This window comes from Bufo gargarizans, chromosome 1, assembly GCF_014858855.1.
Source record: "Bufo gargarizans isolate SCDJY-AF-19 chromosome 1, ASM1485885v1, whole genome shotgun sequence".
NCBI lineage: Eukaryota > Metazoa > Chordata > Amphibia > Anura > Bufonidae > Bufo > Bufo gargarizans.
In genome coordinates, this window is record NC_058080.1 from 542,281,315 (window position 1) to 542,569,672 (window position 288,358).

The following is a 288,358-nucleotide window of genomic DNA, read 5'->3' on the forward strand; positions in this document are numbered from 1 at the left end:
ACTTAAAATGATAAAACTGATAAAATAAGCATACAACTGTCCACTGTTATAGCTGATAAAAAATCCAAGTATCCAATCCAGTGTTAATAGGTCCAGTCTGACATTAGCAGATGTAACACAGTACTTTTGTCTTCTATTATCTACAACAGTGGTTTACAGCAAATATATCTCCAGAAAAAGGATAAATAAATAAATAAATCAGTGAGTGAATAAATAAATAGATAGTAAGTGCACAGTGACTAATGGTGACCAATGGGTAAAATGCAGCATAAAATGTTACATAAAATCCACTGGATCAACAATATATAGTAGAAAAACAATTAGTGAGATATTGTGTATGAATAAATAAGTATATTTCTGAAGAGTCAATAAAGTGGCTGTATACCACTGATGCCGCAATGTTTCTTTAGTGGTAGAACATGTGGCCTAAAATCCTGGTTTGGTCCGTACAATTGTCCACAAATATATTCAATTTAAGCAGATATCTGCCTGAATAGGCTGTATATTTGAACAACCGCAATATATGCGGCAAGGTACTTGAGCAATGGTATAGATATGTCCAGCAATATTACGCAATATTCAAACAGCAGATCAAAATGTTTGGGCAGCAATATACATATATCCAGCAGTATTATGAAGCTGAATGGCTCTTACTCACATATCGTCCTATTCCCACCGTGGCGTCCCACGTGGTGTAGATGCAAACAGGACTTGCCTTTGGATAACACAGCTGAATTAGCTGCTAACGATGCTGTATCCACCCGGCTGTGAGCAGAAGTGCTGGCTGTGTCACGCTGCAGATCCACGTCCAATGTCTTTGCTTGAGGTAGATAGATATTCTGCCTCTTTGGATCGATGATAATAGTCCTTTTAGAAAGCGCTTTCAATCCAATACCGTACAAAGTTGTTGCCGGTGTATTGTCAGATCCAATTGCTCCTTGCCAGACGCGTTTCAAAGGCTTCCTGCCTTCTTCCTCAGTGGCTAGTTTGGGTCTGACTAACTTGCCGGCTTTTTATCCTCCCAAGAGCTCTTTAATAAACCTGAAATGGACCCAAAGGATCTGGATCTAATTTCCTTATATTGCGATAATCCTGCGAAAATTCGCGGTATTTTTGCGCACATGCGATTTTTTATGTGCGATAATCCTGCGATAAATCTGCGGTTTTTATGCGCACATGCGTTTTTCTATTTTGTGTATTCCTAAACCAACCAGACTCATTATACATATCAAATTTTGCATAACAAATTGTACAATAGCTAGTTACAATTGGGACCGATGTAGATAATAACATTCCATATCAAACATTCTTCTAAAATAGAATAAATATACAACTTATAAATCTTTAATGATCTTATATTAAAAATGTATTAAATAGTAGGGAATTTCTGTATAGGGTCTAAAATATAAAAATATAAAAAATTTATTTATAAAAGATTATCAGGTATTATATTCTATAGGGAACTCATATATATTTTCTTGTTAAATATAATTCAATAAACAATATTCCATGGGGCTCATTACCTGAAATGGTTCGGGCGGAGTACATGGGGTGATGGTATATGTGGAGTGGGGTCGGGGATCTCGAGCACAGGGGGGGTCATAGTGCTGCTAAACAGCCCGACTAGTACTCCCCATGGGCCAAAGACACCCGACCCATCACAAAAACCCGAAAATTTCAAATTCGGCATTTAGTCCTACTGGGGCCAAACTGCCAAATTCGAAAATCTTCCTGGACTCGGCCCTAGACATCCGGGCAATATGATTCCCTCCCCTCCAATGGCGTTCTATTTGTTCAAAAGCTGCAAAGGTTAAAGACTTGGGATCTTGGTTGTGCATCAACATTTTAAATTGATGCACAACCAAGATCCCAAGAATATAATACCTGATAATCTTTTATAAATAAATTTTTTATATTTTTATATTTTAGACCCTATACAGAAATTCCCTACTATTTAATACATTTTTAATATAAGATCATTAAAGATTTATAAGTTGTATATTTATTCTCTTTTAGAAGAATGTTTGATATGGAATGTTATTATCTACATCGGTCCCAATTGTAACTAGCTATTGTACAATTTGTGATGCAAAATTTGATATGTATAATGAGTCTGGTTGGTTTAGGAATACACAAAATAGAAAAACGCATGTGCGCATAAAAACCGCAGATTTATCGCAGGATTATCGCACATAAAAAATCGCATGTGCGCAAAAATACTGCGAATTTTCGCAGGATTATCGCAATATAAGGAAATTGGATCCAGATCCTTTGGGTCCATTTCAGGTTTATTAAAGAGCTCTTGGGAGGATAAAAAGCCGGCAAGTTAGTCAGACCCAAACTAGCCACTGAGGAAGAAGGCAGGTAGCCTTTGAAACGCGTCTGGCAAGGAGCAATTGGATCTGACAATACACCGGCAACAACTTTGTACGGTATTGGATTGAAAGCGCTTTCTAAAAGGACTATTATCATCGATCCAAAGAGGCAGAATATCTATCTACCTCAAGCAAAGACATTGGACGTGGATCTGCAGCGTGACACAGCCAGCACTTCTGCTCACAGCCGGGTGGATACAGCATCGTTAGCAGCTAATTCAGCTGTGTTATCCAAAGGCAAGTCCTGTTTGCATCTACACCACGTGGGACGCCACGGTGGGAATAGGACGATATGTGAGTAAGAGCCATTCAGCTCCATAATACTGCTGGATATATGTATATTGCTGCCCAAACATTTTGATCTGCTGTTTGAATATTGCGTAATATTGCTGGACATATCTATACCATTGCTCAAGTACCTTGCCGCATATATTGCGGTTGTTCAAATATACAGCCTATTCAGGCAGATATCTGCTTAAATTGAATATATTTGTGGACAATTGTACGGACCAAACCAGGATTTTAGGCCACATGTTCTACCACTAAAGAAACATTGCGGCATCAGTGGTATACAGCCACTTTATTGACTCTTCAGAAATATACTTATTTATTCATACACAATATCTCACTAATTGTTTTTCTACTATATATTGTTGATCCAGTGGATTTTATGTAACATTTTATGCTGCATTTTACCCATTGGTCACCATTAGTCACTGTGCACTTACTATTTATTTATTTATTCACTCACTGATTTATTTATTTATTTATCCTTTTTCTGGAGATATATTTGCTGTAAACCACTGTTGTAGATAATAGAAGACAAAAGTACTGTGTTACATCTGCTAATGTCAGACTGGACCTATTAACACTGGATTGGATACTTGGATTTTTTATCAGCTATAACAGTGGACAGTTGTATGCTTATTTTATCAGTTTTATCATTTTAAGTTGTTTTCGGGAAATTAGTTCTATTTAGGGTACATTATTATTGTGTATTGCTCATATAAATTTGTTCAACTTATCGCTATTAATAAATTAATATATTATTTGAGTCGCTTTGCCTACCTTGTGATCTAGATATATGAGTGCCCATTTTACTTCTTTTTAATAGTATTGTTCTTGGTGATTGGGTACAACATCTGTTTTGGTGCACCTTGCCATTCCCAAACCAGAGGTGAGCCGTCCTTTATCCCTTTTATCACTTATACCGATAATAACCTGATGTCTCACTTAAACACTGCACCTCTGTGAGCCTTGGAGAAAAGATGGGCTTCTAGGTGTCACAAACCAATGGGTGTAGACCCACTGTGGCATGTGACCAACTTCCTCTAAGGGCATTGTCTAAGTGAGCCCCTTGTTCTTCACAGTACCTTTGATGGTAGTGAGAGACTTTCCCAAGGAGAACACCAGATCGATACCTCTTGAGGTAGGTTGACACACGAAGCAGCTGGCCCAGGTGGATCAGAGTTTATCAGTGCAAGGTACCAGAGATATGGACATAGTCTACAGGCTGAGTTGTAACAAGGAACAACAGTGCAGGACCAAAGGATAAGGCAGAGGCGAAGTTGTACAAGCAATGGGTCAGGGTAGGCGTCAAAGGTACAGGTCAAGCAATCCGTGTCAGTAACAGGAGAGTAGAGATGGAGCAGGCAAGGTGTAGCAGAATCCAGAAGACAAGCACAGGTAAGAAGTTCAGGAACACAAGCACGTACGAAAGCAACCTTAGCAGGACACAAGGACCTTTGACGCTCAGGCACCTCGGAAGAGGGCTGGACCACATATATAGGTGCAGGAAGGCTGGGAATGGTCAGAAGGACAGCACAGGTCAAAGGAAGTGAAGCATGCCAGCCCTTAAACAGGGAACAGTGCTACAGGGAACAGACTGTAAGGCAAGCTGTGCCCGGGGCTGGAAGGAAACCATGGTGGTGGCGTTCAGGGAGGATGGCACCTGCCAGGACAGAGCTCAGGACTGCGGTGGTGAATAGAGAGCCCCACAATGCCCCACAGCCCCACAATGCGGCTGGACACAGACAATGATGGAGGTGACCAGGGAGGACAGTGCTCACCCAAACATAGAGCCCGGGACCATGTAAGTGAATAAAAGAACATGAGCAGTCAGCAACCACTGTTACACTAGGCTTGCAAACTTAAATTTGTCCAGCACATACTGGGCAGGCAAGACTAATGACAACGCTAAAGCCTTGTTCAAGTTACCTGCTCAAAAAGAATTAGTTTATGCAGAGGAACAGTGGGAAGCTGTAGAGCCGCCTGTATTCTACTCCTAGTTTGCTCAGCATGGCAACCAGCACCACAGACCTAAGACCTCTGGAGCCGTGAGCTCTCTGCAACCTTACACCACCAATACAGAAGGGTCTATGGCTCAGCTATCAAAAGAAAGTATAATCAGGAAGCTGCTTGACTACTTTTCCAGCGGACAACCACCTGAGAGGATCCAGAAGAGGAGGGATGACCCAAAATTGTTTTTGGGCGAGAGGGGAAACAACATTTTCTGAAAAAAGGTCTACTTCTCTGGAGGACACTTAACCCTGTCATCTATGAGCGCCATCAGATAGCAGTGCCCCATAGAGAAGACAAAATGGTGATGGACATGTATCATAACAGGTCAGGGCATTTTGGAACGCAAATGACTGGAGACACCATTAGGCAGCGCTTCTATTAGATTTGCATGAGGCTGACAGGGAAACCCGGTGCCATGAGTGCCCGACCTGTGCTGTGGCTAGAAGGGAGAAACATAACCAGCGAGCCTCTCTACACTCAATAGTGAGTTAAAGCCCTGTAGGGAATAATGCAAGTCCCCAGTACATACTAAATCAGGGGTCAGCAACTTTCGGCACTCCAGCTGTTGTGAAACTACAATTCCCAGCATGCTCCATCCATTACTATAGGAATTCTAAGAACAGCAGAGCAAGTATGCATGCTGGAAGTTGTAGTTTCACAACAGCTGGAGTGCCGGAGGTTGCCGACCCCTGTACTAAATGGTAAAACACTGGGTAACACTGACATGGAAAAGGACCTAGGAATTTTAGTAAACAGCAAACTAAGTTGTAGAAACCAGTGTCAGGCAGCTGCTGCCAAGGCCAATAAGATAATGGGTTGCATCAAAAGGGGCATAGATGCCCGTGATGAGAACATAGTCCTGCCACTTTACAAATCACTAGTCAGACCACACATGGAGTACTGTGTACAGTTATGGGCTCCTGTGTACAAGGCATACATAGCAGAGCTGGAGAAGGTTCAGAGGAGGGCAACTAAAGTAATAGCTGGAATGGGTGGACTACAGTACCCTGAAAGATTATCAAAATGTCTGCGAAACGAACAAGAATAAGACATGATCTATAATTTTTGTGGGGCCACGGAACGGAGCAATGGATGCGGACAGCACGCAGAGAAAATTGGCTTCTACCCGACAGTTTTTTTTTTTGCCTTCATCTGGATTAACTTGCAGGATAACAGGCTGAACTGGATGGACAAATGTGAGCCTTGCAAACTATGTTACTATGTTAGTATGTTAGAAATCATGGCCATCGACCACATGAAACGCAACACTGAAGGTATACATACACCATGACTATCATAGGTCATTACCAAGTTTGTAGTTTCTGACCTGACTGCTAAAACTACGGCCGCTGAATTTTGGAAGATCTTCTTATTGCCATATGGGTGTCATGATCAGCATTCAAGTCCCAGTTATTCTTTGAACTTTTTGCTCTATACGACAGCAAAAACCTGAGCACTACACCTTACCACCCTCAAGGAATGGGTTGTGAAAAAAATGAATCAGGCACTCATTAACATGCTCAAGGCAGTTCTTCTTCACAAAAGGGCTGACTGGCCACTGCTTCTCCCTGAACTTGTGTACCTATACAATAATACAACTCATTGATTTCCTGTGTGCACGCCCTATTAACTCATGTTTGGATCACATGGCCACCTGCCTGTGGACAGTGCCCTTGATATCTCTGTGCCAGACTTCGAGCAACCTCTTCCCGTAACCGAATGGGTTAAGGAGCATCATCAGCACCTAGAGGTTGCCAAAAAAATGAGTAGACTCCACAATAGAGAATGTCCAGCAAACGCAAAAACAAGACTTTGATCTCAATGCCCATGCCAGACCCTTACAGCCTGGAGATCAGGTCTGCCTCAGAAATAATCACTTAGGCCTCATGCACACGACCGTATTTTTTTACGTCCCGCAAAACATGGTTCCGTTGTACTGTGATCCGTGCCCGTTTTTTCTTCCGTGGGTCTGCCGTGATTTTTGGAGGATCCACGGACATGAAAAATGAAATAAAATTCTAAGTCAAGTTTGCCATTGAAATGATAGGAAAAAACGGACACGGATCACGGACACGGATCACGGACACGGATGACAATCTTGGGTGCATCCGTGATTTTCACGGACCCATTGACTTGAATGGGCCCGTGAACCGTTGGCCGTGAAAAAAATAGGACAGGTCATATTTTTTTCACGGCCTAGAAACACGGGTCACGGGCGCGGTGTAAAAACGGTGCACAAGCCGAGTTTTCAACGGCCCCATTGAAAGTCAATGGAGCCGCAGAAAAAAACGGAAAACGGCACAACGGCCACGGGTGCACACAACGGTCGTGTGCATGAGGCCTAAGTTATAGGACAGTAACTGGGAGTATGAGCCATATACAGTGGTAGCCATACCTTCAACTAAGGTCTATGAGATCCATCAGGAGAATAGTGGCAATCAACTGGGCACTGCAACCGGCGCAAGAAATGTCTGCAGGAACCTGCTCATGAGTAGCAAGGGGGAGTCACCCCAGCTGCCATTGTCTCCAGTAAACAAGACCTCAACAGAGTTATCTTCCATGCTTAATCCACTCCAGTGGTTCCTCCAGCCACAAATCTGATGAAACCACTGCTTCTACTGAGCCAGAACATAAACCTGAACCACACTTAGGAGCCAAAGACTTTACCTCCATCTCTCAAGACCCTGAGTTGTCATTGTGGAGGTCCCAGCAGTCCAACAAGTGCACCTGCCCGTTAACGTGTAGTAGATCTGCAACATGCCAGACCTGCAGGGTATAGCGAAGTGAGGTCACGGTTATGGGCAATCGAGGGTTACTCACTGTATTGAAGAACCCTGGGCAGGCATGTGGCAGTGAAGGAGAGGTAGACACGGTTCCTCTGGGGCACACTCTGTACGTAGGGACCAGACCTGATGGTGGATGAGGTGCCCTGGATGTTACGGGTATTTTGAGTGCCTGGGGCAAGGTCCCTTTAAGGTTCGTGACGCCAGTGCCTTTGACGGTGGCACACCGGTTGATAGTTGGAATAATTGAGGTACACAGGTAGTATAGTGAACCAAACGTTGCTTTACTAAACAGTCCAACTTTGTACATGCAGGTGGTACACAGTCTCTTAGTTCACAGCGTCACAAGTAGGCTTTCTCCACAAAATGGCAGGTATTAATTATGCAAGATACGCAGAGGGTAAATTCACAATGCACTCAGAAACAGGTTGTACCTTTCCTCAGAAATAGCGTACTCTGTTCTTTCTAGAACTCCTGTCTGGCTTTCTATCCCAAGGCCCGGATGCCTAAATGGTGGCTTAAATCCTTGGTAATTATATCTTCCTCTGGTATTAATTAAATCCTTGCTTTACTTTCTACTGCATCTGCCCATCAGGGTTACTTATCTTTCCCTGGGATTTCCTTACTTGTCCGGTGAATGACTGTGGGTTTCTCCCAGGAGGTTCTGTCCTGCTACTGGGGTGTCTTCAGAGCTAACTAAGGCTCTCTTGGCTTCAGGCAGGCTGGATCTCCTCACAAGCCTCCTGTTCATAGCTAGCAGCCAGGGCTATCAAGCTGCATGTCAGGAGAAGGCTTTCTAACCTCTGTCTTCTCAGACTCCTGACTCTGCACACCCTCTCCCTGTCTGGGCCTGGACATTTATACTAGGGGCTCCCTATCTCCCTCTAGTGTCTGGGATGTCTAACTACACCCAACTAGGCCTGCTATTGCAGTGCTTCCCAACCAGTGTGCCTCCAGCTGTTACAAAACTACAACTCCCAGCATGCCCGCACAGCCAAATGCTGTCCGGGCATGCTGGAAGTTGTAGTTTTGCAACAGCTGGAGGCACACTGGTTGGGAAACACTGTGCTATTGCATCATACAGGGGTGCATTGCATATAAAAACACATTGGAAAATACATTAAATGCACAATTAAATATAACATTTCTGTTCCTTGTGAGTAGGAGTAACGCGCACACCAATTGACCCTTGTGTAGTGCCCACCCCTACCTAGTGGGACACTACAGATCTACACACCCAAGAAGCTTGCCCCACTGTGGATTCCGAGGACTCTGATGCATAAGAGCCCCACATTGTTTCATTAGTCTAGGATAGATAGCACCCCTCCATGGACTGCTCCTTGCGACTCTAGCCTGTTATTTCCCTCTGGTAGGTGGTGTGGATGTCAGGTGTAGGGCCAGCATCAATCTGATATTGATGACCTGCCCTGAGGATTTTTCTTCAATATCTGGAATCCAGAAATCCTTATTAAATGAATTATGAATTCCATTCTGAGAGTCAGAAGATGGAGTGTATTAAAGGGAGTCAGTCACATCATTTTCACCAATGTAAGGCCTCATGCACACGACCGTATTTTGTTTCCATGTCCAATCCTTTTTTTTGGCGGATAGGATGCAGACCCATTCATTTCAATGGGTCCTCACAAAACACGGACAGCACACCGTTTGCGGACAAGGATAGGCATTATTACAATGGATCCGCAAAAAAAAACAGATGTCATACGGAACATCATCCATTTTTTTTGCGGATCCATTTTTTTGGCGGATCCATTGTAATAATGCCTATCCTTGTCCGCAAACTAGAAAAAAATAGGACATGCAATATTTTTTTTGCGGAGCAACGGAACGGACATACTGATGCGGACAGCACACGGTGTGCTGTCTGCGTTTTCTGCAGACCCATTGAAATGAATAGGTCCGCATCCTATCCGCAAAAAAACGGATCGGACACGGAAACAAAATACGGTCGTGTGCATGAGGCCTTAGGCCTCATGCACACGACCGTTGTTGTGGTCTGCATTGCTGTCTGTGCCGTTCCGCAATTTTCGGAATGCACGCGGATGCCATCCATGTTTTGCAGATCTGCAATTTGCGCAATGGTGTCCGTGTGCGTTACAAAAATTGTGGAACGGCACAGACAGCCATTGATATAACTGCCTATTTTTGTCCGCAAAACGGACAAAAATAGGACAGGTTATATTTTTTTTGCGGACCACGGAACGGAGCAACGTATGTGGACAGCACATGGAGTGCTGTCCACATCTTTTGTGGCCCCATTGAAGTGAATCGGTCCGCATCCAAGCTGCAAAAACTGTGGCTCAGATGCGGACCAAAACAACGGTCGTGGGCATGAGGCCTAACTAACAGCATTGCCCCACTGAAGATTTAAAATGTATTTCAAGCATAACTCTGCATTACATGTATCAATCATGCAGGCGATTGTCGAGAGCTAAACGTTCCTTCCTGGCAATTGCCTGCTTGTTAGTGGAGGGGACTGCTGCTATTACATATGGAGCAAAAATGGGCAGGGCGAGAGGCGCTCATGGGGTGATAAGCAGGTTAAAAGGAGGGTCGTTTAGGATGATTAAGCTCACCTTATATGGTTGTGCAAACGTAGGCACAACCCTAGTGTACACAGGTGATAGTCGGAGGTCGGTGCTGCCAGTGTCGTCTAATCCTTGCTTGGATGGGTTGCCAGCCCCTAAGAGGTGAAGGTTAGTATTGGAAAGGGTGGGGCCTGTGTGGAGATCCACACCCTCAGTGAAGACACTAAATGTATGTATGCATTTCAAAGGAAGAGGACAAAAGTGCATGCACACGGCACTAAGGATACTTTCTCTGACCGCGAACTGCCGTACTGCGCCGCCCCCCATCTCCATTATAGTCAATGGGTACGGAGCGGCAGTCCGGCAATACGGCGAAACAGCAGAAGGATGGATCCGACAAGGAGACCAGCCTGCTGGATCCGTCCTGCCGCAAGTGTGAAAGTAGCCTAATAAAAATTAACGAATGTATCTAGAGAAATTCCTCATCATGAAACTAACAGTAGCTAAATAATAAACTAAATAAAATAGATATAATAATAAAATACAAAAAAAAATATGTAATTAAAACAATGAATTATAATTTATATAAATTACTACATTGAAAAGACATTAATAAATTTATATATATATATATATATATATATATATATATAGAAACCAAAAAAGAATCACAGCAGCACAAGACCAGAGATACAGGTGCAAATCCTCTCAGCCGCAGGCTCAGACGGCTATAGGTAAGTATAGTATCCAAAGGATGAGGCAGCACTCCAAATAAAGTGAAAAAGTGGTGGATCTTTTATTCCCCTCTGCAACGTTTCACCCGTCTCAATGCGGGAGAAAGACAGCATTAAGGCGGTTGAAACGTTGCAGAGGGGAATAAAAGATCCACCACTTTTTCACTTTATTTGGAGTGCTGCCTCATCCTTTGGATACTATATATATATATATATATATATATATATGTATATTGTAGGAAGGCGCAAAGGTCCATCATTGACGGAAGGTATGTGTCACCGAGATTCCTGGCCTTGGTGAGGTAAGAGCCGGTAATTTTAAATGTCAGCGGCAGTTAGTGCTGACAGACACTATTTGTTATTTAGTATGGCTGTAGAGCCCATCTGGGCCGGCTCTTACTGGGAGCAGCCAAAGTGCAGGGTGAGTGGCTGCTCCCCACGTTCCAGGCCGGGTTTTGGTTTGGGATATAAAAACCCAGCCAGCAGTCTCAGCTGTGTGGATTATCCTCCACTTCACAGTGAAGCTGTGGAGACGCTGTGGTTTTGGGATCTGCATGAGGTGTGCAGTGCTAAAGAGCTGACAGCCGCATTGCTGGAAAACAGGCCCCCTAAAGTCTGCAGTGGATGGCTGATGAAAAACTGCTAGCCAGGTGAACGTTTGTGTTCTGTGGACTTTCCATGGTGTGAACATACACCAATACTGCGAACTGTTATTTTGTTTTGCCTTTTCTGTGAATAAATACTGAACTATTTAAGTTAAAGACTTTGTGATTGACTCTATACTGCGTCCGCTAAGCTGCCTACCAGAGCAAATCCCCACATTAGGTGTCGGATGCTGGCAAACGCAGTGAGGCTGGCCTGAAGGCCGAATAGTTTTAGCTTTTTCTGTATGTCTTTTATCAAGCCAGCAAGGTTACGACCTGTATCCCTTGACAAAATGGAGGTGGTCGTGAAACCCCTTATGGAGGCTAAAACTTGCAGCAGGAAACCAACCAGCTGCTATTACAGCATGTGATGGCATTACAAGCGGCAGGAGCGTCCCAGAGCGTCCACGATGCCTGGAAAGCTGTTTGTGCGGCGATCCCTAAGATGACCCAATCGGACGATGTCGAGACGTATCTAGTGGTGTTCGAAAAGGTGGCCGTGCGGGAGAAGTTACCCCGAGACCAATGGGCTGAAGTCATCGCTCCGTTCCTGGTGTCTGGACCCCAGCAGGTGTTTTTCGACCTACCAGCTGACCAAGCGGCCAACTACCTTACCGTAAAAGGTGAGATTCTGGCAAGACTGGGGGTGAATGTATTGGTCCGGGCCCAGCAAGTGCGTCAGTGGGAATTTAACCCAGCGAACCCACCAGACCACAGTATTATGATCTTCTACATCGGTTGCAAAAATGGCTGCAGCCTGACATACTGAGTCCCACTGCTATGCTGGACCGCCTGTTGGTGGATGTGTTCTGGAGGGCTTTGTCATACCCTCTCCAGCACTGGATCGGCCAGGTGTCTCCTGGTAATGCCCTAGAGATGGTCGACCTGGTATAGCGCTACGAGGCCACCAGAAATCTGCAGAGGGCTTCTTTTGGGAGGGGGCCAGTCAAACCCCGGAAATATCCACCCCAGGCCCGGCGGCTGGTGCCAGCCAAACCCACCTGGGACGTACCCCCTGCAGACCCAGCCCCGGTGGTCTGCTGGCGGTGTCACGAGCCTGGACACATAAGGGCCGACTGTCCCCATTGGGGTGAACCCATGGACACTAACTTTGGCTACCGCCCCTCAATGTATGCCAGGAGGCTGTGTGCATCCGGTAACCCCGAGACAATAGACAATAGTCACCTGTGCCAGGTGCAAGTGGGAGATACCCTGGCAGTGGCACTGCTGGATTCAGGGAGCCTGGTGTCCCTAGTAAGAGCTTCCCTGGTGCGGCCTGCCGAGTATACTGGCCAAAATGTAGGCTTAGTGGAGTACTTGCTGCCGGGTTTGGAGTTGGCAGACCTCAACATCTCAGGAGATAACTTTGGTACAGCACAGCACCAGGACCCGACTCTATTTCGAGCCTGGGAAAATGTGGTATTAGTTGAGGGTGAGCTACAACAACTGGGGGCCGAGTCTATGTTCCCCCGTTTTGTGGTTCAACAGGAGATGCTGTACTGAGTAAATCAACTTTGGGGTGAGCATATTGAACAGCTGGTGGTGCCCAAGGTGTATCGCAAGCTTGTGTTGGAGTTAGCCCACCAACATGTTCTTGGGGGACACCTGGGCCAGCAGAAAACGCAGGACCGGATTCTACAGCGGTTCTACTGGCCCAGTATGTTCAGAGAGGTGGAAGAGTATTGCAAGTCTTGCCCAACTTGTCAGATAACCAGCCCCCAGCCACATTTCCATAGTTCCCGGGTCCCTCTCCCGATTATTGAGGTTCCATTCGAGCGGATCGCTATGGATCTCATAGACCCAGTACCGAAGTCCGCCAGAGGGCACCAACACATCTTAGTCGTCCTCGACTATGCCACTCGGTACACGGAGGCCATGCTGCTGCGTCATAGATCAGTCAAACTCATAGATAAGGAGTTAATGGAGATGTTTTCTTGAGTGGGTCTGCCTAAGGAGGTTCTAACTGATGAGGGAACTCTGTAAGTTGCTCCACATAAAACAGCTACGGACTTCCGTGTATCATCTGCAAACGGATGGCCTGGTAGAGAGGTTTAAACAAACACTAAAAAATATGTTAAATAGAGTGGTGTCACGCTATAAAATAAAAAAAGAGTGGTGTCTAAGGATGGGAGGGACTGGGACCTTCTTCCTCCCTATCTCATGTACGCAGTGTGAGAAGTGCCCGAGGCCTCTACTGGGTTCTCACCCTTCGAACTGCTATACGGCAGACACCCTCGTAGTCTGTTGGACGTCGCCAAAGAGGCGTGGGAACAACAGCCAACACTGCACAAAAGTGTTGTTGAGTAAGTCACCCAGATACAGGGACGGATGGAAACAGTGTTGCCTCTGGTTAGGGAGCATATGGAGGCAGCACAGCGAGCCCAGAGTAGGGTCTATAATAGGCAGGCTCGGTTCTGGAACTTTAACCCAGGTGATCGGTTGTTGGTTCTGGTACCGACCGTAGACAGTAAGTTTCTAGCTAGGTGGCAGGGGCCGAAATTGGAAGATGAAGATGCAGCACACTTGCTTGATTGGATGCAAAATCAGACTAGCATGAACCGGCACCACGGTCCCATTCAATAAGACGAAAGAAGCCAGCAGCACACCATTAAGATCAAAGAAACACGCGCGGTTTTATTCACCCAGTGTCATGTAGCAGCGACGTTTAAACTGCATGTTGCAGTCTTTCTCGTGTTAATGGTGTGCTGATGACTTCTTTCGTCTTAGGTGGCAGGGGCCCTACGAGGTACTTGAAAAAATTGGAGAGTTAGATTACAAGGTACACCAGCCAGGAAGGCGGAAGCCGGAGCAGATGTACTATGTGAATCTGCTCAAACCCTGGAAAGATAGGGAAACCTGTACGGATGACAGCCCATGACCAGGGTTCCTAGGGGAAGCGGTTTCGGACCCTCTGTCTGAAGCAAGGGAAGCGGCTGCCACAGTGAAAATTGCTGACAGCCTCTACTCTAAACAAGCTCAGGAAGCCAGGGAGTTCATCAGTCGGAACATGGATGTGTTCTTGGACCTCCCTGTACGCACGTCCATAATCCGTCATTACATTGTCACTGAGCCTCAGGCAAAAGTCTGGTTAAAACCATACCGGGTACCCAAGGCTCGGCGTCAAGCCACCGCAGAGGAAGTGCAGCTAATGCTCCAGCTAGGTGTCATCAAGGAATCAAAAAGTGAATGGGCCAGTCAGATAGTCTTAATACTCAAGCCGGGCGGGACATTGCGGTTCTGTAACAATTTCCGCAAACTGAATGAGGTGTCCAAGTTTGACGAGTATCGCATGCCCCGAGTAGATGAACTTATTAAGAAGTTAGGCCAAGCCAGGTATTTTTCTGTGTTGGACCTCACCAAAGGGTACTGGCAGGTACCCTTGACGGAGGCTGCCAAGGAAAAAACATCTTTCATCATGCCAGAGGGGCTGTATCAGTACAAGGTATTACCCTTTGGTCTACAAGGCTAATAGACATTGTACTCCGTCCACATCGTCGGTACGCTTCAGCGTACCTGGACGATATCATTGTCCATAGCACCGACTGGGAAAGTCACCTACCTAAAGTACAGGCTGTAGTAGACTCCTGTTACGCTGAGCGCTCCGGGTCCCCTGCTGGCCTCGGAGCGCTCACAGCGTATGCCCCCAGGCAGCACTCCAGTGTCTCGGCGTGTGCGTCCTCGCTCTCTAGGGCGCGCGTGCGCCGGGACTCTTAGATTCAAAGGGCCAGTGCACCAGTGATTGGTGCCTGGTCCAAAAGGGTTATTAAGGGTTAAGGTTTGTGAGAGGCAGTGCTGACTTAATTAGGCTGCACCTGTGCACTGCCCATTTATACCTTCTCCTCCCACAGCTTCCTGCCGGATCTTTGTGCCTTGTGCCTCAGAGAAAGCGTTCCACTGTGTTTGTTTGCCTTGCCTGTTGCCGAACCCGTTGCTACCGTCTACTCGCCTTTGAACCTTTGCCGCCTGCCCTGACCTCTGCTACGTCCGACTACGCTCTTGCCTTCTCCCTGTGTACCACGCCTTATCAGCTGCCAGAGAGGTCAAGTTGCTACTAGGGGACACGACCTGGTAGTTACCGCCGCAGAAAATCCATCCCGCCTTGCGGCGGGCTCTGGTGAAGACCAGTAACTGCTTAGAACCGGTCCTTTAGTACAACCCGCGCCATCGCCTCTCTGGTCCAGAGGATCCACTACCTGTCCTGCCGGTACGTGACAACTCCCTTAGGAAGGCTGGCTTAACCGCTAACCCAAAAAAGTGTGCGATAGGGTTAGAAGAGACCAAGTACCTGGGGTATGTAATTGGGCACGGAATAATCAAACCTCAGGTGAGCAAAATTGAGGCAATTAGGAATTGGCCCCGACCTGTCACTACTCGGCAAGTAAAGTCGTTCCTGGGTATGGTGGGACACTATATGAGTTTTGTCCCCAATTTTGCTACAGTCGCCGCACCATTGACAGGCCTTTTGAAGGGACGCAAGTCAGTGACAGTCCAGTGGAATGAGCAGGCGGAAAAGGCTTTCTCCACTTTGAAGTCGGCCCTGTGTGGGTCCCCGGTATTGGTGAGGCCCGACTTCAAGAGGGAGTTTGTGGTACAGACCGTTGCCTCTGAAGTAGGCCTCAGAGCTTTACTATCTCAGCACATCAATGGGGAGGAACATCCCGTTGTTTTCCTGAGCCAAAAGCTTACCCCAGCCAAGACTAAGTACAGTATAGTAGAGAGAGAGTGCCTGGCCATCAAATGGGCACTCAAGTCTTTCCGCTATTATCTGTTGGGGAGAAAGTTCCATCTGGTGACCGACTACTCCCCTCTCAAGTGGATGAGCCAAGCTCTATAGGTGTTATGATGAACTGAGTGGGATCTTTGTTATGATATTGTATTGTCTGGAGACTCCATGCTTCATGTAGCCATTTGTGATGTTCCAGCATTTTTTATTGGTCCTTTCTCTCAAACACAGGGTGGTGTGGCCTATAATTGGAGTCCGCAGGTACACTCTAAAAGATAGATGTCATATGAGGAGGAACAGTTTAGGAAGGTCTTGATGTCAAAACGTTCACGGGTAACACTGCTACTGAAGTGTAGCTTCCGTGATGATATGTTACGGCAGCATTTGCATAATCGGTGGCCACATTTGTAGCTACCACAGAGATTTGGAAAGAGCATTGTAGTTGGAGTGGTTTTCTTTTTCTTACGCAGTTTGCTGGGGGCTAAGAGATTCTAAGTGTTTTGGCCCTTCTAAACGTCAGTTGTGGCTTGGGTTTTATATGAACCTTCAGAAACTGATCTGCCAATGCTTGGTAAGGACATCCCGTAGGGCTTTTTGGTTAATGTTGTAAGTAGTGATGAATGTAGAATTAATGCTTTCTGCTCTTTGAGGGGCCCCTTATTCCTTTCATTTTGGTGCTAAGCACTCCTGTTGGGTATATTTTTGCTCTGTCGAACGCTGCTGTGATAATGTTGTTGGGGTAACCTTTGTTATGGAACCGGCGAGTGAGGATACAGCTCTGGGTTATAAAGTCCTCATCATTGGTGCAGTTTCTTTGGATGTGTTTGAATTGGCTAAACAGAATATTATTTCTCCACTTTTTGTGATGTGAATTCTTGTAGTCTAGATAACTGTTTCCATTAACTTTCTTGAAAAAAGTTTTCATTTCGATGGAATCCTCTTTGGAGGAGAGTACGAGGTCTAGGAATTCAATATAAGTACTGGAGTAGTTTGCTGTGAAGGAAAGGCTGAAGGTATTATTGATGAGATGTCTGGTGAAATTAGCTGCTACATTGACGTTCCCGTTCCATATAATTAACAGGTTGTCTATATACCACCTGTAGAAGACGATGTTTGCCGACCAGGGGTGTTTGCCATAGATATATTGTTCCTCAAACTGCCCATATACAAGTTAGCGAAACACATGCCCATTGCGGTGCCTTTTGCCTGTTGGTAGATTTTATTCTCGAAGGTGAAAATATTATGGTTCAGTATAAAGTTTATTGCTTCTATTACAATTGCACTTTGTGTAGTAGGCATGGTGTTGTCAGTTGAAAGATAAAAACGTATTGCTTATATTCCAGCATCGTGTGGAATATTGGAGTAGAGCGCTGAAACGTCTAAGGTAACCCAACTGCATATGAATCTTGCCATTTGACTTCTTTCAGTAAGGAGATGAGTCTTTCAAATATGATGGCAATTTGATGATGCATTTTTGTAGCAGGATATCCACATAGTGAGACAAGTTACATGTGAGTGACGAGATCCCAGAGATAATCAGTCTACCCGGAGGGTTGTGAAGGGCTTTATGTATTTTGGGCAAGTGACAAAATAGTGCCAGATTAGGAAGGTCCACTATAATGTAATCTTTCTCTTTCTTTGTTAGGACGCATTTCTTCACAGCATCCTTCAGTAGGGTTAGTAATTCCTTCGAATAGTCCTTCAATGGGTTTTCTGTTAGGATTTGGTAGTATTCTTCGACCGTTAGAATTCTGTAGGCTTCTGAGAGGTATTCCATTTTATTTTGAATGAAGATACCTCCGCCTTTATCGCCATTTCTGATTACTAAAGATTCGTCCAGCAATAAATCCTTTAGGGCATCTTTTTCAGGTATACTGAAGTTATTTGGAATCCTAAAATCTTTATTTATGTTTTCCAAGTCTTTAGCATCTAGAGAAAATAATGTTTCTACATGGTTGCCTCTATGGTGAGTTGGGTTAAATGTAGACTTTGGTTTCAGACCTGTATTGATTGCTTCTGGAGCACGGGCAGGTTCAGTAAGTGTATCGGCTGGTTCAATTGGGAAGCTTCGATTCCAGTTGTGGAAGCTTCAGTTTTGGTTTCTGTTCTCAACGCCATGATCTCAAAGTGTCTATGGAATGGAATTGTCACGACCCTTGGTCATGGTCGTGACTCCTTGGGAGCCGCATGCAGTTGCCCGCGGTTTGTGTCAACCGCAGCTGGGGGCACTTAGTTGTTTGCCTCAAGTGCGGTTGCCGTGGACAACAGGTATGCGTGCGGTTGCCCTTGGCAACGTGTGTTTGTGTGCACTTCCCTTGTCTGGTGTGCACGGGGGTTATTGTGTGCACTTCCCCTTTAAGTTGATGTTTTCCCTTTCCTGGTGTTGGAAGGGTTAACTTCCTTCCTAGTGTGTGTGTGCACTGGGTATGTCTGACTGTTGGGTGTGGCTTCTTGGCCCTATAAAGCCTCAGTGGAAGGCAGTAGTCAGAGAGGGTGCTTCAGCCATGCTTGCTGGAGACATCCTTTTGGTTATTTACCAACTGCCAGTGGGGGCCACCCTTCTGGTCATAAAATTGTTACCTTGTCTGATGTGATGTTTATGTGTATGCGGTTGCTTGTTTATTGCACCTTATGGTTTTCCTGGTTTCCCGTGTGATGTATGGTGTGTGCTGTTGTCATTTGTGTTGGTTGTGGATAGCATCACTTGCACATGGGTTCCAGGCTGTGTGTCTGTGGCAGGTAGGTGAGGTTGTAGTTTCCACGTACTTGCCACTGCCATAAGTTGTATTGGTTTCCCCTTATTTACAGCTTGGCCATTCTAGGCTCCTGTTCCTCTATGTCCAGGAGGAACAGGTAGTCTACCCAGCTCCTAGCTTAGGGACCTGCGGAGGGTTAGTAGGGACCCGAGGTTCCAGAGTATGAGTCCTCCTACCTTTAAGGTCGGCTCATGCCGCTAGGAGTTAGGGTCAGATTAGGGAGGCTTTAGGAGGTGACCTGCTCCCTGATCCTGTGGTCCTGGCCAAGCAGCAACCAAACATCTACGGGTACCGTACGGCTGAGGGTATTCCCCAGCCATGACAGTATGACCAGAAAGGCTCCTCACCTGGTTTCCCTCGAAAGAGGGTGAAGCATGCATCGCCATAGGCTGATGGGGTGCATGCGCGTTCTCCGGAGGGAGAGCGTTATGGGGTTCACCGTTAACGGCGCGGTTGGTGGCTTTTCCCCGCCACCTTGCTAACCGTGTCCGTGTTAGTGACCCCTCGTCCCTCCCAGGGTTCCTATCTCTGGCCGTCTGCTGGCAGCATTCCTTTGGTGTTCCGGTGGTGTGCTGGTTGGGGAGTGGCTGCTGGCAGCGACCTGGAGTAGGAGCGTTTACTGAGTCGGACACGGTGTCCAGTGTCCCTCCTCCAGACTGCTTTGGTGGCTGGCTGCCTGGGACCGAGGTGTCGGTCCAGGTATGTTGGTGGCAGTTCTGGAGAAGAATACGGGTACCTGTCTGGCAGTGCCTCCAGTTGTTCTTTCCTTCAGTCTGCTTTGGTGGCTGACGACCTGGGACCGTTGTGTCGGTCCAGGTTTGTGGGCGGCAGTTCTGGAGGGAGACACTGGTGGTTATCAGGCATTGCCCCTCCCCCCCTCCCTGTTGTGTGGTCCGACCAGCTTCCCTTTTCGGTTGGGGGGGGGCTTTGAGGGGTGGGAGTGTCCCGACCCTTGGTCATGGTCGTGACTCCTTGGGAGCCGCATGCAGTTGCCCGCGGTTTGGTGTTGTGTCAACCGCAGCTGGGGGCACTTAGTTGTTTGCCTCAAGTGCGGTTGCCGCAGACAACAGGTATGCGTGCGGTTGCCCTTGGCAACGTGTGTTTGTGTGCACTTCCCTTGTCTGGTGTGCACGGGGGTTATTGTGTGCACTTCCCCTTTAAGTTGATGTTTTCCCTTCCCTGGTGTTGGAAGGGTTAACTTCCTTCCTAGTGTGTGTGTGCACTGGGTGTGTCTGACTGTTGGGTGTGGCTTCTTGGCCCTATAAAGCCTCAGTGGAAGGCAGTAGTCGCTTGCTGGAGACATCTTCCTGGTTATTTACCAACTGCCAGTGGGGGCCACCCTTCTGGTCATATAATTGTTACCTTGTCTGATGTGATGTTTATGTGTATGCGGTTGCTTGTTTATTGCACCTTATGGTTTCCTGGTTTCCCGTGTGATGTATGGTGTGTGCTGTTGTCATTTGTGTTGGTTGTGGATAGCAGCACTTGCACATGGGTTCCAGGCTGTGTGTCTGTGGCAGGTAGGTGAGGTTGTAGTTTCCACATACCTGCCACTGCCATAAGTTGTATTGGTTTCCCCTTATTTACAGCTTGGCCATTCTAGGCTCCTGTTCCTCTATGTCCAGGAGGAACAGGTAGTCTACCTGCGGAGGGTTAGTAGGGACCCAAGGTTCCAGAGCATGAGTCCTCCTACCTTTAAGGTCGGCTCATGCCGCTAGGAGTTAGGTTCAGATTAGGGAGGCTTTAGGAGGTGACCTGCTCCCTGATCCTGTGGTCCTGGCCAAGCAGCAACCAAACATCTACGGGTACCGAACGGCTGAGGGTTTCCCCCATCCCCAGCCGTGACAGGAATGGAATTTTGTGGATGAAATTATTGAGATCAACAAATAATTCAAATTCATTGAATTTGCCTGTAGGACAGAACGAGAGGCCTTTTTGTAGGAGGCTGGTTTCCGCCTTGTTAAGTGTGTGCGTGGAGAGGTTAAAAATTCTAACTAGCGAGCTGTCTTGTTCCTTTTTGGACTCAACAGGTTGGTATCTGTTTTCTCACTTGGTTTCATTCCCTTGGGGTTTCCAATTCTTTTGTTTTCTGCCTCGTCTTCCTCTACGGGATTTGTTATTCGCTTGAGGCCCCTTGATGGTACCATTCTGAAATAGTCTGAGATGTATTTCTGGAGCGTAATAATATTACAGGCTATAGCTACTAGAGAGAGATCGTTGATCCAGGGATTTATTCTGATTGCCTGATTGGAGTCGGGAAGGAATTTTTATTCCCCTAAAGTGAGGAAAATTGGCTTCTACCTCACAGGTTTCTTTTTGCCTTCCTCTGGATCAACTTGCAGGATGACAGGCCGAACTGGATGGACAAATGTCTTTTTTTGGCCTTATGTACTATGTTATTACTACTATGTTACTATCATTGTGGTCCCTGATGAGTGCCTGAGGGCATACGTTGCTTCCGGCATCAGGGCCCCGGGAAGGGGTAAAAAAAGACACGGATTCAGCGATGTTTGTATCCGGATTATCACAAATGATGGTGTTGTGGGTAGTGATGAGAGAATCATGCGATAGAGGGGAGTAAACAATACTTGGTTTCTGAACTGTAGGTGTAAAGATAGGTGGGGAACGGTTGCACATTTGCTCTATAGTTACAGAGCCAAAAGTTGTAGGTGGGAAATCGATGGAATCCTTTTGGGGGATTTCAGTGTCAGATGTTGTGGGAGGTTCAGTGTGAGTAATCTTGAGAGGCGATTGGGTTGGGGGTGTGACCCAAACGGCGGACTGAGAAACCCCACAGGTTTTGGGGATACCCTGCATGTCTGGATTATTTATGTAGAGAGAAGGGATTGGAGTACTTGGAGACTGGATATTAAATGGTGGCGGATGCAATCTACCTTTTAAGCTATTGTCTGTTGCTATTTATTAAACATTTCTCTGAAAATGGTGGTTCCTAGTCTGGACTTTGTGGCTAGATCTTTGTGGTGGGTGATGCATTCTGGTAGTATGTATTGGGGGATCCACAGCACTTGCTTGATGATTGTTGGAACGTTGACGAGTGGGATGAGAATGGGCTGTGCTTGGTATGGGTTGACTTTCAGATTTTTTGAGCCAATATTTGATGTTGTCAGTGCGGAAATCAGACCTGTCTTGATTTAATAAGGGGGGCAATGTTGTGATTTGGCTGGTGCAGCTGTATGAAAAGGAGGCTTTTCGTCAATTAGGAGATAAGTCTTGCTATCGTAAATTGGATCATATTTCCAATAGCACAATATACGCTAGAATTGGATGGGATACTTAAGAGAGCACATGAAATTGATATCATCAGTGCCAAAATGTGGGAGGTCCTGGATTTCCTGGTCCTTCCCACTTTTTATTTACTTCCTAAAGTGCATAAAGACCCTGGGTCACCACCGGGAAGTCCTATAGTAACCGGGGGTTTGTGTGAGACAGTCGCTTTGTTGATTTTTATCTACAGAGATGTGTAGAAACTTTACCTTCCTTTGTTCGTGACACTACAGATGTCCTTAGAAGACTTAATGAGGTACACTTGGATATTGATATGATCCTCGTCACGTGCAACGTCGAGTCCCTGTACGCGTCCATCTATCATGGCCACGGGCTACGAGCGTCGAGATTCTTCCTGGAAATGACTAGTCTTGATAGGGATCTTATTGATCTGATCATGACGTTTTTAGAGTTTGCATTGACACAATGCATTTACATTCAGGTAAGAAACAGTAGTGGTGGTGGCTCACTGCTATATAACCTATGGTATGGTGCCACCAACCCAAGGGAGAGGACATCCTACTCTCAAGAGTGAAATGGAAAAAAACGTGTAATTCTACCGGTGTGGTCTACCTGATCAAGTGTCCATGCAATAGACAGTACATTGGCAGGACCAAGCGATTATTAAAGACGAGACTGGCTGAACACATAGCTAACATCAAGAAAGGTTATGAAAAACCTTCCTTGTCTAACCACTACAAAGAGGTCCATAATAGTGACCCAACCAGTCTCGTCTTTACGGCACTGGAAAAGGTAGACCAACACTGGAGAGGAGGAAGTTTTATTAAGCAGATGTCCAGGAAGGAATCCCGGCGAATGTATGAGTTTGGGAGCCTATTACCATCAGGGCTAAATTCGGAACTGGAACTCTTTGGCTTCTTATAGGGGGTGTCCCCGGTTCAATGGGGGTCACAAGTCTGGCTGTGTATCGGCACTGTGACGCTCCCTTGATCTGGGGCCCCCGCCAGTTTTACCATAGTTTTTTACCACTGAGCCTTCTCCATCCTCCGAAAATCAAATATGTGAAAATTAAATACGTGAAAACTGAATATGTGGAATATATGTAATTATGTACTAACATTATCCCACGCTGATACTATGAGAAACAATCCACATTTTTAACATTTAGTATATATTCTCAATATATATTTTAAATAAAGTTTTAAATTGTGTAAATTATGCTGAAAAAATGATGTGCCTACAGATGAAATACTCGATGAATGTATTCTCCCTCTTTAATATCCCATTACCCAAGAGCTTGTGAGAAAATTATAACAAAGGAAATATTATATGTCTAGAAAGAATCGAAAGCCTCCCTTTTTTTAAAAAAAGTCGGAAGCTTGAAAAAAAATCGGATGTCCTCGAAAAATCGGATGTCCTCGAAAAATCGGATGTCCTCAAAAAATATGTTAAAAAAATCGGAAATTCTAAAAATCGGAAACATCGAATTTTATAAAAAAAATCGGAAGTACCGAATTTTACAGTCTGGACTTAAGATCCGGTGTCCAGGTTTTGACGACAGCTCTGTGGAGTATATAAGGTGGATACAGACAGGTGTAGCGTAACCACTGAGGAAGGGATAGTCACATTTCCCGAAACGCGTCTGGTAAACACCATATACATGTCGAAATTCTTCTAGTCGCATGGCCATGCAGACATTATTATAATACTTGGAAGATCGAACTTCGAATCTTTGAATCGACATAGCAGATACGTCATCACCGGACGAAACAGGAAGTCACGTAAGTGTGATCGCGCGAGAATTGGCAAGTGCGGCTACTGAGGAGAGCGACGTGAGACGCCATAGTCTCCCGCATTACCCGCTCTCCGACAAACACCGCGGACACACGTGGACTACCCCTGGAAGGAGGAGGTAAGCGGCTGAATATCGTTATTCTTTCTCACCCTGACTAAAAACCTTGGGACTGAATTTGGACGTTATACAAATAACATTTCCTTACAAGTTGACTGAGAGTGTCATTTGTGAACTACAGATTAACTTCTCCAGCGCCATACAGGCACTTACAACAACAATTGTGGCTTTTAGTGGACCTCTGTGGAAAAACTAAGGACACACCAGAAGGCCCTATAAGGAACCCTAAGTGCCGCAAGTGCTAGAGGGCAGAATAGCCCTTTATGGACAGTACGAATGTCACTTAAATATATAACAGCCCTATTGTGGTTATTCATTGACGCATTTTTATCTATTGTATTTATGTGTTTTTTAATCTTGTTTTATATTATATTTTATCTTGATTAAATGTGTGCTTTATGTTAGAGTGCTCGCCCAATCTACTTTCTTTTTTTCCATTTACATTCAAGGACTGTTTCTTCCTATAGCTCCGGGGGACGGCTATGGGGGCGACTTGTGCACCCTCATATGCCAATCTTTTCCTGGGGCTGTGGGAGAGAGAGATAGTCATTAACTCAGGGGGTCACGATGCCGCGCTCTCGTGGTCGAGATATATCGATGACGTATTGTTCATCTGGCAGGGCTCGACGTCGTACTTGGAGGGGTTTTTACATGGTCTGAAGAATAATAATTATAACATCAAGCTTACTTGGAATTATAATGTGGACCATGTGGAGTTTTTAGATCTTGCGATCGTAGTTGAGGCTGGAGGTTTCCTGGGCTTTGACATGCACAGAAAGCCTACCGCCACCAACTTCCTGCTGCATTCCTCCTCCTCTCACCACCTACAGGTTTCTCGGGCGATACCCGTCGATCAGTTCTGTAGAGCTAGGAGGATCTGCTCCATTGAGGTCAAGTTTGAGCGACAGGCAGCGGACCTATCACAAAGGTTTCAAGAGAGCGGTTACAGTAAAAAAAATGATCAATAAGGGCTATGTTAAGGCCAAAAACCTCTCTAGGGAAAATCTGTTGGTTCATGTTAAACAAAAAAAAAAGGAGGAGATTATGGTTTCCCTAAATTCATAACCAACTTTAATGCTCAATGGAGACAATTGCAGGCTATCCTCCAGAAACATTGGTAAGTCCTTTGTATGGACAATGATTTGAGGAGAGTGATCTCGGAGAGGCCACTTGTCACTTGGAAGAGGGAAAAGAATTTAAGAGACATGGTTAACAAGAGCCACTATGTGGCCCCGAGGAGAAGTGGCCTTTTTGGCAACAAGGTCCCACAATGGGGATTTTTTCCCATGTGGTAGCTGCACTGCATGTCGCTATATGGTTAAGATAGATAAGTTTGCCAATTCTGGTAGGGATAGAGAATATAAAATTGTACATCATATCTCCTGCAAAACAGAGGCGGTCATCTACTATGCGGCATGCCCTTGTGGCTTGATCTACATAGGGATGACTACGAGGGCGTTCAAAATTACATTACTAGAACATATCCGAGACATCAGGGCAGCAGGTGAGATTACTGAACAAGAAAAACTTAAGAAGTTGAAACCGGTGGTGAAACATGTCAGGGAGGCCCACAATTGTAATCCCAGAGGAATCTCAAGGGATTGATCGCGTAAGATTGGGAATTAGGGGAGGAGACATAAAACGCTGTCTCCTCCAGAAAGAGACAAAATGGATGGTTCAGCTCAATACTGTGACTCCTCATGGATCGAATGAGGCTTTGAGTTTCAAATCTTTTCTTTAGGTATTTTTTAAATAGATTTTAAGTGATTCTAATTTTTTTTATATATTTTTTTTAGCCGTATGGCCTTATGATTATCTGAACCACTATCTTTGTGATGTTACGAGAAAGATGGGCTACATGAAATGGATGAAGATAGATCAATGCTGCAATACTATAATGGGACATTTTTATAGTTTTGTCAGTTTTTTTTTTTTGTTTTTTTTTTTAGATTATTGCACTTTGTCATTGGATACTGGTGCCATTGATATGATCACTAGAACTTGGTTGTTGTTGCACAATGTCACTTTAATTATTATGGTGCCAGCATTTTTTACACCATTATTAAGAGTTGTCATCTGTATATGTGTCATTTATTATAACACTGTTTATATTTTTGCTTTATTTATTTTTCACTTTATACATGAATTAGTATTCTTACTATTAATTATGTATGATTTATTGTAGGATATGACACTATGTTATGCATTGTGGTCTAATCATGTAATTTATGCAATTTTGATATCTGGTTTTCGTATCCAATGATGTGTCCCATGCTGTGTTGAGACCGCCTGGTAATATCTAGGTGGATGTCATTACTTCTCTTTTTATATGTTGGATTTCATATTTTATGGTATGTGTGCCGGGTGTATTATTATTTATTTTAGTATCCTAGTTACCTGATCAGCTGCTGCAGCGCTCTGCCATGCTGCATTGTGCGACGGGTCACGTGGGGACGCAGCTACGTGTCCTTGGGAGGCGGGCTGGAACGCATGGCTTGCGTTCCACCCTTCCTCCTGATGAATGTGGCGTCACCATTGCTGGCTCGGCGTCCATCACCAGGTAAGTGCTCGATATCAGGCAGCAGATGTTTTTGATTTATACCAATATTATATGCACCTAGAATTTATGAGAGATATAAATAAGGGCTTATGGCTACACGTTATTACCTCCCGACGAAGCTGAGACAAAACGCGCTTCGAGGTTCCTATCCTGACCTGCGCTGCTTTTCTCACGCCCCATCATGTCCTGCGGTATACATTGATTCTATTACTGTCATCTTCTTGGCTCATTTCACCCTCTTACTAGACGTTTTTTCACTTTCATTCTTTCAGGGGATTTACTTTTTCTCCTGCTCTTATATTTAGCCTTTGCTGTATCTCTGCTTTTGGCTATTGGTTCTATTGAGTGATAGGTTTCACTTTAGAATTTTGTTCTCTTTAGGGACCTGTACACATTTAGAGTGATATCATTATATGCTATATCTTTAGCTTTCATTCATTACTTTTTTTGATTTGACTATGTATACATCCATAATTTAGCTGGGTTTGACATGTTTAACAACTGTTGGTGGGTGATAGCAGCATAGGCCAGTGGATTCTAGCACTGCCTTTCTACTGGTGTTCCCCGCTATTTTTTATTTTGTACATTATGATATGTCATGAATTTTTTGTAATAAAATGAATAATATTTAAGAGTATTTTGGGCATTTTGTCGTTGTTTGTTTGTAAACAACATTGTAGGTATATGTTGGTCTTTAAACCTTTGCCCAGGCTTACTGTTTCATACATTGAGTCTTGTTTTGGTTTTGATTTAATTTGCTATTTTTTTTCCCACTATTTCCCTTTCAAATTGGAGTATTCTGCCCGTGATGAGTCGATCGTATTTGGTGAAATCACCATGTGTTACAAATTAAATTCTGACAGAGCAAGAAGCTGTTCTTCAATTTGGGTTTTAAGCATGTCGCACAGGGCTTTGTGCTTATTGCACAATCATTCCAGCATGCCCTTAGCTCATATTAGCATGTAATCGTCCCATTCTTTAGAGAAGATGATGTCATTTTTTAAGGCACTTTCAAACCTTAGTCACAGAACTCAAGGTATCAGAGACTCGTTCAGATAGACGTCAAGTTAAAGCCAGTCTAAATGAAGTACAGGCCGGAATTAGGGCTGCAGGCCTGGATGGAGGCCTGACATGACAGGGGCTTGGAGGGAGTGGAGTCCAGCTCCCTTCTCAGATGCAGTCGGCAGGGAATCTGGACCGGGATCGGTGGGGGGGATCAGGCCGTGGTCTCCCTGCCCAGCGAGGGACAGAAGCACGGGCCGCAGCGGCAGTATGGCGGGGTCAAGAAGGTGGCCCTGAGCTTAGTCACTTACCCAGGGAGCATGGTGCTGGCTCTGTGTCGGCACAAGTTGGAAGACCGGCAACATCTGGTGGCGAGGCTGCGGAACTTCAGGCCTTGGTATCTTCAATCAGGACAAGGGTGACCTCTGGTGGCGAGGCTGCTGAATTGCAGGCCTTAGTGTCTCCAATCGGGACCAGGGCGACATCTGGTGGTATGGCTGCAGAAGTGCAGGGTTTGGGGTCGGCAGAAGAGAGACAGGGCTCCAGAGGTACTGAAGATCACGGGATGGCCGGAATGGATTTAGTCGCCAGTCAAGTCCATAATCCTCACGTTCCACCTGGTGGAATCACAGCATCCACGCAGCCAGGTGAGATATGCGGGGTCCCTTATTAGCGGTTGCTTGTAGTGAGGGGGCTCCCGGGGTTGGGGGGGCTCAGGGGTGCCGAGGGTTCTGGACAATCAGAGCACTCGGCAGCCTCGCTTAAAGGGTTATATTTCCTGTTCAACGAGGGAGGTTGCAAGTATGGGGACAAGTGCAAATTTAAGCACGAGTGTTCCTCATGCAGTGGGAATCACGGAGCACAGAGGTGATTCAGAGGGCGAAGAGGAAAAAGTTGGGGCGATGCGGTGGGAAAAGGGGCGGACGCCAATACGGGTAACCGAGATGAAGCAGTTTCTACTGCGGAAGCGCCAAAATTCCTGTTAACAGGTTTTAAGGAAGGTTTTCGTATACCGTTTGCGGAGGGGTTTGTGGCAAAAGGGGGGAAGAATTTGCGGTCAGCGACTGAGCATCCTGGAGTGGTGACGGAGAAGTTGCAGAAGGAGGTGAGGTTCGGTCACATGGCAGGGCCCTTTAGGGAATTGCCGATGCAGGATTTGCGGGTTTCACCATTGGGGGTGGTGCCGAAAAAGAAGCCAAATAAATTTAACCTTATACACCATCTCTCGTTCCCAAAAGGGGGCTCGGTTAATGACAGGATTGCGCCGGAATTGTGTTGAGTCGTGTATACGTCGTTCGATGAGACGGTCTGGTGGGTACGGTTTTATGGGCAGGGATCTTTGTTGGCCAAGGTAGATATTGAGGTGGCGTTTCGGCTTTTGCCGGTGTATCCGGAGTGTCAGCATTTGTTGGGGTGTTTTTGGGACGTTTTTTTTTCGTGGATCAGTGTTTGCCCATGGGTTGTTCGGTTTCGTGCGCCTATTTTGAGCAGTTCAGCTCTTTCTTGGAGTGGGTAGTACGAGAGTGGTCAGGTTGGGGTTCCATCATCCATTACCTGGATGATTTTTTGTTCTTAGGGCAGCCAAGTTCAAATGGCTGTTCCGTAATGTTACATTAGTTTGAAGCCATGACTCGCCTTTTCGGGGTTCCTTTGGCGTCTGAGAAGACAGAGGGCCCTACGACACAGTTGAGTTTTTTGGGAATAGTCATTGATATTGTGGCTATGGAGTGCTGATTGCCAGAGGATGAAGTCATGGATCTATGGCGGGGCGGTGTCGGAGGCGTGCGGTCGGCAAAAAATGCGGCTTCGCGAGTTACAGTCCTTATTGGGGAAACCTAATTTTGCTTGCCGTATAATGTCCATGGGCGGATTTTTGGTAGGAAGTTGGCACAGGCGACGGCGGGGGTACAGGCCCCCCATCATTTTGTTCGGATTAGCAGGGAGTTGCAGGATGACTTTAGGGTGTGGGCATCCTTTTTGGAGAAGTACAACGGGCGGTCTTTGTGGATAGCGGATGGGGTGGAGGCAGCTGATTTGGATTTGTTTACGGATGCAGCGGGGGGGGCCTAGGTTTGGGGCTTATTTGGGGGGGGTCGGTGCATGGATGAGTGGCCAGAGGAATGGAAGGAGGAGGGTTTGGTGCAGAACTTGGTGTTGCTAGAGCTTTTTTCCATTGTGGTGGCGGTTTCCATTTGGGGTAAATTTTTTCGCAACCGGAAGGTGTGTTTTCATTGCGACAACATGGCGGTGGTTGAGGCCATTAATCATAATTCAGATTCATCGCCGCCGGTCGTGCGTTTGCTTCGGCATTTGGTTTGGGGTTGCCTATCCTTGAACGCATGGGTAGTAGCATCTCATGTCCCTGGGGTTAGTAACTCAATTGCAGATGCTTTGTCTCGTTTCCAGTGGGAGCGTTTTCGGGCATTGGCACTGAAGGCGGAGTCGCAAGGAACGAGCTTTCCCCAGGAGCTTTGGAATCTGCCGTTTGGTCGGTTGAAGATCTGGTGAGGGCATGGGGCTTTGATGTTGCTTTGGGTGGGGCACTGTAGGGAAGAGGGTTGGTCGTTTTCCAGATTGAGCGCAAGTTTATGGCATGGGTAGCTTTTGACTGTAGGTGCCGGGGGGCAGTGGATGTGACAAAATCGTTTTGGGTTACGCAGCCCTTAAGGGTTGGAGGAAACATTCAGTGGGGGTGGATCAACGTTGAACGGTTTTGTTCGCTTTGTTGGTAGATATGATGGAACAGTTAGAGCGGGTTTGTTTGTCAGTGGGAGAGGTCGGGCTGTTTTAGCTGGCTTTTTCGCTCGCCTTTTTTGGGGCGTTGAGCATTGGGGAGTTTGTTAGTCCGAGCAAGAGTCGGGCAGGGGGCCTGTTCAGTAGGGATGTGGAGTTATTTGATGATAGGTTGGAGTTTTGCATCAGGAGGTCAAAAATGGACCAATTGGGGCGGGGTCATCGGGTAATGTTGTATCGGGTGGCAGGGTCAGATACGTGCCCATTCCTCTGCCTTCAGGTTTTTTGGGGAGGAAGAGAGTTTGGGGGGTTGGACCGTTGTTAGTTCATGGGGATGGGTCGCTTCTTTCTCGGTTTTAGTTTATAGCTGTTATGAGAGCCTGCTTAAAGAGGCTGGGGAGGGACCCATCGTTATATATGGAGTTCATTCTTTTAGGATAGGCGTGGCCACGGAAGCGGCTAGGAGGGGTTGGGGGATAAAGTGATTTGGCGCATTGGCCATTGGGAGTCTATTCAGTTTTTGTCATATGTTAGACCCGCCTGGGTCTAATGGGGGGGAGTTTTTGTTTGAGCGGGAGGTGGATCTTAGAGGTGGTCATTGTTTGATGTGTGTTATTTTAGTAATCATTCATCAATAATCCTTTATTGAATCCCAAAATTATACTGAAATTTCCATCTAATTAATTATTATTTTGTGTGTGTATATATATATATATATATATATATATATATATAGCATGTCCTGTCTAGGTGAATAAAGATTTTTCAATTTTTTATTTCATGGAGTGTGTATATATGTATATAAGGAAACGGACAGCACTTCCAAATAGAAAACCGTAATGTATTCAGCCACAGTGGCACAGTTACGGTTTTCTATTTGGAAGTGCTGTCCCTTTCCTTCTACATTTTTGGGTAAGAAGTTACACCCTGGGACATAGCACCCGTGACTAATATCGTGAAGTGGTGCTTCTATTCATTGTTTTCATTCCATTTTTTTTTTTTTTCTCATTATATCTATTTGATTTTATTATTTAGATACTATTAGTTTTATGATGAGAAATTCCTCTAGATACATTCGTAAATTTTTTATTAGTGCCGTATACATGCACTTTTGTCCTCTTCCTTTGAAATGCGTACATACACACATATCTATCTATATATATATATATATGTATATGTATATATATATGTTTTTTTAGATTAGAAAAAGGAGCTTTATATGCTCTGAAACGCGTTGTCATCCTGGTCGTTCAGTTGCGCCGATTTAGTGTCTTCACTGATGGTGTGGATCTCTAGGCGGGCCCCACCCTTTCCAATATTACATATGGAGAGGAGTGATCGGTAATGCCATTGCTCGTCCCCATACTGACTAGTTGTTTGCCGACAGCTGATGGTGATTAGATAGCATGATCTGCCACCGGCAAATTATTATTATTTTTTTTAACCAGTTGAAAAATTCTAATTGTCCGATGAACAAGCTTTTCCTCGTTCATCAGGTAATCACTAGCGAAGATCTGGCAGACAATCTGCTAGTCTAATACACACTATACCTGTGTGCACTTTGTGTCTTTTTTTCTTATGCAGGAAAAGTGCTTTCATTCTGCTTAAAAATGGCTTCCAAGTGCCCAGCCGGGTGGGCTTTGCCTTGCTCTGGGCATTTGGAACAGCAAAGCCCACCCAGCTCGGGACTTGGACGCTGTTTTTCAGCAGAAAAAAAAGAGCGCTTTTTCATGACATGGAATAAAGACACAAAATACACACAAGTATGTATAAAATGAGTGCGCAATCTTCTGTGGGACAGTGTTGTTACTTATATTGGTGACAATGACAGATTCTCTTTAAGCTTTAAGACCTGTACATTATAAAAGGGGAGTTCTACCTGGTCACAGTATGCAGCCTCCTATCAGATGTCATCACATTTACATACATATACTATATAATAGAGCAGTAGAGCCATACACAGCAGAGATCTCAGGCTGACTTCACAAGCAACATGTCCTGGGCGGCCTTATTCATCACTATTGTCTATATTAGCACATGTAAGATGGGATCTGATGGGAAAAGGACTTTTCATTTATGGCTGAATCTCACTTTATTCTGTGTTTTGTGACATTTCTTCTTGTATTTCAGATTGTGCTGCACAGATCACATTGACACAGTCACCTTCTGAATCCGTGTCTCCTGGGAGTACCGTGAAAATTCCCTGTACGGCTAGTGGAGTCACCATAAGTGGCAAAAATGTTTACTGGTATCAGCAGAAGGAAGGGAATAGTCCTCGATATCTTCTGCGGTATTATAGTGACAGCGACAAACACCAAGGAACAGGAGTCCCTGATCGGTTTTCTGGGTCTAAAGACAACTCAAAAAATGCTGGCTATTTAACCATCAGAGGGGTACTGACAGAGGATGAGGCAGATTACTACTGTGCTGTGTGGGGCTCATCAAACCAGCACAGTGATACCTGTCTATAGAGAAGTGAAACAATAATATTATCAATGTGTCATTTGTTAAGGGAACAATGTTCCTCCAGGGAAACAATAAAAACAGCTCAGACTTATAATTTATCAAATGCAAAAAGAGAAAATAATTAGTTATAAGGAATCCCTCATACAAAGAAGGATAGCGACCAGCAGAATGGTGGTAGAAAAAAAAAACTAAAAAGATGCAGACTTGGAGAAAATACTAAGCAAATGGGGAATAGCAGATAGAAGTGCTAATTTATATATCACAATTTATTCAGAGTGAAGTTTATAGGTCTGTGAAAAACCACTGACTGTTTTAACGTGCATTTGATGATTTGAGAATATGCTTACACAGTCTAAGTGAATAAATAAATTTAATAAGTGTGGTTAAATATAAAGGTAATACAGACAAATTACACACAGAATAAATAATAACCACATGGCCTGCCCGATACAATATGGAGGGGACTCCATGTCCGCCATGTCACAGCACATGGCGGACGTGCCATGGTCATACAAGAGATAGAAATAGAATTTCCTACTTGAATGCTTGAATGCTTTCTTCAATGGAGTGCCAATTACATATCTGTGTGCAGCCAAGTTTATACCCTTTCAGCCCCTCCTCCCAAAGATGTCCAGTGTGCAGCAGTTATGCCAAGGTAACCACTGAGGAATGTGAGGGGTTGTGTATGTACCTACTTCACTATGTTACAAGGAATGTCATTATACAGAATATTAACCCTTTCAGGACCCTGACTTTTGACCTTAAGGACCAGGCCATTTTTTGCAAAATCTGGGATGTGTCACTTTATGTGGTGATAACTTTGAAACGCTTTTACTTATCCATTCTGAGACAGTTTTCTCGTCAAATATTGTACTTCATGACAGTGGTAAATTTGAGTAAAAATATTTCATTTTTATTTAGAAAATACCAAATTTACCATGTTTGGATCATTTCATAAATAATCAAGTGAGATTCGCTCACCTTCGCCTTCTCAGGGTAGGTGCTCTAATCCAAGTTTGATACACCCCTCAAATGCTTGGTCTGATTTAAATTAAATTATAGGATTGGCACTGATATATGGAAAAAACTATGTTTATTATTGGATCAGCTATTGGGTGATCCAAAATATAACTTCTTTCAAGAAAGTAAAATGCAAAGTGTGAAAAGAAAATAGGTACAATGGATAGTGACCACTGATAAAATACAGTATGGATTAAATACACATGAACACTAAAAATGTGTCAAAACACAATACACAAATTATCACTATTAAAAATGTTAAATGAATGGATATTAAAAAGAAATAAGCAGGGACTGGTAGTACTGGATCGTCTCTCCTGCGTCTCCTAATATGGATCAATAATAATCCTGGGTAATGGGTGTAGACTGGCGTATTGGAGAAACAATGGTGTAGTTTATCTCTGCTTCCTTGGGAGGTATTCCTCCTAATGATTTGAGTTGTATAAAACGTTCATTAGAATGTTTCAATATATGTTTCCAGAATCACACCAGTTGAATCAATGTCACGGCTGAGGATGAGGAAAACCCTCAGCCGTGCGATGCCGGAAGATGTTAGCCACCACTTGGCCAGGAGCACAGGATCAGGGAGCAGGTCACCTCCTATAACGTCCCTAATCTGACCCTGACTCCTAGCTATATGAGCCGACCCTGATCGTGGGAGGGCTCATACTCCGGAACCTTTAAGTCCCTACTAGCTCTCAGGGTGGCCCTTACTAGGAGCAGGGTAAGATGACCTGTTCCTCCTAGATACAGAGGAACAGGAGTCTCACTGGCCAAGCTGCAAGGAAGGGGAGACATATACAGACATATAGATATGGCAGGTGAACAACACTGGTTCCAAACTAACCTGCCACAGCCTTGCTGACTGGAACCCATGCACCAGGTATTACTGTCCACACAAACACTAAGGAGACAGAACACACAAAACACACAGGAAACCAGGACATCTATAGCTGTAATAAACATGAAAAGGAAGACAAAATCAACTTAACATCACATATAACATTTATGACCACAAGGGTGGCCCTCACTGGCAGATGGTATAAGGGACCAGGAGGGTGCCTACAGCTTACAAAACAATTAACCTACAAAAGGCCACCTGTCAACTAGACAGCTACAATTACCACTCGTAAAACATCCAAGGTAAACCAAAACGAACAAGTGGAGATGATGTATAAAAATACAAGTTTATTATAAAGTATAAAGGATGGAGAAACTACAGGATGACATGCAAAGATACGGAGAAGCGCAGGGTCACTGACGCCAAAAAACACCAATATGTCTGTGAGATATAACACACAGAAAGGTACAATCCATGAGAATAATAATAGTGAAAGCTCAGGGATAACCAGGATGGCCAAGCAGCAAGGTCACCGCAGTAAAACTATGCACGGATTGTGCAAGTGACCATACCCGGTGAACCATGAGCTTTCTCACACGTGACAGTGTATAAATATCTAAACTGACCGTAGTGATAACAGGTACTCGATGTAAGAGTCAGTATCTCAGTCAGGAAGAAGATGGTAACAGTATGCACAACGGATATATAAGGGACTCACTATGGATATAAGCGGAAATCCCAATAGGCAGTGTGAAGCAATGCTAATGCCAGAGCGTACCTGAAGACATGGTGGTAGATGGACTGTCGGACCCTGAGCGCGTAACCGAGGTTTATTTGCGATATAGATGCGTTTTTTTTGGGTATGAGTGCGTTATTTGCCCCATATCCGCATCATTACATTTGTGAGGTAGTTCATAAAGGATTTTTATGGAGGATCTTCTTCATCTTATAGATCTTAGTTAGAGTATATTTAATAAATATATATTTATTTATAAAAATAATTCTCTAGCCTTCTTAGCAACAAACTTCCGGTCTGGGAATCTTGGTTATATCGGATATGTACTCCAGATTCTAATGATGAGTGTCTTTTTGCTTTATTACAACTTGTTTGCGGTTTAAATGTGTTTTTTGTACTGTATTTACAACTTTATGTATACGCCATATTTTCTCATTTTCTCAACTTATCACAGTACATAGACACATTATTTCAACCACAGGTAAGAAAAATAAGATCATATATACGTGATACCACAGAGATTGTTGGCATATTGGAGGGCCTGGACGTCCATGACCATTGGATGTCCAGTCCCTCTACACCATTATCGACCATGACCAGGGCATTGCAGCCCTTAGGGAAGAAATGTCCGGAAATGAGACCTGGAACACTGACCAAATTAATTATGTGTTGGAAGGAGTTAAACACATTCAGCACCACAATAATTTTTATTTTTATGATCAATTTTATTTACAGAGGAGAGGAACCGCCATGGGTACCAGGTTTGCCCCCAGTTATGCCAATTTATTTTTGGCACAATGGGAGTGCAACACCATCGACCCAGAACTGGGGGCGAACCTGGTCCTATGGCGGCGATATATAGATGACATCATTTTCATTTGGAGTGGAACACAAGAAGATGTTAATAAATTTGTCATCAAAATTAATGATAATCTAAACAAACTGACGTTCATCTCCAATATTGGAAGTGAAACAGTCGAATTTCTAGACATACAAATCACACAGAAAAATAATAGGTACACATGCAATACATTCCAAAAACCAATGGCAAAAAATGGTTATATTCCTTTTTCAAGTTGCCACCTGCCAAGGTGGCTAACCAATATTCCCTTTGGACAGTTTCGCCGACTCAAGCGAAACTGTACCAAAGATGTTAAATTTGAGGAAGAGGCTGATACAATGAGCAATCAATTTAAAGAAAAAAACTATCCTGAACCGATTATTAATGAAGCCCTAACCAGAGTAAGGAACCTGGACAGAAAAACTTTCTTTGAACCAACACAGAAATCCAAACAAGGAGATAACTTGGACTTCAGAATCATTCTCCCCTTTAATACCCAGGCAAGACAGGTAGAATCTATCATAAAATCCCATTGGAATCACCTACATAATGATAAAACAATTGGGATGATTCTGCCTTTAATTCCAAAAATCACTTACTCCAGGGCCCCAAATTTAGGAATTCAAATAGCCCCCTCAGTAAAAGAGAAACACAAAAAAGGCCCTACATCAAACTGGCTCCAACCAAAAGGCTTTTTCAGATGTGGGAAAGGTATAGAATGTAGAAAAACAACATTTCCTAGAAAAACAACAACGGTTACTTCCACACAAAATTCCCACTCTATGACTATCAAGCATTTCCTCACGTGCAATTCCACTAATGTTATCTACCTAATCCAGTGCCCATGCTCGAGGCAATATATAGGGAGAACCAAACGAACATTCAAAGTCAGAATAGCAGAACATCTAAATAACATCATTAAAGGCTACGACAAACACTCCCTATCCAAACATTTTAAGGAATACACAAACAAGACCCTATGGGTCTCTCATTCATGGCAATGGAGAGAGTGGAGAAACATTGGCGGGGAGGAAATCAAATTGAAAGATTATCAAGAGCTGAATCTAGAAAAATATACAAAATCGGCAGCCTCCTACCGAAGGGCCTAAATGCTGAACTGGAAATTTTTGGCTTCTTATAATAACCTGGGCGGTCCATTTGGGTGTTGATGCAGAGTTGCAAGTCAGGCTGTTTTTCCAGTACTGCAACTCTCCCTCTACCCCACACGAGCCCCCCCCCCCCCCCCCTCCCATCTCTCCAGACCCGAGATCTGTTCCCAAGAAGTTTAGAGAAATATAGATATGTATACTATGAAATATATTCTAACATATCAAGGTCCATAATATGAGAAAAATGAGAAAATATGCCGTATACATAAAGTTGTAAATACTGTACAAAAAACGCATTTAAACCGCAAACAAGTTGTACTAAAACAAAAAAAGACACTCATCATTAGAATCTGGAGTAGATATCCGATATAACCAAGATTCCCAGACCGGAAGTTTGTTGCTAAGAAGGCTAGAGAATTATAGATATACTGTATATATTAATAAATATACTCTAACTAAGATCTATAAGATGAAGAAAAAAAGGTCCTCCATAAAAATTCTTCATGAACTACCTCACAAATGTAATGACGCAGATATGGGGCAAATAACGCACTCATACAAAAAAAAAAAACGCATCTATATCGCAAATAAACCGCAAGTATGTTTTTAATTAGAAATAGAACCCCAAGAAACCCTCTTTATTGGGAAATAGATTCCCTCTATAAAGAACCTTCAGTAATGGGCACGAAAAGTTATATCAAGGCCCATATTCGTATTTATGTTATTTCTTATGTCTTATCATTTTTTAGATTCCATATGCTTTTCATATTTTAAATATATGAGACCACACAGTATAACTATGAATTGTACCTTTTTACAAAGCAGAATTTAATAATGAAAGGCCGAACATGAAAAATTCCTAATGGATTATATTATATACATAAAGTTGCAAGTGTATCACAAAAAAAAGCACCTTCATAAAGGAAAACGCACCTAAACCGCAAACAAGTCGCAACAAAACAAAAAGACATCCACTATCAGGATCCGGACCAGACTTTCGACATAACCAAGATCCAGACCGTTTTTTAAAAAAAAACACCAACGTCAACCATAAAAGACTTCAACCGACAGAATTGGGGTAATGCCGCTGAGGAAGGGGAAAGGGTCTCCCCGAAACGCGTCTGGCGTGAATCCTGGACAGATACCCCGAATCTAACATGGAACAATAGTGCACTATAACAAAGACAAGTATCCTTCTATTCCTTAACGAAAGACCTCAATGCGTCACCCTGCCAGCACCTGGAAGTGAAATATCCGTGATCCCTACACAGAAACATCATGTGACGAGATAGCCGGCATACAAGCGGAGGAAAGATCAGCCACAAGTCCTAACAAACAGCAGTGCAGACTGAGGTAAGCCCACACTTGTGGGTAAAATATTATGGCTTAAAACATCACGGTGTAAATAACCATGTATGATGAGGCAAAGTGAATGAAAGAAAATAACACCATTCATTCACTAAACAATTTTGCTTTTGCCGGCAATTGAACTATGACCTTGGAAACCACGTACAGCCATTACAGCAATAGCAACTATTTCTTATAAAGAATACCAAATCTGTGGTGTGCTACAATACCAACATTCGCAGACCAAGATACCTGTCATTTGAGATACTAACCAAATTGTACTTATCCCGGGACATAATCCCGCTGACATTGAATAATTCCTGTCATTTGAGACATCAATGAAATCACATCCATCGCTAATATCAATACACAGCGATCAATTGATACAACTGGTGTGATTCTGGAAACATATATTGAAACATTCTAATGAACGTTTTATACAACTCAAATCATTAGGAGGAATACCTCCCAAGGAAGCGGAGATAAACTACACCATTGTTTCTCCAATGCACCAGTCTACACCCATTACCCAGGATTAGGAGACGCAGGAGAGACGATCCAGTACTACCAGTCCCTGCTTATTTCTTTTTAATATCTATTCATTTTACATTTTTAATAGTGATAGTTTGTGTATTGTGTTTTGACACATTTTTAGTGTTCATGTGTATTTAATCCATACTGTATTTTATCAGTGGTCACTATCCATTGTACCTATTTTCTTTTCACACTTTGTATTTTACTTTCTTGAAAGAAGTTATATTTTGGATCACCCAATAGCTGATCCAATAATAAACAGTGTTTTTTCCATATATGAGTGCCAATCCTATAATTTAATTTCATAAATAATATTTTCTTTTTTTGGGACGTTAGAAGGCTTAGAAGTTTAGAAGCAAATCTTTAAAGTTTAAGAAAATTTCCAAATCCCAATTTTTAAGGATCAGTTCAGGTCTAAAGTCACTTTGTAGGGCTTACATAAGAGAAACCACCAATAAATGGCCCCATTTTAGAAACTACACCCCTCAAGGTATTCAAAACTGATTTTACAAACTTTGTTAACCCTTTAAGTGGTACCTTGGAACCGAACCATAGTTTGGGAAATGTTTTTTACAGTAGAAATTGAAGTTATTATGCAAAGTCTCACAAGACTTCACAATGTAATATCTTCGGCTCATCGGAGCCAATACATTCTAATACTGTACGGAGCTCCTTCTCTGCACAGTATTAGAACAAAGTTTTATACAAATCGACTTCGGATGTTTCATCCGAAGTCAATTCGCTGATCCCTAAATACAACCTGTATTTTAATGCATTGGCTGTCAGCTTTTATGCTGACAGCCTGCCAGTGAGACCCAGCCTAAGGGCAGGATCACACAGGCTTCCGTAGAAGGCAAGCTCCGATGCCTATGGAAGGCATTGGGTTTGCCTTCTCTGCCATCGGGTCCCCGCCACTGCAGCGCGGGGACCCGATGGGGAAGCGGAGGGCACCCGTACCCTCTACAAACCCTCTGCATGCCATGATCAGCTTTGACCGTGGCATACAAGGGGTTATCAGTGTTTTCACCGATGCCGGCATATGCAGCAGGGGCCCGACTGAGTGACTGCCGGGTCCATGCCGCTAATCGGTACATGTACATGTAGGGCGCTGGTCCTTAAAGGGTCTCTGTCATGAGAAATAACGTTATGTATCTTGCTGACATTAGCGATGTGCACATAACAGTATGCTTTATAACTCCCTGCCTGCCGCCGTTCCCTCAAAATAAAGACTTTTATAATATGCTAATGAGCCCCTAGGTGCTATTAGGGCGTTGCTTCAGCACCTATAGGCTCAGTCTACGCACCCTTTGGCACGCCCAGGTCCAGTTGTTTGACTTTCGAGTTCTCCTCATCATCGCGTAAATCCCGCACCTGCGCCGTCCCGTTTAGTATTTATGAAAGAAAGCCGGCAGCAGGAGTGCGTCCTTCACTCACTGCGCCTGCGCCGAATAGTAAACGGGACGGCGCAGGTGCGGGATTTACGGGACACTGAGGAGAACTCGAAAGTCAATCAACTGGACCTGGGCGTGCCAAAGGGTGCGTAGACCGAGCCTCTAGGTGCTGAAGCAACATCCTAATAGCACCTAGAGGCTCATTAGCATATTTTAAAAGTCTTTATTTTAAGAGAACGGCTGCAGGGACAAATGTTATAAAGCATACTGTTATGTACTGCTGACATTAGCACATCACTAATGTCAGTCAGCTACATAACGTTATTTCTCATGACAGAAACCCTTTAAGTCACGTCCACCAGCACCGTACATGTACTGTGCGAGTTCTTAAGGTGATAAAGGGGACAGAACCAATCAGTACTTAAAGAGGACCTTTCACCGATTTGTACACTGTGAACTAACTATACAGAGCATATAGAGCAGCGCCCGGGGATCTCACTGCACTTACTATTATCCCCGGGCGCCGCTCCGTTCTCCCGCTATGCCCTCCGGTATCTCCGGCCACTAAGTTATAGTAGGCGGAAATTTCAGTCACTAAGTTAAAGTAGGCGGAGTCTGCCCTTGTTCTGCTCTAGCTCTGGCCAATCGCAGCGCAGAGCTCACAGCCTGGGAGGTTATTTTCTCCCAGGCTGTGAGCTCTGCAATGCGATTGGCCAGCGGTACAGAAGAACAAGGACAGACTCCGCCTACCATAACTTTGTGACCGGAGATACCGGAGGGCATAGCCGGAGAACGGAGCGGCGCCCGGGCATAATAGTAAGTGCAGTGAGATCCCCGGGCGCCGCTCTCCATGTCTGTATACTTAGTTCACAGTGTAATAATTGGTGAAAGGTCCTCTTTAAAAATACTCTAACAACACATTCTAACCCTGGTTCTTCCACTTTAATCAATGTTCATGTATCCCAAAATATAGTAACCAATATCATTGTTGGAAAAGCAGGATTAGATATGATGGCCCGCCATGTTGTCTAAGGCTACTTTCACACTGCAAGCAGCGTTTTGGTGTCCACCTCCAGAGCGGAATGGAGACGGAACGGAGCCAAACTGTTGCATTCTGAGTGGATCCTTATCCATTCAGAATGCATTTGGGTGAACTGATCCGTTTTGGGGAGCTTGTAAGAGCCCTGAACGGATCTCACAAGCGGACCCAGAAACGCCAGTGTGAAAGTAGGCTTAGTCAGACATCTATTTTTATCTTAAAGCTTAGCTAAAGAGTTAACTTGAATACTGATATACTCTTGCTAAGAAAATATAGGTCCTTAGGTGAACAATTAAAGCATATGTTTTCTGTTTAGGACTAGCGAGTAATGAGATCATTAAGTCTTAGTGACATATTTATGTCCTCCATAGCTTCTTTTAGATACTTGGTTAGTGGACACTTGTCAGCTTCTTTAGTTTATGGCAAACAAACATTTTCAAGGATAATGGAATCACAGGATGATGGCTCAAAGGTTAAAAATGCATTAGATATTCATTCTCATACGTGTTAGAAATTTTTCAGCCAATTAACTATCATGAAGTATAAAGAAGCATAACTCTTCCTTGTGCATACTGATGTTGGAGGTGCAACATGTATGTCAATAGTAAAGCATTTGCGAGGTCACATGTTATGTATGATAATGATGTACTGATGTAGTTTAGGTGTGTCACCATTCACTCCTATGGACTGCGATACAGTGCGTCAAACCTGAACTATAATACTAAATATTCCTTTGTTTTCTGGGGTATAAAAAAAAGCGTATTTGTGGACATAAACACACACAGCACTTTTCTACTGCTGCTTCACACTTCCATCTACCTCATGTCATATTCTGCCTGACTTTTATATATATTTCAATGCTGTCTTGCTGCTCTTGTCTCGGAATAAACGAAAGAATCTTCTCAAGAAGAAGTCGTCTCAAGATGTTATGTGTTGCTGCGGCCAATTTCCAACAATCATGACCTTTTTTCTGTAATATAATATAAACCTTAGACAGAAAACCACTTTGGAGCCATTGGATTTAAAAAAATAAAATCATAAAAACTGTGTTGGACAAAAATGTCTTTCACAGAGTCTGAAGTGTACTCTGCTCAGCACTCGCAGGATAAGCATAAAATGCCTTTTTTTTTCATCTCGGGACATAAACAAGTTAAAAACATTGTGCCAACCGATTTTGGGCAGAGGAACCCTTAGTCATGGCATAATAGATAAAACATAAAATGGGTTTAAATTCAGAAAAACAAGTCATGCATAGCGAACAACATTTTGGAAAATCTGGCATAGAACAGTGGACTGTGCCTATAAAGAATATGCAAGAAAGCATAGAAATACATGAAAAACGCAAATGGTTTTAAGTAACATAAAGTAACCAGACACCAATAAGAAATAATCATGGAGAATAATGACATAATTAATAAAAATAAGCAAATCCTTTTTGAGGTTTAAGCCATTTGGATAATGGCTGCCCATAGTCAGCATTCAAAAGGCTTCATGTCTGAGGAGAACCCTCCTCCAATCCCTTCCTCGTTTGGATATTGCATATTGCATATTCCGGCCGGAGTTTCGATGGGGCCACTAATTTGTTGATTCTCAGGGTGCCGAAAAATGCTAAACAAAAACTAGCCCGAAATAACGCTGCTTCCAAAGAGGTAGGGCAAATTGTGTCAGTCGTTCCGAGTAGGTGCACAGTAACGAGTAGGACATACTCCTTACGCCAGCCTTGTAAGACCTACCAGACTAGAAAATGCCTGGTGACACCTGTCCAGCCATTAAGACGGAAATTAAGGCTGACGCCAGCCATGCAGCGCTGGGCCACCACTGCAGAAACCCTGTGGTCACGTAGCCAAAGTAGATAAGCTAGCATTACAGATAAGGACTCCTCAGTATAAACCAGCACCTGTTTATCAACAACTAATGACCACCATTCTGCCCACACCTTACCATGACCTAGCCAGGTGGCTGGTGCAACCAAAGCCTGGACCAAAGATATCAACTGCTGGTCACCAGATCCCACAGGTGGGGCGGGCATGGGCAGCCCTCCATCTCCGCGTCCGGCAACAGTTCTCAAAACTTCTGCACAGGCTCAGACTGGCCCACAGGAGTACAGGGGAATCCCCCGGTGGTACCCTGACCAAGGTGGGCCCCTAGTCTCCCACCCCCTGCACAAGTGGCACATAACACATTAGATTTACTGTACTACATACATATATTCAATGTACAGCACCTCAACCAGCCTATGTTCATATAAAAAACTAATTATTTATTATATTCGACTGTACTGTACGGTGGGCCCCCAAAATAAATTTTACTGGTGGGCCCTAGGTACCCCAGTCCAACACTGCTTCTGCAACTGGAAACAAGAGAGAGCATCAGCAATGTGAACCAGGGACATGACGAGCCCAAAACCAGATGTTAACTTTCAGGCGAACGGCGTGAAACCAGCGGCAAGGGGGCGTTCGCTGGCGCATGTGCAGTCGTTAAAGCGATGCTGTTCCCACAATGGGCATCGCAGTGCGCATGCCCCGGCCCGGCGAGGCAGTGCGCAGGTGCGGGATCTCAGCCAGACCGAAGGATGACGAAATGGAATAGAAGGGCGGGCATAGGCAGAGGCTGGGGCAGGGAAACAAAGGCAGAGCAGCCTGGGCAACAACACAGTGAACGACGCCCATGGGCACTTGCGAGTGCTAATTTGCATATGAATTAGGCCCCATGCACACGGCCGTATTACTGTACTGTGCCAGCAGCAGGGAGCGCACGGCGTCATAGCAACCAGTGACGCCGTGCGCTCCTGCTCTCAGGAGGGATCCAGGCCGCGGTTCCACGGCCCGCACACGGCCATGAAACACGGCCATGTGCATGGGGCCTTAAACTTAGTTTTTTCCAGCTTCTGCAAGTGTAAAGAAAAAGACAAAGGTACCATAACATTCATGTATAGGTGTGCTATAAGACAATGTAAGCACTGTATATGGCCATATGGAGGTGACAGACTCCCTTTAAGCGCCACAGGGGGCACCTGTGAGAATGGTGCTCCCCCGCAGCAGGTGCCTGAGCAGGACTAGGAGATACAAGGGGCACGGAGGGAGCCTGCAGCCCATCCAATAGGCAGGACAGAAAGCCTTCACCCTCAGCCTGCACCCGGGAAAGGAGGACAGCCACCAACTTCTTCTCAGCCATACCTGCAGGATAAAGCAGCCGTCCCCCAGATTTGCTCCTCTTTTAACACTTCACAGGGAAGCGGCTGAGGGGAGAAACCATTCCTGCCTTATCTTGAAGGAGGGGGAAAGGAGGGACCACACCACTTGCAGCTACAGGACACTGTACACTCCGTCCACCAACGCCTCCTCATCTGATGGCTACATCCAGGGGCGGACTGACCGGTCGGGCACTTCGGACATGGTCCGAGGGCCCGGCCGGGATGGGGGCCCGCCCCAGAATAACATAACACCGGGCCCCGCTCACTGTAATAGTAATATTCCTATGTGAACAACTTGAAATCCCCTGCGATCCTCTCCCTCTCTGTACTCACAAACTAGCATAGAGGCAGCAGCAGGCAGTGTAATAGGAGCCGGTGTTCCGGAATTTACTGCTACCCGGAAAATTTTGCTACCCACGTCACTTCCGGTAGTGACGTGGAAGGTGTGTCACCTACCTCGGCTCCTCATTGGCTCTGCCGGGGGTTGGTGGCGCAGGCGCAGAGGATTCCCAAGTAGCGTGAACGCGCCGAAGGTAGCAGAAAATTCCGGGCCACTGCGCATGCGCGAAAAAGACGGCCGAACGTAGCAGAAAATTCCGGCTTCGCGCGTGCGCAGTGGGCCGGAATTTTCTGCTACCTTCGGCTCCTACTGCGCCTGCGCCGAGCCGTCTTGTTTAGCAAGCAGAAGGTAGCAGAAGATTCCGGTCTACTGCGCATGCACGAAGCCGGAATTTTCAGCTACCTTCGACACCTACTGCGCCTGCGCCCAGGACCAATAACATTTGAACTACTTTAGGCGTGCATGCGCCGTGGCCTGTCATTTTAACCTCAGTACAGAAAGCGAGCCTGTTATACTCGCGCTTGCGCATGGACATGTACAAATTTGCAAACCATTTAATTGACTCGGCGCTACTGCGCCTGCGCCAAGTCGTCTTTTTGGCGCAGGCGCAGTAGCGCCGAGTCAGTTAAATGGTTTGCAAATTTGTACATGTCCATGCGCAAGCGCGAGTATAACAGGCTCGCTTTCTGTACTGAGGTTAAAATGACAGGCCACGGCGCATGCACGCCTAAAGTAGCTCAAATCTTATTGGTCCTGGGCGCAGGCGCAGTAGGGGCCGAAGGTAGCAGAAAATTCCGGCTTCGTGCATGCGCAGTAGACCGGAATCTTCTGCTACCTTCCGCTTGCTAAACAAGATAGTTCGGCGCAGGCGCAGTAGGAGCCGAAGGTAGCAGAAAATTCCGGCCCACTGCGCATGCGCGAAGCCGAAATTTTCTGCTACCTTCGGCGCGTTCACGCTACTTGGGAATCCTCTGCGCCTGCGCCACCAACCCCCGGCAGAGCCAATGAGGAGCCGAGGTAGGTGACACACCTTCCACGTCACTACCGGAAGTGACGTGGGTAGCAAAATTTTCCGGGTAGCAGAAAATTCCGGAACACCGGCAGTGGAAGCTAGCCCCGCCCCTCCCCGCCCTCCAACCAATCAGAGGCAGCCAGCAGTCCAGCACTGACTCATGCAGGGACTCAGAGAATCGTCTGAGTTTATTAGTTAAAAGAATCGAATGAGTCAGAGACGTGTCACCGAGTCCCTGCCAGGCTTCCTGCTCTGCGGCTCCCTGTCTCCTGACAAGTCCGTCCGGGGGGTGGTATAGTATTGCATGTAGCAGAGCTGTGTGTGTGTACAGGGTGCTTGCAGCAATGTAGCAGAGCTGTGTGTGTACAGGGTGATTGCAGCAATGTAGCAGAGCTGTGTGTGTGTACAGGGTGCTTACAGCAATGTAGCAGAGCTGTGTGTGTACAGGGTGCTTGCAGCAATGTAGCAGAGCTGTGTGTGTACAGGGTGCTTGCAGCAATGTAGCAGAGCTGTGTGTGTGTGTGTGTACAGGGTGCTTGCAGCAATGTAGCAGAGCCGTGTGTGTACAGGGTGCTTGCAGCAATGTAGCAGAGCTGTGTGTGTACAGGGTGCTTGCAGCAATGTAGCAGAGCAGGAAGCCTGGCAGGGACTCGGTGACAGGATTATTTTAACTCAAAGAATCAAATGAGTCTCTGACTCATTTGATTCTTTTAACTAATAAACTCTTTTTATCTAAATCCCTGCAATAACTATACAGTGTAATTACATCAGTCTGCTTCAATGTAGCAGAGCTGTGTTTGCCAGGAGCGAGTCCCTCCAGACCTTCGGTTCACTTGAGAGCCGACTCAGCAAGTGAACCGAAGATTCGATGAGCTGAGCATGCGCATTGATCTTCAGTTCACTTGCTTCTGCCGGCTCAGGAAGTGAACCGAAGATTCGATGAGCTGAGCATGCGCATTGATCTTCAGTTCACTTGCTTCTGCCGGCTCAGGAAGTGAACCGAAGATCCGATTCATGAAAAAGATCCGAACTTCCCATCTCTAAAACTCAGTAGCAGGCCGGGCGGCAGTGCAACTCACTGACGTCACGCGCCTGCTCCTCCTACTTCATTCATAAAGTGGGAGGAGCAGGCGCGTGACGTCAGTGAGTTGCACTGCCGTCCGGCCTGCTACTGAGTTTGTGAGTACAGAGAGGGAGAGGATCGCAGAGGATTTCAAGTTGTTCACATATGAATATTAGTATTACAGTGAGCGGGGCCCGGTGTAATAGAATACAGTGACTGCACCGGGCCCCGCTGCCATTACAGAACCAGATGCCGGTGTTCCGTTTACTTGACAGTATTATGTCTATATCGTGGGAGATAGTTTTACATTACGTCTAGCTTGAAGTGCTGACTAATATAAAATTTTAAATCTTTATTTCATTTCCTTAAAACTATTTTTCACGATATAGACATAATACTGTCAATTAAACGTAACTGTGCTGAAGAGGTTTGTTAACCTTTATTTTTGTTTGCATTTTGTTAACCTCTACTGCGCCAAGTCGTCTTTTTCGCGCATGCGCAGTGTATTGGGGATCATTCACTCACAGGGACACTGTTATGGGGGGGATCTGTGGATGACACATATATAGCATAAGGTGCTATATATGTGTCACCCACAGATCCCCCCCCCACAACAGTGCCATCCACAGAGCCCCCATAACAGTGTGTCATCCACGGAGCCCCCATAACAGTGTGTCATCCACGGAGCCCCCATAACAGTGTGTCATCCACGGAGCCCCCATAACAGTGTGTCATCCACAGAGCCCCCATAACAGTGTGTCATCCACAGAGCCCCAATAACAGTGTGTCATCCACAGAGCCCCAATAACAGTGCCATCCACAGATCCCCCCATAACAGTGCCATCCACAGATCCCCCCATAACAGTGCCATCCACAGATCCCCCCATAACAGTGCCATCCACAGATCCCCCATAACAGTGTCATCCACAGATCCCCACAACAGTGCCATCCACAGATCCCCACAACAGTGCCATCCACAGATCCCCCCATAACAGTGCCATCCACAGATCCCCCATAACAGTGCCATCCACAGATCCCCCATAACAGTGCCATCCACAGAGCCCCCATAACACCTTTTGGTTCAAAATATTTTTTTATTTGGCTATTCCCCACCCCTCTTGTAATTGTTCCGCTACTTGTGGGCGCGCAGGAATGAGTTGAGTCACTTCGGTGGGCAATCCCGTCCTGCAGCGCGTGATCCCGCAAGACCTGCCGCTGTAGGTCACGGGTCTCGCGGGATCACGCGCCACAGGATGGGATTGCGCACCGAAGTGACTGAACTCATGCTCATGTATCCCGCAAGTAGCGGATCAGTGGAACAAGTACAAGGTGGGTGGGGGGATGATCTGTAGGGTTGCCCAGACGGCTAGGCCATTCACAGTAATTAACCCCTTTCAGCAGTCCCCCATTCACTGAAGGGGAGACTGCTGAAAGGGATTAATAACTACTGTGAAGGGCCCCCCCCCCCCCCTTTCACAGTAGTTATGCCCAGATATGTGCCCCCTTCACAGTAGTTATGCCCAGATATGTGCCCCCTTCACAGTAGTTATGCCCATATATGTGCCCCCCTTCACAGTAGTTATGCCCACACTGCTTCTAACAGAGGCTCACTAATGGACGCTGAGATTAGATCACCCCATACAAAAGCATTGAATCAATGCTTTCCTATGGGGAAAAATTTGACCCTGGAGGTCATCATGCAGGGTGTGAGGACGTCCAGCGTCAGATACCAGACCAAAGGTCTGTTTGAATCCAGGAAGCCCTCAGGTGGCTGCCGACCACTAGAGGCTGACTTATTGCTGGAACGTAAACAATGCAGTTTCTCTAGAACATTGCAGCTCGATTTGCAAAAGGGACACTGTACCCAGACCACGTCAATGAGCTGAAGTGGTCTGGGTGCCTTTTGTGTCACTTTAACTTTGAAATCTTATTAAAGATTGTGTAGGGTGTGGCTGGAGGTGGGGCATGGAGGCGGGACAGGGGTGGGGCTTGCAGCAGAACATGGGTGGTGCCTGTAATGGGGCCCTTGATTTATTTTGCCCTGGGGCCCTGAGGGTTCTCAGTCCGCCCCTGGCTACATCTGCTCCAGCAGGCTGGCTGCTCTATTAATCCTTTCCACACTCAAACTTAGGAAGTCTCTGCAGTCAAAGTCCTCCTCCTTTTGCAGTCCGGTGTCTATCAAAAAAAAAAAAATCTATGGCTCCTGAAAAGCAGGGAGTAAAAAAAAAACTGAAAATGGCTGCATTAGGAAAGTGGGCAGGGTTTTCCACTTGAATGGGAGGTAAGCTGTAGTAACCTAGCATGGCAGTACACAGAGAAGGGAGCTGTGCTTCTGGCTGTATTATGTGTGTTAGTCCTGGGGACAGCACTTGCTGAAAACTGATGATTGGGGGTGTCAGGCGTCGGACCCCCATCATTCTGATACTGATGACCTGCCCTGAGAATAGGTTATTAATATCTAGAAAACCTCTGTAAATGCTGTATAAATTGCATTCTGAGTGTCAGAAGACGGCATGTATACAGCTTTATGTCCTGTACACTATAGAGGGGGAGTTCTACCCGGTCACAGTATGCAGCCTCCTATCAGATGGCATCACATTTACATACATATACTATATAATAGAGCAGTAGAGCCATACACAGCAGAGATCTCAGGCTGACTTCACAAGCAACATGTCCTGGGCAGCCTTATTCATCACTATTGTCTATATTAGCACATGTAAGATGGGATCTGATGGGAAAAGGACTTTTCATTTATGACTGAATCTCACTTTATTCTGTGTTTTGTGACATTTCTTCTTGTATTTCAGATTGTGCTGCACAGATCACATTGACACAGTCACCTTCTGAATCCGTGTCTCCTGGGAGTACAGTGAAAATCTCCTGTACGGCTAGTGGAATCACCATAAGTGGCTACCGGGTTTACTGGTATCAGCAGAAGGAAGGGAATAGTCCTCGATATCTTCTGAACTATTATACTGACAGCGACAAACACCAAGGAACAGGAGTCCCTGATCGGTTTTCTGGGTCTAAAGACAACTCAAAAAACGCTGGCTATTTAACCATTAATGGGGTACTGACGGAGGATGAGGCAGATTACTACTGTGCTGTGTGGGACTCTAACGCACACAGTGATACCTGTCTATAGAGAAGTGAAGAAATGTCATTAACATCTTCAAAACAGAGGTTGCTTTGTCCCGATATATGCAAAAAATGTTACCTATGGTCAATACTGCATTATAGAGATGCTTTGTTGTTGTTTTTTTAGTCTACCCAGAAATGTTCTGTATTTTTTATATTATTTATATCTTATTTTGATGACCCAGCTTTGCATGGGTATGTTTTGACAATTTCATTTAATGTTTGTATGTGAGCTTAAAATATATCCACAGTGTTCCCCATAACATTGATCACTACAGCACACCTCCCCCTTAATAGTGACCTCCACAGCAGCCCACCCCTTTAACAGTAACCTCCATAGTGCCCCACCCCACTAACTGTGACCTTCACAGCCCCCACCCCCATAACAGTGTTCTCCACAGCAGCCCATCTCCTTAACAGTGACCCTCCACAGCACCCTGCCCCTTAACATTGACCTCCACAGCAGCCCACACCATTAACTTTGACCTTCACAGTAGCCCGTTCCCTTCACAGTGACCTCCACAGAGGCCGCCCCTGAACAATGACATTTATAGCACTTTGCCCTTTAAAGGGATTCTGTCATGACATTTTAGGCCTATAACCTAAACATATGGCCAGGTCTGTACTAATAACCTGAATCCGAAACTGTCCTTATTAAATTTGCCTCTGGCTCTATTAGCACATAAAACAGGTTTTTATAACCTGTCGTTCACCTACCTAAGGTGCCCAAGGGGGCGTCGCTTCATACAGTGTGCCCGGCTGCACCCATCTCCATCTGGTGCCCAGCGCCGCCTTCCCAGTTGAAATGGCCGCCCTCCCTGTCTAGTGCCACCTTCCTCACCTCAGCGCCGCCTCCGCAATCGTCCGGTCCCTCTGCCAGATCCCGCGTGTGCGCACTAGGCATAACCTGAGGGACCGTACGATTGATGAGGCGGCGCTGAGGTGAGGAAGGCGGCACTATAGACAGGGAGGGCGGCGATTTCAACTGGGAAGGCAGCGCTGGGCACCAGACAGAGATAAGTGCAGCCGGGCACACTGTATGAAGCGACGTCCCCTTGGGCACCTTAGGTAGATGAATGACAGGTTATAAAAGCCTGTTTTATGTGCTAATAGAGCCACAGGCAGATTTAATAAGGACAGTTTCGGATTCAGGTTATTAGTATGGACCTGGCCATATGTTTTGGTTATAGGCCTAAAATGTCATGACAGAATCCCTTTAACAGTGACCTCCAAAGCACACCGTCCCCTTAACAGTGAACCCCACACACAGTTGCCTGCCCCTTTAACAGTGAGCTCCACAGCATTCCTCGCCCTTAACAGTCACCTCCACAGTCACCTGCCACCTTAACAGTGACCTCCCACAGTGGCCACCCCCCTAACATTGATGTGAACAGAAAATACAAGCAGTCTCCCTTTGTGGTTACTTATCGGCGCTGCAGATCCACCAAGCGACGTGGGTAAAGTTCGCTTCACAGTCAAAGTTCCAATAAATGTTGATCACGCTGCTTTATGAGTGTAGAGTTCCAATCCCAGATCCTTATTCCAAATGTGCAGTTGTTTCACCTTATAGCCAAACAATCGGTTTCCAGAGGCTGGTGCACTCACGTACATCTGCACCCTAGAGGGAAGTTATAACACAAATAGTAAAGTTCCACCAGGTAGTTACGCAATTCGCAGGTTTTATTCTACTTACAAAAGGAAATAAAATTTCAGCCTAAACTTCACTATTTGTGTTATAACGTCCCTCTAGGGTGCAGGTGTACGTGAGTGCACCAGCCTCTGGAAACCGATTGTTTGGCTATAAGGTGAAACAACTGCACATTTGGAATAAGGATCTGGGATTGCAACTCTACACTCATAAGGCAGCGCGAACAACATTTATTGGAACATTGATGTAAACAGGGCCCCTCCCCTTTAACAGTGACCCCCCCCCCCCCCGCGCTGCACCACGTCTCCTTAATATAAGACTTTCGCAGCACCTTTCCACCTTAAAATGTGGCATCCAGGGCACCTCACCCCTTAACAGTAACCTCCATAGCCCCACACCCCCTTAATTAAAATGGGCGAGTTGTTTTGGAAAACTGGTGCAACAGTGTATGTCAAGACTGAAGGACCTGCAAGTTTCAATTTGATAATAAAGGTCATGTGACTTTGTGAATGGCAAGTAGAATGTGAGTGAAACTGCAAGCTCCTATTGGCTAATGCATTTTTGCATCTGTCTCAAGAACGGTACGTCCTAGAGAGCTGAGATCTTCCCGGACACCTGATGTATCTATGTGCCAAACAGACAGACAGAAAATCATTTCATATATATATATATATATATATATATATATACATACACACACACACAGTACAGACCAAAAGTTTGGACCTTCTCATTCAAAGAGTTTTCTTTATTTTCATGACTATGAAAATTGTAGATTCACACTGAAGGCATCAAAACTATGAATTAACACATGTGGATTTATATACATAACAAAAAAGTGTGAAACAACTGAAAATATGTCATATTCTAGGTTCTTCAAAGTAGCCACCTTTTGCTTTGATTACTGCTTTGCACACTCTTGGCATTCTCTTGATGAGCTTCAAGAGGTAGTCACCTGAAATGGTCTTCCAACAGTCTTGAAGGAGTTCCCAGAGATGCTTAGCACTTGTTGGCCCTTTAGCCTTCACTCTGCGGTCCAGCTCACCCCAAACCATCTCGATTGGGTTCAGGTCCAGTGACTGTGGAGGCCAGGTCATCTGGCGCAGCACCCCATCACTCTCCTTCATGGTCAAATAGCCCTTACACAGCCTGGAGGTGTGTTTGGGGTCATTGTCCTGTTGAAAAAAAAATGATGGTCCAACTAAATGCAAACCGGATGGAATAGCATGACGCTGCAAGATGCTGTGGTAGCCATGCTGGTTCAGTATGCCTTCAATGTTGAATAAGGGTCCATTCACACGTCCTGTTTTTTTTCATCCTGAAAAACGGTCCGTTTTTTGCGGATCCGTTGTTCCTGAAAATGTTTCCGTATGTCATCCGTATGTCATCCGTTTTTTGCGGATCCGCAAAAAACGGGAGCATGTATACATTTCAATAATCAAATAAAGTTGTTTGGATTTCTTTGAAAAAAAATTGAAAAAAATAAAAAAAATTTGTTATGTGTTTCCAGGAACGGAATCCGCAAAAAACGGATGGCATACGGAATGACATCCGAATGTCATCCGTTTTTTGCGGATCCATTGACTTTGTATTGTACCAGGATCCGATTTTTCAGGACAAGAATAGGACATGTTTTATATTTAAACGGACATGCGGAACGGAACAACGGAAACGGACAGCACACATTGTGCTGTCCGATTTTTTCCAGGACCCATTGAAAATGAATGGGTCCAGATCTGGTCCTGATCTGTTCCTGAAAAAACGGAACAGATCAGGAAAGAAAAAACGGACGTGTGAATGGACCCTAAATTCCCAACAGTGTCACCAGCAAAGCACCCCCACACCATCACACCTCCTCCTCCATGCTTCACGGTGGGAACCAGGCATGTAGAGTCCATCCATTCACCTTTTCTGCGTCGCACAAAGACACGGTGGTTGAAACCAAAGATCTCAAATTTGGACTCATCAGACCAAAGCACAGATTTCCACTGGTCTAATGTCTATTCCTTGTGTTCTTTAGCCCAAACAAGTCTCTTCTGCTTGTTGCCTGTCCTTAGCGGTGGTTTCCTAGCAGATATTCTACCAAGAAGGCCTGATTCACACAGTCTCCTCTTAACAGTTGTTCTAGAGATGTGTCTGCTGCACGAACTCTGTGTGGCATTGACCTGGTCTCTAATCTGAGCTGCTGTTAACCTGCGATTTCTGAGGCTGGTGACTCGGATGAACTTATCCTCCACAGCAGAGGTGACTCTTGGTCTTCCTTTCCTGGGGCGGTCCGCATGTGAGCCAGTTTCTTTGTAGCGCTTGATGGTTTTTGTGACTGCACTTGGGGACACTTTCAAAGTTTTCCCAATTTTTTGGGACTGACTGACCTTCATTTCTTAAAGTAATGATGGCCACTCGTTTTTCTTTACTTAGCTGCTTTTTTCTTGCCATAATACAAATTCTAATAGTCTATTCAGTAGGACTATCAGCTGTGTATCCACCTGACTTCTCCACAACCCAATTGATGGTCCCAACCCCATTTATATGGCAAGACAACCCACTTATTAAACCTGACAGGGCACACCTGTGAAGTGAAAACCATTTCAGGTGACTACCTCTTGAAGCTCATCAAGAGAATGCCAAGAGTGTGCAAAGCAGTAATCAAAGCAAAAGGTGGCTATTTTGAAGAACCTAGAATATGACATATTTTCAGTTGTTTCACACATTTTTGTTATGTATATAATTCCACATGTGTTAATTCATAGTTTTGATGCCTTCAGTGTGAATCTACAATTTTCATAGTCATGAAAATAAAGAAAACTCTTTGAATGAGAAGGTGTGTCCAAACTTTTGGTCTGTACTGTATATCTACTAGAGATGAGCGAATCGAATCCAACAAAGTGGAATTCATTCTGAATTTCAGGATAAATTTGATTCTCCACAAAGCTGAATTTCCTCGTGCTTCATGGTAGCGAATCTATTTAACCTGAAATAGTGTAAAAAAATAAATAAATCATACTTACCTCCTGTGGACCCACTGTGCCATGTGTCCTACCTCCTCTAAGGGCATTGTCTAAATGAACTTCTCGATCTTCACAGTACCCCTGATGTAGGGGATAGACTTTCCCGAGGGGAACACCAGGTTGCTACCTCTTGAGGAGGATTGGTATACAAGACAGCTAGTCCAGGCGCACCAGGAGGTACCTGAGCAAGGTACCAGAGGTACAGGCATTGTCAGCAGGCTGAGTCGTAACCAGGAGCAACAGTGCAGGACCGAAGGATGAGGCAGAGGCGAAGTCAATCAGGCAATCGGTCAGGGTAGATTTATTGAGAGCAAAGGAGAATCATAAATTACTGCTTAAACTGCTAAAAGTTGCAGGCAGAGTGGTACAGGAGAACTGCAGTATAAAGGAAGGCAATACCCTTAGAAGAGTAGTCATGAAATACAATCATCAATAATGTGCAAAACCAAAAAACTGTCATGTTAGCATTTAATAACTAACTAAAACCCAATCACAGCAGGTCTAAACTAGCACATGCAAGCAAATGTATAAAAAACAAGTAACATATAAAACCAGATTCAAAGCATAGATGGCAAGGCGGATTACTGTATACGGTACATAAAATGTATGGAGGTTACACCATGCCGGACAATATAACCTCTGTGCCATGCTGTACAATAAACAGTATAACCCCTACACAGTGTAGAGGTATACTGTACATTGTGTGGCACAGTGTAGAGGTATACTGTATATTGTGTGGCACAGTGTAGAGGTATACTGTACATTGTGTGGCACAGTGTAGGCTATATGTGTATAACAAACATACTCCACATTTTAAACTTACAATTACATGTCTTGGCCCTTGGGGATCTTGGACACCACTTCAACACTTTGGCTGGGGGGCTCAGCGGAGCTGATGTTGTGTTTTATTCTAATGAGAGAGATTTATTAATAAGGATTTGGAGAAAGGGCAGAGGGATAGCAGAGCAGGGAGAGGCTGGTGCTACTACTAGGAGGTCATACTATGGGGGGAGTAATAAAGCCCACCATAATGCCCCCCCCCCCCCAGTAGAAATAATTCTCCTTATAATGTGCAAAACATACCCCTTTGTAATGCCCCCAGTTGAGCTAATGTTCCTATAATGTGCCAATATAAAATACCCCTTCTCAGTGCACCCGTAGATGACCCCATAGTGCTCCTCTCCCCCTTCCCCATAATACCCACCATAATGTGTCCCAGTATAAAATTCCCCTATACAGAGCCCCCCATATAAAATACCCCTTCTTTTTAGCCTCAGAAGATGCCCCTATAGTGCCACCCAATAATGTTCCAGTAATAAGTGCCCCAATAGATGCCCCCAATCATGTGCCAGTAAGATGTGCCCCCATAGATGCCCCCAATCATGTGCCAGTAATAAGAGCCCCCATAGATGCCCTACAATCATGTGACAGTAATAAGAGCCCCCCCACCATCATGTGCTAGTAGCCAGAGTGACTTCTTCTATCATGTGCCAGTAGCCCCCTTATGTGCCAGTGGCCCCCCCTATCATGTGCCAGTAGCCCCCCTATCAAGTGCCAGTAGCCCCCCTATCAAGTGCCAGTAGCCTCCTATCATGTGCCCGTAGCCCCCCTCATGAGCCAGTTGCCCCCTTTATGTGCCAGTAGCCCCCATCATTTGCCAGTAGCCTCCCATCATGTGCCAGTAGCCCCCTTCATGAGCCAGTAGCCCCCTTCATGAGCCAGTAGCCCCCTTCATGAGCCAGTAGCCCCCCTTATGTCTGTGCCAGTAGCCCCCCTTATGTGCCAGTATTGTAATTTGTACATATATATAATAATAAAAAACTTATACTTACCTCCTCCAGCGATGCGATGCAGGCCTCTTCCGGCCTGTGTCCCTCGCTGGCTCAGGCGGCGCGATGACGTCATTGCGCTGCCTGCATCGGCCTCTGATAGGCTGCCGGCCTAGTGCTGGCAGCCTATCACAAGAACAGGGAGAGGACACACCTCTCCCTCCCCTGCCCCAGCACAGACATTTGTATCGCCGTCCTGAGGACGGCGATACAGATGACTATGGAGATGAGTGAGCGCTTCCACAATGGAAGCGCAGCGCTCATCTCCTGCTGTGCCCTGCCGGCGCCCCCCTTCTGACAGCGCCCCGGGCGGCCACCCGGTCCAAGAAACGGCCCTGGTGTGGGGGAAAAACTCCACACTAAACACAGGAGGGAAGAGGAATAGTAACTGGGCCTGGAAACTAGGGAAGGAACAGGTCACCTCCTAAACAACCCTAATCCGGGCCCTAACTACCTATAAATATGAATAGACCTTGAAGGTAGGAATATTCATATGCTGTATACCTAGGCCCTTATATCACGTTTCGAATCTATGCAGGAGCCTTCCTCAAGCAGTGTGTATAGACAAAATACTGAGTTTATATAGCATTATACTGAGTCATATCAATTTACAAAACAAGTGTGATCAATTCATAACAATTAAAAATCTATTTGATAAAAAATTACAATACATGTACACAAAAATAAAGTGTAGCACAGACAATCACTAATTCATAATCATATAATAAATATCCAAATGACAAAAGTGTATTCATGATTCTACAGTGTATAAAAACTCTTACACAAATTCATAATTATTAATCATAACATTAACAGTGCCAGCTGTGATCAGTGGCGTAGCTACAGGGGTCGCAGCGGTCGCAATTGCGACCGGGCCCCTGAGCCAGGGGGGCCCACGGCCCCCCCACCGCCTCCCATTCAAAATCCAGGCCAGGGCCCACCCCGGGGGCAGTGCGCACGACGCAGCGCAGGCTGTTGGCGGTTCATTTGTCTGTCATGCCAGAGGGGGCGGCCGCAACATTGAGTGAGGTCTGACTGGGTGAGGAGGAGCCGGAGGCGTGGTTTCCGCGCATCTCCGGCTCCCAGTCAGATCAGACACTCAGATCGCAGGCGGCAGTGAGGACGCTGGCGGCGAGGTGCGTTTGAGACTGTCTAACTGGTGTCAGTTGGAGGCCCCTGTTTTCCAGGACGCTGCAAACTTTATACTCATCAGACCTGACTGAAATGGCATCAACATTATTAGCTAAGTACATGCACGTCTAGCTTGCAAACAGGCATCTTTGCCTTTGTCATACAGCTTTACTTATATTGATTTCCTCCGAATCCACTGTCCAAATAATAGCAGCTGAAAGTTCATGCATATGATATGACCTTCCATTACCACCCCAAACATATGTGTTTCCTGCAGGTATTGATTTACTGAGGATGTTCTGGAAATAAATCACTTACGGTATGTGCACCATTGAAGGCTACATGAGCGGCCATGATAAAGTCTAAGTAGAACCTTCTGTTGGTTTTCAAAACCAGTTGCTCTATTAAAATAATGGCAACATTATTTATGCCGTATACATGGTACAGGGCAAAATGGATAGCATAAAAATTAAGGGTACTTTCACACTTTTCGCGTTTTTCTTTTCCGGCATAGAGTTCCGTCACAGCAGCTCTATACCGGAAAAGAACTGATCAGGTATATCCCCATGCATTCTGAGTGGAGAGTAATCCGTTCAGTTTGCATCAGGATGTCTTCAGTTCAGTCGTTTTGACTGATCAGGCAAAAGAGAAAACCGCAGCATGCTACGGTTTTCTCTCTGGCGAAAAAAACTGAAGACTTGCCTGAACGCCGAATCCGGCATTTTTTCCCAAAGAAATGTATTAGCGCCGGATCTGGCATTCAGAATACGCATGTGCAGATCGGTAAAAATGAGAAAAAATTTACAAGACGGATCCGTCGGTCCGCATGACAAGCGGAGAGACGGATCCGTCCTTGCAATGCATTTGTGAGACTGATCCGCATCCGGATCCGTCTCACAAATGCTTTCAGTCAGCGGCAGATTGGCGGATCCGGCGGCCAGTTCCAACGACAGAACTGCCCGCCGGATCACACTGCCGCAAGTGTGAAAGTAGCCTTAGCCTGCTCAATTCCTGATGAAAGTGAGACCCAAGTCAGGCTTATCCATCACGGTTCACCATTCCATTTTAGAAACAGGGGCACCATAGGAATCACGAAGGTAGGGTGAGCGCCAACAGCCAAAGCTAAAGGCAGAGGTGTAGCTATAGGAGGTGCAGAGGTAGCAGTCGCTCTGGGCCCAGGAGCCTGAGGGGGCCCAAAGACCCTGATGCCATATAAGAAGAGACCAGTATTATAGAAAGTGTGTGCTGGTTGTTACACCTCTTTCTGAAGGGAAGGGGTTAGGTGGAAAATTTGGCATGGGGGGTGCTGCTTCTACTTTTGCCTCAGGCAGCATAAAGGCTATGTGCTTCTCTGCCCCTGGCCACACAGCGCTGAGGGAAGGGGGGGGGGGGGGGCCCAAGCTGGACTCTTGCACCAGGGCCCATGAGCCTTTAGCTACGCCCCTGGCTGTGATCAATAATAAAGTGCTGAGTGCTTACTAAATGGTATTGCAGACGGAGGGTGAAGGAGGAGATGGTGCATGAATGGCTGCCATAACTCGTGCGATCCGGCGTGCCTAAAGCGCAACTGCGCATGTCTGAATGACGCGTACTTCATACTTCCGGGTTTCGATGTAATCACAATGTCGCGGCTGCATACTGCAACCCTGATGTCCAATCTGCCATTCCTGATATGGGAATAGTGCCTTTACTACCAAGCGCATTAGTAGCAAAGTCCGGTGCGCACAGGATCAAGGTGGAAATTGCACATATTCGTGCCATAAAACTGTATGAGTGGCTAAGTGGGGTCGGATGAGGGCTACCACAACCAGAGAAGTGGAGCCTCCATCCGGGACCTCAGACCAGTTGCGCATCTGCACGTTAGTACAGAGTCACACTGCGTCCGTGATCAAAACCCACCTGTCACCACCTATTTGAGAGGGTTCTCCTCATAAGCACCTGCCATGTGAATAACGGACTATAACTGTAAAATCCCAAATATGGACAAAAATATAAATCAATCATCCTCTGCACATTGCAACAGCACGCCATTCACAAACGTTGTATGTCCTATTTGGGTAAATAAAGTAATTTTTTGCATTTTTACTTTCTGGAGTGCTGCCCTTTTTTACATATATAGTGCATTTAGTGGTGTGCTGCTACTTTATTTGTTTGAGAATATATATATATATATATATATATATATATTGAAAAAAAGGGGAGCACAGCCTCAAAATGGCAATGGGTGCACGGCCCACTGGGAAAAGTCAATCCCACAACAATAGGTAGGAAAAAGACAGCACTCCAAAAAAATAAAAATGAAAAAACTCTTTATTCACCTAAGTGGCAATTGCCACTGATATAGAGCCAAAACATTGCCATTGCCACGGAGGTGAATAAAGAGTTTTTTTCTTTTATTTTTTTGGAGTGCTGCCTTTTTCCTACCTCTATATACATATATATATATATATATATATATTGTGGGGATTTGCTCTGGTAGACAGGCTTGCGGACGCAGTACAGAGGCAATGACAACGTCTTTAACTTAAATAGTGCACTGTTTTATTGACACAGACGTAAAGTGACAAAATAACAATTTCAAGAAAAAACTGTCACCTTGAGTCTGGTGTTAGTTCACACCAGACTGCAGCACATAAGTCCTTGAAGGAAGCAGTAGTCCATGTGCTTCTGTCCACAAACAATGTAGCAGGCTTCGTCAAGGCCCAAACCCTCAAGCTCCAACACCCAGACTGCCAGCACTCCACTAGCAGATGGAGGATAATCCACCCCACCTGAACATGCTGGCTGGGTTTTTATATTCCAGCCAGGGGCGTAGCTATAGGGGGTGCAGAGGTAGCAGTCGCTACCGGGCCCAGGAGCCTGAGGGGCCCAAAGACCCTTGTGCCGCATAAGACACTGGCATTATAGAAAGTGCATGCTGCTCAATTTACACCTCTGGCTGGAGGGAAGGGGTTAGGTCAAGAATTTGCCTCAGGCAGCAGGAAGGCTACGTGCTCCCCTGTCCCTTTCCAACAAGCACTGAGGGAAGGGGGGGCCCAAGCTGAACTCTTGCACTAGGGCCCATGAGCTTTTAGCTACGCCCCTGATTCCAGCCAAACCCGGCCTGGAACCGTGGGGAACAGCCACCCATCCTGCTCTTTGGCTGCTCCCAATAAGAACCGGCCCGGATTGGCTTTACAGCCATTCTGACAGCTGAAGTGTCAGACTGCACTACAGAACTGACACTTCAGGAAAAAAATCTGGTTCTTACCTCACCGAGGCCAGGAACCTCGGTGACACGTATCTTCCGTCAATGACGGCTCCTTGTTCCTTCTTACATACCCCCCCCTTTGTTCAACCCTGAGGGGGTGAACACTTGCCAGACAGTGTACGCGAGACAGGGCATCCGCGTTTCCTTGTAACCTGCCTGCCCTGTGTTCCACGGAAAACTTAAAATTTTGCAAAGATAAGAACCACCTGGTGACCCGAGCATTCCTCTCTTTGGCCTGGCTCATCCATTTCAGGGGGGAGTGGTCGGTCACCAGACGGAACCTTCACCCCAAAAGGTAGTAGCGGAGAGACTTGAGTGGCCACTTGATGGCCAGGCACTCTCTCCCCACTATACTGTACCTAGTCTCAGCTGGGGTGAGCTTCCGGCTGAGGAAGACAACGGGATGCTGCCCCCCGTCAATATCTTGAGATAGTACAGCACCGAGACCTACCTCGAAGGCATCGGTCTGCACTATAAACTCCCTTTTGAAGTCGGGTGTCACCAAAACCAGGGACCCACACAGGGCCGACTTCAAAGCGGAGAAAGCCTTTTCCGCCTGCTCATTCCAGCGGAACGTCACTGACTTGCGTCCCTTCAAAAGGCCTGTCAATGGTGCAGCGACTGCAGCAAAATTGGAGACAAACCTCATATAGTACCCCACCATACCCAGGAACGACTTTACTTGCCGAGTAGTGACAGGTCGGGGCCAATTCCTAATTGCCTAAATTTTGTTCACCTGAGGTTTGATCATTCTGCGCCCAATGACATACCCCAGGTACTTGGTCTCTTCTAACCCTATTGAGCACTTTTTCGGGTTAGCGGTTAAGCCAGCCTTCCTTAGGGAGTCCACTACAGCCTGTACTTTAGGTAAGTGACTTTCCCAGTCGGTGCTATGGACAACGATATCGTCCACGTACGCCGAAGCGTACCGACGATGTGGACGGAGTACAATGTCCATTAACCTTTGAAACGTGGCGGGAGCACCATGTAGACCAAAGGGTAATACCTTGTACTGATACAGCCCCTCTGGCGTGACGACAGCCCTTTTTTCTTTGGCAGCCTCCGTCAAGGGTACCTGCCAGTACCCTTTGGTGAGGTCCAACACAGAAAAATACCGGGCTTGGCCCAACTTTTCAATAAGCTCATCCACTCGGGGCATGGGATACGCATCAAACTTGGACACCTCATTAAGTTTGCAGAAGTCATTACAGGACCGCAATGTCCCGTCTGGCTTGGGTATTAATACTATCGGACTGGCCCACTCACTTTTTGACTCCTCGATGACACCCAGCTGGAGCATTAGCTGCACTTCCTCCGTGATGGCTTGTCGCCGAGCCTCGGGTACCCGATACAGTTTTAACCGGACTTTCGCCTGAGGCTCAGTGACAATGTCATGCTGGATTACGGATGTGCGTCCAGGGAGGTCTGAGAACACATCCGTATTCCGACTAATGAACTCCCTGGCTTCCTGAGCCTGTTTAGAGGAGAGACTGTCAGCAATTTTCACTGTGACAGCCGCTTCCCCTGCTTCAGACTGAGGGGCCGAAACCACTTCCCCTAGGAACCCTGGTCGTGGGCTGTCTTCCGTACAGGTTTCCCTTTCCTTCCACGGCTTGAGCAGATTCACATGGTACACCTGCTGCGGCTTTCGCCTCCCTGGCTGGTGTACTTTGTAATCTACTGGTCCAATTTTTTCTAGTACCTCGTAGGGCCCCTGCCACCTAGCTAGAAACTTACTATCTACAGTCGGTACCAGAACCAACACCCGATCACCCGCGTTAAAGTTTCGGACCCGAGCCTGCCGATTATAGACCCTACTCTGGGCTCACTGCGCTGCCTCCATATGCTCCCTAACCAGAGGTAACACTGTTTCCATCCGTCCCTGCATCTGGGTGACATACTCAACTACACTTTTGTGCGGTGTGGTTTGTTGTTCCCACGCCTCTTTGGCGACATCCGATAAACCACGAGGGTGTCTGCCGAATAGCAGTTCGAAGGGTGAGAACCCGGTAGAGGCCTGGGGCACTTCTCACACTGCGAACATGAGATAGGGCAGAAGAAGGTCCCAGTCCTTCCCATCCTTAGACACCGCTCTTTTCAACATTTTTTTGTGTCTGGTTAAATCTCTCTACCAGGCCATCCGTTTGCGGATGATACACGGATGTCCGTAACTGTTTTATTTGGAGCAACTTACAGAGTTCCCTCATGACCTTGGACATAAATGGGGTGCCTTGGTCAGTTAGAACCTCCTTAGGCAGACCCACTCTAGAAAACATTTCCATTAACTCCTTAGCTATGAGTTTGGCTGACGTATGACGCAGTGGCACCGCCTCCGGGTACCGCGTGGCGTAGTCGAGGATGACCAGGATGTGCTGGTGCCCTCTAGCTGACTTCGGCACTGGGCCTATGAGATCCATAGCGATCCGCTCAAAGGGAACCTCAATAATCGGGAGAGGGACCAGAGGACTGCGGAAATGTGGCTGGGGGCTGGTTATCTGGCAGGTTGGGCAAGACTTGCAAAACTCTTCTACCTTGCTGAACACACTGGGCCAGTAAAACCGCTGTAAAATCCGGTCCTGCGTTTTCTGCTGGCCCAGGTGTCCCCCAAGAACATGTTGGTGGGCTAATTCCAACACGAGCTTGCCATATGCCTGGGGTACCACCAGCTGTTCAATATGTTCACCCCGTAGTTTATTTACCCGGTACAGCATCTCCTGTTGAACCACAAAACAGGGGAACATAGATTCGGCCCCCAGTTGTTGCGGCTCACCCTCAACTACTACCACATTTTCCCAGGCTCGAGATAGAGTCGGATCCTGGTGTTGTGCTGTACCGAAATTATCCCCAGAGACATTGAGGTCTGCCAGCTCAGGACCCGGCAGCAAATCCTCTACGTCTCCCACCATCACACTTAATGGGGTTGTCTCCCCCTCTTCCACCGAAGTGGCGGTCATCCCTACTGCTGGTCCTTCTGACTCAGGTTCCCAAGGTTCTGACCTCCCCCCTGAGTCAGGCCACTCTGCTAGGAGTACATCTGTCTCCCGGGTAACTTTCGTATCCGGCCAGAGTGCCGGGAACCCGGGGAAGTCTCTCCCAATTATCAATTCATATGGTAGCTTTGTGGCGACGGCCACCTCATGCATCCACCTGCCGGCCACCATTGACAGAGAGACCAGGGCGGTGGGATACTCCTTTAAGTCCACATGTATGCAGACAACGCCGACTCTTCGGCCAGTATACTCAGCCGGCCGCACCAGGGCAGCTCTTACCAGGGACACCAGGCTCCCTGAATCCAGCAGAGCCACCGCCAGAGTGCCCCCACTTCCACCTGGCACAGGTGGCTATTGTCCATAGTCTCTGAAGTTCCTGTGGCACACAACATTCTGGCATATAATGAGTGGCGGAAGCCATAGTTGGTGTCCATGGGTTCCCCCCGATGGGGACAGTCGGCCCTTATGTGTCCAGGCTCGGGACAACACCAGCAGACCACCGAGTTTAGGTCGGCAGGGGGTACATCCCGGGCAGGTCTAGCTGGCACCGGCCGCCGGGTCTGGGGTGGAGTTTTCCGGGGTTTGACTGGCCCCCTCCCAAAAGAACCCCCCTGTAGATTTATGGTGGCCTCATAGCGCTCCACCAGGTCGACCATCTCCAGGGCATTATTTGGAGACACCTGGCCGATCCAGTGCTGGAGAGGGTACGGCAAAGCCCTCCAAAACACATCCGCCAACAGCCGATCCAACATAGCAGTGGGAGTCAACATGCCAGGCTGCAGCCATTTTTGCAAACGGTGCAGCAGATCATAATATTGTGGTCTGGCGGGTTCAGCCGGGTTAAATTCCCACTGATGCACCCTCTGGGCCCGGTACCAACACATTCACCCCGAGTCTCGCCAGGATGTCACCTTTTACTGTCGGGTAGTCGGCCGCCTGATCATCGGGGAGATCAAACAATACTTGCTGGGGACCGGACGCCAGGAACGGAGCAACGACCTCAGCCCACTGGTCTCGGGGTAACTTTTCCCTCACGGACACTTTTTCGAAGACCGCCAGATAGGTGTCGACGTCATCCGAGGGGGTCATCTTCGTAATCGCCGCGCGGACAGCTTTCTGGGCATCGTGGACATTCTGGGACGCTCCTGACGCCTGCAACGTCATCACATGTTGCAATAGCAGCTGGTTTGTTTCTTGTTGCTGCTTGTTAGCCTCCCGCTGCTGCACGTTAGCCTCCACGAGGGCACTCCATTTTGTCAGGGGATACGGGTCGTAACCTTGCCGGCTTAATGTAGGACATGCACTTGTGCCCGGATAAAACAACATTTTTTCGGCCCAAATGTCTCATTTTGTCTCACCAAATGTGGGGATTTGCTCTGGTAGACAGGCTTGCGGACGCAGTACAGAGGCAATGACAACGTCTTTGACTTAAATAGTGCACTGTTTTATTCACACAGACGTAAAGTGACAAAATAACAATTTCAAGAAAAAACAGTCACCTTGAGTCTGGTGTTAGTTCACACCAGACTGCAGCACATAAGTCTTGAAGGAAGCAGTAGTCCATGTGCTTCTGTCCACAAACAATGTAGCAGGCTTAGTCAAGGCCCAAACCCTTAAGCTCCAACACCCAGACTGCCAGCACTCCACTAGCAGATGGAGGATAATCTACCCCACCTGAACATGCTGGCTGGGTTTTTATATTCCAGCCAAAACCCGGCCTGGAACCGTGGGGAACAGCCACCCACCCTGCTCTTTGGCTGCTCCCAAAAAGAACGAGCCCGGATTGGCTTTACAGCCATTCTGACAGCTGAAGTGTCAGACTGCACTACAGAACTGACACTTCAGGAAAAAAATCCGGTTCTTACCTCACTGAGGCCAGGAACCTCGGTGACACGTATCTTCCATCAATGGCGGCTCCTTGTTCCTTCTTACAATATATATATATAATATTTTTTTATTATTTCTTTTTTTTTTTTTGGAGAAAAGAGAAGGCAGCACTCCAAAAATTCATGAAAAAAGTGGGTGATTTATTAACCACCAAAAATTCATGAAAAAGGCCTTGTATGGGTTAATAAATCACCCACTTTTTTCATGAATTTTTGGAGTGCTGCCTTCTCTTTTCTCAAGATAATTTATGTTGTTATGTGCTGCTCTTTACTATATATATATATATATATATATATATATATATGTACACATTTTTGTTGTCTTTTCTTTAGTCAAACAGGTGCTTCCGAGGGTTTGACCAGGTTTTCAGCTCTCTAAGACTTACCGTACAATTTGTGCGATGTTCAAAAAAATAAATAAAATATAATACAGAGTACAAAAGCAAATATGGCACCATCACATGATCACTGTATTAGCCAATTGAAGCTCACAGGCCCTTCATTCTTAGCCTTACTGACATGCACACAATTTTACACCAGGTTTCTATAACAACCCACCCATTTTTGTTTTACACTGGATTTCCATAACAACCCAGCCATTTTTCTTCACAGTTAAGGGGGCACTGTGGGAGTCAGTGCTTTGAGGCACTTTGAAATTCAATGTTTGGGGCCACTGTGGAGGTCACTATTATGGCATACCTACCAACAGTTTGGACAGTCAAAGAGGTACACTTATGGTTCATTGTGTGAAAAATCTATGCATATTTATACACTTCAATAGTTTTCTCTTACAAAATAGTGCAAAAATTAAATATAGAAATTTCTAAAATTCAGATTGCATCAAATAATGAAATAATATACAAGGTGAACTCTAATATATAGAATGGAACCAGGGAAACACTTTTGGATCAATATTGTAAATGCAATAAAGAAAATCTATACCGCAGATCAAAAAGAGGGACATATATGGAGCAAAGAGGGACTTGGGTCAAAAAGAGGGACTGCCCCTCCAAAAGAGAGACACTTGGGAGGTCTGTTATGGATGTTTTGGCCCACATTGCAATTTGGACCTTAAAATATCTATGCCTATAATCAGATGATTTATAAGCTATTGAAGGGGCTACACATGCTATAAATAATAAAAGAATTTATAATCACCTCACCATTCCCCAATCACTAGCTGCAGCAGGGACCTCAGTCAGTGATTGGATCTTTCACTAAATGAGCTGCAAGTGTTCCTCTTTAACCATCCAAAAATGTAGATGGTATGAATGTCAATGTTATGTGGCCATTGTGGATGTCAATGATATGTGTATGAATGTCACTGTTAAGGGAGCACTGGGGAGGTCACTGTTCTGGGGGCAATGTGGATGTCACTGTTATGGGACAATGTGGATGTCATTGTTATGGGGACACCATGGATGTCACTGTTATGGGAACACTGTGAATGTCACTGTTATGGGGTAATGTGAATGTCACTGTTATGGGGGTAATGTGAATATCACTGTTATGGGGGTAATGTGGATGTCGCTGTTATGGGGACACTGTGGATGTCACTGTTATGAGGACACTGTGGATGTCACTGTTTTGGGAACACTGTGAATGTCACTGTTATGGGAGCACTGTGAATACCACTGTTATGGGGCACTGTAGATATCACTGTTATTGGAGCACTGCGGATGTGACTGTTATGGGGACACTGTGGATGTGACTGTTATGAGTGCACTGTGGATGTTACTGTTAAGGGAGCACTGTGAATGTCACTGTTATGGGGACAATTTGGGTTTCACTGTTATGGGACCATCACATGACCTGTATTAGCCAATGAAAGCTTGCAAGTCCCTCATTCTTAACCTTACAGCCATGCAAATAGTCAGATGACCGCCATTGGCTAATATAAGCTCACAGGTCCTTCATTCTTACCTTCACTAACATACACACAGTTTTACACCAACTTTCCATAACAACCCAGCCATTTTTGTTTTACACCATCCACCTATATTAATTGTGTATTTTTACTGTTATGGGGCATTGTGTATGTTACTGTTATGCTGACAGTGTGGATGTCACTGTTATGGCAGCACGGTGGATGTCACTGTTATGGCAGCACTGTGCATGTTAATTACAATAGTGTTGTCCCCTTAGTGAAGTATACTGTAGTAAATTTTTTTTTAAAAAAAGTGGTACTAACCAGGCCTGGTTCCTCCAACATTGTATTCAACTGTATTGGCATGGGACATGCTGCGGTCCTCCTGGGACTTTGGGACAGTGGTCAAAAACTGGGACCGTCCCACTGGATCTAGGATGTTGAGAGGCATGGTTTCACATGTCCATAAAGGCCCGTACAATAAAGCTAATATGTTATTGAACCTGCTGGTGAACCCAGTATACATAGCTAAAACATAGTGTCAAAATGTCTTTTTTTTGTTTATCTCGTCTCTTTAAAAACAGAATTCAAAGTACTGTATGTACTGTACTCCAAAATAATGCCAAAAGAAACTACAGGTTGTTCCTCAAAAAAAAAAAAGAATCCCTCACACCATCAATTAAAATATATAGTTATGGTTCTCACTATATGGTGTTTTTAGTTTGCAAATATAATTTTATTTCATTTCAATTATATAATTTTGGTATTGTTAAAATCTTATTGACCCACATGTTAGTTTCATCGTCTGGTGAACACCAAAGCAAAAAATAAAAATTTTCTGCTCATCCCTTCTCCCAAATAAAAACTGAATAAAAACAGATTAAAAAAAAGTCACATGAAAACAATAGTACAATGGTACTAATGAAAACAACAAATTGTGCTGCAAAAAATAAGCCTTCACACCACTATTTTTGTGCAAAAGTGGTAAGACTAAGGGCTTATGCACATGAATTTTTTTTCCCATGTCTGTTCCATATTTTTTGCGGCCAATATGAACCATTCACTTCATTGGGGCAGCAAAAAAATTTGAAATGACTCAATTAGAGATGTCACAAGAAGGGGGTGGGGAAGGTGCAAACTGACTCCACCCACACCTCTGTCCCTGCCTACTTGCACTTACCCGTCCTAGGCAACGGAGCGCAACTGGGCGTCGATCCCTAACCTGAGTAAGTGCGGGAGAGACAAACAAAACAGACAAACACAGAGATGTCAAACTAGCAAGGTCAAAACCAGGAGGTCAAGGCGGTACCAGGGAACAAGCAGAAGCAGCGTCAATGTACAAACCGGGAGAAAATACCAGGAGATGCAAGTAAGACACAGAGAGCAGGCGAGGACAAGTCAAAGTCAAGTCGAAGTCAAATACCAGGAGAAGCGACTGTACAAAAGGAGCAAGCAAGGGACGAAGTCAAAAAACGAGCTGAAATACAAATACCAAGTAGCAATGTCAAGGGAATACACACAAGGTATAAGACCTTAATCACAGGCAACCTGTTCTTTGTAGTCTAGCTTGTTTATTGGTAAAACAGGATTGTTTGATTGGTAAAACTACAAGAATACAAATAGCATGTATAAACACTAAACACTTCAGACATCCTGACCCTGGCAGAATGAAATTTTTTTCTAATCCTGCTGGTGTATAACAGTATAGATAATGATTACAGACCACCTGAGTCAAACCGAAATTTAAGGTAAGTGATCAGTTATTAAAACGTAACTTAAATGGATGAATGGATAACAATAAATGGATAACAATAAAGAAAATACAAAAAAGGAGACAATGCGGAGAGTCACCACACAGGTGATAATGGTACTCAATAACCAGAACACTTTAGAGAACAAGAGGTGCTCGGCGGCACCAAAAAAGGTAACCAGGTGGTCTTACCACTCTGATGAGATGCTCCTTGATACAACGGATGCCTCGCCGGTGTTGAAGGATGTGCATACACCGTCGCTGAAGGCAGTTGTAAAGCACAGGGTTAGGGATGCTAGGCTAGCTGGGCCTAGTAATGCCCTAGGGACCTACAATGGCCTAAGTGACCTAATCACGGATCCCCGTGACCAGTCACAATCAGGAACCTAACCCTGGAATTAGTGCACCCTAGGAAGCCCTCTCCTGCCTAATCCCTACACGCATGTTTCGCTGAAAGGATGAGTGTAAAGCTCACCAGGGGAAATAAGGGAGCTTGGGCTAATAAGCTGTACAGGGTACACTGACAAAGATATCAGAAGTGTCCCCTGCACAGTGGCAGAGTATGTTCACGATCCAGATATGGATGCAAGTGGACAGACTCAGGGGCGTAACTAGAAGTGACTGGGCCCCACAGCAAATTTTTGTATGGGGCCCCCTCCCCCCAAGAAAACTACTGATCGTTACACAAAAACAAGCCCTCACATAGACCGAAATATAGAAAAGTAATTTTTTAAAAGTAATTAAACCAAATAAAAACTATACAAGTTTTGTATCGTATTGAGCCGCAGAATAAAGACGTCATTTTTAGTGAACGCCGTGATGTCAAAACCTCAAAAACCTTGGCGGAATTGTGTGTTTTTTGTTTTTTTTTTAGCCCACAAAGAATTTATTTTTTCCCTGCTTTCTGATACAAGACATTTAAAAAATGCATCTTGTCCCACACAAAAAGCCCTCATTTGACTATGTGAATGGAAAAATAAAAAGGTTATGGCTAATGTAAAAATGAAAATGGGCCCGGTCTTTAAGGCTACTTTCACACTAGCGCTTGATCGGATCCGATCATATTAATGCAGACGGATGCTCCGTTCAGTACGGATCCGTCTGCATTAATAACTTAGAAAAATTTCTAAGTGCGCAAGATGCCTGAGCGGATCCGTCCAGACTTTCAATGTAAAGTCAATGGGGGACGGATCCGCTTGAAGATTGAGCCATATTGTGGCATCTTCAAACGGATCCGTCCCCATTGACTTACATTGCAAGCAGCGTTCAGCTGTCCGCCTGTCCGTGCGGAGGCGAGCGGAGCGGAGGCTGAACGCCGCCAGACTGATGCAGTCTGAGCGGATCCGCTCCATTCAGACTGCATCAGGGCTGGACGGAGGCGTTCGGGTCCGCTCGTGAGCTCCTTCAAACGGAGCTCACGAGCGGACCGACGAACGCTAGTGTGAAAGTAGCCTAAGGGGTAAAAGGTATCAAACTACAATGTTTTATATTGCTTGCTCTTTTTGAGAGCATCAGGGTTTTTGCACATTTTACATACACAACTCTGCTACATGCGTGCACACACACACACACAGCTTTGGGTGGCACATTACATATCACTGTGTTGCACATTTTACATACACAGCTGTGCACATTATACATTCCTGTCGCATACAGCTCTGCTACATACACCACACACACTTCTATGCTAGATTCACACTATACACCTATCTTTGCTGCATTATACACATGAAGCAACCTCAGCACTGCTGCATGCACCCCACACACAGCTGCTCTGGGTAGGCAGACACACACAGCTATGCTATACGCTGTACATCTTGTTTGTGAATGAGGCCATACAGTCCTTACAGGCATTAACCTCTAAGTACCCGGAATTCTAAGTCCTGGGGTGCTAACCTCATATGTTCAAGCCAAAGTCAGGAGCGGATGAGGATCATAAAGGCACTATCAGCCCACAGCCTGGCTCCTCCCACCCACATGACTGGTCACATGGTCATGACATCATCAAAGGTCCTGTAGCTTAGAAGGATCTAGCTCTAGCATCTACACGGAGCGGCAGGGCATGGCCACGTTGCCCCTATCCCTAGTCCCTCCACTCTCCACAACAGGTACCCCCTCCTCCGGCCCGGCCCCGCCCCCTCCACCGCCTGAGTCTGCCTCCTGAGTCCTCCCTCTAGTTACTAGGACTCTAGGAGGCGGAGCCGGAGGAAAAATAAAATAAATAAATAATTATGCGGTCCGGACGGGCCCCCAGTGGCGTAGGGCCCCATAGCCACTGCTATGGTTGCTATGGCGATCCCTACGCCACTGGACAGACTGACAGTAGGATGGTAGGGGTCACAGTCCTGGGGATAAATAGATGATGGGATAGATCTCTGTACTGACCCCTGATATAGTTATACATATTAATTAGATCTCCCCTCAGTCCTCTTTTTTCCTAATTTTGATCATCTTTCAGGGTTCTGTAGTTGCCCCATTCCAGTTATTACTTTAGTTGCCCTCCTCTGGACCCTCTCCAGCTCTGCTATGTCTGCCTTGTTCACTGGAGCCCAGAACTGTACACAGTACTCCATGTGTGGTCTGACTAGCGATTTTTAAAGTGGTAGGACTATGTTCTTATCACGGGCATCTATGCCCCTTCTGATGCAACCCATTATCTTATTGGCCTTGGCAGCCGCTGCCTGACACTGTTTTTTGCAGCTTAGTTTAGAAGATTTCCTTCTACGTGCTGCCAGCGTCTGTGAATCCGGTGATCCTCGGTCTTCCGTGGCTGGGTCAGCACTCCCCAGTTCTGGACTGGAACTCCGGTCACATTCTTCGTTGCGGATCATCCTGTCATTCCACCTGTTTAGCGGAGATCCGACCAGCTTCCTGGCCTCCTGTATCAGTAGATCTGCCTGGACTCCCACAGCAGTACGCTAGTTTTCCAGATGTTTTCAGCAAGAAGGAGGCAGAGACCCTGCCTCCTCATTATCCGTATGACTGCCCGATTGATCTTCTGCCTGGTGCCAATCCTCCTCGTGGTCGAGTTTACCCCCTCTCACTTCCCAAGACCCAAGCAAGGTCTGAGTACATTAAGGAAAATCTTGAGAGGGGGGTTTATTCCGAAATCTCCTTCGTCTGCCGGTGCAGGGTTTTTCTTTGTGCGAAAAAAAAAACATAGTGTAAAATTCAGGGGTCACCAGGACCAAAGTGTGGCTTAGTACACCTCCCTGACTGTCTTTTTATTTTTATTTTATAAAACATTTACTTTTATTTATTTCACTGGGACTCTAACTCAAAAGGATTACAATTCCCCAGAATTAGAGAGGTGGGACTGAATGTTTTTGCGTCCTGTGTATCACTTCATCAAATACACTTTGAATTCTACGGGGTCCCTGATAATATCTCAGGTCAAACCCCCTTTCCTATTATCAACTGTTCAATATCTAAACACAAGCTGTATATCTAGCTGTGTATGGTTTCCCACTGTGGGGGCCCTACCTCTCTAAGTCTGAACTAAAAACTATGCCTGCATCCCTACATGTTTCGCCGTGCTGCTGGCGTCTTCAGGGGATAGCGTGCAGGTTGTGGCGTGAGGGGGCGGTCCCTAGATTATAAACCTTCGGTTCCCGTGGGCGGGCTTCTCCCATCCAATCATCAAAAGGATCTATATGTGTGACAGTTCTTTAAACCAATCTCCGTTCAGTTCCGGCGTTCACTATTCGCGTCACTTGTCCATTACTGATGACGTTTCGTCAATCTCCCATGATGCCTCATTCTTCCCTGTCAGGCGCCCTATGATTACGTCAGACTCTTGTTAATGCCATCATCACACCTTTCTTCCACGCCTACGTCGGGACTTAGACATTTTTTTCATATTCAGTCCGGCATTCTAGATCGTTGCGCCTTTATATTGCGCCTGCGCCAGGACTTGAAAGGATTTCTAGGATCTATCTGGTGTTATGTCTCTGCTAGTGAGTACTTTTCTGTGGAGGACAAGTAAGGGGGCATGGTGCTATGTGAGAAACCCATGAATGTGCACTAAAATCTATAAATAAATCTTTAAAGAACTCCCAATATCTCCCGATCTCTCATGTGCACTACCTATATATTACCATATTCCTGTGAACACTGCCTATGTACAGTGTACTGGAGGTACACCATACTGTGTGCACAGGGCCGCCATCAGGGGGGTACAGCCGATACCCCAGTAAGGGGCCCAGAGCCTGGGGGGGCCCGGCCAGTTCCAATGTAAAAAAAAAAAAAAAATTTATATATTTTTTTTTTTTTATAACCCCCTCTCATTTGTCAGTGACTTGAGTTGAACTTTATTGCATCGCTAGAGGGGGGCAATTGATCATTCCTTGCTAGTGATGTCCAGTTCATGAACGAATCATTCATTTGAATCGATTCAGTTCACTGAACCGGAGGAGTCGATTCCTCTGACTGAGCCGATCCGTATGAAGCCGCTCAGTCTGAGTCAGTGGGTCACACAGCACACAATAGCAGAGCCGCTGGCAGCAGGGAGGGGAGGGGCTCGGGAGGAGTGTAATCTGATCCTAGAGTGGAAGCTGCTTCTGCCAGCCCCTCCCCTCCTCGCCCACCAATCAGAGCTGAGTCAGTGAGTCCCAGCACACAATAGCAGAGCCGCTGGCAGCAGGGAGGGGAGGGACTCGGGAGGAGTGTAATCTGATCCTAGAGTGGAAGCTGCTTCTGCCAGCCCCTCCCCTCCTCGCCCACCAACCAATCAGAGCTGAGGCAAGGCAAGCACTAGCAGCTCTGAGTCTGAGTCACTGACACAAGTACAGGGAGTCTAAGAAAGAATCGAATGAGTCTCAGGTTAAAAGAATCTAAAGATCCGACTTAGTTGTTGTTCACCCTGTCAGGCTGTTCACCCTGTCAGATCAGTCCTGCCGTTATTTCGCCGGACCACCGCTCCGTCCCACCACTCCGTCCCCATTGACTATAATGGGGACGGGGGTGGAGCTCCGGCCCAGCACGGCAGTGCATGGCGAAAGGCCGCCGGACTAAAAGTACTGCATGTCCAACTTGTTGTGTGGTCTTTGCTCAGGGGTAAAATGCAAAGCTGTTTTCTGGATTATCCTACAGGGCCATGATCCTCCATCATTGTTATTAACCCCTCCCTTGCCAGCCCACCCAGCCCTATTTAGCTTTGAAAAAAATGTTTAGGCCATGAAGGGGTTAATTAAGTGTTGGAGGGGGTGGGGGGTGTTATTGTGCATATTGTGTTTGAGATCCATTTAACAAGTTTGACCAGTTGGGTTTGAGAGTGGTTGAGTGTCATCCACAGATCCCTCATAACAGTGCGTCATCCAGAGATTCCTCATAACAGTGTGTCATACACAGATTCCCCCATAACAGTGTGTCATCCACAGATTCCCCCATAACAGTGTGTCATCCACAGATTCCCCCATAACAGTGTGTCATCCACAGATCCCCCATAACAATGTCATCCACAGATCCCCCATAACAGTGTGTCATCCACAGATTCCCCCATAACAGTGTGTCATCCACAGATCCCCCATAACAGTGTCATCCACAGATCCCCCATAACAGTGTCATCCACAGATCCCCCATAACAGTGTGTCATACACAGATCCCCCATAACAGTGTCATCCACAGATCCCCCATAACAGTGTCATCCACAGATCCCCCATAACAGTGTGTCATCCACAGATCCCCCCATAACAGTGTCTCATCCACAGAACCCCCATAACAGTATGTCATCCACAGATCCCCCATAACAGTGTGTCATCCACAGATTCCCCCATAACAGTGTGTCATCCACAGATTCCCCCATAACAGTGTGTCATCCACAGATTCCCCCATAACAGTGTGTCATCCACAGATTCCCCCATAACAGTGTGTCATCCACAGATCCCCTATAACAGTGTCATCCACAGATCCCCCATAACAGTGTGTCATCCACAGATTCCCCCATAACAGTGTGTCATCCACAGATTCCCCCATAACAGTGTGTCATCCACAGATTCCCCCATAACAGTGTCATCCACAGATTCCCCCATAACAGTGTCATCCACATATTCCCCCCATAACAGTACGTCATCCACAGATCCCCCCATAACACTGTAACAGTAAACCTTGTGCTTTTTTTTTTTTTTAAATGTGCCAGGGGAAGATTGCTAGGGCAGATTAGAACAGATAGTGTATTTAGTGTTAGTGGAGGGTCCTGCTTAAAGAGTCTACCTAGTCGTGGTAGCGGCTTCATATTATTTGGTCAAAAATGAATTCCTTACTGAAATCACTGATTATCACTTTTTACTGTCTTTGTAGTTGTAAAAAAATTATGAAATTGGGGGTAGGTCCTTGGGGGTGGAGGGGAGGTGGAGTCAGGACGGATTCTAAATGGGCGGGGTAGGAGGGGGGGCCCAGGCCTTGAGCTGTGTAAGGGGCCCCAAAATTTCTGATGGCAGCCCTGTGTGTGCAAATACCCACTAAACAGGCACTGGACTTTTCTCCTTTTTTGTACCCCTAAGGCTACTTTCACACTTGCGCTTGATCGGATCCGTTCTGAACGGATCCGATCATATTAATGCAGACGGAGGCTCCGTTCAGTTCGGATCCGTCTGCATTAATAACTTTAAAAAAATTCGCAAGTGCGCAAGTAGCCTGCGCGGATCCGTTCAGACTTTCAATGTAAAGTCAATGGGGGACGGATCCGCTTGAAGATTGAGCCATATGGTGACATCTTCAAGCGGATCCGTTCCCATTGACTTACATTGTAAGTCTAAACGGATCCGCACGCCTCCGCACGGCCAGGCGGACACCCGAACGCTGCAAGCAGCGTTCAGCTGTCCGCCTGTCCGTGCGGAAGCGAGCGGAGCGGAGGCTGAACGCCGCCAGACTGATGCAGTCTGAGCGGATCCGCATCCATTCAGACTGCATCAGGGCTGGACGGAGGCGTTCGGGTCCGCTCGTGAGCTCCTTCAAACGGAGCTCACGAGCGGACCGACGAACGCTAGTGTGAAAGTAGCCTTATTCATCATAAACGTGATTTACTTATACTTAAAAAAAAATGTTACTGTTTTTTGTGTATATTTTTATTTTAATATTATTATTTGTTTTCAGTTTTTATTTGCTATTTTTAATATTTTTAAATTGTTATTATTCATTGTTTTATTTTTTATTTTATTTTTATTGTAATTATTCTTTATTTATTATTTATTCCTATTAAAGTTAACCTCCTTACCTTCCACTATTACAGAGATGCCTTCTCACTATATGCATGTCACTATACTTCTAGATGTCAATATTTCTTCTTTTTGATCTTTATTTAATTTTATTACTAGCCCATCTCAGTTCCTATACACTCTTCTCACTGTTACTTTTTTGTTGTTTTTTTATTTTTCTTAATGACTGAATGGTTACTTTCTTTTCTCTTTCAGAGACTCCTCCCTGTACTTAAATATTTTTTATTTTATTGTGACTAGATCCATTTAATTTTCTTTTATCTAATTTATTGTATTATTCTTCCTTTCCAGGTGGATTCTCTTCCAATCCATTTTGTCATTGATGCCCACACTTATTGGTAAGTCTTTTTATTATTTTAAGGGGTTCCCTCCTAAAATCACTCTTAGAGTACAATTTATTTATTTCTATTTCATGTTCCTATTTTGTATTTCAACTTTATAATTGCCGTTACTCTCCAGGTTATAAAAAAAGGAGCAAATGTGAATCCCTCATTTAGACAGTTAGGTGCTAAAGAGCTGAGACGGTATATCCACCTCGTCTCCTCTTGCTGCAATTTTTTATCTATACTTCTTTGTCTAGGGCTTCCTTTTAATTTCTGTATCCCCTAGATTTTGAGGCCCGTCATTTGGCCCCTGTGGAATCTCTGCAGATGTCTGGATAGGGGTGTATCCTCATCCGTATTCAAAGCGCTGAAGTGCTTGGAAATCCTCCTTCTGAGTTCCTGGATCGTTTTACCAATGAATAGCATGTTGCATTCGCATTGTATTCCATATATCAGACCCATGCTTCTGCAGTTCATATATTCTCTGATTTTATATATTTTACCATCCACTGGGTTAACAAACTCTCTTTTGGGGATCATATATTTGCAGAAAATGCATGCTCCGCATGGATACGAGCCTTTGGTTTTTAACCATGTTTATTTTTACCTGGTGTTTCTTTGGAAATGGCTCCTTACCATCATCTCCTTCAGATTTGTTCCACGCCTATATGTTATACTGGGATTTCTTGGAAGTATTTGTCTCAGGTCCCTATCTGCATTCAAAACATGCCAATGTTTCTTCAAGATGTTGTATACTTGTTTATTTTGAACATCAAACGTTCCTATACACCTGATCTCCTTCTCATCATCTCTTCGTTTTTCAATAAGGAGGCCCTCTCTGTCTGTATTCTTTGCCCTGTTGTAAGCCTGCAACACTTTTTTAGGGTATCCTCTCATCCAGAATCTAAAGTATAAAGTTTGACATTCTCTGTTGAAGGCTTCCATGTCAGTGCAATTGCGTCTTGCCCTTAAATATTGTCCTATGGGGATTCCCTTCTTTAATGGCTGGGGATGATAACTTTGCCAATGTAAAGTTAGAGATTGAGACCATCCTGAAAAGGGCAAAAGAGGAGAACTTGATCACTAAAGAAGAATATAAGATTTTACACAACCCCTATCCCACAATAGCAACCTTTTATGCCTTGCATAAGGTACATAAGAAGAGAGACCCCTTACCTGGTAGACCGATAGTCTCTGGGAATGAGAATCTATGTGAGGGCATCAGTACCTATGTGGATGTAGTGATCAGGCCCTTTGTTGCCAGTCTCCAGTCCTACATAAAAGACACATTAGACATGGTGAGGAAACTTAAGGATGACAAAGTAGGCCCAAACACCCTCTTAGCGAGCCATGATGTTGAGGCTTTATACACTAGCATAGATCACGAATTAGGTATAGAAGCAGTCAAAAAATATCTATACACAAAGGGAATACAATTTCACCAACACAATGAGTTCGTAATAAAATTATTACGATTTCTTCTCACACACAATTATTTTACTTTTGATGGCAATTTTTATTTACAGACACACGGGACAGCAATGGGCACGGATTGTGCACCGAGTTTTGCAAATTTGTTTTTAGGGTGGTGGGAAGACCAGCACGTTTTTGTTGAGGGCAACACACGGTACACAGATTTAATATTATTTTGGGGAAGGTTTATAGACGACATCCTTATTTTTTGGGACGGGACGAGAACAGAGTTCAACCATTTCACTGAGAGACTAAATAACAACAGTTTGGGTCTGAAATTCACTACAGAAATTCAAGAACAGAGCATTGCCTTCTTAGATTTAAAAATCATTATGGATGGTAGTGGTAGGGTTCAAAAAGAGATATATAGAAAACCTACGTCCAGTAACAGTTTTTTACATTGGCAAAGTTATCATCCCCAGCCATTAAAGAAGGGAATCCCCATAGGACAGTATTTAAGGGCAAGACGCAATTGCACTGACATGGAAGCCTTTAACAGAGAATGTCAAACTTTATACTCTAGATTCCGGATGAGGGGATACCCTACAAAAGTGTTGCATCAGGCTTACAACAGGGCAAAGAATACAGACAGAGAGGGCCTCCTTATTGAAAAACGAAGAGATGATGAGAAGGAGATCAGGTGTATAGAAACGTTTGATGTTCAAAATAAACAAGTATACAACATCTTGAAGAAACATTGGCATGTTTTGAAAGCAGATAGGGACCTGGGACAAATACTCCCAAGAGATCCCAGTATAACATATAGGCGTGGAACAAATCTGAAGGAGATGATGATAAGGAGCCATTTCCAAAGAAACACCAGGAAAAAAGAAACATGGTTAAAAACCAAAGGCTCGTATCCATGTGGAGCATGCACGTTCTGCAAATATATGATCCCCAAAAAAGAGTTTGTTAACCCAGTGGATGGTAAAATATATAAAATCAGAGAATATATGAACTGCAGAAGCATGGGTCTGATATATGGAATACAATGCGAATGCAACAAGCTATACATTGGTAAAACGATCCAGGAACTCAGAAGGAGGATTTCCAAGCACTTCAGCGCTTTGAATACAGATGAGGATACACCCCTATCCAGACATCTGCAGAGATTCCACAGGGGCCAAAGGACAGGCCTCAAAATCTGGGGGATACAGAAATTAAAAGGAAGCCCTAGACAAAGAAGTATAGATAAATAATTACAGCAAGAGGAGACGAGGTGGATATACCGTCTCAGCTCTTTAGCACCTAATGGTCTAAATGAGGGATTCACGTTTGCTCCTTTTTTATAACCTGGAGAGTAACGGCAATTATAAAGTTGAAATACAAAATAGGAACATGAAATAGAAAGAAATAAATGGTACTCTAAGAGTGATTTTAGGAGGGAACCCCTTAAAATAATAAAAAGACTTACCAATAAGTGTGGGCATCAATGACAAAATGGATTGGAAGAGAATCCACCTAGAAAGGAAGAATAATACAATAAATTAGATAAAAGAAAATTAAATGGATCTAGTCACAATAAAATAAAAAATATTCAAGTACAGGGAGGAGTCTCTGAAAGATAAAAGAAAGTAACCATTCAATCATCAAGAAAAAAAAAAGTGGCAACAAAAAAGTAACAGTGAGAAGAGTGTATAGGAACTGAGATGGGCTAGTAATAAAATTAAATAAAGATCAAAAAGAAGAAATAGTGACATCTAGAAGCATAGTGACATGCATATAGAGAGAAGGCATCTCTGTAATAGTGGAAGGTAAGGAGGTTAACTTTAATAGGAATAAATAATAAATAAAGAATAATTACAATAAAAATAAAATACAAAATAAATAAAACAATGAACAATAACAATTTAAAAATATAAAAAATAACAAATAAAAACTGAAAACAAATAATAATAATAATAAAATAAAAAAATATACACAAAAAACAGTAAATTTTTTTATTTAAGTATAAGTAAATCACGTTTATGATGAATAAGGGGTACAAAAAAGGAGAAAAGTCCAAAGCCTGTTTAGTGGGTATTTGCACACAGTATGGTGTACCTCCAGTACACTGTACATAGGCAGTGTTCACAGGAATATGGTAATATATAGGTAGTGCACATGAGAGATCGGGAGATATTGGGAGTTCTTTATAGATTTCTTTATAGATTTTAGTGCACATTCATGGGTTTCTCACATAGCACCATGCCCCCTTACTTGTCCCCCACAGAAAAGTACTCACTAGCAGAGACATAACACCAGATAGATCCTAGAAATCCTTTCAAGTCCTGGCGCAGGCGCAATATAAAGGCGCAACGATCTAGAAGGCCGGACTGAATATGAAAAAAAATTCTAAGTCCCGACGCAGGAGTGGAAGAAAGGTGTGATGACGGCATTAACAAGAGTCTGACGTCATCATAGGGCGCCTGACAGGGAAGAATGAGGCATCATGGGAGATTGACGAAACGTCATCAGTAATGGACAAGTGACGCGAATAGTGAACGCCGGAACTGAACGGAGATTGGTTTAAAGAACTGTCACACATATAGATCCTTTTGATGATTGGATGGGAGAAGCCCGCCCACGGGAACCGAAGGTTTATAATCTAGGGACCGCCCCCTCACGCCACAACCTGCACGCTATCCCCTGAAGACGCCAGCAGCACAGCGAAACATGTAGGGATGCAGGCATAGTTTTTAGTTCGGACTTAGAGAGGTAGGGCCCCCACAGTGGTAAACCATACACAGCTAAATATACAGCTTGTGTTTAGATATTGAACAGTTGATAATAGGAAAGGGGGTTTGTGTCATGGTCTTACCTTCCACTGTTCTCCTTCGTTTGACATGTGCTGGCGGCCATCTTGGTTTCTGGGTTTTTTGTAGCCTCCCACCCTGCGGCTTCTCCTTCCCACTGGGAGGAGCTGGATGCCCAGCTCATATATATAGGAGGTCTGTGGCTTCAGTTCCTTGCTTGGTCCTCCTGTGTTCACATGCTTCTAAGACTGCTGCTGCTTCTGGTTCCTGATCCTGGCCTCGTCTGACTACCCCGTTGGTTCCTGATCCTGGCTTCGTCTGACTACCCTGCTGGTTCCTGATCCAGGCTTCGTCTGACCACCCCCCTGGTTCCTGACCTCTGTCTACGCAAGACCCTGCTTCGGTTTAGCTTTCCGTTTGGACTTTTGCTTACAGCTTGATTTTCAATAAAGCCTTCTTACTTCCATTTATCTCTTGTTGTACGTCTGGTTCATGGTTCCTTGACAGTTTGACCTGAGATATTATCAGGGACCCCGTAGAATTCAAAGTGTATTTGATGAAGTGATACACAGGACGCAAAAACATTTAGTCCCACCTCTCTTATTCTGAGGAATTTTAATCCTTTTGAGTTAGAGTCCCAGCGATTTTTAAGTGAAATAAATAAAAGTAAATGTTTTATAAAATAAAAATAAAAAGACAGTCAGGGAGGTGTACTAAGCCACGCTTTGGTCCTGGTGACCCCTGAATTTCACATAATTAATATAAATAGCGTGGCCACCTAATGTAGGACCTACAAGTTTGAAAGGAAAAAAAACATAGATCCTTACCGCCCTGTATCGACTATCGTAGGCTGAATAAGGTCACAGTAAAGAACCGATACCCTCTACCGCTGATTTCAGAGTTCTTCGACAGGATCTGAGGAGCTAAGGTCTTCACTAAATTTGACCTGCGCAGCGCATATAATCTTATCCGCATTTGTAAGGGCGATGAGTGGAAGACTGCTTTTAACACTCGTGACGGACAATACGAGTATCTCGTCATGCCCTTCGGTCTGTGCAATGCTCCCGCAGTATTCCAGGAGTTGGTTAACGACATCTTCCGGGATCTGCTTTATGTCTGCGTGATAGTGTATCTGGACGATATCTAGATTTTTTACCCGGATTTTTTTTTTTTTTTTGAACAATAGATTTTTATTGGATTTTTGTAAATGTAAAAATTACAATACAATATAGTACATACAACTTTAGATTGCTTGTATGACACATCAGATTTGGTATACAAAAAGGTAAATATAAAAATTAATCGAATCAGTTATTGAATGAGTCAAGTACTAATATTCAAGATTGAAGGTATATTACATCTGGAGTCTTTAAGCCATATTTCCCATTTAGAATGAAAGGAAGCTTTGTTGTTTCTGGAAGATGCCCAAAGATCTTCAAATAAACAGTTAGTATCAAGGTCTCTGAGAATACTCCTAATGCTTGGGACATTATTGGATTTCCAAAATGAAGCAATTTTGGACCGCATGACTATAATGACATGCATAATAATAGATTTAAGAGTGGTTGGGAAGTCGTTAATTCCAATAGATAAAAGAGCCAGTTTGGGAGAAAGAGCTATGGGGATGGAGCATAAGCCAGAGATGATATCAAATGTTTTTTCCCACAGACTGAAGATAGGGGGACAGTCCCACCACATGTGCATGAAAGTGCCAGATGCGTGACCACACCTCCAGCAACTTGAAGAATGTTCAGGAAATATCTTGCTGAGACTATAAGGTGTTAAGTACCATCTATATAAAAATTTTCTAGCACCTTCCAGATGGCCAGCGCATTTTGATAATTTAGAGATTGCGGTGTAAGCTTCCTTCCATTCCGCATCAGCAACAGTAGTCCCCAAGTCCTCGTTCCATTGTTTGCTAATGTAAAATAGGGGGTCAATGGGAGATTCCTTAAGTAGTTGGTAACCTTTTGTTATGCCTTTATTTGAACCCTTAGTGGAGTTAAGCCAATCATCTAGGTTATCTGGGGAATGCTCCATGTAATTGGGGGAATGCAACAAATGACGAATCTGGAGGAATTTATAAAACTCCCTATTTGAGATACCGTATGTTTTGTGAATGTAAGAAAAGTCGACTAATCTCCCCTCTATCCGCAATTGTGAGATTTTTTCCAAGCCAGATTCAGACCAATTTTTGATATTAAGATTGGGAATAGCTACCTCGCATAACTGTATTGGGGCATTAGAGATGCTGGAGGGAAGTCTCTTTTCAATTCTAGTCAAGGAATACCAAGCTTTAAAGATAGCTTGCAGCGTGACATAAGGTAGAGAAGGCTTAGTTCCGAACGTTCCTAATTGCTTGAAGAAAGGTACGGATATTTGCAGTACCTAGGATGTAATTTTCTAGTAGAGTCCATTTCTTGGAAGAATCAACAGACATTAAGTATCTAAGCTGATCAAGAATTGAAGCTAAATAATAGTGTTTCACCGAGGGGACATTAAGACCACCCGCAGCTAAGGGTTTATATAGAATGGTTGCTTTAACTCTGTTTTTTTTTTCCCCCCATATGTACTTATTTATTAGTGATTGAACCTTTTGTAAAAAGAAAGAAGGGACATCAATAGGAACATTTCGGAAAATGTACAATATTTTCGGTAGGACGACCATCTTTATTGCCTGCAATTTTACCTAACCAGGATAATGAGTCTAACCGTAAATTGTGTAAGGAGTTTTTCACTTTATCTAGAAGGGGCCAGTAATTAGCTTGAAAAAGTTTGGAAGAAGGGTATGTTAATTGGACTCCTAGATAAGTAAGGGAGCCAAGGGACCATGAGAACTGGAAGTTTTTCGTGATATGCTGTTTGTCTCTAGGGGGGAGACCTAAATCTAACATCTGGGATTTACTGATATTAATTTTGTAGTAAGAAGCTTTGACGAAATTGGAAATTATCTCATTTATAGAAGGGAGGGAGGTAATTGGATTGGAAGTGATGAGTAGGACATCATCAGCAAATAGTCCTATGCGGTGATCTTGGGAGCCAATTTTTAAACCTCTTATATGTGGGGACGATCTAATATGTTCTGCAAATGGCTCCATTGCAAGGGCAAAGATCAGAGGGGACATGGGGCAACCTTGTCTGGTTCCGTTATTAATATTGAATGGTTTAGATATCAAGCTAGAGGAATATACTGAAGCACTTGGGTTCGAATATAAGGCCATTATCGCTGAGAGATAGAAATCTCCAAACCCGAATTTCTGAAAGGGTCATGTGAATATATTTTCAATGAATCCTGTCGAACGCCTTCTCCGAATCCAGGGAGAGGAGCAGAGAAGGCGTCCGGGATGCATACGTTGCGTCTATGAGGTCAATAAATCTCCTTGTTCCGTCTGAGGATTGTCTATTTGGGACAAATCCAATCTGATCATTTGAGATAAGACTAGGAAGAATGTTGACCAATCTCCCGGCTAAAATCTTGGCATAAATTTTAATGTCAGAGTTGAGTAAGGAGATTGGTCTAAAGTTAGCTGGCGAGTCAGCGGGTTTACCTGGTTTTGGTAAAGTAACAATGAGAGCGGATAACATATCTTTAGGCATTGAACCTTGAGTGGCCAAAAAGTTAAAGGTTCTAGTTAAGTAAGGAGTCAAGATCGATGAGAAAGATTTGTAGTATTCATTTGTAAGGCCATCCGGGCCAGGGGATTTATTTGGTTTGAGTGATTTGATAGCTTCTAAAACTTCAGATGAAGAAATCTGAGTGTTAAGGGCCTGACGTTGAGTAGTAGATAAGGTAGGAAGAGAAATCTCCTTTAAAAATCCTTCAATAGTTTCCGTAGATGGTTGAAAAGTGTCTGAAGATTTCTCTAAGTTGTATAAGCTGGAGTAATAGTGTGCGAACTCTTCAGTTATATCTTTAGGGTTGAGAATCTTTTGTCCCTGTTTATTGAAGATAAAGGGGATCCTGGACCTAATCTCTTTTTTTTTAATCCTATTAGCTAATAGTTTGGAAGCTTTATTACCGTACCAATAGTGATTTGCCCTATTCTTACGAAGATGGAATTCGTATTTGTCATGGAGATGAAGGTATAGGAGATGTCTGGCTTTTTTCAGTTTATTCCCGGTTATGGGGTCTAGAGATGTTTTGTATGAATTTTCTAGATTTTGTATATCAGTTAGTAATGTATCTAGGACTTTTGTTTTAGATCTTTTTTGAATAGCTGCATGTTTTAAAAAGATACCTCTAATGCAAGCCTTGTGTGCGCTCCATAGTGTGGATTCACTTACTGAAGAGTTATCGTTGAATTCAAAGTATTCTTTTAAGGATTTTTCAACAGCCAGATATATTGGGGAGTTTTGCAACAGAGAGTTATTTAATCTCCAAGGCGAGGTTATATTATTACTATGGATGTCATTTATGGTTAGGGAAATGAAGGCGTGATCAGACCAAGTTATGTTGTTTATAGAGACATTTATAATTTTTTGTAGAAGCCATTTATCCGTTACAAAGAGATCTATCCGTGAAAAGGAGTTGTGAATGTGTGAAAAAAAAGTGAAATCTTTTTCATTCTCATGAAATATACGCCAAGCATCGTATAGACCTTCCTGAAAGAGATAGTCCTGAAGAGCTGAATTTTTTATGGATTGAGGTTGTGAGGGTTGCTTATCAATAGAAGAGTTTGGGCATAAGTTAAAGTCTCTGCATATTAAAAGGGCACCTTGTTTGATTTCTTGTGCTGATTTTATTATTCGTTTAATAAATCTAAGTTGATTGCTATTGGGGGCATATAAATTCACCAAGGTGTATCTTAAGTTATTAATATCACATATAATAATGATATATCTACCATGTTCGTCAATTACTGTGTCTATACAGCGGAATGCTAAGGAATTTTTAAAGCCAATAATAACCCCACCCTTCTTCTTCTCAGCTGGAGAAAAGAAGATATGCGGAAAGGAGGGATGATGGAATCTATATGTGTCTACTGCGTTTAAATGGGATTCTTGTATGCATATAATGTCAAATTTTTGTTTTCTGGATTCTGACCAAAAAGTGGAACGCTTAAAAGGACTATTAAGTCCTCTGACATTGGCAGACAGGATTTTTACTCCCATAGTGACCATGACTGAATCAGCTCATAGATAATTCTTATACCCCATGTACTCTGAATGAAAAACAAGCAAGCTATATACGTATATTTACCAAAACTGCTATAGTACTTGAAACAAAGCATAAAAGTAAACCTGTCTGTGTGAAGGTCGAGACTACTTGAGATTTGAATGATGGAACCTCGAGAGTAGCCTAGAAAAACAAAAAATAGCAGAAAATACATTATGAAGCATTCACAGCCCCGGCTGGGCTGAGTTTAAGAAAAATCAAGCAATATATGTGAAGAGGCGGGAGAAGGAAAAAAAACAAAAAAACTGTGTGGATCAGGGATTGAGAACAGAAGTAAAGTTAATCCAACTCGTATGTAGAGTATGGAACCCCTTAATTATAAAAGAGGTGTATTGATAGGTATATTGATATCTGAAACAGTCATCGAACTTTGAACCACTCCTGGGTCAATGATGATTGCTTCTTCCTCGGAGTCGAAATGCTTGGAGAAAACGCTTTAGGAGAGGATTTAACGCTCCTTGTGGTAGGAAGATATTCCACTTGGAACAAGCTTCAGCTAAATCCTGAGGGGTATTCATTACGTGGGATGAGTTCTGAAATTTCACAATTAATTTCACAGGGTATCCCCATTTATATGGGATATTATTATCACGTAATGCTTTGGTATAAGCTTGAAATTCCCTCCTGGAGAGAGTGGCTGCGGAGAGATCAGTGAAGAGAAGAATATTTTGGAACCTCTCAGGAATTGTGTTGCTGCTTTTTTGTGTTGCTCTCATTAGAGATTCTTTGAGCTGGAAAAAATGGATCCTAGCTAGGACATCTCTAGGAGACGATGAGGGGAGAGATTTGGGCTTTGGCACTCGATGAGCTCTGTCAATGACTAAATCTGAGCTAGGAGTATCTGGGAGATAAGCCACAATTAGATCAGAGATTAATTCTTGTAGCTGGGTGTCCGTTATATTCTCAGGGATGTTTCTGAAACGAATATTGTTCCTTCTGGAACGATCCTCTAAGTCAGCAACTTTCAGTTTAATGGCAGCCAGATCATCTTCAACCATATTATGTCCATCAACTAGTGAGTTGTGAGCAGAGACAAATTCCTCCATTTATTCTTCAAGGTGAGCGGTTCTTTCACCTATGGAGACTATATCCGCGTGTATAATAGATATGGTTTCTTTAAAGTCATTATGGATTGACCTTTTCAAATCCATAAGCATGTCTTGCATTGTGGACACAGAGATGTTGGTTTCTATGTGAGGGGTTGAAGAGGCTGACACACTGGGGGATTTATTAAGAGAAGATTCACTCACCCTTCCATTTCTACCTTTATCCAGTAGGGAGGAAGGACTTGCTTTGCTGGCACTGTCAGAAGCTTCCGATAACGGAGAGAGAGGGCTCGACTCACAAGTGGAGGGGCGCACTGCTGCTTCTGTGTTCTGAATGCCAGTGCCATCTTGTTTGCAGCCTGGTGCGAGCAGGAAGAAGGCAGTCATTTTCTGTGGCGCCGCTCCTTTCTTTTTTCCTCTCGTCATCATCAGAGGGCACCGTGGGGTTACGGGAGTCGGGAGGGCAAAATCTGTGGATGAAATAATGCACCACAATGTGCTGCTTTGTGCCACTTCACGGGGTTCCAGACGGAGCTCTCACACTACAAGTCCTCCTTGCCCGGCATCCGGCCACGCCCCCCCCACCCGGATTTAACCACTCACTGGAAGCATGTACATTTAATATTACAACGGTTGAGAGAAAATCGCATTTACGCCAAACTCGAGAAATGCCTTTTCGAGAAATATACTGTACCATTTCTCGGATACGTCATCTCAGATGCCGGGTTGCAGATGGATCCCGAAAAAGTGAAGGCGGTAATGGACTGGCCCCGCCCACAGGGTCTTTGGGCTGTACAGAGCTTCCTAGTATTCGCTAATTTCTATCGGAAAATTCATTCCGAAATTTTTATCCCTTATATCACCGATCTCCGCTCTGACGAGGAAAGAGGTGAATGCCAAGGACTGGACTCCTGAGGCAGAGGCCGCCTTCTTTCAATTAAAGGAGTCCTTTGCTTCCGCACTGGTTCTGCGTCACCCCGATGTCCCCCGCCAATTCTTTTTAGAGGTGGATGCCTCCTCCATTTGAGCCAGTGCCGATCTCCTACAGAGAGGTTCCAAGGGCAAGGTGTTTACCTGTGGGTTCTCTTCCAAACTCTTCTCACCAGCTGAGAGGAACTACTGTATTGGAGACACAGAACTTTTAGCCATAAAACTTGCCTTGGAGGAATGGCAATATATGTTGGAGGGGGCTCAGCATCCGGTGGTCATATTCACGGATCACAAGAATCTAACTTACCTGCAGACAGCTCAGCGTTTGAACCCTCGCCAAGCCTTCGGCCAAAAGAAGACGTATCCTAACGTGGGGCCACAACTTCAAACTGTCCAGTCCTCCAGGTATTCGCAAGACCACAGAACTCGTGTCTCGTCACTACTGGTGGCCCACATTGTCCAAAGATGTATGTGATTATGACTCTGCCTGCACTGTCTGTGCTCAAAATAAAATCTCCAGGAGCAAACCGCCTGGTCTGTTGTTACCGCTACCTGTTCCTGATGCTCCATGGCAACACATTGGCATGGACTTTGTTACAGATCTACCCTCTTCCTCCGGATGTACCGTGATTTGGGTGGTCGTGGACCGCTTCTCCAAGATGGCGCACTCCGTCCCTTTGACTGGACTGCCCTCGGCTGCTCAGCTTGCCAAATTGTTCGTGCAACATATATTTCGTCTGCACGGCTTACCTGGGCATATTGTCTCTGATCGGGAAGTTCAGTTTACTTACAAGCTCTGGAGAGCTCTTTGCCGACTACTAGAAGTTGACCTGGACTTCTCCTCCGGTTATCACCCCCAAACCAACGGACAAGTAGAGCGGGTCAAATCAGATATTGGAGAATTACCTTTGGCATTTTGTTTCGGCTCAACACGATAACTGGGTACAATTGTTACCTTGTTCTCCTACAACAATCATACTAGTGAGTCTAGGGGGTCATCTCCTTTCTTTGTTTTTTTCGGACAGCATCCTCGTACCCCTCTTCCTGTTCCTATGTCTTCTGGCGAATTCCTTTTTTAGGGATTTTTTAACCACTTCAACCCCGCTAGCTGAAACCCCCTTCATGACCAGAGCACTTTTTACACTTCGGCACTACACTACTTTCACCGTTTATCGCTCGGTCATGCAACTTACCACCCAAATGAATTTTACCTCCTTTTCTTCTCACTAATAGAGCTTTCATTTGGTGGTATTTCATTGCTGCTGACATTTTTACTTTTTTTGTTATTAATCGAAATTGAACGATTTTTTTGCAAAAAATGACATTTTTCACTTTCAGCTGTAAAATTTTGCAAAAAAAACAACATCCATATATAAATTTTTCGCCAAATTTATTGTTCTACATGTCAAAAAAATGTTTGGGCAAAAAAAAATGGTTTGGGTAAAATTTATGGCGTTTACACACTATGGTACAAAAATGTGAATTTCCGCTTTTTGAAACAGCTCTGACTTTCTGAGCACCTGTCATGATTCCTGAGGTTCTACAATGCCCAAACAGTAGAAAAACTCCACAAATGACCCCATTTTGGAAAGAAGACACCCTAAGGTATTCGCTGATGGGCATAGTGAGTTCATAGAACTTTTTATTTTTTGTCACAAGTTAGCGGAAAATGATGATGATTTTTTTATTTTATTTTTTTTCCTTACAAAGTCTCATATTCCACTAACTTGCGACAAAAAATAAAAAATTCTAGGAACTCACCATGCCCCTCACAGAATACCTTGGGGTGTCTTCTTTCCAAAATGGGGTCACTTGTGGCGTAGTTATACTGCCCTGGCAATTTAGGGGCCCATATGTGTGAGAAGTACTTTGCAATCAAAATGTGTAAAAAATGACCGGTGAAATCCGAAAGGTGCAATTTGGAATATGTGCCAATTTGCCCACCTTGGCTGCAAAAAAGTGTGACACATCTGGTATCGCCGTACTCAGGAGAAGTTGGGGAATGTGTTTTGGGGTGTCATTTTACATATACCCATGCTGGGTGAGAGAAATATCTTGGCAAAAGACAACTTTTCCCATTTTTTTATACAAAGTTGGCATTTGACCAAGATATTTTTCTCACCCAGCATGGGTATATGTAAAATGACACCCCAAAACACATTCCCCAACTTCTCCTGAGTACGGCGATACCAGATGTGTGACACTTTTTTGCTGCCAAGGTGGGCAAAGGGGCACATATTCCAAAGTGCACCTTTCGGATTTTGCAGGCCATTTTTTACACATTTTGATTGCAAGGTACTTCTCACACATTTGGGCCCCTAAATTGCCAGGGCAGTATAACTACGCCACAAGTGACCCCATTTTGGAAAGAAGACACCCCAAGGTATTCCGTGAGGGGCACGGCGAGTTCCTAGAATTTTTTTTTTTTGTCACAAGTTAGCGGAAAATGATGATTTTTTTTTTTCTCTTTTTTCCTTACAAAGTCTCATATTCCACTAACTTGCGACAAAAAATAAAAAATTCTAGGAACTCGCCATGCCCCTCACGGAATACCTTGGGGTGTCTTCTTTCCAAAATGGGGTCACTTGTGGCGTAGTTATACTGCCCTGGCAATTTAGGGGCCCAAATGTGTGAGAAGTACCTTGCAATCAAAATGTGTAAAAAATGGCCTGCAAAATCCGAAAGGTGCACTTTGGAATATGTGCCCCTTTGCCCACCTTGGCAGCAAAAAAGTGTCACACATCTGGTATCGCCGTACTCAGGAGAAGTTGGGGAATGTGTTTTGGGGTGTCATTTTACATATACCCATGCTGGGTGAGAGAAATATCTTGGCAAAAGACAACTTTTCCCATTTTTTTATACAAAGTTGGCATTTGACCAAGATATTTTTCTCACCCAGCATGGGTATATGTAAAATGACACCCCAAAACACATTCCCCAACTTCTCCTGAGTACGGCGATACCAGATGTGTGACACTTTTTTGCAGCCTAGATGCGCAAAGGTGCCCAAATTCCTTTTAGGAGGGCATTTTTAGACATTTGGATCCCAGACTTCTTCTCACGCTTTCGGGCCCCTAAAAAGCCAGTGCAGTATAAATACCCCACATGTGACCCCACTTTGGAAAGAAGACACCCCAAGGTATCCAATGAGGGGCCTGGCAAGTTCATAGAATTTTTTTTTTTCGCATAAGTTAGCGGAAATTGATTTTATTTTATTTTGTTTCTCACAAAGTCTCACTTTCCGCTAACTTAGGACAGAAATTTAAATCTTTCATGGACTCAATATGCCCCTCAGAAAATACCTTGGGGTGTCTTCTTTCCAAAATGGGGTCAGTTGTGGGGTGTTTGTACTGTCCTGGCATTTGAGGGTCTCCACAATCATTACATGTATGGCCAGCATTAGGAGTTTCTGCTATTCTCCTTATATTGAGCATACAGGTAATGAGATTTTTTTTTTCCGTTCAGCCTCTGGGCTGAAAGAAAAAAATGAACGGCACAGATTTCTTCATTCGCATCGATCAATGTGGATGAAAAAATCTCTGCCAAAAAAAAAAAGGAGGGGAAAGGCGTCTGCCAGGACATAGGAGCTCCGCCCTACATCCATACCCACTTAGCTCGTATGCCCTGGCAAACCAGATTTCTCCATTCACATCAATCGATGTGGATGAATAAATCATTGCCAGGATTTATTTTTTTTATATATATATACAAAGTGTTTGCCAAAGCATAGGAACGCCGCCTCCTCCTCAGCTCGTATGCCTTGGCAAACGTATCTGTTACTGCAGAGTAGAAATCTCGTCTTGCAGCGCCGCATACACCGACTTGCGTGTAATCTGACAGCAGCGCAATGCTTCTGTCAGAATGCACATCAGTGCTGCAGCTAATCGATCGGTTGGTCCACCTGGAAGGTAAAAAAAAAAAAAACCAGGCCGCAACGCAATAATTTTATTAACTTTGGAACAGAATATATAAACTTTAACTTTTTTAACTGAACATTAACCTTTTTGCTTACTGGTGTTTTTTTTTTTTTTTTTTTTACCTTTATAGAACAAACCTCTCCTTCCCCATGGGTCAATGTGCAAAGCGCAAAGCGCCCAAAGATGTGGCGAAGTGCGTTATGCACTTTGTCTCAGGTGAAAGGAGACGTTTGCAGCAGCTGTGTGAGTGAATGGGCCCTAATAGCCCTGTGTGCCTGTCCTGGTGAGATGATCCCTATGCTAATAGTGTACCTGTGAGTGGTACTTCCGGAAACACTCTCCAAAGCATAGGGCAGGGTGGTCAGGACAGTCAGGACAGAAATAGCGGGTGTCACGCCTTATTCCACTCCTGCTACAGACACGACATCTTTTTCGGGGTGACGGTTGGGTTGAGGTACCAGGAACGACATTGGGGAAATGTCGCTCGTGTAGACGGCTAACTACACTGGTGGATGGGGCCACGGAACCTCCTGGGTACAGGAGGTTCTCGATGATCTCTTCCTGAAATTTGAGGAAGGATCCAGTTCTCCCAGCCTTACTGTAGAGAACAAAACTATTATACAGAGCCAATTGAATTAAATATACAGACACCTTCTTATACCAGCGTCTGGTTCTGCGGGAAACTAAATACGGAGACAACATCTGGTCATTGAAGTCCACCCCTCCCATGAGCAAATTATAGTCGTGGACTGAGAGGGGCTTTTCAATGACACGGGTTGCTCGCTCAATTTGTATTGTCGTGTCTGCGTGAATGGAGGAGAGCATGTAAACGTCACGCTTGTCTCTCCATTTCACCGCGAGCAGTTCTTCGTTACACAGTGCGGCCCTCTGCCCCCTTGCAAGACGGGTGGTAACGAGCCGTTGGGGGAAGCCCGCGCGACTAGTTCGCGCGGTACCACAGGCGCCAATCCGTTCTAGAAACAAATGCCTAAAGAGGGCCACACTTGTGTAAAAATTGTCCACATAAAGATGGTACCCCTTGCCGAATAAGGGTGACACCAAGTCCCAAACTGTCTTCCCACTGCTCCCCAGGTAGTCAAGGCAACCGACCGGCTCCAGGGTCTGATCTTTTCCCTCATAGATCCGAAATTTGTGGGTATAGCCTGTGGCCCTTTCACAGAGCTTATACAATTTGACCCCATACCGGGCGCGCTTGCTTGGGATGTATTGTTTGAAGCCAAGGCGCCCGGTAAAATGTATCAGGGACTCGTCTACGCAGATGTTTTGCTCTGGGGTATACAAATCTGCAAATTTCTGGTTGAAATGGTCTATGAGGGGCCGAATTTTGTGGAGCCGGTCAAAAGCAGGGTGGCCTCTGGGACGGGAGGCGGTGTTGTCACTAAAGTGCAGGAAACGCAGGATGGCCTCAAAACGTTCCCTGGACATAGCAGCAGAGAACATGGGCATGTGATGAATTGGGTTCGTGGACCAATATGACCGCAATTCATGCTTTTTAGTTAGACCCATGTTGAGGAGGAGGCCCAGAAAAGTTTTAATTTCGGAAACTTGCACTGGTTTCCACCGGAAAGGCTGGGCATAAAAGCTTCCCGGGTTAGCGGTTATAAATTGTGTGGCATACCTGTTTGTTTCGGCCAAAGAGCTCCGCAGTCAAGAGCAGCTCAAAAAATCCCAGGGCCGAACCGATCTGAGCTGTCTCAACCCGAACTCCAGACTGGGCAGTGAAAGGGAAAACTACAGGTGCGGCTGAAGTTGGGGACTGCCAATCAGGGTTTGCCAGCACCTCAGGGATTCTAGGGGCTCTACGGGCACGTCTTTGCGGTGGCTGCGACGGGGTCACTACTGCACGTGCCACCGTACCAGCTTCAACTGCCCTTCTGGTGCTCGCTACTTCACCAGGTTGTACGGCAGTGCTGGTACTAGGTCCAGGGAGGGCTGGGCTGCTGGTGTATGCCTCACCACGTAATCCGACAGCACCAGCCCCACTCTGCTGCTCTTGAAGCGGATCCTGCGCAACCTGTGGTCTAGCGACACGGGGCCGGGTACGCCTGGTGCTATCAGGGACCTCAGCCTCCTCGTCCGAACTTTGGGTCAGAGAGCCACTGCTTTCTACAGGTTCGTATTCTGACCCGCTGGATTCATCAGATGAGGATTCCCATTCCTCATCCGACTGGGTCAGAAGCCTGTAGGCCTCTTCAAAAGAATACCCCCTGTTTGACATTTTGGGCAACTAAATTTAGGGGTATTCCCTGAGACTACCCAAGAAAAAAAAAGCAAGCCTGTCTTACAAAGGGGGGCTAGCGAAGTACCGGAGGCCGCTGCGGTTGATAAAAAATATCAAAACAGATTTTTTTTATCGCCGCAGTGCGTGTAAAGTGATTGTGCAGTGATCAAAAAAAAAAATTTTTTTTGTCACTGCGGTGGGGCGGGCGTGGGTGAACGCACGTGTGGGCGACCGATCAGGCCTGATCGGGCAAACACTGCGTTTTGGGTGGAGGGCGAACTAAAGTGACACTAATACAATTATAGATCTGACCGTGATCAGTTTTGATCACTTCCAGATACTATAAAAGTACAAATGCTGATTAGCGATACGCTAATCAGCGAATAACGGACTGCGGTGCGGTGGGCTGGGCGCTAACTGATCGCTAACTACCTAACCAAGGGGCCTAAACTATACCTAAAACCTAACGGTCAATACCAGTGAAAAAAAAAGTGACAGTTTACACTGATCACTTTTTTCCTTTCACTAGTGATTGACAAAGGGGTGATCAAAGGGTTAATTGGGGTTCAGGGGGGTGATCTGGGGCTAAGAGTGTAGTGTTGGTGTACTCACTGTGTAGCCTGCTCCTCTGCTGGATCCAACCGACGAAAAGAACCAGCAGAGGAGCAGGCAGCCATATAACAGATCATATTTACAAATATGATCTGTTATCTGGTTCTCTGATTGGATTTTTTGAAAATCATCAGCTTGCCAGCCGCGATCATTGGCTGGCAAGCTGATGACGAAATGGTCCTCTACGAAATGCCGGCCCGAACTGCGCATGCGCGGGCCGCATAGCGCGTCATCTCGCGTCTCGCGAGATGACGCGTATATGCGTCGTTGTGCGTAGCGCTGCCGTCTCCGGACCGCACATCTGCGTTAGGCGGTCCGGAGGCGGTAAAAGATCTGGCAAGATACCAAGACTTGCATCGACACAGCAGTGACCCGCATGAAGACAAATGCGGACAAGAAAAGAAGAAAACCGCCTCAGTTCTCGCCGGGAGATAAGGTATGGCTCTTCTCCAGAAACATCCGTTTAAGGGTTCCTAGTTTCAAGTTTTCCCCTAGGTTCCTAGGACCCTTCGTAGTTTTGAAGAGGATCAATGAGGTTACCTATAAGCTACGGATACCTCTCTCTCTTCGTATCCCCAATGTCTTCCACGTATCCCTGCTCAAACCGGTAGTCCTTAATCACTTCTCTACAGCCCCATCAATGGCAACTCTGGTATCTGCAGATTAGGAAGAGACTTTTGAGGTCAAAGACATCTTGGACTTCAGGAAACATGGAAACCTACTGCCTGGTGGATTGGAATAGCTTCGGTCCGGAAGAGAGGTCTTGGGAGCCAGAAGAGAATATTCATGCTCTGGACCTGATAAAAAGGTTTTTGGCCAGTTGTGGCCTCAAGAAGAGGAGGTGTAAGGGGGAAGGGTACTGTAACAGTGGCTTCAGTACCCCGCTGTTCCGCTGCCTACGTCCATGGACCTGGGCGCCATGCTCAGAGGTGATCCTTCCATCCACCGCTGCAATCCTGGGCTCTGTCACCTGTACGTGCTGTGGTGCTGAGGATTTCGCTCCACGGCTTCCATTCAGCCCTGGCCAGAGCATGCTTGCTGCTCGTGGGCTGCACAGGTTGGGTCATGTGACATTGCTGACCAACCCAGGCTCTCCTGCAAGTACTAAGGTGTCAGTCCCCTTTCCAGGTGCCTCAGTGTCAAGGTCCTTGTGTTTGCCAAGTTCCTGATACTCCCGTGTGCTCTCGACTAATACTTTATTCCTGGACTCTGCTTCTTATCTGTTCCCTGCCTGCTTGTCTCGACTCTCCTGTTGCTGATCTGAATTGTCTGACCTGTACCTGTGCTGCATGCCCTGACCTTTTGCCTGTCTGACTACACCTCTGCTTCATCCTTTGATCCTGCACCATTGCTCCTGGTAACGACCACGCCTGCATGACCACGCTGTACTTCTTATATCTACCTGGTCTGGCTGGACCAGCTGTCACTGTCTTAGGGATTGCTCTGGAGTAGCCCCTGGCAACTACCCTAATGGCTCAAGTCTATCTTCACCATCTGAGGCTCTAGTGAAAACCAGGTAGTTGTTTACACATGCCCCTCCAGAGTATAGCCATTCAGTGGCACAGTGGGTTCACACCTGCTGATCCGTGACATGTGTCCTTCTCAGCTGCACTGCTAATCTGTGCTATTGTGGGCAGACTGCAGGCGATTTCACTTGACCCCTTCACTGTTTTCTGCCTACAAGTACGCATTCCATAGGACAAATTTATGAAACCGTGTAGAAAAAAAAAAAGTTTTGCCCATAGCAAAGAATCAGAGTGCAGCTTTCATTTTACCACAGCAGTTTAAGAAATGAAATCTGGTTGGACCGTTTTGATCAATCACATCTCAGTCTTCTTCCCAATAAGGTAGTTGTTAAAAATAATCCCCATTAAATGCTGTACTTATTGTCTTCCCCCTCTGGTAATGTTAAATATAGTCCTAAGAAATTTCCTTAGCCAGTTTCGTTCCACCACTGGCAGCTGTAAATTAAGACCCACTAGGTTCCCAGTTAGTCTACCTATCCCTCTGGTAGCCATAAATATAGTTCCCAGTAATTTGTCTTTCAGATAGTTGGATAATAAGTGTACCATGGAGTCTGTGAAAAATAAATAATACCTGTTTGTTCGCAAGTCAATCTTCAGAAGCCATATTTTCAACTTTGCTATATACCACACTGTTCCTTTCCTGACAATCAGCATAAGAGCAATTAGTATAAACTACTGTTCAGTGTACAGAGAATGGCAATGCCAAGTATAGGAATCAGTACAGAGAGTGTCTAATCATGTATGTCATCCAGCACCCAGGTCAGTAGATACATGTGCACATTGACATACTCTTTGAAGACCAGACTATGTAAGAAAATGTAATAAATATTTCAATGGGTCATTGTTTTTAATGTTCAATGTAATATTTACATTATATCTATTGGCAGGTGATCCAGTTAAATAGGAGAGAGGCAGAGAAGACTGGTCATGTCCATGATTGTCAGGACAGAGCTGCTTATATAAACCATATATTGTATGTATTTAACTAGGTCATGTTCATAATTGCCCTAGTTGAATACATTCGGTCAGCTATAAGAGTAAAATCTGTTATTTTCATGACACATATAAAAAGAGAACTGGTGGAATGTTACTTGTTAGTATCAGTTACTGTGTCTCTTATGGTCCATTGCTTCTTTTACATTTGCATACTGGTTAATTTTTGCATGATTAATGATGCTGAGAGATAAATTGATCAGGGCAGACTAATCTCAGGATCCTTCTACTGTACAGCTTCAACAGAGTTCTTCATGGCCCTCATCATGCTCTGGGCTCCAGCCTTTGTATTACTGGTGACACATATCTCATGTAAGGTTGACCTGAATATACAATAGAACAAGACAGATGGATATAATCGGATAGGTCTACTAACACTATAGTATATACATTTACTTTATTTTGTTTCTCTTCTTATTACATCATGTTTTACAGATGGACATTTTCAACCTGTCTTGGTCCAGACACCTTCTCAGGAGGTTGCAGTTGGTCAACAAGCTAAGATTACTTGCACGTTGAGTACTGGAAAAAACTTTGACATATACAGAGTTATCTGGCTGCAGCAGAAGGATGATAATTCTATAAGAATGGTATACCACTACAGAACAGGTAACACACAAGGCAGAGGACCCGGGATTCCTGATCGATTCTCAGTGACTGATGATGTGCCCAACAGATGCTGGCATTTGGTGATCTCTGGGGTGCAACCAGTGGTCTAGAATGACTTAAGTTTCACACAAAACACCTTTCCTCTTCTTAGGCTTAACAGGAAATGAACAACTTCAACACATAAACAACATAGTCAAACGGTATACAAGTGCCTTAAGAGTTTTGAAAAGTCACTAAAATGGTGAGGAGAAGTCATAAAAATGGAATAGAATTAATAAAATTAAATATACTTTTAACACAAGCTTAAGATGTTAAAATTCCCTCATAACCAATTTTTTGTAGATGTTTCATTGCAGAATATCTAAAACAGCATAGTCGCAATGGTTAGCAATGTTGTTGGCTTGCAGCAGTTTCCAAACGATAATGATAGGTTGGATTAGCTTTCTAATAAGAAATTGGTCCTACTGCTGAGTGTGAATGAGATGAGCACCACCATAATATATATCTATGTATATATATATATATATATATATATATATATATACACACAAATTGTGATATGGGGGTGCTCTCATTCATATTAAAAGTCATGAATAAAAAAGAGGTGGGGAAAAAGGGTCATCTAAGGCTGACTTCACATTTTACCTTGACTTTTCCACTATTATGTTCCATCAGAGGAACTGAAGAAAACAGATCCAGATTTCTATCAATTATGTTACCATTGTATTCATGTTTCTACATAAATGTACAACAGACAGGGCATTTTTCCATCACAAATAAGTAAAACCTGACAGAATGAACAAAAACTGACACAAATGATGCTCAAAATAACACATTTAAAAACATAAGGATTAAAATGAATCCGTTTTTTTTTTTTCCATTTCTGTTCCTTTTTATAGAATAGCTTAATAGAAAAATCCAAGCAGGTTTAAAGGTAAATACCAATTAATCAAAAAGATGATTCTTTATTATTTAACGTACAAGTAAAACTTTAAAAACCTGAACACACCCCCATAAGATGACCACAGTACATTAAACAAAACATGAATGTAGGTACTTAAAGGGAGCTTGGGAACTCTCCTCCTCATAGGAACTACTACCAAGAGAGGAGGAACAGGGTGGTTAGCCCTGTTCCTGCCAACCATTGTCAGCCAACTTCTATGCTGAAATAAACAGGCAACATATGCATAAGTATGATATTACATAACAATACATATAGAAACAATTGGAGATAGCCCAAAGTCTGGGGTACCTCATAAATATTACCTGCTGTCCTATGTAACACAGTGTTAACTCTCTGAGTACAGATAATGTAGTACAGATGCAGTGTTCCCACTTCAAATGTTAATGTCATTATATTTTATGCACTTTATGTCTTATATGCCGTGTGTGAAGAAAGCTGTGGGTCCCTACTTACTATTGCTAGGCATGAACTGGCACCACCACCTCCTCTGCAGGTAGTGAAGTCAGTGATGTAGACAGTGAGTGTGTAAGCAGCAAGGAGCAGAGCTGTACAGGGAATCAGCAAAGTAGTAAAGTGAATGTATATATGCCAGCCCTTCAGGGAAGTAGTTACTGGATCATACAAAAAGTATGATCATTTAGTAGATTGCACTACTACAAGTGGCAGTGCAAAGCATTTTCACAGAGAAGGTAAATACCTACTTCTTGGCTACAGACTTCCCTGCATGTTGGGGAGATATAATAAATCCTCAAGTCCCCAATCATACTAAAAGAACAGCCTGATCACCTGTTTAGAGACTTTGTGCTATAATGAGGAGATACCAATATAGTAAGAGAAACAAGTTACACCCCTTAGTCAAGCTGGGAAGATTCAGCAGAATATAAGAAAGAAAATTAAACCATTGTCTCCTATACAGTAGTCTTTCCAACTGTAAAGACTGGCAAAACTAGCAGTATATACAAGCACACTGTCCTATACATGAATGGTTAGTTAACTTACATGAAGCTGTCCTGCAGTGGTAACACACCTCTCTGCTGTTCCATATTGTCATGTTGGTAGTGGCTGCTGCTGGGCTGGCAGGCTTCATGTCCTAGGGTGTGGACTCGGTCTCTCCAGCGTCTCCACCAGCTCCAGCATGCCAGTCCAGCACTCTTCCTCTCTGACTGCCGTGCAGGGAAAAGCAGCAGGCAGTGGGAAATGGGGCCATGCTTTCACTGATGGCCCAGTGGGACTCTGCCTCCTTTTACTTTGTTCCCCGAAGCTCCGCTGCCCAACTGACCAGTGCAGCAGCACTGGCCTCCTTCTCCCTGCACTGCGCACACATGCGCAGTGCTAAGATCACAATTTGGGGGAAATTATTTTACAGACTTTTTTTATGCTGGACGCTATGGACAGCAGAAGAAAACACCAGATTTTTGCGGACTGCAGTAAATTTTAGGACGGTCGGCAACCCTGAGCACAGGCGAGGTCTGGCTCACAGATTTTAGCCTGTGGGGCAAGCACAGAGGACTGGCTAATGTGTAGTACCCCACCCTTAACCTATTTAAATCCGGCTACCATATACAGTGAGGAACAGAAATATTTGAACACCCTCAAATTTTGCAAGTTCTCCCACTTAGAAATCACGGAGGGGTCTGAAATCCACATTGTAGGTGCATTCCCACTCTGAGAGACAGAATAATTAAAAAATCTTAAAATCACATTGTAACGGATCTCCTGGCCCCCCGACCGGGTACCTCCGTCGATGGAATCTCCTAGTGCTTCCCGAGAACTCCAAGCACTCGACTTGACACCATAACCGCCACAGGCCCCACGAAGCGCCGAAGCTTGGTTGAGGTCTCGCCGTCTCCTACCCACCCTGGACCTATGACAAGGCTCCAGGCTCCAGTGGGTGAACCTCTCCTAAATCCAGAGAGCAGGAACAGCTCTTACAAGAGCTAGTAATTATAGCCAGGGGAGTATAGCAAATCTTCAGCATATAGCAATCCCCAGTGTCGATCAGTTACCCAAACACCAGCCTCAACATGATGAAGGGTAAAAAAGACAGCATTGACTTATATACACATTTTACAACAAGGGTACCACCCCGTGGACCTGGTTGGGAACTGAGGACATGACATAGCAGCCAATCCTGTACAGTTTAAACACAAAAACTAACCCTATTCAGCAAACACAATGGCATTGTCTGTGACGCAATTAACAAACACACTGGCATTGTCTTTGACGCAATCAACAATGAGCATGCAAACAGACATCTTCACCCCCTCCATAATGAATGGGAAGAGGAGACACATGTGATGGGATTATCTCCTGAGTGCATCATATGGTGATCTACTCATCTACGAGTCAGCTGCCATTATAATCAACCATCTTAATCCCATCACCAACACAATCAGTGGGAGTCTCAGTGCAGAGTTAACCCTTTTTGTGTCGCTGAATCCACACCACGCCCCTCCAATAGGCCATAGGAAATATGTGACATATAAATTACACACATAAATCAGGGTTCATAGTTCCTTGTAACCCCAAAAGGTCTCAGGGGGTCTCCACAGTTCTCGGTCCAAAGTCTGCAGGAAGGAGGCTGGCCCTCAGGGTTCTCTAGCAGCCCCAGTGACGGTTCAGTCTGTCACATTTCTCCCCTCCCAACAGTAGACTAACCAGGTACCTGACCTCCTGTCAGTCTGTGCCTGAGTTAGTCGAGTAGCCCACCCATAAACAAACACTGGTCCTGTTAAACGCTGGGGCCTGGCTCTGTCCTTTATGTCCCAACCTGTTGAGTGGGCATCTGCTACTCCTTGCTTCATTGTTGTTGGAGCTGTGGGTACTTGGTGGGCAGAGGCCGACTGCGCTCTGCCCAGATGCCAGCTCTTCCGCTGGGGTAACCAGTGGGGAGTTAGACTCTGGACAAGAGGATAGGGGAGGGCAGAGGCCAACTGCGCTCTGCCCAGATGCCAGCTCTTCCACTGGGATGGGGTCATGGAATCCTACCCCCAGGAGCTTGTTGCGGATCAGCTGTGGAGAGGATGGAGCGCTTACCTCCTCCTCCTGGCATTCCTGCGGGGTTGGTGGGGACTCTGTACCGGCCGTCCAGCATCCCGGTAGGCCTGGTGAAGAGACTGCGGAGTTAGGGGTGCTGTCACCCTGTGGTTGGGGAGAGAAACCGGTTGTCTCCTTTCCCTTCAAGGTACACTGCCGCTGGGGAATGAAGACTATGCTCTTCTCTCCCTGCAAAACATTCTGCCGCTGGGGAGCAGGACCGACTGTCCCTACTGCCTGAAAATCCGGCTGCCATTGGGGATCTGGGCCGACTGCGCAGCATCCCTGTAGGGCCGGTGGAGAGACCTCGGTCCCATCTCCACTGTTATGGGGCTTACTGTCTCCCCCTGGTACGTTAAGCTGCCGCTGGGGAGAGGGGGTAACAAGCTCCTCTCCCATACCTACTTCCAGCCGCTGGGGAGGGCGACCGACCGTCTCCGCTCCCAATACAGTGTCCTGCTGCTGGGGAAAGGAGACTGGGCTCTCTATTCCCTGCTGGTCACTCTGCCACTGGGGTGGGAGGACAAAGCTCTCCTCTCCCAATAAAACCCTCTGCTGCTGGGGGACAGGACCGACTGTCTCTGCCCGCTGTAACTCAGCCTGCCGCTGGGGGATGGAGACTGGGCTCCCAATTCCCTGCAGGACCGGTGGAGAGACCTCGGTCCCACCTCCACCGGCCACCTGGGGTTCTTCCCAGTAAACCTCCACAATATCCTCCCAGCTGAAGGGCTCTGGACCTGGGTCTGCCACCCAGCTCTCCGGCAGTGTATATTGGGGCCGAATTGAGCTGAGGAAGTATTGATAATCCTGCTCCAGCTCCCACTCCATTGTCACTAGAGATGCCAGGTCTTATCTCACCTCTCTCGCTGTAGCCCAATCATGCATAGCCTCCCTGTAGTCATAGATATCCCAGAACCGGGACTCTTCATCATCTCCGAACTCCGGTTCTGCAAAGGACTCAAACAACAGGCCAGGGCCATCATAATCCTCACCCTCGGGTCTGTCGTGCTCAGCCATCCAGGGGGAGTGCCGAATTACATACCACCAGAGTGCCTGGTAGGCGTCGTCTAGCCAAAGCTCCTTCCATACCAGGCTCTCGAGTCCTGTCACCCACTCATCCAGGGGCTGTTCTACCGGAAAGGGCATTCACAGGGCCACTTGCATCTGCAACTGCTGCTCCTCACTGTGGAGACTCTAGCCCCGCCGACGCTGTACATTTTCCAGGGCCTCGTGCCATATGTCTTTCCGGACTGCATCCCTCCAATCTGGGTAATCCTCTTCCTCAGAGTGGAATGCTGTCCGAAGACTAGCCGATTCCATCCTGCTGTAGCCAGGGGCGCTGTACGGATACTAGCGTTGCCCTCAATATACTCCACGAACGGTGTCTCCGAGCTGCTTCTCCTCACACTAGGACGCCATCCTACTGCTTGCCACCAATGTAACGGATCTCCTGGCACCCCGACGGGTTCCCGAGGACTCCTAGCGCTTCCTGAGGACTCCAAGCACTCCACTTGACACCATAACTGCCACAGGCTCCACAAACCGCCGAAGCTTGGTTGAGGTCTCGCCGTCTCCTACCCACCCTGGACCTACAACAAGGCTCCAGGCTCCAATGGGTAAACCTCTCCTAAATCCAGAGAGCAGGAACAGCTCTTACAAGAACTAGTAGTTATAGCCAGGGGAGTATAGCAATCCCCAGTGTCGATCAGTTACCCAAACATCAGCCTCAATATGATGAAGGGTAAAACAGGAACTCTTTATTGAACACACAGCATTGACTTATATAAACATTTTACAACAAGGGTACCACCCCCGTGGACCTGGTTGGGAACTGAGCACATGACATAGCAGCCAATCCTGTACAGTTTAAACACAAAAACTAACCCTATTCAACAAACACAATGGCATTGTCTGTGACGCAATTAACAAACACACTGGCATTCTGACATCTTCACCCCCTCCATAATGAATGAATGGGAAGAGGAGACACATGTGATGGGATTATCTCCTGAGTGCATCATATGGTGATCTACTCATCTACGAGTCTGCTGCCATTATAATCAACCATCTTAATCCCATCACCAACACAATCAGTGGGAGTCTCAGTGCAGAGTTAACCCTTTTTGTGTCGCTGAATCCACACCACGCCCCTCCAATAGGCCATAGGAAATATGTGGCATATAAATTACACACATAAATCAGGGTTCATAGTTACTTGTAACCCCAAAAGGTCTCAGGGGGGTCTCAAAATCTATTTGTCTTTCACTGCTGAACATAAGTATTTGAACACCTGAGAAACTGCAAGAATTCTGGCTCTCAAAGACCTGTTACTCTGCCTTTTAAAAGTCCACCTCTACTCCACTCATTAATCTAACTTAGTAGCACCTGTCTGAGCTCTTTAAAGACACCTCTCCACCCCAAAGTCAGTCAGACGCCAACTACTACCATGGGCAAGACCAAAGAGCTGTCAAAAGACATCAGAGACACAATTGTGAACCACCACAAGGCTGGAAAGGGCTATGGGGCAATTGCCAAGCAGCTTGGTGAAAATAGATCAACTGTTGGAGCAATTGTTAGAAAATGGAAGAGGCTAAAGACGACTGTCAGTCTCCCTCGGACTGGGGCTCCATGCAAATTCTCACCTCATGGGGTATCGCTGATGATAAGAAAGGTGAGGAATCAGCCCAGAACTACAAGGGAGGAGCTGGTCAATGACATGAAGAGAGCTGGGACCACAGTTTCAAAGGTTACTGTTGGTAGAACACTACGCCGTCATGGTTTTCAATCATGCATTGCACGGCAGGTTCCCCTGCTCAAGTAATCACAGGTCCAGGCCCGTCTGAAGTTTGCCAATGACCATCTGGATGATCCAGAGGAGGCATGGAAGAAAGTCATGTGTACAGATAAGACCAAAGTAGAACTTTTTGGTCTAAACTTCATTTGTCGTCTTTGGAGGAAAAAGAAGTATGAGTTGCATCCCAAGAAGCATGGGGGTGGTAATATCATGCTTTGGGGGTGCTTTTCTGTGAAGGGGACAGGATGACTGCACTGTTTTTAGGAGAGGATGAATGGGGCCATGTATTGTGAGATTTTGAGCAACAACCTCCTTCCCTCAGTCAGAGCATTGAAGATGGGTTGTGGCTAGGTCTTCCAACACGACAACGACCCGAAGCACACAGCCAGGATAACCAAGGAGTGGCTCCGTAAGAAGCATATCAAGGTTCTGTAGTGGCCTAGCTAGTCTCCAGACCTAAATCCAATAGAACATCGTTGGAGGGAGCTGAAAAGTCGTGTTGCTCAGTGACAGCCCCGAAACCTGACAGATCTAGAGGAGATCTGTGTGGAGGAGTGGGCCCAAATCCCTGTTGCAGTGTGTGCAAACCTGGTCAAGAACTATAGGAAACATTTGACCTCTTTAATTGCAAACAAAGGCTTCTATACCAAATATTAAAGGGGTATTCTCAACACGCCATTTAATACTTACCTGCTCCCGGCGCGCTGTCCACTTCTTGGTTTCGGCACTCGGCAGGGGGCAGCTCCATCTTGAATGATGTCTTCTCCCGGCCGGGCCACGCGCTGTACTGAACGTGCACACGCCGAGACCACGTATGTGCCCTGGTGATTCCTTCCTGGCAAGTATACTATACTGGCCAGGAAGAAATCACCATAGCGCCTGCGTGGCCTCGGCGTGCGCGTTCAGTACAGCGCGCGGCCGGCCGGGAGAAGAAAAGAAGTCGTCTGCGCACGCGCGGCCACCGCGATTCCTGAGAAGAGCGGTGGCCGTAACCAGGGGAGATGGAAGACAACAGTCAGGTAAGTATAGGTTTATTTTTTTCTAAGGGGTGGGAATTTGTTAATTAAATATATTTAGAAAAATAATCACTGTTAAATCATTACGATGATAATACCCCTGTAACACAGATTTTCTCAGGTGTTCAAATACTTATGTTCAGCAGTGCAAGACAAATACATTCTTTAAAAATCATACAATGTGATTTCCTGATTTTTTTGATTTTTTTAATTCTGTCTCTGAGTGGGGATGCACCTACAATGTGAATTTCAGACCCCTCCATTAATTTTAAGTGGGAGAACTTGCAAAATTGCAGGGTGTTCAAATACTTCTGTTTCTCACTGTAAAGGTGGTATAAATTGGCTTTAAATCATTAAAAAGAGACAGCTGGTTGTGTTTTCACGTTGGCATCACACACACACACACACACATACAATATAAGATACAGTACATGATTGAGTCCAAAGTAATAGCTTGATCATTAGAGGGACAAGATGTACCAACTCCTGAGCCGAAGAGACTCCATTGACTATAATGGGGGTCTGCTCAGGACCCAGAGGACGAGAGCGCTCGCTGGCCCTGTCAATCAACAGGAGGAGGGGCGTTTTTTTGAAAGCAGGATGCGGCTGCTACCAGCAAGTAACCGCCCTACTTGCTGGTAGAGAGGTAATTTACATATTATAAAAGTGTGGTTTTTAAAGAAACTACAGAACGAAAAGGGGTAAGAGCACTATATATTGAAAAATCGCAGTATAAGGATTTTAAGTAGCCCAAAAAAGAAAAATTACTTTTGGGGGGGGTGACAGAAGCCCTTTAATTCTTTGTTTGTTATTAGTTTAAGCAGATTGTACTGAGATGTCACAAACACTGAGATGTCACAAACACTAGAGGAGAAGTGTCCTTGCAACAGCACTGTCAAAACCTGGGTTTGTCATTTCAAGACTGGGCATTTCACCATTGAAGATGAACCCCGCAGTGGGCGCCCCGCAACCTCAACAGATCCGCCAACAAGCGATGCCTTATAACTCCACAGATGTGAAACTTCCTTGTGCCTCTGCCATCTCAGGTTCTACCTGAAATTAAAAATAGTCATAACAATCCTAAACATCTGATATTTGCACAGTTACATTAACAAGATATCAAGCTTTCATATGGTACCAAATACATTTTTCTATTCCAACTGGAAGAGGGCAAAGCCTAGGAACTTTTCAGCCCCCCAAGTATATATCACCAGAATTTAAAAGTTCAATGCAGATATTGAATGCATTTGAGTAGTCAGGTCGGCCCTCGCCAAATATAAGCTTGTACGGGGTGAAACTACAGCTCTCAGTATAGCCTGAACAGTACTAAAGGTATGCTGGGAGTTGTTGTTTCACAAAATAACATGCTACCCCCATTATCAGCTGTAGATCATCCAGGTGACTACAGCAGTCCTCATACACAGTCAGTAGCAGAATAATAATTTCCATAATGACTAACAGGTGATGTCTCCTGAGGTTTTCTCCATTTGTTTCAGGCCACCCTGATGAAATCTCCTGGCCACAATTCATCTCTGCAGATTTTGTTGAGAAGATGACTTTAGCTTCTCGCTTTATCAGCACATTGGCACCATGCATACCAACACAAACTCCTCATAGTGCCACATGCTGTGCCCTGAATATTGTCAGAATATTTATACTGCTCTGATTAACAGTCTATATTATTTATGTGAATAAATTAGAATCTATAAAGAAGGAGATTGTAACCTGATAACATAAATACCAAGCAGTGGCGGATCCAGAGCCTGGTCTCGGGAGGGGCACTTCCAGATTATTTTCTGTCCACCGCCACAAAACAATGGTGCTTATAGAACAGACTACACAGTGTCGCGGTATACTGTATATTATGTGGCACAGTGTATCCTATATGTGTACATATTTCACATGAAAACTTACAATTACTTGGCTTGGCCCTTGGGGATCTCGGACACCACTTCAACACTTTGGCTGGGGCTCGGCAGAGCTGATGTGTTTTATCCTAATGAGAAAGATTTCATAATAAGGATTTGGAGAAGGGGCAGAGGGGTCGCAGAGCAGGGAGAGGCTGGTGCTGCTACTAGGGGGTCATACCATGGGGGAGTAATAAAGCCTACCATAATGCCCCCCCAGTAGAAATAATTCTCCTTATAATGTGACAGTGCAAAAAAATACCCCCTTGTCAAGCCCCCAGGTGAGCTAATGTCCCCATAGTCCCCCCATAATGTGCCAGTATAAAATACCCCTATATAGTGCCCCCAGTAAATGCCCCCATAGTGCTCCACACCCTCCTTCCTCCTAGTGCCCCCATAATGTACCAGTTTAAAATGCTCCAGTAGATGCCCTCAATGTCCCCCATCATTTGCAAGTATAAAATACCCCTTCTTAGTGCCCCCCGTAGATGACCCCATAGTACTCCTCTCCCCCCTTCCCTATAGTACCCACCATAATGTGTCCCAGTATAAAATTGTACTGTACAGAGCCCCCCATATAAAATACCCCTTCTTTGTGGCCTCAGTAGATGCCAGTAATAACAGCCCCCCCATGGGCCAGTAATCACAGCCCCCCCATGTGCCAGTAATCACAGCCCCCCCATGTGCCAGTAATCACAGTGTATCAGATGGATCAGATGGCCCCTCCCTCAGCTCATGCAACCTTTTTATCCCATTTAAAAATGGGATTGGTCTGGTTTGATCATTAACTAGTGACTACGGTTGAGTGAACCCGAACTGTAAAGTTCGGGTTCGTACTGAACTTTAGGATTTTTGGCCCCCGGACCCGAACCCGAACATTTCAGTAAAAGTTTGAGTTCGTGTTCGGTGCTTTCTTGGCGCTTTTTGAAAGGCTGCAGAGCAGCCAATGAACAAGCGTTTAACTCTGTGCCCTTAGAAGCCATCACAGCCATGCCTACTAATGGCATGGCTGTGATTGGCCAGTGCAGCATGTGACCCAGCCTCTATATAAGCTGGAGTCACGTAGCGCTGCACGTCACTCTGCTGTTACTAGTGTAGGGAGAGGATGCAGCTGGTGATTTCAGGGAGAGAATAGGAGAGAATCTTTGTTCAGAACGTGAATCTAACTCAACGATCAACATACATTTAGTTGTGTGGGTGCAGGGCACAATCTTTTTACCCTGCCCTGAGCCCAGTGACCGAAAAATAAACTACTTTTATCCATCTGTTAGTTAGGTGGGCGGCGGCCATTTTATGCAAGCTCAGTGTACCAGGACTGCTTATGTGCTTTTGTGACATTGAAATCCAATCTTGAAAAACTGCACTAATAATCTGGTTGTAAAAAATCACCCTTTTTTGGCAATATACAACATCTGGTGCATTTGCTGGATTAGTCAGTGTGCAATTTAAGCTAGAAATACAGCCATAATTTTCTGGGTTTTTAAAAGCACACTTTTTTGCCAAAATATACAGCCCTTGCAGCATCAGCACGTGTGAAATTCAAGGGTTATATACTGCTGTCATATTCAGTTATTAAAAAAACACCCGTTTGGGAAAAAAAAGTTTATTTTGCAGCCTTTGCTGCATATGTCATTGTGAGATACACCCTTTATATACAGGGGTTATATTCAGTTATTTGAAATACAGCCATTTTGGGCGCAAATCTTTAATTGCGACCTAATGTGGGTCAGGGCGTGTGAGATACACCCTTTATATACAGGGGTTATATTCAGTTATTTGAAATACAGCCATTTTGGGCACAAATCTTTAGTTGCGGCCTAGTGTGGGTCAGGGCGTGTGAGATACACCCTTTATATACAGGGGTTATATTCAGTTATTTGAAATACAGCCATTTTGGGCACAAATCTTTAATTGCGGCCTAGTGTGGGTCAGGGCGTGTGAGATACACTCTTTATATACAGGGGTTATATTCTTCTATTAATAAAACACCCTTTTTTGGGCAAAATACACAATTTTTCTGCCCTTGCAGCATCAAGACGTTTGAAATTCCATGGTTATATACTGCTGTCATATTCAGTTATTAAAAAAAGCCATTTTGGGCAAACAAATTTAATTGAGGCCTAGTCTGGCTCAGGGCGTGTGAGATACACCCTGTACATACTGTCGTTCTATTCTGCTATTAATTAAACACGCATTTAGGGCAAGATCCTAAATTTGAGAAATATGAGGAGAGCGTCAAATAAGGGACGTGGCCCAGGTCGTGGTGCTGCTGGTGGAGCTTCTGTTGCTTGGAGAGGACGTGGTCAATCTGTGCCAGCTACAGTGAAAAGTGAAACCTCTTCCTCAGGTGCGAGTAGGCGGCAGAACCTGCAGCGGTATTTGGTCGGTCCTAATGCTGCTCTACGAATGGTGGGGCCTGAACAAGTACAGACGTAGATTGGGTTGCTGACAGTGCCTCAAGTTCCTTCACATTGTCTCCTACCCAGTCTCCTGCTTAAAGATCAGAGTTGGCACCTGCAGCCCATGTCCATCAGTCTTTCACCTCACCCCAGTGTGAGCCCCAAATCATGCAGCAGTCTCTTCTGCTATTTGATGACTCTGTTAGAAGGGTTTACCAGGGCCATCCACCTAGCCCTGCCCCAGAAGTGGAAGAGATTAAGTGCACTGATGCCCAACCACTTATGTTTCAAGATGAGTACATGGGAGGACCATCGCAGCATGTCTCGGATGATGACGAAACACAGGTGCCAACTGCTGGGGCTTTCGAATGTGTGCAGACCGACAAGGAGGGCAGGGGTGAAGACTGGGTGGAAGATGATGTGGAGGATGATGAGGTCCTCGACCCCACATGGAATCAAGGTCATGCAAGTGACCTATGTAGTTCGGAGGAAATGGCGGTGGTCGCACAGAGCCACCAGCACAGCAGAAGAGGGAGCAGGGTGCAAAAGCGGAGTGGCCGCCCTCTAGACAGTACGCCAGCTACTGCCCACCGCATCAAGGGACCGAGCACACCAAAGCCAGCTCCAAGGTGTTCCCTGGCGTGGCAGTTCTTCAGACAATGTGCTGAAGACAAGACACGAGTGGTTTGCACGCTGTGCTATCAGAGCCTGAAGCGAGACATAAACGTTCTCAACCTGAGCACAACCTGCATGACCAGGCATTTAAGTGCTAAGCACGAGCTGCAGTGGTGTAGACACCTCAAAAACCAAGAAAGGTCTCTGGCTTCTCCTGCTTCCTCTTCTGCTGCAGTCTCGGCTTCTTCATCCACCTCTGGAGTGACAGTGCCACCTGCCTCCCCGCAAACAGAGGATCTTCCAGCAACACCACCACCTGGGTCACCAAGCATCTCCACAATGTCCCACAAAAGCATTCAGCTCTCCATCTCCCAAACACTGGAGAGGAAGAGGAAGTACCCCCCTACCCACCCGCGATCCCTAGCCCTGAATGCCAGCATTTCTAAATTACTAGCCTTTGAAATGCTGTCATTCCGTCTGGTGGAGACGGATAGCTTTAAAGGCCTTATGGCAGTAGCTGTCCCACAGTACGCCGTGCCCAGTCGCCACTACTTTTCCAGGCGAACCATCCCTTCCCTGCACAACCAAGTAGGGGACAAAATCCGGTGTGCACTGCGCAACGCCATCTGTGGCAAGGTCCACCTAACTACGGATATGTGGACCAGTATGCACGGTCAGGGACGTTATATCTCCATAACAGCACACTGGGTAAATGCAGTGGCGGCTGGGCCTGAGGCGGATAGCAGTTTGGCGCATGTCCTTCGACCACCGAAGAATGCAGGGCACTTCAGTTTGCCTCCTGTTGCTTCCTACTCAGCTTCCTCATCCTCTACCAGCTCCTCATCCGGTCAGCGTAACACCTTCACCACCAACTTCAGCACAGCCAGGGGTAAACGACAGCAGGCTGTTTTAAAACTTATCTGTTTGGGGGACAAACCCGCGCAGGAGCTGTGGCCGGACCTTGAACAACAGACCGATGAGTGGTTGGTGCAAGTGAGCTTCAAGCCCGGCCTGGTAGTGTGCGATAATGGGCGAAATCTCATAGCAGCTCTGGACTAGCCGGTTTGATGCACATCCCTTGCCTGGCGCATGTGCTGAATTTGGTGGTGCAGAGATTCCTTAAAAATTACCCCGATATGTCAGAGCTGCTGCATAAAGTGCGGACCGTCTGTTCGCGCTTTCGGCGTTATCACCCTGCTGCTGCTCGCCTGCAGAGGACACAGATGATACACCTCCCACAGAGGACAGCTTTTCGTTGCTTCTGGGTAGCCTTGCACACACGAGCGATTACATGCTGCAGTGTCTCCGCAACGACCACCGAGTTTCCCACATTCTAACTTGTGCTGATTACTGGATGGCAACGCTGCTGGATCCCCGTTACAAGGACAACGTACCGTCCTTAATTCCCTCACTAGAGTGTGATCGTAAGATGCGCGAGTACAAGCGCACGCTGCTAGACGCGCTGCTGGTGGCATTCCCACCTGACAGTGGGGGCACAGTGGAAGCACAATGCGAAGGCAGAGGAGGAGGAAGAGGTCGCCAACGCAGCTGGGGCACCACCAGCACCTCAGAAGGCAGGGTTAGCATGGCCGAAATGTGGAAAAGCTTTGTCAGCACGCCACAACAACCAGACCACCAGCTGATATGGAACGTCTTAGCAGGAGGCAGTATTTCACCAACATGGTGGAGCAGTATGTGTGCACACGCCTACATGTACTGAATGACGGGTCTGCCCCCTTCAACTTCTGGGTCTCCAAATTGGGCACATGGCCTGAGCTTGCCCTTTACGCCTTGAAGGTGCTGGCCTGCCCTGCAGCCAGTGTATTATCTGAACGTGTGTTTAGCACGGCGGAGGGCGTCATCACAGACAAGCGCAGCCGCCTGTCCACAGCCAATGTGGACAAGCTCACGTTCATTAAAATGAACCAGGCATGGATTCCACAGGACTTGTCTGTACCTTGTGTAGAATAGACATGTATACCTGCCTTAACCAGCCATTGTTATACTGCAGCGCAATTGCTCATTCTTGTATTTTGGATATTTTTTGTGTATCCTAATTAAAAAAATATAATAATTTAAACCAAAAAACTGTGTTGGCTACCTCGTCCCCCTCCACCGCCGATTCCATCTACACCGCTACGTCCACCGCCTCCTCAAACTCCTACTCCATATGGAACTCCACCTCATAAATCAAATTTTTACTTTTTTATTTGTACGTATTTTATTTTATGTCATTTCACTACTTTGTCAGTTACATTTTATGGTGAAATTCACCAATTTTTGGGTGTAAAGTACCACTTCTATACCTAGTAGACAGGTTAAAAAAAATATATAATTGTCAGTTACATTTTCGGGTGAAATTCACAAATTTTTGGGTGTGAACTACCACTGCTATACCTAGTAGACAGGTAAAAAAATAAATTAAAATTGTCAATTACATTTACGGGTAAAATTCACAAATTTTTGGGTGTGAAGTACCACTGCTATACCTAGTAGACAGGTAAAAAGAAAATAGTCAGTTACATTTTCGGTTGAAATTAAACAATTTTTGGGTGTGAAGTACCACTGCTATACCTAGTAGACAGGTTAAAAACAATAAAAATTGTCAGTTACATTTTCAGGTGAAATTCACAAATGTTTGGGTGTGATGTACCACTGCGATACTTATTAGACCGGTAAAAAAAATAAAAATTGTCTGTTACATTTTTGGGTGAAATTCACACATTTTTGGGTGTAATATACCCCTCCTCTACCTAGTTGACAGCTTAATGAATTTCAATAATTTTTCTTTTACATTTTCAGGTGACAATAAACAATTTTTTTCTGTCATAGACCCCTGCTCTACAAAGTAAACAGGTTAATACATTTCTGTAATTTTTCTGTTACATTCTTGGGTTGACATTTTACAATTTTTGACGTGAATAAACCCCTGCTCTGCATAGGTGACAGGGAATAAAATTTCAGAAATTCTTCTTTAATTGATGCCTGCCACCTCCTTTCATTCAATGCTTAAACTTTAACAAGTTGCACATTTGCGCTTCAATTATTTTTCCCATATTTGCGCTTTACTAATTTGTACATTTGCGCTTCTGTAATTTGTTCCACATTTGCACCTCAATAACTTTTCCCATATATCCGCTCGATCCCAATTTTTTAAAATAAATTTATCTCCCTTAAATGTGGTCTCTCTTTCTCACGCTCCATCTCCGGCGTGGAACCCTGATTCGCCGATAACCGTGATCAACATGGTAGGCTCAGAAAAGAACAAACGAAAGTTGATAGAGATAGAGATATCCAAATGGATGGTGGATGTCACTGAGGCACCTCTACATAGGTGACAGGAACCTAAATTTAAAAAAATCGGCAATTACATTGTCAGGTGACATTTTGCAAACTTTGCCAGATAGAAACCCCTACTCTGCATAGTTGACAGGGAATAAAATTTAATAAATTCTTCATTAATTGATGCGTGCCACATCCTTTCATTCAATGCTTAAACTTTAAAAGGTTGTCCCACTTTTGCGCTTTAATAATTTGTCCCATATTTCCGCTCTATAATTTTACATTTAAAAAAATGAATCCTCCCTTGGACGTGGTCTCTCTTTCTTACGCTCCCTCTCCGTCGTGGAACCCTGATTCGCCGATAACCGGGATCAGCATGGTAGGCTCAGAAAAGAACATCGAAAGTTGATAGAGAAGATATCCAAATGGATGGTGGACATCACAGGGACATGCGATCAGGCAGAAGTTAGCTAGAGTCAACAAAGCGGTAGCAGGGCCTCTCCTGGCTAACGTTTCCAAATCCAAAATACCCCAGTGACATTCCCTATAATTTTTTATTAATCATTCCAATAACAGGGCATCTTAAGAGTCCTGTATTGTTATTTATCGTCACTACCTCCCCGAGTTGGGAGTGGGTAATTGCCGCGCGCCCCCTCCTTTACTTGGAAGCTTATGCTTCAATACTTTGTCCCACATTTCCGCTCGATTACATTTAATTTAATCTCTTCACCTCCCTAGCATGTGGTATCCTTTTCTCAGGCTCCCTCTCCGGCCTGGAACCCTGATTCCCCGCCACTCGTGATCACCATGGTAGGTGCATAAAAGAACATCGAAAATTGATAGAGCAGATATCAAATTGGATCGTGAACATCACAGGGACGTGCGACATGGTGGGGCAGTAAGTGTGCAGACGCCTACACGAACTGACTGACAGGGGTCAGCCCCTGCAACTTCTGGGTCTCCAAATTGGGCACATGGCCTGAGCTTGCCCTTTACCCCTTGGAGGTGCTGGCCTGCCCTGCAGCCAGTGTATTGTCTGAACGTGTGTTTAGCACGATTGGAGGGGGTTATCACAGGTTATATTTCCCAATGTTTTGGGGTGTAACCTACCGTATTTTTCGCCCTATAAGACGCACCGGCCCATAAGACGCACCTAGGTTTTTGGGGAGGAAAATAAGAAAAAAAATATTTTGAACCAAAAGGTGTGCTTTTGGTGGTTTTTGAACTAATTGTGGTCTGTGGGTGACACACTGTTATGGAGGATCTGTGGATGACACACTGTTATGGGGGATCTGTGAGTAACGAACTGTTATGGGGGATCTGTGAGTAACGAACTGTTATGGGGGATCTGTGGATGACGCACTGTTATGGGGGATCTGTGGATGACGCACTGTTATGGGGGATCTGTGGGTGACGCACTGTTATGGGGGATCTGTGAGTGACGGACTGTTATGGGGGATCTGTGGGTGACGCACTGTTATGGGGATCTGTGAGTGACGCACTGTTATGGGGGATCTGTGGGTGACGCACTGTTATGGGGATCTGTGAGTGACGGACTGTTATGGGGGATCTGTGGGTGACGCACTGTTATGGGGATCTGTGAGTGACGCACTGTTATGGGGATCTGTGGATGACGCACTGTTATGGGGGATCTGTGGGTGACGCACTGTTATGGGGGATCTGTGAGTGACGGACTGTTATGGGGGATCTGTGGGTGACGCACTGTTATGGGGGATCTGTGGGTGACGCACTGTTATGGGGGATCTGTGGATGACGCACTGTTATGGGGGATCTGTGGGTGACGCACTGTTATGGGGGATCTGTGGGTGACGCACTGTTATGGGGGATCTGTGGGTGACGCACTGTTATGGGGGATCTGTGAGTGACGCACTGTTATGGGGATCTGTGGATGACGCACTGTTATGGGGGATCTGTGGGTGACGCACTGTTATGGGGGATCTGTGGGTGACACTTATGGGGGATCCTCTCTGGATGGCACTGTTATGAGGATGAGGATCTGTGTATGACAGTTATGGGGGGGATCTGTGGATGACACATATATAGCATCTTATGCTATGTGTCATCCACAGATCCCCTCCATAAGTGTGGGGGTCGCATCTGCTTTAATAATGACAGCGGGGCCCGTGCAGTGACTATTCTACTACACGGGCCCCGCTTACTGTATAATCATATCCCTAATAGTTAATCGTTGTATGCATGTAAAAGCATAATGAGCGTTAATGAGCGCTGTGTATTACTTACAATTAGAAGCGCTCGCCGTTCGGAGCAGAGAGGAGGGAGGAGGCAGGCCGGGAGGACGGGCGCTGGCAGTGTGAGTCATACGTCATGCGCCCACGCCGCCTGCTTCATTCATAAAGTGGGCGGCGCAGGCGCGTGACGTATGATTAGCGCTTCTAATTGTAAGTAATACACAGCGCTCATTAACGCTCATTATGCTTTTACATGCATACAACGATTAACTATTAGGGATATGATTATACAGTAAGCGGGGCCCGTGTAGTAGAATACAGTGACTGCACGGGCCCCGCCTTCATTATAAATGCAGATGCCGCCCCCCAGCCCCTCCTCCCTCACAGCTGATACACCCACCGCACGGCATCGCGGCGGGTGTATCATTGAAAACTGGGCAAAATAAGCTACATTCGCCGTATAAGACGCAGTGCTATTTTCCCCCCACTTTTGGGGGGGAAAAAGTGCGTCTTATACGGCGAAAAATACGGTAATTTAAAGAAATAAAAATAAATTTAAAACCAAAAATCACCGCCGCTTTCACCTACACCGCCACATCCACCGCCTCCTCAACCTCCTACTCCATATGGACCTCGTCCTCCTAGATCAAGATTATTATTTATTTTTACGTATTTTATGTTATTTAAAGTCATTTCCCTATCCACATTTGTTTGCAGAACACTTGCCATCCTCTTAACCACATTTTTATGCCATTTGCAGCCCTCTAGCCCTTTCCATGACATTTTTACAACCATTTTAGTGCTCAAAAGTTTGGGTCCCCATTGACTTTAATGGGGTTCGGGGTCAAGTTCGGGTCCCGAACTCTAACTTTTTTGCAAAGTTCGGCCGAACCCGTCAAACCTGAACATCCAGGTGTCCGCTCAACTCTAGTACTGACCTGGAGAATGGAGTGAACAGGACAGTTTTATCTCATAGGAAACGCAGTCAAAACAAACCCTTAAATCTATATACATGTGGTATCACTGTAATCGTACTGACCTGGAGAATGTAGGGAACACACATGTTCACATATTTGTTTTCATTTATGGAATAGACGAAATGTGACGGTGTTGTTAGCCCATTATAACTTTTAAGATTTGTTGCCCCACTTTTAATTTTGCCCAGGGCCACATTTTGTCTAAAACCGGCACTGCCTGCGGTAGTAGTTTTGCATCTGATCTATTTCTAAATTGGCCTCTATTTGATTTAATGGCATTATTTCGAGGTTGTGATGTAATGGTTGGGGCTCTAAAATGGAGCATGGAATATCTCTATAAACATTGTTCTTTATCTTTTGGCAACCCTGTTGAAGACAATAATAAATGTTTTAGCTGTGACTCAATTGGTACATCCTTTTTCCCTCCCATCCCCTACATTGTAAGAACACTGTCTCCATACTTCTCCTTCTATACCAGTTTTATAACTCATCTTGTTTATGCTTAGTGCAGTTGTCTGTATTATGTATGTATACCCCTTTTCATATGTACAGCGCTATGGAATGAATGGCGCTTTAATAATAAATAATAATAGTAATAATAATAATAATTTGTGCCCATCCACCACGGCAAGGTGACCTCTTTTGTATGGAAACCTGCTCTATCATGACTCCTCTCTTTGTGCCTACAGGCATCAATTTAATTCAGGGAAAGCAGCCTCTAACTATATACATCACTGATTAAAAACAGCCTGAGGGAAAGATGGGTTTGTTAGGAGTGCATGACCAAGATGGAGGCAGTCGTACCTCCAAATACATACTGCAAAAACAAATGATAAAGCTAGTTAGCAAAATGAAATAAAAGAAGTGCACAGGTGAAAATGAAAGAAGTGCACAGTTGTGCGTTACCATGGCTTAAAATACAAAAGTAAAAGCAAACACAATGCAACAGTACTCTGCAAACATAGATTATATGAGCAGTATCCCCGAATAGGGTACAAATTGTTTTTGCTGCATGATATTATTTAATAATGTTATTTAGGCTACTTTCACACTAGCGTTTTTCTTTTCCGGCGCTGAGTTCCGTCCTAGGGGCTCAAATCCGGAAAAGAACTGATCAGTTTTATCCTAATGCTTTCTGAATGGAGAGTCCGTCCCTCAGGATGCATCAGGATGTCTTCTGTTCAGTCTTTTTGACTGATCAGGCTTTTCAGAAAAACGTAGCATGCAGTATTTTTACCTCCGGCCAAAAATCCTGAACACTTTGACTGAACGCCTGATCAGGCTTTTTTCCCATTGACTTGCATTAACGCCGTGTGTTCAGTCAAAACGGATCCGGCTTTTGCATGTTAAACCCGAAAAATAGGAAAAAAAAGTTAAAGTCCATAAATGGCGGATCCGTTTTTTCCAATGCATTTTTCCATTGTGATCGAAAGCCTGATCAGGATTCAAATGTAATCAGTTTTCACACGTTTTTCCGGATCCGGCGGGCAGTTCCGGTGTAGGAATTGAACGCCGGATTCAAACAACGCTAGTGTGAAAGTAGCCTTAAAGAGTCTCTGTGTCACGGCCATGGTTATGGTCGTGACTCCTTAACCGCATGCTGTTGCCTGCGGTTTGTTTTTGGTTGTTCAACCACAGGTGAGGGCTGCTAGTGTGTTGCCTCACTTGTGGTTGCCGCGGGCAACAAGTGCTTGGAGATTGTTGCAGATAGCAGCCTGAGCTGGTGCTAGGCAGCTTGCGGCATTTTCATGCGGTTACACCTCACTACCCTTTATGTTAGGTGTGTGTGTATGGTGTGCACTGTGTTTTATGTATTTTGTGCACTTCCCCTTTAAGTGGTATTTTCCCTTCCCTGGTGGTGGAAGGGTTAACTCCCTTTCTGTGTGTGTGAGACACTGGGTGTGTCTGTGTGGGTGTGGCCTCTTAGGCCTATAAAGCCTCTGTGTTTGGCATGGCTCAGTGGGTTGCTTCAGCCATGCTTAGCTGGAGCAGCCTCCTGTGAATACCATCTGCCAGTGAGGGCCACCCTTGTGGTCATAAATGTAAAACAAACTAATTGTCGTTCTTAAGTTTATGTCAAGTTTATGTGTGATGTCTATTTGATGTTTTCCTTTGTTATGTTATGCACCTGTGGATCTGGCTTCCTGTATGTTTGTGTGTGTGCTGTGTCCATTTGTGTTTTGGGTGTGGACACTTTCTGTCTTGCACGGGATCCAGTCTGAGTGTCTGTGGCAGGTAGGTGTGGAAGTGCTTTTCAGCCTCCTGCCATATCCATAGGCTGTTTATGTTCCTTTCCCTGCAGCTTGGCCAGTGAGACTCCTGTTCATTCGTGTCCAGAAAGAACAGGTCGTCTTACCCTGCTCCTTGTTCCAGGGCAATCCTGAGGGCTAGTAGGGACCCCTAGGCATCCGGTGTATGAGTCCTCCCACCTTCAGGGTTGACTCATATGGATAGGAGTCAGGGTCAGTTTAGGGACGCGATAGGAGGTGACCTGCTCCCTAATACTGTCGTCCTGGTCAAGCAGCGCGTAACGTCATCGGGCATCGCACGGCTGAGGGTATTCCCCATCCTCAGCCGTGACAGTCTGTCAGCATAATCAACCCTATTAAACCATACTGCCTGGTAGGGTTGATCATACTGATAAAAACCATACCTTTCTTTTGTCTGTTAACCCCTTCATCATGGGAGCCACTGCATTCCCGCAATTTATAGAAATATAGAAACCTAGAATGTGTCGGCAGATAAGAACCATTTGGCCCATCTAGTCTGCCCGATATACTGAATACTATGAATAGCCCTCGGCCCTATCTTATATGAAGAATGGCCTTATTCCTATCCCATGCATGCTTAAACTCCTTCACTGTATTTGCAGCTACCACTTCTGCAGGAAGGCTATTCCATGCATCCACTACTCTCTCAGTAAAGTAATACTTCCTGATATTACTTTTAAACCTTTGCCCCTCTAATTTAAAACTATGTCCTCATGTAGAAGTTTTTCTTCTTTTAAATATTCTCTCCTCTTTTACCTTGTTGATTCCCTTTATGTATTTAAAAGTTTCTATCATAGCCCCTCTGTCTCGTCTTTCTTCCAAGCTATACATGTTAAGGTCCTTTAATCTTTCCTGGTAAGTTTAATCCTGCAATCCATGTACTAGTTTAGTAGCTCTTCTCTGAACTCTCTTCAAAGTATCAATATCCTTCTGGAGATATGGTCTCCAGTACTGCGCACAATACTCCAAATGAGGTCTCACTAGTGCTCTGTAGAGCAGCATGAGCACCTCCCTCTTTCTACTGGTAATGCCTCTCCCTATACACCCAAGCATTCTGCTAGCATTTCCTGCTGCTCTATGACATTGCCTACCTTTAAGTCTTCTGAAATAATGATCTCTAAATCCCTTTCCTCAGATACTGAGGTTAGGACTGTATCACTGATTTTATATTCTGCTCTTGGGTTTTTACGCCCCAGGTGCATTATCTTGCACTTAACAACATTACATTTTAGTTGCCAGATTTTGACCATTCCTCTAGTTTTCCTAAATCCTTTTCCATTTGGTGTATCCCTCCAGGAACATCAACCCTGTTACAAATCTTTATGTCATCAGCAAAAAGACACACCTTACCATCGAGGCCTTCTGAAATTTCGCTGAATTTGACGTAATAGTACATCATAGTGATCGCACGGGCACCGGAGTGGTGCGTGCGAGATCACTGCAGGGGCACGGCAGTCCGTGGTAGCTGGTCCCCTGCTGTATCTGCCGGCATCGCTGTAAAAGCCGATGCCAGCGGATTAACCCCTTCTATGCCGCAGTCCGTGCTGACCGCGACATAAAAGGGGTTTGTGTCGGGTGAGTGATCGCAAGGCAGCCCAATGCCGTGCAAAGGCTGCCCAATGCCTTGCACGGCATTGGGAACTGCCTTCTACAGGTGCCGAGGAGATCCAGCCTCAGACTGGGTCTCCTAGGCAACCTGTTTGTGTACTACTCACTGTAGAGTCGTGGACAAAAAGTTTTGAGAATTACATAAATCTTGGAAATTGGAAAAGTTGCTGCTTAAGTTTTTATAATAGCAATTTGCATATACTCCAGAAGGTTATGAAGAGTGATCAGATGAATTGCATAGTCCTTCTCTGCCATGAAAATTAACTTAATCCCCCAAAAACCTTTCCACTGCATTTCATTGCTGTCATTAAAGGACCTGCTGAGATCATTTCAGTAATTGTCTTGTTAACTCAGGTGAGAATGTTGACGATCACAAGGCTGGAGATTATGTCAGGCTGATTGGGTTAAAATGGCAGACTTGACCTGTTAAAAGGAGGGTTATGCTTGAAATCATTGTTCTTCCATTGTTAACCATGGTGACCTGCAAAGAAACGCTTGCAGCCATCATTGCGTTGAATAAAAATGGCTTCACAGGCAAGGATTTTGTGGCTACTAAGATTGCACCTCAATCAACAATTTATAGGATCATCAAGAACGTCAAGGAAAGAGGTTCAATTCTTGTTAAGAAGGCTTCAGGGCGTCCAAGAAAGTCCAGCAAGCGCCAGGATCGTCTACTAAAGAGGATTCAGCTGCGGGATCGGAGTGCCACCAGTGCAGAGCTTGCTCAGGAATGGCAGCAGGCAGGTGTGAGCGCATCTGCACGCACAGTGAGGCGAAGACTTTTGGAAGATGGCCTGGTGTCAAGAAGGGCAGCAAAGAAGCCACTTCTCTCCCAAAAAAAACATCAGGGACAGATTTATCTTCTGCAGAAAATATGGTGAATGGACTGTGGAGGACTGGGGCAAAGTTATATTCTCCGATGAAGCCTCTTTCCGATTGTTTGGGTCATCAGGAAAAAGGCTTGTCCGGAGAACAAAAGGTGAACGCTACCATCAGTCCTGTGTCATGCCAACAGTAAAGCATCCTGAGACCATTCATGTGTGGGGTTGCTTCTCATCCAAGGGAGTGGGCTCACTCACTATTTTGCCCAAAAACACAGCCATGAATAAAGAATGGTACCAAAACACCCTCCAACAGCAACTTCTTCCAACAAACCAACAACAATGCATTTTCCAGCACGATGGAGCACCATGCCATAAGGCAAAAGTGATAACTAAGTGGCTCGGGGACCAAAACGTTGACATTTTGGGTCCATGGCCTGGAAACTCCCCACATCTTAATCCCATTGAGAACTTGTGGTCAATCCTCAAGAGGCGGGTGGACAAACAAAAACCCACTAATTCTAACAAACTCCAAGAAGTGATTATGAAAGAATGGGTTGCTATCAGTCAAGAATTGGCCCAGAAGTTGATTGAGAGCATGCCCAGTCAAATTGCAGAGGTCCTGAAAAAGAAGGGCCAACACTGCCAATACTGACTCTTTGCATAAGGCCCCATGCACACGGCCGTTGTTCACAGCCGTGTGCGGGCCGTGGAACCGCGGCCTGGATCCCTCCTGAGAGCAGGAGCGCACGGCGTCACTGGTTGCTATGACGCCGTGCGCTCCCTGCTGCCGGCACAGTACAGTAATACACTGGTACGATCTATACCAGTGTATTACTGTACTGTGCCGGCAGCAGGGGGCGCACGGCGTCATAGCAACCAGTGACGCCGTGCTCTCCTGCTCTCAGGAGGGATCCAGGCCGCGGTTCCACGGCCCGCACACGGCTGTGAACAACGGCCGTGTGCATGGGGCCTAAATGTCATGTAATTGTCGATAAAAGCCTTTGAAACGTATAAAGTACGTGTAATTATATTTCACTACATCACAGAAACAACTGAAACAAATATCTAAAAGCAGTTTAGCAGCAAACTTTGTGAAAACTAATATTTGTGTCATTCTCAAAAGTTTTGGCCACGACTGTAGTACACGAATAGGCAATGCATTACAATACAGATGTATTGTAATGCTTTGCAGAGGGGATCAGACCCCCAAAAGTGAACATCATAATTAAAGTAAAGAAAAAACAGTAAAAAAAAGTGTTTTAATAAAGTAATAAAATTAAGTAAAAAAGAAAAAAAGCACCTTTCCCTTTATTTTATAATAAAAAAGAGAAAAGAAAAACAAAACCCACACATATTAGGTATCGCCACGTCCGTAATGACCGGCTCTATAAATATATCCACCGTGTCCGATAAACACCATAAAAAATAATATAAAAACGGTATTAAAAAAAGCCATTTTTGTCACCTTACATCACAAAAAGTGCAACACCAAGCGATCAAAAAGGTGTATGTCCCACAAAATGGTATCAATTAAACTGTCACCTCATCCCGCAAAAAATGAGCCCCTACCTAAGACAATCGCCCCAAAAAATAAATAAATATAGCTCTCAGAACATGGAGACACTAAAACATAATTTTTTTGTTTCAAAACTGCTATTATTGTGCTAAAGTGAAATACATAAAAATAATATACATATTAGGTATCGCCACGTCCGTAACAACAGCTCTATAAAAACATCACATGACCTAACCACTCAGGTGAACACTGTAAAAAAAAAAGTGTAAAAGAAAAATTCCATTTTTGTCACATTATATCACTAAAATTGCAACATCAAGTGATCAAAAAGGTGTATGCCCCCAACATAGTACCAATCAGACCGTCACCTCATCCCTCAAAAAATTACTAGGGTTGAGCGAACCCGAACTGTAAAGTTTGGGATCGTACCGAACTTTTGGATTTTGGGACCCCAGACCCGAACCCGAACATTTCAGTAAAAGTTTGGGTTCGGGTTCGGTGTTCGCCGCTTTCTTGGCGCTTTTTGAAAGGCTGCACAGCAGCCAATCAACAAGCGTCATACTACTTGCCCCAAGAGGCCATCACAGCCATGCCTACTAATGGCTGTGATTGGCCAGAGCAGCATGTGACCCAGGCTCTATATAAGCTTGAGTCACGTAGCTCTGCACGTCACTCTGCACGTCACTCTGCACGTCACTCTGCTGTTACAAGTGTAGGGAGAGGATGCTACTGGACTTGTGATTTCAGGGAGAGCATAGGAGAGAATCTAACTCAGCGATCTACAGACAAATAGTTGTGTGGGTGCAGGGCACTATCGTTTTACCCTGCCCTGAGCTCATTGACCAAAAAATAATAACTTTTAGAATTCTGTTAGGTGGGTGGCGGCAGCCATTTTATGCATGCTCAGTGCACCAGCACTGCATCTGGGCTTTTGGGACATTGCAAATCACCATTTTTTTGGGGCAAACTACAACATCTGTATTAGTCAGTGTGCAATTTATGGTAGAATTACACACATCATTTTCTAGGGTTTGAAAAACACATTTAAAAAAAAAATTATGTGTATATTCCAGATCTGAAAGTGTTAGATTCAAGTTTAATATCTACAGCTTTCATATTCTGTTAGCAAAAAAGCCTTTTTTGGCAATCTACAACATCTGTATTAGTCAGTGTGCAATTTAACCACTTCAACCCCGCTAGCTGAAACCCCCTTAATGACCAGGCCACTTTTTACACTTCTGCACTACACTACTTTCACCGTTTATTGCTCGGTCATGCAACTTACCACCCAAATGAATTTTACCTCCTTTTCTTCTCACTAATAGAGCTTTCATTTGGTGGTATTTCATTGCTGCTGACATTTTTACTTTTTTTGTTATTAATCGAAATTTAACGATTTTTTTGCAAAAAAATGACACTTTTCACTTTCAGCTGTAAAATTTTGCAAAAAAAACGACATCCATATATAAATTTTTCTCTAAATTTATTGTTCTACATGTCTTTGATAAAAAAAAAATGTTTGGGAAAAAAAAAAATGGTTTGGGTAAAAGTTATAGCGTTTACAAACTATGGTACAAAAATGTGAATTTCCGCTTTTTGAAGCAGCTCTGACTTTCTGAGCACCTGTCATGTTTCCTGAGGTTCTACAATGCCCAGACAGTAGAAAACCCCCACAAATGACCCCATTTCGGAAAGTAGACACCCTAAGGTATTCGCTGATGGGCATAGTGAGTTCATAGAATTTTTTATTTTTTGTCACAAGTTAGCGGAAAATGATGATTTTTTTTTTTTCTTACAAAGTCTCATATTCCACTAACTTGTGACAAAATATAAAAAATTCTAGGAACTCGCCATGCCCCTCACGGAATACCTTGGGGTGTCTTCTTTCCAAAATGGGGTCACTTGTGGCGTAGTTATACTGCCCTGGCAATTTAGGGGCCCATATGTGTGAGAAGTAGTTTGCAATCAAAATCTGTAAAAAATGACCGGTGAAATCCAAAAGGTGCACTTTGGAATGTGGGTCCCTTTGCCCACCTAGGCTGCAAAAAAGTGTCACACATCTGGTATCGCCGTACTCAGGAGAAGTTGGGGAATGTGTTTTGGGGTGTCATTTTACATATACCCATGCTGGGTGAGAGAAATATCTTGGCAAAAGACAACTTTTCCAATTTTTTTATACAAAGTTGGCATTTGACCAAGATATTTCTCTCACCCAGCATGGGTATATGTAAAATGACACCCCAAAACACATTCCCCAACTTCTCCTGAGTACGGCAATACCAGATGTGTGACACTTTTTTGCAGCCTAGATGCGCAAAGCGGCCCAAATTCCTTTTAGGAGGGCATTTTTAGACATTTGGATCTCAGACTTCTTCTCACGCTTTCGGGCCCCTAAAAAGCCAGGGCTGTATAAATACCCCACATGTGACCCCATTTTGGAAAGAAGACACCCCAAGGTATTCAATGAGGGGCATGGCGAGTTCATAGAATTTTTTTTTTTTTTGGCACAAGTTAGCGGAAATGGATTTTTTTTTTTTCTCTCACAAAGTCTCCCTTTCCGCTAACTTGGGACAAAAATTTAAATCTTTCATGGACTCAAAATGCCCCTCACGGAATACCTTGGGGTGTCTTCTTTCCGAAATGGGGTCACATGTGGGGTATTTATACTGCCCTGGCATTTTAGGGGCCCTAAAGCGTGAGAAGAAGTCTGGAATATAAATGTCTAAAAAATTTTACGCATTTGGATTCCGTGAGGGGTATGGTGAGTTCATGTGAGATTTTATTTTTTGACACAAGTTAGTGGAATATGAGACTTAGTAAGAAAAAAAAAGAAAAAATTTCCGCAAAAAATGTCTGAATGGAGCCTTACAGGGGGTGATCAATGACAGGGGGTGATCAGGGAGTCTATATGGGGTGATCACCACCCTGTCATTGATCACCCCCCTGTCATTGATCACCCCCCTGTAAGGCTCCATTCAGACGTCTGTATGATTTTTACGGATCCACGGATACATGGATCGGATCCGCAAAACGCATACGGACGTCTGAATGGAGCCTTACAGGGAGGTGATCAATGACAGGGGGGTGATCAATGACAGGGGGTGATCAGGGAATCTATATGGGTGATCACCCGCCTGTCATTGATCACCCCCCTGTAAGGCTCCATTCAGACGTCCGTATGTGTTTTGCGGATCCGATCCATGTATCCGTGGATCCGTAAAAATCATACGGACATCTGAATGGAGCCTTACAGGGAGGTGATCAATGACAGGGGGGTGATCAATGACAGGGGGTGATCAGGGAATCTATATGGGTGATCACCCGCCTGTCATTGATCACCCCCCTGTAAGGCTCCATTCAGACGTCCGTATTTGTTTTGCGGATCCGATCCATGTATCCGTGGATCCGTAAAAATCATACGGACGTCTGAACGGAGCCTGACAGGGGGGTGATCAATGACAGGGGGGTGATCAATGAAAGGGGGTGATCATGGGTTCATAAGGGGTTAATAAGTGACGGGGGGGGGTGTAGTGTAGTGTAGTGTTTTGTGGTACCTTTACACAGCTACCTGTGTCCTCTGGTGGTCGATCCAAACAAAAGGGACCACCAGAGGACCAGGTAGCAGGTATATTAGACGCTGTTATCAAAACAGCGTCTAATATACCTGTTAGGGGTTAAAAAAAATCACATCTCCAGCCTGCCAGCGAGCGATCGCCGCTGGCAGGCTGGAGATCCACTCTCTTACCTTCCGATCCTGTGAACGCGCGCGCCTGTGTGCGCGCGTTCACAGGAAATCCCGGCCCTCGCGCTTAAAGGGGTTATCCGAGTTATTTTTTTTATTCTTTCTATGTTCCTAAATAAGCAAATGTAACAGCTTTCCAATTCACTCACTTTATCTCCAGTGGCTGGTTTCTCAGATTTCACTGAGGGTCACATGACCTGTGATGTCAGCTTCTCTCCCTGTGCTGATAATGTTTGTTTACAAGTCTGTAAACGAAACGTCACTGTGCTGGCCACGCCCCCCCCCTTCACTGCCATGAGCCATCTACTCTTTGCTAGGATACTTAACCCCTTCAGCTGCACAGCTCTGCAGCAGGGACAATTCTGGACACTGGAGCTGAATACTAGAGAGAGCATTACACAAGAAGGTAGGGGGAAGATCCTGTGTGTATTAGCAGTGTCATTATACAGATGCAACATGCTGCAGAGTCTCCCAGCACTCAGGGCAGCTCTTGTATTCACTCCCTTAGCAGTGTCATTATACAGCTGGGACTTGTAGTCCTACACATACAACATGCTGCAGAGTCTCCCAGCAGGCAGACATGTCACTCAGGGCAGCTCTTTTATTCACTCCCTTAGGCCTCTTTCACACTTGCGTTGTCCGGATCTGACGTGTACTCCACTTGCCGGAATTACGCGCCGGATCAGGAAAAACGCAAGTGTACTGAAAGCATTTGAAGATGGATCCGTCTTCAAAATGCTTTCAGTGTTACTATGGCACCCAGGACGCTATTAAAGTCCTGGTTGCCATAGTAGGAGGGGGGAGCGGTATACTTACAGTCCGCGCGGCTCCCGGGGCGCTCCAGAATGATGTCAGAGCGCCCCATGCGCATGGATGACGTGTCCATGCGATCACGTGATCCATGCGCTTGGGGCGCCCTGACGTCACTCTGGAGCGCCCCGGGAGCCGCACGGATGGTAAGTATGCTGCTCCCCCGCTCCCCACTACACTTTACCATGGCTGCCAGAACTTTAGCGTCCCGGCAGCCATGGTAACCATTGAAAAAAAGCTAAACGTCGGATCCGGCAATGCGCCGAAACGACGTTTAGCTTAAGGCCGGATCCGGATCAATGCCTTTCAATGGGCATTAATTCCGGATCCGGCCTTGCGGCAAGTCTTCAGGATTTTTGGCCGGAGCAAAAAGCGCAGCATGCTGCGGTATTTTCTCCGGCCAAAAAACGTTCCGTTCCGGAACTGAAGACATCCTGATGCATCCTGAACGGATTTCACTCCATTCAGAATGCATGGGGATAATCCTGATCAGGATTCTTCCGGCATAGAGCCCCGACGACGGAACTCTATGCCGGAAGACAAGAACGCAAGTGTGAAAGAGCTCTTAGCAGTGCAGGGGGAGGGGCAGTGATTGTTGTTATTGCATGTAAACAAAGAGCCAGAAAAGAACCAGGGAAATTAGGAAAAATATTATTTTTTTTTGCATAAAACTTGCTTAGCTCAGTTATATATCAGATTTTCAGTGCTATATTATTTTTTTTCATAACTCGGACAAACCCCTTTAAGGTAGAAATACACCCATCATTTTCTGGGGTTTGAAAAGCACACTTTTTTTTCAAAAAACAGTATTTTCCAGATCTGCAAGTGTTAAATTCAAGTTTAATATATACAGCTTTCATATTCTGTTAGCAAAAAAAAAAGACTTTTTTGGCAATCTACAACATCTGTATTAGTCAGTGTGTAATTTAAGGTAGAAATACACCCATCATTTTCTGGGGTTTGAAAACACACTTTTTCTTTCCAAAAAACTGTATTTTCCAGATCTGCAAGTGTTAAATTCAAGTTCAATATATACAGCTTTCATATTCTGGTAGCAAAAAAAGACGTTTTTGGCAATCTACAATATCTGTATTAGTCAGTGTGCAATTTAAGGTAGAAATACACCCATCATTTTCTGGGGTTTGAAAAACACACAATTTTTTTCAAAAAACAATATTTTCCAGATCTGCAAGTGTTAAATTCAAGTTTAATATATACAGTTTTCATATTCTGTTAGCAAAAAAAGACTTTTTTGGCAATCTACAACATCTGTATTAGGCCTAGTTCACACGAACGTTTTTTTTGCGGGTGTACGGGCCGTTTTTTTGTGTTCCGTATACGGTCCGTATACGGAACCATTCATTTCAATGGTTCCGCAAAAAAAACTGAATGTGTTCCGTATGCATTCCGTTTCCGTTTTTCCGTTCCGTTGAAGCCTAGTTCACACGAACGTATGGCTTTTATTGTTTTTTGCGGTCCGTTTTTCACGGATCCATTGTTCCGTTTTTGAGTTCCATTGTGTTTCCGTTTCCTTTCCGTTGTTCCGTTCTGTTTTTCTGTATGGCATATACAGTATACAGTAATTACATAGAAAAAATTGGGCTCGCCATAACATTTTCAATAGATGGTTCAGAAAAAACGGAATGGAAACAGAAGACATACGGATGCATTTGGAAAAGGAGAGAGGAGGAGCGTAAACGGGCGGGCAGAGGCACACGGAGGGCGGGGTTATGAGCCGTTGGGGAGGTCCGGTCTTGGGCTCGGAAGATTGAGACGCCGCCCTGGGCACTTGAGAGGGCTCATTTACAGAATCTACAAAGTTCATTTTTGGCTGAAAGAAGACTCCGGTATATGCAACAAAGGTACCGTTTTAAACTTCTGGGTGGCACATATAACGCTATTGGATCTGTCTAATAGGCTCAAATGTGGTGACAGACTCCCTTTAAAGTGCGGGCCGTCTGTGCGCGCTTTAGGCGTTCTCACCCTGCTGCTGCTGCTCGCCTGTCAGTGCTGCAGCGTAACTTCGGCCTCCCCGCTCACCGCCTCATATGCGACGTGCCCACAAGGTAGAACTCCACCTTGCACATGCTGGCCAGACTGTGTGAGCAGCAGCAGGCGATAGTGGAGTCTCAGCTGCAGCACGCACGGGTGTGTCGCTCTGCGGAACAGAATCACTTCACCACCAATGACTGGGCCTCCATGCAAGACCTGTGTTCCTTGTTGCGCTCTTTTGAGTACTCCACCAACATGGCCAGTGCCGATGACGCTGTTCTCAGCGTTACTATCCCACTTCTATGCCTCCTTGAAAAAACGCTCATGGCGATGATGGAAGAGGATGTGGCACAGGAGGAGGAGGAGGAAGAGGGATAATTTCGTAGGGTTTCCAGCCAGTCATTCACAAGTGGCTCCAAGGGTGGGTTCCTGCACCCACAAACCCAAGGTACACAATTGTCCAGCCAGGGCACAGTTCTGGAGGATGAGGAGGTGGAGGATGAGAAGGAGGAGATGGAGGAGGAGAAACCATGTTCACAGCAGGGTGGCACCCAGACCAGCTCATGGCCATCACTGGTGCGTGGATGGGGGGATACAGAGGTCACAGACGATACACCTCCCACAGAAGACAGATTTTCGTTGCCTCTGGGCAGCCTGGCACACATGAGCGATTACATGCTGCAGTGTCTCCGCAACGACCGCTGAGTTGCCCACATTCTAACTTGTGCTGATTACTGGGTGGCCACGCTGCTGGATCCCCGTTACAAGGACAACGTACCATCCTTAATTCCCTCACTGAGCGTGATCGTAAGATGCGCGAGTACAAGCGCGCGCTGGCGCTGATAGACGCGCTGCTGGTGGCATTCCCACCTGACAGCGGGGGCACAGTGGAAGAACAAGGTGAAGGCAGAGGACAATGAAGAGTTCGCCAATGCAGCTGGGGCACCGCCAGCACCTCAGAAGGCAGGGTTAGTTAGCATGGCCGAAATGTGGAAAAGCTTTGTCAGCACGCCACAACAACCAGCACCACCAGCTGATATGGAACGTCTTAGCAGGAGGCAGCATTTCACCAACATGGTGGAGCAGTATGTGTGCACATGCCTTACACGTACTGAATGACGGGTCTGCCCCCTTCAACTTCTGGGTCTCCAAATTGGGCACATGGCCTGAGCTTGCCCTTTACGCCTTGGAGGTGCTGGCATTCCCTGCAGTCAGTGTATTATCTGAACGTGTGTTTAACACGGCAGGGGGCGTCATCACAGACAAGCGCAGCTGCCTGTCCACAGCCAATGTGGACAAGCTCACGTTCATTAAAATAAACCAGGCATGGATCCCTCAGGACTTGTCCATACCTTGTCCAGAATAGATATGTATACCGGCACTAACCAGCCATTGTTATACTGCAGCGCAATTGCTCATGTTTGTACTTTGGATATTTCACACTCTTTTGGAGTGTACCTTAATTTTAAAAAATTAAATTAAAACCAAAAACCTTTGTTGGCTATCTCGTCCTCCTCCACCGCCGCTTCCACCTACTCCGCTACGTCCACTCAAACTCCTACTCCACATGGAACCCCACCTCATAATTCAATTTTTTTTTTTGTATGTGTTTTATTTTATATCATTTCACTACTTTGTCATTTACATTTTCGGGTGAAATTCACCAATTTTTGGGTGTATAGTACCACTGCTCTACCTAGTAGGCCGGTTAACAGACACAATATATTTGTCAGTTACATTTGCAGTTGAAATTCAACAATTTTTGGGTGTGAAGTACCACTGCTATACCTAGTAGACAGGTTAAACAATAAAAAAATTGGTCTCTTACATTTTATGGTGAAATTGACTAATTTTTGGGTGTGATGTACCACTGCTCTACCTAGTAGGCCGGTTAAAAAAAAATAAAAAATGATCATTAACATTTTCAGGTAAAATTCACAAATTTTTGGGTGTATACTGCCACTGCTATACCTAGTATGACGGTTAAAAAAAAATAAAAAATTGTCATTAACATTTTCGGGTGAAATTCACCAATTTTTGGGTGTATAGTACCAGTGCTATACCTAATAGGCCGGTTAACAAAAAAAATATATTTGTCAGTTACATTTTCAGTTGACATTCAACAATTTTTGGGTGTGAAGTACCACTGCTATACCTAGTAGAAGGGTTAAACAATAAAAAAAATTGTCAGTTACATTGTCTGGTGAAATTTAGCAATTTTTTGGTGTGAAGTACCACTGCTATACCTAGTAGACCGGTAAAAATAAATAAATTGGCAGTTACATTTTATAGTGAAATTCAGCAATTTTTTGGTGTGATGTACCACTGCTATACCTATTAGACCGGTAAAAAAAAAAAAAAAAACATTTGTCAGTTACATTTTAGGGTCAAATTCACAAATTTTTGGGTGTAATATACCCCTCCTCTACCTAGTTGACAGCTTAATAAATTTCAATAATTTTTATTTTACATTTTCGGGTGACAATAAACAATTGTTTTCTGTCATAGACCCCTGCTCTAACAAGTAGACAGGTTAATTAATTTCTGTAATTTTTCTGTTACATTCTTGGGTTGACATTATACAATTTTAGACGTGAATAAACCCCTGCTCTGCATAGGTGACAGGGAATACAATTTCTGAAATGCTTCTTTAATTGATGCGCGCCACCTCCTTTGATTCAATGCTTAAAGGGGTTCTGCACTTTCAATTAACTGATGATCTATCCTCTGGATAGATCATCAGCTTCTGATCGGCGGGGGTCCGACACCCGGGACCCCCGCCGATCAGCTGTTTGAGAAGGCATCGGCGCTCCAGCAGCGCCGCTGCCTTCTCACTGTTTACCGCCGGGCCGCCCGCCCACTGACGTCACGACTTGTATCAGCTAGAGTGGGCGCGTCTAAGCTCCATTCAAGTGAACAGAGCTTAGCCGCGCCCACTGTAGTTGATACAAGTCGTGACGTCAGTGGGCGGGCGGCCCGGCGGTAAACAGTGAGAAGGCAGCGGCGCTGCTGGAGCGCCGATGCCTTCTCAAACAGCTGATCGGCGGGGGTCCCGGGAGTCGGACCCCCGCCGATCAGAAGCTGATGATCTATCCAGAGGATAGATCATCAGTTAATTGAAAGTGCAGAACCCCTTTAAACTTAAAGGAAAACTGTCACACTTAGACCCTAATTTCAATTTTCATATATGTAGTTACTAATAACATGATATTCCAGAATCAGTTACTATTAGACTGACTTACCCCATATTTAATAAGATTCAGCCCTTAGCAACCAGTCTGCATAAAACTGCAATTTCACTATTCAGTTAAGATGGCCGCCATTGCCCTCACCCTGAGGCTAATCCCGCCTGCCCTCACTAGCCAGTAACAATAGCCCCCCAAAAGTGTCAGTAACCAGAGCCCTCCCCCTAAAGGGTTAATCTCCTGCAGCACAAAGGGGTCCTCTTACCACATGTTGCTTTCATGTATACACTGAGCAGATGGAAGATCTCCCTTCCCTGGTCTGCGCTGCTTCGGCTCTGCATTGTCCCAGTCTGCTGAGTGAGGGAGCGTCTGCCAAGCGCAGGGACAGGGAGAAGTGCACACAGCCCAGGCACTGTTATCAGCTGCTGGGGAGGACCTGGCTTTAATCATTTACTTACAGTCCCTGGCTGTCTGTAATCTGACCCTGCACACTGCGTGCTTCTGCGTCCTCCATCCTTCAACCAGTGGCGTAGCTATAGGGGTCGCAGCGGTCGCAATTGCGACCGGGCCCCTAAGTCAGGGGGGCCCACGGGGCCCCCGCCTCAAGCCAGGAGAACGCGGCCCGCAGGCGCAGCTGATAACTGTCTTAAATCAGATTCACAGGACAGGGGGCGGAGCGGAGGCTGAGAGCCGAGCCCTGTGTGACGCACACTGTGCAGGGCAGGGCCAGGCGAAGTGAGGAGGGGGAGCGGCTTCAGCCTTCAGTTGCGGTCGGAAGAGGAAGCTGCTGTGTGCAGCGCGCGGTGCTGTGAACTTGCTAGACGAGTGAGTGACTCACTGACTGTAGAGGCTTTTCTATTACAGATGCATATGTAAGGTGTAACCAGAAGCTCCATGGCCCCAGTGCAAAATCTACAATGTGCCACTTCTATTACTGGTGTCTGTTAGTTGTCAGGAGGCTTCTGGGCCCCCACGTCCCCGGAAAGCATAGGGGAAGTTAGACAGTAGGTAACATATGCTACTTTTGAGCTGGCCTGTGGCCGGGTGGCCCTAATGCCTGCAGGGCCCCTATGCAGCTGCACCAGTTGCAGCTATGGTATGTCTGCCCCGGAGCACTAATGTCACTTCATTAAAGCCTTGTCAGTTTGCTACACAATGGGTCAGAATTATCAAGGTGCTGCCATATGTAAGGGGCCCTTCAGGTAAATGACTTTACATCTGTCATTCAGCTTGGATGGGCCCCTTTGTGTGGCCCCTTATTCTTCAGCAACTGGTTTGCGTAATCTGATTTCTCTCTGGGTGCCCTGATCTATTAGCAGACAAACTCAATTATATAGGGAGCAATTACAAAGTCACCCCAGTGCCTCCTAACAGTTCCTCCCATCAGATGTGAGAGCAGCAGCGATCGATCAGCCAGGATTAATGTGCACAGTGGGAGGCCCCCCCTTAGGCAATTGACAAACTGCCCCCCCCCCTCATTCTTAGGCAAGTGACAAACTCAGCTCTGCTACATCTACAATGAGCAACTACAGCAAATGTAATGCCAAACTGCAGTTCCTTGTGATGCCTTGGATAGCTTCCACTGGACCCACACAGCCTGTGGGTCCAGTGGAAGCTATCCAAGGCATCACATAGAGGAACTGCAGTTTGGCATTACATTTGTTGTAGTTGCTCATTGTAGATGTAGCAGAGCTGAGTTTGTCACTTGCCTAAGAATGAGGGGGGGGGGGCAGTTTGTCAATTGCCTAAGGAGGGGCCTCCCACTGTGCACATTAATCCTGGCTGATCGATCGCTGCTGCTCTCACATCTGATGAGAGATTTCCTAGGGATGGGCTGGTGGATGAGGGCAGCCACCCGGTCCTGCTTATGGATCACCCAGTTTGCACTTAGCTATGCCCAGGCCCCATGCCAGGGGGTCCCTGATGTATTAACTGACCAATAACATGGAGATCCCAGTGCCAGCTGCCTTGCTGGTGGACGATAGGCATGGGGCTCTTATCTGAGGTCTGATTGGGGGTCATTCATATTGGGGTCTGAGCTGAGGTGTGATCTGAGGTCTGATTAACATTGAGGGTCTGATTGGTGGTCTGACCTGAGGTGTAATGAAAAATATTTTTTTTCCGGAGCAGCTTGTAGAAAAAAGGCCTCACAGTCTCCCACACTCTTTCTGCCAAGCCAGCCAGCACCCCTGAGGCCATGCCAGCCAGCACCCCTGAGGCCATGCCAGCCAGCACCCCTGAGGCCATGCCAGCCAGCACCCCTGAGGCCATGCCAGCCAGCACCCCTGAGTCCATGCCAGCCAGCACCCCTGAGGCCAAGCCAGCCAGCACCCCTGAGGCCATGCCAGCCAGCACCCCTGAGGCCATGCCAGCCAGCACCCCTGAGGCCATGCCAGCCAGCACCCCTGAGGCCATGCCAGCCAGCACCCCTGAGACCATGCCAGCCAGCACCCCTGAGGCCATGCCAGCCAGCACCCCTGAGACCAAGCCAGTCAGCACCCCTGAGTCTTCAGAACTGTAAGTAAATTATATATAAGGGAAGCATGTAATATGAAAGAGACAAATTATGTCTGAACAGACATATAGCGCAAATTCCAGTTTTTGTTTATGTTGCACTGAATTTTCTGCAAAATATATATATATATTTTTTTTTTTTGGGGGGGGGGGGTCGGGGTGGCAGTGGATCTTGGGTGAGTTCCCACACTTTTTTCCCAGGACTTGACCCCTGGAGTGGTCCCACAGTCTGGGCGGCAGTTCTGACTAGTCCTACTTTAATACACAGACATTTAGATTCATACATTTCCTACACTGGCACAAATGCGTTGCCAGTGACCAACTGTCTATGCTCAGTCCTACGCGTAACTGTCGCAAGTGCATGAGGAGTTGCGGATGTGGCGGCGAGGTCCGAGAGGTAATGTGGGGGTGGGAGATCCGGGAGGGGGGGGGGCCCATAAATTTTTTTTGCTATGGGGCCCAGTCATTTCTAGCTACGCCCCTGCCTTCAACACATAGACGCACCCTGCATAGCAACCTGATTTTAAGCACAGGTAAAAATAGGCAGTACAGGGAACAAAACTGTGGAATTAAGGAGTAATTGAATACATAGTGAAAAGTTGAAATAGGGCCACCAAGGAGATATTAATCACCACAATCCAATACTCCAAAAAAAAAAAGTATGACAGTTATACTTTAAGCAAGTTGTACCACATTTAAGCTTCAATACTTTGTCTCTCATTTGCGCTATACTATTTTGGCCAACATTTGCGCCTCAATAGCTTTTCCCACAATTCCGCTTGACTCTTTTGGCCCACATTTGGGCTTCTGTAATTTGTCCCACATTTGCGCCTCAATAACTTTTCCCACATTTCTTCTTGATCCCAATTTTTTAAAATAAAATTATCTCACTTAAATTTGGTCTCTTTTTCTCACGCTCCCGCTCTGGCCCGGAATCCTTATTCCCCGCCACCCTTAATCACCATGGTAGGCGCATAAAAGAACATCGAAAGTTGATAGAGCAGATATCAAATTGGATCGTAAACATCACGGGGACGTGCGACATGCTGGGTGGGGCAGTAAGTATGCACACGCCTACACGAACTAACTGACAGGGGTCAGCCCCTGCAACTTCTGGGTCTCCAAATTGGGCACATGGCCTGAGCTTGCCCTTTACGCCTTGGAGGAGCTGGCCTGCTCTGCAGCCGGTGTTTTGTCTGAACGTGTGTTTAGCACGACTGGAGGGTTATATTTCCCAATGTTTTGGGGTGTACCCTAATTTAAAAAAATATTAAAAATAAATTTAAAACCAAAAAGCAGTTGTCACCACCAGACATCTGAGAAGCTCTGACAGACGTCCTTCAGAACCTCCTCCTTGAGGTTCCTTTTGTTTTGCTTTCATTTTCTCATCTCGTTAGCCTCTCTCAGCTGTCATGTAGTTGCACTGATTGCATCCCTTTAAATCCCTTCCCATACTGCATCACTTTGCGTTTTATACAACTTCCTGGAGTGTGTGCATGCTGATGCTACTACTGAGTCTTCTACAGATAAGTTTTGTTCATTCATTTGTGTTTTCCTGTTTGCTGGATCCCAGGTGACCCTGACTCCCTCCGTATCAAGTGTAGGGAGCCGGTGGTCGTGTCCTCTCACTATTATAGGGTGTTCAGGTGTTATACAGTCGAGGTACGAGGATATGCGATCATCTACCATTGAGATTTTTGCATAGGCTGAGCAGTTAGGGAGAGAGCCAGGTCTGTTGCAGGGCTCTCCCTTTTGTTCCTTAGTTTTGGATCCAGTCAGTCGGATCTTCATTTTGTGTCTTCTAGTTTTCTGTACACCTTACGTGACAGCAGTGTAGGCTACCTCCTCCTCCTCCACCGCCACTTCCACCTACACAGCCACATCCACCGCCTCCTCAACCTCCTTCTCCATATGGACCTGGTCCTCCTAGATCAAGATTATAATTTTTTATTTTTAAGTATTTTATGTTATTTTAAGTAATTTCCCTATCCACATTTGTTCTCAGAGCACTTGCCATGCTCTTAACCACATTTTGACGCCATTTTCAACCCTCTAGCCCTTTCAATGACCTTTTTACAGCCATTTTAGTGCTCAAAAGTTTTAGTGCTCAAAAGTGAGGGTCCCCATTGACTTCAATAGGGTTCGGGGTCAAGTTCGGTTCGGGTTACGAACTCAAACTTTTTTCCGAAGTTCGGCCGAACCCGTCGAACCCAAACATCCAGGTGTCCGCTCAACTCTAGACACTACCTAAGAGAATCGGTCAAAAAATAAAAAAGCTATGGCTCTCAGAAAAAGTATTAGGTATTGCCAAGTGCGTAACGATCTGCTCTATAAAAAAGTCACATGTCCTAATCCCTCAGGTAAACGCTGTAAAAATTAAAAATAAAAACGGTGCCAAAACATCCATTTTTTGGTTACCTTGCCTCACAAAAAACGTAATATAGAGCAATAAAAAAATCATATGTACCCCAAAATAGTACCAATAAACTTGGCACCTTATCCCGTAGGTTCCAAAATGTGGTAACTTTTTGAGTTTCTACTGTAGGGGTGCATCAGGGGGGCTTTAAATGGGACATGGCATCTAAAAACCAGTTCAGCTAAATTTGCTTTCCAAAAACCATATGGCGTTCCTTTTCTACTGCGCCCTGCTGTGTGCCCATACAGCAGTTTACAATCACATGTGGGGTGTTTCTGTAAACCGCAGAATCAGGGTAATAAATATTGAATTTTATTTGGCTGTTAACCCTTGCTTTGCTACTGGAAAAAATGGATTAAAATGTAAAATCTGCCAAAAAAGTGAAATTCTGAAATTTCATCTCCATTTTCCATTAATTCTTGTGGAATACCTAAAGGGTTAACAAAGTTTGTAAAATCAGTTTTGAATACCTTGAGGGGTGTAGTTTCTAAAATGGGGTCATGTTTGGGTGGTTTCTATTATGTAAGCCTCACAAAGTGATTTTAGACCTGAACTTGTCCTTAGGGTTTTGGAAATTTTCCGAAAAATTTCAAGATTTGCTTCCAAACTTCTAAGACTTCTAACGTCCCCGAAAAATAAAATGTTATTTTCAAAATAATCCAAACATAAAGTAGACATATGGGGAATGTAAAGTAATTACAATGTTTGGAGATATTACTATCTATTATAACTGTAGAGAAATTGAAATTTGGAAATTTGCAAATTTTTGGTAAATTTTGTATTTTTTATGAATAAAAATGATTTATTTTTACTCATTTTTACCACTGTCATGAAGTACGATATGTGATGAGAAAACAATCTCTGTATGGCCTGTATAAGTAAAAGCGTTTTAAAGTTATCACCACATAAAGTGTCAGATTTTAAAAAAATGGCCTGGGCAGGAAGGTGAAAACAGGCCCGGGGTTGAAGAGGTTAAACAACTACAGAGATATGTGTGTTTTTATTCACATGCAAATTAGCACGTTGGAGCAACAGGGGGAGGGACTAAATTCTTAGAGCACAGGTTTTGTAACACCCCTGTGCTTTCCCTTCTCCGCTTCATTGACAGGGCTAGACATCAGAATGCTGAAGGCTGAGCTGTGTCCTAGCATGTACATATTATATGCACTACTTAATATAGCCTTACCATGTTGATAATAGAGGCTAATATGTTAATGCCTTGAAATGTACCAGCATATCTCAGTATGGATTAGTCAAGGTTATCAATCCTGACTTAGTCCCTGTAGGAAGTTAGGAGAGGGACCTAGGTCCCCCTAGCCAAGTCAGTGCGAGTCTAGTGGAGGAAGTGAGAGGAAGCTACATGTGCTCACTTCTCAGAGAAGTGAGCACATGTATATGCACTGACATCATGAGCTTATTTCCTCTTTGCTGTTTATACTACTTTACTTTAAAAACAAAAAACTGATTTTGAAAAGAACCACTAACTCTACAGACAGAAAACTATCCCTACTTCACAGTACTCCCAGAAACAAGAGAAAGGAAACTAGAAGGTCCAGAATCTGCATTGGAGTCAGTCAGTAAGGTATTTGCTGTTCACTGTGTACATAATCTGTGTGTTGTCTGCTCACTGAACTGTCACATCTTACACATACATTTCTGTACAGTGTGCCGGATCAGTGTGTGAATAATATACACACTCTTACACACAGCAGAGTAAATGTGTGCAGAGTCTGCCCTGCCAGGACCTTTGTAGCCACGACCCCTCCATGCTGTGCACGACACAGATCCATCCCAGTAACTCCAGACTCCTACTACTGCTTCTGACTAGGCAATCTTAGGCAGCAAAGCTATCTCTAATAATGATAGAGCTCTGTGGCTGGCATAATTACGAGGCACTGTGATGGATCATTGTGGCTTGCAACATGATGAGGCACTGTGGCTGGCATAGCCAGGGGCACTGAAATTGGCAAAGTGAGGGGCATTATGCCTGTTAATGTGATGAAGCATTGTGGCTGGCATAGTTAAGGGGCACAGTGGATGGCAATGTGATGGGGCACTGTGAATGGAATTGTCAGGGGGCACTAAGACTGGCATAGCCAGGGGACATTATGGCTCGCAATGTTATGAAGTATTTTTCTGTACCGTATCAACTGTATATCCCCTATAGGATATATACAATCATAATTGTATTTTATATTTTTAGGCTTGGGTGTGGGTGTGTCTTATGGTCTGAAAAATATGGTAATCCTATATGTAATGCTCAATATCAGTTACTCACCTCTCTTCCTCCAAGTTTCTCCTCTACAGGTCTACCATTCCTTACCTATGGGATTAATTCTAAGGATAAGCCATATATAAGGATTGGTCATTAATATTGGGATTAATATATGGTCTATATTATGGGGTCTGGTCTGGGATCTAAATATTGAGGTTTGGTCTAGGGTATTAAGTTTATGGGGTTGTTTTAGGTTCTGAATTTTGGGGTCTGGTTTATATTAACCATTTCAGGACCGGGCCATATTCCCCCATTCATGACCAGGCACATTTTCATGTTTTTTGTTTTTTTTGTACATGCAGATGTAGTGTCAGGAGGAGCTGTTGCAGTGGTGGGACATAGAGATTTGTCGTCATCATTCCAGTCCAGCAGAGGGAGCCAGTCCCAAGCTATAGGTAACAGGGGAAGACAAAGCCTGCTACACAGGAAGAGCAGTTCAGCCAGGGCCTGGATAAGTAGAGGAGTGCAGTGTAGAGAAGGCCTTGCGGTTCGAACAGCGGTCATTTTGCGGCAAACTTTGCTCGTTCGCGGTTCGGCGCCATATTCTTTTGCATTGTTCAGAACTTTGACCCATGACACATCCATCAGGTGGGGCAGGGCAGCCAATTGAGACATTTCAGCACATGGATACACCCCCTACCCTATAAATAACCTGATTTGGCAGCCATTTTACATTCTGTGTTTTGCCAGTGTAGCGAGAGGTTTCTGTGTGGAGCAGGGACAGACTGTTATGGACACCAACAGTCTTTCTAACATAGAAAGTTTATTATAGTGCATTTATATTGTGCAGCAGTTGTGTGCTGTTCTGCTGCGATAGTGCAGCTAGATAGAGGGACAAACGCTATTGGAATAACAAGGGGTTCTATATACTTGTTTCTACAAAATACTGATAGAGGAGATTGATATACTTGCTTCCGCCACATATTGATTGAGGCCTGCGATACACCGGCTTCCACCAAATAGACAGACAGAGGAAGAGGCGGCCATTCTGCAGGGGTGGTAGGGGTCGGGCAGGTGCACCAGGCCAGAGTCTAAGTGGGAAGTTGGAGAAGGTGGTGCGATTACGTCAGAGGACTCACCAGAGTTGGTTGAGTGGCTCACTCAGCCTTCTGCTTCTGCACCCTCCTCAGTCTCTGCTGTGTGCACTCCCTGCCTACTCCAAGATCTTTAATGTTATTGGTGGTTAAGGTGACGATGATGACGTGTCGATTGATGTCACATGGGCGCCCACAAAAGAGGAAAAGGAGTTTAGAGGGAGAGCCAGAGCAGCAGATAGGGAGGAGGAGGAGGAGAAGCAGGCAGAACTCGCAGTGCACAGGAGCATAAAACAAACGGCAAATGGATCTGGAGCGAGCCATCCACCATGCACGGTCACATCTGGCACTCCCAGGACGCTGGCACATGGCTCCGCAGTGTGGGCTTTTTTTAACGTGTCAGCTGCTGACAATAGTGCTGCCATCTTCAGCCTTTGCTGTCAACGCATAAGTCGCGGTTAGTCCAACACTCACCTATGGACGACCGTCTTAAGAAGGCACCTGGCCTCCCATCACCGAGCCCAGTGGGAGCAACACCGTCAGAACCCACAAAGCCACACTCCCGGCGCTCCAAGTCCTGCCTCTTCTCCTTCTCCTCTATCGTCCCATTTGTCCTCCACCTTCCACCGTGCCATTGTCATATTCATCTGGCAAAAGGCAAGCTTCCGTGGTCCAAATGTTCGAACGTAAAAAGTTGATGAAGCCGGATAACCCTCTTGCCCAATGGCTGACCGCTGGCTTGTCGGAACTGCTAGTCCACCAACTACTGCCATATATACTGGTGGACTTGGAGCCTTTAGAACATTTTTGCCCATTGGTACCACCGCAATGGAAGATCCCAGGAAGGAAATATTTCTCCAAGAAGGGCATCCCAGAGCTATGTTCAGTGGCAAGTGAATATATCTCTGGCACAAGATACATCTGACCACAGACACATGGTCTAGCAAATACGGGCAGGGAAGGTACATAACTTTTACTGCCCACTGGGTAAACTTTCTGACAGCTGTCAAGCATGTAACACGTGGCACCCATGTGGATTTGGTGTTACCACCACGAATTGCATGCAGGCCTGCCTCTTCTTCTCCTCCTCCTACTCCATCCTCTGTCTCCTCCTCGGATGACTCCTCCTTTTCCACTGCTACAGCCTCTTCCACAGCACCCCCCAAGCTCCCCAGAACCTATTCGACGTACAAGGTGAGACGTTGCCATGCTGTGCTGTGGCTGTTGTGCCTGGAAGCTAAGAGCCACACCGGTCCAGGACTCTTTTCAGCTCTGCAGTCAAAGGCTGATCAGTGGCTAACCCCGTTCAATTTGACAGTTGGTAAAATGGTGTGCGACAATGGTGCCAATCTGCTGAGCGTGCTGAAACAAGGCAAAATGACACATGTGCCGTGCATGGCACACGTCCTGAACTTAGTCGCTCAGCGATTCATTGCTAAATACCCCGGGGTCCAGGACGTCTTGCGACAGGCCAGGAAAATCTCTGGCCATTTTAGAAGATATTACACATCCATGGCTTGCCTTGCTGACGTTCAGCGGTGACACCACTTGCCAGTCAGTTGTCTGATTTGTGACAGCCGGATGCGCTGGAACTCCACCTTGTATATGCTTCATAGGCTGCTCCAGCAACAATGTGCCGTTAACAACTACCTGTACTAACTCTGAAGCAGGACAGGTTCTGGGGAGATTGGTTTCTTTTAATGACGCCAGTGGCTGCTCGTGCACGACGCATGCAGACTTCTGTGGCCGTTTGATGAAATCACCAAACTGGTCAGTCGCAGCCAGGGCGCCATCAGTGACATTGTACCTTTGCGCTTTCTTTCTGGAGCATGCATTGCGTCATGTCATTGATCAAGCCATCGAGGAGAAGGAGCTGGAAGATGAGGAAGTCGCAATGTTTAATGAATTCTCAGGGGGGGGGCTACTCCATCTGAGACAAGTCAGCAGGAGTCAGAGGAGGATGGTGGCGGGGGGGAAGAGGAGGAGGAGCAAGAAGAGCAGGCTTTGAGGGGGACTTTAAACTTTTCCCTGGTGTTGTCTGTGGCTGGGGGGAGGAGACCGAGGATGATATTCTCCTGGGCAATGAGCAGGAGCCAGGGCGCACCACCGCTTCCAATTTAGTGTAAATGCGGGCCTTCATGCTCCAGTGTTTGAAGAGGGACCCCCGTATAAAAAGCATAATGGGCAAGGATCTGTACTGGGTGGCAATGTACTTAGACCCCCGGTACAAGCACAAAATGGCAGACATGTTACCAGCATCACAGAGGGCTGTCAGAATGCAGCATTTCCAGGCATTGCTGCGAGAGATGCTGCATTCTGCTATTGTGGGCGCTGGCAGAGGAATTTCCATCCACAGAGAAACAGGTGAGGGTACCAATCCTACCGCGCATGCAAGAAGAGGGCAGTTTATATGAGGTCATTCTTGCAGCCAACCCATCGACAGTCGCCCTTTGGATCCAGCCTCAGGGAACACCTAGACTGACAGGTGTCCGACTAAATGGGTTAACGGCCGATGTGGATGCTCTGAGAAGCGAGGAACCCCTGGACTACTGGGAGTGCAGGCTTCACCTGTGGCCTGGGCTGGCACAATTTGCCATGGAACTCTTGGCCTACCCCTCTTCGAGTGTCCTGTCCGAAAGGACGTTCAGCGTAGCAGGGGGAATCGTGACCGATAAGCGCACTCTCCTAGCTCACTACAGTGTGGACTACCTCACATTTCTAAAAATGAATCAGGCATGGATCGCAGAGGAATTCAACACCTGTAACGACCACGTTTAATTGAATCTCCTCATGCCAGCCCACACATATCTGCCACCACACAGAACAAAGAATGGTCCCTGTCTTATGTAAATACAACGGCATAAAAGGTCTTTTCTGTCCAGTGAATGCCTAATGTTTGGGGCCTGTACTCCATTGGCCTGCAGTAAAATGTATATCCAATGACCGCCTAATAAACCTCCAGCCACATAATCACTTGACCTTTTCTGTACGGTGAATGCCTAATTGTTGGGGCCTCGGATGAATTCAACACCTATGACGACCATGTGTTATCGAATTTAACCTTTTATCATTTGGGGTTTATTCAAGAGGAGGGGTTTCATTAGCCATGTTTTCAATCCAATTTTATATTTTTAGTTCTTTTAAACATATGTATTTGACATTTATTTGTACTGGCCTACAGTAAAATGTTTATCCAGCGACCACCTAATATACCTCTAGCCACAAAATCACTTGATCAATTCTGTACGTTGAATGCATAATTTTTGGGCCCTTTAATATAACTGGCCAACAGTAAAATTGTTATACTGTGACCGCCTAATGTATCTCCAGCCACATAATCACTTGATCTTTTCTGTACGGTGATTGCATAATTTTTTGGGCCTGTAATGTAACTGACCAACAGTAAAATTTATATCCAATGACCGTCTAATATACCTCCAGCCACATAATCACTTGATCTTTTCTGTTTGATGAATTCCTAATGTTTGGGGCCTATACTCCACTGGCCTGCAGTAAAATTGATATCCAATGACCGTCTAATATACCTCCAGCCACATAATCACTTGATCTTTTCTGTACGGTGAATGCCTAATGTTTGGGGCCTGTACTCCACTGGCCTGCAGTAAAATGAATATCCAATGACCGTCTAATATACATCCAGCCACATAATCACTTTATCTTTTCTGTACGGTGAATGCATAATGTTTGGGGCCTGTACTCCACTGACCTACAGTAAAATTGATATCCAATGACCGTCTAATATACCTCCAGCCACATAATTACTTGATCTTTTCTGTAAGTTGAATGCATAATTTTTGGGGCCTGTAATCTAACTGGCTAACAGTAAAATTGTTATACGGTAACCGCCTAATGTACCTACAGCCACATAATCACTTGTTATTTTCTGTTTAGTGAATGCCTAATGTTTGAGGCCTGTACTCCACTGGCCTGCTGTAAAATTGATATCCAATGACCGTCTAATATACCTCCAGCCACATAATCAGTTGATCTTTTATGTCCAGTGAATGCCTAATGTTTGGGGCCTGTACTCCACTGGCCTGCAGTAAAATTGATATCCAATGACCATCTAATATACCTCCAGCCACATAACCACTAGTGTTGAGCGCGAATATTCTAATTGCGAATTTTTTTCTTGACTATCGCAATTTCGAGATTTCGCTAATATTTTGAATATCGTTCTATATATTCACGAAATCGAATATTCATTTTTTTTTTTTTTTTTTTATTTTTTTTTAATGCTCCAGTCAGTGCCCGTTGCCGCTTCTGCCGACTTCCGTGCTTATGGAGTGTCCCCATCACCATGGGAACATCTCCATATACTAGAATGTACTGTCGGATTTGAGAATTACGTTGAAATCGCAATTCGATGAATTCAAGTTATAATAATCGAATTGCGATTTCAACTTAACACTGCTATATTCCATATTAGGCTAGAATTAACGAATATGGAATATAGCAGTGTTAAGTTGAAATCGCAATTCGATTAATTCAAGTTATAATAATCGAATTGCGATTTCAACTTCTTATGAGTGACGTAATCGTGTCACGTGACATGTGCCCTGGTTTTGGTTTCGGTTTTGCATTGCTTCCTGTGGAGTTTTCTGTCTTAAAATCGGCGATCGAAAATGGGCAAAATTCGATTTCAAAAGGATGAAGAAGAAATTATTCTCACTGTAAGTAATATTGTATTACAGCACTGTATTTTATTTCATATTGCATGCATGTCAGAACAATATTTAGCATTAGCAACACTCGACCTACAGCTTAGGCTACTTTCACACTTGCGTTCGGAGCGGATCCGTCTGGTGTCTGCACAGACGGATCCGCTCCTATAATGCAGACGATGAGATCCGTTCAGAATGGATCCGTCTGCATTATATTTAAGAAAAAAGTCTAAGTCCAATTTGTAGTCAGACGGATCCGTCCAGACTTTACATTGAAAGTCAATGGGGGACTGATCCTTTTGAAAATTGCACCATATTGTGTCAACGTCAAACGGATCCGTCCCCATTGACTTATTATTTTGTAGATTGAGCGTTGCTAAATATTTAATTTACCATGTTTTGTATTAGAAAAAATTGTTTTATATGTAAAATTGGGAAATGGTGGTCATTCAAACTTTTGATATAGTGGTGTTTATTTAAACTTTATTTAATTTTTTTTTTTACAGCAATTAGCCCCCATAGGGGCCTCGTACATGGGATCTTTTGATCCCGTCTCCTATTCACGATAATAGAGATCTATTACGGTGAATAGGATTCTTACACACTCCATTCTGCGCTGTGCCTCGTGCATAGCTCAGTATGGAGAATGCCATGGCCGGCCTGAATAGCTTCAGCAGCGTCCATGCTGCCATGGCAACCGATCGGAGCCCCGCGATTTCACTGCAGGGGCTCCAATTGGAAGGAAGATGGAGGCGCATCACGTCACAGGTGCCGCACTGAGCCTTGATCGTGGTACCTGAGGGGTTGAATGGCAGGGGCGGCGCGATCGCCGCTTCCTGTTAGTGCGGCCGGATGTCGGCTGTATCATATAGCCGGCAGATCGTTCGTATGGAGCGGCTCACTGCAGAGGCCCGCTCCATACATCCCATGTCACGCAATGACATACCTTTACGTCATAATGTGTGAAGGGGTTAAAGGCATAACTACTTTTTGATTATTTTTTTGTGGATATTTCTTTGAATATTTGTATAATAAAAAAATTGTGATGATAAGCTTTCATCTTTATCCTTCAGTGTTTTCTGGAGCGGGGATATCCATGGACCAGCAAGAGGCTAGAAAAAGAGGCCATCGTGCAGTCTGTCCGGGTCCAATTAAAATAAAAAACCGGCATATGGCACGACCACAAGGCCATACAAAAAAAGTTTTGCGACCTGAAGCGGCTAAACAAAGAAAAGGTCGATGAGTACAGTCGGCGATTATGCCCAGGTACAACGCTTACATGATTTTTGTATCTCTCTCTACAACACTCAGTAATGTATATATTCAGTTATGCTGCTAATCTGTACAGATGTAGTAGGGTTAACACACAACCTCTTAACTTATCACGTAATCCTGAAACACAAGGTATTTTTAAATATCTTAACACATTTAATTGCATGAAGTTTACATAACACGTCTCATAAAGCATGTGTGTTACCTCTGCTACATCCGTGTTTCATCCCTTTGCAAATGATTACTTAATACCTGTTGTGACGTGTACAAAATCTTCTGGTTTCATCATACATCTCTACCTCGCTGAGATTGTATATATATTGTTATACCAGCGCGGTACCGATGTATGATGTCACCGGATGATTTCATACGTTTCACACGTTTATATCTACATAAACTGCAAACATCATTCAGCATTCCGGTCAACGTCCCCGACCATTACATACATCCCCCACTTAATTTGCATGGGATTCAAGATTATATATATATATATATATATATATATATATATAAATAAGAAAAATGGCGGCACTGACTACAAATAGAAAAAATGGGTGCACGTTCCAGGGGAATCGACCTCTTACCCCAATCAATGGATCCAGAAAAAGGACGGCACTCCGGTCTTGAAAAAAGTAAAATTATTCTTTAATCAACCTTGCGGTACAACGTTTCGGCTCCAATACTAAGCCTTTATCAAGCACAAATACAAATCAAGTGTCTGCAGTTATATAGGTGAGTTAATTAAATTACAAGTCATGTGATCACTACACGTCCCACCCCAAGGGGCGTGTACAAAACTGACAAATACATAAACATGGTTGCATAAAATACATGTGCAAAAAGCAAATGTCATCAATTACATATATCCGATATTGACACAACGTAAAACATCAATCAAGTGCGTACATCAGACATTTGCGAACTATGGTGAAAAAAGGAAGAGGAGGGTGGACCCATCGGCTGCACACTTAAACAAGTACACAGTCGGTGGATGCGCCCAAAACGTGTAAAACATACCGAGGGAGGAGCTGAGAGACGAATCAGAGGACACATTTGAAAAAATTGAAAGACACAGCTGTGTGATCGCTGGATCCTATGTAGATTGAAAGCCACAGCTGTACGTTTGCTGGATCCTGTGTGTAACTCACTATTGTATCGGAACGGCCTGGCACCAGGAAGGGGATGGTATCTGTTGCCGGTCGCCATACGTCATCAAAGGCCGACCTCCACTACGTCACCACAGCGTCATTGCATCCGGCTTAGGTGCATCACGGCGCATGTCCCGTTCACGTCCCATCTCGAGACGCCATCTTGAAAACTGGAAAGATGCCCTGTACCCATATCTGGACACCCACATTAAGGTACATCAGGGTATAGCAGACCAGACCAGCACGGACAGCCCGGAAACCAGATTGTCCTCATGCCACTAGATTGGAGCCCACCATCACAACGATAAACGTTATGTGTAGGGGGTTATCCATCACAGGTGTCCGGTCGCTTACATACCCAAGAGGGTTCTCCTCCAATTTGTACCCAGGTGTTGCAGGGAGCAAATCTAAACCAGATAGATGATAGAACAACCGTGACACCATGTCGGCCCAACTGTGGTGACCCTGGTGCGTGCCGGATCGAACAGTGAAAAATACCCACATGTAAACAAAACAAAAAAGAAAAAAAGCATAACTATCAGAGGTATCAACCTCCTGTATATAATAATGTGTCAACTTCATCCTCGAGCTCCACCCCTCCGTATGGTGAGTAGTGGTGATCTGTGAACAAAAAGAAAAAAGAGGAAGAATCAAAATTACTGTTGATTCAGCAGTTTTTGAATAAATACATATTCTGTGTGTACACAAACACACCTAGGCATAATCTACATGCCACAGAGGGCAAGTCACTCATCACAACACCTCTCCGAAGTTGAATTCTATGTTCAATCCATTAGGCCTAAGGCTGTTAAGCCTATGGATCCAGCAAAGTTCCCTATGTTTGAGAAGTTTAGACCTGTCACCGCCACGTCTGGGCTGGGGCACATGGTCGATGATCCAAACCATCAGATCACCCTCCTTGTGCCCAGCCTCAGAAAAATGTTTAGAAACTGGTAAATCGAGGCGTTTCTTCCGAATGCTCAGGCGATGATTATTTAGGCGGGTCTTCAGGTCAGTTGTCGTCTCACCCACATAGAGTAGTTTGCAGGGACATGAAAGCACATAAATAACGTAGCTAGAATTGCACGTGAGATGGAACAGTATACCGTAAGATTCACCTGTGAGAGGATGTATGAATGTTCTCCCTTTGCAGATGTACCTACAATTAACGCACCCCAAGCAGGGGAAACATCCCAGGCCCGGCTGCGTTAATGTGGTTTGTCTGCAGGACCCCTTGGGGCCAATGTCGGCCCTGACCAATTGGTCACGAAGATTTCTTGACCGGCGGTAGGAAAATAAAGGTGGGCATTGAAACTCTGGTATCCCCTTGAAACAAGATCCAAGGAGATCCCAGTGTTTCCTAACAACCCTGTTGATAGATGGGCTGAGTTCATTATACACTGACACGAACGGAATCCTGGCTGATCTCTGCACAGTCTTCCGCTGGGTCAGCAATGTATCCCTCTCCATACTGCGTGCCTTGGCCATATGTTGATCTAACAGACGTTTAGGGTATCCCCTTTCACGGAATCTCATTGCCATGGACTCCAGGGTTGTGTTAGACTTCTGTTCATCAGAGACGACCCGTTTTACCCTCAGGAACTGTGAGAAGGGAAGTGACTGCACCATTCTCCTAGGATGGGAGCTGTTGTAACATAGGAAAGTATCCGTGGGTTTAGTGTATAATTCTGTATGTAGCGTTCCCTCCTTATACACAACCCTGGTGTCCAGGAATTGAATGTCCGTTCTAGAATGTACGAGAGTGAATTGTAAATTGGAATCATAACCATTTAAAAAGGCTTGAAACGCAATCAATTCCACCTCGCTACCTGTCCATATGAGGAAGATGTCGTCGATATATCTCCACCACCTCAGCACATGGCTGAAGTGGTGGGACAGATAGACGACATCCTCCTCATACCTGCGCATAAATATATTTCCATAAGTGGGGGCCACGTGGGACCCCATGGCCACACCCCGCTGTTGCAAATAATAGACATCCTTGAAAAGAAAATTGTTGTGACGAAGAACAATGTTAAGCAAATCAATAATAAACTCTAAAGCGTCCGTGGTATACGAGGACTGCGTGAGTATTTTCCTGACTGCCTGGACACCACTCTCATGTGCAATGGACGTATATAGTGATGTGACATCAAACGATGCCAGCGTCAATGACTCAATCTGTGACACATCTGTATCACGTAATTTCACAAGAAAATCCGATGTGTCCTGTATGTAAGAGGACCCACCGGTAGAAAATTCCCGCAATACTTTGTCAAGAAAGATGGCTATGTTGCTGAGGATGGAATTCGAACCCGAGACGATGGGACGTCCCGGGGGATCGATGAGGGTCTTGTGGATCTTGGGCAGCACATAGATCACCGGAGTGACCGGATGTGCCACCTCAAGAAACTCAACAAGACCCCCATCGATAATACCAGCAGCCATAGCATCCCTTAGACGATTGCGGATGATGCCAGCTATTTTAAACTTTGGGTCAGAGTCCAAGACTTTGTAAACATGTGGGTCACCAAGCTGTAGCATGACCTCTTGTGTATATTTATTGGTGTCCATCACCACAACAGCTCCACCCTTGTCTGCGGATTTCAGAACAAGGGTGGAGTCAGACCTCAAAGCATCAAGAGCCTCAACCTCAGCGCTAGTCAGAAAGCCCCCTGCGGGTTTCAGAACAAGGGTGGAGTCAGACCTCAAAGCATCAAGAGCCTCAACCTCAGCCCTGAGCTCAGAAAGCCCCCTGCGGACCGCACTAATATAAGCCTCAACGGCTGGTTCATTAATGTTAGGTGTAAAATTGCTTTTCAAAAAAAGATTGAGAGATTCCAGCGTGAATTCACTGGTCTGGGGTTTCTCAAGACTGATTTTATTATGATGCCATACTTTCAGTTTGATGCGACGAAAGAAAGAAAACAGGTTAGATTCAAGTTCAAACCAGTTCACAGAGGAACTGGGACAGAATGAAAATCCTTTAGATAGGACACTCACTTGTGTGGAGGTCAGTTCTTTAGAGGACAAATTGATCACGGTCATTTTTTCTTCCCCACGTTGCTCCTGGTTATCACAGGACGAGTTTTGCTGCGTGGTTTGTTTGGACCCCCTGTGTCCACGTCCACCTCTCCTGATGCGTCGCCTCGATCTGCCGGAGTCTGTGGAACCCGGTCTAAAAAAGACTGCTCGCCTGTGGGAGAACTCTGTGTAATCTTCCTTCTTTTTCTGACATCCTTCTGTGTGTTGAACTGTCGCTCCGACTGCCAATTGTAAATGTTACCCTTTTTATAGTCTTCAGTGTCTCTGCACCACTTGACTCTTTTACTCTCCTCAGAATCAGTCTGAAAAAGCTTCATCTGCACAGATAAATCCTCAGTATACTTTGTATATTCCTCATTGGATAAGAGTGTTTGGAGATTGATCTCAAGTTCTTGTATGTCACAATTTAGAGTGGCAAGTTCATGCTGCAAAAACTCAATGTTGAGTAATATGAAATCGAGGGAGTAACGGTTGGATAGTGCCCTGCTTGGGGTGCGTTAATTGTAGGTACATCTGCAAAGGGAGAACATTCATACATCCTCTCACAGGTGAATCTTACGGTATACTGTTCCATCTCACGTGCAATTCTAGCTACGTTATTTACGTGCTTTCATGTCCCTGCAAACTACTCTATGTGGGTGAGACGACAACTGACCTGAAGACCCGCCTAAATAATCATCGCCTGAGCATTCGGAAGAAACGCCTCGATTTACCAGTTTCTAAACATTTTTCTGAGGCTGGGCACAAGGAGGGTGATCTGATGGTTTGGATCATCGACCATGTGCCCCAGCCCAGACGTGGCGGTGACAGGTCTAAACTTCTCAAACATAGGGAACTTTGCTGGATCCATAGGCTTAACAGCCTTAGGCCTAATGGATTGAACATAGAATTCAACTTCGGAGAGGTGTTGTGATGAGTGACTTGCCCTCTGTGGCATGTAGATTATGCCTAGGTGTGTTTGTGTACACACAGAATATGTATTTATTCAAAAACTGCTGAATCAACAGTAATTTTGATTCTTCCTCTTTTTTCTTTTTGTTCACAGATCACCACTACTCACCATACGGAGGGGTGGAGCTCGAGGATGAAGTTGACACATTATTATATACAGGAGGTTGATACCTCTGATAGTTATGCTTTTTTTCTTTTTTGTTTTGTTTACATGTGGGTATTTTTCACTGTTCGATCCGGCACGCACCAGGGTCACCACAGTTGGGCCGACATGGTGTCACGGTTGTTCTATCATCTATCTGGTTTAGATTTGCTCCCTGCAACACCTGGGTACAAATTGGAGGAGAACCCTCTTGGGTATGTAAGCGACCGGACACCTGTGATGGATAACCCCCTACACATAACGTTTATCGTTGTGATGGTGGGCTCCAATCTAGTGGCATGAGGACAATCTGGTTTCCGGGCTGTCCGTGCTGGTCTGGTCTGCTATACCCTGAACTGCTGAATCAACAGTAATTTTGATTCTTCCTCTTTTTTCTTTTTGTTCACAGATCACCAATACTCACCATACGGAGGGGTGGAGCTCGAGGATGAAGTTGACACATTATTATATACAGGAGGTTGATACCTCTGATAGTTATGTTTTTTTTTTGTTTTGTTTTGTTTACATGTGGGACATCTTTCCAGTTTTCAAGATGGCGTCCCGAGATGGGACATGAACGGGACATGCGCCGTGATGCACCTAGGCCGGATGCAATGACGCTGTGGTGACGTAGTGGAGGTCGGCCTTTGATGACGTATGGCGACCGGCAACAGATACCATCCCCTTCCTGGTGCCAGGCCGTTCCGATACAATAGTGAGTTACACACAGGATCCAGCGATCGTACAGCTGTGGCTTTCAATCTACATAGGATCCAGCGATCACACAGCTGTGTCTTTCAATTTTTTCAAATGTGTCCTCTGATTCGTCTCTCAGCTCCTCCCTCGGTATGTTTTACACGTTTTGGGCGCATCCACCGACTGTGTACTTGTTTAAGTGTGCAGCCGATGGGTCCACCCTCCTCTTCCTTTTTTCACCATAGTTCGCAAATGTCTGATGTATGCACTTGATTGATGTTTTACGTTGTGTCAATATCGGATATATGTAATTGATGACATTTGCTTTGTGCACATGTATTTTATGCAACCATGTTTATGTATTTGTCAGTTTTGTACACGCCCCTTGGGGTGGGACGTGTAGTGATCACATGACTTGTAATTTAATTAACTCACCTATATAACTGCAGACACTTGATTTGTATTTGTGCTTGATAAAGGCTCAGTATTGGAGCCGAAACGTTGTACCGCAAGGTTGATTAAAGACCAATTTTACTTTTTTCAAGACCGGAGTGCCGTCCTTTTTCTGGATCTATATATATATATATATATATATATGTTCCGCAAAAACTATAAAACACAACCATCGATTTAAACGAAACTTGGTATACACATCCCTTGCTACCTGAAAATAAATCTTGCAGGGTCTCGGCTCTCTACGACGTACACGAGATTCCCCAAAAATGATCTGTATTATCCAGTACAAGCGTGCTAGCCTTTCACTTACCCTGGGTTCACACCTGAGCGTTCTGAAAGGAGCGCTCTGTATGCGCGATTGTACCAGCATTTACAATCGCGCATACAGAGACAAGCGAACGCCCATTGTCGCGCATTCCCGAAAGTCTATGTACGGGAACGCGCGACAAAACGCCCCAAAGAAGCTCAAGAACTTTTTGGAGCGTAGGGAGTTTTTCAGCGCGTTCAAACGCGCTGTAAAACACTCAAGTGTGAACCAGGGCCATAGGGAAGCATTGGTTTTCATGTGTTGAGCGTTTTACAGCGCGTTTGAACGCGCTGTAAAATGCTCAGGTGTGAACCCAGCGTAAAATCCTAACTGCCAATTGACGGGAGCTGTTGAGTTCACAGTTAAAGTGGCGTTCACCGTGAAAGTCACTGTGTATTAGGGCTGGTCACCATCAAAGTCACTGTTAAAGGGGCGGTCACCGTCAAAGTGACACTTAAAGGGGAGACTTTAAGCCTCCTTCTAATTACAAAGTTACTGTGACAACTAAATCTACAGATCTTCAAAATGCGGCTTAGCAGACAGTCTAACGCTGGCAGCCACAGAAAATGATATACCCAACATAACACCATCCAATAACCCCTCATCTAATTTCCGAACTGCTGTTTGCTTTACCTAAGCATCCAATACCCAGTCACAATACCCTATAGGGCACCTTCCTAACAAATCCCATGTTACCTCATCCTACCTTGTAACTTAGACTAGTTTTAGTCTTTTAAAAAAAAAAAAATGGTAAATCCACTATTGGCATAATTCATAATCCCATGCAGATTCCACCAGATAGGAATTTCTTGATCTTTACCTTGGTTATGGTTTATGAGTTGTTTGTGTAAATTCTTAACCCTGTGTCATTATTACAGGTCAACCCCTTCCCACGATCCGCCACCACAAAAAAAAAAAAAAAAAGTTAACGAGAAGCAGGGAGAAAATGTGGAGGCGCCCATGGAGGAGGAGAGGGCAAATGTGGAGGCGGCCATAGAGGAGGAGGGGGAAAATGTAGAGGCCACTTCCCCCCAAGATGTATGCGAGACAGAGGCCACTATGGAGGAGGCCGGACCTTCCCTGCCACCTGATTCCGCCCCCCCAGCTCCAGAAGAGGAGGAAGAGGTGGTCTCCATCCCCCACCGGGAGGGTAAATATGTGCACACATTACTATAATTTGATATACATAACATATTCACAAGCATCCCACGATCCCCACAACACCCTGCATCTCCGGAGCTGTAATGCACATGTGTAATGAATCTGACTAATAGCAGCCCTTAGGCTACTTTCACACTTGCGTTCGGGGCTCCGCTTGTGAGTTCCGTTTAAAGGCTCTCACAAGCGGCCCCGAACGCATCCATCCAGCCCTAATGCATTCTGAGTGGATGCGGATCCGCTCAGAATGCATCAGTCTGGCAGCGTTTGTCCTACGCTCCGCTCAGCAGGCGGACACCGTCTGGCCGTGCGGAGGCAAACGGATCCGTCCAGACTTACAATGTAAGTCAATGGGGACGGATCCGTTTGAAGTTGACACAATATGGCTCAATTTTCAAACGGATCCGTCCCCCATTGACTTTCAATGTAAAGTCAAAACAGATCCGTTCTGAACGGATCTAAGCGTTTGCATTATAGGTGCGGATCCGTCTGTGCAGATACCAGACGGATCCGCACCTAAACGCAGGTGTGAAAGTAGCCATAGTTAACATGGCTGCCTGTTTAGCTGAGTTGCATTTGCACCCCGGTTCACAAACGATTATGCCGGGGGACAGGGTGTTTGTTGGTCCGTATCCGTAATAGATTGTCCCTCTGCATCAAGTCACGTTTTGCTGAGGCCTACGCTTAATGGCCGGTTGTGAAGTGGTTAAAAGTGGTAACAATGAGGGGACAACAGAAACTAGTGTTATATTAAAATAAACAAAATGCACTATTTGTCTTATAAGTAACCCTAATTTTAATTATAATTATTTTTTTTACAGTTGTGAGCATGGCCATAAGAGAGCTGGAGGCCACCAAACAAGAATTCCCCAAAAATATAGCGGAGCTAAAAAAAATTCAGCAACGCTTTAATCGGAAGTTGCGGCAAATGGAGGAAATAAACCTCCACCAGCTCCGAAAACTGGACAAAATAGTTTCGGAGCTGAAAATGTTGCCATAGAGGCTTTCTTTATTATTTTTGTTTTAATAAATAATTTTTTTACAGTTTGATAACGTGTGTTGTTTTTTATTTTTATGTAATGTTACGGTGTAATTTTAGACATTTGTTGTAAGGCCCCTTTATTTCAGGGTCAGGAGGACAGACAGCAGAACAGACAGCATTAGGTACACGGTAAGGCTACTTTCACACTAGCGTTCGGGGCTCAGACCATGATAAAGAATTATTACTTTGGCCCAGACTAAATTGTCCGTACTGTAACCCCATTGGTTACAATAAAACAAAACACAACAATTTTTTTATTTCTTTGATCTTTTGCAGCAGTCCATCCATGGCCTTTTTGTTGACCTCCTCTTCTAGGGTCAGCTCGTCACCTCACCCTTTTCAGCAGCTGCGCCCTCAATTTTCTCATGCGTTCGCACATTTTTGACTTCTGTCAATAAGTTGTTTATCGCTGTAAAAGTAAAGGAAATATACATTTTAAATCTACTTTAAAAGACAATCAGTGTTTGGTGTATAAAGCAGATAAAGCCCTGTCTGACCCAGGAAGAAGTACATCAGCGACTTAAAAAGATTAAAATAGACAAATCGCCAGGACCGGATGGCATACACCCCTGTATCCTAAGGGAATTAAGTAATGTCATAGCCAGACCCTTATTTCTGATATTTGTGGACTCTATACTGACAGGGAATGTCCCACAGTATTGGCGCATGGCAAATGTGGTGCCAATATTCAAAAAGGGTCCAAAAACAGAGCCTGGAAACTATAGGCCGGTAAGTTTAACATCTGTTGTGGGTAAACTGTTTGAAGGTTTTCTGAGAGATGCTATGTTAGAGCATCTCAACGGAAATAAGCAAATAACGCTATATCAGCATGGCTTCGTGAGGGATCGGTCATGCCAAACTAATTCAATCAGTTTCTATGAGGAGGTAAGTTCTAGACTTGACAGCGGCGAATCAATGGATGTCGTATATCTGGACTTCTCCAAAGCATTTCACACTGTACCACATAAAAGGTTAGTATATAAAATGAGAATGCTCGGACTGGGAGAAAACGTGTGTAAGTGGGTAAGTAACTGGCTCAATGATAGAAAACAGAGGGTGGTTATTAATGGTACATACTCAGATTGGGTCACTGTCACTAGTGGGATACCTCAGGGGTCAGTACTGGAGGGGTCACTGTCACTAGTGGGGTACCTCAGGGGTCAGTACTGGAGGGGTCACTGTCACTAGTGGGGTATCTCAGGGGTCAGTACTGGAGGGGTCACTGTCACTAGTGGGGTACCTCAGGGGTCAGTACTGGAGGGGTCACTGTCACTAGTGGGGTATCTCAGGGGTCAGTACTGGAGGGGTCACTGTCACTAGTGGGGTATCTCAGGGGTCAGTACTGGAGGGGTCATTGTCGCTAGTGGGGTACCTCAGGGGTCAGTATTGGGCCCTATTCTCTTCAATATATTTATTTATGATCTTGTAGAAGGCTTGCATAGTAAAATATCAATTTTCGCAGATGACACTAAACTGTGTAAAGTAATTTACACTGAAGAGGACAGTATACTGTATATATACTACAGAGGACCGTATACTGTATATATACGACATAGGACAGTATACTGTGTATATACTACAGAGGACAGTATACTGTGTATATACTCCAGAGGACAGTATACTGTGTATATACTACAGAGGACAGTATACTGTGTATATACTACAGAGGACAGTATAATGTGTATATACTCCAGAGGACAGTATACTACTACAGAGGGATCTGGATAGATTAGAGGCTTGGGCAGATAAGTGGCAGATGAGGTTTAACACTGACAAATGTAAAGTTATGCACATGGGAAGGAATAATGCAAGTCACCCATACATACTAAATGGTAAAACACTGGGTAATACTGACATGGAAAAGGACCTAGGAATTTTAATAAACAGCAAACTAAGGGCTCTTTCACACTTGCGTTCTTTTCTTCCGGCATAGAGTTCCGTCGTCGGGGCTCTATGCCGGAAGAATCCTGATCAGTTTTATCCTAATGCATTCTGAATGGAGTGAAATCCGTTCAGGATGCATCAGGATGTCTTCAGTTCCGGAACGGAACGTTTTTTGGCCGGAGAAAATACCGCAGCATGCTGCGCTTTTTGCTCCGGCCAAAAATCCTGAAGACTTGCCGCAAGGCCGGATCCGGAATTAATGCCCATTGAAAGGCATTGATCCGGATCCGGCCTTAAGCTAAACGTTGTTTCGGCGCATTGCCGGATCCGACATTTAGCTTTTTCTGAATGGTTACCATGGCTGCCGGGACGCTAAAGTCCTGGCAGCCATGGTAAAGTGTAGTGGGGAGCGGGGAGCAGCATACTTACCGTCCGTGCGGCTCCCGAGGCGCTCCAGAGTGACGTCAGGACGCTCCAAGCGCATGGATCACGTGATCGCATGGCACGTCATCCATGCGCATGGGGCGCTCTGACGTCATTCTGGAGCGCCCCGGGAGCCACACGGACTGTAAGTATACCGCTCTCCCACTCCCCACTACTACTATGGCAACCAGGACTTTAATAGCGTCCTGGCTGCCATAGTAACACTGAAAGCATTTTGAAGACGGCTCCGTCTTCAAATGCTTTCAGTACACTTGCGTTTTTCCGGATCCGGCGTGTAATTCCGGCAAGTGGAGTACACGCCGGATCCGGACAACGCAAGTGTGAAAGAGGCCCAAGCTGCAAAAACCAGTGTCAGGCAGCTGCTGCCAAGGCCAATAAGATAATGGGTTGCATCAAAAGGGGCATAGATGCCCGTGATAAGAACATAGTCCTACCACTTTACAAATCATTAGTCAGACCACACATGGAGTACTGTGTACAGTTCTGGGCTCCAGTGAACAAGGCAGACATAGCAGAGCTGGAGAGGGTCCAGAGGAGGGCAACTAAAGTAATAACTGGAATGGGGCAACTACAGTACCCTGAAAGATTATCAAAATTAGGGCTATTCACATTAGAAAAAAGACGACTTAGGGGAGATCTAATAACTATGTATAACTATATCAGGGGTCAGTACAGAGATCTATCCCATCATTTATTTATCCCCAGGACGGTGACTGTGACGAGGGGACATCCTCTGCGTCTGGAGGAAAGAAGGTTTGTACACAAACATAGAAGAGAATTCTTTACGGTAAGAGCAGTGAGACTATGGAACTCTCTGCCTGAGGAGGTGGTGATGGTGAGTACAATAAAGGAATTCAAGAGGGGCCTGGATGTATTTCTGGAGCGTAATAATATTACAGGATATGGCTACTAGAGAGGGGTCGTTGATCCAGGGAGTTAGTCTGATTGCCTGATTGGAGTTGGGAAGGAATTTTTAATTCCCCTAAAGTGAGGAATATTGGCTTCTACCTCACAGTTTTTTTTTTGCCTTCCTATGGATCAACTTGCAGGATAACAGGCCGAACTGGATGGACAATTGTCTTTTTTCGGCCTTATGTACTTGTTAATCCATTATATATTGGTTTAGTTAGGATTAATAATAGTTCTTTAGACTTTAGGGTTATGGACTTAGTAGTTAAGTTGATGCTTTTGAGGTAGATTAATTACTTTATAGTGTTCATGTTTTATATTACTGTTGTGTGTTGTACGTTCTTTGTTGACAGTTTCATAGTTTTTACACCATTTTTTTGATAAATATTAATATGGTTTTGTGCACTTTATTTTTTAGTCTAAGAAAAATGTTATATTTTGGATGCTCGTTACATCCAATATTAAACAGTATGCCTCATTCAGATACTTTACGGAAATCAGTACACCAGTAACATCAGCTAGCTGTAAAAAAAACTTTACGGGGAATTAATTAGGGTCCGTGTTTTTGGACTGAGTGCCCAGACAGATATAGTGGCACAGGCCACTCCTATACTCCATCAAGCCTTTTTAATAAAGTTTGGATTAAAAATGCTGTTCTTTTCAAGTGTGGACAGGAGATGTGAAAACTGAACCTGCAGAGAAATGAGCATGGTCTCTGACAGACCCTAAAGACTGGTGATATACTAATAGTTTTATTACACTGCTTGGAGTGAACGCAAAGTGTAGGGACTTTAGGTTATGCAATATCTGAAGTCTGAATAACAATTAGAGGTTGAACTTGAACTTGTTTATAATTCTTTTCTTGAATAAAATCTGCCTATGGTGAAGACTAAACTGACACCTGTATGTGTGTGGGGACATTAAAACATCAACAGAATATATTTACCCTCCTGGCGGGGGGTGGTCACCGCCTCGTCTTCATCCATTCGAGCGCTTAGGGCGCACTTTTGGAAGAGGCACCCCTGTAATGAACACATTTTTTAAAAGATAACAAGATAAACAAGCAAAGCAAAAAAAATAAAAAGCTAACGGTACACAAATTAATCTATGGTGGTATCTGGATGGGATAATGATTACCCCTATGTTTGATTTCACATGATTTGGTGTTAGATGAAACTATGAATGAAGTCTTTCAGATGGTTTACAATTGAGTATGTTAATAGCTAGGATGAGGTACCGGGGGGTATTGGTTCGGAAGGGACTGTTGCAGGGTTATTCCAATGAGGTGGACCAAGTCAACTGTTTTGACATTGGATAAGGGTTTACATCATATATCTGTATCTCGCTGTGAGTGTATGTATATATTGTAAAGGGATAATCAGCTACGTGTCCACCATGTACTAAATCCGTGCTGGAGAACTTTTAGGCAGAAGAGAAAACCAACTAAATTATTTATTGCAAATTTCCAACGTTCCCATTGTACCTGAATAGCAGTATAGTCTGTCTTCCACACAATTATCATTTTGCTGTAACAGCCTGCCTATATTCAATATGCTGACTGTGCTGTTAACAGTGTGCCTGCAAAGCTGTATGGTAGGAAATGTCTAAAGCCGATTAGTACGCCTTAGACCTTTTCAAGGGTATGCGGCCCACAGAGAGGCCTCTGAGTGCCGCCTCTGGCACCCGTCCTATCGGTTCGACACCACTGAACTAAGTTATCAGTTGTAAAGGGATAGAAATACTTATTTGCATAACTGAACACATAAATAACAATAGGTGGGTGATAGAAAAATAATGTAAGCATCGTACCTGGACAGTTCTTGTCTCGGACCTCTTTGATGAGATCCATCCTGTGGCGCTTTAGGTCGGACCATTTCTTGAGCATGGAATTTTTTGAATGGATGGTTCCATGCAGGTGCCACAGCCGGCGTGCCTCTCTCCGCACTATGGCCTGCTTTTCAAGACGGCATTTTATGTCGTCATATCCCTTCGACAACATCGTCTGCAAGATAACAATGAAAGGATGTAATCCCAAAGTTGTAAAATACAATTATTAGTAATTATAGTCATGTCAACCATCAAAAATATAATGTTATATCAAAACGGTAAAAGAGTAGATATTTATATAGTTCCCTATGGAACTATATGAAAGTAAAAAAATAAAAATAAATTTATATTCAAGGCAAATATAAGAACTAAACTCCACAGTGGCCGCCCCTTTAAGAGTGACTTCAATAGTGACCGCCCTTTTAAAAGTGACTAGAACTGTGGCCGCCCCTTTAAGAGTGACTTGAATAGTGACCGCCCCTTTAAAAGTGACTAGAACTGTGGCCGCCCTTTTAAGAGTGACTTGAATAGTGACCGCCCCTTTAAAAGTGACTAGAACTGTGGCCGCCCCTTTAAAAGTGACTAGAACTGTGGCCACCCCTTTAACAGTGACTAGAACTGTGACCGCCCCTTTAAAAGTGACTAGAACTGTGGCCGCCCCTTTAAGAGTGACTTGAATAGTGACCGGCCCTTTAAAAGTGACTAGAACTGTGGCCGCCCCTTTAAGAGTGACTTGAATAGTGACCGCCCCTTTAAGAGTGACTTGAATAGTGACCGCCCCTTTAAAAGTGACTAGAACTGTGGCCGCCCCTTTAAGAGTGACTTGAATAGTGACCGCCCCTTTAAAAGTGACTAGAACTGTGGCCGCCCCTTTAAGAGTGACTTGAATAGTGACCGCTCCTTTAAAAGTGACTAGAACTGTGGCCGCCCCTTTAAGAGTGATTTGAATAGTGACCGACCCTTTAAAAGTGACTAGAACTGTGGCCGCCCCTTTAAGAGTGACTTGAATAGTGACCGCCCCTTTAAAAGTGACTAGAACTGTGGCCGCCCCTTTAAGAGTGACTTGAACAGTGACCGCCCCTTTAACAGTGACTAGAACTGTGGCCACCCCTTTAACAGTGACTAAAACTGTGGCCACCCCTTTAACAGTGACTAAAACTGTGGCCGCCCCTTTAACAGTGACTAGAACTGTGGCCGCCCCTTTAACAGTGACTAGAACTGTGGCCGCCCCTTTAACAGTGACTAGAACTGTGGCCGCCCCTTTAAAAGTGACTAGAACTGTGGCCACCCCTTTAACAGTGACTAGAACTGTGGCCGCCCCTTTAACAGTGACTAGAACTGTGGCCGCCCCTTTAACAGTAACTAGAACTGTGACCGCCCCTTTAACAGTGACTAGAACTGTGGCCGCCCCTTTAACAGTGACTAGAACTGTGGCCGCCCCTTTAACAGTGACATACTTTTTTCAGTAGAATTACAGTGATCAAAGCTTACAGCTCTTCTTGATTAAAATTGCTCTTGGCCATTTTCGAATAAAGTTCTCTGTCTAAAGTTCTGTCTCTCTCCACTCCCCTTGCGATCCAAAGACAAAGACAGGAACGCACGCACGTACGGACGCACAACTACGATTATTTAAATGACGTATTATCGCGATAACAAACCAAACATGGTAGACTGTATAAGTTGAAATCGCAATTCGATTCATTCAGGTTATAATAATCGAATTGCGATTTCAACTTACTGCAATATTCAGTATTCGTTAATTCTAGTCTTTTATGCTAAGTTGAAATCGCAATTCGATTAATTCAAGTTATAATAATCGAATTGCGATTTCAACTTTTTACGTATATTCTTAATGCTCTAATTTCGTCTTTTAGAATATTCGTAATATTCTAAAAGACGAAGTTAGAGCAATATTGAGAATATTCGTAAAATACACATATAGATTGTAATTTAGCTAATATACTAATATAGTATTTTTTTTTAATAGTGTACATATTTTACAAAACTTAAGTTCATAAGAGACAACAAAAATTTGAGAAAAAAAAGGATTATAGCACTATATTAGCTAAATTACAATCTATATGTGTATTTTACGAAAATTCGTAATATTGCTCTAACTTCGTCTTTTGGAATATTACGAATATTCTAAAAGACGAAGTTAGAGCGATATTACGAATATTCGTAAAATACACATATAGCCTAGCCATAGTCAATTAGTCATAGGAACGTTGCCTAAGAAAAAATCGCAATACGCGATTAATTAAATCGCATATTAATTGCGATAATTGGAATAATTACGAAATATTCGATTTCGACGAATATAACACAAATATTGAATCAAATATTTGCGAAATATCGCGAAATCGAATATGGCACCTCCCGCTCATCACTAATAATCACTTGATCTTTTCTGTACTGTGAATGCATAATGTTTGGGGCCTGTACTCCACTGGCCTTCCAATAAAATTGATATCCAATGACCGTCTAATATACCTCCAGCCACATAATTACTTGTTCTTTTCTGTACGGTGAATGCCTAATGTTTGGGGCCTGTACTCCACTGGCCTGCAGTAAAATTGTTAACCAATGACCGTCTAATATACCTCCAGCCACATAATCACTTGATCTTTTCTGTGAGATGAATGCAAAATGGTTGGGGCCTATACTCCACTGGCCAGCAGTAAAATTGATATCCTATGACCGTCTAATATACCTCTAGCCACATAATCACTTGATCTTTTCTGTACATTGAATGCCTAATGTTTGGGGTCTGTACTCCAGTGGTCTACAGTAAAATTTTTATCCATTGACCGCATAATGTACCTCGAGCTACATAATCACAATTTCTTTTATGTCCGGTGAATACCTAATTTTTATGGCCCGTACTCCCATGGCCTAAAATAATAATAAAATAGTCAAATTTTTTAGAATTTCCCTTTAAGACGCATAAAAATGGCCCCTGATTAAAATACATATTTTTTGTGGGAATTTTTGTCATTGTCCATGTTGTGGGACTATTTATGCACTTCTAGTAAGTATTTGGTGGCTGCAAATATGACCTGAAGGTTTTTAAGGTTCGCCTGCATTTAAAGTGAATGGGGCCCACCGCAAACTTGTGGTTCGCGAACATTTGATCGCGTTTGCGTGATCGCGAATCGTCTGGGCCGATGTTCGTCTATCACTAGTGCAGTGCAGGAGATCCAAAGCAGGGTCTATTAAGAGAGCTCAGGGGTGGTGTTTTTCAATTTTTTTTTATATTTTAATAGTACAAAGCACAGGAAAAAAAACTTTTACTTTTAAGTTGTGTCCCTCTCCATTATCATCTTTTCTATATATCAGGGGTATTTTGGGCTAATAACAAGGCTCTTTTTTTCTTAAAATTTTTTATGTTTTGTATTTATAGCATTTATTTATATTTATTTACACATTGTATCCCCTCCCCCCTCCAACAGTTCCTACTTAGTACCTGGCGATCCTGACAGAATCGAAGCAATAAGCATCACTGAACTCCCTGAACTGTATACACGGCACCCGTTTTGCATTGTGCATAGAGGATTAGGAAGGCAGGGACAGTACTAAACCATCTCTGCCTTTTCTATAGTGAGTCCACCTTTCACTGACAACTGTCTTTCAGCTCCTGCAGCTGCACAATCTTTTATGTTTCAATGTGTGTGGTAGTTGTCCAGTAAGTGAGTGACATCATGTATCCAATATGCTGATGAGGTGTGCCAGTGGTAGGTGTGGCATGTGTCCAGTGACTATAACTTGACTGACACAGAGTTGACCCAGGGGGCCTATTACTGTCAGCATCCGTTCCTGGGTATCAGCAATGTAAGAGTAAAAAAAATGCCACCCATATGGCCTGCTGCTGCTCAAGCTTACTCTTGTTCTGTCGAGAAGGAGCACAACAGAGTGAAAAAGTAATTATACATGTTTAGGATATGGTATTAGTATTATACTACAGCTCTGTCTGTAATGATTCTGCAGTCTTCTTTCTTGTTTAAAACAGTTTCTTGTCTGAATCCAAGAATAACCTTTAAAGGGTTTATAAATTAATGCAGTCTTTTTTTATTTTTTTTGCTCAGTTTTATTCCTTTTATCTTTATTTATAAGTAAAAATTGAACATTTGTAAAGATACAGCAATTACCAACAAGATTGCTGCATCTTGCTAGCCCAATAGAGTATCGTGGTATGAAAGTTGATAAAGCGTGTTACCAGCTGTTAGCATTGGAAAAAAACATGTTATTTCTATATTCCTGGCAAATATCAAATGACTCCCACTAGTGGATAACAACTGACCTTGAGTCTCACTCCGACTGTGTGTCCATAATCTCAATACAATTCAATTGTATATAGCTCTTAGTTTACATGTATAAGGCCGAATGCACACGGCCGTGTTTCACGGCTGTGAGCGGTCCGTGGTAACACGGGCTGGATTCCTGCTGAGAGCAGGAGTGCACGGCGTCACTGGTTGCTATAACGCCGTGCGCCTCCGGCTGCTGCCGCCGCAGTACAGTAATGCACTGGTATAGATCATACCAGTATACTACTGTACTGCGGCGGCAGCAGGAAGCAACCAATGACGCCGTGCACTCCTGCTCTCAGCAGGAATCCAGCCCGTGTTACCACGGACCGCTCACAGCCGTGAAACATGGTCGTGTGCATTCGGCCTAATTGAGGAAAAATTGCTACTCACTTTTTATGATGTGCTTGCAACACTGGCAACAGCTTAAAAAGAACCTGTCACTGGGATTTTATACAGGTCCTTCTCAAAAAATTAGCATATTGTGATAAAGTTCATTATTTTCTGTAATGTACTGATAAACATTAGACTTTCATATATTTTAGATTCATTACACACCAACTGAAGTAGTTCAAGCCTTTTATTGTCTTAATATTGATGATTTTGGCATACAGCTCATGAAAACCCAAATTTCCTATCTAAAAAAATTAGCATATTTCATCCGATCAATAAAAGAAAAGTGTTTTTAATACAAAAAAAGTCAACCTTCAAATAATTATGTTCAGTTATGCACTCAATACTTGGTCGGGAATCCTTTTGCAGAAATGACTGCTTCAATGCGGCGTGGCATGGAGGCAATCAGCCTGTGGCACTGCTGAGGTGTTATGGAGGCCCAGGATGCTTCGATAGTGGCCTTAAGCTCATCCAGAGTGTTGGGTCTTGCGTCTCTCAATTTTCTCTTCCCAATATCCCACAGATTCTCTATGGGGTTCAGGTCAGGAGAGTTGGCAGGCCAATTGAGCACAGTAATACCATGGTCAGTAAACCATTTACCAGTGGTTTTGGCACTGAGCAGGTGCCAGGTCGTGCTGAAAAATTAAATCTTCATCTCCATAAAGCTTTTCAGCAGATGAAAGCATGAAGTGCTCCAAAATCTCCTGATAGCTAGCTGCATTGACCCTGCCCTTGATAAAACACAGTGGACCAACACCAGCAGCTGACATGACCATCACTGACCATCACTGACTGTGGGTACTTGACACTGGACTTCAGGCATTTTGGCATTTCCCTCTCCCCAGTCTTCCTCCAGACTCTGGCACCTTGATTTCCGAATGACATGCAACAGTCCAGTGCTGCTTCTCTGTAGCCCAGGTCAGGCGCTTCTGCCGCTGTTTCTGGTTCAAAAGTGGCTTGACCTGGGGAATGCGGCACCTGTAGCCCATTTCCTGCACACGCTTGTACACGGGGGCTCTGGATGTTTCTACTCCAGACTCAGTCCACTGCTTCTGCAGATCCCCCAAGGTCTGGAATCGGTCCTTCTCCACAATCTTCCTCAGGGTCCGGTCACCTCTTCTCGTTGTGCAGCGTTTTCTGCCACACTTTTTCCTTGCCACAGACTTCCCACTGAGGTGCCTTGATACAGCACTCTGGGAACTGCCTATTCGTTCAGAAATTTCTTTCTGTGTCTTACCCTCTTGCTTGAGGGCGTCAATGATGGCCTTCTGGACAGCAGTCAGGTCGGCAGTCTTACCCATGATTGCGGTTTTGAGGATTGAACCAGGCTGGGAGTTTTTAAAAGCCTCAGGAATCTTTTGCAGGTGTTTAGAGTTAATTAGTTGATTCAGATGTTTAGGTCAATAGCTCGTTTTGAGAACCTTTTCATGATATGCTAATTTTTTGAGATAGGAATTTTGGGTTTTCATGAGCTGTATGCCAAAATCATCAATATTAAAACAATAAAAGGCTTGAACTACTTCAGTTGGTGTGTAATGAATCTAAAATATATGAAAGTCTAATGTTTATCAGTACATTACAGAAAATAATGAACTTTATCACAATATGCTAATTTTTTGAGAAGGACCTGTATATAGAGCTGAGGACATCCGCAATACCCAGTCCCCATATCTCTGTGTGCTTTTATTGTGTAAAAAAAAGTAAAACTATTTGATACATATGCAAATTAACCTGAGGTGAGTCCTGTCCCTGACTCATCTCAGGGACAGGACTTATCTCTGGTTAATTTGCATATGTATCAAATCATTGTGTTTTTTTTTTTACACAATAAAAGCACACAGAGCTATGGGGACTGGGTATTGCGGATGTGCTAGCGGCCATCTAGCAACCCATGCCCTCAGCTCAATACACAAAATCCCGGTGACAAGTTCCCCTCAACAATACACTTCCCAGCATGCATATGTGCTGGTCAAGTGGATAAATCCTACAGTTACCTCTTCCGTATGGCCGTAGAGCAGTTATCAGGAAAAAAGCTTTGGTTTTTTATAATTGCACTCCGTATGGAGACCAGTGATCACTGAAGCGTCACTATACAGATCTCTGAGCCCCCTTCTTCCTCTGAGCCAATCTGTTCACCTCAGAGCTCCCTGTCCTACTGTCCTTGGGTGGACTGGGAACTTAAAGTGGCCCTGGAAAAATTACTAAAAGTGGCCCCGTTTTGTAGTTCAGTCTAAATTAAGGGAAGGCCATATTCTGGCACATTATACCACCCCAACAGAGCCAAATACCACAGTCCATCACAAAATTCTGCCAGCAGCACAAAATACATCCTCAAAAAACTTCCACGGACCGGCCCCCTGGGAATTGGCCCACCGGGAAATTTCCCTGTAAGGTCTGTGGCCAATCCGCCCCTGCTACTGTCTATGAATCTCCCTGTCCACCTGCTCAGCCTCATTGTCTACCTGCGAGGCCACCATTCACTTTTTCATCCTCCACATCTTTCTCTGTCCCCCCTTTCCCTTCAGTATGCCGGTGGCCCACTGCATAAGAGATTAATGTTGTTGGCTTATGTATTCCCTTTCCAAAGGCTGTATCTAGGGATAAGGGGTTATTTAACTGGCCCCTCTGATGGTTACCGGGTATGGGCCCCACCCTCTATCTAGAAGCTGCTGTGTAATATGTAGCTGGTGTCTGAAATGAGAAGCAGCAGTCAGGGATACTGTGTTATGAGCAGCCAGAAAGCTATGATAAAAAATGCCTACCTCTGAAGGAGAGAAAGATATGATCAGTGGCCATACAAGGCAAAGTGCAGAGGATCTGCCATGAAGGTAATACCTATACAATGGCTACAGATTTCCCTGCATTTTGGTTGGGGCAATAAACTTTAGGTCCCCCTTCAAATTGAAAGTACAGACTGACCATCTATTGAAAGACTGCACCGTGCTGAGGGTACTGAGTGAACTACAGATATAGATAGTGAGTGACAAAAGAAAGGTAGGACCGTTTTGGCTGGAATGGAGAGACTGTAAAGTTTGAATGGAAAAAGACTCAGAGAAGACTATTACACTAACTACTCTTCCCTATATACAGCCTTGGGAAAACCGTCTAAGCCACCTCTAAAGACTGTGCTTATGTTTAGAAGTGCCTTCTACCAAACTGCTTCAGTAAAGAACATTGGTCTTTTTGCACTAAACCTGGCCTCGTAGTGCATGCACCAACACCTCCATTGCTGCAATACTCTATTGTCTGTAACCATTTAGGATCCCTGTCTTGAACCTCAAAACCCACCTACACCAAGGGCACCCCACCTAACACCAGGCAGAGGGGCCAAAAAAAAGGGGTGCGTCCTTTCCATCACTGCACGGCCCAGGGAGCGTAAGAGCAAGAACTGCCACTGTAAGTACTACTACCCTAATTTTTGCCACTACCTTCAGTCCCCTCCTACCCACATTCTCCTCTTCTGGGCTTGCTGTATCCCTATTGACATATGTATGCATGCTTGGTTGGTGCCCAGTATGGCAATGTATGAGAGCATTGAGAGAAATCGGCTTTGGTTCCCAGAAATTGCCCACGGTGTGGGTACCAGTGATCGGTACTGCCCACTGCCTCGTACATTCACTGTCCTCATATTGTCACTGACACTACACTCAAACTGTCCTCACTTTCTGTCACTACACCTAATGTTGAGTGAATCTATGTCAAACTAATTGATTTCTATTCAAATTTCAGGAAAATTTCAATTCGCCACAAAGATGAATTTCCTCGCGCTTCATGGTAATATTGTAAATCAATTGTCCCTGAGGTAAAAAAAAACAACTCACCTCATTGATTTGCGCATGGAGAGGCCATCACAGCCATCATGATTGAAGATGGCAGCTACAGCCTCTACACAATCAAATGGATAAGGTAAGTATTTTATTTTACCCTGATTAACCCCTGAAAGGCCTAAATGGTAGCCTCCAATGCTGCGATCAGCGATGAACGTGGCTTCTGAGGGGTTCAATGATGGGGGGTGCTGTCGCCGTTCCCCTTCATTGTACCCATTACATGCAAGCAAAAGGAACTTCATTTAAAAAAAAGCAATTCGTCACAAAAATAATCGAATTTTCCATAACTTTGCTCATCTCTAACTACACCCATAAACCACCTGGAACCAGCCATGGCTGATGTAATCACTGGTCCGCATACAATTGGCAATTATTGGGAACCATAATAATTGCCCGGTGGCCATGCCAAATAGGTAACTGTTGGCCAAATGCTAGTTCAGCCCACAGCTATCTCTCCCAATGCCCTAATACATATGGATGCTGGTCCCCACCGAGCATGCATAATGTATGTGAGGCAATGGAGAGAGGGTAAGCTTCTTTCTATCATCTGTTGATGCTGCTGTCAGTGAGTATTGTATATGTGCCCGGTGGGTTATCAGCAGGTTCTGTATTGAAATGTAGACTGTGGCCACTATATTTGTCAGGTTACTCCTGCCCCCATGGAGCAGCCTCCTATCAGGTCTGATCACATTTACATCAACTTCTTATTGCTCAGTTGTGTCTCTATATAATAAAGAGGGGAAGTGCAATACAAAGCAGAGCTCACCATCAACATGTCCTGCTTTGCCTTATTCTTCACTGTGGTCTTTTTCTGCACATGTAAGACCCGCATAACTGGTACAACAGTCCGTCGATTGATGTGTGCTGAAATCTATTGATGTCTCATATATTTTTTTTTTCAGATTGTGCTGCTCAGGTCACTGTGACACAGTCGACGTCCAAATCGGTTTCAGCTGGAGACACAGTTACAATCTCCTGTACAGTCAGTGGATTCAGCATAAGTGATCGCTATGTTTACTGGTATCAGCAGAAGGAAGGGAATAGTCCTCGATATCTCCTGTGGTACGATAATGACAGCAACAAACACCAAGGAACAGGAGTCCCTGATCGGTTTTTTGGGTCTAAAGACAACTAAAAAAACACTGGCTATTTAACCATTAAGCAATTAGCGTTGGATGATGAAGCAAATTATTATTGTGCTGTGTGGCATCCTTCCATAACCTGGTACACACTGTGACAATGCTATGAGGAACTAGGACGCATTGGGGCATGTCTAAGAAGTGTCTTTCTGTTGATAAGTTTATGCTATAAATATGGGGCAATATTTAGCGGACTCAATGATTGTTGCACAGATACAGTATCCGTAATTAGGTCTAATTGATGGTTTTTGGAGCATGCTCACTGAGTCCTAAAAACGAAGCATCTATGCCTTGAAAAATGTCACGTCCTTTATAAGTTTGATGCACACTGAACACAAAATTCTGTTGAACACTAAGAAAACTCAAAGGGGCTATAACGGGAGTATGATGAACTATACGATTGATGAGCTATCTTTAACCTTAGGATTATCTCAATAGGTAATGGCTGATATTAATTACTCACCTCAGCTTGCTCCCAGTTTCTCCTCTACAGATGCAGTTATATAGGAAGAAATATGGAAGAAAGGTTCATCAGCTTCAACCTTTCTCAATGTATTACACAATATAAATTTTTGATTTGCTACTAGATAAGCATTATATAAGTGTTGAAATAGTATTTGCCATTGCTACCTCTTCAGGTAGTAGTTTCATAGTTTGACTAACTGTAAAGAACCCTTCCTGTATTGATTATCAAAATCACCTTTGATCCACGAGTAATGAATGTTTCCTGGCCTCTGTGAAGTTTTTGGAACAAATAGGTCATGTGCCAGTTCTTTCCATTGATCACTCATATACTGAGATCACTTCTAAGGCGTCTTTTTTCGAAGTTGAACAAGTCAGATTTTTCAAGCCTCTCGTTATAAAAGAGACCTGCCGTCCCATTTTATAACCTGCTCATCCACCTCTGAACCCTTTCTAGCTCTCATTTTGTTAAATCCAAGGAATTTATAAAGGGCTAATATTACATTACATATTTTTAGCTCCCCTTTCTATTCATGCTAATACCTTATTTGCTTTTAGCAGTTGCTGCTTGACAGTGAGTACTAACGCTTAGTGTAGTAGTAATTTGAATATTCAAGTCTTCCTCTTGCATCATGTTACGGGCAGGAGAAGCTGAGCAAATTGATATATACTGTAGATTTGTGAGAAAATATTCAGTAAAGTATACATTGAATGGAAGATTGCTTCCTTTGCTTACATGCAACCATAGTTGCTATTGTTCTGGTGCTGTCCAATCTCTACATGTTATGCCATAGTCGCCTCTGCGGTGGTATCTGAGGGGTTAAGTGTCCGCTGATCTCCATACTGAATCGTTATTCACGGACAGCAGAGTGCTGTTTAGACCGTATGATCTTCTGCCGACAAACGATCTTTTAGGTGACTGTACCAACGATCTATTAACTGAACGAGCGTTTTGCTTTTTCATCAGGTAATCAGTGGCACCTGGCAGATAATCCGTGCGAACACTCATTAGGGAAAATCTGCCTGAAAATCGGGCAGAGTAAAGAGCCCTTTACCCTCAATCCTGTCCACAAGATCATTGATAAACACAGATGCTTGTGGCACCCCGCTACTGAATATTGCTTATTTTGGTCCATTATGTTCCATTTGCAACTCTTTGTTTTCTGTCCTGTAAACAGTTCTTTACCCATGTGTATATATTGTTGCCTAGTTCCCGTATTTGTAGCTCGAGCACAAGGCTTTGGTATTCTACAGTATCAAATCCTTTTGTGAAATCCACATATATCACATAAGCCACATAACCAACATCCAGATATTTTTACTCATCTGCTCACAGAAACGTTGGTTAGACACAACTTGTTTTTCATAAATCCATGCTGTTTGTTCACCTCTGTACACTATTGCAGTTCATCTCATGAGGGGGTTACTGGATCTTCTTAAGGGCTCATTCAGACGTCCGTATGTATAGGTCCGCATCCGTTCCATAATTTTGCGAAATGGGTGCAAATCCATTTATTTCAATGGGGCCGCAAAAGACGCAGACAGCACACTGTGTGCTGTCCACATCCGTAGTTCCGTTCCGCGGCCCTGCAAATAATGTAGAGCATGTCCTATTCTTGTCTGCAGTTGCGGACAAGAATAGGCATTTCCATCATAGGGCTAGCAGTGTGCATTCCACATTTTGCTGAATGCACACTGCTGGTATCCGTGTTTTGCAGATCCGCAATTTGTGGACCTCAAAACACATACAGTCGTCTGAATGAGCCCTAAGGAGAAAAACTGTGTATGCGGACTAAATAGCAATGCTTCATGAAAAACTAATAAGCAAAGATTTATCTCCCAGGAAAAGAGAACCTAGTGCCACATTTTGGAAATGTCTCCCTATGAGACAAAGTCCAACTTTTTAGCAAGCCTGGGAACATGACAAGAAAAACAGCCAAGCGAAATGTCGATCCGTTGTTATGTTGGTCTTAGTCCCTCATCAGTATGAGTAGAATTTTGGGTGGCTGAGTGGACGCAACTCAGGAAGGAATCTGACTTTCCTTGCATCTCATTCATCCATCCAGTATCCTACTCCAAACTGATCAATATGTGATAAATATGTGGCTTGGCTTTTTTTCTTGCCATTTTCCAAGGTTTGTTAAAAAGTCAAACTTTGACTCATAAGGAGCCACTTTAAAAAGACTGGCACTTGCAGCTTATGGCCGCTTTCAGACTAGCGTATTTGCAATGTGTATATAGTCTGGATTTAATGTACCAGAATCCACTGCCAATGTTAATGAAGGGAGCTATTCACAAAGGCGATTAATTTCTGTCAGTATTTGAAATCCGCAGCCAGAATACTGATGGATTTCAATATGCGCATCTGAAAGCGGCCTATCTCTTAAAATACCTTTAAATACTTTTCATACCACAGATGTCAAAGTATGTCACACTTACTGGACAGTAGTTGCATGCGCAGTATCTCCACCACAAGTAATAAAGTCCCTGTGTTTTGTGCACTATATGTCCCATATCCAGCAAAGTGACAGCATATGTGCAAGCCTCTGAGGGAAAGAACTGCTGGATTCTACGGAAAGTTGAGCAGCTTCATACAGGAAAGTGCAGATCATTTGCGAGAGTAAGGTAAAAGCAGTTACATTGTGGTTACAACTGGACTTCTCTGGGGGGAGCAATAAGCTTCAGGTTCACTTAGGCCAGGAGAGTAGAGATTGTATATCACGATTAAAGAGAGAGTGAGACTAATGTTCCAAACACAGCCTTAGGAATTGCATATGCCATCTGAAAAGACTGCATTTAATGTGTACAGTGCCTGTGTTAACCATCTATTGGACTGCCTCAGTAAAGTACAATGGACTTGTAGCATGAAATTCATCCTCATAATTACATGCACCAACAACTGCATTGTTGTCACATCATTCAGTCTTGCACCTCAAAACTCATCTACACCAAAGGCACCCCACCTAACATCAAACAGGAGCCCCAAAACCAGGTTGTGCTCCGAAGGGAGGAAAAGGTACACTCCTATTACTGAACATTCGAAAGGGCAACATAGTGAGGACTGCCAACTTGAGTACAACTATTCCTATGCTCTCCACCCTTCTCTCCTGGGGTCGCTGCATAGGGTTCCACATTTTTATTTGCTTTAAATATTGGTACAACATCACCCGTCCTCCAATCCTGTGACATTGACCCTGTTCCAAGACCGCTTAAGAAGATGCAGTACAATGGTCTATCAATTACCAAGCACAATTTCCTGAGTACCCATGGATCAATGCCACCTGGGCTTGAATTTGCCTAAAAGTTGATGTAGTACTTCTTCTGTGTTAAGATAGTGCCATTGGTGAACATGGTTCTGAAGAACCTTGATTAATTTGCTCCTGAGTGATATCAGGCAATGGCAAGTGATATTTGCATGTAGCTATACAGTGGGCCCCCAGAATGCATTTTACTGGTGGGTCTTAGGCATGCTAGTCAGATAGTTTCGCTTCTTCTAACTGTGACCCACCTACTGACATATCAGTCCTGATCTTGCCCTCTTCCACCAACCTCCTTTTCAGTGGCCCCAGACAGTGTTTGCTCAGTGAGCTCTCTCTTCAGGTTTGCAGTGCTTATCATGACTGTTGTAAGCTGCACATTTAGAGCCAAAATCTGAGCTTTTAGAAATGCAACATGCTTGCATTTTGCACAGATATATTGATCCTTAAACTCCTATTAAAGGCAGGTAGCATCATTGTCCATCAAAGACATTTAAATGGGGATGAACTGTAAATAAATTCAGAAAAGAAAAGTAAACAATTTCCCCCTTTAATTGGAGAAAAAATGGTTGTTGTGTGCAGCGGCTCACACCTCATCTTGATCCTAACCAGTGCAGTTTCTAGGTAAAATTTCTCTCAGGGCGAGTGTCAAAAAAACTCCCCCCCCCCCCCCCTCACAACTGCTCGATGAAATAAGTGTCTCCCCATTGTAAAAAATGTGGAACCACATTGCACGGACGGTCACAGTGACCCACTGTCCCATAGACTCAGGCTCTCACTCACAGCAGGCTTCTTTCTCAGCACTGCTCCGGGCGGCCGGTAACAAACAGGCAGGCAGTGCAGGCGGCGGTGCTCACCTCACTCACTGTACGTCACGCGGCACGTGACGTACAGTGAGTGAGCGCTGCCGCCCGCAGAGCCTTATTTTTAATAAGGATCACTATGGACATTATTTAGAATGGAGGCTGCTGTGGATGTCATTATAACTGTATAATGTCTGATAGGCCTAGTCCTGAGTTATATTACCCTGCCCTGTATAATAATGTACCCTGATACCCCTTAGTTATATTTCTCCAGCGGGGTAATATAACTAAGGGGTATCAGGGATGGGTACATTATTATACAGGGCATGGGCAGGGTAATATAACTCAGCTCAGGACTAGGCCTATCAGACATTATACAGTTATAATGAGTAATGACACCAACAGCAGCCTCCAGACTGTTGGCACCATCAGGAATGGGGAAGGGGTACTCCAACCCTACCTCTGGCCCCGCATACCAACCCCATCTAAACCTTTTAATAACGAGACTGACACCGTTCAACTTTCAACCTTTTATTTTGTTGGGTGGTAATCGGCCACAGCTTTATTCCAACGGCAAACCATAACTTTTGAACCGTGCTCTCCGCCAGCCGCTGGTCTCCCAGCGGGCGGATTCGCCCATTTTTCTCCAACACCTTTAAGCTGTAATAACTTGCCGCCAGCTGTGACTTTAAGAAAATTCCAACGAGGCACACCGCCCAGAAAACCACTTCCACGAACCACGTAGAAAAACCCCCTCGAAAGAGGCCCCACACTACCAACTCAAAAGGGGAGGGAGGGAGGGACAAATCGCTTCCGCTCAAAGAGGAAGAGGGGAGGCGGGACAGTGGCCTATAAGCCCTCCTAGGCGCCCGCCTCCTCTCCAAAACGGATCCTCACATTAACCCCTAACTGCCCACACGAAAAAGGGGGTGCCAGCAGGAGACCAAACAAAGGGGGATAAGAGAAAAGGGGGGGGGGGACCACCAGTCCCTGCCCACCCTCCCTAAGCTGTCGGGTGGCCACCAGACTGTTGGCACCATCAGGAATGGGGAAGGGGTACTCCAACCCTACCTCTGGCCCCGCATACCAACCCCATCTAAACCTTTTAATAACGAGACTGACACCGTTCAACTTTCAACCTTTTATTTTGTTGGGTGGTAATCGGCCACAGCTTTATTCCAACGGCAAACCATAACTTTTGAACCGTGCTCTCCGCCAGCCGCTGGTCTCCCAGCGGGCGGATTCGCCCATTTTTCTCCAACACCTTTAAGCTGTAATAACTTGCCGCCACGGAGGAGAACCGCCCTCAAACGGGGCTCCGACCACCACCCAACAAAAACATGGCCTGCTCCACCCCATCCTGAAGACCGGAAAGGAAAATATCCAAGCCGATATCCGTCAGATGCACCCCGTCAGGTCTCATCAACGAGCGATTATCGCCCTCCAGCTGTCGGTGTCTGACCACCACACCACCCCGGGACCGAACAAAACGGGAGATACGGGCATTAATCGTCCTCCTACATCTCTCCACCGCCTCCCCACCCTGCCATACCACCCGAGGGACAACCTCGGACCACACCAGTACCACCTCACGAAAGAATGAAGGGAAACGCTCCAAATCAGACCTAATGAGGGCCAACAATTCCACCAGGGGAACAGAACCTATATCGTTCCCCCCCGCATGCAAAACCAGAATCACCGGGCCACTGGCCTGCAAACCAATGTCGACCACTTGGGACAAGAGCTGAGTCCATCGCAACCCACGGATTCCTCTCCAGGACACGTCCACCTCCCGGAAGCCGAGGGACCTCCCACCGGGCCGGCAATCGGCTCTCTGAGCCGCCCAGAACACATATGAATGGCCTAGAATCCACACAGCCGGACGCCCAGGACCTGCAAGAGAATAGAATTAGCACCAAGCAAATACCACACAAAACCAAGAGATTCCTGCAAACAAAAAGACATGTCAACAAAACATCGCATAAGTACAGCACCTAGAAACAAATAAGCAGCATAAAATGATTTTTTTTTTTTTTTTAACATAACAGAAGGTCCGGTCTAATATACCTAGCAAAGCAAGCGGACTTCCACCTGCCAATCCTCATAACCTCCGATTCGGGTAAACCTGCCCTGGCTGCTTCCGTGGCCGCCCCAATCCGGAACGAATGAGTACCGAATTCCCTGGGATTCACCCCAACCAACTCCAAACAAGACCGCAAGACCCTGGTGAACTGGAACTTGGTCAAGGGAGAACCATCCGCATGCGCAAAGAAATTACCGCTCACCGGGCGCACCGCACTATAGCTACCCACCAACCGGACAGGGCAAGAAATACCCGCCACCGGATACAGAGGAATCCAGGCACCCCTGCCGAACTGGTCAGTCTTAGACCGCCGGACCCTAATCCTCAACGAATCACTGCCTAACACCACGTCCTGACACGAAAGGCCCCCCGGTTTGCTACAAGAGGGGGAAACTAACTCACCCAACCGCAGTGCCGCAAAGAAGGCTACGCTAAAACAACACGAGAACAACGCAGTCTCAAAGGGCGAAGCGCAAACCGCAGGAAGCCCGGCAATAAGCCTACCTAGCAAAGCAAACGAGATCGGCCTCCGGCTCTCACGAGAGACAAACTCCCTCCTCCAACCCCTCAGAGCCTGACGGATAATAAACTGCTTGGTTACATCTACCCAACCGCGCAACTTGAAATGAAAGGCAATACCTGCCAAACGCCGCTGCGCGACCGCCGCAGAAACGCGCGCAGCTCGCAAGCGCAATAGCCATTCCGTCGTGACTTCCAAGCGCAGGTCAACCCGGGAAACCACGTCTCTGCCATCCACCATTTCCAACCACTCACCCCACGCCTTACCATGCGCCTGCCAAGTAGCCGGTGTAATCGATGATCGGACCAACGACATCAGCTCCTGTCCACCAGGTCCCACAGGTACGACGGGCACGTCCTGCCCTCCAAATCCGCCCCCGGAAGAAAGGACCTGAAATCCTGCCAACGAAAACGGGAGAGAGCATCAGCAATCTTATTATCCACTCCTGGAACATGACGAGCCCTAAAATAGATGTTACATTCGAGGCACCGAAGTACAAGATGACGAAGCAAAGCTAGAACCGGGAGGGAAGAGGAAGACAAGCTGTTGACAGCATAAACCACACTCAAATTGTCAGTCCAAAACGAAACATGCTTATTGGCCAACCGGTCCCCCCATAACTCCACCGACACAATAATCGGAAACAATTCCAACAACGTGAGGTTCTTGCACAAACCAGAGGATCGCCAAGTGTCAGGCCATTCACCGGCACACCACTCGAAACCCAAAATCGTACCAAAACCACACGAACCGGAAGCATCCGAAAACAGAGACAGCTCAGAATTAGGGGTCACCTCAGACATGTAGCAAGTATGACCATTGAAAGAGCGCAGAAAAGCCTTCCAGACCCGCAAATCCTCCTTCAGAGACGCAGTGATCCTAATGCGATGATGGGGAGACCGCGCACCCCTGGTAGCGAGAGACAAACGCCGGGCAAAAACCCGGCCCATGGGCATCACCCTACAAGCAAAGCACAAGAGACCCAAAAGAGACTGCATCTGCAGGAGGGTAACCTTCTTGACCGCCAGGAACCCATCAATCAAACCCATAAGCTTCTGAAGCTTATCACGCGGCAACCGGAAAACCATGCTGACTGTGTCAATTTCAATGCCCAAAAAGGACAAACACGTAACCGGGCCCTCCGTCTTCTCCATAGAAATCGGTACCCCAAACCGAGCCATCCTCTCCAAAAACAGATTCAGCAATACCAAGCAACCCTCACCGGACCCTGGAGAAACAAAAAGAAAGTCGTCCAAATAATGCAAAACTGACGTAGAGCCCGACTCATAACGGATGACCCATTCCAAAAAAGAAGCAAACAACTCAAAATAGTGACACGAAATGGAGCAACCCATAGGAAGACAGGTATCATAGTAAAACTTACCGTCCACACAACAACCTAGCAAATGAAAACAATCCGGGTGAACAGGAAGCAGACGGAAAGCAGACTCAATATCTGATTTGGCCAAGAGAGCCCCTTGGCCCGCCTCCCTAACCAACGCGACCGCACGGTCAAAGGAGACGTAAGACACCGAGGCATCCTCTGGGCTAATGGCATCATTAACAGACGAACCCTTCGGGTGGGACAAATGATGAATCAACCTGAACTTACCCGGTTCTTTCTTAGGGACAACGCCAAGCGGGGAAACCCGTAAATTAGGAAACGGCAACACCTCAAACGGCCCCCTAATCCTACCCAACGCAACTTCCTTAGAGACCTTTTCCCGAAGAACCTCCGGCAACTCCCGGGCGGATTTCAAGTTATCAGAATAAACCGGTAAGCGGTTAAGCACAAAAGGGATAAAAAACCCATAGGAAAAGCCAAAACGGAGCTGGGCAGAAGCTTGTTTATTGGGGTACCTGTCTAACCAGGGGCCCATCTCTGCCACGCTCACCGGGGTCCTTAACTCCCCCTTGGTCAAACTGCCTGGAAGGCCTAATCGCGGGGCGGGAGCACTTACCAGCCGGGTGAGGGCCGCCACAGGCGGAGCACTCATGTTTGAATCTACACAATCCGGCAAACCTGCAGTTCCCCTCGTTGAACAACCAACAAGACCCTGGGCGGCGGACGGCCACCGGTCCATGGGAAGGTGATCCCCCTGAACCAGCGGCCGCCGCTGGAAAGGGAGAGGGCCTCTGCGCAACCATTAACCTCAACCACACGTCCGTCGCCTTCACCCCCCACCCCATCTCCGGATGTAACGCCAACCGACGACGAAACTCCTCATCATACCGCCACCAGGCGCTGCCCCCGTGCGACTTATAAGCACTATAAATAATATCCTGATAGACAAACAGCTCAGAACAACGCTCAGGGTGGCGCTGACCCATAACGCAACCCAAAACCGAAAAGGCCTGCAACCAATTATTCATGGTCTTGGCCACCCGGGGCCTACGCTCAGAAGGTCTATCCGAGAAACGCCGTTCCTTGTCAACCGTGTGTTGGTCAACCGATATGAGGGACCAAACATCCACATACTGGTTAGCCCACACCTTTTCCCTAACAGCCTCGTCCAGGTGGGAACCAAGGAGGCTAACCCCACAATAGCACGAATCCTTGTGCACCCCCGCCAGAACAGGCGCTTGTTTAACGCTGGGAGGAGGGGGATCCGGAACCTGGGCAGGCGGTTGCAAACGGTCCAACAACATCTGCAATAACTCCGCCGTGTTCGCATCACCCGCCCTCTTAGACACATCGGCCGCGCTCGCATCCCCCGCACCCGCCCCCAACACACCCACAGAATGGTACTCACCGGACGCAGAAACAGGAACCACTGGAGGAACAGGCATCGGAACCGCAGGCTGAACAATCGCCGCAGGAGCCAGGCAACGGACCCTGGATGAGTGACGCCGCGACCGTCCACCGCGACGCGAACGTGCTGCACGACCAGACTCCTCCGACGCAGCCAGCGACCCCTCAGAGGAGGACGGCGAGCGCCATCTGGAGGATCTGGAGCGCCTGCTCCACGCCGAGCCGCCTGACCTGCGGCGGGAGCGACGACTGCGGGAACCGCGCCGACCACGTCTCCTGCTCTCCGGAGAGGAGGACGACGAGCTGGATTGAACCCTGCGCCGGCGTGACCCCGGGGGAGGGGGAGGGGGGGGAGGCAGGGAGAAAGAATCGACAGCAGGGGCAGGAGGAGGATCCACCCGCGCCCCATCATTAGTGTGAGCAGGAGGGGGGGGCACCTCCACAACTGCCGCAGATGGCAGAGCCCCATCCACCTGCAGCTGCTCATGGGGGACCGGAGGGGCCATTTGCTGGGAAGCTGGAGGAGTGGGAGGGAGACTATGGGAGGAGGAGCTGCTGGCCTGGGCACCCATCGCTGATCCGCCGCTCCACGCCGCAGTAACACAAGCGGCAGCAGGACGGGACACGAGGTGAGAGGGAACAGGAAGGGGCGGAGCCACCAAAGCCTCGGCAGCACAGGGGACATGCCGGCCAGCCTGAGAAGCAGCAGCGCCGGTGGCAGCAGACAAGGTACGGGGAACTGGAGGGGGGGGACTGTGCCTGAACCGAGCGGGGGGGCGGGTGAGCCGAGCAGACCGCCTGCCCCCCACCACAGAACCGGGATCCATAGCCATTACCTCCCCAGGGTGACACGCCAAGCCAGGGGAGGAGGAGGGCTGAGGGGAACCGAGGCTGCTCAAGAATGAGCGCAGCCATCCCTCACCCCCCTCCGCCATTCTCGCCCTCAGAGCCTCCATCAGGGGAACGTCAGAGGCGGACATCTTCATGCGGACAGAGCACAAATCGCTTCCGCTCAAAGAGGAAGAGGGGAGGCGGGACAGTGGCCTATAAGCCCTCCTAGGCGCCCGCCTCCTCTCCAAAACGGATCCTCACATTAACCCCTAACTGCCCACACGAAAAAGGGGGTGCCAGCAGGAGACCAAACAAAGGGGGATAAGAGAAAAGGGGGGGGGGACCACCAGTCCCTGCCCACCCTCCCTAAGCTGTCGGGTGGCCACCATTCTAAATAATGGTCCATAGTGATCCTTATTAAACTTAATGTCCCCCACAGTGACAGTGGCCCCCATTTTCATGTCTCCCACAGTGGCCCCCCCCATTGTAATTAATTCCCCCCATTGTAATTAATGCCCCCCCTCATTGTAATAACCCCCATCCCCCCATTGTAATTAATGCCCCCCCCAGACCATCACTCGCCTCACAGCAGGCATCAGCACTGCTCAAGGGCTCAGGGCGGGCGGTAACAGGCTGGCAGTGCGGCGCTCACTCACTCACTGTATGTCACGCGCCTGCGCCGCCTAGTGGGAGGATCAGGCGCGTGACGTCAGTAAGTGCCGCCCGCACTGTCTGAAGAGTGAGAGGACTCGGCACTCGGGCGCAGGTCAGAAGAGATGTCAGAGGGAGGGAGCCAGGGCGCACGGCCGAGAAACGACAAGAGGGCGCCCCTGCCGGCGCCCCCCTTCTGACCAGGGCCGGTGCAAGGATTTTTGCCGCCCTAGGCAAGATAAAAATTGACGCCCCCCCCCCCCCCTTATCAGATCCGGAATTGCGGACCCGGATCCGCAATTCCGATCCTGAAAAAAAATAGTACATGTCCTATTCTTGTCCCCAATAACGGACAAGAATAGGCATATTCTCTTAGTGCCGGCAATGTGCGGTCCGCAAAATGTAGTATTAATAACTAAACAATTAAATAATACACATATTGCATTGTCTACTTACCACCAGGACAATCAGATGATCTGGTCTCTGGCTGCAGTCTGGCTCTTGGTCTGGCTCTGCGGACTCCCTTGTCACTCTCTTCTCCCCCTCCCTTGTCACTCTCTTCTCCCCCCCTTGTCACTCTCTTCTCCCCCCCTTGTCACTCTCTTCTCCCCCCTCCCTTGTTACTCTCTTCTCCCCCCTCCCTTGTCACTCTCTTCTCCCCCCTCCCTTGTCACTCTCTTCTCCCACCCCCCTTGTCACTCTCATTCTATTCCCCCCACCCCCCTTGTCACTCTCATTCTACTTCCCCCACCCCCCTTGTCACTCTCATTCTACTCCCCCCACCCCCCTTGTCACTCTCATTCTACTCCCCCCACCCCCCTTGTCACTCTCATTCTACACCCCCCACCCCCTTGTCACTCTCATTCTACTCCCCCCCCCCACCTTGTCACTCTCATTCTACTCCCTCCCCGTCACTCTCATTTACTCCCCCTTGTCAATGTCACCTCTAATGTAGCGTGGCCGAGCTCTGTTCGCTCCGCGGTACAGGAGCTTTTGTTTCCTGTACCCAGCTGACAGGAAGTGCTCACTTAGTGTGCACTTCCTTTCAGTCCGGCCGGGTACAGGAAACAAATGCTCCTGTACCCCGGGCCGGACCGAACAGAGCTCGGCCACGCTACATTAACAACTCAGCAGTCTGCAGCGCAGGCAGGCTGCGCAGCACTGAGCTGGCCGCTCAGGAGGCTCAGCATGAGGGGCGCCGCCGGCCGCCCGGCCGCCCGAACCTTTACCTACATAACCAATTTTTATTTTTTTTTTTTTACCTCAACGGGCGCCCCCTGCTTCTGACAGCGCCCTGGGCGGCCGCCCGTCCCGCCCGCCCCTAGAAACGGCCCTGATCCTAACCTTCATCAGGACATCATCTGCTATGGTTGCCAGAGCCACAGAGAAGATTGGCCTGCAGAAGAGGAGTCTGGGATCATTAGAATGGGGGCCTGTGCTTCCCTGTTTGGATTAGCGAACACGCATGTGCATTGCCGCTCCATTCAGCTCTGTGAGGCTGCCAGAGATGGTCAAGCGCTTGTACTTGGCTACTTCCAATAGTCCCATAGAGATAAATGGAGCAGCAGAATGCAAGCATATCCACCAGTCCTGTTCTAATGATTAGCAGGGACCTCAGCAGTCGGACCCCTGCCAATCAACTATCCTCTATCATGTGGATAGGTCATAAATTGTTGAAATGGGCCAACCTAGTGGATTCATTAGAAAAATATTTTCTCCCAGGCTGTGAACTCTGCGATGTGATTGGCCAGCGCTACAGACTCCGCCTACTATAACTTAGTGACCGAAGATACCGGAGGGCATAGCGGGAGAAAGGAGCGGCACCCGGGGATAATAGTAAGTGCAGTGAGATCCCCGGGCGCCGCTCTCCATGTCTGTATACTTAGTTCACAGTGTCAGGATCGGTGAAAGGTCCTCTTTAAGGACCAGGCCATTTTTTGCAAATATGATATGTGTCACTTTATGTGGTGTTTAAAACGCTTTTACTTATCCAGGCCATTCTGACATTGTTTTCTTGTCACATATTGTACTTCATGACAGTGGTAAAATTGAGTTTAAAAAAATCATTTTTATTTATGAAAAATTACCAAATTTACCAAAAACTTTGAAAAATTAGCAAATTTCAAAATTTCAATTTCTCTACTTATATAATAGATAGTAATACCTCCAAAAATAGTTATTACTTTATATTCCCCATATGTCTACTTCACGTTTGGATCTTTTTCTGAATGACTTTTTTTTGGGGGGGGGGGGACATTAGAAGGCTTAGAAGTTTAGAAGCAAATTCTGAAATTTTACAGAAAATTTCCAAAAACTACTTTTTAGGGACCAGTTCAGGTCTGAAGTCACTTTGTGAGGCTTACATAATAGAAACCACCTTCTGGAGATGACGCGCTGTGTGGGGTGGAGTAGTTGCCATGGGGATCTAAAGACACGTCCCCGGCTGGAGTCCTCGCCGCTAGCTTCCTGTTTCTTCAGCGCTGACACGCTAGTTACAGGGTAGCAAGCAATCGCTAAATTCTTAGAACCTTCAAACTACTGAAGAGTATTTCTTTTATATAAATTCCATGTTTTTTACTGAAAGGGTCTTTTTAGTGCCACCATGGACACTTTATTTATAGCTTAAATATCTACATTAGACCATGGGGCATGATATTCACAGCTAATTTAAATTTATTACTATTCCTATCTGACTATATGGCTGGGGAATAAGCCATATTCAGGGTGTATTCTGGCGGAGACGTTTATTGCATATCTTTAGGTGACCCTAAGATATTCATCTCCTGTTGTTGTGGGCCTACATATGTCGCTGTTCGGCATTCATCACTAGATTAGGATCTTATTACGTTTATTTATTCTGTGTACCAACATATAAATATGGTGCCCTATATTTTTCCCAACTCTGGTTCAGGCCTACTATTATAAAAATGGCTTGTATGGTAAATATTCATTCAATCCATTTGGTGTTACCGATTTCAGCCTGAAAATCCATTTTGCCTCGGCCCTCAAAATCTTGTTGAGGGATGTGTTGAATGCCTACAAATTTTAGGCAAGTAGCATCACCCCCATGTATCTGGGTTATATGTCTTGCCACTGAGGTATCCTTCTCATTGGAGATGTCATTAATGTGGTCCCTAATGCGGTGTCTAAACTCTCTCTTCGTTTTCCCTACGTAGTCTAGAGGGCAACTACATTAGGCCAGGTATACTACTCCCATTGTCAGACAGTTTATAAAGTCCCGGATCTCATATTCTTTCCCAGTATGAGAGCTCCCGAATCTTTTGGTACTATTAACCTGGCCACAGGCTACGCACTTACCACATTTGAATGTTCCTAGTGGTCTTCTAGACAACCAGTTCCCAGTTTTTTCTGGGGGCTGAAAATGGCTATTCACTATCTCTCAGACTTCGTCCCTTTCTAAATGTAATCTGAGAGTATGGTCCAAGCACTTCTTCAAGGTCTGGGTCAGCACATAGTATATCCCAGTCTTTTGTAAGCATTTGTCTAATTTTTACACGTGATTATCATATGTACCATATGTATCATATGTTTTTTTCAGTTTTTGGGCAATTGTCTTAGGTAGGGTATCATTTTTGCAGGATTAGATGACGATTTTAGTGGCACTATTTTGGGGTGCATATGATTTTTGATCGCTTGCTATTACACTTTTTGTGATGTAAGGTGACAAAAAATGGCTTTTGACACAGTTTTTCTTGATTATTATTTTTTTCCGGTGTTCATCTGAGGGGTTAAATTGTGTGATATTTTTAGAGCTGGTCATTACAGACGTGGCGATACCTAATATGTCTACACAATAATACAATTTTATAAACAAAAAAAGTCATGTTTTCGTGTCTCCATATTCTGAGAGCCATAATTTTTTTTATGTTTTGGGCGATTGTCTTAGGTAGGGTATCATTTTTTGCGGGATGAAGTGACGGTCAGATTGGCACTATTTTGGGGTGCATATAACTTTTTGACTGCTTGCTATTACACTTTTTGTGATATAAGGTGACAGTAAATGGCTTTTTTGACACCGTTTTATTTTTATTTTTTTATGGTGTTCACCTAAGGGCTTAGGTCATGTGGTATTTTTATAGAGCAGGTTGTTACGGATGCGGTGATACCTAATATGTATACTTTTTTTCATTTACTTAAGTTTTACATAATGACAGCATCTTTTAAACCAAAAAAAATATGTTTTTATGTCTCCATAGTCTGAGAGCCATAGTTTTTATATTTGTTAGGTGATTATCTTAGGTAGGGTATAATTTTTTGCGGGATGAGGTGACAGTTAGATTGGTACTATTTTGGGGGACATACGCCTTTTTGATCACTTGGTGTTGCACTTTTAGTGATCTAAGGTGACAAAAAAATGGTTCATTTGAGGGGTTAGGTCATGTGATATTTTTATAGAGCTGGTCGATAAAGACGCGGCAATACCTAATATATCTACTTTTCTTTTTGTCCCTATTTTTTGCAATTTTTTTTTAACTTTATTTTAGGAAAAGGACACTTTTTTTAAAAAACATTTTTTGACACTTTCTTTTTTTTCCCACTCTGGGACTTCAACTTTTAGGGGTCTGATCCCCTTTGCAATGCATTACAATACTACTGTATTGTAATACATTGGCTGTAAATGTATTACTGAATGTAATACACTTACAGTCTGCTTCCTGTAAGATCCAGGGGGCTGCCTTCTCTGCCATCGGGTCCCCGTCACAGCAGCGCGGGGACCCGATGGCTGCTCTCTCCCTCCACACATCACATATGCCGCTGTCAGCGCTGACCACGACACATCAAAGGTTAATGTGAAATGTGATTTCACTGATGCCAGCACATTCAGCAGGGGACCAGCTATTAGTGACTATCGGACCCCTGCCGCGGATCAGGCGGGCGCAGCTCCTGCACCCGCCCGATCACAGCGCTGTACATATACGTCACTGGTCCTTCAGTCACGGACATCTGTGCCATGCATGTGCGGCGCAGGTCCTTAAGGGGTTACTTTACCTAGTAATAGCTGCATTCTTTATGCTCCTCCAGCCACTTAAGTGGTGCAGCTAAAACAGCGTTCCAAGGTCATTGATCTTGTATATACAGAAGATGGAGGACTTAGTTGTCAGCGGTCCTGAACTCTGCGTGCACGCTCCTGTCTGACTGCGAATGTGCCTTGTTTCTAGGGTGATGTAATTCCCGCTTCAGCACCTGTAAAGCACTCAAGAGAGGAAGAGGGTGTGTTTAACTGTGGAGGAAGCTGATTGGTTGTAAGAAAAAAAGCACTCTTCCTGAGATGAATGAAAGGAATTTTGGTAAGTTAGGGATGGCGGTCTTAGCCTCAGGGAAAGAGCATCAGCGGCCATTTTGATATTGCAGGGTTGTGAGGAGCAGGTGCTATGGACAGAATCATATGAAAAAGTGGTATGTCAACAAAATAATTAGTGATTATGGTATATTACCGCAGCAGGAACGAGATTCATGAAAAATGTATTTTGAGTGAAAATAAGAATGTTACACTTTAAAGGAAATATGTCACCAAAAATTTTATTTGCCAGTTAAAACCAGATAGCAACACATCTTTTTTCTAATCTGATTTTATTTTCCAATTACAGTTTTTTTTTATTCTGTTCTCTCAACATGATTATGGGGTCGGTCTTGCCTGAGCTGTTCTTAACAGCATTTAGAAAGCATTAATGAAACTGCTTTACGGCAGCCCCTTATGGGCCATAGACACAATGGTCAGGAGGGGACCTCATTGACTTCTATAGGAGAGTCTTATAGGCATGCTCTGTGACCTGTGCAGAGGTCATTGTACAAGGAAAGAATAGATAATCTTTGACAATCAGCTATTGTAAATGGTGTATCCTGTCTTATCTATACACAGAGGTGATATCATTACAGGCAGGATTAGAATGGTACAGTATATAACTGCAATAAAGTAATCTGTACAGACCAAGAAGTGGCGCCTATTTTTAGGCCAGTGCGAAAACTGCAGTATTTTATGTTTTTTGTTTTAATATAGATATTGACATGGAAAATTAAAAATAACTAATATCTAAATAAAGTCCGTGACACATGTAATAGCACACACTTCTTTGTCTTTGCTTATTTTATCCAACATCAATGGTATAATATTACAAATGCTTCATTATGGTATATTCATACAGCAAAGGATCCTGAGCTGAGTGCGCAACAGACATGTAGCTACGTTTCAGGGGACTGCCCCCTTTGTCAAGCATGTGTGTTACACAGCTGTCTAAATACCCACACCGTATGCTCTCTACATCTATTAACCATTGATTCACCAAAGTGTCATGTTAAAAACAGCTAAACAATATGCTACAAAAAGACATTAAAGTTACAACATTTATTTAATCCAACATTCAGGATCAGGAAGCACAGGGGTATCATCCCTGGATGAGGAAACTGAGAGCAGCAGTACACTGACTAGTGCTGGTTCAAGTACAGTTGTGGCCAAAAGTTTTGAGAATGACACAAATATTAGTTTTCACAAAGTTTGCTGCTAAACTGCTTTTAGATCCTTGTTTCAGTTGTTTCTGTGATGTAGTGAAATAAAATTACACGCACTTCATACGTTTCAAAGGCTTTTATCCACAATTACATGATATTTATGCAAAGAGTCAGTATTTGCAGTGTTGGCCCTTCTTTTTCAGGACCTCTGCAATTCGACTGGGCATGCTCTCAATCAACTTCTGGGCCAATTCCTGACTGATAGCAACCCATTCTTTCATAATCACTTCTTGGAGTTTGTCAGAATTAGTGGGTTTTTGTTTGTCCACCTGCCTCTTGAGGATTGACCACAAGTTCTCAATGGGATTAAGATCTGGGGAGTTTCCAGGCCATGGACCCAAAATGTCAACGTTTTGGTCCCCTGAGCCACTTAGTTATCACCTTTGCCTTATGGCACGGTGCTCCATTGTGCTGCAAAATGCATTGTTCTTCACCAAACTGTTGTTGGATTGTTGGAAGAAGTTGCTGTTGGAGGGTGTTTTGGTACCATTCTTTATTCATGGCTGTGTTTTTGGGCAAAACTGTGAGTGAGCCCACTCCCTTGGATGAGAAGCAACCCCACACATGAATGGTCTCAGGATGCTTTACTGTTGGCATGACACAGGACTGATGGTAGCGCTCACCTTTTCTTCTCCGGACAAGCCTTTTTCCTAATGCCCCAAACAATCGGAAAGAGGCTTCATCGGAGAATATGACTTTGCCCCAGTCCTCAGCAGTCCATTCACCATATTTTCTGCAGAAGATCAATCTGTCCCTGATGGTTTTTTTGGAGAGAAGTGGCTTCTTTGCTGCCCTTCTTGACACCAGGCCATCTTCCAAAAGTCTTTGCCTCACCGTGCATGCAGATGCGCTCACACCTGCCTGCTGCCATTCCGGAGAAAGCTCTGCACTGGTATCACTCCGATCCCTGCAGCTGAATCCTCTTTAGGAGATAATCCTGGCGCTTGCTGGACTTTCTTGGACGCCCTGAAGCCTTCTTAACAAGAATTGAACCTCTTACCTTGAAGTTCTTGATGATCCTATAAATTGTTGATTGAGGTGCAATCTTAGTAGCCACAATATCCTTGCCTGTGAAGCCATTTTTATGCAACGCAATGATGGCTGCACGCGTTTCTTTGCAGGTCACCATGGTTAACAATGGAAGAACAATGATTTGAAGCATCACCCTCCTTTTAACAGGTCAAGTCTGCCATTTTAACCCAATCAGTCCTGACATAATGATCTCCAGCCTTGTGCTCAGTCAACATTCCCACCTGAGTTAACAAGACGATTACTGAAATGATCTCATCAGCAGGTCCTTTAATGATAGCAATGAAATGCAGCGGAAAGTTTTTTTGGGGATTAAGTTAATTTTCATGGCAAAGAAGGACTATGCAATTCATCTGATCACTCTTCATAACATTCTGGAGTATTTGCAAATTGCTATTATAAAAAAAGCAGCAACTTTTCCAATATTTATGTAATTCGCAAAACTTTTAGCCACGACTGTACATAAATTGCACACTCCATGGAGTTCTCATATTCATGAGCTCTCATATCTCACTCAGGGTAACATAAAACTGGTGACAGATTCCCTTTAAAGCCCTTATACACTAGTCAATAATTATCAGCAGATAAGCATTCCTAAAAACTTTCCTTACTAATAATTGTCCAGTCTAAACAGGGAGATAATTAACCTATAGATGAGCAATGCTTATTTGGTGGGTGATCATATCCTTTAGGAGCCCTTAACATGGGCCAATGACTGGGAAAAATCTTTGTTGGGAGATTCAATTTCCTGATTGCAGAATGTAACATTGAGTAGGGTTAGTACATGAAGACAATTTGGTGGTCAACTATTGTTGTTGTGATAAGCCATCATGTGTATGGGATTTTCCTTAAGGAGCAGGCTATGCTGCTGGATCTGATTGACCCATGTCAATTCAGAAAACCATTACAATGGTAGATTTTTGTCCATAACAAGAACCAGTCAATTATGTAGGAATTTGATCAGTGATCATTTAAAAGGGTTTCCTGGTACTTAGATAATGATGGCCTATCCTCAGGATAGCTCATCATTGTCAGATTGGTGGAGGTCTGACCCCCCAGCACCCCCACTGATCAGCTGTTTTGGGCACCCACCAAAGCCGGAAACTATACAGTGCATGAAATGCTCCATCCAGTATGTGGTTTCTGGCACCCACATGCTGCAGCTTAGCTCCCACTAATTTAAATAGGAGCTGAGCTGCAATACCCCAGCAGGGCGACTAGACAGTGGATGGAACATTGCACTTCCAGCTCCTTCACTGTATAATTTTCAGTGCCGGTAGTTGCCTAAAACAGCTGATCGTTGGTGTGCTGGGAGTCAGACTCCAACAGATCAGACAATTAACTATTCTGAGGATAGGTCATCAATATCTAAGCATCATAAAACCTTTTTAAATACCTTTCACACAAGTAGGTCATTTATTAAATGAACGTCAAATGACCAATCACTCACTGCATTGTCTGTAGTACATTCCCTGCTTACACAGAGCAATGTCCTGCCGACAGACAAGCATTTTTATACTCACATAAAAGATCTGATCAGCCAACAAATTAGGGTTTGCACACTTGTCAGCTGATCAGAGGATGTTTACATGTGGCAACACAGCTTACATAGGCTAAGGCTACTTTCACACTAGCATTAATATTTTCCGGTATTGAGATCCGTCATAAGGTCTCAATACCGGAAAAAATGCTTCCGTTTTGTCTCCATTCATTGTTAATGGGGACAAAACATAACTGAACAGAATCGAGTGCTCCAAAATGCATTCCGTTCCGTTCTCATACCGGAGAGCAAACCGCAGAATGCTGCGGTATGCTTTCAGTCCTGGGGTGCAGAGCAAAATGGATCCGTCCTGACCCTCAATGCAAGTCAATAGGGACGGTTTTCTCTGACACTATCTGACACAATTGACTTTCCCATTGACTTTCAATGGAGTTCATGACGGATCCGTCTTGGCTATGTTAAAGATAATACAACCGGATCCATTCATAACTAGTGTTGGGCGAGCATGCTCAGCCGAACACTAGTTCGGCTCGAGTATCCCGATGCTCGGCACATCGCGGTGTTCGGATGATGCTCGAGTCTCCTTCCCGCGCGTTTGTTGGCTGCTACGCAACCAATAAATGCGCAGGTAAGTACTGCCATTCACTGTAATGCTGTAGCCATGTTGGCTGCTGGCATTACAGTGATTGGCTGGCAGGAACGCATCATCGGGTGCTATATAGCTATATATATGTGTTCGGCTCAGTATTAGTCAGGGAGATCTGGAGAGCAGATGGGAGAGATAGTGTAGGGATTGAAATATCAATATTTTATTTTTATAGACCCAAAAGTCCTTTTAAGGACTATTGTGTGTGGCAGCGATATATGTTTTTAGCGCAACCTGCGCTAAATTGCTAAAACTTGTTAGAGACCCAAAAGTCCTTTTAAGGACTATAGTTGTATCTAGCAGGAAATATATATTTTTAGCGCAACCTGCGCTAAATAGCTTGCAATTGTTTGGCTGCTGCAGACAGCGACATTACCTGCACTACATCTCCTGTATAACGTTTGCCCAACCTAAATATCAGTGACATTAATTCTGTATAATTTTCTATTAGCTGGTGGTAACAGCGACATTACTTGCGCTATACCTCCTGTTTAACGTGTGCGCATCCTAAGTATCAGTGACATTCCAGTCAGTGTAATTTTTATTAGGCGGTGGTGAAAGCGACATTACTTGCGCTATACCTCCTGTTTAACATGTGCGCATCCTAACTATCAGTGACATTCATTCAGTGTAATTTTTTATTAGGCAGTGGTGACAGCGACATTACTTACGCTATACCTCCTGTTTAATGTGTGCGCATCCTAAAAATATCTGACATTCTGTGTACTTTTTTTGCGCATACACTTACAAAACCTGCGCTACTGTACGTGTGACATACTTGCAAGCATATATACAATTTAATATGTGCGAGCAGTAAGGGAGGGGGAAGTGGCCGTGCTGTTGATGGTGCACGCAGAAGCCGTGGCCCTGGGCACAGTGAAACTGTGCCTGCTGCCAGAGCACAAGAAACACACTCATCCACGATACCTAGCTTCATGTGCCAGTTTGCCGGGCGGCGTAGGACACACTCTCGAAGTCAGACCAGTGCGACCAGGTGGTCGGTTGGATTGCAGCAGATAATTCTTCCAGTCGGTTAAGCACCCCCCTGTCTTCAACAAAGTTCAGTATCAGTAGCCAAGAGTCTTGTTAACAGAATCCTCACCCTGATACTCCTTCACCCACCATGGAGAGTCTTGGCAAACAAGTGAATTTGGGCCTCTCGCCAAGCCCGCTTGAAGAGGGATATGAGGAGATCTTGTGCCCTGATTCCCAAACTCTGGAGCATGCACAGTCAGAAGAAGATGATGGTGGGGAACGGCAATTAGTGTTTCAAGAGGTTCATGATGAGGATGAGACACAGTTGTCAATAACTGAGGTTGTTGTTAGGTCAACAAGTCAGGATGATGACCAGAGTGAGGAAGTGGAAGAGGAGGTGCTGGACGATGAAGTCACTGACCCAACCTGGGAAGGTGGCAAGCCGAGCAAGGACAGCAGTACAGAAAAAAGGGATCCGCAGCACCGCAACAGGCTGAAAGAGGCAGTGGGGTGGCAAAAGGGAGAAGGTGGGCCACACCAAACAGGCCCGCAACTATACCCTGGAGCACCCCTTGCGGCAATCTCCCTTGCCAAAGAGTAGGTGTTCCGTAGTCTGGCGTTTTTTTGAAGAAAGTGCGGACGATAAAAGAATTGTCATTTGCAACCTGTGCCGTACTAAAATGAGCAGGGGCGTGAACACTAGCAACCTCACCACCACCAGCATGATCCACCACATGGCATCAAAGCACACTAATAGGTGGGCCAAACACCTGGGTCCACAACCAGTGTCTCTGGGTCACACCACTGCCTCCTCTTCCCCTGTGTTATGTGCTACCTCCTGCCATGCACCTGGACCTTCACAAGCACCATCAGCTAGCACATCCACTTCTGTGTCCCAGCGCAGCGTACAGATATCTATACCCCAGTCCTTTGAATGAAAGTGCAAATACCCAGCCACCCACCCACAGACCATAGCACTAAATGCATAGGTTTGCAAATTGCTGGCCCTGGAAATTTTGCCATTTAGGCTTGTGGACACTGAGGCATTCCGCAGTCCGATGGCGGCGGCTGTCTCGCAGTACTCTGTTCCCAGCCGCCAATATTTTTCACAGGTGTGCAGTCCCTGCCTTACACCAGCATGTGTCCCGTAACATCATCCGTGCAATGACCAACGCAGTTATTGGGAAGGTCCACTTAACAACTGACACATAGACAAGTGCTTTTGGCCAGGGACGCTACATTTCCCTGACGTCACACTGGGTGAACGTTGTGGAGGCCGAGAGTGAGTCGTACCCTGGGATGGCACAGGTGCTATCGATGCCAAGGATTATGGGCCCTACTTTCATCAGTGTTTCCGCCACCACCTATGTTAGTGGCTGGAACCCCCCCCCCTTATCCTCCTCCGCATCCTCCTCCACTTCCACCTCCGAATTATCATCTTGCAGCACCAGTCAGACATCAGTCAGTTGCTGGAAGCAGTGTAGCACTGCAGTGGGGAAGCGGCAACAGGCTGTGCTTAAACTGATCTGCTTATGTGACAAACAGCATACTGCCGCAGAGCTGTGGAAGGGGATAAGGGACCAGACTGAGCTGTGGCTCTCACCACTCAACCTACAACTAGGCATGGTTGTGTCTGATAATGGCCGTAACTTGGTGGCAGCTTTGGAGCTCAGCAAGCTCACACACATACCATGCCTAGCCCAGATGCTCAACTTAGTGGTTCAGCGGTTTCTCAAAACCTACCCCAATTTGCCTGAGCTACTGGTAAGTCATCGACAGCTTCCGCCGGTCTGGCAACACTGCAGCAGTGCTTGCAATTGCCAGCTCACCGACTGTTGTGCGACGTGAGTACGCGCTGGAACTCCACGTTCCACATGTTAACCTGGCTTTGTGAGCAGCAGAGGGCAGTAGTGGAATACCAGCTGCAACATGGTCGTCGCCTTTCCAGTCAGCTTCCGCTCTTTACCAGCGATGAGTGGGCATTAATGTCTGACCTCTGTGTGGGTTTACTCAACTTTGATGAATCAAAACAGATGGTCTGCGGCGATAACGCTATTATCAGCGTAACCATCCCACTTTTGAGTCTACTCAAACGCTCACTGCTCGCAATTAAGGCGGATGCTTTGCATGTGGAAGAGGGGGAAATGGGAGAAGAAAGTACACAGGGTAATAGCCAGACCACCCTCAGTTCGTCTTCTCAGCATGAATTGGATGATGAGAAGGAGCAGGAGACGGTTGCCTCCGCTACAGAGGGTAGTGCCCATGGAAGCTTTATTCCATCTGTTGAGCGTGGATGGGTAGAAGAGGAGGAAGAGGATGAGGAGATTGAGAGTCATCCTCCTGATGAGGACAGCAAAGTCTTGTCTGTTGGGACTCTGGCACACATGGCTGACTTTATGTTAGACTGCCTTTCCCGTGACCCTCGCGTTGTACACATTTTGGCCAACACTGATTACTGGTTGTTCACCCTTCTCGACCTCCACTACAAAGAGAACTTCTCATCTCTCATTCCTGTGGTGGTCAGCTCGGCAGCAGGCACTCGCCCATAAAATTTATTAGATGGTCAGCTCGGCAGCAAGCCCTCGCCCACAACATTTTTTAGATGGTCAGCTCAGCAGCAGGCCCTTGCTCCTAATGTTTTTGATGGTCACCAGCTGGCCATCAATCATAATTTTTCAAGGGTGTGTATGATGCCCTCCTTTATGTGTAATAAAGGGTGTATTGGAGTGTCGGTTCCTTGTAATTTTTGACAGCCCTTTCCCTTAGTGCATAGGCCTTATGAATGTAGGAGTAGGAGTAGGAGGCCCTCCGTTATGTGATATACAACTTGTATCCAAGTGCCTCTTCCTTGTAATTTTTGGCAGCACTTGCACTTTATATACAAGTAAATATACAGGAAAGAATGTTTCGTAACAATTGTTCCTCTAAAATCGACTTTATCTTTGGTTTGGTGCGCATTATTGTCAGTCTGTAAAAGTGGCGTACTACTCGGACAGCATCGTTCCCAGGAGTGACCTGGGAGTCCAGGATGCATCCAGACACCCTCCCCATGCTGTTCCCAAAACATTTCAGTGGTGTTTCCGTCAATTTCTTACCTTTTACTATGAACCAGACACCCTCCCCTCTTCAGAGCAGCGGGTGCCTGGTTTAATGTTCGGGTTCTCCCAATGACTGGTGCTCGACCAACACTATTGATAACAGATGCAGATGGTTCTATTATCAGTAACAGAAGCGTTTTTGCTGATCCATGCCGGAGCCAGCAAAAACGCTAGTGTGAAAGTAGCCTAAAAGATGATCCTGGGCATCAGTGCTTTCCAAGGGGATCCTTTTTTTTGTAGTAATAAGAAACATCCAAAGAATGCATGTTGGGGACCCGTCCCTCAGTGGCATGCCTAGGGTGTTTGGCCCCCCTCCTCCAATACTTGACTACTTACCTCTTACATCCAGGGACAGCTCCTGCCATGTAGACCTTCTCTTTCCTCTTCTCCTTCGTTAGACCTCCATGACAAGTTCTTTTAGCCGCATCTCAATTTTTCCATCAACCTCCCCATCCTGGTTTCCCGACAATTTCATCCTGCTGCCACTATCAATACTGTGCCTGTGGTGCCCCCCCAACGCCCCAGGTACTATACTGCTGAAAAAATAGTGAACCCAGTAGACATAATTGCGGTCATTTATCAAACTGGTGTAAAGTAGAACTGGATTTCCAAAAGAGCTGTCAAATATGAAAGGTGGAACCTGATTGGCTGCTATGGGCAACTAAGCCAGTTCTACTTTACACTAGTTTGATAAATTTCCCCTAATGTCCCTATAGTGTCCACAGCAGTTATACCGTCCCCTAGAGGGCCCTTAGTAATAATAACACCCTATATTGTGCTCCAAAAAATAATCCCTGTATAGTGTCCACACAAAAAATTGTATTGCCCCTACAGTGCCTCCCTAATAGCAACGCCCCCTACGTAGTATTTTCCCCCATACTGCCCCATGTAGAAATTTGCCCCACACTGTTCTATACAGTAATTTCCCCCACACTGCCCCACATAGTAGTTTCCCCACACTGCCCCCACAGTAATTTCCCCCACACTGCCCCCACAGTAATTTTCCCCACACTATCCCCACATAGTAGTTTCCCCCACAGTAGTTTCCCCCACACTGCCCCACAGTCATTTCCCCCACACTGCCCCACAGTCATTTCCCCCACACTGCCCTACACAGTAGTTTCCCCCACACTGCCCCCCACAGTCATTTCCCCCACACTTCCTCCACATAGATGTTTCCCCCACACTGCCCCCCAAAGTAATTTCCCCCACACTGCCCCACATAGTAGTTTCCTCCACACTGCCCCACATAGTAGTTTCCTCCACACTGCCCCCCACAGTATTTCCCCCCGACGTGCCCCCCACAGTAATTTCCCCCACACTGCCCCCACATAGTTTCTCCCACACTGCCCCCCACAGTAATTTCCACCACACTGCCCCCACATAGTTTCCCCCACACTGCCCCCCCACAGTAATTTCCACCACACTGCCCCCCCACAGTAATTTCCACCACACTGCCCCCCCCAGTAATTTCCTCTGCACAGCCCCTACATAGTAGTTTCCCCCACAGTAATTTCCCCCCCATAGAAGTTTCCCCCATACTGCCCCCCCCAAGTAATTTCCCACACACTACCGCCACAGTAATTTCCCCCACATAGTAGTTTTCCCCACACTGCCCCCACAGTAATTTCCCCCACACTGCCCTTGTATAGTAGTCTGCCCCCACACAGTAATTTTCCCCACACCTCAGTGACGTCACACATCTCACCTCGCGCCTCACGAACACTTCCGTCACATTTTTACCTCACTGCCTCGTCTCACACAGTCCTGGCCACTATCCTGCAGGGGGTGGGCCTAGTCAATGTGGGTATGGTTTCAGAGCTGCGTGTCATCTGGCAATAGGAGGGTATATCCGCGTGGCTACGGAGTTACGGCTCATAGTGAGATAAGTGGGACTGTGCACAACCTTTACCAGGGGTCACACTGGGCTCTGAGAGTACTCTCTATCCATAGCACTCAGTGTGGGAACGAACGATGACATCTTCTGGCGGGTGACACAAGACTCCAGGGGCAGACTGAGAACCCTCAGGGCCCCCTTACAGGCCACACCCATGTTCTGCTGCAAGCCCCACCCTTGTCCCACCTCCATGCCCCGCCTCCAGCCACACTCTACACAATCTTTAATAAGATTTCAAAGTTAAAGTGACACAAAAGGCACCCAGACCACTTCAGCTCACTGAAGTGGTCCGGCTACAGTGTCCCTTTTGCAAATCGAGCTGCAATGTTCTAGAGAAACTGCATTGTTTACGTTCCAGCAATAAGTCAGCCTCTAGTGCTGGCAGCCACCTGAGGGCTTCCTGGAGTAAAACAGACCTTTGGTCTGGTATCTGACGCTGGACGTCCTCACACCCTGCATGATGACCTCCGGGGTCAAATTTTTCACCATAGGAAAGCATTGATTCAATGCTTTCGTATGGGGTGATCTAATCTCAGCGTCCATTAGTGAGCCTCTGTTAGAAGCAGTGTGGGCATAACTACTGTGAAGGGGGCACATATCTGGGCATAACTACTGTGAAAGGGGCACATATCTGGGCATAACTACTGTGAAGGGGGCACATATCTGGACATAACTACTGTGAAGGGGGCACATATCTGGGCATAACTACTGTGAAGGGGGCACATATCTAGGCATAACTACTGTAAAGGGGGCACATATCTGGGCATAACTACTTTGAAGGGGACACATATCTGGGCATAACTACTGTGAAGGGGGCACATATCTGGGCATAGCTACTGTGAAAGGGGGGAGGCCCTTCACAGTAGTTATTAATCCCTTTCAGCAGTCCCCCTTTCAGTGAATGGGGGACTGCTGAAAGGGATTAATAACTACTGTGAAGGGCCTAGCCCTCTGGGCAACCCCACAGATCATCCCCCCCACCCACCTTGTACTTGTTCCACTGATCCGCTACTTGCGGGCTACATGGGCATGAGTTCAGTCACTTTGGTGCGCAATCCCATCCTGTGGCGCGTGTTCCCGCGAGACCTGTGACCTACAGCGGCAGGTCTTGCGGGATCACGCGATGCAGGATGGGATTGCCCACCGAAGTGACTGAACTCATTCCCGCGCAGCCCACAAGTAGCGGAACAATTACAAGAGGGGTGGGGAATAGCCAAATTAAAAAATATTTTGAACCAAAAGGTGTTATGGGGGCTCTGTGGATGGCACTGTTATGGGGGCTCTGTGGATGGCACTGTTGTGGGGATCTGTGGATGACACTGTTGTGGGGGGATCTGTGGATGGCACTGTTGTGGGGATCTGTGGATGACACTGTTATGGGGGGGATCTGTGGATGACAGTGTTGTGGGGGGGATCTGTGGGTGACACATATATAGCACCTTATGCTATATATGTGTCATCCACAGATCCCCCCATAACAGTGTCCCTGTGAGTGAATGATCCCCAATACAGGGTCTGGGGGCCGGCATCTGGTGTTGTAATGGCAGCGGGGCCCGGTGCAGTCACTGTATTCTATTACACCGGGCCCCGCTCACTGTAATACTAATATTCATATGTGAACAACTTGAAATCCTCTGCGATCCTCTCCCTCTGAGCTCTCGTACTCAGGGCCGGCGCTACCATAAGGCAGACCAAGCGGTCGCCTTAGGGAGCGCCCTGCGCAGGGCGGAAGAATTGATGAGTGTTTTTTTTTTTTTTTTTTTGTTTTTTTTTTATGACTGACTTGTTACTTGAACCTGCCGCGTCCACCCTGCGGGTGCCGGCCGGCGGCCGCGGCGCTCGTCTAGTCTAGAGACAGTAGTCAGGGACAGGGACTCACTCAGGGCAACAGATATCACTTGCCCCGCCCCCCTCCCCCTGTGTGGACAGTGTGCGAGTGCGGCTGTGTGCTGGCTGGACCGCCCGGCCGGACTCGTAGTGCTAGTCAGGGCAACATAGCAGCAGCTAGGCACTGGCAGGCAGAGATAGATGAGCACAGATGAATGATAGATATTCATTCATTGGCTCAGCAGCACGCCGCTCTGGCTGCCACTACTAGTGACTGACAACTCAAGTCACCTGACCTGCAGTGCACAGGGGGGCGTGAGTAGACACAGGCAGCTGCGGAAATTGAAAGATGTTACAGGCTTAGAGATCAACAGTGAGTACAGCATTAGCCAAGCCAAGTGAAAGGAACTATGTATGTGCTGTTAATACACAAGGCGCATAGATATGTACTGTATTATACTGAAATGCTGCTCTGTACCATACAGTATATTGAAATGAGCAAAATTCTTCTAGGTCAGATAATAGTAGCTACAATGAAAGTGTTGTATTTCATAATCTGATTAGATCATCTAATCAGATTAATCTGATAATTCTGATTCAATTTCTTGGCGGGCGCGGGCCGCGGCTGCCGTCTGAGGTCTGACTCTGCTGAATATATTATGTCTGAGTGACTGAATGAATTCTGATCTAAGGCTACTTTCACACTAGCGTTCGATCGGATCCGTCTGCATTAAAATGGCAAAAAAAAGCTAAGTGTGAAAATAGCCTCGGACGGATCCGTCCAGACTTTCAATGTAAAGTCAATGGGGGACGGATCCGCTTGAAGATTGAGCCATATTGTGGCATCTTCAAACGGATCCGTCCCCATTGACTTACATTGTAAGTCTGGACGGATCCGTACGCCTCCGCACGGCCAGGCGGACACCCGAACGCTGCAAGCAGCGTTCAGCTGTCCGCCTGTCCGTGTGGAGGCGAGCGGAGCGGAGGCTGAACGCCGCCAGACTGATGCAGTCTGAGCGGATCCACTCCATTCAGACTGCATCAGGGCTGGACGGCTGCGTTCGGGTCCGCTCGTGAGCCCCTTCAAACGGAGCTCACGAGCGGACACCCGAACGCTAGTGTGAAAGTAGCCTAATTCAGTCACTCAGACATAATATATTCAGCAGAGTCAGACGGCAGCCGTGGCCTGCGCCCGCCAAGAAATTGAATCAGAATTATCATCAGATTAGGGTACTTTCACACTAGCGTTTTTCTTTTCCGGCACTGAGTTCCGTCACAGGGCTCTATACCGGAAAATAACTGATCAGGCATATCCCCATGCATTCTGAATGGAGAGTAATCCGTTCAGTTTGCATCAGGATGTCTTCAGTTCAGTCGTTTTGACTAATCAGGCAAAAGAGAAAACCGTAGCATGCTACGGTTTTATCTCCGGCGAAAAAAACTGAAGACTTGCCTGAATGCATTTTTTTCCATAGGAATGTATTAGTGCCGGATCCGGCATTCAAAATACCGGAATGCCGGATCCGTCCTTCCGATCTGCGCATGCGCAGACCTATAAAAATGAAAAAAAAAAAAAAAAAACAGATCCGTTTTGCCTGATGACACCGGAAAAACAGATCCGGTATTGCAATGCATTTTTCTGACTGATCAGGCATTTTTCTGACTGATCAGGATCCTGATCAGTCTGAAAAATGCCTGATCAGTCAGAAAAAATGACATCTGTTTGCATGCAGTTTGCCTGATCAGGCAGTCAGTTCAGGCAACGGAACTCCCTGCCGGAATCAAACAACGCAAGTGTGAAAGTACCCTTAGATCAGATCATGATTCTTCAGTCAGTCATATATATTCAGGCTTCAGCAGAGTCAGTCAGACCTTCAGACAGAAGACGCACACTGGCACTCGGCAGGCTTTCAGGACTAAACAGGGGTCAGGACTTGTTAGGGTAGGTCCCAATTGAATTTTGAATGTTATTTTATAATAATTAATATGATCATTTGATTTAAAATTAATTCAAAATGATGAGATGAGCGCAAAGCGCTAGGCTAGCTAGCGCACACACAAACTAGCGCCAGAGCAGAGGCGCTCAGGCTTAGCACGACATCAATGACGTGTTTAAAAATTTTTATAACAAAACAACAATCATTAATATTGGGGGGGAAGGGGGGTGTCACACACCCCAACCGCCCCCCCCCCCCAATATTAATTGTTGTTTTGTAATAAAAGAAATGTAAACACATCATGCCCTGCTAAGCCTGAGCGCCTCTGCTCTGGCGCTAGTTTGTGTGAGGGTGACATGATGGAGCCTGGAGGGAGGGCCGGGGGGAAAAGGTAAATGTCTGTACTCTGAGTATGTCACTGTATGTGACATGGGAATGGGGCCAGGCCGCCAGGAAGGGTCGGCCGGGGGCCGTGGGGGAATAATGTGCCATGGGGGGGGGTAAAATGTGACACATTAGGGGGTAATGATGTGATCATGGATGGGGCCAGGGCCGTCCGGGCGGGGGGGGGGGGGTAATGATGTGATCATGGATGGGGGGGGGGGCGCCAAAATGTAGCTTCGCTTGTGTTGGCAAAAATCCTTGCACCGGCCCTGCTCGTACTCACAAACTCAGTAGCAGGCCGGGCGGCAGCGCAACTCACTGACGTCACGCGCCTGCTCCTCCCACTTTATGAATGAAGTAGGAAGAGCAGGCGCGTGATGTCAGTGAGTTGCGCTGCCACCCGGCCTGCTATTGAGTTTGTGAGTACAGAGAGCTCAGAGGGAGAGGATTGCAGAGGATTTCAAGTTGTTCACATATGAATATTAGTATTACAGTGAGCGAGGCCCGGTGTTATGTTATTCTGCGGCGGGCCCCCATCCCGGCCGGGCCCTCGGACCATGTCCGAAGTGCCCGACCGGTCAGTCCGCCCATGCCCAACTCTAGCAATGAGCGCTACCATCTGTATTGATGGAAGCGCTCATTGCTTTGCACCCCTCTGAGAGCCGGCATGTTTAAATGCACTCATGTCAATTGCCATCTTAATGTCATGCACCCCATGTAGCCTCAGGCTACATGTAGACATTTTGTAGAAGAAAATTATCATCATCATATACTTAACCTCTAAGAATTGCTGAAGAGTCTCTACTGACCAGACACATGTTCTGCATATGACTGCTCTGCCAGTAGTGCAGATCTCCTACCTCTGTCAGCAACAGTCACTTTACCATGCATGATGTGTTATGTATGACATAGAAAGATGTGCTAGAAGAAATCTAAGTACAGTTAGCTCACTGGGAGAACAATGATATAGATGATGGCCTCAGTGAGGTAAGTACAATTGTTCATCTTATTATGGATATGAAGTAAATATCAATATAGAGTAATTATTTATCTACGCAAATGTATTTTTAATAAACTATTTCGTTTTGCATGCTTAAAATCAATTGTTCAACCTCCCCATCTACCATTCAGTTTTTCCAGAGATTATCTTGAATCCTTTTCTATAGATTATAACCATTTGCTTAATTGAACTTTGCATTTTTACGTGATACATCACGGTATTTTGATCTGATTTGACAGGCTGTGCCCAAGTTTGTTTAATGAAAACCCCAAAAATTGTAAAATATAGAATATGCAAATGAAATACAGGAAAAAAAATAAAACAAGAAAATGTATAGGTGTAGCTATGTATCATGGAGATACACAAGGTCTCATGACTTATGACACTAACCACAGACTATATACAACTGTATGAATACTTTGTACACACAGCTGAGTATACCAGCATTATGCATATGAGCATAATGTGGTTTCTATACAATTTCAAAGCTGTTTGGAGCTTTAATATTGAACTCATTGACAACTACATGGCTTTTATGTGCCTCCTACATGAAGACAGAGTTTTTTTCTGCCAGAATCATACAATCATGACATACATCATTGGATGCCATATTATGGAAATATTCTTTTGCTTTCTAGAGATAATATTTTCATAAAAGTGTGCAGTATCGTGTACTGTAGTATAAAGCCCACAGACCCCATGTGTGAACACAGCTCTGCTGTATGCATGAGACCCACAGAAATATTACTTTAAGCTCTAAACCTGATTGATAATTTCTCATTTCTGCTACCATATTTCCTCGGTATTTCCTACCCAAAATAAACGTGCAGGTTTGAAATTGAGTGCAATCATTTTTGGGGCTAACTATAGATATCAAATGATATAAAGATGGTTGGGGATGCTGAAAACACTTTTTGTGTTTTTAGCACCCTCAACCATCTTTATATCATTTGTTAACTAACGGAGTGAATACCTATTGTTATTTGCTGTTTCAGTGAGCCTCTAACTATAGATATGACAACATGATTTCTGAAATACAGTATTTGGGAGCACTGTGCTGCATAGCAGCTTCAGAAAAAACAGCAAATGGGGCAATAACAGGGCCTGAGTTGGGGATAGCAGTATATATTAGGGAGTTTGTGCAGATAGGAAAATAATAACGGTGCTGGAAAAGCGAGGAGAGAAAGATTTCTGTGCAGCAAACTCTGCAAAACAAGACATTTTTTTTCTAGTCATAAGACATAACTGGAAGAAGTCTTCATGGCAGTCTGGGCCGAATGGATGAGACTGGAACCATGAACTTCTCTGGTCAAAAAAGACAGGCCAGGCGTATGCCAGGCTAGGATAACCAGGCCAGTTGAGAGATGTTCTTCTACTCCATAAAAATGCCGTAGAAGATGATAAATATGGCAGGGCTACAGAAAGACACCTCCTCCGCACCCTAGCCCTCTCTCCTTTTCAGGAAAGTGGCAAGGCTGGCACAGAAACGGCACTTGTGCAAAGAATTTTTCACAAGTGACATTGAAAAAGTGTAAAATATGCAGTATCTTTATGATGAATCTACCCCATCAACTGGGAGTCACTGGATTTATTCACTTACAGTATTTCATGGCCTGCAGAGTGCCTATGTACACCTGGTATCTACCATTGTACGGTGGTAATACTGCTTTTTGTTATTGTGGTTTTCATTTGGTGACAGCATAGTGGTATTATATTCACTATATAGTTTGGTGGTTATGGTGTGGTGTGCTATTTGGGACCTGTAAATTAGCATTACTGGTAGAACTGTTGTGTATGTAGGTAAAATGTAATCACTGTATGGTGGTAATATTTGTGTAATGTATTGTACATTTTCCCCAATATATTGCACCATAATTGTGAGTCCAAGCATTTAAATCCCTTAAATATATTCCTCTGAGCTGAGCATGACATTATTCACTTATTTAAAGTGTTTTCAGACAGTAGACATGCCCTTATGGAAAATCAATTACATGTGCATCTAGTAAGTTACTAGTTATGGATCAATTCTAACATTCTTCTGTAGAACAAACCTATCAAATATTACACACGTTTTCTCCTAGATTATGTGGCTATATGTTGCCAGGGTGGTAATAGTTATAATTTTATCAGAAAATAGTATAGATACAAAGATATTAATAGTGACATTCACAGAAAATATACCTACAGTATGTGAGGCCCTGCTGCGTATATTGTCACACACGTTACATGGTTTTTGTATGGGTCTGTACTATAGTGTGTATATTTTCGGAGGTGGGACCACGCTATCCGTTCACTGTAAGTACCTTTATAATGTATGTTTGATAATACATGCTCTACAAGTCATAAAATTCATCCATATATTTCATATTTTTTATTGAAGACTTTTTATTGCTTTTATTGAAAACTGTAAGTCAAACAAAAATTATTGAAAATGTAAAAAAATGAACATGACATCTACAAAATCATCAATTTACAAAACCCAGAGTTCAAGTTTATTATGTAGCCCAGTGTGTATTATTTAAACACTTTGACAGACTAAAATCAATATGCTTTGTGTTTCCAATACAAACACCCTGCTCGCTTACAAGTGATATATCCCCATTGTCTCTATGTGAGAATGTAGATACTCCAATGGGGCCATTCTTGCTAAATATTTCTGAATATTTCGATATATAATACATTTTATGTATATTTTTTTAAATAATTTTTCTAAAAAAAGGAACATACATTAACAATTACAACATATTCATATATTGAATATTCACAATTCCACACAGAACATTGCGCCTACAATGTTCATTCAACTACAGATACATTTTTGATTACTAAATCATATTCCATATTGAAGTTTTTTTTTATTATGCTGTTTTACATGTCTTATGTTGGTAATCTTCATTCTATGGTACTCCTAATAATGTCAATAAATGAAAATCGATGTATAGAAATATAGAAATTAGATATAGATAGATAGATAGATAGATAGATAGATAGATAGATAGATAGATAGATAGATTATGAATACATTTTTGGAATATATAACATTTCAGATTTAAAGTGTTAAACTAATGTAATATTCAATACTATTTAATGTGTATTTAATAAATATTGTTTGCTATATGTCTATATATTAACAGTGTAAATAACACTGTATAATATATATATATATATATATATATATATATATATAGTCATCGTCATCATCATGAGGTAAATGTGAATGAATAGAACTTATTCTAAACAATGTACAATACACTTATTATAACTATTGTTTTACCCTCTTTAATTTTTTATGACCTTTTTATCTAACAGCCGGAGAAGTGAAGACTCCCTCTGTATTTATGTACAAACCTTCCGATGAAGAACTAAAGACAGATAAGGCCACTGTGGTCTGCACTGTGAGTGCCTTCACTCCAAGGATTGCGTCAGTGGAATGGATGGTGGATGAGAAAAAGTGGACAACTGATATATATACCACACCGGCCAGCAAACAGGATGATAACCTGTACATGGAGAGTAGTCTCCTCAGCATGTCCTCCACAGAATACCTGAAACATGAGAAGTTTGCCTGTAAAGTGACACATCAGGGGAAAGAGATTACCCAGACGATAAATCGATCAGAATGTTCTTAATATTTACTTTCTCTAAATATTTATGGCTCAATTAATGCTTTCTTTCACATTCGCTATAGGGGCCATAAATGTAATTTTATATAACAGTATTACTGTTCTTTTTTCTTATTAAGTTGTTATACATCCATATTTCTACTAGTAATTGTTCTTTTACTTCAATCTCTTCATGTGGAACTCTTTAATAGAGTTATTGTCACTTTTCTGTATGAACTTGAAAATAAAATGATAATATCTTCATTCAGTATCTGTAGTTCTTACATTGATGAATCATGTAGTTCTGTGGGTTATTTGATATAATGTGTGGGCTAAGTCTGAAAAGTCATCACATCACTTAGCACAATACACATAATGCACATAAATACATTTTATTATTATCATATATCAATATGTGTTTGTAACATATTTTTAAGTAATTCATTATAATGGGTGAGAACAATAACCACAATACCAACAACAACCATTTCTTCTTAGAGAGCAAAAAATATCTCCCAGTGCTCGGACACAAAAATATTTTAATTATTGTGAGACGCCATTCATTTGTAGTCAGAGTATTTTAACATCGATCAGAGTGACCTTTAATATATCAAGCTGGACTTAAAGGTGGAACAGAATGAAGCCACCGAATTTTCATTCCCATACACTTGAACAGTACATTATAGCGGTGTTCAAATAGAGAAAAGTGGTAAAAGACAAAATTCTAATAATAATAGTAATAATAATAATCTTTACTTATATATAGGAGCCACAACATATTCTGCAGCGCTTTGCAATCAGTAAAAAGTATTATGTACAGTATGTATTATATAGAATATAATTGAATGTTTTTCAGAGTCTTTGGGGAATCCATTCCTAGTTTTCATTACAAGAAAATGCAGCAAAATGTAAATTGGGTCTAAATTTACTATGATAGCAATAAAAATACATTATTCTGTAGAAATTTCATAAAACTACTATTTAATGTTAGAGTGTAACTGATATGAGGCCCTTCATACTGAGTACAGTTCTTCAAAATATTTTGATATCCCATACACAACACATTTCTTGTGAATCACTGGGAGTGACAAACTGGGAATCACATAAACAATAGGCAACTTGTTTTAAACTAATTATGCATCAAATTTCAAACTTATAAAACCCCAGAATAATATGACATAAGATATATACATATATACAGGTCCTTCTCAAAAAATTAGCATATTGTGATAAAGTTCATTATTTTCTGTAATGTACTGATAAACATTAGACTTTCATATATTTTAGATTCATTACACACCAACTGAAGTAGTTCAAGCCTTTTATTGTTTTAATATTGATGATTTTGGCATACAGCTCATGAAAACCCAAATTTCCTATCTAAAAAAATTAGCATATTTCATCCGACTAATAAAAGAAAAGTGTTTTTAATACAAAAAAAGTCAACCTTCAAATAATTATGTTCAGTTCTGCACTCAATACTTGGTCGGGAATCCTTTTGCAGAAATGACTGCTTCAATGCGGCGTGGCATGGAGGCAATCAGCCTGTGGCACTGCTGAGGTGTTATGGAGGCCCAGGATGCTTCGATAGCGGCCTTAAGCTCATCCAGAGTGTTGGGTCTTGCTTCTCTCAACTTTCTCTTCCCAATATCCCACAGATTCTCTATGAGGTTCAGGTCAGGAGAGTTGGCAGGCCAATTGAGCACAGTAACACCATGGTCAGTAAACCATTTCCCAGTGGTTTTGGCACTGTGAGCAGGTGCCAGGTCGTGCTGAAAAATGAAATCTTCATCTCCATAAAGCTTTTCAGCAGATGGAAGCATGAAGTGCTCCAAAATCTCCTGATAGCTACCTGCATTGACCCTGCCCTTGATAAAACACAGTGGACCAACACCAGCAGCTGACATGGCACCCCAGACCATCACTGACTGTGGGTACTTGACACTGGACTTTAGGCATTTTGGCATTTCCCTCTCCCCAGTCTTCCTCAAGACTCTGGCACCTTGATTTCCGAATGACATGCAAAATTTGCTTTCATCCGAAAAAAGTACTTTGGACCACTGAGCAACAGTCCAGTGCTGCTTCTCTGTAGCCCAGGTCAGACGCTTCTGCCGCTGTTTCTGGTTCAAAAGTGGCTTGACCTGGGGAATGCGGCACCTGTAGCCCATTTCCTGCACACGCCTGTACACGGTGGCTTCCGCAGGTCCCCCAAGGTCTGGAATCGGTCCTTCTCCACAATCTTCCTCAGGGTCTGGTCACCTCTTCTCGTTGTGCAGCGTTTTCTGCCACACTTTTTCCTTCCCACAGACTTCCCACTGAGGTGCCTTGATACAGCACTCTGGGAACAGCCTATTCGTTCAGAAATTTCTTTCTGTGTCTTACCCTCTTGCTTGAGGGTGTCAATGATGGCCTCCTGGACAGCAGTCAGGTCGGCAGTCTTACCCATGATTGCAGTTTTGAGTAACGAACCAGGCTGGGAGTTTTTAAAAGCTTCAGGAATCTTTTGCAGGTATTTAGAGTTAATTAGTTGATTCAGATGATTAGGTTAATAGCTCATTTAGAGAACCTTTTCATGATATGCTAATTTTTTTAGATAGGAATTTTGGGTTTTCATGAGCTGTATGCCAAAATCATCAATATTAAAACAATAAAAGGCTTGAACTACTTCAGTTGGTGTGTAATGAATCTAAAATATATGAAAGTCTAATGTTTATCAGTACATTACAGAAAATAATTAACTTTATCACAATATGCTAATTTTTTGAGAAGGACCTGTATATATATAAAATGATATACGTATGATATAAATATATATATATATATATATATATATATATATATATTTATAGGCCATTGAAGTACTGTAAAAAAGAACAATTGAGACAAAGTGACCCAGGTTTCCTACTAGTGTGACAGGATTTGATGCATCTTTAGATTGTGTATCTCAAAGTTTAGGTCATCTTTCAGCTCACTGTCTTTCATATTTTTACATCAGAAATGTTGGCGCATTGTGACCAAAAAAAAATTAATATAGCATTTTACAACATTCAACTTTTACTACTTAGTCATATCCCTCATATCCCTTTTCAATAAATATATACCCCCTTGTTAATCAAGTGTAAGAAAGAGTAGATATGACTTCTTGTGTCAAATTGTGAAATATTTTGCACCAAGGTCAAGTCCTAAACACCATAGTAAATCTAGGCCACTGTTCCTGGAAAATGATCACTGGGTTTCCCATCTCATTGTAGACCTTAGATCAGAAATGGAGCCCCATTGGCCTACAATACAAGTAGCAATCATCTCATATGGCGAAGCATCTCATAGTTTCCTCCTCTCAGCCATTCTCTATATTATGTGACTAGACATTATAGTTTTTGTACAGGTCTGTAACACTGTGATGGATTTTTGGAAGTGGAACCCAGATTAGCGTTCATAGTAAGTACCATAATTTTTCTCTTCCAAGGCTTGTCCTCGTCCTCTCCGTTCTTTCTTTATTAGAAAACATTATTAGATACTTATTTTTATGCCATACATGTATATTCATATATTAATGCATTTCTTTACATTTGTTATTTAGTTGATATTATCATATCACTTTCTACCATCACTATGTTTTGCTGTCTCTATCTTTCGAGATGTATATATAGCATTTATTTTTGTAAAATAAAACCATTCATAATAATTGCTGTACAGTTTAGTTTCAAGAACCTATGTTAAAATTATACATTTAGTATTCTTGTTTTACTACCTATTTAGACTAAGATTAACACTACTATGTTTTAGTGCTACAGGCTGCTATGTAGTTTAGGGAAAATCCAACACTACAACAATCCAATAAAATAAGTCCTGGGTTCAGTCCTCCTGGCTCTTCTTCTTCATTATCACAAGAAGAACAGATTTCAGTGACTCACAGGTCAACCATTATTAATAAAGTTCTAAAAATGTAAGCTGTTGGAAATGCTTCAGAATACAAATGTAATGAATTATATAGCATAGTCTCTGCTATAGATAGCAGCATAGAGAGTACAATATAGATGAACTTATACATCTACATAACAGACGATGGTCATTAACATATAAAAGAACAAAGTTTACTATCACTACTATTCTGAAAGTACTCAGCTTTCTGTATGTGACTCTTCTCTCTGTAAACCTACAGTACTTCCTTAAAACATCGATGAGTAGACAAGTCACTGTGAGTTTAGAATTATGATCTTCAGTAATATAGCTCTAATACACTCAGCCATGTTGTGGAGAGATATAGTATCAGTATATAGTTTTTGGGCAATAGGAATTTTAGGTCATATTGTATATAATGAAATAGTGGTTTTCTATCTTATTGCCAACTTGGCTCTAATACCCTACTTGCCCTAGATACTAGAAGATGATTAGAAATTAACTTTTATTTAACCCTTTTAAAGCCAATGACATAACTGTGCCATGAGCGGTGCTCAATAAGAAATAGCTATCCCTCTCTTATTATATAGTTACTGTTCTGCTGTGGCAGACGCCGGTGGTTGTGCACTACCCTAACAGCGTCCTGCTATTTCTACTGCTTTATTTCTTTGCCAGTTCACCCTAGCCCTGTTCTCTTTTCATGAAAGTAGCAAGGCTGGCACAGAAACAGCACTTGTGCAAAAAAAATTGCACAAGTGCTATTGAAAAAGTCTAAAACATACAGTATCTATGTGATGAATCTGCCCCATCAACTGTGAGTCACTGGATTTATCTGTACTTTATTCACTTACAGTATTTCATGGTCTGTAAAGTGCCTATGTACACCTGGTATCTTCCATTGTATGGTGGTAATACTGATTTTTGTTATTGTGGTTTCTATTTGGTAATAGCACGGTGGGATAATATTCACTATATAGTGCCAGAAGTAGTGGTTATGGTGTGGTGTACTATTTGGGTACTACTTGTATATTAGTATTATTGGCAGGGGTGCACCACCAATGAGGCAAGGTGAGGCCATCACATCAGGCAGCACCAGAAGGGGGGCAGGAGAAGGGCCATGGGGAATGAGCGCTTTTATTGTGGCAAAGGGGTTAGGTTAAGAAATTGGCTTTGGGGGGGCATTTAAGTTTTCGCCTCAGGCAGCAGAAATGCTAGGTGCACCCCTGATTACTGGTAGTATAGATATGTTTTGTTCAGTAAACGTATGTAGGTAATATTTAATCTCTGTATAGTGGAAATATTTTTCTTATATATTGTGCATTTTCCCCAATATATTGCACCATAATTGTGAGTCCAACCATTTAAATCCCTTTAATATATTCCGCTGAGCATGACATTATTCACTTATTTAAAGTGTTTTCAGACAGTAGACATGCCCTTATGGAAAATCAATTACATGTGCATCTAGTAAATTACTAGTTATTCTACATTCTTCTGTAGAATAAATCTATCAAATATTACATATTTTCTCCTAGATTATGTGGCTATCTGTTGCTAGGGTGGTAATAGTTGTAATTTTATCAGAAAATAGTATAGAAAGAAAGATATTAATAGTGACATTCACAGAAAATATACCTACAGTATGTGAGGCCCTGCTGCATATATTGTCACACACGTTACATGGTTTTTGTATGAGTCTGTACTATAGTGTGTTTATCTTCGGAGGTGGGACCACGCTATCCATTCACTGTAAGTACCTTTATAATGTATGTTTGATAATACATGCTCTACAAGTCATAAAATTCATCCAAATATTTCATATTTTATATTGAAGACTTTTTATTGCTTTTATTGAAAACTGTAAGTCAAACAACAATTATTAAACTGAACATGAAATCTACTAAATCATGAATATACAACACCCAAAGTTCAAGTTTATTATGTAGCCAAGTGTGTATTATTTAAACACTTTGACAGACCAAAATCAATATGCTTTGTGTTTCCAATACAAACACCCTGCTCGCTTATAAGTGATATATATCCCCATTGTCTCTATGTGAGAATGTAGATACTCCAATGGGGCCATTCTTACTAAATATTTCTGAATATTTCGATATATAATACATTTTATACATATTTTTTGAAATATTAGTTATAAAAAAGGAACATGCATTAACAATACCAACATATTCACAATTCCAAACTGAATTTTGGGCCTACAATGTTCATTCAATTACAGATAAAGTTTTGATTACTAAATCATATTTCATGTAGGAGTTTTTTTCATTAAGCTGTTTTAAATGTCTTATGTTGTTAATCTTCATTTTATTGTACTCCTAATAATGTCAATAAATGAAAATAGATGTATAGAAAGATAGATATGATATAGAGATAGATAGATAGATAATATTAGATAGCTAGATAGACAGACACATAGATAGATAGATAGATAGATAGATAGGCAGACACATAGATAGATAGATAGATAGATAGATAGATAGATAGATAGATTATGAATACATTTTTGGAATATATAACATTTCAGATTTAAAGTGTTAAACTAATGTAATATTCAATACTATTTAATATTAACAGTGTAAATAACACTGTATATCATATATGTATAGTCAGTCATCATCATCATCATTATCAGGTAAATGTGAATGAATAGAACTTATTCTAAACAATGTACATGTACAATACACTTATTATAACTACTGTTTTACCCTCTTTAATTTTTTATGACCTTTTTATCTAACAGCCGGAGAAGTGAAGACTCCCTCTGTATTTATGTACAAACCTTCCGATGAAGAACTAAAGACAGATAAGGCCACTGTGGTCTGCACTGTGAGTGCCTTCACTCCAAGGATTGCGTCAGTGGAATGGATGGTGGATGAGAAAAAGTGGACAACTGATATATATACCACACCGGCCAGCAAACAGGATGATAACCTGTACATGGAGAGTAGTCTCCTCAGCATGTCCTCCACAGAATACCTGAAACATGAGAAGTTTGCCTGTAAAGTGACACATCAGGGGAAAGAGATTACCCAGACGATAAATCGATCAGAATGTTCTTAATATTTACTTTCTCTAAATCTTTATGGCCCAATTAATGCTTTCTTTCACATTCGCTATAGGGGCCATAAATGTAATTTTATATAACAGTATTACTGTTCTTTTTTCTTATTAAGTTGTTATACATCCATATTTCTACTAGTAATTGTTCTTTTACTTCAATCTCTTCATGTGGAACTCTTTAAAGAGTTATTGTCACTTTTCTGTATGAACTTGAAAATAAAATGATAGTATCTTCATTCAGTATCTGTAGTTCTTACATTGATGAATCATGTAGTTCTGTGGGTTATTTTATATAATGTGTGGGCTAAGTCTGAAAAGTCATCACATAACAGCACAATAAACATAATGCACATAAATACCTTTTTTTATTATTATATATCAATATGTGTTTGTAACATATTTGTATATCTAAGTAATTTATTATAATGGGTGAGAACAATAACCACAATACCAACAACAACCATTTCTTCTTAGAGAGCAAAAAATAATATGATACAGCATATTTCCAAGTGTTCAGACCCAGAAATATTTTAATTATTGGGAGACATCATTCATTTGTAGTCAGAGTGTTTTAACATTGATCAAAGTGACCTTTAATATATCAAGTTGGACTTAAAGGTGGAACATCATGAACCCACTGAATTTTCATTCTCATACACTTGAACAGTACATTATAGCAGTGTTCAAATAGAGAAAAGTGGTAAAAGACAAAATTCAAATAATAATAATAGTAATAATTATAATCTTTATTTATATAGCAGCCACCAACATATTCCGCAGCGCTTTACAATCAGTAAAAAGTATTATGTACAGTATGTATTATATAGAATATAATTGAATGTTTTTCAGAGTCTTTGGGGAATCCATTCCTAGTTTTCATTACAAGAAAATGCAGCAAAATGTAAATTGGGTCTAAATTTACTATGATAGCAATTAAAATACATTATTCTGTAGAAATGAGGCATAAAACATTGCTTGTAATTTAATAAAACAACTATTTAATGTTAGATTGTAACTGATATGAGGCCCTTCATACTGAGTACAGTTCTTCAGAATATTTTGATATTCCATACACAACATATTTCTTGTGACTCACTGGGAGGGACAAACTGGGAACCACATAAACATAGAACATAGAAACATAGAAGGTGTCGGCAGATAAGAACCATTTGGCCCATCTAGTCTGCCCAATATACTAAATACTATGGATAGCCCCTGGCCCTATCTTATATGAAGGATGGCCTTATGCTTATCCCATGCATGCTTAAACTCCTCCACTGTATTTGCAGCTACCATATATATACGTATGACATAAATATATATATATATATATATATATATAGGCCATTGGAGTACTGTAACAGAGAACAATTGACACATAGGGGCCCAGGTTTCCTACTAGTGTGACAGGATCTGATGCACCTATAGATTGTGTATCTCAAAGTTTAGGTCATCTTTTAGCTTACTTCAGCTCTTTCATATTTTTACATCAGAAATGTTGTCGCATTGTGACAAAACAAAACGCATTTTACAACATTCATCTTTTACTACTTAGTCATATCCCTCATATCCCTTTTCAATAAATATATACCCCCTTGTTAATCAAATTGTGACATATTTTGCACCAAGGTCTAGTCCCAAACACCATAATAAATCTAGGCCACTGTTCCTGGAAAATGATCACTGGGTTTCCCATCTAATGGTAGACCTTAGATCAGAAATGGAGCCCCATTGGCCTACAATACAAGTAGAAATCATCTCATATGGCGAAGTATCTTATAGTTTCCTCCTCTCAGTCATTCTCTATAATATGTGATTAGACAGTATAGTTTTTGTACAGGTCTGTAACACTGTGATGGATTTTTGGAAGTGGAACCCAGATTAGCGTTCACAGTAAGTACCATAATTTCTCTCTTCCAAGGCTTGTCCTCGTCCTCTCCGTTCTTTCTTTATTAGAAAACATTATTAGATATTTATTGTTACACCACACATGTATATTCATATATTAATGCATTTCTTTACATTTGTTATTTAGTTGATATTATCATATCACTTTCTACCATCACTATGTTTTGCTTTCTCTCTCTCTATCTTTCGAGATGTATATATAGCATTTATTTTTGTAAAATATAACCATTCATAATAATTGCTGTACAGTTTAGTTTCAAGAACCTATGTTAAAATTATACATTTAGTATTCTTGTTTTACTACTCATTTAGATTCAGATTAACACTACTATGTTTTAGTGCTATAGGCTGCTATGTAGTTTAGGGAAAATCCAGCACTACAACAATCCAATAAAATTAGTCCTGGGTTCAGTCCTCCTGGCTCTTCTTCTTCATTATCACAAGAAGAACAGATTTCAGTGACTCACAGGTCAACCATTATTAATAAAGTTCTAAAAATGTAAGCTGTTGGAAATGCTTCAGAATACAAATGTAATGAATTATATAGCATAGTCTCTGCTATAGATAACAGCATAGACAACACAATATAGATGAACTTATACATCTCAATAAGAAATAGCTATCCCTCTCTTATTATATAGTTACTGTTCTGCTGTGGCAGACGCCAGAGGTTGTGCACTACCCTAACAGCGTCCTGCTATTTCTGCTGCTTTATTTCTTTGTCCAGTTCACCCTAGCCCTGTTCCCTTTTCATGAAAGAAGCAAGGCTGGCACAGAAACAGCACTTGTGCAAAAAAAATTGCGCAAGTGCCATTGAAAAAGTCTAAAACATACAGTATCTATGTGATGAATCTGCCCCATCAACTGTGAGTTACTGGATTTATCTGTACTTTATTCACTTACAGTATTTCATGGTCTGCAGAGTGCCTATGTACACCTGGTATCTTCCATTGTATGGTGGTAATACTGCTTTTTGTTATTGTGGTTTCTATTTGGTAATAGCACGGTGGGATAATATTCACTATATAGTGCCAGAAGTAGTGGTTATGGTGTGGTGTACTATTTGGGTACTACTTGTATATTAGTATTATTGGCAGGGGTGCACCACCAATGAGGCAAGGTGAGGCCATCACATCAGGCAGCACCATTAGGGGAGTCAGCGGAAGGGCAATGAGCGCTTTTATTGTGGCAAAGGGGTTATGTTAAGAAATTGGCTTTGGGGGGGCATTTAAGTTTTTGCCTCAGGCAGCAGAAATGCTAGGTGCACCCCTGATTACTGGTAGTATTGATATTTTTTGTTCAGTAAACATATGTAGGTAATATTCAATCACTGTATAGTGGAAATATTTTTCTAATATATTGTGCATTTTCCCCAATATATTGCACCATAATTGTGAGTCCAACCACTTAAATCCCTTTAATATATTCCTCTTAGCTGAGCATGACATTATTCACTTATTTAAAGTGTTTTCATACAGTAGACATGCCCTTATGGAAAATCAATTACATGTGCATCTAGTAAATTACTAGTTATGGATCTATTCTAACATTCTTCTGTAGAAAAAATCTATCAAATATAACACACGTTTTCTCCTAGATTATGTGGCTGTTGCAAGGGTGATAATAGAATTTTATCAGAAAATAGTATAGAAACAAAGATATTAATAGTGACATTGACAGAAAATATACCTACAATATGTGAGGCCCTGCTGCATATATTATCACACACGTTACATGGTTTTTGTATGGGTCTGTACTATAGTGTGTATATTTTCGGAGGTGGGACCATTCTTTCTGTTCACTGTAAGTACCTTTAAAATGTATGTTTGATAATACATGCTCTACAAGTCATAAAATTCATCCATATTTTTCATATTTTCTATTGAAGACTTTTTATTGCTTTTATTGAAAACTGTAAGTCAAACAACATGAAACTGAGCATGCAATCTACTAAATCATTCATCTACAACACCCAGAGTTCAAGTTTATTATGTAGCCCAGGATTTATTGTTTAAACACTTTGACAGACCAAAATTAAAATGCTTTGTGTTTCCAATACAAACACCCTGCTCGCTTATAAGTGATATATCCCCATTGTCTCTATGTGAGAATGTCGATACTCCAATGGGGCCATTCTTGCTAAATATATCAGAATATTTTAACATATAATACATTTTATGCATATTTTTTAAAATATTAGTTATAAAGAAAGGAACATGCATAAACAATAACAACAGATTCACAATTCCACAATGAACATTGGGCCTACAATGTTCATTCAACTACAGATACATTTTTTGCACTAAATCATATTTTATATAGAAGTTTTTTTCATTATGCTGTTTAGCATGTCTTATGTTGTTAATTTTCATTTTATGGTACACCCAATAATGTCAATAAATGAAGATAGATGTATAGAAAGATAGAAATGAGATAGAGACAGATAGATAGATAGATAGATAGATAGATAGATAATGAATATAAGTTTTTGGAATATATAACATTTCCGATTTAAAGGGGTAAATTAATGTAATATTCAATACTATTTAAGCTGCATTTTATAAATATTGTTTGCTTTATGTCTATATATTAACAGTGTAAATAACACTGTATATCGTGTGTATATATATATATATATATATATATATAGTCAGCCATCATCATAAGGTAAATGTGAATGAATAGAACTTATTCTATACAATGTACATGTACAATACACTTACTATAACTATTGTTTTACTTTTTTACAGCCGGAGAAGTGAAGACTCCCTCTGTATTTATGTACAAACCTTCCGATGAAGAACTAAAGACAGATAAGGCCACTGTGGTCTGCACTGTGAGTGCCTTCACTCCAAGGATTGCGTCAGTGGAATGGATGGTGGATGAGAAAAAGTGGACAACTGATATATATACCACACCGGCCAGCAAACAGGATGATAACCTGTACATGGAGAGTAGTCTCCTCAGCATGTCCTCCACAGAATACCTGAAACATGAGAAGTTTGCCTGTAAAGTGACACATCAGGGGAAAGAGATTATCCAGACGATAAATCGATCAGAATGTTCTTAATATTTACTTTCTCTAAATCTTTATGGCCCAATTAATGCTTTCTTTCACATTCGCTATAGGGGCCATAAATGTAATTTTATATAACAGTATTATTGTTCTTTTTTCTTATTAAACTGTTATACTTTCTTTTTTCTACTAGTAATTATTCTTTTACTTCAATCTCTTCATGTGGAACTCTTTAATAGAGTTATTGTCACTTTTCTGTATGAACTTGAAAATAAAATGATAGTATCTTCATTCAGTATCTGTAGTTCTTACATTGATGAATCCTGTAGTTCTGTGGGTTATTTTATATAATGTGTGGGCTAAGTCTGAAAAGTCATCACATCACTTAGCACAATACACATAATGCACATAAATTCCTTTTATTATTATTATATATCAATATGTGTTTGTAACATATTTGTATATCTAAGTCATTTATTATAATGGGTGAAAACAATAACCACAATACCAACAACAACCATTTCTTCTTAGAGAGCAAAAAATAATATGATACAGCATATTTCCCAGTGTTCAGACCCAGAAATATTTTAATTATTGGGAGACGTCATTCATTTGTAGTCAGAGTGTTTTAACATTGATCAAAGTGACCTTTAATATATCAAGTTGGACTTAAAGGTGGAACATCATGAAGCCACAGAATTTTCATTCTCATACACTTGAACAGTACATTATAGCAGTGTTCAAATAGAGAAAAGTGGTAAAAGACAAAATTCTAATAATAATAATAGTAATAATAATAATCTTTATTTATATAGCAACCACCAACATATTCCGCAGCGCTTTACAATCAGTAAAAAGTATTATGTACAGTATGTATTATATAGAATATAATTGAATGTTTTTCAGAGTCTTTGGGGAATCCATTCCTAGTTTTCATTACAAGAAAATGCAGCAAAATGCAAATTGGGTCTACATTTACTATGATAGCAATAAAAATACATTATTCTGTAGAAATGAGGCATAAAACATTGCTTGTAATTTAATAAAACTACTATTTAATGTTAGATTGTAACTGATATGAGGCCCTTCATACTGAGTACAGTTCTTCAGAATATTTTGATATCCCATACACAACACATTTCTTGTGAATCACTGGGAGTGACAAACTGGGAACCACATTAAACAATAGGCAACTTGTTTTAAACTAATTATGCATCAAATTACAAACTTATAAAACCCCAGAATAATATAACATAAGATATATATATATATATATATATATATATATACATATATATATATATATATATATATACACAGTACAGACCAAAAGTATGGACACACCTTCTCATTCAAAGAGTTTTCTTTATTTTCAAAACTAAAATTGTAGATTCACACTGAAGGCATCAAAACTATGAATTAACACATGTGGAATTATATACTTATCAAAAAAGTAGTCACCTGAAATGGTTTTCACTTCACAGGTGTGCCCTGTCAGGTTTAATAAGTGGGATTTCTTGCCTTATAAATGGGGTTGGGACCATCAGTTGCGTTGTGGAGAAGTCAGGTGGATACACAGCTTATAGTCCTACTGAATAGACTGTTAGAATTTGTATTATGTCAAGAAAAAAACAGCTAAGTAAAGAAAAACGAGTGGCCATCATTACTTTAAGAATGGTCCGAAAAATTGGGAAAACTTTAAAAGTGTCCCCAAGTGCAGTCACAAAAACCATCAAGCGCTACAAAGAAACTGGCTCACATGCGGACCGCCCCAGGAAAGGAAGACCAAGAGTCACCTCTGCTGCGGAGGATAAGTTTATCCGAGTCACCAGCCTTAGAAATCGCAGGTTAACAGCAGCTCAGATTAGAGACCAGGTCAATGCCACACAGAGTTCAAGCAGCAAACACATCTCTAGAACAACTGTTAAGAGGAGACTGTGTGAATCAGGCCTTCCTGGTAGAATATCTGCTAGGAAACCACTGCTAAGGACAGGCAACAAGCAGAAGAGACTTGTGTGGGCTAAAGAACACAAGGAATGGACATTAGACCTGTGGAAATCTGTGCTTTGGTCTGATGAGTCCAAATTTGAGATCTTTGGTTCCAACCACCGTGTCTTTGTGCGACGCAGAAAAGGTGAACGGATGGACTCTACATGCCTGGTTCCCACCATGAAGCATGGAGGAGGTGTGATGGTGTGGGGGTGTTTTGCTGGTAACACTGTTGGGGATTTATTCAAAATTGAAGGCATACTGAACCACCATGGCTACCTCAGCATCTTGCAGCAGCATGCTATTCCATCCGGTTTGCGTTTAGTTGGACCATCATTTATTTTTACCCCAAACACACCTCCCGGCTGTGTAAGGGCTATTTGACCATGAAGGAGAGTGATGGGGTGCTGCGCCAGATGACCTGGCCTCCACAGTCACCGGACATGAACCCAATCAAGATGGTTTGGGTTGAGCTGGACCGCAAAAGGGCCAACAAGTGCTAAGCATCTCTGGGAACTCCTTCAAGACTGTTGGAAGACCATTTCAGGTGACTACCTCTTTAAGCACATCAAGAGAATGCAAAGAGTGTGCAAAGCAGTAATCAAGGCAAAAGGTGACTACTTTGAAGAACCTAGAATATGACACATTTTCAGTTGTTTCATACTTTTTTAATAAGTATATAATTCCACATGTGTTAATTCATAGTTTTGATGCTTCAGTATGAATCTACAATTTTCATAGTCATGAAAATTCAGAAAACTCTTTGAATGAGAAGGTGTGTCCAAACTTTTGGTCTGTACTGTATATATATTTATAGGCGATTGGAGTACTGTAACAGAGAACAATTAACACACAGGGGCCCAGGTTTCCTACTAGTGTGACAGGATCTGATGCATCTTTAGATTGTGTATCTCAAAGTTTAGGTCATCTTTTAACTCACTGTTTTTCATATTTTTACAGAAATGTTGGCGCATTGTGACACCAAAAAAAATAATCGCATTTAACGACATTCATTTTTTACTACTTAGCCATATCCCCTCATATCCCTTTTCAATAAATATATACCCCCTTGTCAATCAAGTGTAAGAAAAAGTAGATATGACTTTTTGTGTCAAATTGTGACATATTTTGCACCAAGGTCAAGTTCCAAACACCATAATAAATCTAAGCCACTGTTCCTGGAAAATGATCACTGGGTTTCCCATCTAATGGTAGACCTTAGATCAGAAATGGAGCCCCATTGGCCTACAATTCAAATAGCAATAATCTCATATGGTGAAGTATCTTATAGCTTCCTACTCTCAGCCATTTTTTTTATAGTATGTGACTAGACATTATAGTTTTTGTACAGGTCTGTAACACTGTGGTGGACTTTTGGAAGTGGAACCCAGCTTAACGTTCACAGTAAGTACCATAATTTCTCTCTTCCAAGGCTTATCCTTGTCCCTTCATTTCTTTATTAGAAAACGATATTAGATATTTATTTTGATGCCATACACGTGTATATTCATGTTTTAATGCATTTCTTTACATTTATTTAGTTGATATTATCATATCCTGTCACATTATACCATTATTATATATATATATATATATATATATATATATATATATATATATATATATATATATATACATATATCACAAAAAGAAAGGACAGCAGCACTTGTAGTTGAAGCCGGGTGCAAAATCCTCTGACCTTAGGCTGGTCGGTCAAAATAATTGTAGATCTCTCAAAGAAGAGGCAGCACTCCAGGATAAAAGTGAAAATGACCCGCTTTATTTCCCTTGTGCAACGTTTCAACTTGAGAAAGACTGCAATGAGCAGTTGAAACGTTGCACAGGGGAAATAAAGCGGGTCATTTTCACTTTTATCCTGGAGTGCTGCCTCTTCTTTGAGATATATATATATATATATATATATATATATATATATATAATTTATTTTGGGAAAGTAGAACAATTCATAATTGCTGTACAGTTTGGTTTCAAGAACCTATACTAAAATTACACAGTTAGTATTCCTGTCTTACTCCTCATTTAGACACATAGATTAACACTACTATGTTTTAGTGCTATAGGCTGCTATGTAGTTTAGGGAAAATCCAGCACTACAAGAATCCAGTAAAATAAGTCCTGGGTTCAGTCCTCCTGGCTCTTATTCTTCATTATCACAAGATGAACAGATTTCAGTGACTCACAGGTCAACCATTATTAATAAAGTTCTAAAAATGTGACCTGTTGAAAATCCTTCAGAATACAAATGTAATGAAATATATAGCATAGTCTCTGCTATAGATAACAGCATAGAGAGTACAATATAGATGAACTTATACATCTACATAACAGACCATGGTCATTAACATATAAAAGAACAAAGTTTACTATCACTACTATTCTGAAAGTACTCGGCTTTCTGTATGTGACTCTTCTCTCTGTAAACCTACAGTACTTCCTTAAAATAATTGATGAGTAGACAAGTCACTGTGAGTTTAGAATAATGATCTTCAGCAATATAGCTCTAATGCTGTTGGAGAGAGATATCAGGATATAGTTTTTGACCGATATGCATTTTATGTCATATTGTATATAATAAATAGTGGTTTTCTACCTTATTGCCAACTTGGCTCTTACACCCTACTTGCCCTAGACACTAGAAGATGATTAAAAATTAACTTTTATTGAACCCTTTTAAAACCAATTACATGACTGTGTCATGAGCGGTGCTCAATAAAAAATAGCCATCCCTCTATTATTATATTGCTACTGTCTTGCTGTGGCAGACGCCGGTGGTTGTGCACTACCCTAACAGCGTCCTGCTATTTCTTCTGCTTTATTTATTTGTCGGCTCATAAATAGTGCTTGTCTACCATTATTTCTTCATCTGAATATACAATTGAGAAGAAAAACAGGGAAGTAATAGGAAATGTAGATTATTTCCTAACTATAAGTCTAGTAGCTCAGACATCCTTTCTTTATATCCAACAGCCGGTGAAGTAAAGACTCCCTCTGTCTTTGTCTATGGTCCATCGGAGGAAGAGTTACAGACAGATAAGGCCACCATGGTCTGCTCTCTGAGTGATTTCACCCCCAGGACTACGTCTGTGGAATGGATGGTGGATGGGGCCAAGTGGACAAGTGGAGTATACACCTCACCAGTCAGCAAACAGGCTGATAACCTGTACATGGAGAGCAGTCTCCTCAGCATGTCTAAATCTGAGTTCGCCAAACATCAGGATTACGCCTGTAAAGTGACTCATGAAGGGAAAGAGATTATCGAGAAGCTGAAGAGATCTGAATGCTATTAATATGCAATGTTCTTAAAATCGTTTATATTTTCATCTTTCTTACTCTCTTCTATAATAAAAAGGATTAACCAGACTAAAGTGAATTGCAATGTATTAGCCACCTATTGTCTTTCTTATGTGTCATGCTATCATCTAATAAAACTATTGAATCTTTATCAACTTGTTCTTGTTATTTTCAAGTAAAACACTGGTATTTCCAAACTGAATCCTCTCCTCATAAACCTAACCAGAAATAAATGGTACATGTTAACCAGGCTAATATCACTATAGTCCCTTTTAACTTCAATTATCTAGATTTTATTGCATTGGCATATATACTGTATATTTATTATCATACTACATCAAACCTATTTTTTGTCATTTCATTTACTATATACGCATGCATCACTTTATATTTAGAGCCTGCTCCCATCATCATCATTTATTTATTTATTTGGATGATACTTAAATTATCTTCACTACAAGTACTTATTTCAACTATCATCTAACATTGCAGTTAAATTCCAAGAAGCTACAAGTACAATTCAACAGAACCAAACAGAAAAGAGTACAAAATGGGCTCAAGTTGCAGCCAGGTTATTGTGTAATATTCCCAAGTCAAAAACATCCCCAAATTTTGGATCCACGGATCCAAAAAAAAAAAAGTGTGACATTATCCAAATGTACCAAAAGAACCAATTGGCTGACATGTTCAAATCACAAAAATGCAGTGTTTTGACCTTTATCAAGTATGGGTGACATATTAATGGCAATGTTTTACAAGGTCAACAATTTTCCTGTTGGTGGAACTCATTATAGGAACAAATAATTTGATGTACCAGGCTGAATGCTTAAAGAGGATCTCCAGCTTTAATTAAGTGATAGTAAGCCATTAGGATAGGCTATCACTAGCTGATCGATGGGGGGCAATTACATTCGGGGCCAGAGCTGCATCCATAATTCTGATTGGCAGGTGTGTGGGGTTTCAGAACCCAACTGATCAGCTGGTGATGGCCTATCCTGAGGATAGGCGATCACTTAAAAGCTGGACAACCTCTTTAATCCTGATACTGGGGTCATATCTATAAGAGATACAGAGGAATCATTTGCTCATCCTACACATAAAAAGGCATCAGTATTATAAATGGCACATGGTAGATGGGGGTCCTGTTACAGATTTCGCACTGGAGCCCAGAAGGTTTAAGGACCGTTGCTTGGTACACATATTGCCTCCAGACCGGCTTTAGCTATCTGTTCTAAGATAAATAAGTAATGGCTTATATAACAAATTCATAAATGAGGCGAATAGTACACATGATGAGAAGGCTGTCAAAATGCTATATAATATTGTTTATTTTCTATGGCAGGGGTATTCAGCTCAGATTTACCAGTGTAACCAGTTTTTGTACAGCCATGAACCACTGGGAGCTATTTACGGAGGTGGAACTCCGCTCATCGTTCTCAGTAAGTACTATTACCATCAAGTCTAGCTTTCATCTTTTTATATTCATGAATTATTTATCAACCATTGTAGGTCATATCTCTTCTTCTACTATACCTACCATTTAAATTTAGTTTTTATTCTGTTCTTACAGTTAAATTGTATGAGCTAATTATGTTATTTAAGGAAACATCCACAGGGCAACTGATGTTGTGCTGACCCATATGTGGCATGTACTAGAGGACAGTATAAACTACATTTTTATTAGAATTTTTAAATATTAACTAAAAATCTGTTTAAATAACCCTCCAATTTGGTTAAGAAAAGGCTTGTAATGCTACTTGAACTTCACGGTATCTTGACATAATTCATTGCATTATTTTATCCTTGCCTAATATCCTGTTACATTAGTGATTCTTTCAAATAGGCCATTTTCTTAATATTAACCTTTAATAGAAATTATATCCCTTCATACTTAATATGCTGTTTGATATTGGAGCCTCTATGTACTGTATATAAGCAAGCTATCTGAGGTAAGTAGAATATCAAGAGCATGAGATGCTCCGATTCTAGCCTCAGGGGGGCTGCCTGTGTGAAAATAAAGGTATGTCCAGGTTCAACTCTGAACCCGGACAACCCCTTTAAAGGCGGTGTAATAGTGAATTATATGTTCTGCATATCCTTGTGGATAGCCTGCCATAAGAGACTGCCACTATAAACTTTTTGCAACCGTTTGGCTGATTTCAGGCTTATCTAAGTCTACTCATATGAAACTTCAATACTTAAAGGGAATCTCTCACCAGGGCCCTGGATTATTATCAGCAGTAATAAATGGTATTGCACATAAAGAGTCTGGATCACCATTTTATTTTCCATCTGCCCACTGTTCTCCCACTGCCATGCCGAAAGCTACACCGAAATACACAGTCTAGACCGCTGTGCTGAACTAACATAATAGAGAGGACTACTGTGCATGTGCACAGCAGTCCCAGCAATGTATTTCAGCATAGTTTTTGGCAGTGACAGTAAGAAACAGGAGAAACAGGAAAATAAATATGCCCAGGGCCATCTTTACCAAGGGGCAAAAGGGGCAGCTGCCCCGGGCCCAGTTGCTCCTGGGGGGCCCAAGTCAGCTGCCTCTTGAGCCCTGCTAGCCATTGCCCCGGGTGTCAAGCTGTCAGCTACACAGGGGGTGCTGCCATGCCATGCCTGCCGGCACTGAGTCCAGGCATCGTACTGTGTTAAAGTTGTGATCTAGGACCTTAGATGACATCATCACCATGTGACCAATAACCTAGCAATTACTGGTCACATGGCTACGAGGTCATCACAGGTCCGAGCAGGAGTGTTGCAGAAGTTAACTGTGGAGCTTTTTTGTGTGAAGATTACATCAGAAAAAGGTGACTGGGGCTGTTATGTTAATATACTGTAAACTACTGTATAGTGGGGTGCTGTATACTGTGTGGTGGTCTGTATATTGTGGGGGGCTGTATATTGTGTGGGACTGTATACTGTGGGGGGCTGTATACTGTGTGGTGGGCTGTATACTGTGTGGGGGGCTGTATACTGTGTGGGACTGTATACTGTGGGGGGGGGCTGTATACTGTGTGGGGTCTGTATACTGTGTGGGGGCCTGTATACTGTGTGGTTCGCTGTATACTGTGTGGGGGCCTGTATACTGTGGGGGGGGCCTGTATACTGTGGGGGGCCTCTATAGTGTGGGGGTGGGGGCCTGTATAGTGTGGGGGGCTGTATACTGTGGGGGCTGTATACTGTGTGGGGGCATGTATACTGTGTGGGCCTGTATACTATGGGGGCCTGTATACTGTGGGGGGGCTGTATACTGTGGGGGCCTGTATACTATGAGGGGACAGTATAGTGTGGGGGGACTGTATAGTATGGGGGGCCTGTATACTGTGGGGGGGCCTGTATAGTGTGGGGGGCCTGTATAGTGTGGGGGGCTGTATATTGTGGAGTGCTATACTGCTGTACTGTATACTATGGGGGTCTGTATACTGTATACTGTGGGTTCGGTATAGTGTGGAGTGCTATACTGCTGTACTGTATAGTTTGGGGGGCTGTATCTTGTATAGTTTGGGGTGTTGTATACGGTGGGGTGCTGTATACGGTGAGGTGTTGTATGCTGTGAGGTGTTGTATACTGTTGGGTGCTGTATACTCTACTATATACTGTGGGGTACTGTATAGTGTGGGGTGCTATACTGCATACTGTGAGGTGTTGTATACTATAGGGTGCTATACTGCATACTGTGGGGTGCTGGGGTGCACTGTAACACTAGGGTGAGCCGAGCCCTGGTCTCCTTCCTGCAGAGCGGTGCCCACTTCCAACCTGAGCCCAGCTGCCCAGAGCGCTGATCCTGAGCCACTGGAATCTTCAGAACTGGAAGTATTTACAGTCATTCACTGTACTCTACCAGATGTGTGGATTTTTTGTGTGTGCGTTGGGGTGGAGGGCGTGATTGTCTGCTAAGGTGTGGGAAGGTGGGATCCAGGGGGCCCAAGTAAATTTTTGCCCAGGGTCCAATCAATATTACAGACGGCCCTGAATATGCCTTGGACTTCTTATCTGCAGTACTACTCATGTATTACTGCAGATAATCATCCAAGATCATGTGACAGATTCCCTTTAATTCCCCATAAAGTAAGATGTCAAAATTAAGACAAATAACATATTGCTTTCAATTAATTCCTATAATATTTGACTTTTATTTTATATCTAACAGCCGGTGAAATGAAGACTCTGTGTTTGTCTATGGACCATCGGAGGAGGAGTTACAGACAGATAAGGCCACCATGGTCTGCTCTCTGAGTAATTTCACCCCCAGGACTATGTCTGTGGAATGTATGGTTGATGGGGCCAAGTGGACAAGTGGAGTATACACCTCACCAGTAAGCAAACAGGCTGATAACAGGCTGTACATGGATGCTGACAGTGATACTGGGATATTACACTTTAGACATGTAAGTTCCGGCTCGGGTCAGACAGATCTGGATGAGGGGTTATTCTAGTCAAATATGGGGGTTTGTCTCCCCACCCTCGTTAAACGAATGGATCTTGTACCTCCAACAAATTAAAGTCTAGGAGGATATGGAAAGGAAACGGAGAGCAGCACGTGTGACTGTTCAGACATAGCTACCAGTGTATTTATGTCTGCGTGTACTAGAGCTGAGTGACGACAGCCAATTGGGGGGGATGGGGTGGGAGGTTATAGGTTTATCATTTACACCATTGGTGAATTTACAGTCATATTTATAATCTGTGTAGGATTTTGTGTTATGTGTTTTATAGTAACTATCCTGTGTTGGCTGTTTTTCTACCATAATATGTGTTGTTTTGTATAGAGAAGAAATAAAATGGATATTTAAAAAAATAAATAAATCATCCCAACTGTGAAGTATGGTGGTGGGGGCATTATGGTTTAGAGATGCTTTGCTGCATCAGGGCGTGGACGGATTGCTATCATCGAAGGAAAAATTAATTCCCAATTTTATCAAGACATTTTGCAGGAGACCTTAAGGCCATCTGTCCACCAGCTGAAGCTCAACAAAAGATGGCTGTTGCAACAGGACAACGACCCAAAGCATAGAAGTAAATCAACAACAGAATGGCTTAAACAGAAGAAAATACGCCTTCTGGAGCGGCCCAGTCAGAGTCCTGACCTCAACCCGATTGAGACATCCCAAGAATATTGCTGAACTGAAACAGTTCTGTAAAGAGGAATGGTCAAGAATTACTCCTGACCGTTGTGCACGTCTGATCTGCAACTACAGGAAACGTTTGGTTGAAGTTATTGCTGCCAAAGGTTCAACCAGTTATTAAATCCAAGTGTTCACATACTTTTTCCACCTGCACTGTGAATGTTTTCATGGTGTGTTCAATAAAAGCATGGTAACATTTAATTATTTATGTGTTATTAGTTTACGCAGACTGTGATTGTCTATTATTGTGACTTAGATGAAGATCAGATCACATTTTATGACCAATTTGTGCAGAAATTCATATCATTCCAAAGGGTTCACATACTTTTTCTTTCAACTGTATACTGTCACTTTGCTGTGTTTTAATCCACAGGCTGAAGTATTGCCCTATAAGCTCTGCTCCTGGCTGCTTACTCACTTAAAGCTTATTCTATACAGCCTTTGGGATATAAAGTGCGCAGAATACAGTGGCATTAACACATGCAGTGGGACACTACATAAAACACCAACCAAATTAAAAATCAACTAGTTTAAAGAGATTTTCTGGGAGTAAAATATTGCTGACCTATCCTCAGGATAGGTTATCAGTATCAGATTTCTGAGGGACTGACCCCTGCACATCAGCTGTTCGAAGAGGCCATGGTGGAATACTAAGCATAGCCACTATACAATGTACAGATCTGGTCTTGGCATATGGTAAAGAAGCCAGCAACTGATCGTCAGAGGTGCCAGGAGTCGGAACCCCTCTCATCTGATATTGATGACCTATGGTATCCTGAGGGTAGGTCATCAATACTGTACTCCAGGAAAACTATATTATTAACCATCTTATTGTTAGCTCCTATATTAAAGGTTGGCCCTCGTGTTCTTAGAATTTGTCACTGTTTTAGAAGTTTTTAAAATATTTTTACTAAACATGAGGGTTATTTTGAGAACATATACAAAGAAAATTTAAAGTCATCTTGAATTTAGATCTTTTTCAATTAATCCTGTATATAAATCAGTGTAATAGATCAGAGAATCTAAGATGATAATTTGACATTGTCATGTTATAAAGTGAATGTGTAACTCTTGATATATTATCGAAACATTATAATCTAGTTGGCATGCCAGTGGGTCAGCATGGAAGCCCAGTTGCCTCCAGTTGTCCCAGTTCTTAGGTTGTAATACAACCCAGAGCATCATCTGCATGGAGTTTTTGTTTGAGTTTACAGTTGCCTTCAATGCATGGGTTAAATACCTTCCAATAAAGTTGTCTCTAATATATCTGGATTAATTGTGTACAGTGCTGTGGAATATTCTGGCATTGAACAAGTCATTAAAAATAGATGCAATGATAAAAGATATGCAGGGAACAAAATCCACAGTAAACCCCTGGGACTAAAGGGTGATGACTGTACTAGAGGTGCAGGTGGACCCATAACCATGTCACAGGTGCAGATACAGTTTCATATTCCTGACGTGGCTGTTCATTTTGAGGCCATTTTCTCTCAACTGACTTTCTTGGTTCCTAGCTCTATGGAAATTAAAACCGTTGTTTCACTTCTGATTCCTCAGTTATGTATCGGACACTTCATAATAAGAACGTATGGTGATTCTAGGATTATTGAGTTATCTTTCATCAGCTGAAAATATGAAGTATTAAACATGATTAAATATTTGTGGGGCTTAAACCCATGCAATGTAAGAAAAAAATCCTCTTTAAGAGTAAAGATATGACTCATCACAATCACAGGTGCCTTTTACCATATTGTTTATGTTGCAAAGCACAAAGCATAGATGACACTGCACAAGTCAGTGCACAGTATAGATCTGTAGGTATAGTATAATTCTGTAAAACAGGTCTGTACCGCCCTAAATGTCTATGTGCCAGAGTACCATACTGCTGTACTCAAAGTCCTCATCACCAAGGTTGTTTGGAGGGATTCAGGAACCTTGATCTACTGCTTGTGTGGTCCCAGCAATCAACCATTTATCCTGTGGTGGGAATGTTCAATCATTTGTCTCTCAAAGTTCTCCATAGGCAGGTCAACCTACAATCCAAGTTCTTGCTCTGTGTAACCAAAAGAGAAAACTACAAATACAATCTAAAAAGCAAAGCATAACAAAGCTAATATTTAGACTTAAACTTCCAATAACTTCCATAACTTACAGGAGCACAGTGATGAAAACACCCGTTATTTTACTCAAAGGGTCACTGAGTTTTCAAAAAACTTTTTATATGTAATAGAGACATACCAAAAGTTTGGCTCACTAGAACGAGGAGAGAGAGAAGCACTCACATATCATGGCCACTCTCCTCAAGACAGGCCCTTAGACTTTCTATCGAGTCCGTCTCCTGCAGTGAGGAGAGGGCCCATGATATGCGAGCACATCTCTCTCTTTGTCCTAGTGATTGTTGGGGGGTCTCAGTGCTCAGACCCCCACTGATCAAAACTTTTTATATGTTTCTGTAACATAAAACTCAGCGACTCTTTAGAACCCTTCTAGATCTAAAAAGGAGCCCTACAGTAAGCCCCACACTGTTGATATATTAGCTAAGTAACCCCTCTTGCAATGCACTTTGGGGGCCGTTGTATTATTATAGAGGATGTGCCCAAGACCTCATTGTGCTGTAACACTATGGGGTATCTATGCATTAGTAATTATTATTTATTTATATTTTGAAGCAAACACAAAACAAAATCAAACATTTTATTTGTTTTGTACACCAGCCAACTAAAAAATGTACTAGACTTATAGAACAGGTTGTTACAATTATGCCTAGTATATGGATGGTATTTGTAGTTTTGTAATTTATGTAATAAATATATTTTATGCATATTATATTATGTAAAAAAAATGATTTACTAATACTGTCTATTATTTAGACAGCATAATCTTAGACTAGAAAGCCACTAGATGCCCCAAACTAATCTCCTTAGTATACTCGCCAACAACACCGATTTTTGCCAGGACAATCACGCAAACCATTCTCCCCAAACCAATACCGTTAACTGCATTTTATATGTTGCAATATATATCCTGTTTATTTGCACTGTATTTGCGAGGCTCTGTGGAAAGGGTTAATGAATACTGAGAGACTTTTGGGACCACCAAAAACAGGCAGACTGAGCTTTTGAATATCTGGTTTAGCTATGTTGTTATGTCTGAAAACTTGTTTTTGTCTGGAAAAACTGCTGTGACAGTAAGTCTAAGACAGAAGTGAGTTGTAACTTTGTATCTGTTTGTGCTGAGTTTCTCCGCTCCACCCTTCCCACTAGAAGGTTCTAGTTAAGCTTGAAAAGGTATATAAGGAGAGCAGTCAGAGCCCCTAGTGTTCTGCAGTTAGGGACCAGTGCTTGGAGGGGAGACTCATGCCAGTCTGCAACAGTGACCAGAAGAAGATGTTGAGATGGGGACACCAACCCTGTGACCATGGAGCCACCTGGACTACTGAGCTACAAAGCATGGGCCTTCAGATTTTGACCAAGGTACCAGCCTTCTGAGAGAGAGGGACAGTTAGCTCAGGCTTTTCCTCAGCATCAAACCTTTCTTCTGCCGGGGAGGAGACTGGAGAAGACAGGCCTATGCCTCGTCTGTATTGTTTTGCACCTAAATTTCTCCATTAAAGAAGCACACTGGTTTACTGCAGACCCTGACTCTCTGGACTTATTTTCCATTAGGGTGCACCACGTCTTACCATGCCTTCCAGAGAGCAGCAACACATGGTGGAACCTCAATGGGGTCCGGGGGACAAATAATACATTTCTCTAAATTAATTTATGTCAAAGTAATGATGCAGCTAACACCAGCATTCTGGTGTAACAACAATAATAAATGTCCCAATGTATTTACACTTTTTGTTTTGTTTTTTTCTTATTTTCACAGATATGCACACTTTAATTCACCTTTATTATTTTTATTACTATAATAGGATTTTTTTTTATTATTTATGATTTTACTCAATAATGTACATACATATACATATATGCAAGTTCATTAGCCTTTATATGTATAAGTACACAGGCCATTAAGGCATTCAGTGTGCATTCTAACAACAGTCATCATGAACAGACAGTTCTGGGGTCCTTTAATGAACCCTGGGCTGTCTACCCATCATACAAGGTTTGATAGATCGCTTCACAGAGGTACTCATTTATGAGGGAATCAAATGGGGATCCCTCCTTTGCTTTCCCCTGGTATGCTGTCATGATCTGCTTTGAAGCAGTGGCAGTGCCCACGCAATAAGAGCACTGAAATAGTACCGTGCAAGTCCTCTGTAGACTACTGCCTGTGACATACTGTAAAAGCAGAGGTCATCAAGAGGTTGAACATCTCTCAATAAATAATATCATAAGTTTCAGCCCAGGACAGTATTATTGGATCAAGGTGGTGTAGTTATTGAAGCTTTTTATTAGCCAAAACCAAAAGTGTATGGGAGAAAATGTATGAGAAAAAAACATGGATATTTATAGTAGGCCAATCTGACCTCCCAAACATTAGGACTATGTACTATGTACTATGTTCTACATAGAATTTCCTCATAAAAGTCTGCTAGGAATTGAAGGAAGCAAAGTAACTTTGTTCTTCTGTTGACAAACTACATTTTCATCATTCAGCTTTGACTTTCGATGTTGTCCTTTACATTGTTTTTGAGTTTATATAAGGGAATTGGGCCACTAAGGTCCTCTAGGTCAGCGGTCCCCAACCATTGGGCCGGTAAACCAGTACTGGGTCGTGGATCATCTGGTACTGGTCCGCCGGTGTTGAAAGGCGGGGATAAGAACTGTTGGCTCCTGTGCCCCGTCATTTAGCCTCATGAGCCTTCAGCCTATGAGGCAGTGCTAAGGTGTAGTATGTTAAGAGGCCACTACTGGGGGGCATTATATGTAAAGAGGCAATTACTGGGGGACACTTTATTTAAAGAGGACACAACTGGGGGGCATTATATGTAAAGAAGGTACTACTGGGGGGCATTAAATGTGAAGTAGGCAGTACCGGGGACATCATATGTACATAGGGCACTACTGGGGGGGGTATATCTGCTGGATCCTAAATGGAGATGATTACTAAGTAGGGGAATAAAAGAAGGCATTAATTCTAAATATCAGTGTTCTGTTTGTTCAATTATGCAGAAAGAAGCTGTGGTCAGGAGTCATCATCAAAAACCAATCCTGATAATAAAAGGGTCACATTGCCCCTTCAGCCTTTTCATTCTTAGGATAATGGGGGGTCCTAGAAGTTCGATTACCACCAATAAGAAAGTGGTGTCATACCAGGGATTTATACCATTGTCTTTGATGGAAAAAAAAACTTTATCGGAAGGTAGTAAGACAGCAAGTTCGACCGGTACATAGACTTTGATCTCTGACAACTTTAATAATTGATATGTGAGGAATTTCCAATGATTCTATATGAACTGACATCAATGGGGATATGAGAACAACGTGTTTGATAAATGCAAGAATGAAGCGCAATCCTTTGAGTCCCCTATGACAAAGGGATCCTACACTGAATTAACCCTTCTCACCACTAGAGATGGCCTTGCGGTTTGCCTGGCGGTCGTTTCGCGACATAGAAAGTATATTATAGTTAATTTGTATTGTGCAGCAGTTGTGTGCGGTTCTGCTGTGATACTGCAGCTATACAGAGGGAGAAACGTTATTGGAATAACTAATTGCAACTGGTGTGATATACCAGTTGCCCCCCAAAAAAACTGATTGAGGCAGGGGTGTGATTTACCTATTATATACTTTCTATATAGTGCATTTGTATTGTGCAGCAGTTGTGTGCAGTTCTGCTGCGATACCGCAGCTATACAGAGGGACAAACACTGTTGGAATAACTAATTGCAACAGGCGTGATATACTAGTTGCCCCCCCCCCCCCCAAAAAAAATGGATTGAGGCAGGGGTGTGATATACCTATAATATACTTTCTATATAGTGCATTTGTATTGTGCAGCAGTTGTGTGCGGTTCTGCTGAGATACCGCAGCTATACAGAGGGACAAACGCTATTGGAACAACTAATTGCAACTTGTATGATATACCAGTTGCCCCCCAAAAAAACTGATTAAGTGGTTTGATATACTTGCTTCCAGCAAATACTCATTAAGGGGTTCTATATATACCTGTTTCCACAAATACTGCTCTTCTATAGGGACTTTGTCACAGGGTCATTTTGAAAATGATAGGCAGAAGAAGAGGCAGGCCATTCCGCAGGGGTGGTAGGGGTCAGGCAGGTGCCCCAGGCCGGAGCCTAAGTAGGAAGTTGGAGAAGGTGCGTTTGATTACGTCAAAGGACACACCAGAGTTGGTTGAGTGGCTCACTGAGCCTTCCGCTTCTGCACCCTCCTCGCAATGCTGAATGAATTCCCAGGGGGGGCTGCTCCACCACAGACACGTGGTCTAGCAAACATGGGCAGGGAAGGTACATAACTTCTACTTCCCACTGGGTGAACCTTCTGACGGTTGTCAAGCATGCAACCCGTGGCACCCGTGTGGATTTAGTGTTACCGCCACAGATTGCATGCAGGCCTGCCTCTTCTTCTCCTCCTCCTACTCCATCCTCCATCTCCTCCTCAGCTGACTCCTCCTTTTCCACTGCTACCGCCTATTCCGCTGCCCCCCCAGCTCCCCAGAGCCTATTTGACGTCCCAGGTGAGACGTTGCCATGCTGTGCTGTGCTGTGGCTGTTGTGCCTGGTAGCCAAGAGCCACACCGATCCTGCACTGCTTTCAGCTCTGCAGTCACAGGCCAACAGTGGCTAACCCTGCTCAATCTGACAGTTGGTAAAGTGGTGTGCAACAAAGGTGCCAATCTGCTGAGCGCGCCGAAACAGGGCAAAATGGCACAAGTGCCGTGCATAGCACACGTCCTGAACTTAGTTGTGCAGCAATTCATTGCCAAATACCCTGGGGTCCAGGACCTCTTGCGGCAGGCCAGAAAAATCTCTGCCCATTTTAGAAGAACTTACACGGCCATGGCGCGCCTTGCTGACGTTCAGCGGTGACACCACTTGCCCGTCAGACGTCTGATTTGTGACTGCCCGACGTGCTAGAACTCCACCTTGTATATGCTTGAAAGGCTGCTCCAGCAGAAACGTGCTGCTAACCACTACCTGTACGAACTCTGTGGCAGGACAGGTTCTGGGGAGCTTGTTTTTTTTTTTTCACTGTGCCAGTGGCTTCTGTGGCCATTTGATGAGATCACCAAACTGGTCAGTCGCAGCTCTTTCTGGAGCGTGCATTGTGTTGTGTCATTGATCAAGCCGTCGAGGAGCAGGAGCAGGAAGATGAGGAAGTCGCAATGCTGAATGAATTCCCAGGGGAGCTACTCCATCTGAGACAAGTCAGCAGGTGTCTGAAGAGGAGTCAGAGGAGGATGGTGCCTGGGGGGTGGAGGAGGAGGAGCAAGATAAGCAGGCTTTAAACTCTTCTGGGATCCCTGGTGTTGTCCGTGGATAGGGGAAGGAGACCGAGGACGACATTCTCCTGCACGATGAGCAGGAGCCAGGCTGCTACACCACTTCCAATTTAGTGCAAATAGGGGCCTTCATGCTCCAGTGTTTGAAGAGGGACCCCCGTATAGAAAGCATAAAGGCCAAGAACCAGTACTAGGTGGCAACGTACTTAGACCCCCGGTACAAACACAAAAAAGGGGACATGTTACGGGCGGGCGCTGGCATAGGAATTTCCACCTACAGCTAAACAGGTGCGGGTACCAATCCTACAGCACCTGCAAGAAGAGGGCGGTTTGCAGATGTGTTGGTCACTTCGGATAGGAGATCATTCTTGCAGCCAACCCATCCACAGCCGCTTTCCAGATCCAGCCTCACGGAACTCCTAGACCGACAGGTATCCGACTACATCAGGTTAATGGCCGCCCCTTGACTACTGGGTGTGAAGGCTTGACCTGTGGCCAGAGCTGGCACAATTTGCCATGGAACTCTTGGCTTGCCCCTCGTCGAGTGTCCTGTCCGAACAGACATTCAGCACAGCAGGGGGGATCGTTACCAATAAGCGCACTCGCCTAGCTCACGACAGTGTGGACTACCTCACATTTCTAAAAATGAATGAGGCATGGATCTCGGAGGAATTCAACACCTGTGACGACCACGTTTAATTGAATTTCCTCATGCCAGCCCACAAATATCCCCCACCACACAGAATAAATAGTGGTGCGTGTCTTATGTAAATACAGTGGCATAAAAGGCCTTCATGTCCGGTGAATGCCTAATGTTGTGACCTCGGAGGAATTCAACACCTGTGACGACCACATGTTATTGAATTTAAACTATTATCATTTGGGGGTTTTTCAAGAGGGGGGATTTCATTATCCATGTTTTTAATCCATTTTTATATTTTTGTTATTTTAAACATATGTATTTGACATGTATTTGTACTGGCCTGCAGTAAAATTGATATCCAATGACCGTCTAATATACCTCCAGCCACATAATCATTACATCTTTTATGTGAATGCATAGTTTTTGGGGCCTGTAATCTAACTGGCCAATAGTAAAATTGTTATACGGTGACCACCTAATGTACCTCCAGCCACTTTATCAATTGTTCTTGTCTGTATAATGAATTCATAATTTTTGGGGCCTGTAGTCCACTGGCCTGCAGTAAAATTGATATCCATTGACCATCTAATATACATCCAGCCACATAATCACTTGATATTTTATGTAAGGTAAATGCATAATTTTTGGGACCTGTAATCTAACTGGCCAACAGTAAAATTGTTATACGGTGACCGCCTAATGTACCTCCAGCCACATTTTCAATTGTTCTTTTCTGTCCGGTGAATGAATAATTTTTGGGGCCTGTAGTCCACTGGCCTGCAGTAAAATTGATATCCATTGACCTTCTAATATACCTCCAGACACATAGTCACTTGATCTTTTCTGTATGGCGAATGCCTACCGTATTTTTCGCCGTATAAGACGCACTTTTCCCCCCCAAAAGTGGGGGGAAAATAGCAGTGCGTCTTATACGGCGAATGTAGCCGATTTTGCCTAGTTTTCAATGATACACCCTCCGCGATGCCGTGCGGCGGGTGTATCAGCTGTGAGGGAGGAGGGGCTGGGGGCGGCATCTGCATTTATAATGGCAGCGGGGCCCGTGCAGTGACTATTCTACTACACGGGCCCCGCTTACTGTATAATCATATCCCTAATAGTTAATTGTGTGCATATAAAGGAATAATGAGCGGTAATGATGAGCACTATTACTTACAATTAGAAGCGCTCGCCGTTCGGAGCAGAGAGGAGGGAGGAGGCAGGCCGGGAGGACGGGCGCTGGCAGTGTGAGTCATACATCACGCGCCTGCGCCGCCCACTTTATGAATGAAGCAGGCGGCGTGGGAGCATGACGGATGACTCACACTGCCAGCGCCCGTCCTCCCGGCCTGCCTCCTCCCTCCTCCCTCCTCTCTGCTCCGAACGGCGAGCGCTTCTAATTGTAAGTAATAGCGCTCATCATTACCGCTCATTATGCTTTTACATGCACACAATTAACTATTAGGGATATGATTATACAGTAAGCGGGGCCCGTGTACTAGAATAGTCACTGCACGGGCCCCGCTGTCATTATAAATCCAGATGCGACCCCCACCCCCATTATAAAAGCAAATGCGACCCCCACACTTATGGAGGGGATCTGTGGATGACACATAGCATAAGATGCTATATATGTGTCATCCACAGATTCCCCCCCCCCATAACTGTCATACACAGATCCTCATAACAGTGCCATCCAGAGAGGGTCCCCCATAAGTGTCACCCACAGATCCCCCATAACAGTGCGTCACTCACAGATCCCCCATAACAGTGCGTCACTCACAGATCCCCCATAACAGTGCGTCACCCACAGATCCCCCATAACAGTGCGTCACCCACAGATCCCCCATAACAGTGCGTCACCCACAGATCCCCATAACAGTGCGTCACCCACAGATCTCCCATAACAGTGCGTCACCCACAGATCCCCCATAACAGTGCGTCACCCACAGATCCCCCATAACAGTGCGTCACCCACAGATCTCCCATAACAGTGCGTCACCCACAGATCCCCCATAACAGTGTGTCACCCACAGATCTCCCATAACAGTGCGTCACCCACAGATCCCCCATAACAGTGCGTCACCCACAGATCCCCCATAACAGTGCGTCACCCACAGATCCCCCATAACAGTGCGTCACCCACAGATCCCCCATAACAGTGCGTCACCCACAGATCCCCTATAACAACAGATCCCCCATAACAGTGTGTCATCCACAGATCCTCCATAACAGTGCGTCACCCACAGACCACAATTAGTTCAAAAGCGCACCTTTTGGTTCAAAATATTTTTTTTCTTATTTTCCTCCTCAAAAACCTAGGTGCGTCCTATGGGCCGGTGCGTCTTATAGGGCGAAAAATACGGTAATTGTTGGGGCCTCAGTGGAATTCAACACCTGTGACGACCACGTGTTATTGAATTTCACCTATTATCATTTGGGGTTTACTCTAGAGAGGGGATTTCGCTAGCCATGTTTTTAGTCCAATTGTATATTTTTAGTTCTTTTAAACATATGTATTTAACATGTATTTGTACTGGCCTGCAGCAAAATTGATATCCAATGACAGTCTAATATACCTCCAGCCACATAATCACTTGTTCTTTTCTGTACATTGAATGAATAATTTTTGGGGCCTGTATCCACTCGCCTGAACTAAAATTGTTATCCAATGACCGTCTAATATACCTCCAGCCATATAATCACTTGATGTTTTCTGTCCGATGAATGCCTAATGTTTGGGGCCTGTACTCACTTGGCCTAAAATAAAATTTTTCTAGGCTCCAGCAGGCCACATTTTTAACAGTTTCCCTTTAAGACGCATAAAAATAGGACCCTGAGGAAATTTTTGGTGGGAATTTATACCATTGATCCCCCTGTGGTATGTCACTGTCCATGTTGTGGGATGATTTGTGCTCTTCTAGTGAGTATTTGGTGGCTGCAAATATGACCTGAAGGTTTTTCAGGTTCGCCTGCCATTAAAGTGAATGGGGCCCACCGCGAACTTGCGGTTCGCCAACATTTGATCACGTTCGCGCGATCACATTTGCGAATCGTCCCGGCCGATGTTCGTCCATCACTACTCTCCACTTTGTTTATTATATTGCATCAAGAAAAGATCAGTAAGGGATGATATGTTCAAGAATTTCTATTGTTTTACCAAAGATCTGACTGCACTTTGTAGAAAAGATTTTTAGTCGTTGGATTGCTCATCTGGTCACATATTTCTCAGAACATCCAAGTTGAGTTATTTTTTTGTCTAAAAAGACCCTGAATATTAGTTTAAACTGAATATAATCAAAAACATTTGACCTCTTATGGTCACACTTCAAGGCCTCATTGGACACTGTAAGGGAGATTTAGCAAGATTGGCATTTTCTTGATATACTAGATATTCCATGGCTCAGACCTTGTCATAAATTGAGCACATACCCCAGAAATCCTTGCACCTAGATGAAATCAAAATTTCTGTCATCATTTATACCAGTAAAAATGCCATTTGCCCAAAATTGGTGTACAAATGGTGTTTTCTGGCATATGGGAATGATAAATCTCACCCTGTGTGAACAGAGAAAATCTCCCCTAGAGGAAATTACAGAAATTTGGTGATACAGAAGATGACTCATGGGCCTCTTTGGATGCTTTATTATAGCGGTGTACAACGAAGAGTTGTGATACGGCCAAGTGCATGATTCCTATAGTAAAATGCTTCATCTACCTTGCTAAAATCTAAAGGGCTATATAACCTTACAGTAAATTTTTGTGACCAGTTCAGTGTTCTCTAGATACCATTGTTTTCACTCAATAAGACAGCCCTAGGATTTAGATTTATTTATTTAAATGTATGTATTTATTTATTTAGAGGGAAATAAGAAAAAAAAATAATCAGACTTCTGATCGTCATTAGACCTCAAATCAGACCCCAAATCTTCATCAGACCCCCAAATAAGACCCACAAAACTCCTCAGCCGTCAAATCAGACCCCCAATCTTCATCAGCCGTCAAATCAGACCCCCAAATTAGATCTCCATTCCTCATCAAACCTCAGATTCGACCCCTATCAGACCTCAGATCGGAAATACAGCAAGTGAATGAACTTACCTCTCCTGTTCTGGATGGTGCCGCCACTCTTGAGATCCATCAAGCTCTTGATATACTCACCACTCCCTGGTGTTCTGCTGGTGCTGCGCTGCACTGTGTCAGGTCATAGTGACACTCTACGCAGTCAGGACACAGCACAGCGGGTGCCCCACAGAAGACCAAGGAGCGTTGAGTAGAGCTGGCACCAGGATAGCTACGTTCACCACTCCTTGGTCCTACTGAGCACTTCCATAACAGAAGCATTCATTAGTATTCGCTTCATAAGACACACTGCCATTTTTCCCCTTCTAGGGGAAAAAAGTGTGTCTTAGAGAGAAAAAGCAGGGGCTACATGGCAACACTTGTCGCATGAGACACAATGGTTGCAAAAAAATCCAACACTATTGGATTTTCGATAGTGGTTCACAAGTTGCACACAGCTTCGTCATGATAGACCACAAGTGAAGTTGCATGCGTCGGTGAGTTGAGACTTTCCTGCAATTTAGCTTTTGCTATTTTCTTTTACAGCCAAAAACAGCTCTAAATAGTCGTTTGATAGCGATTTGCAGGCAAATGGCACAATTGCATTTGGTTGTACAACTATTCTGAGACATGTTTTCTGCTCCAGCCTAAAGCTATCATGCTGAACTCATCTTAATTTTTCCATGATAAAATGCTATATTCTTCAAATACTCTAGGAAATCATTTCAATTATAATGGAACACACTGCATACAGGTGTTGGTCATTTTGATGTCAAGGGTTAATTTGGGGTTTTACAGATGATTCTAAAGTTAGCAATATTGAACTGTGAGCAAATGAGGATCTGGTCATGCTTGGCACAAACAAAACCCAGAAAGAGAACTGAAACTCATCATCTGAATCTAGATAGAGAGATGCACCTGGCATGGGGTGTATTCAAATCATATCCAGAAATAGTGCTCTCAGGAGACCAACATGCATTCTGATTCAATTAGTGTGAAAACTTACTGCTTTATAGACTTTATTCGGAGGACCTTGTTACCGGGAGAAATAAAGTTCTATAATGACCATGGCCATATATTATTGATGGCATAGTCAGCATTGCTATAACCTCATTCATTACCCCAAAAGTCACATACAGAAGCTTAGACTATATGAAATCCTGTAAAAAAAAGCTTCAACAGTTTCCATATATTTCCATTATCAGTGCTTAACGTTACTGTTCTAATTGTATGAAGCTTATTGGTATCAGTGTCCACATTGTTTCAGAGAACCATGCTCTAGCTAGTTTGATGAGCATGGCTTGTCCTGCATGCAGCCAGCCGCACTATAGGGTCATACCCTGGGATGTAGATATTAATATGGATGGTTATCTGGTTTCCCCATTGTCCCAATGGCAAGGCTGAACAATTTCAGAACACAGAAAAGAAAGTGTTGTCATGGGTGCATGGGAAATGAGAAGCTTCAGACAAAAGGCAGTACGTTTTAGGAATGATAACCCTAAAAATGAACTAAAGTGGTTATACCATGAAAATGATCCTCTATTCACAATATAGTCCTTCGGCAGGGACCCCTAAACAATCCTGAGAACAAGGGGTTTCCAAGTCCTACAACTGAATGGAGTTGTAGAGGCCATGTGGTTCCACCACCCCATTCACTTCTATGGGTCTGTCAGAGCACTGTCTATGTAAGCCCCATAAAAGTGAATGGAGCCATGGTCCAACATGAGCACTACTGCTCTATTCAGAGAGGGGACTCAAAGGACCTTGTTCTTTGGATCACTGCTGGTCCCAACAGTTAGACCCCCCTTCCTCCAACCCACCCTGCCCATGATCACTTGGAGGATAGATAATTTTCATGGGATGACCAAGTATTTTAAAAATTTTCTCCACATTTTTTACATAATAATAGCTCTGGTTCTAGTAGTGGCCAGTAACCTCACACAGATACGCATAACAGCCAAAAGTCTGATTAAACATGTATTATGAACTCTGGGGCTTATTTATGAAACTGGTGTAAAGTAGAACTGGCTTAGTTGCCCATAGCAACCTATCAGATTTCACCTTTAATTTTTGACAGCTCCTTTGGAAAATGAAAGGTGGAATCTGATTGGTTGCTATGGACAACTAAGCCAGTTCTACTTTACACCAGTTTCTCAAATGACCCCCTCTATCTTTTAGATAATTTAGTCTAAAGGGAGTTTTAGTGAGAGCTTTAAACAACCTCATGGAGCAGGTCATGGCAGCCTGTATTCTGGCAGTTAGCTGCCTTGATGTCCACCCACACACAGTGCTCTGTAAGATCCACTAATAGAATAACAAAACGATCCGCAAAAAATACGGATGACGTCTGTGTGCATTCCATATTTTGCTGAACAGAACAGTTGGCCCTTCATAGAACAGTTCTATCCTTGTCCGTAATGCGGACAATAACAGGACATGTTCTATTTTTTTGCAGAACAGAAATACGGACATAAGGAAACGTAATGCACACGGAGTAACTTCTGTTTTTTTTCCAGACCCATTAAAATGAATGCTTCCACATATGGTCCGCAAAATAAAAAAAGGGATGGACAGGGAAAGAATGTGTGCATGGGGCCTAAAGCACACATTTCCATATAGCATTCTGCCATTTAAAATACAAATTAAAATACTCCCAAATTTTGAAATGCCCAAAGTGAAACAACAGCAGTGGGTGTAGTGCACTGCGGCAATTTTCTTTTACAGCAAGCCACGCCTCTAAATGTGCCCAGTGTGCCATTCAAACATGCCCAATCCCACCCAGTCCTCTTTGTGCCCCAACACAGTACTTATGCCCCTTCTGTGACCCCACACATTAGTAATTCCCCCTTAATGCCCCTTCCCAGTAGTGATGCTCCCTTAGTGCACCCACACGTTAGTTATATGCTCTTAGTGTCTCACACATAGCACTTAATACCTAAGTACCCCTAGTGCTCCCACACAGCAGAATGCTTCCATTATCTATACTGGGGGGCACTATGGGGGCCATTATATATAATGGGTACGCTATTATCTCCCCCAAAAAAAAAAAAACAGATCCAGCACCATTGGTTACATGGTTTTTGATGTCGGATCCGGCATGTTCAGTTTCCCGTGATGCACACAAAAACGCTGCTTGCTTGCAACCAATGGAACGGAATGCATTCTGGTGTACTTCGTTTAAGTTTGTTGAGTTTTGTCCCCATTGACAATGTATGGGGACAAGACATGAAGCGTTTTCCTCCGGTTTTGAGACTGCCATATTTAACTATTTGTTGAGTATAGACCACCATTTGGGATACATTGTATCAGAAAGAGAATACCTTTGGTCATTTAAGCACTCACGCAATAAATAAAATGTAGCTTCTTTACATTTAAGCTATATTCAGGTTAGGGCTACACAATGACACATTATTCCAGTCTAGCACTGTCTGCATCACAGCTAATGTAAGTTAATAGGGTGGCAATGCAACTCATAGGTTTCTGCCACAGTGACACGAGAAGTCCATTCACTTTCATCAGTGGGGTTGAAAGCAGTGCTGTACTGTAATCTTTGGCTGTGCAGTGTGTCTTGTGCCCAAAATCACTGTGTAGCCCTAGCCTTATTTAACCCACTTCAGGAGATCCAATTTTGAAGCTGGGGAGATCTGTCAAAAAGGGTGTAAAGAAAAATGGCTTAGTTGCCCACAGCAACCAATCATGTTCAACCTTTTATTTTTCAGAGCTCCTTTGGAAAATGAAAGTTGGAATCTAATTTGTTGATATGGGCAACTAAGCCGCTTTTGGTAAATCTCCCCCTATTTTGCCCTGCGCCTTTTTTGTTTTTCCTTTGACATAGACATATGAGGACTTGTTTCTTGCAGGACTTTTTAATGGCATTATTTAATGTTCCACTTAATATTCCATAAATTGTATTTAAACTGTAAAAAAATAATTTGTGTAGTGATAAAAATGCAGTTCTGCCATTGCTCTTTGAATTTCGTTTTTACAGCATTCAGTATGTGGTAAAAATGACATGACAGCCTTAGGCCTTCTTGCACACGGACGTGTCCTGCCCGTTGCCGTATTGTGGACCACATATGCAGATCCGCAATAAACGGGCACCGTTCCGTGTGCATTCCGCATCACGGATGCAGACCCATTGACTTGAATGGGTCTGCAAATCTGGAGATGCCGAACGGTGCAGGCCGGAACCACGGAACGGAACCCCTCGGATGCACTACGGAGTGCTTCTGTGGTGGTCCGTTCCGTGCTTCCGTTCTACAAAAAGATAGAACTTGTCCTATCTTTTAGCGGAACGACGGATCACGGACCCCTTTCAAGTAAATGGGGTTGCAATCCGCATGCGGCTGGCCCAGGGTCTGTGCCCGTGCATTGCAGACCGCAATTTTTCGGCCCGTAGCACGGACACGGAGCCATTACGTTCTTCTGCAAGAGGCCTTAGGCCTCATGGACACAGCGGTTACCATATTGCGGCCTGCATTCACTTGAATGGGCCCGCAATCGGAAGATGCGGTGTGGAACGGAATCATGGATCGGAAGCCCAAGGTAGCACTACAAACATGTTCTATTTTTTTACAGTGCGGACGGATCACGGATCCATTCAAGTTGGCCGCCGTACGGATGTTGCCCGTGCATTGGGGACAGCAAATTGCGGTCCCCAGTGCACGGAACAGCCGCACAACGGTCGTGTGCATGAGGCCTTATTCTGTGGGTCAGTATGATTATGGTGATACTAAATGTATACTTTTCCACTTTAAAAAAAAATTAAAAACCTCTGTCAGTATGATTAACTCTATTAAACCAGGCATATTGCCTGGTAGGGGTGATCATGCTGATTAAATGTATATGTGTTTTATTGCTAAAGGATCAACTGCTGCAGTCATATACTAGTTTTCATATTTATGCAACTTGGATGTCACAGACGTTCCCGCGACAGGTGGCAGGAGATCGGTGAGACTGGCAACACGTGGTTTTATCCGACATGATTTCCAAATGACATCTGTGTTGTTTCTGGTGCTTGCCGTACCTTCTTTCCCCAGGTGTGGCTATTAGGGTAATTTAACATTCTCTATTTATAGTTGCTTCTCCCACAATGCTGTGCGGTTTATAGCTTCTTTTTGGACTTTTTGGATAGATCGTTGTTGGATCTCAGCTGAGTTCCTTGTGCTTCCATTGCTCCTTTGAAGTTACATCTTTCCTTTCCCTTTTGTATTTTGTTTGGGCTCTGTGTTTTGCATTTCCCTATTGCTTGTATTGGACCTGAGGGAGACTCCTGTTCGTCCTTCCTTTTGGAGGAACAGGTAGTCTCGTCCCTGCCTTTAGTACCAGGGTCCTATAGGACTTGATAGGATTCTAGGTATTCCTGCGTATGAACTCACCTACCTTTGAGGTCTGTTCATACTGGTAGTCAGTCAGGATTTTGGTTAGGGTTTTTACTAGGAGGTGTCCATTTTCCTTCCCTAGTTCTCAGGCCTGATTCCCTGTTCACCCCTTCCCTCCTATGCTCTGTGTGGTGTTTCCCTCCCACACTGAAGCGTGACATTGGAGCACCTTTCAACTTGGACAGATGGAGCATCAAGGGGCTGGAATAGCTCTTGGAGCACCACAACTGCTACATCCCTCAATGCTCAGTACACTCTCCCCTCCCCTTTGATTGATAATGCTAATGGTCCTGTCTAATAGTGCCAGTGCTGTGACTTGCAATCATTGGTGGTCCTGCATTGATATGTTATATCCAGTCATTAATGTCAGTGTGCATTGCAAAATCATGCATTCCATAAGGGTCCATTCACACGTCCGTTTGTGTTTTGCGGATCCGCGGAGCCGCAAAACACGGACATCGGCGATGTGCGTTCCGCATTTTGCAGACCGCACATTGTCGGCACTTAATAGAAAATGCCTAATCTTGTCCGCAATTGCGGACAAGAATAGGACATGTTCTATTTTTTTCAGGAACGGAATTGCGGACCTGGAAGTGCGGATCTTATATGCCTACAATCACTGGTGGCAGCGGAAAGAGAGCTGTAGGGCGCACAGGAGAATACTTACTTTACGATTCTCCCAGAAGTTGCACTCCTGTGTGTGAAGCTGCTGCAATGTTAATCCCACAGAAGTGGAAGCGCTCATTATTTTTTTTATATGAGAAATGGGCAATTTTTTTTTATACATATATATATATATATATATATATATATATATATATATTTTTTTTTTTTTTTGTATTTTTAACAACTTGAACTTATTTTTACTTTCTTTTAGAATCCTGTTATGGGGAGTTGCTTGTACAATTTATATCAATTGCTGTATTGCTGCGAATAATGATTTTGCTGGCATTTTATTTTACCTTGACAGAGGCACAGTATAATGTGTCAGTATGATGGCAGACCTGGGGACCTTCAGCAGACCAGGGCTGCCATAGCAGTCAATCAGCAACCCACGACCGCGATGCGGGAATGCCAGTCAGAGGAGAGAGGGAAACCCCTCCCTCTGTCTAATCATTCAGATACTGTGGTCGCAATTGACTGCGGCATCTAAATAGTTAAACAGTCAGGATTGATATTATCTTTTATGTCATCAGTGTTATACATATAGAATACAGTTACCAGTGTGCAAAGGTGTTTAAATTTCAAAATTTTGTGATATGTTTAAAAATTATTTATCCTGCTGTAGATTTGTTCCAGTTTTCGGATCAGAGTTCTGCAGAAGACTAAAGGTATTTTTTTTAGTGCCGTGGCCTGATATTATTTGAAATTCAATAAGTAAAAATTGCATGCACTACAAACTGTATTCTTTGTTGTTGTCTTTACTTTAGGGGCATTTTGGGGGTCCATGAAGTTTTTTTTTTGTTTTGTTTTCATAAGACAGCATTCTCTAGGTATGTTTTTTTTTCAAGTTATCCATAGGTTTCTGTGTAAAAAAAAACAAAAAAACAAATGAAAGATGTCTTTACAAAAAGCCACCTAAAAAGGCTTCCAGAAAATCTATGGAATTCTTGACGTTTTTTTTTACAAACCAAAAATACCTCCACAAAGGAAGTGTGCGCATAGAAAGTCGAGCGTGAATTTTATGTACTATCTACACCATAGTCTTATAGTGACCCCTGGTGGACATTTAGCATGGACTCTTCATATACTCAATGCCAGTGTTTTTAAATCAGTAACTAACATTTAGCCATAGACATGGAGTCACATTGTGGAGAAAAGTTCTAATTAATGCTCTTTGTAAATATCTAGCTTCCTGTCTAGGAGAAAACAACGTGCTCAAAACATTTTGGGTGTACATAAACAAGAAGAATTTAAAAAAAAATCTATCTTTTATGTTTCTGCAAATATCTCTACACAGAAAAGGGATAATCTAACCTGTAATTTCGCATGTTAAATCTCAATATATCATATGTAAGGGCTTGGCTTAACATGGAAAAAGGACAGACAGGTGACAGATAGTGGTATTAATCACTGTGGTGATAGTCCCACTTCTGCACTCCCCAAGTCATGCACAGTGAGAAGGGGATATACCTGTTCCCTCATAGCATAACTGCAGTGTCCCACTCAGGACACGTGGGAACTGCAAAATTACTGTAAAACTGCATTACTGTGTTGCATGTCATTCTGCATTACATCACCTGTTGTATCCCTGTTTATAGGCTGGTTAGGTGTGCTTTATACATCCCAACACTAGAGGGGGATAGCACTTAGTCTATATACACTCACCTAAAGAATTATTAGGAACACCATACCTATACGGTGTTGGACCCCCTTTAGCCTTCAGAACTGCCTTAATTCTACGTGGCATTGATTCCACAAGGTGCTGATAGCATTCTTTAGAAATGGTGGCCCATATTGATAGGATAGCATCTTGCAGTTGATGGAGATTTGAGGGATGCACATCCAGGGCACAAAGCTCCCGTTCCACCACATCCCAAAGATGCTCTATTGGGTTGAGATCTGGTGACTGTGGGGCCATTTTAGTACAGTGAACTCATTGTCATGTTCAAGAAACCAATTTGAAATGATTCGAGCTTTGTGACATGGTACATTATCCTGCTGGAAGTAGCCATCAAAGGATGGGTACATGGTGGTCATAAAGGGATGGACATGGTCAGAAACAATGCTCAGGTAGCCCGTGGCATTTAAACGATGGCCAATTGGCACTAAGGGGCCTAAAGTGTCCCCAGAAAACATCCCCCACACCATTACACCACCACCACCAGCCTGCACAGTGGTAACAAGGCATGATGGATACATGTTCTCATTCTGTTTGCGCCAAATTCGGACTCTACCATTTGAATGTCTCAACAGAAATCGAGAGTCATCAGACCAGGCAACATTTTTCCAGTCTACAACAGTCCAATTTTGGTGAGCTCGTACAAATTGTACCCTCTTTTTCCTATTTGTAGTGGAGATGAGTGGTACCCGGTGGGGTCTTCTGCTGTTGTAGCCCATCCGCCTCAAGGTTGTGCGTGTTGTGGCTTCACAAATGCTTTGCTGCATACCTCGGTTGTAACGAGTAGTTATTTCAGTCAACGTTGCCCTTCTATCAGCTTGAATCAGTCGGCCCATTCTCCTCTGACCTCTAGCATCAACAAGGCATTTTCGCCCACAGGACTGTCGCATACTGGATGTTTTTCCCTTTTCACACCATTCTTTGTAAAGCCTAGAAATGGTTGTGCGTGAAAATCCCAGTAACTGAGCAGATTGTGAAATACTCAGACCGGCCCATCTGGCACCAACAACCATGCCACGCTCAAAATTGCTTAAATCACCTTTCTTTCCCATTCTGACATTCAGTTTGGAGTTCAGGAGATTGTCTTGACCAGGACCACAACCCTACATGCATTGAAGCAACTGCCATGTGATTGGTTGACTAGATAATCGCATTAATGAGAAATAGAACAGGTGTTCCTAATAATTCTTTAGGTGAGTGTAAATACTTTAGTCAGGCCTAGTGTGGTGAAGAGAGAGAAGTAGAGTAGTTGTTAAGCTAAGACTACACATCAGAGTAGTGAGTGAAGTCAGAAGCAGCAATGAGGTAGTGCCAAGCTATGAGGAGTAGTAGAGCGTTTTCCTCCTGTGGTCCTCTTAGTTCCTTTCATCCTACAACCAGAGGATAGAGTTGCGTCCCTGGAAGAAAACCAAGCAGAGAGACATCGATGATAACAGTCACAATCTAAGGCTTAATGGGCACCTTTGTACATGGTGGAGGACAATCTAGCTACAGGCAGCCTCACCATACATTGAAGAATACAGATTAGCTACCTGTTCAAGGGCTTGGAAGATACAGAAATTATAGGACTAAGCATATCAGAAAAGAGCACTACAGAACCACAGCCTGACTCAGAACCTAGCAAAACCTATTAACAGTGGATCAACAGAATTCCTCTAAATATCAAGAGACTGTATTCTGTCTGGATGTATATGCCGCAACTAAAACCAGTTACAGTAAATATCTGTAAAGAATAAATCAAGGCAACTGGATGTACTGTAGATTTCTTGAAAACGTTTCACTCGTTCTTCCAACGAAACGTTTTCAAGAAATCTACAGTACGTCCAGTTGCCTTGATTTATTATTTACAGATATATACCATGACCTGGATAAATGAGAACCTTCACAGACAGCTACAGTAAAGGTTGTGAGTTGTATCCTACCACTGTCTACCTCATTCTTCAATACTACCACTACAACTGGTTGTACCACCATAAACGGTACTGGCGTCACGACAAATACCACCAAGGGACCCAGCCACCACAAGCACCCTATGCACCGCTGTCATCAAGGTCACCTCAACCTCCATCTAGGCTGGTGCTCCCTACCACAGAGTGTGCCCCGGAGGATTTTGTGCTGTCTTCCTTATCACTGTGCTGCTGGCCCAGGGAGGCTTTCTGCTAACCGTTAGTAAACCGACATTATTATTACTGGCCCCTCATCGGCCCACCGTGCACCTCACGTGTAGCCCCTGCGGTTCTGGCACGCCACACACCCTGCTAGAGGTCTCCTGCTTGTTGGAAGGTGGGGTGCACTTGATGTTGATTCTAGTGATATGCACGGCAGGAAACAGGCAGGGAATGAAGTAACCTGTGCAGTTCAACATATAACAATTCTTTACTGAACCAGTTTTTACACAATTATCCACATAAAATGGAGACACAGTTTTTAAATTATTGCAAGCTTTCCTGAGGTTGTCTCACTTCAGCAAATAGCATTTATTATGTAGAAGAAGTTAATACAAGCTACTTACAAATATTTTTTTATTATCCATATTTCTTTTGCTGGCTGGATTCATTTTTCCATTGCATTATACTAGTGATGAGCGGCAGGGGCAATATTCGAATTCGCGATATTTAGTGAATATTCGCCATATATTCTCTAGGCATAATTTTCTTGTGTGAAAATTTGCATAAAACTCACCTAAAAACATTTGCATAAAAATTTGCATGAACTGGTATTTAAAAAAAAATATATATCAAATATTACGAATGTATTTTGCGATATTCTAAATATTCGCACATTTTTTGAAGTGCCGATATTCGCGATTAAAATTCGCAATTCGAATATTCATGATCAACACTACATTATGCACTGTTTCTTTCAATGGTTACGCCCACAGTGCAATCCATCAGTGGTGGTCGTGCCTGCACACTAAAGGAAAAAGCACTAACCTGTGTGTGCTCCCACGGTCCCAGCCACCAGAAAGGCTGGTGCTTTTTCTTATAGTGCACAAGCACAACCACCGCTGATGGATTGCAGGATGGTTGTAACCATGGAAACAGGTAATATATAATGAAAAAATCATTCCAACCAGCAAAGGAAGCCATTTGAATAATAACATTATATTAGTAAGTGGCTTGTATTAACCTCCTCTACATAATAAATGCCACTTGCTGAAGTAAGAAAACCCCTTCAAAGAATTGATTCCAGGAGCAACCTGAGACACTTTTAAAGTTATCCAAAATATCAGAACACACACCTTTCTTGGGCTGCTTTCCATACATTTTTAAATGTTCACTAACTTTTAACACACCTTTGCATAAATCAATAGTACAAGCTACCACTAGAGACTTTGTAATACGTCTTATTATTGAGAAATGTCTTGTTCGCATTTTATCAGCTGTTTACCACCCCAACCCCCTTATTGCTTTTGACTCTGAGAAATGGTTGTGCACCTTGTGGGGGGAGTTTTGTCACACAACCATTTTACATGACGCAAGGGGAGCAGCGATTATGTGGCTGGAGGTACATTAGGCGGTCACTGGGTAAAAATTTTACTGTAGGCCAGTACAGGCTACAAAAAATAGGCATTCACCTGACAGAAAAGAACTTGTGTGTCACGATGCGGTTCGCCATGACAGTGGTTTGTGCCCCCTCTCAGGCGGTATAGTCTACATGTGGGTATTTAGGTCTGTTGCGCTCTTGCGTTCTGGCTGCAGCGTTACGTGCTTGCTGGTTGCTAGGGGCAACGTCCTATATCACAGCTTCTTTGCTGAGGTTTCTTGTTTAACCCTGACATGATTATGTACCTCTCTGCTTGGTTCTGATGGGGTTAGTCTCCCTCTTTGGTTCCTGGGCGTGTCCTTTCAGGTGCTCTCGTTAAGCTGATACTTCTGTCTTTTGGCATGGAGGTTCAGGGCTCGGTCTGCATAACTTGTGGTCATTTCTGTTAATTCAGGCTGTTCCTGTTCTTGTGTGCATTCTGGGGGTCAGTACTGTTAATTCAGGCTGTCCAATACCCTGCTATGTTTCTTCTCTTCCTGTCCATGCCACACAATGCCATGCCTTGAGGGTGTCTGTACCCTGCTATGTCTTTGTTCATGTCTGTCCTTGTCCATGCCCGGTGTGTGTCATGCCCTTTTGTCTCTGTCATGTCTGTCTATGTTTTGCTTTGCCGGGTCTTGCCTTTGCCTTTGTCCTGCCATCTACGTTTCGGTATGGGCCACCTGGTTCTGCATTGTTCTCTTCTGTTCCATGTCTTGTACCTCGCTTTGCCTGTTCATGTTTCTATGCTATGTTCATGTCATGATGCTGCGCTCCTAGTCGGCTCCTGTTGGCTCCAGGTTCACCTTCGGAAGAGGGTTCCCTGTGTTCCCTGGAGGGGGAATGCCCTTTCTTTGCGATGCCTTGTCCACGCCTTGCTCGCAAGGCATCCTGGAGGTACCCCCGGGACCTCCGGCACGTGACATTGTGATTATTTGCCTGGAGGTATATTAGGCGGTCACTGAATAAAATTTTTACTGTAGGCCACTGGAGTACAGGCCCCAAAAATTAGGCATTCAACAGAAAACAACTTGTGATGATGTGGCTGGCGGTACATTAGGCATTTACTGGATACAATTTTTACTGTAGGCCAGTACAGCCCCCAAAAATTAGGCATTCATCTGACAGAAAAGAACTTGTGATGATGTGGCTGGAGGTACATTAGGCAGTTACTGGATAAAATTTTTAATGTAGGCCACTGGAGTACAGTACGTGAGCTAGGCGATCCCCCCTGCCGCTCTGAAAGTCCTTTTGGACAGGGCACTCAACAAGGGGCAAGCCAAGAGTTCCATGGCCATAGGTCAAGCCTGCACACCCAGCAGTCCAGGGGTTCCTCGCTTCTTAGAGCGTCCACATCAGCCGTTAACCCGATGTAGTCAGACACCTGTCGGTCTAGGTGTAACCTGAGGCTGGATCTGGAGGGCCGCTGTCTATGGGTTAGCTGGAAAAATTATCTTATATCCGAAGTGACCAACAAATCTTCAAACCGCCCTCTTCTTGCAGGCACGGTAGGATTGGTACCCGGTACTGGTCCATGCTTTTTATACAGGGGTCTCGCTTCAAACACTGGAGCATAAAGGCACCCCTTTGCACTAAATTGGAAGCGGTGGAGCACCCTGGCTCCTGCTCATCGCCCAGGAGAATGTTGTCCTCGGTCTCCTCCCCCCAGCCATGGACAACACCATTGATCCCCAAAAAGTTTGAAGTCCCCCTCAAAGCCTGCTCTTGTTGCTCCTCCTCCTCCTCTGCACAGACACCATCCTCTTCTGACTCCTCTTCAGATTCCTTTCTCAGATGGAGTAGCCCCCCCCCCCCCCCCCCCGGGATTTCATTCATCATTGCGACTTCCTCATCTTCCAGCTCCTGCTCCTCGACGGCTTGATCAATGAAACAACGCAATTCACGCTCCAGAAAGAAGGCGTAACGTACGATGTCACTGATTGCACCTTGGCTGTGACTGACCAGTTTGGTGATCTCATCAAATGACCGCAGAAGTCTGCATGCGTTGCATGATAAGCCACTGGCGAGGTGAAAAGATACCAAGCTCCCCAGAACCTGTCCTGCTGCAGAGTTCGTACAGGTAGTCGTTAACGGCACGTTGCTGTTGGAGCAGCCTATCAAGCATATACAAGGTGGAGTTCCAGCGCGTCGGGCAGTCACAAATCAGACGTTTGCCAGATGAACGCGTTGACAGCACAGTGTAAGGTGAAGTGGAGGACAAATGGGAGGAGAGAAGAGAAGGAAAAGAGGCAGGACGTGGACCGTCGGGAGTGTGGCTTTGTGTGTTCTGACGGCGTTTCTCCCACTGGGCTCGGTGATGGGAGGCCAGGTGCCTTCTTAAGGCGGTCGTCCCTAGGTGAGTGTTGGGCTTACCGCGACTTATGCGTTGACAGCACAGACTGATATCAACACTATTGTCAACAGCTGACACGTTAAAAAAAAAGCACACACTGCTGAGCCATGTGCCGGCATCCTGGGAGTGCCAGAAGTGACCGTGCCAGATACATTTGCAGTCTGCTTTTTGCCTCCTGTGCCCTGCGAGCTCTGCCTGTTTCTCCTCCTTCTCCTCCCTCTCTGCTGCTCCCTCTCTTCCTCTGAACTCCCCTCCTCTTCCTCTCTCATCATCACCTTCACCACCACTGATATTTGAGTTCTCGTTGCTACCTCCTCTTCCTCATCGGATGTTAGGAATGGTTGCACATCAGTAAGGTCTGGGAATGGATGGGAAAATAATTCCTCTGATTTGAGTGGAAGAGCTATGGTGGTGGTGGTGGTGCCCTTCCACTCAAATCAGAGGAATTTTTTTCCCATCCATTCCCAGACTTTACCACCTTCTCCAACTTTCCACTTAAGCTCCAGCCTGGTGCACCTGCCCGACCCCTTCTACCCCTGTGGAACGGCCTGCCTATTCCTCTGCCTGTCATTTTCAAAATGACCCTTTGCCTAAGTCCCCAGAGAAGAGCACTATGTCGCAGCCCTCAATCAGTATTTTGTGGAAGCAGGTATATCAAACCCCTTAATCAGTATTTTGTGGAAGCAGGTATATCAAACCCCTTAATCAGTATTTTGTGGAAGCAGGTATGTTGCAGCCCTTAATCAGTATTTTGTGGAAGCAGGTATGTTGCAGCCCTCAATCAGTATTTTGTAGAAGCAGGTATATCAAACCCCTTAATCAGTATTTTGTGGAAGCAGGTATATCAAACCCCTTAATCAGTATTTTGTAGAAGCAGGTATATCAAACCCCTTAATCAGTATTTTGTGGAAGCAGGTATGTCGCAGCCCACAATCAGTATTTTGTGGAAGCAGGTATATCGAACCCCTTTACCAGTATTTTGTGGAAGCAGGTATATCAAACCCCTTTACCAGTATTTTGTGGAAGCAGGTATGTTGCAGACCTCAATCAGTATTTTGTGGAAACAGGTATATCACACCCATTGCAATTAGTTGTTCCAATAGCGTTTGTCCCTCTTTATAGCTGCGGTATCACAGCAGAACCGCACACAACTGCTGCAAAATACAAATGCACTATAATATACTTTCTATGTTAGTATATCACACCCCTCAGAATATCACACCTATCGATAGCACACCTATACCAGTCCTTAAAAGGACTTTTGTGGCCCTGATAGCTAGTGTTTGGTGTCCCTAAGAGCCTGTCACTGCTCCAGAAAGCAACCTCTCCCTACACTGGCAAAAGACAGAATGTAAAATGGCTGCCAGATCGGGTTCTTTTATTGGGTGGGGGTGTATCCATGTGCTGAAACGTCTCAATTGGCTGTCCTGTCCCACCTGATGGATGTGTCATGGGTCAAAGTTTGGCGCAATTCAAAATTGCCAATTTCTTGGTCACCTTGCCCCATAAAGTGTAAAAATTAATGATCAAAAAATCATATGTACCCAAAAATGGTACCAATAAAAACATCAACTCTTCCTGCAAAAAACGAGCCCCTGCACAAGATGAAAGGCAGAAAATAAAAAAAATATGGCGTTCAGAAAATGGAGACACAAAAACATAATTTTTTTTCAAAAATGCTTTATGTAAAACTGAAACAAAGAAAGTAGACACACATTTGATATCATTGCGTCCGTAACAACCTGCTCTATAAAAATAGCTCATGATCTACCCTATAGTCTAATGTTGTAAAAAATAAAAACAGTGCCAAAACAGCCATTTTTGGGTTACCTTACCTTACAAAAAAACATAATATAGAGCAATTAAAAATCATATGTACCCCAAAATAGTACCAATAAAATTGGCACCTTATCCCCTAGTTTCCAAAATCGGGTGACTTTTTGGGAGTTTCTACTGTAAGGGTGCATCAGGGGGGGCTTCAAATGGGACATGGCATCTAAAAACCAGTTCAGCAAAATCTGCCTTCCAAAAACCATATGGCGCTCCATTTCTTCTGCGCCCTGCCGTTTCCCCTTACATCAGTTTATGACCACATGTGGGGTGTTTCTGTAAACTGCAGAATCAGGGTGATAAATATTGAGTTTTGTTTGGCTGTTTTTTAAATCAGTTTTAAGTAACTTGAGGGGTGTAGTTTCTACAATGAGGTCATTTATGGGGGTATCCACTATTTAAGCCCTACAAAGTGACTTCAGACCTGAACTGGTCCTTTAAAAAGTGGGTTTTGGCAATTTTCTTAAATATTTTAAGAATTGCTTCTAAAATTCTAAGCCTTCTAACGTCCTAAAAAAATAAAATGACATTTACAAAATGATGCCAACATAAAGTAGACATATGGGGAATGTAAAGTAATACATATTTTATGAGGTATCACTTTATGTTTTAAATGCAGAGAAATTACAATTTTTCTCAATTGCAAATTTTTCAATTTTTTTTTTAATTTGGGATTTTTTCATAAATAAAGGTGAAATATAATTATTGACTAAAATTTATGACTATCATGAAGTACAATGTGTCACGAGAAAACAATCTCAGAATGGTTTGGATAATTAAAAGCATTCCAAAGCTATTACCACAAAAAGGGACATATGTCAGATTTGCAAAATTAGGCCTGGTCAGGAAGGGGGCGAATGGCCCAGATGTGAAGTGGTTAAGGTGCACTCATAAACTGCTGATTTTATTGCAGAAATTTCCACAACAGTTTTGGAAGCAAAAATCTGGAGTGGATCATAAAGGGAGAAAAAGTATACAGGACAGATATGACTTCTCGTTTTTTTATTCTTTCTTAGTTTTGACTTCCAAAACTGCATCAGGAAACCTGAACATGTAACCAAAAATCTGTTCCATTCACCTGAATGGGGTTTGCAGACATCCATGTGCTTGCCGCCCTATTAAAATAAGTGGAACTGATTTTAAGTTGCGGAAAAATCTGCAACAAAATCCACAGCCTGTGAAGGCCCCCTTAGAAATGATACTTCTTTATATCCCTGTTCATATAAAATTAATAGTATTACTTTTTTCTGTTGGATTTGTATGGAAATAGGTACTATCAATACAACAGAATTATTTTTAAACTTTAGATATTTGTCTGTACATATATCCAACGTAATCCAAAGAAAAAACGTGTGGTCCAGCTTCTCATAAAAACTTGCAGCTTTATTAATAACAATAAAAAAACTGTTATCCAAAACACAAATCACATACAAGATCCACGATGTCTACGCGTTTCGGACTCCACAATTATTACTAAAGCTGCAAGTTTTTATGGAAAGCTGGACCACACGTTTTTTCTTTGGATTACGTCTGTACACAGTCAAGTCTGGACTGAGCCCGTGCTTCCGTGAAAGCAACAAACGTGAGAGCTGTCTTATACATATTTGGTACATGTATCCAAGTTTAGTTTAAGGTCGATCTCAGTGAAGTAATTTTCAGTTTAGGTGGATTAAGGTAAAGCATTTAACCATTCTGATCCCATGGAGACATACAGGTTGAAGCAAACCTGCTGAAGGATGTATTGAGGTACTGGCAGTGAAGGGGTTATTCCAGGTGGCATTCCTCCGTGCTCCAGGGCTGGTAAAGTGAGCCTCCTGTGAGTCAGGTGCTGAGCTGTAATAGCCTGCTGTAATCACCATTAGCCTCTCATCGGCCTCTTGCTGAAAACTAATTAGCCGTTGTCTCCCAATTGCTGGTTTAATTTGTTTGCTGCCCAGAAGTTCTGACCCGAGGCTGATTTTATATAATGTCTAGTGCACGGTACAGGGAGTGTGTTACGACAATCACCACGAGCGCTGGACAGCTAGAATAATTAGTACAACATGCTTATGTACTGTGTTTCAATAGAACGAGAAAATATTCATATTGGCACAAAAATGTGCCATTTTTTGCTATGTTTTGTGAGGGGGTTTTGTGCATTTTTAAGTGCTGATTTGTATGCAGAAACTCGGCTCCGTGTGCAGCCACTGCTTAAAGGGGTTATCCGAGACTAACAAATGCTCCCCCATATGCCGAGCCCCTCACACTGAATCTACTTACCAATCTCTCTGCTCCCCGTGCCTCTCCTGGTCCCCGCACTGCCGCATCTGCTTCTTCGCATGTGCGGATGAAAACATCTAGTGTAGGGGTGTGGCGTGCCAGAACCGCAGGGGCGACAAGTGAGGTGCACGGTGGGCCGATAAGGGGAAGTAATAATACAGTTCATCGGTTTATTCACGGTTAGCGGAAAGCCTCCCTGGGCCGGCAGCACAGTGATGAGGAAGACAGCACGAAACCTTCTAGGGCACACTCTGTGATAGGGGAGCACCAGCCTAGATGGAGGTTGAGGTGCCCTTAATGACGGTGGTGTTTAGGGTGCTTGTGGCGGCTGGGTCCCTTGGTGGTATTTGTCTTGACGCCAGTACCGTTTATGGTGGTACAATCAGTTGTAGTGGTAGTATTGAAGAATGAGGTAGACAGTGGTAGGATACAACTCACAACTTTTACTGTAGCTGGTTCCAGTTGCAGCATATACATCCAGACAGAATACAGTCTCTTGATATTTAGAGGAATTCTGTTGATCCACTGTTAATAGGTCTTGGCTAGGTTCTGACTCAGGCTGTGGTTCAGTAGTACTCTTTTCGGGTATGCTTAGTCCTATAATTTCTGTATCTTCCAATCCCTTGAACAGGTAGCTAATCTGTCTTCTAGACTTTATGGTGAGGCCGCCTGTAGCTAGATTGTCCTTCACCATGTGCAAAGATGCCCGTTAAGCCTTAGATAGTGGCTGTTATCACCAATGCCTCTCTGCTTGGATTTCCTCCAGGGACAAAACTCTATCCTCTGGTTGTAGGATAAAAAGGAACTAAGAGGACCAAAGGAGGAAAATGCTCTCCTGCTCCTCATACCTTGTCACTACCACATCGCTGCTTCTGACTTCACTTACTACTCTGTGATGTGGAGTCTCAACTGAACCGAATCACTTCACCAGCGACCGCAACAGCTAACTCTACTCTCTCACACTAGGCCTGACTAAGGTATTTATATAGACTAAGTGCTATCCCCCTCTAGTGGTGGGATGTATAAAACACACCTAACCAGCCTATGAACAGGGATACAACAGGTGATGTAATGCAGAATGACATGCAACACGGTAATGCAGTTTTACAGTAATTTTGCAGTTCCCACAAGCCCTGAGTGGGACGCTGCAGGAGGAGGGGAGAAGCCAATGTTTCGGTAGGTGAACAGCCTGCCGGATCCATGCTGCCACTAGTGCACGCGTGACACCGGAAGTCTGCTCCGGTCCTATTCATTTTAATGGGGGCGGGCCGGAGGTCTGGCCTCTGCACGGTAAACATGCCAAGAGGCGGCCAGAATAAAACTATGACATGTCGTATTCATTATAGTGAATGGGGCCGGAGCGGACTTCCGGCGGCACGCTTGCACTAGCGGCAGCAAGGATCCGGCCGGCTGTTCTGGCTAATGTGAAAGTAGCTTAAGACAAAGATTCTCTAACAGCTGCAAATCACATCTCGACTGCAGGACTGATCACCTAATCTAAGGGTACGGCCACACAGTCAGGTTTTGTCATGCAGTTTTGGAAGCTAAAATTAGGAGTGGATCATAAAAGGAGAGAAAGTATAAAGGACAGAATATGACATTTTGTTTTTTTATTATTTGTCTTCTAAAACTGCATCAGGAAACCTGAACATGTGACAGTACACTTGCGGCATTATAGGGCTTTATCCCACACCCAATGTTTTGCACAAAACTATAATGCCCCTATATTCCCGGGCCACTCACAGAGATTGTACTTATATCGCTCCCCGGCACCCGCGTCGGATCTCATACCAGCACAGCCACTGCTTCATCTCCCCGCCGCGCGGATGAAAACATCCGGCAATGGAGGGACAGTCAATAGCAGGCCGCGACGGGGACGAGGCTCCCTAGCGTCAACCGCAGCGGTGGCTATGCCGGTATGAGAAGCGATGTGGGTGCCGGGGATCGAGTTAAGTCCAACCTCTGTGAGGGGCCTGGGCATATGGGGGGACATTATAGAACTTGGATAACCCCTTTAAGTCTTATCTATCTACTGAAACATTCACAGCTTCACACCAGGCAGCCCCCTGGTATACTTTCACTGACACTGGCTATGCTACACTCTTGTGCCAAATTCATTATTACTTTGCTCCATTTCATAAATTAGGCACATGTGCACAAACAAAAGACAGACTTAAAAATAACACAAAAACACACTGCAAATGATAAATGACTCTCAATGAGTTTTCCAGGCTGAAATACCATAAATCTACCATAGGTTTTGGAACGGTAGATGTCTACTCAACCTATACCATAGTATCTACACAAATACATCATCAGCTGCAACAGAACTACAAGCCACGTTGCCAAAACGTACGTGCACATGCCTATTTGTTGTGTCATATGATGTGCTAATTTTGTTTTGTTTTTTCCAACAGAACATGAATATCTCTATGTCTTCATTGGTCACACAGCTAAGTCTAAAATGTAAACTGGACAGGGCAGTAAGAGATGTCTGCATTATCTCTCTAGACATAAATCATCAACTGTTACCAAGAGAAGAAATTAAACATTTTTACATCACATTATACGACCAGCTTGCAGTCCAGCAGCAGTGGCCGTGCTTGTGCACTATAGGAAAAAGAGCCAGCCTACAGTATGCACACTGCCATGTACCCGGACTCGAGACAGGCCTTCATCTTTCCCTATACTGTGCTGGTTGTAACCCCTGGAAACAAACAGTGTATAATGTGATGGAAAAGTGAATCAAGCTAGCAAAGGAGGCAATATGGACAATCACAATACATTAGTAAGTGCTTTGTATTAACTGCATCAACATCAGTGATGGTCAGTTCGCAGTGTTCGCCAGCGAACACATGCGGGCTGCAATCTTTAGTAAGGTATACTCACCCGTCCAGCAATGCACAGGTAAGCCCTTACCTGTGCCTGTGCCGCGAGCCGGTCTGAAATCAAATGCAGTCACTGGGAGCAGGCAGTTCCGAGAACAGCCCGATGAAGGCTTCCGGCGGCTGTTCTCAGAACTGCCTGCTCCCGCTGACCGCATTTGTTTTCAGACCGGCTCGCGGCACAGGCACAGGTAAGGGCTTACCTGTGCCTCGCCGGACTTGTGAGTTAAGATGGCAGCCCGCATGTGTTCATGGGCGAATACGGCGAACTGGCCATCACTGCTAATAAGATCATGGGGTGCAACATACAGGGTAGAGATCCACATGACGAGAACATAGTTCTACCACTTTGCCAAATCATTAGTCAGACCACACAAAGAGTGTAGAGTTCAGTTTCGGGCTCCTGTGAACAAGACAGACATAGCAGAGCTGGAGAGGGTTCAGAGGAGGACATCTGAAGTAACAAAAGTAATGGGTGGACTACAGAACCCAGAAAGATTATAAAAATTAGGGTTATTTCGTTTAGAAAAAAAGATGACTGGAGGATATTTAATAACCCCTAAAATTAAGAAAATTGGCTTCTACCTTATGGGGGTTCTGTCTTCCTCTGGATAAACCTTGCAGGATATTAGGCTGAACTGGATGGACATATGCCTTTTTTCAACTTTACAAACTATCAAACTGTGTTACTATATTGAATATTGTGGGGATTCGCTCTGGTAGGCAGGGTAAGCGGACGCAGAACAGAGGCAAAAAAACAGTTTTTAAAGCAAAACTTCAGTGTTTATTCACAGACAATGCAAAAAAAAGCAATATTTTCCAGTCTTAGGCCTCTTTCACACGGCCATATGGCTTTTTCAGTGTTTTGCGGTCTGTTTTTCACTGATCCGTTTTTCCCATTTTTTGTTTCTGTTTCCGTTTCTGTTCTGTTTTTTCGTATGGCATATACAGTATACAGTAATTACATAGAAAAAAATTGGGCTGGGTATAACATTTTCAATAGATGGTTCCGCAAAAACGGAACCGATACGGAAGACATACGGATGCATTTCCGTATGTGTTACTTTTTTTTGCAGACCCATTTACTTGAATGGAGCCACGGAATGTGATTTGCGGGCAATAATAAGACATGTTCTATCTTTCAACGGAACGGAAAAACGGAAATATGGAAATGGAATGCATACAGAGTACATTCCTTTTTTTTTTTGCGGAACCATTGAAATTAACGGTTCCGTATACGGACCGTATACGGAACGCAAAAAACGGACCGTAAACGGAAAAAAAAACGGTCGTGTGAAAGAGGCCTTAGTGTTAGTTCACACAAAGGAACGTCCACAGAACAAAAAAAATCCCCTTGTTGGCGGTACAATCTCCAGCGATCCACAACAGGCTTTAGGAGGCCTGTTTCCCCAGCGTGCGGCCCTAAGCCCTCTAGCACGGCGCCATACCTCAGATCCCAAAACAGAGACACTTTGCTGCTGAGCCCAGCTGTCTTTTAAGGACAGCTAGGTGTTGTCAAAACCCAACCGGCACTTAATATCCAGTCCAGTGTTTGACCCCACCTGGCTGCAAATCAGCCCAGCAACACACACTGGGAGGAAAATACCTGTCCTCCCAGACCATACCCTTCACTGTGTCACATAACCCCCCCTCCTTTGTTCAACCCTGAGAGGGTAAACACTCGCCAGACAATGTACTCGGGACAGGGCATCCGCGTTTCCCTGTAACCGGCCTGCCCTGTGTTCCACTGTAAATTTAAAGTTCTGTAGGGAAAGGAACCATCGGGTGACCCGGGCATTTCTGTCTTTGGCCTGGCTCATCCACTTGAGTGGGGAGTGGTCAGTCACCAAGCAGAATTTTCTCCCCAACAAATAATAGTGGAGAGACTCGAGGGCCCATTTTAAAGACAGGCACTCTCTCCACTATACTGTACCTGGTCTCGGCTGGGGTGAGCTTAAGGCTGAGGAAGACAACGGGATGCTCCTCCCCGTTGACTTCCTGGGACAGTACAGCACCGAGGCCTACTTCGGAGGCATCCAACTGTACTATAAATTCCCGCTTGAAGTCAGGTGTCACCAAAACCGGTGACCCACACAGGGCCGACTTCAAAGCGGAGAACGACTCTTCCGCCTGATCATCCCAGCAAACCATCAAGGACTTATGTCCCTTCAAGAGTCCTGTCAATGGCTCGGCTATTATAGCAAAGTGGGGGACAAACCTCATGTAATAGCCCACCATCCCCAGGAACGACTTTACTTGCCTAGAGGTGAATGGTCGGGGCCAATTCCGTATCACCTCTATTTTGTTTACTGGGTTTGATGACTCATTGACCCTATCGCACATTTCTATGGGTTAGCTGTTAGTCCAGCATTCCGAAGGGAGTCCACTACGGCCTGTACTTTGGGCAGGTGACTTTCCCAGTCGGTACTGTGTATGACAATATCATCCAGGTAAGCCGAGGCGTACCGCCGATGTGGACGAAGCACAATGTCCATTAGACGTTGAAAAGTGTCGGGGGCGCCATGCAGACCAAAGGGTAATACCTTATACTGATACAGCCCCTCAGGCATGATGAAGGCAGTTTTCTCTTTGGCAACCTCCGTTAAGGGCATCTGCCAGTACCCTTCCGTGAGGTCTAAAACAGAAAAATACTGTGCTTGTCCTAACTTCTCGATTAGCTCATCCACCCGGGGCATGGGATATGCATTGAATTTAGATATTTCGTTCAGCTTATGAATATCGTTCCAAACCGTAACATCCAGTCCGGACTGTTGCCTGAGGCTTAGTGACAATGTCATGCCGGATTGCGGAAGTGTGTCCAGGGAGGTCCGAGAACACATCCGTGTTTCAACCATTGAACTCCCTGGCCTCCTGAGCCTGTTTAGAGGAGAGACTGTCAGCAATTTTTACTCTGGCTTTTCACAGGAAGCATTGCCTGATATGAATGATGCCTCGCACAAAAGAGCTCTCAGAAGACCTACGATTAAGAATTGTTGACTTGCAAAAAGCTGGAAAGGGTTATAAAAGTATCTCCAAAAGCCTTGCTGTTCATCAGTCCACGGTAAGACAAATTGTCTATAAATGGAGAAAGTTCAGCACTGCTGCTACTCTCCCTAGGAGTGGCCGTCCTGTAATGATGACTGCAAGAGCACAGCACAAACTGCTCAATGAGGTGAAGAAGAATCCTAGAGTGTCAGCTAAAGACAAAAGTCTCTGGCATATGCTAACATCCCTGTAGTGAATCTACGATACGTAAAACACTAAACAAGAATGGATTTCATGGGAGGATACCACAGAGGAAGCCACTGCTGTCCAAAAAAAACATTGCTGCACGTTTACAGTTTGCACAAGAGCACCTGGATGTTCCATAGCAGTACTGGCAAAATATTCTATGGACAGATGAAACCAAAGTTGAGTTGTTTGGAAGAAACACACAACACTATGTGTGGAGAAAAAGAGGCACAGCACACCAACATCAAAACCTCATTCCAACTGTGAAGTATGGTGGTGGGGGCATCATGGTTTGGGGCTGCTTTGATGCGTCAGGGCCTGGACGGATTGCTATCATTGAAGGAAAAATGAATTCCCAAGTTTATTAAGACATTTTGCAGGAGAACTTAAGGCCATCTGTCCACCAGCTGAAGCTCAACAGAAGATGGGTGTTGCAACAGGACAACGACCCGAAGCATAGAAGTAAATCAACAACAGAATGGCTTAAACAGAAGAAAATACGCCTTCTGGAGTGCCCCAGTCAGAGTCCTGACCTCAACCAGACTGAGATGCTGTGGCATGACCTCAAGAAAGCGATTCACACGAGACATCCCAAAAATAGATTGCTGAACTGAAACAGTTCTGTAAAGAGGAATGGTCAAGAATTACTCCTGACCGTTGTGCCTTTCTGATCTGCAACTACAGGAAACGTTTGGTTGAAGTTATTGCTGCCAAAGGAGGTTCGACCAGTTATTAAATCCAAGGGTTCACATACTTTTTCCACCTGCACTGTGAATGTTTACATAGTGTGTTCAATAAAAACATGGTAACATTTAATTCTTTGTGTGTAATTAGTTTAAGCAGACTGGGATTGTCTATTGTTATGACTTAGATGAAGATCATATCACATTTTATGACCAATTTGTGCAAAAATCCATATCATTCCAAAGGGTTCACATACTTTTTCTTGCAACTGTATATATATATATATATATATATATATATACTCAATCACACTTTTATGCGGTGTGGGTTGTTGTTCCCACGCCTCTTTGGCTATGTCCAACAGACCACGTGAATGTCGGCCATACAGCAGTTCGAAGGGCGAGAACCCAGTAGAGGCCTGGGGCACCTCTCGCACTGCGAACATGAGATAGGGCAGTAGAAGATCCCAATCCCTCCCATCATTAGACACCACCCGCTTTAACATGTTTTTCAAGGTTTGATTAAACCTCTCTACCAGGCCGTCCGTTTGCGGGTGATAGACGGACGTCCATAACTGTTTGATCTGTAGTAGTTTACTGAGTTCCCTCATGACTTTTCACATAAAAGGGGTCCCCTGGTCAGTCAGAATCTCTTTAGGTCGTCCCATTCGGGAAAACATCTCTATTAACTCATTGGCTATGAATTTGGCGGAGGTATGTTGCAGCGACACCGCCTCCGGGTATCGAGTGGCATAGTCCAGGACTACCAAGATGTGTTGGTGCCCTCTAGCGGACTTTGGTACTGGGCCTATGAGTTCCATAGCGATCCGCTCAAATTGAACCTCAATAATCTGGAGAGGGACCATTGGACTACGGAAATGTGGCTAGGGCTGGTTATCTGGCAGGTTGGGCAAGACTTGCAATACTCTTCCACCTCTCTGAACACACTGGGCCTGTAAAACCGCTGTAGAATCCGGTCCTGCATTTTCTGCTGGCCCAGGTGTCCCCCAAGAACATGTTGGTGGGCTAACTCCAACATGAGCTTGCGATACGCCTTGGGCACCACCAACTGTTCAATATGCTCACCCCGTAGTTGATTCACCCGCTACAGCATCTCCTGTTGAACCACAAAACGGGGGAACATAGACTTGGCCCCCAGTTGTTGCAGCTCGACCTCAACTACTACCACATTTTCCCAGGCCTGAGATAGAGTCGGGTCCTGGTGAGGTGCTGTACCAAAATTGTCTGCAGAGAAACATAAAAACATAGAATGTGTCGGCAGATAAGAACTATTTGGTCCATCTACTGTAGTCTGCCCAAAATACTGAATACTATGAATAGCCCCTGGCCCTATCTTATATGAAGGATGGCCTTATGCCTATCCCATGCATGCTTAAACTCCTTCACTGTATTTGCAGCTACCACTTCTGCAGGAAGGCTATTCCATGCATCCACTACTCTCTCAGTAAAGTAATACTTCCTGATATTACTTTTAAACCTTTGCCCCTCTAATTTAAAACGATGTCCTCTTGTAGCAGTTTTTCTTCTTTTAAATATTCTCTCCTCTTTTACCTTGTTGATTCCCTTTATGTATTTTAGCGTTTCTATCATATCCCCTCTGTCTCGTCTTTCTTCCAAGCTATACATGTTAAGGTCCTTTAATCTTTCCTGGTAAGTTTTAGCCTGCAATCCATGTACTAGTTTAGTAGCTTTTCTCTGAACTGTCTCCAAAGTATCAATATCTTTCTGGAGATATGGTCTCCAGTACTGCGCACAATACTCCAAATGAGGTCTCACTAGTGCTCTGTAGAGCAGCATGAGCACCTCCCTCTTTCTACTGTTAATGCCTCCCCCTGTACACCCAAGCATTCTGCTAGCATTTCCTGCTACTCTATGACATTGTCTGCCCACTTTTAAGTCTTCTGAAATAATGACCCCCTAAATCCCTTTGCTCAGATACTGAGGTTAGGATTGTATCACTGATTTTATATTTTACTCCTGGCTTTTTACGCCCCAGGTGCATTATCTTGCACTCATCAACATAAAATTTTAGTTGCCAGATTTTTGACCATTCCTCTAGTTTTCCTAAATCCTTTTCCATTTGGTGTATCCCTCCAGGAACATCAACCCTGTTACAAATCTTTGTGTTATCAGCAAAAAGACACACCTTACCATCGAGGCCTTCTGCAATTTCGCTGATAAAGATATTAAACAATATGGGTCCCAGAACAAATCCCTGAGGTACCCCACTGGTAACAAGACCATGGTCTGAATATACTCAATTGACTACAGCCCTCTGTTTTCTGTTCCTCAGCCACTGCCTAATCCATTCAACGATCCATTCAACGATGAGTCCAAGCCCAAAGACTGCAATTTATTGATAAGCCTTCTATGTGGAACAGTATCAAAAGCCTTACTAAAGTCTAGATAAGCGACATCTACTGCACCTCCTCCATCTATTATTTTAGTCACCCAATCAAAAAAATCTATAAGATTAGTTTGACATGATCTCCCTGAAGTAAACCCATGCTGTTTTTCATCTTTCAATCCATGGGATTTTAGATGTTCCACAATCCTCTCCTTGAGTATGGTTTCCATTAATTTCCCCACTATTGATATCAGGCTTACTGGCCTATAGTTGCCCGATTTCTCCCTATTACCTTTCTTGTGAATGGGCACAAAATTTGACAATTTCCAATCTTTTTGGACAACTCCAGTTACCAGTGATTGGTTAAATAAATCTGTTAATGGTTTTGCTAGTTCATCGCTAAGCTCTTTTAATATCTTTGGGTGTATCCCATCAGGCTCCTGTGACTTATTTGTATTAATTTTAGACAGCTGACTTCGAACCTCTTCCTCTGTAAAGACACATGCATCAAAAGATTCATTAGTCTTCCTTCCTAACTGAGGTCCTTTTCCTTCATTTTCCTTTGTAAAAACTGAACAGAAGTATTCATTGATGCAGTCAGCTAGTTCTTTGTCTTCTTCCATATACCTTCCTTCTTTTGTTTTTAATTTGGCAATTCCTTTTTTTAGTTTCCTTTTTTCATTTATGTATCTGAAGAATGTCTTATCGCCTTTTTTCACTGACTGAGCTAATTTCTCTTCTGCCTGTGCTTTAGAAGCTCTTATAACTTGCTTGGCCTCTCTCTGCCTAATCTTATAAATTTGCCTGTCATCTTTGTTTTGTATTTTTTTATAATTACTAAATGCTATTTTTTGTTTTTAATTATTTGGGCCACTTCTGCTGAGTACCACAGTGGTCTCTTCCTTTTTTTGCTTTTACTGACAAGCCTAATGCAATTATCTGTTGCCTTCAATAGTGCCACTTTTAAGTAGTCCCATTTCTCCTGAACTCCATTGAAACTGTTCCAATCTGATAGGGACTCGTATACCACTAATCTAATTTTAGAAAAGTCAGTTTTTCTAAAATCTAAAACTTTTGTTTTTGTGTGGTGTGACTCAGTCACTGTACTTGTAGTAAACCACACTGACTGGTGATCACTAGATCGTAAGCTTTCCCCTACAGTAATATCAGATACAAAATTCCCATTTGTGAATACTAAATCTAAAATGGCCTCCTTCCGGGTTGGCTCCTTCACTACTTGCTGTAGAACTAATCCCAGTAGGGAATTTAAAATATCTGTACTCCTGGCAGAACTAGCTATTTTGGTTTTCCAGTTTACATCTGGAAGATTGAAGTCTCCCATAATGATAACTTCCCCCTTCAATGTCATTTTAGCTATTTCCTCAACTAGTAGATCATCTAATTCTTTGACTTGGCTAGGTGGTCTATATATCACACCTACACGAGTTACCTTATGATTATCAAGCTGCAACGTAACCCAAACTGACTCTAAATTAGATTTTATGCTATCTTTCACATACAGGGCCACCCCTCCCCCTTTCTTGCCTTCTCTGTCTTTTCTATATAGCGAGCACCCTGGTATTGTTATATCCCAGTCATTGCTCCCATTGAACCATGTCTCAGTAACAGCCACTAAATCTATATTCTCAGATTCCATTATAGACTCAAGTTCATTGATCTTATTCCCTAAACTGCGAGCATTTGTAGACAATATGTCTGTGAAGTTTCTCATTTATCCAGGTCATGGTATATCTGTAAAGAATAAATCAAGGCAACTGGACGTACTATAGATTTCTTGAAAACGTTTCACTCGTTCTTCCAACGAGCTTTCTCAATTCTGAGTGACTGTACAAGAATTCTCTGGGAATTTGGCGAAACAAAACAACTACATCAGCATATGGCTCAGCATAGAAGAGGTAAAAACCTCTGGTCAAGATTCAGCCGTGTACTTACATCTAAAAGAAACAGGTCACACCTTTGAAGACAGTCAAGTACGTGTTTTGGATAAGGAGGCTGATTGGTACAAACGAGGTGTGAAGGAGCCCATCTACGTAAAAATGTAGAAGCCAAGCTTGAATAGAGGCGGGGGGGGGGGTGTTAGACATCTATTGTCTGCCACATACAATGCTGTCTTGACACCTTTTTCTGGGAAGTCTTTATCACCTACTGACTCCAATTAGGACAATGGAATCAACACCTTTGACCCCATGCTGGGTATAATTACCTCTGACCCCATGCTTGGTATAATTACCAGATGTTGATTCAGTTACATATTTATTCACAGAGAATTCTTGTACAGTCACTCAGAATTGAGAAAGCTCGTTGGAAGAACGAGTGAAACGTTTTCAAGAAATCTACAGTACGTCCAGTTGCCTTGATTTATTATTTACAGATATTTGTAGACAATCCTCAAAGCTTGTAATTTCTTAACCTATGTGCTACTGGCATCTTCTGGCATTGTTCCGGGGGGCAGTCGGACTGCTGGATTATCACTCTTTTGCCCCCCTTTCCTAGTTTAAATGCTCCGTAGCAAATACTTTGAACTGTTCACTGAGGACATTCGTTCCCTTGAGAGAAAGATGCAAACCATCTTTCTTGTAAAGTTCTTTTCCATTCCAACGAGAGCTAACATGAGACACAAAGCCAAACTCTTGGTTCAGACACCATTCACCAAGCCATACATTGAATTCCTTAATGCGCATCTTCCTGTCATGCTGAAGGTTATGCTCAGGCAAAACTGCAGAGAAGGAAACAGTCGATGCAACCTCCCGTATATTATTACCAAGTGATTGAAAAGCTTCCTTCACCTTTGAAACCTCATTGCAAGCCAGATCATTTGTCCGAAGATGGACAATAACATCCACCTCCCTTTCCTGCTTTGCTTGCCTAACAATATTAAGTATACGTCGTCTGTCCCTACTAGCCGTAGCACCAGGGAGACATCTCACAAAACCATTTTCCTCAAACGTCACACCTCCTATAATAGAATCGCCCACCAACAGCTGCTTACTATCAGTCCTCACCTTATCCTTTTTGTCTTTGGCTGCAGTCTTGCATACTTTAGGCACAGGAGATGATTGTTCCTCACCCACTGTGCCTGAGACATCCTCTATGTTTCTCTTGCGCTCTGAAAGTGCTGCAAATGAATTATGGAGAGCCACAGACTGTGGGACATGTCTTCTATCCACAACTCTAAGTCTACCAGAACCTGCAGTAACCCATCGTCCATTTCTAGGGGGCCTCTGCTACAGTGGAAAAGCTCTAAGATAGAAAGAGCCCATCGCATCCCAGGAGGGAAACCTATTCCAGGGAGGCCGCCACGAGCAATTCTAATGAAATTATTATCATCCGTGGATAGAGATATGATACTGAAAAGAGCAAGAGAATGTACTCCTGTTGAGCATCAGGGCACTAGGCTGCTCTTTTTTCCTGACTTTGCTCGGCAGACTCAGGAAAAAAGAAGAAATTTCATAGAGATAAAGAAACGCCTGGCGTCAAAGGAGATTAAATATTCCCTACAGTATCCAGCGAAACTAAGAGTGATCCATAATGGGACTTCTCTTTTTTTTGAAACACCACAGAAAGCGCTGGATTGGATGGAGCAAAGGGATATTTGAAATCGTGCATTATTATGATTGAAATGTTGGAGGGGGGATGGAGCGGGGGAGGGGGAGATTGGCTTGAGGTTAGAGGTTCGCTGATTGGGCGGATCAATAGAGAGGGGGGATGGGGGGGAAAGGGGAGGGGGGAAAGGGAACCCACCTTGCAGGTATGGGTTTTTTTTTTTTTGTTTTTTTTTTCTTCTTTTCTTTGTTTGTCCCGTGTCTGTTTTTGCAGCAGTGAAGGATGGCCACTAGAATTGTAACTTGGAATGTTAGAGGGCTTGGGGAAAGGGTCAAAAGGCAAGCTATTATGGATGCATTAAAAAGATTCCTCCCAGCAATTATTTGCATTGCAGAAACTCATCTTACTAAAGAAACTGTGTCCCGTTTGACAACGGGATGGTATTCTCAATCTTACCATTCCACCTTTAGCAGTTCCTCTAGGGGCGTTTCAGTGCTGATTCATAATTCTGTGGACTTTATCCTCATAGAATCCTATATAGACGATCAGGGCAGATTCATCTTTCTGCATGGTAAGCTGCATGGTCATAGCTATATTCTTGCCTTTTTTTATATACCTCCGCCTTTTTCAATGTACCCATTAACTCAGCTGATGCTTTTTTTTGAAAGGAGACCAGAATGTCGGTTAATCCTGATGGGGGACTTCAATGCGGTTATGGACCCCAACAGAGATAGATTCACATTAGATGTAGATCGAGGGAAGAATTTATGCAACTCACCGCTGCCACAGTTTTGCTCAGAGGTTGGAGTGGTGGATATATGGGAACATCTTGGCGGAGGAAAGAGAGTATACTCTTGTGTTAGCCGGGGTGGTAGAGCAATGTCTAGGATTGATTTAGCATTTACCAATGAGAGTAATTTGAGCAATATCCGGAAGATACGATATGGGGTAAGACCAGTCTCGGACCACTCACCCGTACTGGTTGAGGTTTGCACTGGGGAGAATAAGGATAACAGGGGGCTAGGATTTAAGCTGAATCCATACTGGCTTACTATTATGGATAACCCTCAGTCTATTAAACTATTGATATCCTCCTTTTGGGAGGTGAATCTCCCCTCTGCTGACATCAATATAGTATGGGATGCCCTGAAAGCATATCTGAGGGGGGTCTTTATAAGTGAGATTGCTGCAGCAAAGAGAACATTTAAGAAAAAAGAGGAGGAACTGGCCAAGGCTGCTGCAGACACAACTGAACGATTTACCAGCCAACCTTCCGAGCATAACAGGGAAGAGATGCAGAAGGCCAGTTGCTCTTTGGAGAAATATATGATAGAGAAAGCAAACCATAGAGTATTCTTTAAGGGTTTAAAATATTTTTCGGAGTACGGACGCCCTGGCAAGCTTTTAGCCAGGATAATTACACAACAAGATAAGAAAAATCAATCTATTGTCTCGATCCGTAATACAGTGGGGGAAATTATAACAGACCCAGAAGGAATTAGGGATGCTTTTTTAAAATATTTCTCTCATATATATAGCTCCTCCCTTGGGTTGTCATCCGATCTGGCGACGCAGTTCTTGGAGAGGATTCCACTTTCTACTTTAAGCGAAGCCCAAATAGAGTATCTGGAAGAGGAGTTGTCTCTTTCGGAGCTCCAGGAGGCCTTGGGGTCTATCTCGGGGAGCTCGTCGCCAGGGATGGATGGCCTTCCATACGAGGTTTACCGTAAATACAGCGATGTGATTCTTCCCCAGCTACTAGAGGTTTTTTCCCAAGCAATACAGGGAGGGGGTCTACCTTGCTCTATGATGGAAGCTCTCATCGTTCTAATTCCCAAAAAGGATAAAGACCCGATAGAAATGAGCTCCTATAGACCAATTTCCTTACTAAATACTGATGCTAAGCTACTATCAAAAGTTTTGGCTAGGAGGCTTTCGCGGGTTATATCCACCATTATCCACCCAGATCAAAATGGCTTTATGCCAAAGAGAGGCACCCACCATAATTTGCACAGGTTATTTATGAATATTCAGTCCCCGGGGTGTGGCTCCCGCTCCATCCTGTCGTTGGATGCTACCAAAGCCTTCGACAGGGTGGAGTGGATTTTTCTCTGGGAGGTGATGAAAAAAATGGGATTTGGTCCGAGATTTATGTCGATGGTGCAGTTATTATATAGCTCTCCAGCTGCTAGGATCAGGATTAATGATACGATTACTGAGAGTTTCTCCCTAGGAAGAGGCACCCGTCAAGGATGTCCTCTTTCCCCCCTTTTGTTTAACATTTATATTGAACCCCTAGCAGTTAGTATTAGGCAAGACTTGCAGGTGTCCGGCTTCGGTGTAATGGGGAAGCATGATCGTGTATCCCTCTATGCAGATGACATCTTGGTTTTTGTCCATCAAACAGAAACCACTCTTCCTCGAATAATGGATTTGGTGGGTTCCTTTTCTGCTCCATCTGGTTTGCAGATTAATTGGGAGAAGACCGTTCTCCTCCCTATAGACGAGTTGCGAGGCGACTGGGATAACCAGCTAATAATCTCCGATTTAATAAAATACCTGGGGATCTCAGTCTCTGCCAAACCTCAGGAATACCTACAACTCAATTTGATTCCCCTGCTGAAAAAGCTGAGGGCCAAAATTAAGATATGGCAAAAAATCCTGCCCGCAAGAGCGGATAGAATCTCTCTAATAAAAATGGTAGTGTTGCCCCAGGTTCTTTATGTCCTGCGCAACTCGCCTGTATGGATTACGGACAAGTATTTTAGGCTGATAGAGCGGATGCTTAATGATCTACTATGGGGGAGGAAGCGCGTGAGACTGAAGGCACTCTATTTTTCTATGCCCTATAATCAGGGAGGCCTTAACCTCCCTTATTTTAAGGGCTATTTTGTGGCCTCTCAACTTTGTTTTTTTAATGATTGGGAAAGTAGCCATTTCTGCAACAGAGTGGTGAAAGACTCAGGTTTTTCGGATTTTTTTACCATACTGGAGTCCGATTACTTATCAAATCCACAGATTGGGTATACACCCTTTTGCAGAATGGCTATAAAGACGTGGCTGGTTATAAGGAGCTGGTGTGGAGTCAAGGCATCACTTATTTGTACTCCACTATGGCATAATTCAAAGCTCTTGGAGTTAAGGGACTTGAGTTGTCGCCAGTACTGGAGGACTAGGAACGTTCAGTACTTATATCAGGTGGTCAGTGGCGGACAAATTCTGTCCCTGACGGAGCTAAGGCAAAGAACAAACCTGGGAGAGGTGGCTTGGTATGCATATTTCCAATTGAGGTCAGCACTTTCTAGTACTTTGAATAGTCACCTTTTTTCTATAGATACTCCGCAATTTCTACATGACTTATTCTGTAAAAAAGCTGTCACGAGAATTAAAATATCACATTGTTATAGACACTTAATGAAAGAATTTTTTTTGGGTGTTCTTTCTCCAGGACAAAGATCCTGGTCTTCTTTACTTTTAGAGATGGGTCCTCCAGATTGGGAGAATATAGGGGAAAGTTTAAAATTCGTTTCACATAATTTCAATCACACTGTTGTACAATTCAATATTTTGCACAAAATATATGTGACACCTATGTGGTTATATAGGAGAGGACTTAGAGCCTCCTCTGACTGCCCACAGCTGTGGCGATTCCGAGGCAGATCATCTACATTTGTTTTGGGACTGCCCAATGGTGAGCAGCTATTGGAGATCGGTCCAAATTAACGTGGCTCGTAAACTTAATATCGTTGTCCCTCTGTTCCCCAGGATATGGGTCCTGGGAGACTTATCAGAGGTTAACTACCAGCCTACAAAACGCCAACTATTGATCAAGGTAATGTTCTTGGCCAGGCTTCTCATCTCTAGATTATGGTTTTGCTCTTCCGCTCCAGACTGCAACCATTGGTTGGGTTTGGTTGAGAAAGTGAAAAGTTATGAGAGGATTTTGTATAAACAAAGAGGATCCTATCTAAAGTGGGGCAAATTGTGGGCAGACTGGGACAAGCCTAAATAATTAATCTGGGTTAATTTTTTTTTTATTTTTTTTATTTATTTATTTTATTTTTTAATTTTTTTTTAAATTTTTTTTTTTTTCTCTTCCTTCTCTCCTTTTTGTTTTTACCGCAAGGTGGGGTGGGAATGGGGATGATCCTACTAGTCCGGCTTTTTCTATATGAATTATAAGTAGTAAAGGAGGTGATTTACATTTGGGTACTGGAGTATCTCTAGGAATGCTGGGGGATGGCGGGACCCTCCGGCATTAAATAATGGTTAAAATCTTTAATTAAACCATAGTACCGTGTCGGGTGTGGGTGGGGACCCGGGGCCCGGGATATCAGGCAGCCCGGAGACTGGGTGTGCCCTAGGACGCGGCTCTCTCTGTCAGACATGTGGCTCGACTGCAGGCAGTGATATGACACACGTTGTATGGGTACCAAGAGGTGTTCTCTCAGCGGGACAGAGCCGGTTTTTGGGTAGTGTTCATGTTTACATTTTCCCTAAACACCGGTGATCACCGAGCGATACTCGAGTTGTGTCCCTTTATATATGAGACACTAATGTGGATATATGTGAGGTACGGTTAAGTCGGGCATTAAACTTCTAATTTAACTACATGGGGATGAGGAAAAAAAAAATAAAAAAAAATAAATAAATTAAAAAAAAAGTATACGTCGTCTGTCCCTACTAGCCGTAGCACCAGGGAGACATCTCACAAAACCATTTTCCTCAAACGTCACACCTCCTATAATAGAATCGCCCACCAACAGCTGCTTACTATCAGTCCTCACCTTATCCTTTTTGTCTTTGGCTGCAGTCTTGCATACTTTAGGCACAGGAGATGATTGTTCCTCACCCACTGTGCCTGAGACATCCTCTATGTTTCTCTTGCGCTCTGAAAGTGCTGCAAATGAATTATGGAGAGCCACAGACTGTGGGACATGTCTTCTATCCACAACTCTAAGTCTACCAGAACCTGCAGTAACCCATCGTCCATTTCTAGGGGGCCTCTGCTACAGTGGAAAAGCTCTAAGTGTCATGGTCTTACCTTCTTGCTGTTCTCCTTCGTTTGACATGTGCTGGCGGCCATCTTGGTTTCTGGGTTTCTTGTAGCCTCCCACCCTGCGGCTTCTCCTTCCCACTGGGAGGAGCTGGATGCCTAGCTCATATATATAGGAGGTCTGTGGCTTCAGTTCCTTGCTTGGTCCTCCTGTGTTCACATGCTTCTAAGACTGCTGCTGCTTCTGGTTCCTGATCCTGGCTTCGTCTGACTACCCTGCTGGTTCCTGATCCAGGCTTCATCTGACTACCCTGCTGGTTCCCGATCCAGGCTTCGTCTGACTACCCTTCTGGTTCCTGACCTCTGGCTTCGCAAGACCCTGCTTCGGTTTAGCCATCCGTTTGGACTTTTGCCTTACAGCTTGATTTTCAATAAAGCCTTCTTATTTCCACTTATCTCTTGTTGTACGTCTGGTTCATGGTTCCGTGACATTAGGACCAAGCCATGAATTCTGACGGTACAGGGCCATCCTCGCTACCTACGCTGGTTGCCAGACTTGATCAGCAGGATCACCTGTTGGGTCGGTTCGCTGTGGCGTTGCAAACCCTGCTTGAACGCACGGCTCATTTAGCTTCCGTTGCCGATGGGTCGGTTGTCGCTCCTGGGCCCGCTCCTACTGCCGCTCCGGTTGTTGCGCCAGAGTCTACCCCGACACCTGTTGCTGCGCCTGCGGTGTTTCGGGGTATGACCGGTTCTGCCCCCCTCCCACAGCGCTTTGGGGGAGAGCCAACTCAGTGCCGAGGTTTCCTTAACCAGGTGGGCATTTATTTCGAGTTGCTGCCACATGCCTTTCCTACTGAGAGATCAAAGGTGGGCTTCTTGATCTCGCTGCTCTCGGACAAGGCCTTGGCCTGGGCCAGCCCTTTATGGGAGAACAACAATCCGGTGGTTGCCGAGTTTTCCGGTTTTGTTGCTTCTCTTCGGAAGGTATTCGATGTGCCGGCTCGTGCTGCCTCTGCTGCGAAGCTCCTTATGTCCATCAGACAGGGTTCACGATCCGTAGCTGAATACGCCATTGAGTTTCGTACCCTGGCAGCAGAGGTGGGCTGGAATAATGAGGCTCTGGTCGCTGCTTTCTCTCATGGTCTCTCGGATGCCTTGAAGGATGAGGTTGCAGCTAAGGACCTACCAGTGGAGCTCGAGTCTCTTATTTCTTTCCTGATTTTGATTGACACCAGACTCAGGGAGAGACCTTCCTTTAAGGAGAGCCTGCGGAGGTCTTCTAACAGATTGGCGCCTACGTTTGCTGTCCCACCCGTGCCTCCCTCTCCTCCCACGCCTCCTGGGGATGACTTGTCTGGGGGTGAACCCATGCAGCTGGGGTTTGCTCGCCTGTCCGAGGGGGAGAGGGTACTCCGGAGACGCGAGGGCCGATGCATGTACTGTGGTCTCGGTGGGCATTTTCGGTTAGCATGCCCGAACCGTCCGGGAAACGCTCGCACCTGAGATCCTGTCGGGGGCAGATCTTGGGTGGAGTCTCCTCGTCCCCGATTTCCCGTGTTGACAAACCACTGATTACTGTTGTCCTCTCCTGGGTCGGGGGCTCGGTGACGACCCAGGCGTTGGTGGACTCTGGTGCTGGTGGTTTGTTCATTGATAGTGTGTTCGCTGCCGCCAATTCCATTCCTCTGCAGCCTCGAGGTTCCCCACTGGCTCTTGAGGCGATAGACGGCAGACCCCTTCTGCCGCCACACGTGACTCAGGAGACCCTTCCAGTGGGGATGGCCATTGGTGCCGTTCACAGAGAGTCGGTCTGTCTCCAGGTTATTTCGTCTCCACACTACTCGGTGGTCTTGGGGTACCCCTGGCTCCAGAAGCATAATCCGACTTTCGATTGGAGATCGGCCGAGATCCTCTCGTGGTCACCGCAGTGTGGGGCTAGTTGCATCCATGGGCCTGTCAAGTTGCTGTGTACTTCCTCGGACTCTCTGTTGCCTCCTGAATACGAGGAGTACCGGGATGTATTCGATAAGGTGCGTGCGGTTGCCCTACCTCCGCACCGCCCATACGATTGTGCCATAGAGTTACAACCTGGTGCCGTTCCTCCTCGTGGCAAAGTCTATCCACTGTCGGTAGCGGAGAATGAGGCCATGGAGGAGTACGTCAGGGAGGCGCTTTCACGCGGACACATTCGCAAATCCTCGTCCCCGGCAGGGGCTGGATTTTTCTTTGTGAAAAAGAAGGGCGGTGAGTTGAGGCCTTGCATCGATTACAGGGGTCTCAATCGCATCACGATCAAGAACGCTTACCTGATACCCTTGATTTCCGAACTGTTCGATCGCCTCAAAGGGGCCACGGTCTTTACCAAACTCGACCTGAGGGCGGCATATAACCTGGTAAGGATCAAGGCGGGCGATGAGTGGAAGACCGCGTTTAACACCAGGACCGGTCATTATGAATCCTTGGTTATGCCCTTTGGGTTGTGCAATGCGCCCGCAGTCTTCCAGGAATTCATCAACGATGTTTTCCGTGACCTGTTGCAGCAGTGTGTGGTGGTCTATTTGGATGACATCTTGGTATATTCTGAATCCATGGAGGCCCACATTCTGGATGTCAGACGAGTGTTGCAACGGTTACGAGAGAACAAGCTGTTCGGTAAGCTTGAGAAATGCGAATTTCACCGATCCCAGGTAACCTTCTTAGGTTACATCATTTCCGCTGAGGGGTTCTCCATGGATCCTGAGAAGGTTTCGGCTGTCTTACAGTGGCCCCAGCCCAGTGGTCTTCGTGCCCTGCAGCGCTTTTTGGGCTTCGCCAATTATTATCGGAAGTTCATCAGGGACTTTTCCATGCTAGCCAAGCCTCTCACGGATCTGACCAGGAAGGGCAGTAATCCCCAGGTCTGGCCGCTCGAGGCCATCCGAGCTTTTGAGGCTCTAAAGTCCGCCTTTGTGTCGGCTCCGATTCTGTCGCATCCCAACCCTGGGTTGCCTTTTGTCCTCGAGGTGGACGCGTCTGAGACGGGAGTAGGCGCCCTTCTGTCTCAGCGTAGAACACCAGAGGGTCCTCTGCTTCCTTGTGGGTTCTACTCCCGGAAACTGTCTTCCGCGGAGTGCAACTATCAGATTGGTGACAGGGAGTTATTGGCCATCGTGCAGGCCCTTAAAGAATGGAGGCACTTGCTCGAGGGCTCGGTGGTTCCGGTTCTCATCCTGACGGACCACAAGAATCTGACCTACCTCTCTGAGGCCAAGAGATTGACACCACGTCAGGCCAGATGGGCTCTGTTCTTGTCACGTTTTAATTACGTGGTCTCCTACCTACCCGGTTCCAAGAACATCAGAGCGGATGCCTTATCACGGCAGTACTCCGAGCTGTCCGGGGAGGAGTCGATTCCGACTTCGGTCATACCTCCGAATCAGATCCTAGCCGCCATTCGCACCAGCCTGACCTCTCCCCTGGGTGAGCAGATTTTGGCGGCTCAATCTGGTGCTCCCTCTGGGAGACCCAACGGCAGATGTTTTGTGCCTGAGGAGTTGCGCACTCGGTTGTTGCGAACCTACCATAACTCCAAGGCCGCGGGGCATCCTGGAAAGAATCAGCTGTCCTGGGCTGTTTCACGTCTGTTCTGGTGGCCTTCTCTACGTTCCGACATCGCCGCATATGTAGCGGCATGCTCCGTTTGTGCCCAGAGTAAGTCCCCTCGGCACCTTCCGTTGGGTCTTTTGCAACCCATAGCCACCGGGGAGCGTCCATGGTCACACCTGGGGATGGATTTCATTGTGGACCTCCCTGCATCCCGAGGCCATACGGTCATTCTCATGATTGTGGATCGGTTTTCCAAAATGTGCCACTGTGTTCCTCTCAAGAAGTTACCCTCTGCACAAGAGTTGGCCTCGATTTTTGCCAGGGAGGTCTTCCGGTTGCACGGTTTGCCCAAGGAGATTGTGTCGGATCGGGGGAGTCAGTTTGTGTCCAGGTTCTGGCGCGCCTTTTGCTCCCAGTTGGGGATTCATCTCTCTTTCTCCTCGGCCTACCACCCTCAGTCCAATGGGGCCGCAGAACGATCCAATCAGGCCTTGGAGCAATTCCTTCGTTGCTATGTCTCCGATCACCAAGACAATTGGGTTGACCTCCTGCCTTGGGCTGAGTTTGCCAGGAACACGGCGGTGAACTCTTCCTCTGGGACGTCTCCCTTCATGGCCAATTATGGGTTCCAACCTGCCGTGTTACCGGAGGTATTCTCTCCCCAGGATATTCCGGCTGTGGAGGATCACCTTTCCGTCCTACGTGCTTCTTGGGTACAGATCCAGAGGTCCCTTGAGGTCTCTGCGCAGCGCCAGAGACTCCAGGCTGATCGCAGACGAGCGCCCGCTCCTTCCTACCAGGTCGGAGACCGCGTATGGTTGTCCACCCGCAACCTCAACCTTCGAGTGCCCACTCCCAAGCTGGCGCCTCGCTTTGTTGGTCCCTTCCGAGTGCTTCGCAGGGTAAACCCGGTAGCCTATGCCCTTGCGCTTCCTCCTGGCATGCGGATCTCCAACGTGTTTCATGTCTCCCTGTTGAAGCCACTGGTGTGTAATCGTTTCACTTCCTCGGTTCCTCGGCCTCGTCCGGTCCAAGTGGGCAATCGTGAGGAGTATGAGGTGAGCAATATCCTGGACTCACGCCTGGTCCGCGGTCGGGTGCAGTTTTTGGTTCATTGGCGTGGTTATGGTCCAGAGGAGCGTTCCTGGGTTCCCTCCGCAGATGTCCATGCTCCTGCCTTGCTCCGAGCCTTCCACGCACGCTTCCCTCAGAAACCGTTCTTTACTCCGCGGAGGAGGGGCCCTTGAGGGGGAGGTACTGTCATGGTCTTACCTTCTTGCTGTTCTCCTTCGTTTGACATGTGCTGGCGGCCATCTTGGTTTCTGGGTTTCTTGTAGCCTCCCACCCTGCGGCTTCTCCTTCCCACTGGGAGGAGCTGGATGCCTAGCTCATATATATAGGAGGTCTGTGGCTTCAGTTCCTTGCTTGGTCCTCCTGTGTTCACATGCTTCTAAGACTGCTGCTGCTTCTGGTTCCTGATCCTGGCTTCGTCTGACTACCCTGCTGGTTCCTGATCCAGGCTTCATCTGACTACCCTGCTGGTTCCCGATCCAGGCTTCGTCTGACTACCCTTCTGGTTCCTGACCTCTGGCTTCGCAAGACCCTGCTTCGGTTTAGCCATCCGTTTGGACTTTTGCCTTACAGCTTGATTTTCAATAAAGCCTTCTTATTTCCACTTATCTCTTGTTGTACGTCTGGTTCATGGTTCCGTGACACTAAGTTAGACTTCTGAATATCTCAGATGCACTTAGTAATGCTGCACTTTGAGAATGCTGCAAGCTATAATTAGGCAAGCTAATACTATGTTTCTATATATACACACACTCCCACAAAAGCTCCTCCCCAACAACAAATTTAACATCTTAATCACCCTACGCTCATTTGCAATCAGACAATAGCAAAAACCTGTCTAACAAATTCCTTACCTGTTTTGAAGCAGTGTCTGAGTAGCCACCAAAAACACGGCTGAAGTTCTTCTACAGTGGAAAAGCTCTGATAGTCTCCTGAATATCTCAGATGCACTTAGTAATGCTGCACTTTGAGAATGCTGCAAGCTATAATGCCAACTCTGGACCCGGCGGCAAATCCTCCACGTCTCCCACCATTACATTCAGTGGGGTTGTCTTCCCCCCTTTCACCGCAGTGGCGGCCACCCCTACTGCTGGCACTTCGGCCTCAGGTTCCCAGGGTTACGGTTTTCCCCCTGAGCAAGGCCATTCTATTGGGGCTACTCCTGCCCCATGGGTATCTGTGACTCTCTTTCTGGTGGCCTCATAGCGCTCTACCAGGTCGACCATCTCTAGGGCATTACCAGGGGACACCTGGCCGATCCAGTGCTGGAGAGGATACGGCAAAGCCCTCCAGAACACATCAGCCAACAGATGATCCAGCATAGCAGTGGGACTCAGTACGTCAGGCTGCAGTCATTTTTGCAACCGGTGTAGCAGATCATAATACTGCAGTCTGACGGGTTCAGTTGGGTTAAATTCCCACTGATGCACCCGCTGGGCCCGGACCAATACATTCACCCCCAGTCTTGCCAAAATCTTACCCTTTACGGTCGGGTAGTCAGCCGCTTGACCATCTGGTAAGTCGAAAAACACCTGCTGGGGTCCAGATGCCAGGAACGGAGCAATGACCTCAGCCCATTGGTCTCGAGGTAACTTTTCCCTCACGGCCACCTTTTCGAATACTAGAATACCGCCAGATAGGTCTCGACGTCGTCCGTGGGGTTATCTTAGGGATCGCTGCACGGACATCTTTACGGGCATCGTGGACGTTCTGGGACGCTCCTGCCGCTTGCAACGCCATCACATGCTGTAATAGTAGCTGGTTGGTTTCCTGCTGATGCTTGTTAGCCTCCCACTGCTGCAAGTTAGCCTCTATGAGGGCTTTCACGACCACTTCTATTTTGTCAGGGATCACGGGTCATAACCTTGCCGGCTTCATATAGGACATAGACCAGTGCCCGGAAAAGAAAAAGAAATTCGGCCTTCAGAACAGCCTCACTGCGTGTGCCTGCTCCAAGCCACCAATTGTGGGGATTCGCTCTAGTAGGCAGGGTAAGCGGATGAAGAACAGAGGCAAAAAAAAAATGTTTTTAAAGCAAAACTTCAGTGTTTATTCACACACAAGGCAAAAACAAAGCAACATTTTCCAGTCTTCGTGTTAGTTCACACAAAGAAAAGTCCACAGAACAAAAAAATCACCTTGTTGGAGGTACAATCTTCAGCGATCCACAACAGGCTTTAGGAGGCCTGTTTCCCCAGCATGCGGCTCTCAGCCCTCTAGCACGGCACCATACCTCAGATCCTAAAACAGAGACACTTTGCTGCTGAGCCCAGCTGTCTTTTAAGGACAGCTAGGTGTTGTCAAAACCCGGACCGGCACTTAGAATCCTGTCCGGTGTTTGACCCCACCTGGCTGCAAATTAGCCCAGCAGCACACACTGGGAGGAAAATACCTGTCCTCCCAGACCATACCCTTCACTGTGTCACAATATAAACAGACCACAACAGAGTACAACACAAAATCTTATTTTATAATTATTAAAGGGGTATCTGAGACTAATAAATGTCCCCCACATGCCGGGGCCCCTCACGCTTCTCTCCGTGCGCGGATGAAAACATCCGGTGTCGGTGACGAGGAGCGGCGCAGGGAGCAGGGAGCCAGGTAAGTAGATTCATTGTGAGGGGTCGGGGCAATGGGGAAATTCCCTTTAATCGATTAGAAATAATCCCACAAACCTGTTTATTTTGTATCAGACGCAGGCAAATTTTTACATCTAAGTGTCATTTTAAACATAAAGCCATTCCCTAGATGTAAGCCACCTTATTGTTAACATATCAAATAAACTGCAGGTCAAGGTTGATTAGCTTCACATAATCTCTTTCCCTGCCTCAATGAGATCATTTCAACACGATCCCTTATCAGCAAATATCCATCCGATGATAGATATTTTCAGGTGGGCTTCTGAAACAGAAATGTCTTTGATACATTGTTTGACAATAACACTGAACATTGCGAGATTCATAGTATTTTTTTAGAAATTAAACAACTTAAAGCCAGTTACTACAAAATCTGTAACAGAACGGATGGATGGGCATCTCTACTCGGTTCATTTATTGGTCACAGTACATGATGCTAAATCTAGACTTCAAACAAGGAATGAAAAGCACAGGATATTAGAAAAATGTATCCCATTTGTTAGTTGGCAAATCTAGTTATAAATTATGTCTTAGATAAAAAGTCATGAAGAGGTATTAGCATAGGCGTGCGCACGGGGTGTGCCGGGTGTGCCTGGGCACACCCTAATCACGCCCCTGTGCTCCGCCTCCTGCACTGCCTGCCAGCCGCCCCGCAATAGTGTCCAACCACAGTGCGCCGCACAGCTGCTTCATCATCAGAGTCGAGACAGAGAGTGTCTGTGTGACATTACATATACTAATAGTAAACTACATACTGCGCTGGTCTGGATGCTGCTTCTGGTCTCATCAGTGAATCGGACTATCCACTAATGCATCCAGTCCAGAGTAGACTCCACCCCCACTGCTCCGCTCCGCTGTGCTGCTGTGCTTACTGCTCCGCCTCCGGCCCTCCTCCTTGTCTCAGTCTCCCGGCGGCCGGCGGCATAACGTAAGGTCACTCACTCCGACGTGCTCCGCCTGCTTCTAAAGTGGGAGGAGCATGTGCGTGCGGCGTGACGGAGTGAGTGACGTCACGTTACGCTGCCGCCGGCTGCCTACTTTGAATGTGAAGAGCGGGAGCCACCGAGCCAGTGTGCCTAACTGCCCATGCCCAGTAGGCCAGTGTAGTGAATGGTCCATGGATTCAATTTCTGATCTTCTTTTGTGCACTGCCAGCCCAGCAGTCTGCCGCAGTAAAAAGAAAAAGTCTGGAGTGGAGTCCTGACTGTCCCCAGTAGTAAGTTAGTGAAGCGTCAAGTGATAGATAAGGATTATAGATTATTAGATAGTAGTATACATACTAGTACATACTTTGCACAAGTTTATTATTTACAACTTAAAGGGAACCTGTCACCAAAAACCGCTTATTAAGCTGTTAATACTATTAACAGCTTAATAAGCGATTTTTTGGTGACAGGTTCCCTTTAAGTTGTAAATAGTAAACTTGTGCAAAGTATGTACTAGTATGTAGTACCTTATAGTGCTGATTAGTAGTTTCCTAATGCACTTTTTCATTGTTTAGCCGCATCTAGCCTCCTTGAGAAATCAATGTTTTATTCAGTCACTGCCCCGTGCTTCAAGTCAGGTTTGAAGTCAAGGGGGCAGCGGCCTAGGCGTCTCCAATCCTGCTCTCCCCGCCTCCCGCCCCCTTTATTAACACGCCGGATCTCAGTGCTGGAACCACGCTTCCAGCCCGCATGCGCAGTAAAGGGCTGCTGTAGCGCGATCCCGGCTCCGGCTCGTACACTCAGCCGGCTTCAGTTTCGCTACTGCGCATGCGCCCGGCATCTTCTGTAACTGCGCTAGTATGTAAGGCTGGCGGGCGAATGCGCAGTAGCAAAACTGAAGCCGGCTGAGTGTACGAGCCGGAGCCGGGATCGCGCTACAGCAGCCCTTTACTGCGCATGCGGGCTGGGAGCGCGGTCCCGGCACTGAGATCCGTGGTGTCAATAAAGGCGGGGAGAGCAGGATTGGAGACGCCTAGGCCGCTGCCCCCTTGACTTCAAACCTGACTTGAAGCACGGGGCAGCGACTGAATAAAACATTGATTTCTCAAGGAGGCTAGATGCGGCTAAACGATGAAAAAGTGCATTAGGACACTACTATGCAGCACTATAAGGTACTATTAACAGCTTAATAAGCAATTTTTGGTGACAGGTTCCCTTTAAGCTCACTTACATAAGGAACGCGGGCTCTGTCTTACAATAGTTGTCGGCCTCCATCCCCTGTTGGGGGTCAGTCACTGTCAGGGACACTGTTATGGGGGGGGGGTAGATATCTGTGGATGATCATGACACATATAGCACAAGATGCTGGCGCTGCTATATATGTGTGTCATCCACAGATCTTCCCCCGCATCTGTGTCAGATTCCACACAGATGATCATGCCCCCATAACAGTGCCATCCACAGATATCCCCTTAACAGTCTATTAAGGGGATATCTGTGGATCACCGTTATGGGGGGATCTGTGGATGACACACTGTTAATAACAATGCATCACCAACAGTCAGATGCCCCCATAACAGTGTGTCATCCACAGATGCCCCCATAACAGTGTGTCATCCGCAGATGCCCCCATAACAGTGTGTCATCCGCAGATGCCCCCATAACAGTGCGTCATCCGCAGATGCCCCCATAACAGTGCGTTATCCGCAGATGCCGCCATAACAGTGTGTCATCCGCAGATGCCCCATAACAGTGTGTCATCCGCAGATCCCCATAACAGTGTGTCATTCACAGATCCCCCCATAACAGTATGTCATCCGCAGATGCCCCATAACAGTGTGTCATCCCCAGATCCCCATAACAGTGTGTCATCCACAGATCCCCCCATAACAGTATGTCATCCACAGATCCCCCATAACAGTGCGTCATCCACAGATCCCCCATAACAGTGTGTCATCCACAGATCCCCCATAACAGTGCGTCATCCACAGATCCCCCATAACAGTGCGTCATCCACAGATCCCCCATAACAGTGTGTCATCCACAGATCCCCCATAACAGTGCGTCATCCACAGATCCCCCATAACAGTGCGCCTGCGCACTGAGGAGAGACAGAAAGGAGGGGAAAGAATCTGCGGAAGCAAGCAGAGGATGGCGCAGCAGACGACTGAACAGCTTCTTTTGTAAGTAAATTGTTTTATTTTTTTGTCTTTTATTATATTCTGGCTTTTGCTTAAAGGGACAGTAAAAAATGTTTTTTTTGTTTTGTTTTTAGCTATGTATGATGCTTTTTGATAAATAAATGTATTGGTGCTGTAATGTGGACCCCAGGCCTCTCTGATGTCCTGCAGGCTGGGCTGGCGCTGTGGCAGCATACGGTTGGTCAGGCAGCAGAAAGGTTCTGAGACTGTCATTGTGTGCTCTGGAACTTTTCCCTTCACAGCCACTATAGCAGTCTCTCTCGTACAGTGCAGACTCTGCAGGAGGCATTCCATTTGCTCTCCGTCCTAATAGAAGTCTATGGGAATCAAAACGGAACCATCTGGTTCCCGTTATGCAAGACGGAAAACAAAGTCCTGTCGACAGGATAACAGCATAACGGGACCCAGACGGATTGGTTATGCTTTCTCATAGACTTCTATTAGGACAGAGCAAAACGGAATGCCTCTTAAAGGTTTCCGTTTTGCATTCCATCTGGCTATTCCATTATATATTCCGTTTGAAACGGAACCTATCACGGAATGGCATAACGCAGATGTCAACCCACCCTTAGGAATAGATTGTTTCTCAATACTCAAGCGTACCGAGGAAGAAAGGAAAACTCTTGAAAGCTTGTCTTTTAAGTAGTAGGTTAGTACAATAAAAATTGACACACTGTTATGGAGGATCTGTGGATATAATATATATATATATATATATACATACATACA

The 288,358-nt window shown here is 44.4% G+C and overlaps 1 gene segment (V, D, J or C); it reads left to right on the forward strand.

Moving 5' to 3' along the window:
- The first annotated feature begins 49,897 nt into the window (after positions 1–49,897).
- LOC122924442 lies at positions 49,898–207,605 on the forward strand. The segment is given in 4 exon segments: positions 49,898–49,966; positions 50,058–50,374; positions 205,998–206,034; positions 207,049–207,605. Coding segments are annotated over 4 exon segments (720 nt in total).
- Positions 207,606–288,358: the final 80,753 nt, after the last annotated feature.